The following is a 288,358-nucleotide window of genomic DNA, read 5'->3' on the forward strand; positions in this document are numbered from 1 at the left end:
TGTTTATGCGGCAAAAGGAGAGAAAATATAGAGAGGCAAATGTTGGAGATACATCTGAGAGAAGAGTAATTGACAGAGCAAAATCCATAAAGATACTAAAGGGAATATGATACAAAAAATAGGTAGCAGGTTGACCTTACATAGGAGGCTGAAAGTGGTCATTTCTACTGAGACAATGGAAAGGAAACAAAGAACTTGTGGTGAGCTTAGAGATGGAGTGCTAACAGCAGAAAGGTGAGGAAGTTCCCACTCTCTGTTCTCTATTTTCTCTGTGAAATAGGAAGAAGGTTATCTGCTGATGCAGGTGGCAGGTGGGGAGCATAAGGTATTCAGTGAATGTTGAAAATAGCCAAAGTAGTGTTGGAAGTTCCCTAGAGACTGCAAGCTGAATTTGTACTGACACCAATCCATGCCATTTTGTCATTTTCTTCAGAAACTCGAGCAAAGGATTAAAGAGGGTATAGTTAAATTGGTGAACTCTTTGTTGTTCATATTTCTTCAGACCAGCCTAATGAGGCAGGGGAGTTGGCATCACTGGCGAGGAACTGGTTAAAGTGATGGGGAAGGACAACAAGGGGGGTATTGATAAAATGGGGTTGGGGAGGAAAAAACTCTGATGCTTAAGATGCTGAACGAATGAGGATATGGGATGAAAAACAGATTTATGAGAAAAGGTAATGAGTTCATTTTTATTATTTCAGGTTTTCTATATCCAGTTATATATGTGAACCCAGATGCCCGAAAGGGATATCTGGCCTGAAACTGCAGATTTGAGAGGCATCAGCTTAAAGATAGTAGCTGAAGCCATGAAAATACACAGAATAAAAATAGAATATTAAAAAAAAAACTGAAGAAAGAATCCTGAAAAACACTCTGGCTTAAAGATCAGGTAGAGGGGCGCCTGGGTGGCTCAGTCAGTTAAGCGGCCGACTTCAGTTCAGGTCATGATCTCTCAGTCTGTGAGTTCAAGCCCCGCGTTGGGCTCTGTGCTGACAACTCAGAGCCTGGAGTCTGTTTCAGATTCTGTGTCTCCCTCTCTCTGACCCTCCCCTGTTCATGCTCTGTCTCTCCCTGTCTCAAAAATAAATAAAACGTTAAAAATTTTTTTTGAAAAAAAAAAAAAAAAAAGATCAGGTAGAGAAATAGCAGGTATCAAAGGTCCCTGGCATGGACAAGCCAGAAAGGTCAGGAAAAAAATCCAGGTGAGGGATGTCCCAAAAGTCCAGAAAAGAGAGTTTAAGGTGAAGGAGTGGTCAAAATGTCAATGCTGCTGAGATATGCAAAAGATGTCTTATTCACCTTTGTTTTCTTGGTGTCTAGGAAAATGTGTGGCATATAGTTGGAACTTGTTAAGTGTAAATTTCCATGTTGTGTCCATATCAATACCTGCAAGTCTCACTCCAACACTGTTACAGTTGTAAAATGCAAAAAGGGTATACAGGAAGGAAGGAAGGAGGAAAGGTAAGGAAAAAATATCTCACTCACCCAAATGCTCCATGCAGGTCCCATGTCTCTCCATCCCAGCTCACTAAAAATCATCCTATAAAACAAGGCATATCCCAAGTTCTCCCAAACTGCATATGCCTGTAAAGTACAGATTGACTCACTGACACAGTAAAAATTCAAAGTTTCCTTGCTCTTGGGCCCATGTGAGAATGTAGAGCTTCCAGATCCTTGAGAACACTCTCGCCACCCCCCTCCCCCCCCCCACACACACACAAGTGTCTTTAAAATGCAAGATGTGTCTCACAGGTGCTCATGATGGGGCATTGCCATTTTCTCACTATCTCTTACTAGGTGGTTCAGTTCCCCAACCTGTCACTTCAGTGGCACTGAGTTCTCCTGCTACGTGATGCTCTTGATCCCTCCAGGTGCTGGAGACCCCACCAGATGTTATTCCTCTACCAGACCGCTTAATTCTCTGTCAAGCACCATGACTAAACAACCAGATCCCTCAAAGTGCCAAAATTACATGGCTATCTATGCAGAACTCTGACTTCTCCCTTTTGTGTTGTCATGTTAGATGTGCCCCAAAGCAATGTTGCTCCTGCTTCCATGGTCTTACAGACGTCAGTGAAAAAGCTCTCTCAAGTTTCATAACTGGGGTTTTTTAAGTGCTTGATATCAAAGAGTGCTTATTTAAAAATTAAACCAGATGAATGAATTAGAAAAAACTGAAATGGGTTATAAATTATTTAAGCCAGTATAGAAGTCATTTTGCAACAGATTTAATGGGTACATTGTTGACAGTCAAAGCAGCTACCATTCTTAGTTCTTCACTCTAGTGTCCCATTAGTACCATAACTCAGATTCTTTCTCAATCTCTGATCATCTCTGAGCATCTTTCTACTTCTGTTTTCAAATACCAGGCTATAGACTTCCTTCCCACATGTCCAGGTCAAATTCCCAAAAACAAACTAATTGGACAAGCTAATTACCATTGCTTTTGTATGGACATTTGTGTCAGGACACCTCATAGACCACTTATCACCTTTGGGTCAGCAGTAACCACAAGTTAGTGTCATGTGATACCAGCAAGAATACATGCAGAAGGAGCTTCCCAGAAGGGGTCAATGGGAGTGACAGGCATTCTCAGACATGAACTTCCTCCGTTAGGAAATAAGCATTCCTGCACATAGTAAGCTTCAATAAAGATAATGTACTGGGCACACAGTTAGCTCTCAAACATTAATTTTAGCTCCATGGCTGAAAGAATGCCTTTGCATGACATTAAGTCCATTTAGGATATACTTCAATTTATCTTTCCAGTTTTACCTACTAATATACCTTCACTTGAACTCTAATAATGGCCAACATTTGTTGGGTGCTAACAATATGCCTGGCACTTTTCTGTTACATGGATTCACTCATTTAATCCTCACAACATAAAGTACTGCTATTATCCCTATTTTACCAATAAGGAAACTGAGACACAAAGAGGTTAAGTACTTACACAAGGGCATATAGCTTGTAAATGGCTGAACAAGAATTCAAATCCAGGTAGAGCTTCAAAGCTCCAAACGTAATCACTAAGCCACACTGTTTCCCAAACATCAGCTAATATTACTAACATCATAATAATAAATAAATATTAGAAATCACAAGTGATTATTGTATGCCAAATAATAGGCTAAGGATGCTACATATAGGAATGCAAAACCGTTCTGCCCTGTTGCTGTTAAAAAAAAAAATAATTAAATAAAGAAAAAAAAAGGAAAATCATTTGCATCATAATTCACTGCCAGAAACAAAGAAAGCTGTAACTTTTCCTCTAAGCACTGTATTAGCTGCACCCCAAGTTTGGCTCTGTTCCATCTTTATCATTCAGTTCAGTAGATTTCCTCATTTCCACTGTAATTTCTTCATCAAACCCATGAAATACTTACAAGTGTTTTGTTCCATTTCAAACATTTGGGAATTTTTAGTTTTCTTGTTTATTTCTACTGTAATTCTATTGTGGTCAGAGAACATACCCTGAATGGTTTCAGTGTTCTGAACGTGCTAGGGGTTTCTTTATGGCTTAGTGTAATGCTCGATTTTGGTAAATGTTCCCTGTGCATCATCTTTCCTCTATTTTCAGCTACTTAAACTTCCAGAGTCCCTTCTAATGCTATGTGTGAGATTCTAGGCATAAAGTAAACGGAGCAGCGTTAGCTCTTGTTCTTATTTTTCTTCCAATGAACACTTTTCTTTTCCCCTTGAAGAAAACACCACCTGTATTCGCCTGCACAGTTCTACGCTCTTCTCTCCGATGAATACAGACTCAGCCGCCTCCGTCCCGCGAGCCTAAAGCTGCCTGAACGACCGGCTCCGAGCCGCCAGCCCAGGAGCACATCCTTTCTCGCGTCGCACCAACCCAGGCCCATCCAGCCCCGCCCTAAAGAAGGCGAGGGGCGGGGCCCGCCGCGGCGCGCTGACGTCAGAGAAGGCTGCGACGCCGCCCGGTCAGCAGCGGCGCTGACGGCTGTGGCCGGTCAGAGCTCTGAGCGGGGCCTGGGCAGCGGCGGGGCCGTAGGACCTCGCGCTGCGTTCGCGGGCTCCGGGGCGGGGGCGGCGGCGGCGAAGCCCCCTCCCCGGGGAGGCGGGGCCTGGGCGAGCTCCCCAGCCGGGGAGCGGCGGCGGCTGGGAAAGATGCATCAGAAGCTGCTGAAGAGCGCTCATTACATCGAGCTGGGCAGCTACCAGTACTGGCCAGTCCTGGTGCCCCGCGGCATCCGTCTCTACACCTACGAACAGATCCCCGTGTCCCTCAAGGACAACCCGTACATCACCGACGGCTACCGGGCCTACCTGCCCTCCAGGCTGTGTATCAAAAGGTACAGTCTGGCCGCCTGCGCGCCTGGGGGGCGCGCCGGCAGCCCCTCCTCCCCACCTTTTTTGTCTGGGGTCCCTGGTGTTTTCCCTGCTTTTCTCCGTGCCTGTCATTTCCTAGCTGCCCCATCCCTTTCATTCCTTTTTGCCACCTCTCCCGTCTTGTTATCTTTCCTCCTCCCCCGCCCGGGTGCCAGATCCACGGAATAATGACAGTTAACAATGTTTATAATTACCACTATAGCAATTTTTCCTATGGCGCTTTGCATTTTACAGAGGGCTTCTAGATCCTTTATCCCATTTGGTGCTTATTAGAATCGACCCCACTGACGATGGCCAAGTGATACTTGCCCCTGTGTATACCTAAGCTTTATTTTTAGAGTAGCCCTGTGGAAACTCAGATGCTTTGGGCCAAATAAAATGCCTAACATGATATATAATAGGAAATTATAATAATATAATAGAAAACAAGTTCACATTGCCATATGCAATGTATGGGTATATATATGTATATGGATATACATATAGAGAGAGAGAGAGAGAGAGAGAAACCCAATTCATTCATTGAGCAGATACTATGGAGCCCCTCCTAGGTGCCAGGTACTATACTAAGTCAAGCAGAGAACAGCAGACAAGGCCCTTGTTCTTCTCATGAAACTAAGGTTTGGTCTGAGTGACACGCATTAAAGAGGTAATAACTCTATTGCATAATAACCAGTGTGAAAAACGCTGTGTAGTAAAAGTGCTGTAGCAAAGAGAGCCTATAACGGGCACCACCCTCCACTAGAGCCCTAGAAGCATTTCTAAGAAAGGACTTTCTTCATCATCTAAACCTTTAAAACTATGAGTCCCTTGAAAGCCTGGGTTTTAAAAAACAAAACTGAAAAACCAGTGTTCTAGTTCTTAAAATAGCAGAATAACTTTGTGTTAAAACTTTGTGTTAGGTATATACTTATAGAACTCCACTTTAAGAGAATTAAGGTACAGGGGCGCCTGGGGGGCTCAGTAGGTTACCATCCAGACTCTTGATTTCAGCTCAGGTCATGATCTCAAGGTTCATGAGTTTGAGCCCCGCATCAGGCTCTGCTCTGACAGCTCGGAGTGTGCTTGGGATTCTCTCTCTCTCCTTTTCTCTCCCCACCCCCGACCCCACCTCTCCTCTGCTCTCTCTCTCTCTCAAAATAAACATTTTTAAATATAAGAGAATTAAGGTGCAGATATCGGTTAGCTCTAGGATACCGTGGTGACAAACCCCAACGCTGGAATGTAGGCTGTTAAGTTGCTCAAGAAGCAACCACGTGTCTGATTCTTGGTCTTCTTTTGAGCATAGTCTTTCCTCAGTTTTTTCTGTCCTGTCTTGAAAGTGTTTTGGACTCACAGTCACAAAGTGACATTTCTGCCCATCCCTACTTCAGTGGATGGCCCACAAGCCTTCACAGTTTGAATCCTAAGTACTATCCCCCCCCCCCGACCCCCACTGTCTCCTTTGCATAAATTTATTACACAAGAAATCAGAGCTAGGCCCTGCTATGGATGTGGACTCCACAAGAACAGAGCAGGTAGCGAATTGCCGTTAAGTATTTTATACCCACGTAGCAATAGTCCTCTGCATTCTGATGTTAGTGTCCAAATCTCATGGATTGAGAAACGAAATACATACAGTGCTTTAATGTTGGGTTGTTGAGTCAAAAAGACTTGGTTATCCAGATCTGCACTTAACCATTGTGGGACCTTGAACAAAGTTAACCTCTCTGAGCCTTATTTTCCCCTCTTGTGAAAATGAGGGTAATCACAATGTGTGCTCCAAAAAATATCAAGGATTAAATGAGATTATGTATATAAAATGCTACACAGGGTGTGGCACCTAACAAGCCCTCGGTAAATGGTGACTCACTTGTTATCGTTGTGATTATTGACTTTGAAGGTGAACAAAGTATGGGTAACTTCTCACAGCATAAGAGTAGATTCTCTACGGGGAATATTTTTCCAAGTGCTCGTCCCACCAGCTTGGTCTTTTCCAGGTTCAGCTTCTGCCCTCTCTTCTTCTGGCTGTCAAGAGTGACCAGAACAGATTTTGGATGGAAGGAGAGGTTTTGTATGTCACAGCTGTTCTGCCAACACTGTTAGTTGGAAGGAGCATGCCAAAGCTTGTGGCTCTCAGTTCAGTTACTCAGGGTATACTGGGTTTCACTAAGTGAAAAGTTTTGAGGCAACAGGCAGAGCAGAGTATTGATCGTCAAAACAGTTGTATAGTTACAGGTGTTCCTTCACATTCCTGCGTCCTTACCCCGCCCCAATATAAGTGGTCTTGCTACTTGACGCTTGTACAGGGTAAAACCTGAAATTCATAACAAGATTCACTTTATTCTTGATAATCAATTGATAGTGTGAGACCCTGTTATGTTTATGATGCGGGAAAATGAGAACCATGGTGATTCCTACCAATTCAGTACATTGGAGGTATATACGTTAATGCTTATTTATAAGGATTCTGAACCAGTAAACGTCAAAGATCTTAGTTTAAACAAAAAGATTTGATTTTGCAAGAGAACTGCAAGAGAATTTTAATCATTAGGCATGATGTCACCTTCTATTGATGAGTTCTATTCACAGCTGGGGAAGCAGTTCACAAAATGGAGGAGCTGGAAGTGACTTGCTCATGATCACAGAGCTAATTTGTTGCTGAGGGTGAGGATGCAGGAGCAGTGACCCTTGTGACTCGTGGTTGGCGTGGTGCACTTTACACCAGCCTGTGCTGTCAAGACGACTTAAACTCAAAGCAGTTAGGCATTTAGTGAGCAAATAGTACTGATGTTAAAAGTAACCGATTGTTCCTAAAAAAGGAGAAAGTCATGCCACCTGTGAACTAGTTTGGTTTCAAACAGCCACTGAAAAATTGTTCCAGCATGCCTATCTTTTTTTTTTTTTTTTTAACGTTCATTTATTTATTTTGAGAGAGAGGGAGGGAGAGAGCACAGGTGTGTGCAGGCAAGCCGGGGAGGGGCAGAGAGGGAGAATCCCAAGCAGGCTCTGCACTGTTAGCATAGAGCCCAGCGTGGGGCTCCATCTCACAAATCGTGAGATCATGACCTGAGCCAAAATCAAACGTCAGACGCTCAACCGACTGAGCCACACAGGCACTACCCCTGACATGCCTGTCTTAAAGGACATTTCCAGTGGTACAGTTTGTATTTATTCTGCTTCTCTTGAGTCTGTTTAATTTTGCATTTACATTTGATGAGTACTAAAAAGGTACTTTAAGTTTGTGCCTGACCTTATACTTGGCAGGCTTTCAGATACCTGTTTTTAAACATGTAAGTATGTAGCTAACATCCAGATTTAATCTGCACATTCATTTCTATGGACATTTAGCATCTAGTCTGAGCAAGGCACTATGCTTGGGACAGTGGTGTCATAAAGAAGGATGGTGCCAGCCATTAGGGAGTTGATAGGCTGGAGGACAAGAAGGAATTTATACATAAATAACTCATATGAGGAGGGAAATGGTAAATATGATAATAGGGTGAGCACCAAAAGAGCTCTAAAATGTCAGGATTGGTGGAGACATGGATGAACTTAAAAATTTAATTAAACAGGGGTGCCTGGGTGGCTCAGTCAGTGAAATGTCTGAACTCAGCTCAAATCATGATTTCACAGTTCATGAATTGAAGCCTGGCATCAGGCTCCGTGCTAACAGCTCAGAGCCTGGAGCCTGCTTAGGATTGTGTGTCTCCTTCTCTCTCTGCCCCTCCCCTGCTCACACTCTGTCTCTTTCAAAAAATAAACATTAAAAAAATGTTTTTAATATCCTTTTAAAGATTAATTGAGCAGAGTGAGATGTTGTATTTAAAAGGCAAATATGAGGGTAAGGGCTTAAAGCAATAAGTGTTGGATAACTGCCCCCCAAAACTGTCCCTAATCTTTTAGATGCTGACAGTGAACAAGACAGTATAAATCTGAGATGCATTTTTGTTTGTTTTCCAGTTTGTTTATTTTATCTAATGAGACGGTAAATATCTGGAGTCATTTGCTGGGTTTCTTTCTCTTCTTTACACTGGGAATATATGACATGACATCAGTGTTACCTTCGGCAAGTGCATCCAGAGAAGATTTTGTAATTTGTTCTATTTGTCTTTTCTGCTTCCAGGTAAGTCATTTCACAAACACCATTATTGGTAAAGAGAACTTTAGTCAGACAAGCTTGGGCAAGTGATCTTACTTCACGCCCACCACTTGCTTTACAGAGTCCCAACATAGCATATAGGTTAGTTTATTCATTTTTATAATATAAGCACCAAAAATGTTTTTATGAGAGTATATTTGGACTTTACTGTTAGAGTATACTTGAAATCCAACAGACTTTAAAGACTGAGAAAGTTTCTTTCCTTTTCTTTCCCTTTTTAGACATTTCTGTTGTAAGATTAAGATAAGGATAAAAAATATATAAGGATAGGAACCTCTGTACTCTTATTTTCTGGCAGAGATAGAACACTAGTTACTGCTTAAAACTTGTTTGAGAAGTGTTCCCCGTCTTTTTCCTATTTATAGGTCTGAGATTTTGCATTTGCTTCCTTACTGTCTTAATTTTAACGTCTTGTTTTGCTGTTGCTTTAATGTTCATTTCCTTTGGTCTTTTTATGCTTGCCTGGTTTCAGATTCTTTTAGTTTCTCCTCCTCTCTACCTGTTGTATTTGTTAGTTCCCTAGCACTTACATTTTTCTTCAAGGATCTGTAAAATTCCTTTAACAGTTACATATAATAGTTTTAAAAGCAAATAATCCTAAAGAAGAAGTCAAATGTGGACCATAATCCTGCTGACATTTTTTAAATTAAATAAAATGTAGAGAGTACAGAAAAACAAAAAAATTAAAAGAGAAAGCTATCATCTCCATTCTTCCAAACAGAGGCCAGCACTCCCTGCAGTTAACCTGTGGCTGCTGTTTGAAAGGTGTATCTGTAAGCCAGCTGCACAGATATTGCACAATGTGTTGTTTAACTTCAGACCTTCATCATTCAACTCAAGTTAAAACTTGGGAGTTAAATGACCAAAAACACATTGGGAACATCTCCCCTCCCCTTTTTTTCCTAATTCTAGTTTCTGGAATAATTTTAAATTTCTTTAAGTGAAAGAATACCTGTATTTTTATGTTATTATTATTTGAAATTTATTTTTTCTTTAAGTATTTTTTACGGTATACTCATTCTCAGGTTTGATTTTTGTCCTGATGGCAGCCTAAACATCTCTTAGAATCCATCTCTGGTTTGAAAATGAAAATGAATCAATTTCTTTACAGTTAAATTTTTAGATGTATCTTACAGACTAAGATGCCCTTAATAACCATTAATAAGCAGAACTGGTTTATACTCTACTGTTAATTATATGGATAGTATCTACTTTGAGAATCCCACATGTTTTCCTCAGCCCCCAGCTCTTCCCTTTATTCCTTCACCATCTAGCCAGAACTGATGTTAATTCAGGGAAAGCATATTAATTTTTATATTGGCTTAAGAAAACAATGCATTGCAGAGCTGAAAAGCTGAAATAATTACAACTGCCAATGAAAAAACACCCAAAATGTTACAGTGACTTGCCCAGGGTTACTGAGCAGGACAGTTAAATCCTGTTCTAGCTACTAGTGCAATGATCTTTCTGGACAAGATGCTAATGACAGCTGAAGACAGCACATCTTCCCTACTGAAAACTACCATTTCTGTTATTTTATTTTTATGAAATTAAATTTATAACTTGCTCAATTTTTCTAAATTCTTAGAGTGAGCAGGCAATATGGTAAATCACAAGGATTGATTTACATGTAATTAAAAAAAAATTTTTTTAACATTCATTTATTTTTGAGAGACAGAGCACGAGCAGGGGAGGGGCAGAGAGAGAAGGAGACAGAATCTGAAGCAGGCCCCAGGCTCTGAGCTGTCAGCACAGAGCCTGATGCAGGGCTCGAACCCACGAACTGTGAGATCATGACCTGAGTTGAAGTCAAATACTTAACCAACTGAGCCACCCAGTGCCCCAATTTACATGTAATTTTTAAAAGACATAACATTGTTTCCTCTTTCACGTGTACCATTTTATATGCTCAGTGTTTTCCTACCAACCAGATTATTAGAGTACATTCTGAATGTAGAATAGTAGAATGTAATTTCAAGGTCTTTGAACTTTCCTAGAGGTCTTTCTGTATGAGGGAAGAGTAGAATATAGGCATGCCTTTCCCTAGATTCATTTCATTTACATTCAGTTCCCCAAATATTTTTTTGAATGCCTCCTATCTAGACCCAGGCACTAAGCTAGGCATCGGGAATACAGTGCTGAACAAAACCAACCTGTCATAAAAATCAAGTCACCTAGGTGGGAGGGCCGAAGGGAGTGAGGCAGGGCATTTAAGCAGAAAAAATAGTTTGTGTAAAGGCCCAGAAGCAAGAGATAGTTCAGCACTTTCTGGACTTGTAGGTGTTGACCTTTCTGGTTGGATCATAGGAGAATGGAGAAAGATGAGGCTGAAGAAGAAGAAGCCAGATCCTGAAGTATTTGGTTATCATGCCAAGGAGATTGATATAGAATGTCACACTCTGATTTTCTGTCTACCTTGATGGAGAGAGATATTCCACAGACGGAAAGTTCCCAGAAAACTGAAACCATACTCCATTTGTCAGATAATTTTTCAGGCAGTTTTTTTAAGGAACTCTAATAATAATACATTTCTTTTAAAACAGAACGTACTGGGGCGCCTGGGTGGCGCAGTCGGTTAAGCGTCCGACTTCAGCCAGGTCACGATCTCGTGGTCCGGGAGTTCGAGCCCCGCGTCGGGCTCTGGGCTGATGGCTCAGAGCCTGGAGCCTGTTTCCGATTCTGTGTCTCCCTCTCTCTCTGCCCCTCCCCCGTTCATGCTCTGTCTCTCTCTGTCCCAAAAATAAATAAACGTTGAAAAAAAAAAATTAAAAATAAATAAATAAATAAATAAATAAATAAATAAATAAATAAAACAGAACATACTAAGTATAGGTTTACTTTTTAAAAACTCAGTGTTCTCTACTACACTCTATATTCAACTTTCCTTTTGATAATTGTAATTTTTCTCTTTATTTTCCTTTTCACAATAAAACTGGCTTTACTATTTCTTACTATTGCCATAAAATATATTCATGTAGGAGTTCAAACAAACAAAACAGTATATGGAAGAAAGTAAAAGCCATTTGAAATTCTGCTTTCCAGAGGTAACCACATTTGACATTTCGGTTAAGTTCCCCCAGACATTTGTGTATGAGCAATTGCCTCCTGCCTGCCTACTTACCTGTCTACCTAATTCTGAGCTATCATCATCTCTGCTTGCTGTTTTGTGTCACTCAACATTGTGACGATGAGATCTTTCCTTGTCAATGAAAATATGTACCTTGGTATTCTCTGAATTTACTGTGTTTAATCTGAAGGGTAATCTGAGAAAACAAATAACCAAGCTTCTTAGAATTATATTTAATTGGGTCAGTGAACTCCTGACTTGTGGCTTAGTAGCCAAAGCCACAGACTGATGAAGATTTTAGACTATGGATGAAGAAATGACATTGCGGCTAGGTACACTTTTAAATAATGGTATTGAGGCTGTGGTGCCTGATTAGGTTTGTTTAATGACCAGATTCTGGAATAGCTACCTGACCATTTGTCTGCCTTAGCAGTTGCTTACAAAATATTTGTCAGTTTGACCTACTTCATATAATCTATCTGTGCCATTTTCTGTACCCCCACTGTCACTGGCTTAGGATAGGGTCTTGCCACTGCTCTCTAGGGCTACTCTTAAAACCTCCCATCTTAGCCTTTCTGTAAGACTGCACTTAAACTCTTCAGTAGTAGCACACCTAGCCCATCATATTGATGTTAAAATTCTTTGATGTGTAGAACTTGTCATAATTGTATTATGAGAGGGCCACATGACAGTCCTTAATGGTCTGTGTTTTCAATATGTTGCTTTTCCTGTGGACCCTCCAATAAATATGTGAGCACTTTTATTTATATTCTTGAGGAATGCCAGAACAGCCTTTTAAGATCCAGTGTAAGTGGCATCCCTTCTGTGAAGCTCTTTTCCCCACCATTTCACCCACCAAATGCACACATACACCCACAAGCCCATTCCTCCCCTCCTCCCCTGTGCTCTGCACTGACTTTTCCTATAGGACTTCTTCTATTACCACTGTTCGTTCATTCATTTCAGAAAAATCTCTCAGAGAATAGAGGTCTCATCCTTGAATCCCCAGTGCATGATACACAGCAGGTATTTAATGGCTGAAGGGAGTTCAACCATAACAACCTTATCAATCTTAAGAGCAGCTGAATCAGATTAGCTTTGCTCTCAATATGGCAACACATAAAGTCAGCATAAGTCATAATCATTTTTTCTTGGACACAACAAAGCTGTGTTTAACTCACAACCCAAAAATAAACTCTATACAATGAACTCTTGCACAGACACGAAAAGTCTTAAGTGAAGAAACCAAATTGCAGAACAGAATGTATAATTTGATTCCATTTGATTAACTTTAAAAAGTATATATCATATGTGTCTGTGTGGACTTGTATATCATACATGTTCAATACATTCTTTGAAGATACCTAGAAGGACACATAACAAATGTTATCAGGGGCTAATCCTGGGTAATAGATTAAGTGGGAGGAGCTTATGTTTTTACATCATACAATTCTGTGTTCTTTGATTATCTTTTTAAGGACATGGATTACTTCTACAGTGGGTACTTTTTTAAAAAGGAAACTGACTGCCACACAGGAGTTGCTTTAATTTCTTTTTGTTTAGCTTTGCTAAGATTTGTTCTATTTTCCATAGGTCTGTATGCTTTGCTCTGTGGGCTATCATCTTTTTTCTTGCCATCGATCAGAAAAAACCTGTCGAAGATGGATGGCATTAGATTATGCAGGAATTTCTATTGGAATACTGGGCTGCTATGTCTCTGGTGTATTTTATGCTTTTTATTGTAATAATGTAAGTAACTTAAAACATTTTATATTCTACTTTTCATGTAGGTCTTGGGTTTTATTGCCATGAATGTTTCCTTTGAACTTCTGAATAAACACATAATTAAGTTATAGAAGAAACAGAAGAGTCTCGTGTGTATATAAACTCATTTTTCAAAATGGCCCTGCGATCTCTAACATCTATTATCAGTTCCATACTCATTTTACTAATTTTCCATTGAAATATATATTTGAAGATATTTTCTTGAAACTAATGTAAACTAATTTTCTCAAAACCAAAAGTTACGTTTCCACTAAACCCATATAGCTATGTGATCCCTCAGATGCACATTACATGTCTTTTATTTTTGTGTCTATAGATCTGAAGTTAAAGTTAGCGCTTGATAAAATTAGGAAGCTGGCTGCTGCTTGCTATTTTCCCTGATCCTTACTCCTCTTTCAGTGGAAAAAATAAAGGGTGTGTCTGTGAGTGTGTTGACCCAATTCTTCATAAGAAATATGTTTTCCTTTCCTTAGTCTTACATTTGGAGGTAGGCATAGAGGCAGACCAGCTAGGAGGTAAGTGACTTAACAAATATGCATCTATTCTGAGTTCTAAATCAGCTCTACCTTCTGACTCTGATGTCACCAAAGTCAGTTGTGTCCTTGTGCAAAGCACCATTTGAAGCCCTGCTATCAGATCATATAGCACCTGAGCTAAAAATATTGGGCCGCCAAACTATTGAAGATAACTCTCTACCTCATTACTTCATGTCCCAGTTGAGGAAGCAAACTGAATCTTCCCCTGGGCCCAGCAAGCCCTCCCACTCAGAAAGTCCTGCCCTCCTACCTTACTCTTTTCTTTTTCTTTTGTCCTTTAGTTTCTTCCTCTCAGAGCCAGAACAGAGCTGCTCGGGGGCAGTTCACATCCTAGGCACCCCTAGCCCTCTTCACAAGGACTAGAGCCTGTCCTCTCCACAAGCCCTCCGCATGTCACAGGTGCTCCAAGCCAGACTCCCCAGCCGTCACTTCCTGGGACGACTGGCTACAGCACAGGATTCTGCTGACTTGGGAATTCTTAAGTAGGACCTTTGTCTGTACGCAGTAACAGAGATGACTGCCAGTAAAGCTGAAGTGTAAAACTAGCAAACAGGAAAATCATAAATTTGGTTTGAAGTAAGAGAATTGCTCATTGTAGCCACTTACTTATGAGCCATTTGCTTTTTAGGCCTAATCATGTTGGAACTTAAGCATATAATTAAACATATATGCAGTTAACCTTGTAAATTAATTTGATTTGAGTAAAGTACTCATATCTGCTCAGCTTTCACTTACTGATTTTGCATGAAACTGTTTACATCTTTTAGAAAATTTGAGGGAATAAGCTGATAGCTAGGAGCTTGTGAGTGCAGTTATGTAATGATTGAATTGTTTTACTTATTCTTTCTTTCTTTGAAACCTAAGCCGTTTTTTGTTTACCTGTTCCTAAACATACCTGATAATCCAGGAGACTAGTGGGACACTTTGTGCATCTCTCTTCAGAAAAGCTAGAAGTAGGAGAAAGACAACTACTGGAACTAATGATTATTTTTTTTTTAATTTTTTTAATGTTTATTTTATTTTTGAGACAGAGACAGAGTATGAACGGGGGAGGGTCAGAGAAAGAGGGAGACACAGAATCTGAAACAGGCTCCAGGCTCTGAGCTGTCAGCACAGAGCCCGATGCGGGGCTCGAACTCACGGACCATGAGATCATGACCTGAGCCGAAGTCGGATGCTTAACCAACTGAGCCACCCAGGTGCCCCTGGAACTAATGATTATTTAAAGGAAAAATTGTTTTCTTTCCTCTGGTACCCGACCATTTCCAAATATCTGGTTTCTATAGTGGCTCTTTATCTTTTAAGGAACACAGGCTACTTTGAGAATGCAATTGAAAACTCTAGACCCTCCGTCCAGGAGAATGTACATTTGGGCAGAGACTAACCAAACAATTTGACATGGGATTTCAGGGAGCTAGTAGCCCTACAGAAGTCCTTGGAGCCCAGCTGAAGAACTCTGCCCCATGTGATGCTAACTTTTGAGCTTCCAACTGCTCATTTAGATACCTAAATATTCTATAAGCCCTTCAGACTTAAAATATTTAAAAATGAACATTGTTTTGGGGCACCCGGGTGGCTCAGTTGGTTAAGTGTCTGACTTCGGCTCAGGTCATGATCTTGCAGTTCGTGTTTTCAAGCCTGCATCAGGCTCTGTGCTGACAGCTCAGAGCCTGGAGCCTGCTTTGGATTCTCTGTCTCCCTGTCTCTCTGCCCCTCCCCTGCTTGCACACGGTCTCTCTCTCAAAAACAAACAAACATTAAAAAAAATTAAAATGATCATTGTCTCATGCTTTCCCATTCTCTCTCCCTCACCCCCCACCCCCACACACACACACAGACACACCTGGCTCATCTTTGCTCATTTGCTGCATTAGTAAAAGCCACTTGCATGGCCTTTCTTACTGGGAACAGTCCAGCTATCTTCTACTGCCCTCTCACACATCCAGTCAGCCATTAAGATTTTAGTTTATTTTTAAAAAGTCTCCTGAATCTGCTGCTTACATCTGTCTTCTTTGTTCAACAAGAGCCCAAGCCCCTGTTCTCTCTTTGAATCAGTTATTCCAATTAATATTCTAGTTGGCTTCCTGTCACCTCTTTGTTTTTCACACTGATGTCAGAGTTCTATTTCTAATAAGTCATTTTGAAAAGCAAGCCCGTCATCTCCTTCTTAACACTGCCATTCCCCCAGTGCCAGCACGGTACAGTTCCAAATACTTAGCCTCACAGTACGCTGCCTTTCAGCCTCCCTTCTCAAAACCTTCCCACCGTATGCTCTGTTCCTTTTCCTTGAGAACTCCCTCTTCCCACAGAATCATATGAATTCCTCAAGACCCTGCTTAGATATCATCTCCTCTGTGAAGCATTTATTAGCCACTCTAGGTAACAATTGTCCCCTCCTCTGTGTTCACACATTCTGTTCACAGCTCTTGTCATTGGATTATAATCATTTCTTTATGTCTGCCCCTCCCATAGTCTATGAGCTCACTCACTGAGAGAGTCCATGTCGTAGTCAGCTTTGTTTCTACAGGACTGAAGTTGTCTCTGGCATATAATAGGTACTCAAAAAATGCTTTTTTATGAGTAAGTGTGGTTTCCACTAGCTCTCTTTGGAATTTGGTTTGTCCTCCTAAGAAACCTAACAGTTATATGGAACAGGAATGTTGTAAGGAAGGAAGTTCATCATGTTTAGAAATGAAAAAACTACATAAGTAGTCTTCTACATATAATGTAAAAGCCAGAATTAGTCTTTTCCTTCTCTTATTTGTGTAACAATTAACACTTGATTTCCTTCTAGTACTGGCGTCAAGTGTACTTGATCACAGTGCTTGCCATGATCCTGGCAGTGTTCTTCGCACAGATCCATCCCAATTACCTCACCCAGCAGTGGCAGAGGCTCCGTTCTATCATCTTCTGTTCTGTTTCGGGATACGGAGTGATCCCAACTCTTCACTGGGTTTGGCTCAATGGAGGAATCGGTGCTCCTATTGTACAGGTAGGTTGAATGTAGTCAATGGTTTTTTCTTTTTTTTTTTTTTTTGTCCTTTCAGTTGTATTCATTTTGGGTAAAGTACTATAATCAGACCAGGTGGGTGGGTCTGTGTCATTTGAGAAAATACTTATAACTGCATATTGATGCCATAATTTTCACATCTATATAAAGAAGTACGCCTTGCAGGATAAAGAAGTGTAACTACTGTTTTTTTCTGCGATATCTTTCTGTGAAATGATATATTCTTAACTCTCCTTGAGTGTGTAAATACCCAAGTCATTATCAGTGGAGGACTTCCAAGTTTCCAGCTTTGTCAGCTAGGGCAGAGATAATGCCAGTGATAACGCAAATTTGGAACTAGGAGGAATTGATTGATGGATTTTTGTGGAGGAGAAGGAGCTGGGAAAGATTTTTCCTTGGACCTGTTGAGTCGAGGCACCTGTGGGATGTAAAGGTGGAGATGGGGTTGGAATTTAGGTCAGAGTTTGAAACTAGTGATGAAGATTTGATCATGTCCCACCCATCAAGGAAATTATATTGAGAAGTAAAAGAAGAGCTATAAGAGTTAGGTATTATGGGCCAAGTCGGAGTACATTAAAGAAGTGGCTCAGTGAGAACTCCTCAGTATTCTTGAGATTAGAAATAAGACTTCAGATCTCAGAGATCCATGTAAAAATGCCTTAAATATGCACTGGAGAATAAATTTAAGAATTTTTAACATCAGTAAGTATGCCAAGAAATCTAGCAGAAAGCAGATATACTTGTTGCAGTGAGACCTTTGTCTGAAATATGGGGATTTAAATGCAGGTTTTATTAAAAAAAAAAAAAAATCCTAGTTTTTTTAGAAGACCAGGGAACTAATAATAGGCTTTACACACACTGCATGAAGTTGGTAACAGCATGGTAGAAAGCATTTAGGTATAAAACAGAAAGGGAGGAAGGAAGGAAGGAAGGAAAGAAGGAAGGAGAAAGAAAAGAAAAGGAGAAAAAGAAGAAAGAAAGGAAAGAAAGAAAAGAAGGAGGAAAGAAAGTTCTGTGATATAGCAAATTGAGTGATATGATCTGGCCACTTTGCCAACTTGAGAAAAAGGGTGATGTTTTCTTCATAAAAATAGGAATTTAGGAGAAAAGTGAGATAGTAGTGATGAGGAACCTCAGTGATCCTGATATCTATGAAAACATCACTTCTCTGACAGTTTTACTTCTTGAAAATAAGTTAAAGAAAACAATGGTGAAATGCAACTCCAGATTTAATTCTAACCAGAAATGAATAACTGGTTATTGACATAGAAGAGGCCAAAATTTGGGATGATGTATACACATCCCTTTTAATCTTATAATGACAAAGAAAGAGAACCAGACCTATTGAGCCAATGGATTTCTGAGAAATTCAGAAAAATATGGGAACTTTCCTGTGTTCAGAAATTTTAAAATAGAAATATGGTTTAGGAAAATAGTGGTTCTGAAAGATGGAAATCTAATGTGATCACAGATCATTCCAGTGAAGAAGGGAGACTTCCAGAGAAATTTTCCAATAAGCTATACTTTTGAAAAGATGGAGAGGGGTGCCTGGGTGGCTCAGTTGTGTTGAGAACGACTTTTGATTTCGGCTCAGGTTATGATCCCAGGGTCATGGGATCAAGACATGTGTCAGGCTCTACACGGAGCGTAGAACCTGCCTAAGATTCTCTCCCTCTCTCCTCTCCCTCTGCCCCTCTCCCCCACTCACACACTCTCTATCTCTAACATAAAATTAAAAAAAAAAAAAGATGGAGAAAGAGAGAGAGACTTAACCAAAAATGAAAAGTTCTGGAAGGGCTAATCCTGGGGATTGGTTGCAGTTGTGTTCTAGAATGAGAAATCTCATGTTCATTAGTCTAAGAATGTAGGTTTTCAGGAGGACCCTGATAATTCTCAAATATTTGTAGAGAGAAGTAATTTTGTCTCTATTTCTTAAATGTCTTCTTGGTGTATTAGGTTTACAACCAGAATTGATAACAATATACAAAATTGTTATAAAATAAATTATAGCTGGGTAATTTTCTTAGGGCAAGGGAAAGCTTTCCAGTGGAGCTGAGAGATGGACTGCTTCATATAGTAGTATTCAAGAGGACCATTATCTGGGATGGTGGAACACATTGCATTGTTTGGCCAAACCTCTGCAGTCTTTTCTGGCCACAGGTCCCTGATCTTCAGTGTTTTGCTTCTTCAGCTGATAACTCCATTCCCCATGTGCATTCCACCCATGAAACTATGTTGGTGGAGTTGGGTGTCCTTAGGACCTTCAGCCATGTTCAAGCTCTACTTCCTTTATTACCCTAACCTTTAGGACACTCTCTGTTCCCTCCTGTGGGCTATTTTCTACAGTATTGAGAGCAAGTTTTCTATTATTGGATACTCTCTACAAAAGCAATTTAGATTTAATGGGCTTAAATTCTGCCTCTGAATTCTACCTAATCAATGAATTAGATTCACAGTAAATTGGGAATTCGGTCATAGTAGGAAGATCTGTGAAAAAATGTTTTGCTTTTCAGGACTTTGCACCCCGTGTAATTGTGATGTATGTGATTGCTCTTCTTGCTTTCCTATTCTACATTTCCAAAGTTCCAGAACGGTACTTTCCAGGTAAGTAACACTTTTATAGTGCTTTTTGTGACTTTATTCTAAATATATGGTGGAGGTGTATGTTTCAGAGTATCAAAAGTTATTTCAGTATTATTGGTTATAGAAAGGCTCTCCTATTGTCCAATGTTATCTAAAACTTTAACTTTCAAAGGGCTTCCATAGACTTCCTTTCCTCCTCACCACGAGTTGAGTGTAGTAGATGAGGTCACTACCATTTCACAATTAGGAGCTAGTGACAAAGCTGGGACTCTTCTGACTCCCAACCACTGTTTATTTTGTGAAGTACTAATTATCTATTACCAATGACTTCTTTATATACCAACTCATTCTTAAAAAATAATTTATATATGCAGAGATCCATAAAATAAGAAGAAAAGAGACAGAGGAAAATAATAAGATGATAATGAAAAGAAGCCAGGGTTAGGACCACTTCACCATATATCCATCATGAGGTTCTAAATATAAATAAAGATCACCAGTCTGCATTTCCGCTTCCTGGCACCCAGTACAAATAATGTAAGTTAAGGGTCTTCATGTCCCCAAAATATACACAAGCTAGTGACTCAATAGAAGGAAAGATTTCCCTGATCCTCCAGTCCAGAGAAAAAGACTTCTGATAGAAAATAACTAACAGGATACCAGGTAGAATGAATAATGTTCTCCAAAACATGTATTTGCTTGTTCAGGAGCTTTAGCTCTGGAGTCAGACTGCTTGGGTTCAAATCCATATTGCCCGCTTACTAGCTGCATGAGCTAAATAAGTTACTTCACTTTTTCAGCTCATTTCCTCATCTGAGCATGGAGATACTACTTTCCCTCATGGGGTTATTGTGGGGATTACGTGTGAAAATGTACAAGAACCATTCAGCAAGGTTCCTCACAAGAAGTAAGCACTCAATACACGTTAGCAGTTGTTACTATGATGACGTCCCTCCACCTCAGTCCCGTAAGTGAAAAATGGGGTTTAGTAAGGCACAGAATGATGCAAGTCCAGGTGACCTTTGGCTTGAGTCGAGAATAACAAAGTGCATACAGCAGTGATTTTTTTTGGTTCGGGGAGGTAGAAGTAGGTGTGTGGCTCAAATTCAAACTGCAGACTTGTCCCTCCTTCTTGGGTGAAGAATCTTCCACAGTGAATTGAAGACAGGATTATGCCACTTATGATATGTGTTGGGAAGAAGAAAGGATGAGAAACCCTGATCTAGAGAATAGATCACAGAACCTCAGGCATTCTTCTGTGCACTTGGTTTTTTCACCTCTGAGCTTTAAAAGTGGAGTACCAAGAAGAACCTGAGTGTAAACGTTAGGATTTAGTAACATAAGAAGGACATGTCCCTTAATTGAAGACCATCTTCATGCAGAGCAGAATTTTCCTCAAAAAACAGTTGTGGCAAAATGCATTTTTATATCACCTTATTAATAATTATTATTAATTTCTTCATCACAAGTACACGTAGAAAATTGAATGATGAAATTTTTCTGAACTACATAGTTATGGCCATAGTGTTTTTATGCCTTAGAATATTCATATCTGAAGTTCCCAGTTACCTAATAGAGGACACCTATAAAAGGTCAAATGTTATGTCACTTTTCTTCCAGGTGATCTTGACATAAAATGTGCCCCAAGTAGCTGAATGTGTGGAGTACAGGCACAGTAGAGCAGTGGACATATGGAGACCATACAAGACAAAAAGTCTTTACAGATAAAAGTTATAGTCTCAGACGTTCATGAATGAGTGGCTTAGAAACCTTGTCTGGCTGGCCAGTCCCCATTTATGACCCGGATGTAAAGAGAAACATGTGCGGGGCACCTGGGTGGCTCAGTCAGTTAAGTGTCCAACTCTTGGTTTCAGCTCAGGTTATGATTTCATGGTTCATGGGTTTGAACCATGAACCCCACAACCTGCAAGTGCGGAGCCTGCTTGGGATTCTCTCTCTCCTCCTGTCTCTGCCCCTCCCCTACTCACACACATGCTCCCTCTCTCCCTCTCTCAAAATAAATAAACTTAAAAAGAGAGAGAGAGAAATATGTGCAGTGGTGGTAAGATGGTGGGTGAATACTGTGAAATAAAAAAATTTATACCTAAGAAATTACTTTCACCTCAGTTACATTTTTTTAAATATGTAAACATCACAATGATATTTGATTGGGTCCAAAGATCACCAAAGGTGTCCATGGACAGAATTAAGTGGATCTGCATACTTGTATTACAATGTGATCAATTTTCTTTGTAGTCCTCTGCATTTTGTGCTTTTAAAAATGAGTCTTTGAGCTTCACTGGAGTGTCAAAGTGGTCTGTGGCACCAAAAAAAGGGTAGAAACCCCTGTGGAAAGGATTGTGTTGACTTAAACTTTAAAATCTACATACTGGAGCACCTGAGTGACTCAGTCAGTTGACCATCCATCCAGCTTCGGCTTAGGTCATGATCTCAGGGTTCAGGAGTTCAAGTCCCACTTCAGGCTCACTGCTGTCAGCACAGAGCCTGCTTCACATCCTCAGTCCTCCCCTCTGCGTGCCCCACCCCCAGCTTGAGCTCTCTCAAAAATGAACATTTAAATAAATAAAATCTATATAGTGTACTATTACTCTTGATAAGACAGGTAAGGTTAGAGAATATTTATATTACATGACCATAGAAGCACCATGAGTAAGAAAAAGTTACTTACATTTAAATTTCTATAACTCTGTATTTTATTTTGGTATTTTTCAAGAGGCTTCCCATATGTTAATTCATCTCCTTGGAATTTAAACTTTAAGCACAAAGAGAAATAGTTCTAAGTTGTATATGAACTAATCAACCTTACTTAATGAAGCCATTACTAATTGCATTTTGCAGATGTAACCCATGATATATACGTGTGTGTGTGTGTGTGTGTGTGTGTGTGTGTATCCAGATGTATAAGACATTGGAGACAAAAGGTCAAATTCCTGAAATTAACCAAATTAGATTTGAGAACACACTTGGAATAGTATTTCCAAAATTCACCAATGTCCTTAAATTAGACCAAAATATGAATTCATCCTTTTTTAAAAACATCTGGGTTTGAATTACTCTCCAGGTGCTCTGAGATGGCCAAAATATTTTTGCTAAGCCATATGTCCAAGGCCAGACATAGGAATATATTCTTATTTTAATATCAAAATATTAGAATCAATATTCTTTTTTCTCTACCTTCCCTTCTAGGACAACTAAACTACCTCGGATCAAGCCACCAAATATGGCATATCCTTGCAGTAGTGATGTTATATTGGTGGCATCAGTCAACAGTGTATGTCATGCAGTACAGACATAGCAAGCCTTGCCCTGACTATGTTTCACATTTGTGAATTCAGGTATGGCCACCTGCTGTATTCAGTTATTAAGCAATATGTAATGGGGAGTTGTATACCCCACTGTTTCTAAGATTCACCGTAATTTTTTTTTCCTCCTATTTAATATATCATGAGTACTACTTTATAAAAATGGAAAAATATACTTGGGGATCTGTAATAATAACTACTTTACAGCCCTTAAAACTACTAATTTGCTGCTTGTACAGAAAGTGAAAATTAGTTGGCATTTATAAGAAACATCTGAATAACAATGAATGTGAAACCAGTATAGAAATAGTATTTGTTTTACTTAACACCAGCTTAATTTGTTTAGGAAGGGCTCACCTCCATTATAAAATGGAGTCATCCTGTTTGATTCCTTTAATAGAAGATATTTACAGTAGTTGATCAAGTTTTAAGTGCCTAACCAGGCGAAGGTTGCAATAGCCTATGCTTAACGTAAGCTAGGAGACTGGTTTTGAATAATTACTAGCCTTTAAATATATGGTTTGTGAGAAACTGGCACTTAAAATATGATTTCCTTTAGCTATAGTCTCTCTTCTCCTTAGGAACATTGTATTTTTTGGTTTGCTAGAATAAAAACTTCAATCCTTTCCTCCCTTGAGAGAGGCTTTGAGAAGAAAAGAACTTGCATCATTTTCCATCGGATAAGAATCACATTAAAAACTGATTATATGATCAGGCAACAAATTCTGTGGTCTAATAATAACTAAGACATTATTAGCATTTAATCCTTTTAATTTTGAAGAATATTATTTAGTTCCATATAATAATTGCACTCTTGCCAGTGGATTACAGATTTTTGGTTCCAAAATTCCTGTAGAAAAATTTCACTGAATTTGCAGTCCTAAATTTCGTGACGGATGGGGGTTCCCAATTAGATGGGTGCCACTTTCAAGGCCACAGAGTCCAGATGGCCCAGTCTTGACCCTGAAATGAACCTTAAGCCTTAGAACAAAGTCATGCTGATTCCCCATTTGATGACATGATTGTTTACCTGTGCTCTAGTCTTTCCGTTTATGCATGTGTTAGCATTTTATTGACAACTCACAGTATTGATAACACTAATATTTGAGCCTGAAACATTAAGTTTACTCATTATATATACCTAAAAAATAGATCTCACTGACCTACCATACAGCACTCTTCTTGTTCTTTGGCCTTGTCATGTATAAATTAAGTTCCTTAAAGCAGTCATTCACAAAAACATGCTGTTCGTTGGAATATAAATTATTATTCAGATTTCTTAATGGGTTGACAGGAGTTGCTTTGAATACTGGTGTATCTTCAGAACCTTGGAATTACCAAATATCAGAAGTGTTGATTGATGGTGAAGCTTATTTCCACATTGCCACGTATACATCTGGTATTAGGAATGTTACTTTAATGTGCCTCAGTTTATGCATCTGTAAAATTTTGTATTTCTTTTCAGTATAGTGTTTTTGGAATATAAATTCCCCATGCTAGTATCTCAGTAAGTAGAATCTTCCCAGTAGACTAAGGGTGCTGTATTATACCCATTATGATGATGGAACACACTGCTTTGAAAATGGCTATTTTATAAGGCCACAGATTTGATCTATGTGTTAAGTGAAAGAAGACTTTAGTGTAATGATAATAGGATGTATTTTCCCTAAACCATCTCTTACGGGTTTACATGATACTGATTTTAAATAGATATTTTGTCATTTTAGCCAAACAAAATACACTGAGTAGTTATACTTAAAAAGTCTAGTTATTTTAGGCCTGATACCACTTTTACTATAAAATCTTCTCAAAATAAAAACATATTGAACTGTAAGTTTCACTTTCTCTTAATTTTTAAAAAATATTTCTGGTTTTTTGTAATAGTATATCAATTATTTAATCCTTGCCATCTGAATTCATGGATAAAAAGATCATACTGTGTTTGACTTTTTGTTTTGTTTTGTTTTTTGGGTTTGTTTTGTTTTGTTTTGTTTCATTTAAAAGGCATACAGGTCTGACTGTAGGGAGAAGTATACCATGTAAACCTTTCATCTTTTTATGAAAATGTTAAATACTGTAAGAAAGCTATCTGCTCTCATTTTCATCTTTACTATGATATATTTATTATAAAGTAGGGAATGGATGTGGATTGCTGTCAACTAATAAACACTTCTGTATGTCAGCGTTTATTGACCACCTACTGTGTGCATATCACTACTGGCAAAATTTTTAAGACATTGCTAACATTAAAGAATAACTATTTAAAAATTGCCTCCAGATCTGAGCCTTGTAATAATGTATATTTGAGTTATTTTTGTTTTTATAGATTTATTAAAATAAGATTAAAAATACACAATTCAGCTACCGTACTAAAAGGCTGGTTTTAATTTTACAGTGTGTAAACTATAAAAGCTCTTTACCTACAGACTTTACAAGTACATTTTAAAATTATCCATGGCTGTTTTAAATTGTCTATAGTGATTTATAAGGTTGTAGTTGACTAATTTGAGGCAATTATCTTTCTATATAAAGCCATTTTCAAAAGATAGTGCTTGTCTTTTTTGTTATGACACTGAGTGCAATTCAGTAAGCTGCATGGCAAAATATGTATTATGTAAATAAACTGGGTTTACTAAATATATTAAGTGCTGCCTGTCATTCTTTATAATACGTAACAGCTTCAAAATCATATTTTAGAATCAGGAATGAAGAATTCAGGGACTGTCACATCTTATGGCATCCCACCTGGACAAAGTAACCGATTTGAAGATTGTGACTGACTGGCATAAAGGTGTGCAACTCCATTTGGCAGGTACCTACCTGGAGATATCTTTGCCCTGTACTAAACATGAAGGGGCAAAGTCTACACTTCTGGATCCCTGCCAGTTGCTGAGCTGAGTAGGTCTGTATCCACCTGAAGTCATCATTCTGGGTAATCCCATCCCTGCCAAAATGTGTGAAGAATCAGCCACCAGGGGAGGGACACAAGTCTTTTATATGCATTATCACAATTACTATGTTTGTATTAAAAAGAGGTACAGATGCTACTGGATACCAGTGTCCCCCAAAACTCTGTACCAGACTTCTGAGGAGGTGGTGAGATAAGGAGCCAAAACTGCAACTACCTTTAAGGAAACACTTTCATGAGGGAGAGCTACCAGCAGCAGGGGTCTCTTGTGAAAAGTGAAAATTCCATCCATGGAGGGCAGGAATGCTATTGTCACCAAGGCTCTAGTGCTGCTTTATATGTCTGGGATCAAAAACACTACAGAACATACATGTAATTTCAATAGTGCCAATCACCTGAAGCAAAAGCGAACTATTTTTAAATGTGCAATGTAAAACTCGTGCCTTCAATATGAGAATAATTACCTGCATCCCACACACGATGCCAGAGCTGGACTTGCTTAAAAAGGGATAAGCTATTCAAAATAAATAGCTCTAATTGCAGCATAGACTTTTCTCTAAAGCAGTTAACTATAACTGAATTTGAACAGTAGTACAATCCACACTGTGTGCCATTTATTAAAAAGACACAAAATCCTTATTTTTCCACATAACTTTAGATAAATCTCACTACATCCAAAACAGCTCATAATAAAATGGATCTTTCCACAAGCCACCAATCTAAAGACTATGGAATAATATGTAAGATAATGTGATCTTAACACCAAACTTAGTCCACCAATCCAATAAATAGGTTTTCTCTTTAACATGCCAAAGCCTCTTTTCTGACATAATCAAGGATTACAGTATCTTATTTAACCAAAGAGTTTTTAAATTCTATATGTTACCAGTTTCTAAGGAGCTTAAGTAAATTATACATAATGCAAAAACAATGTCAGACATTCAAAAGCTAGTTCAAAGTCATGTTTTTGCCTTACCTTCATTATAATTATCAGTAATTGTAATGCCTGAACAAATTGTGCTATGTGGTGTTTTTTGCTGCAAAAAATGCTAGGTCATAACAGGTTTTCTTGAATTACACTGTGAGCTTTACCCTAAGGATTGAGATCTAATCCCTTTTCCCTTTTCTATTCTACTAGCTGGAGCATAATAGGTGCTTAATGTCTGTAGTGTGAATAAAAGAAAACTGAATAGAAGTTTACATCCAAAACATTTATGACAAACAATGAAAAACGCCAAAGTCACTAATTATAAAGAATATGCAATCCATTTGGGATTTATTGCATTTAAAGAAAGCAGATTATTAAAACAATAGGTATGATAAATACAGTAAGAAAATAATTTTAAATTTCAAACAAAACAAAGTGAATGAGGGACAGAATTCAGTCAATAAGAATAAGCAATGTAAAGGCAACAAAGCAGTAAAATCAGTTAGTGCTTAATTAGATGTAGAAAAGAAAAAAAAAAAAAAAAGCAACTGATTCTATCTCAGTTTCCCAGCTATATCTGAGGATTGAAGTTACTTTAGAAAGTATGTTTGGTAACAATTAGAAATATAATAAACACATAAATCAGGTTTATTAAAGTTATTTGCTTAGTGGTACATCAAAGGCTTCAGAAAATTCAAGTTTAACAAAAAATGGAAGTGTAATCAAAGAAAGTGCACTTAAAGCTGTTTGCCAGCAATTTAAAAAGTAGCTTACTATTACTATAACACTTACTATTAGATGACCTTTCCATCACAAAAAGAGCGTAGTAATAAAAACAATTCTTTCAAAAGTAGCACAATAGATTTTTAAATTAAAAAAAAAAAAAACCCAAATGATAACCCTTGGCATTTTCATCTGCCTACCTCCTTCGTTTAGTGGCTTTTGTAAAACACCTCCCTAGGAGTGAATGTTCTTGTATTAATGATTGTGGTTGCAATTCCATTTAAAATGAGAAATTCACATTAACTCCACAGCAGAGAGATGTGACATGTGCATGCATGTGTGTGTATATATTTTTCTCAATATATAAACACCTCCATGTATAAAAGTTTTCAAACATTTGTTATTCTCACAGTAGATATGTCAGTTCAGTATGAGACCTAAAAATGATGAGGAATTTTGCTAAAAGGAAGAAAAAGTGTACTGTATATTCTACACGTATTAAGACAAATGTACCCAAACTCCTCAGAACTAGTGATATTAATACCTGTGTACCTTCTAGCAATGCTTAAATGAAGTACCCAAACCTAAAATAAACGAAGCAGAGTGGCCGAATAGTAAGAAAACTGCTCTGCCTGATGCGCAGCAGAGTGGGCTCCACCTTACTATTTTCCGCCAGCAGTATGACGACAATCTATCACTGCTAAACACTAAACAGGGTGGGATCAGAAGGTGTGTCTATCTACAATTCCAAATAATGTCCTTACTGTGCCCACACATACACACACACACACACACACACGCGCGCGCGCAGGGGTGGGGTGGGTCAGTCGGAGAATTACACAATTTCCCAATTGATACTTCTGAATAAATATTGTAGTCAGTTAAATTTTCATCCAGCCTATACCCTTTCCTCCTCCGCCTAATACACCAAGCAACTTATGTGTCTCAGCAGATACATTCTTTAAAGCCATAAAAACTGATCTTTAACACTAACATTGTGCTGAAGTCATATTAAAATAATTAAGCAAATGGTCCACTTTTAAAACGATTATTCAAAATCAACAAGCATTATTAAAGCTGTTAGGACAGAAGTAACTTTGGCCTCAGATTTTTGCTAGCTTCACAATTTACTTCCCTTAGTGATGTTCAAGTATTACAGGTTTAGTTATGACTATTTTACATACAAAAGAAGCACAGAGGACACCTGATTAATAACAGGAAAATAATTTCAACTTTCCTTCTTTTAAACAAGAATTGGACGATCCCAAACGTTTACTGAATGCTGTGTCCCAGGTATATGTTAGGCTCTTTGACATACCTTGGGAGCTCCATTCGCAGAATTCTCCTAAGGGAATTACCTGGGCATCACTATGTGGACTGACCTATATCCTAACTGTAGTGGGAGGACGTGATGGAAAATAACCCTAATCCTGTACTCCTTGGGAAAATGCCTTTACTTCGGCACAAAGGAATCTCCCCATCTCTATCCCATCGGGTCCCCTAATTGAATCCTGTTGTTTCCTCTGAGCTGTCATCTCAAAAGAGGAAAGTCACTGGGCTGTGATATAATAAACATAAGAATGGAAATATTTTAAACAATGTCACAATTGTTTCCTTAGAATTTATCCAATTTTATAAGCCCAAAGTGTCTACATCAGTGTCCAGATCACTTAAAATTATGCAGTGTATCGAAAAGCAAGTGTAAGCAAGGCCTCAATATCAGACAGAAGTATTTCATGTTTACATCCCAAGGAGACTACATTAATTCATCCACTACCCCCTTTTAAATTATGAAACTCATTATGAGGTCTAGCAGAGACCAAGGCCAAAGACTAAAATAGTCAAAGCATACTGTGTACACATCAACCAACAAATTTTCATAAAAAAATTCTTGTTTGATACAAACCTACTGTAGTTCATGAATTTACTATGTGTAATCATCAACTCTTCACTTTTAAAAGAAAGTATCACTTGAGTCTACTTTGTAAAGTTTTGAAAAACATCTACTTGAGCATTTGCATTAGCAGTATTAATCAACCTGAGAATCGGGGAAAAAAAAAAGGTGCAAACATAATATTTGCCTTTGGCACAAGGACAAGTAATTGGTGCAGTTGGGGCTCTAAAAATACAACTCTTAAGCAGTAATATAATGCTTGGTCTGCCTCTGCTACATGGAGATTCACATATTGCTTCCCTGTTTGTCCACCAATTTATATCTGATTTAAAAAATAAAAAATGAATATAGTTACATACATACTTTGCTTCCTTCCAAGTTTAGAACTGAGAAAACAGACAAACAGCTCATCCCATTTGGGGTACTAGAATTAAGATAAGATTACTCATTTAATTGGGTTCAAAGAAAGCTCATTTAAAATACAGCAATCAAGGAGAGTGCCGGTTAATAAGAGTTTCCACTCCTTTTTGTACATAGCTTTAACGGTTCTAGAAACTTGTAGATGTTGATAGGGAAGGCCAGTTCATTATAACTTAAAAGAGCTGGAGACACAGGAAGCACAGATACTGTATTCACAGTAATTCATATAATTTCTATATTCTTAAACAATTTCTATAAATTGTCAAGTTTCTAATTAGGATTTGTGGTGGGGGGGAAAAAAAAGGCAATTTGGTAGCTGTGTTCTTTTCACCAGAGACACATCAACTAGCAGAACTGAGAGGCTAGCTCCTCCTCGTCTAATACCGTCTAGCCACTTTAAGATCTTGTGTACTAGTGCAGAGGTACTTACAGCAGGATGCGGGCGTCCTGCCTATAAGGCTTCATGGGTTTCACTGTTCCGTGCACTTCATTAAAACTACTCCACCCTCCCAACCTACCTAGAAAATTGCTGCTCACGACCTGGGGACTATTTGGTGAAGGTGGTAATTTAATAAAGTACATTATTAGATGCAACATGATTTTTACGCTGTAAACGTCTTAAAAACTCAGGGTTTCAGCTACATAATTTTTTCCTCAAGTAAAATTTCACTACAACCCTTGTCCTCACTCCCCATTTTTCCAACAATCTGCTTTATTAGGGACATGACAGTAAAAGTTGTGAACAAGAAGCCATTCAAAAACAATTATCAAGTGTTCCTGAAGTAGGTTTTTTCTCTCTTCTGTATTGTTTTCTTTTACATTTTCCACACGTCAGCTACTACTCTTTAGTTTGTGTTCTAGGCTTCTGTATAGATATTCCATTATTAATGGCACTTGTTTTTTTAAAAGGAAACAGTTTTAGGCACAACAGTTACTTCTGGCTCTGCTCTTTGAGAAAGGTGTAAAGACTGAAATTTCTGCTCTCTCCAGATAATAACTTTCCAATTCTTGAGGAGAACCAGAGTTTGTTTTTACTGTGTGGAAATCAGAAGAGACCTTTAAAAAATCCACAAATGCAACCTATGTATGTACAAATAACCTTAGTTTTAAATGCTGGATCCTGACATGAGCCTGGGAAATGAACACACAAGTGACATCCTGTTATAAAAATAATGCCACCCCTTTCCAGTCCCTTTTCAGTGGCTCCACAACTGGAAAGGCGGCACGTTCTTCCCCTGGATGTCCGTGCAGTCACATCTGGTGGCCGAAACCTGGGGTAGAGCTAACAGTTGAGCTCCTCCTGTGTGGAAGAGATGGGAAGTCACTACCCTGTGGAGATGCTTCCTTTTACTATTTGGTTTATTTAAAAATCACCTATTCTGATTGACCTGTAAGAATGAATGATATAAAGAGCTATACAAATAAATTTTCTTTCAAATTCATAAAACTATTCATACTTTTTTGAAACAGGAGTTAATGCCAAGAGTCCGTCAGAAGTATCTACTGTTTAGAAGGAAATGGAGCAGCACCAAAGGGGTCTAATTCAACTGACTGGGACTGTTGGGACTGATGTGAAGCGATGCTTTGCACCACAAGTTCTGTAAAGGGCACGGCACCAAAATCATCTATTTTCAACGCGTCTGCACTATGGAATGAGCCATGCAGAGAACTCGGTCGTGGCCGCCCAGGCAGGACGGGGTTGTGGTCGGCACGGATGTCACTCAGGCCCTGATGTGGAGGGTGCCATGGCAGATCTGGAGGATGGAAGGGCTTGGCACCAAAGGGGTCCAACAGATTCTCCTCGGGTTGCAGGCCATTCCCTCTGTCTCTCCCGTCGGTCAGTGCAACACTAATGTTCTCCTTGGAGTCCGAGATGGTTAAAAATTCATTGCTGCTTTGAGAGTCTCGGCGGCCCACCTTTTTGTGCCTGCGAGCCCTCTCTGGAGTGCGGTAGGTAGGCTTCACAGTCTTCTTTGTGCTGGTTGGCGTGCCATGATGCCGCTTCCCGTTACTTTTGGACAGATCCTGCTTGGTGCGCCTTTGGCGAGAAGACAGTTTCTGTAAGCTCCGCTGCTTGACTTTCTGCTGTTGACTCCCAGTTATTTCCTCAAAGGGCACAAGCCCAAAAAGGTCCTCACTGCTGTCACTTTTACTTGTTGATGTGGGAAAAGGCTGAAATGGAGTGGAGCCAAATATATCTACACTTCTGGGGCCACCAGGGAGAGCATGTGCCTCAGGACCCACTCCATGGCAGTCTTGTACACTGACCTTCTTGCTAAAGGGTGCCTTTGTGAATACGTCAAATTCCTCCTGCTCTAGACCCACAGCAGGACACAGGGTCTGCTGACAGAAGTTCTTTTCATTCTCTCCTCGGTGAGGCTGCTGAGGACGCACCGCAAAGAAGGGGACAGCGCCGAACACATCAAATTCCAGTTTGGGAGCCTCCACTCCAACGGAGGGTAACCGGGTTGGGGTGAGAAGTGTGTCGGTGGGACCTGGTGCTGATCCACTGCCAGATTTGTCTCTGTAGACAGGGCTCACGTCACTGTACTTCACTTTGGCCTGCTCATAATCAGAATCAGAGCTATGCTTCTCTTCTTCCTCGTCTTCAGAATCCATGAGGAGAGGCCTGTGGCCCAGATTTTCTGGTTCAGTATCATCGTCATTAAAATCTCCCTGCTCTCCCTGAAGAACTTCCTCATCCTCCTGTTCCTCCTCTTCACTGCTCTTGGGAGAAGGAGGATCTGACTCGAAATCACTTTCAGACTCATCATTCCGCTTTTGCACTTGACCCTGTACCAGTGAATTCTCTGAGGTTTTCTTTCCAGTCCGGTGGTCTTTAGATACTGGACTTGCTTTTCTATTCTTGATAGGGTCTGCAGAACTATTTTCTTGATTCGTAGATGAATGTTCAGTTTTCTTTTCCGGAGAACCTGAAGGTTCAAAGAAAAATTATTATAGCTTTCTAGTACATTTCAAGAACCATTTGCACTGAACAGTATGCACTAACACGAGGCATTACAAATCCCTCATACCAGTTCGCTTAGAGGAAGAAATAGCATCAATTCTTTGGTCATTAGGCTTAGGGAATGCACTTGTCCTCAACTAGATGGTTAAGTCCTCTAGCACAGAGAGATTTCCTGGTCTCTGTACCCTACACACCACCTACTCATAGGCCCTCAATGCCAGCTAAGTTTTAGTTACAGTACCCAAAGAGGACTCTGAATATAGAACACAGACCAATTTTCTTCACCTTCAAAATAAGATTATTCAACGAATCGCCCTTACTCAGAATCCCACATTTACCTGCTTGTATTTCTACTCCATTATAAAATTTTCCCAAAAAAGATCAACAAGCATGAATAGCTTGTCTGCTCAGTTAGATGTTTCACTGAAATTTTTTTAATTAGCATTCTGGTTTCCTTATAAACGAGTATCTTATTAGATAGGCTAACATGAGTGCATCCCCACAATCTGATCAAAGCCAAGGACTGGGTACTGAACTGAGTGAGAGTGTACCAAGGACACCTGCCTTCTCAAGATGACCTATATTCCTTTAACTGTCATATCTTTACTACTAAACATTACATTAAAAGCATGCTATCTTAAAAAAAAAACAAAACTATCAGTATGTTCACTGTATGACGGGTAGTGAAACTGCATCAAATAAATATAGTGCTTTACAATTTCAATGTCTGGTATATAACAAAGAGTGTATTTGTTACATGAAAATATAATGCCCTCCCAATACAGTAGTGTATTTAATGGATTTTCCAGAGGGAGGGATCAATCTGAACTGATGCAACCACATAACCAATCATCCCTTCCCTTCCTTTGACTAAGATCAGATATTTTCAAAATAATTAGGGTTGGAAGTATAGTCTGTAGCCAAGAAAACTAATCAGCTTACAATGGAAGGACCATTACTCTCCTGTTACTATCATGGTCCCTATGGTATATGACACCTCTGAGTTCTTACCTTCTCTTTGAAAGTCAGCACCGTTGTCTTCCCACCTCTCTAACTGTTCCTTCTTGGTCATATTTGTAGAGACTTCTCTTTCACTAACATCTCTGTATACATGTATGTTCCCCAGGATTCTGTCCTTGGCTTTTTTCCTCTGCATGTCTTCCCATGGTCTTAAATAGTTGTATGTTAATTGCCACATACACCATCATGACTGAATCTCTAATAGTGACCATGAATACTTAGTCATCTAATAGTTAGGAATATGTATTGTACCATTACTTCAAATTCAATAATTCAAAAGAGTATCGTTCCTCTTAAAATGTGCTCCTCACCCTTTCCTCTGAATTAATGAACAATACTTCTGTCAACTAGTTCTGCAAATCAGCAGAAATCTGGAAATCATCTTCCTTCCTCACCAGTGTTTTTAAATTCTCTTGTATCTGTTCCTTCCTCTTCCTCTGCCAGTTGTCTATTTCATTTCCTCTATCCTTGTCTGTCTCCAGTACATGTCCATCAGACCGCTCCTCTCCAGTGCCACCAGAATGACTTTTCTGAAACATTACATAGCTCAGCTTAAAACTGTTCAGGGGCTCTCTGAAGTCCCAACCCTTAGCCCAGCACAGGGTGTCCTTCTCAATCTGGATTCTGTCCTACCACATCTTTAGCCTCAGACCCTGATGTATTCTTCATGGGTATTCTTCATTATCGCCACACCCAGCTTGTCCCTACTCAAACTCAGGAACAGATTCAAATTTTTAAAAAGTTTTTGAGATATCTTGCTATCCAATCTCTTAATGTTTGCTATCAGAAACTGCGGAACCTAATAGATTTGGGTTTCCTGCTGTTTTAACATCTCATACAACCTCTTGGTAAAAACATCCTTCTAGTTTCCTACTCCTATCTGACTTGCCTAGTGGTCCTGGCTATATTCCATGCCAGAGCCCTTCAAAGACACCCCTTGAAAAATACCCATATTTGGGGGTCCTAATGAACTCAGTACAAGCCTAAATTGTAGCAGCTACTGTACTGTATTATAATTATTGGTTTACTTGTCTGTTTTCCCTACTTGATTATGAGCTCTTAGACACAGTCCTATTTATCATTTACCTCATTTATCATTCCTTTCTACCCTAGCAACTGTTGAATCAATTTGTTGAATGAAACAATAAGTGACTACTCTGAGCTCATAGCTATAGACACATACTCAGTATACTCAGAATACAATAAAGAAAGTAACATAAAAAAATGAACTCTTTACATTCAGTCACTGCATTTTTAATTTAACAATACATTTTTATATGGCACTTTCCTACATGCTATATGCTGATCATACATTAATGAATACAATAAGTACCGTCTCTGCCTTCAAGAGTTTATAATCAAGTGTGGGAGACAGAGTATAAATAAACAAATTGTGACGGGCTCTCTGAAATAACAGAGCAGTGGTGCAAAGTCATGGGGGGGGGGGGGGAGGGATACATAAACCTACAGTCAGCAAAGGCTTCCCCTAAGGAGGATGGTTAGGACTGAACAGTGAAAATGAGTCAGCTATGCAAAGGACAGGCAAAAAGCTGCTCCAAGGAAAAGCTATGGCATGTGTGAAGGCCAATGCAGAAAGAAGTTGGCATGTTTGGGGAACTGAAAATAGGTCAGTGTAGCTGGAGTACAGTGGCAAGACTACCATACAAGATGAGGTAGGAAAGAGAGGGGAAGGACCAACCTGTGAACGTCCCTTTAAGGCCATTATAAGGAGTCTGGATTTTGTGCTAAGTTCAGTGTGTAAAGGGGAAGGCATTACAAGGCTTTATTTAAAATGGGTGTCATGTTCAGATTTATATTTGAAACATAACTGACCACTGGGTAGAAAAAAAGGCTGAAGAGAGAGGTATAAAAGTGAGGAGATCAGGGAAGAGGAAACTGTAGAAATAAAGCCAGAGATTCTGGTGGCCTGGATGACAGTGGGGGCTGGGCAAGTAGAAGTGAAGAATTAGAGATTGAGGAGGGAAACTCTGGAAGGATGGTAGCGCCATTAATGCAGACAGAAGAGTGAGTAAAGAATAAGTTGGAAAGTAGAGGAAGATTTCAAGAATTTAGTTTTGGGGCGCCTGGGTGGCTCAGTCGGTTGAGTGTCCGACTTCAGCTCAGATCATGATCTCGCAGTTCGTGAGTTCGAGCCCCGCATCGGGGTCTGTGCTGATAGCTCAGAGCCTGGAGCCTGCTTCGGATTCTGTGTCTTCCTCTCTCTCTACCCCTCCCCCACTCATGCTCTGTCCCTGTCTCAGAAATAAATAAACATTAAAAAAAAAATTTTTTTTAATTTAGTTTTGAACACAAAGTTTGAGTTACCTGTGAAGCATTTAAGTACAATGGTTAGTTTTTGACTGGAGACGAGATTTGGGAGTCCTCACCTCCAGAGGGGTAAGTAGAGACGGTTACGAGTCTGAAGGAAATCATTTACAAAGTGAGTACAAAGCAGGAAAAGGGGACCCAACACTGAGCCCTCAGGTCTAATACATTTGGAGGTAAGCAGAGGAACCTACAAAGCTACATGCAGAGTACGGAGAGAAGGACCCAAAACCAGGTGAGCGCAATGTCACAGAAGCCAAGAGAGGAGTGCTTCCGGAGACAGAGTAGACAACTGGGCTGGGTGAGGCAGAGAGCTGCAATGAACTGAGGACAGACAAAGGCCACTGGCTCTGGCTGGCACATGCACTTTGTCGGCAACCTTGAAGTGAGGAGTAGGGCTGAGGAGGAGGGGGAAAGAAGACACGGAGAATTCCATCAGGTTCTACTTAAGTATAATAATCTTCATCCATTATTCATCTGCCAGTTCTATGGAACAAGCCAAGAGCTAAATGTTGTATCTTTACAAATTTATAATAGGCTTATCTTAGATCCTAAGAGATTAAAACCAAATCAAATGCAGATTCTCAAGTTTGACTTCTCCTCCACAGAGCTTACTTCTGACATTAAAAACAAAGATTACTTTTAGATTAGCTGTAGAATTCATTTTCATGAATTTTTATTCAAAAGCAAAAAATGTAACAGCAAAGATTTATAATCATTCCTCGCTTTGGGACAGTTCCTCTAAGATACAGTTTAACTTACTACCTCAAGCTCCTTACCCATCCAGAGAGAGCCACAATGTGTACCCCTTCATGCCTGCTCATGGACACCTCCACAACACTCCAGAATGCTTCCTAAAGTATATTCTGCAGAACGTTATTCCTATAATAAGAACTAAACAGCTCTGCGGTCCCAGGTACCTGAGTTTATAAAATGCTACACTATATAATGTGCCTCCACCTGGAAAATGCTCCTTAAGGGTGCTGGTAAGTCCTACACAAAAGAATCTGCTTAATCTTATGAAACCAGGATTTCCCAAATTTGCTTCACTACAAACACTTGTATTCACAAGTAACACTATTAACTTCGTAAACAATTTTGCAAAATGCACTCTGGGAAAATACTACTTCTACAATTTCTCTGGGAAATTCCATTTCTAGGGCACAGAGTGTCATTCCTAAAGATTTTCTGGAAAATTTAACAAAGACAATTTACAAAATTTAAAAGGACAGAGTCCTTTGATTGACCTTTTTTTGGGTAGTTTATTTATTTTTGAGAGAGAGAGAAAGAGAACGCACGAGTGGGGGAGGGACAGAGAAACAGATAGAGACGGAGACACAGAGTCTGAGCTGTCAGCACAGAGCCTGACGCAGGGCTTGAAGCCACAAACCGTGAGATCAAGACCTGAGCCAAAGTCAGATGTCCAACCGACTGAACCACCCAGGCGCCCCAACTTTATTTTTGCTATTCTTCTATTTTAATCCCAGTCTTCTAAATTAACTGTTTTCCTTTACCCAATTGGCCACTAGTGCTTTCCAAAACACAACTGTCACTTCCTACTCATTCTGTCTGCACTGTCCGCTTCTCAAAGTTGTATTCACAGAGATACAGATTTCTTGGTAATAAAGTGCTATATATAGGTCTATTTTTTAGATTGTCAGTGTGAATATAAATTTGTGGGGCTTTTCATTTACCATTTTAAATGCATCTTTACAGGTATCAATATAGTCATTACTAATTCTGAAGCATAAAATATTGTATAGAGAACATTTTAAGATTTAACATTTACCTATGGAACTTTTGGGTTGTTTCGAGCTTTTCAGCATTTCAAATAGAACCATGATCATGCACTTTTTCCTTGAGAGGGGGAAAAAAAAAAAAAGGACATTCTCCTCTCAATTTCACTTTATGGATTTACTGTTACTCCCTCATTATACATAATCAATACACAACTAATAAAGTTAACCCAGTGACAATCTCTGACAAGATCATAGCTAAATACTCTAGTCTGTACCCTCACACATGAGAAAATATATAAATTATCATATTACAAGAGAATAATATGACAATAATAGGTTCTTCTTCTTAGGACTGTTGTAAAGAAAAGACTGAAGAATGCCCAACACAAAATGAACACTCCATAGTAAACTATCATCACCACCTCCAGAACAAGGCTACACTCAATTACCTCATCCACCACATTCCAACCTTCTAGCATCTTTTCTGGACTCAGTGCTTGACAGTGAAACTAAACACAAGGGAGGCGGAGACAAGTGCAATTCTATGGCTAATTCAAGAAGAGTTAAGGCCCACTTTAGAAATGGCCAGAAAAGGGGCACCTGACTGGCTTAGTGGGGAGAGCACATGACTCTTGATCTCAGGGTCATGAGTTCAACCCCACACCAGGTGTAGAGATTACTTTTAAAAAAAACGGCCAGGGGCGCCTGGGTGGCGCAGTCGGTTAAGCGTCCGACTTCAGCCAGGTCATGATCTCGCGGTCCATGAGTTCAAGCCCCGCGTCAGGCTCTGGGCTGATGGCTCAGAGCCTGGAGCCTGTTTCCGATTCTGTGTCTCCCTCTCTCTCTGCCCCTCCCCTGTTCATGCTCTGTCTCTCTCTGTCCCAAAAATAAATAAACGTTGAAAAAAAAAATTAAAAAAAAAAAAAAAAAAAAACGGCCAAAAAAAAAGAAGGCAAACAAATGTATATCCACACACAAGGGTGCATACCGAATCCTGAAAACTATATCCCTGATTTTTAAATAGCTGTAGTTGGGTACATAATATAAGAATTTGAAAAAACTGCTTTCAAAAAGACCAAGAAAAGTCACACACAACGATCTACGTATACCATCTTTGTGGTTTCAGATTACATCCCTGAAGAGTATGGGCAACTGGGGAAGTTTTCTGTTGTTATAAACAGACTGGTTTTATTTCTTTACTGGTCTCCCCTTTATAATACTAAAAATAAACAAGGATATTTATCCAAATTCCTTTTTCTCCCACATTCTCACAAGAGAATCATACGCAGCATACTAAGAGCAACGTAAATGTTAAGCATCATAAAAACACAATTTAAACACATGCGGTCATCTTCCCCCAGCACCACCTACTCAGGAAAAGTTAAATTCCAGGCTGGAAGTTACAGCAATCCTAAATAAGGCTTCACTTTCTGCAGTAAAACTGACCTACTTCATCGTCCCCTCTTCACTGTGAAACTATACACGAACTGAGAAAGAAATGGGAATTATAGAAAATTAAAAATTATTTCAATATATTCTAAGGATTTAGTCCTACTCCATAGGCACAAAAGACAGTGAAAATAATTACTACCAGCTGTAAAGTTGGTTATCAACTGTACAATACATAATACTTTAAAATGTGACTTCATAGCGAAGTGCCATCAACTGTTAAAATCTATTTCTTTGCCTAAACATATTCTTGTAATTAAACAAAAAGAATTCAGATATTCCTACTGTTTGCTCCCAAGGCCAGACTGCATCTTCCAGTAACAATATTCCACATGTGATTCCAGCAATATTCCAGCAAATATTCCACATGTGATTTACTATGAAATTTAAATCGGGATTATTTCACTGCTTAATTTCCCAAAAGCATAGCCTAAATATGTTTCCTTATAATCCAATATATCCTAAATCCTAATAATCCCTATATTTGTAGAGATGTGTATTATTAACATTAAAAAAATGGCTGTTTTTCAAGTGGGTGAGAGGGGAGCTATAGTATTTAGAATAAGCACTAGGAACACGTAGTTAAAACATAAATAAATCTCTAATATGTGCCCAGGATCATACCTCAGGTACCTTTTTCTATTAATTGATTTTGGTAAAATACTGTAAATTTTCTCAAAAGAGAACACTGACCAACTTTTATTTTTGGCTCTAAGTAGGGCTTTCTTCTCAAGCTAAAAAAAGTAGAATATTTTGATGGCTTCTGGTCAGGATATTATTTCTGCTTTGTGTCTTTGAAATACAAACTATAAAAATTACAGCTTTTTGAGTGATCCTTATCTTTTGAGGTTAGTCTGATTGCTGCAAACAGCCAGAATCCAATCAGAGCCAAATCCTGAAAATGAAGGGAATGACTAAGATGGTGTAGATCTGGATACATTATTAAGAACAGCCATAAAGGGTTATGAAGTCTTAAATTCTCTTGTATGTCACATAAATGGTCTCTCAGGGAAATTCCAAGTAAAGTGTTGGGGAAAAAAGTTACAACAATGGAAATCACTAAAGTGTCAAGAGAATTAGTACTTATTTACACACAAAATTCTGCTGATTAAAGTTATTCTCACTCGCTACTATATATCATATACAATTTTAAGATAATAGTTCAGAGCTAACTAAAACAGTGCTTCAATTATTCAGTACTGTCCGTAAAAAGCATTTACTAAATATCTCAATACCAAATGGACCATTTGGTAACTATTTACATAAAAACATATAGCATACTTCCCTTCCTTCACTGACAGAGGATACGAAATGAAAGTGTCCTTTGATGACTTGGAACCCTGCATTCCTGTCTAACTCTCCATCTGTAAAGTAGGGAAAGCAATCGTACTTGCTTCGGAGAGTTGCAGCAAGGATTAAAGTGCGAACACAAGTGAAGTGGGTACAACACCACTGGCATGTTGTACGTACTCAGTAAAGGGCTGGATTATTATTGCTGATGTAGAACGCCATCATTTTATGATTATTTATGGGGCCTACCATATGCTTCCACTGGTACTGAGAAATTAATCAGAGAGGATGGTAACTAATACCATCAAGTGCACAAATGCTGTGCCAAGGGTTTTTCATAGTCTCTCTTAACACCCCACCATTAGGCTCCCACATTAGTGTAAACGTGCTTTTGTAAGGCTTGCTATGATCTTTCCCCTTCAACCTTATTAACTACATCTTCAGAAATGTTCCCCTGATCTCTCCATGTCAGATCATTGTCACAACTTCCTACCATTTCAAAGATATTATTACTATCCAGTGCTCATGACTTGGCTTTTCCCTTTTCTCTTTCCATTTCTTTCTTTTGGTGACCTTAATCCTATTTCATAGCTTCAACTATATCTTAAAACAAAAAACAAGAAGGGATTTTTAGAGATGTAGTCTTTTTATACATGACGAATTTGAAATGAGGAAAAAGTTGAATAACTTGCCAAGTTTAAGGCTATACACATGAAGGCCATATTGACTTCTCTGCTGATGACACTAGCTTAAAACTCTCATCTGTAAATTCCTCAGTTAAACTACCAGTAGAATATCATCACCAGCAAATATTCAATATAGCTTATAATAAACCCCCGACAAAATACAACCACAGACTTGTCTTGAATTTCTTTTGCATCTCTTTTACAAAGCTATGTCTAAGAATTAAAGAAAGAAAAAAAAAGCACCATACTGCTTCTACTTCAGCAAACAGTGTTTTGTTGAACTGCACAGTAAGTATCTTGTGTTGAGTATTTTACAGTCTGTAGGTTTAAGTTCTAGAAATACTATAAGACTTTATCACCAAATGAATGAATACTCAACTTTACAAAATGCACAAAAGATAAACATCCAAAAAAGCCTCAATTTCATCATCTATAAAATAAGAACAATAATGGAAGTTACCTGACAGAGCTAAACATTAAATAATTTTCATTTTATTTAGTAAAAGCTCATTAAATATTAGGTCACGTGTGTGTGTGTGTGTGTGTGTGTGTGTGTGTGTGTGTGCATGTGAAAAGACAGATTACATTAGATTACTAAAGTAATGAACTCATTCATCAAGGTACTGTATGGCATACAAAGATAAATAAAGCAATTCCTGGCTTCAAGAAGCTTATCATTCACTTTAACAGTTGTGAAACTCACCTACTAATCCTGATTCTAGTGATCTGGAAAATGAGTAACCTGGTAAAAACAACTGGGAGTTCTAAAGAACAGGCCTAACTCACCAAATGAACTTAAGAACATGAATTAATTATCCATTCCATGCTTGAGTTTTTATAAAAAGAAATTTCCAGATGTTAAAATTTCAAAGACATAGTCTTGCACAGTCCAAGAGAAGATTTCAAACTCAAAAGCTAAAATTTGTAGTCAGTTTTAATATTTTCACGTATTTGTTATGGTATCCTATTTTAAAGAAATATTGCAAATAAAGTATTCTTGAATCACATAAATGAACCTTCATAAACGTTACCAAAAAATTCAAAATATTTAGAAAATGTCAAAAAATGTGTAGAGGGGGCATGTCTGCATCATACTATTCATATTATCACTCTTCTAATCAGGTTTCCATCTTTCAGAGGACAGCTTTTAGTTATAAAACAGGTGGTACATTTTTAATCATATAAGAAGCTTCCAGTTTCAAGGAAATTTTATTTTGATGTTCTTTCCTTTGCTATCAGATTATAGAGGATGAATGGCTTGAAACTGCTATTGTAATTACATGCCTTCTGTTGTCTTATCACTTCGGGTACAAGGGAGGGGCTACAAGACTTTAAAGCTCACTTTGAATTGGTAGCACACTGCCTGCCATCATTTCCTACCAATGTGCCATTCCAGGCCCAAGGATTAGTGGATTAGAAGGCTTTATCAAAATCTGTACTGTTTCTCTGAAGACAGGCCAAGTGACAAGGCTTGAGTATAAAAAGAGAATCATGCTAGTTGTGAACTGTGGCTAGTATTTCCCAGCCAGATTAAAAATGCTGTAAAACTGACATTTCTATTATGTTAGTGATATTGTAAATTGCTATTTGAAACAAGCCACTTTTTTTATTTGTTCGGCTGCTATTTACAGAAGAGAGTTTAGAAGCAGACAGAGCTGGATTCCTACTTACAAACTATCTGACCTTAACCAGATCATTGATGCTCTCCGAGCCTGTCTCCACTATATGTATGAAAGAGAATTCAATAAATGGTAGCCATTATTGCTGACATCCTGAAACAACAAAATTCTTGATCTTCTAGAATTACCTACGAGAATCTAAATATATAAGAAATACCTGCATATCATCACTTATAAAATGACCTAGCATTTGAACTGACAACCTGTTAACAGTTTATGTCCCAAGAAATATTTGCTATAAATAATGTGGCTTTCCCAACCCTAAACTCAATTTAACCTCCTATTAGATAATGAGAACCATGAGGTAGATCTGAAATTTGGAAGACTAAGTTCACCAAACCTAATTAAAAATGCAATGCAATGTAAGAAATCTAAAATTTCAGTGACTTAATTAATATAGCCTATATGTCAACAAAATTCTTCAAATACTATATATTTCAGAAGTTGTATTTATTAAAATTAGGCAGTCCACACTTTAATTCACAGAGCCACACATCCTTTGTTGGTATACAGACTAACTAAAATGATGCCTTAGGGAGGGGCGCCTAGGTGGCTCAGTCGGTTGAGTGTCTGACTTCAGCTCAGGTCACGATCTCATGGTCTGTGAGTTCGAGCGCCGTGTTGGGCTCTGTGCTGACAGCTCAGAGCCTGGAGCCTGCTTCGGATTCTGTGTCTCCCTCTCTCTCTGCCCCTCCCCCACTCGTGCTCTGTCTCTCTTTCTCTCTGTCAAAAATAAATAAACACTAAAAAAAAAAGAAAAAGTTAAAAAAAAATGATGCCTCAGGGAGATGGATGGGTGTGTGGGTTTGAGAGGGAAATGAATACTATGCTTTGAATACGATTTTTATGAGTACACTATAGTGAATACTGGTAATTAATGCTTTAGTAAAAACAGAAATAGCACGATTGAAACAGCTCTTGGTAGTGAAAAGTTTCACAGATTCTACACTATATTTAAAGGTACCAGTAGTTAAGAGAATACTGGTTTACTATTACTGGAACTCTTTACTACTACTAGCTGGATAGCAGCTACAACTTATTTAACACTAAGATTTTGACTTTTGGTAAGTAGTAAAAATATTATTTAATAACACTACCAACAACAGCCACAATAGCAACAACGCTGAGAATGTGCTTTGTATAACATTCTCTTCTTTAATTCTTTCAATAATCTCATCAAGTAGCCACTATTATCCCCAGGTTTTTTTTTAATGTTTTTTAATGTTTGTTTATTTTTGAGAGAGAGAGATATGAGTATGAACAGGGAGGGGCAAAGAGAGAGGGACACACAGAATCTGAAACAGGCTCCAGGCTCTGAGCTGTCAGCACAGAGCCTGACGTGGGGGTTGACAACCCACGAACCGGGAGATTATGACCTGAGCTGAAGTTGGATGACCCACCCAACTGAGCCACCCAGGCACCCCTTTATTATCCCCAGTTTAAGATACAGACCCCCTCCAAGAAATGAGGCAACACCCAATATCACACGGTTAATCTGTAATAGAACTAACATTTATACCTAGAACTTTTTAAATTATAATTATGATATACCACACTACTAATAGTTTAGTAACCTGACATAAAAAGTAAATATAATTCCATAATTAAAATATCAACTTATGGAAGAAGATATTATCCTTATACACAGCACCAAACATATTCTTGAAATAATTATTTGACCTCTGCATAAATTGATATTTATAAAATTTAATTTGGCCCATAAGGAAATGTTTAAAAATAAAAAGAAAAGCTAGATTTCAATCATTTCAGAATGGTCTATCAAAATGTTATCTTAAGCTTCCAAAAAGTCTGAAAGCATAAACTAAGGCGCCAAATCAGAAAGATGTATCTATGTGAACAAACTAAGGGAGGCCAACTGACTGTACCAGATCTGTAATACATGCAGCTATTTAAAAAATAGGGGCAAAAAGGGTATTTTGGACTCTAAATAATAAAGGGTAGGGGCATAGAGAATATTCCTCTAGTTGAAGCCTTTTTTTTTTTTTTAAGCTGGAATACAATGAAGCAATGCCTCAAAAATTCATAGGGAAAATTACGTCCAACACAAAATTATTTACCCAGCCAAATTATCAGTGAAGTGCTTGTGCAGAAAAAAATATATTTTTAGGCAGCAAAGTTTAAAACTTTTCCTCCCATGCATACTTTCTCAAGAAACTAGTAGAGGAGTTGCTCTACTAACAAAGAAAGAAGAGAGAGGAGACCCAGGAATGCCCAGAAGTCTGGAGAGTAGAAGAAAATACTAGGATGGTAAGTTATAGGAAGCAACCAATTCAGATTGCAGAGCTCCATGAGAGGTAACCAGGTAAAAATGAAAATGGTAGCCACCTTAAAATGGGAAGAAATTCATATTTCTAAATGGAGATGAATCGATGACAGGGTACATAAAACAATAAAGAAATAAAAACAAATTTTTATAAACATAATTATAATTAACTCTAGAAAAAACAAAAACCGCATAGAAGAAAGGAAATGTAATCATGGTACACTGGAACATTGGTAACAAATATTTACATATTCAAAAAATGTACACACTGAACACGGACAACCAACAACTTTGTCAAAGCTGTACTGGAAGGCTAGGGGGAACAAAACGTGTGTGTGATTGTGTGTGTTTGGGGGGAGGGTAGAGTAGGGTTTTAGGAAGTCCACACATATTATCTAAAATTGGAGGTAAAAAGAAATAGCAGAGTAAGTATGATATATTAAAATACCAGAAGTGGAAAAAATTATCTCTGAGGAGTCTAAACAGGAAAAAGGGACAGGGACACAGCAGACAGAGAAGTGAATTTTTTTTTTCCCATTATAAACCTTGTTAAATCCAACTTTTTAAAGTAGTGGTAGCATTTATAGCCTTTATAGCAAAGATCATTTTTTAAGATCACTATCTTAATACTTAGGAGTCTGAATTTTTAGGAAAAGCCCGAATTTTTTCATACATCCAATGAATATTATTAGATAATTACTGGGTTGGCTACTAGGCAGGATTCAAAGATAGACAATTCATTTTACCCACCCCTTGATAAGCTTATAACATAACAGAGGAATTAAATGCCCACAGTGAAAAGAAAACAAAATAACACCAGCAGCAATCAAGCTCAAATCTGTGAGCATATTTCTAACGACAAAAATCCTAGGACAACCCCAAAATAAGGGTGCCCAAGGAAAAGGCAAACTACTGGGGCTTACTCTAGTCCCTGATTCTGGTCCATTTCACCAGGTTTCTTTCAGAAGCTCTTAAAGAAAAAAGAAGTTGCACAGCTACGTGCAAACCTGAAAGGGATTACAGAACTCGGGGTGTGGAAAAGAGCTAACAGTACTGAAACCATTTCTACCACAAACAGATTAAGACCTAGGTTCTTGACAGCTTGTAATGACCATTTTGAGATATTATAATGTGTTTGGAAAGAGTAACAACATCTTCATGACCTAGGGTATCTGGGGTTTGAGGGAGTACATATGTGCATGTTAAGTAGAAACTATAAACTGTCTTCCCCAATTAATGTCGTGTCATTCATTAAAAAGGTAATTTGAAAGAAACAGAAACTGGATATGGACTGTTTTCTAAATATCACAGAGTAAAACAGAGAACATAAAAGTATGTAGAAACTCCTAATTATTGTGCTGCATGTTCTGGAAAACCAAATCTAAATGTTGAAAGGTATTAACACCGCCTCAATATATTCATCAGAAATCCTGAACACCTATTTCTTATTAAACTTACAATTAACATTTTTCTTTTGTTTATAAGGTGTTTCTTTTGTTGTTCTCACTTGTGTGCATGTTTAAATTTTTTTTATGTTTATTCATTTTTGAAAGACATAGAGCACAAGCAGGGGTGGGGCAGAGAGAGAGGGGGACACAGAATCTGAAGCAGGCTCCAGGCTCTGAGCTGTCAGCACAGAGCCCGATGTGGGACTCGAACTCACGAACCGCGAGATCATGACCTGAGCCAAAGTCAGATGCTCAACTGACTGAGCCACCCAGGCGCCCCACTTGTGTGCATGTTTAAATGTTTAAATGGTAGCAATGATGTTATTACATATATGTAACTTGCCTGAGTGAAAAATACAAGGAAAAGAATGCAAGAACATGGCTGACAGTTACCTTGAATATAGTAAACAAAACCTTTACCTTCTAAGAAGGCATTATTTCTTCTAATATATTTCTCTTTTCTATCATCAAACTCTTTTTTTTTTTTTCCACTATGAACACACACATAAATCCATTTATGCCAAAGTGGGATCTTATTCTATCCTAGTATCTTCGACAGTGTTAACTGGGGAATTACTTGGAAAATATTACTACAGATATTTATTGCTGGCAATAACAGTATTTAAATTCTAAATTAAAATTAAAGGAAAAAAGAAGAAAAGAGTAATTTGTCATCAAATTACTGTGACAAGTACAAAATCAGTAATACTTTTTAAACACAGCTAAAAAAAAAAGCATGTATAAACTTAGGAAAACACAGGATTTTTAAGCAAAAGCTGAGTATAAAAATATCTTTGAATGTATTTTAAATACATAAAAAGGAGAGAGATGTTATACATGAATTGTTTTCAATGGTATCTAACAATAAAGATAAGAAGAAACAGTTATGGTTCTACTATGTAAATCAGCATTTTTCTACATTGGCAAAAAGCACAACTGAACATCCCAATGGAAAGAATAACATCAGGAAGACTAGAACAGCAAAGGTGAAAATAATTTTCTATTTTCTATAACTAACACCTAATTCTTACTTTGGCTTTATATTAAGAAAATGTTTTTTGTTATTTTTATTATCGTTGTTCTTATGTGTATTTTTAGTGATAATGATGATGTTACATATGTAACTTGCCTGGGTGAGAAATGAAAGGAACAGAACCAAAAGGATCTTCTGGAGGATGGTTATGTGGAGCAGAAAGTGGGTCTACATTCTTATCTGAGGATGCTCTCTCCTCGAGCCTGTCTGTAAAAATAAGATGAAACAAAAAATAAAATAAAATAAAAACGGTCTTTAAATTAAAAAAAAAAGTGGTAACAGTATAAATAAAATTAAACACAGCAACAGCCTTTTTGAAAAATATTAGATTCAGAGTTCATTTTTATAAGTATTACGGGGTAAGTCCTGAGCTTAATAGATACTTGTTGCTACAAGGCAAGCTTAACAATATCCTCTCACTGCTAAATATCACAAACACAATTAACCTAATAAATAACTTAGTTTGGTTTATTTAAATACCCAGTTGTCTTCAACTTGTAACATACTGGACCTGAACTAAAACCCAGCTTACTAAAAAGAGACACATTTGGCAGACTTCCTCCAAACATACATATGGGAAAAATATTGCAAACGGCTATTTATTCATAAAATAAGTAAATCTTATTTCTCAATAGCAATAACTTATTACCTTACTGTTCATTTCTCATATTACTTTGTAGTTATTTTATCATTCACATATGCACAGAAAGATACAGATATTCCTCTATTAAATTAAAAGCCTTAATGACAGAGTATATTATTTTATCCAATAGATATCTGTGATCTAGTATGTGCCAGGCACTATTCTAGGTAATGGGCAGGCAACATCAAACAAAATGAAGGGTCTTGCCTTCTTGGAGTTTATATGCTGGCATGGAAAAACAAACAAACAAAAAAAGCAATAAGCATAATGAGAAATATATAGAGCATGTTAAAAATAAAGCCGTAGAGAAAAGTGCAGTGTGGGGTAAAAAGAATTAAGGGTGTGGGCACAAGTGACAGTAATAAATAGCTCATAAGTATCAGGTGAGAAAAGACTCGAAGGAGGCAGGGAAGGGATACCTGGGGAAGGATACACCAGACAGGGGGAACACGAGAGCAAAGGCTCTGACTCTTGCAGAGGCAGGCTTGTCCCCTAACTCCCTAGTAGTGATTACCTTGCTCTGCTCTTAAACTGCGTATCACAGGCACTTGATCAGCTGGGAACTTCTCAATTTTTGTAAGTTGTCTCCCTATCCTCTGATTCTTAGCAATCAAGCGTATACTATTAGGAACCCATTCTGTTTTTTCAGGCATTTTAAGCATTCCTAGGACTATACCCTTCATGTTTAAAAAACCCTATGGATAAATTCTGCGGGACTCATTTGAGTCCTAAGACATTGCAGGGTACGCAAAGAAAATCCAAATATAATTAGACGTTCCTAAAAATGAAGTATAACTTCAGAATGAAGCAAAAAGCTCCAAGTGAAAGCACCCTAGGACAGTTCTTCTCAAATTAAAAGTGCATTCCAGTGAGCTGGGATTTATTAAAATTCAGATTCTGATTGGACAGTTCTGGGATGGGTTCTGAGACTCTGCACTTCAACAAGCTCCCAGGTGATGCAATACTACTGGTCCAGGGAGCACACTCAGGAAGGCAAGCCCTACAGTCAACAATATCCTAACTATACTTAATTATTGCTATGGAGAATTCTTTAAATACCCTTATGAGAATGGATACAATTATCAGCTTTTATGGCTAAACTAACTCTGCAATATCCACCTGAAACTTTGGGTTGACTAAAATTTTACTTGAAATTTCACTGGTAATATAATAATAAATATTTTGTGAAGACAACAAACTGACCATTGATTTATGCACAAACTAAAAGTTCCAAAACTTAAGAGTTACTTTTCAAATCCAATACTGCAGTGGATAACAATGAAAATTCTGGTACAGAAAAGAAAAGGACAAAGGAAAAGAGGAAGTGGGAAAGGACAGATGAAAGAGACTATCTCAGAGTGACAGCCACAGCATAACAATATCCAAGATCCCTCATTCTTGAAAATCAAGACAGTATATGCAAGTACTTAGGTCTAAACTAGGACCAAACTTCCTTTCTAAACCACTTGCATTGTAAGTGCTAGGATTCCTGTATAAAATGTAGTTACCTGGGCCTTACCACAAACCTAATGAATCAGATTATCTGAGCAGGAGTTTGAGAATCTACACTTTAATGTGTTCTCCAGGTTTATAAACCAGTACTGTACCAATGGTTCCCAGCACATAAAAATGCAAAGTTACCACTAAGGTTCTTTGAATCCTCATGCACTGGTATATTATCTCCATCAATCTATGGCAAATTCACATAAATGTATAAACAGCACCATGTAGTTATGACAAGAGTACAAACATTATCGTGTAGGGATAAACCAGTATTTTTTATACAGTGAGTCTCACAGTTTAAAATATGGAGACACTCTTATATGCAAAGTTCATTTATCCAATTATTTCAAAACAGAAATCAGAATAAATTCACTATAAAATGAATCATGTTCTCACTGTTCCATAAAACACAGAATCAATTTTTCCATGGAGGACTTTTTTTTTTTTTTAAATCATTTAAATTTCTGAAGTTCACTGGATAGGGGCACCTGGGTGGCTCAGTCAGTTAAGTGTTCGACTCTTGATTTCAGCTCAGGTCATGATCTTGTGGTTCGTGAGACTGAGGCCCACATCAGGCTCTGTGCTGACAGAGCATAGCCTACTTGGGATTCTCTCCCTCTCTCTCTCTGCCCCTTCCCTGCTCACACATTCTCTCTTTCTCTCAAAATAAACATTAAAATATTAATAAAAAAAAAAGTTCACAGAATAATCTAGATCTCAGGGTACAAAATACAAATAAATACATATGTTAATTTTTTAAATTATTAATTACCTATAATTGAAAGCTAATGAAAAGGTATACAGGAATACTTTTCAAATACACAGTCACCCCTAAATGAATTTAAATCCATTTTCAAATAATTGGTGTACATTAGAGCAAAACTTGAGCTTGATTTGCCCAATATTAAGAAACTTACCTCCTCCTGCCTTCCCAAAAGAATTATGTAGGTGAAGAAAGACATATCTTTTCAGGATTTTTAATTGATACAGATGGCAAAAATACAGGATTTAAAAATCCTAGAATCAAAGTATATTCCACAACATCATCAGAAAATTAATATACCCTGATAAGTTAACTCAGCAGCTTATATGGGTAATGGACTGAATAGCCAAAAAGTTAATGAAGAAATTTTACAAGTACAGTCTTCACCTGATACTTCTGAAACTACTCAAATATATTTGAGAAGTTCTGTTATTCTGCACTGAAGAAACAGCCATAAATGTGAATTTGCTTAAAATGGAAAGAGTTAGTATTTTACAACAAACTAATACAGATGTTTACATCTATATCCTTCCATGGCTTCACAGGAAAAAAAGAACACATTCGGTGGAATGTGCAAAGCAGCCATAGTCTGTGGTTTCTTCTCTTCTTCCTTTTAGTTATTGTAACACGGTTTTAAACAGAAACAAACAATTGCCATCAACAAAAATAATATTCCATTAAGTATTACTTTTAACTAACATGCAGAGCTACACAACCATTTGAACAAATGCAAGTTAAAAATTTTCCCAAAGCAAACACCTGTATTCTAATTAGTGTTTAATGTATTAAATTTTATCACAGATTTCTAAAGTTTACATGTTAATCTGGATATTTTGGTACAAAAGACAAAGAAAAATACAAGTTTAACTTTAAAAAATGTCACTGATATCAGCTTTATTCATGATGCTTAATTTTAATTTAATGTTTTGATTTTAAGTAGGAACAGACAAAAAATTCTGAACCATAAATAATATTGTTACACTGAAAGCAAAAGCAAGAATCTGGTCTATTTTATATGTTAAATCCCTTTGCCAACTGGTATATGGAATCAACAACTGTTTTCTTTATTGTTTTTTTTTTTAATTTTTATTTACTTTTTGAGGGAGAGAGAGAACGAGCGAGCGAGCACGAGCAGAGGAGGGGCAGAGAGGGAGACACAGAATCTGACGCAGACTCCAGGCTCTGAGCTGTCAGCACAGAGCCCGACGCGGGGCTCGAACTCACAGATTGTGAGATCATGACCTGAGCTGAAGTCGGATGCTCAACAGACTGAGCCACCCAGGTGCCCCGACAACTGTATTCTTTAATTAAAGATCACTAAAAAAGTTTTTGTTACCAACTACTAATATTTTAGAATTCTGGTATGTCAAAATATATGATTCTTAAATCACCTTTTGGATAATACACACAAGTAAAATATTTCCTAGACAGAATTATCCTTTTTTTAAAAAATAAATAACCATGTACCATCTTAAAAATAAAACCTCAGATGGCAATGTATTACTCTGAACAATCATTACATGGGCAATGCCTATATACAGGTATTCAGTTTCTCAATGGAAAGCATATCACAAACCAAATACAAATTACTTCAAAAAAGAGTCTGGAAAATAGCTGGTAAAATCTGTGCTGAGAAAAAAGGAAAATTTGCTATTTCAAATGCATCAATAATTTACTTACTATTTTACAAAAAGTTTTTAACAACAAAGAAACCAACTAGTAATGACCAAAATTAATTAACTTTCATTACACTGTTAGCCTTCCACTGAAACTCCTAAGGTTCTGAATGAAATCTTCTATGCAGCAGGGAAATTTAGACCTTGTCAAGTGGATCAAATATTAGATACCTTATTGCTTGTGAGTCAGAGGTGCTAAAGAGGACTGAATATATTACAGTTAAGTAACACTTTGCAAAGAAATCTTTCTAAACTATATTCTATACATTAATGATTTCTTTATAAGCGTTATTAAAGATATTTCACCTTTTTTGAACACCATTATTACAACTATCAATTATTAAGGAAAAGACAGACTTTTTTCTTTTGCTGTCATGTCATTTCTGCTGTTGATGTTGTTTGTGCATAAAGTCCCTTCTAATTTGGTTTTTCTAAACCTGATAGTTTATATATAATTTTTAAATGCTGGTTAAAGGGCAATAACCTCAAGATGGAACCTATGATTTCCACTGAAGATGAGGAAAGGGAGGTGGCATTTATGGAGTGCCCAGACTCTTTCAAGACATTATTTAATTTTCCTGATAACTCTGCGAGGTAAGCATCATTATACCCAGTTTATAAACAAGGAAGTGAGACAGCAGTTATGTCCCTTTCCTGAGATTACAACCTAATTAAATGGCATTGCCAAGTATCAGAACCCTCGTATGTTTTCTGGTGCTATATGCCAATTTGAGTGTGGCAGCCCTGTGACAGTGGTTTCAATAGCTCAGGGACCATCTAGGCACTTTTCCAAATGGCTAACTTGCTCCAAAGTCTGACCTTCAGATAAAGCTCCTCCTGTACTTGCATTTGGAACTTACTATCTTTCCATAATCAACAGGGCAGTAAAATCTAAACTCTGGCATACACGTGTGCACAGATACATACAAAAATTACATGTTATCTGATCTTGAAGTTTGAAAGCAAATAGCTGGTTAAGAGTTTTACATGTTAACCCCAAATTTTATGAAGTTATGTACACATGAATATACTATATGCCATTTTTCCCTAAGTGAAGTAAGTAAAATTTGGCTGTCATTACAAATTCTAAGACGCTCAGAATAACACATTTTTATAAGATAGAGAATACTCTACCCCTTCCATCCACTGATGGAAAAAAAAGGAGGAGTTTTACCCAAAGAGTAGAAAATACTGATTTAGCAAACCCTTAGCTACCATCCTGGGTCAAAACACACTAAAATGAATATTTTAATTTTACCTTTTGCTTTCAAAATAACCCCATAAATTGTATTGATTTGGTTAATCCCTGGGTCTCCCTGCCACTACCCCGAAAGAAAGAGATACTTCATTTCCTTCTTTAAAACTTGTCTCTGGGGGATACTCAACATAAAGTATACTAGAAATGCCAAACAAAAACAGTCATGGTTTACAAAAACTTTTTTAATTAAAAGATGTAAGTTTGGTTTTACCAGAGTCGACAAACCTTTATTAAAGGTTCAAAGCTCATTTTTATATCTGCATTAATCATCAACTTAATTTTTCATAAGCATATAACCAATATGAAGAATACAAATTTAAATCCTAAACAAGTAGTCTTTCGTGAATTCAGGGCATTTATAAAAATTTTACATAAAATATGTATCAGTTGGGAAGAAAGCATTTCATCTAATCAGTGTTCTCATAAAGCCAGTTACCTAAAATAAAATAGAAGCTAGGAACTAAAACTAGGGACCATTTGGATTGTCTTTTCACATGCAAAACAGGAAAACACACTTGGACAGGCGTATGCACACACACACACACACACACACACACACACACACACACAGGCCTCCAAAACCTGAAAATTATCTACAGACTCTAGAGGTTAGCTTCTTGTTCCTATTTTGCAACCTTCTGAAAACATTCCACACACCCACCTTCCAAAAAACAACTTTTCTAAAATACGTGTGGTGAGGCTTGACATATATATTAGGTAATTTAAGAAAAGGTAAGGATTCCAAGTAAAAACATTGAGATATCTGATTTAAAGTGGAAAATAATTTATTTATCTTTTGCCATATCAGGACAACAAAGCAGCCCTTTTATGTCAGGACTCAATGAAAGGGCATCACAAAACATTAACATAATGTAGTAGCCCATGTTTTCTTTCAGGCACTTTCAAAGGGCATTTCAGACCCACAATATCTTCTACTGAGTGTGCAAGAAAACAGAGCTGCAAAATGATTAGTAAGCAAGATACTAATGTCTCCCTTTTCATTTGAACATTAATTTTCCATGTTTTAGAGATATTCTGAATTTAACATTCAAAGTTATGCAGTATTTAAGTGTTAGGAATCAGCATTATTATCAGCAATCTTGGATTTAATAGCTACTATCAAGCAATTGATTTCTAATGCACACAACATAGTTAGATAGTATATATAAAAGAAGATGGCCTGATTTTTGCCCTCAAATGCACAAAAAGAATTTTCTATTTACCACCTCAAAACAGTCTTTGGCCTTGCTGAATTATTATAGAGCTGTTATATTACTGTGAAGCAAAGTAAGCCTTCAAGTGTCCCTTACTTGATCTCAGAAGGTCAAATTCTCTGTCCAACAGTTCCTCTTCTGTTAACTTGGAGAAATTATCCTCTCCAAAAGGATTCCACCCTGACATATCAGGTGGGTTACTGATGTTCTTCTGACTTGTAACATTTGCAACTGCCTCTTTACCAGCAACTGACCTATAGTAATAATTAAGAGAGGGAAAGAAGAAAAAAAAAACATTAGAATTAAAAATTCTAAAGTGCCCTACTTCATACTTTCTAAATACTTAGAAAAGCAGATCCTTTTATTATGATGGAAACGGCAGATTAAGGAGACCACCTGGGATCTGAACCACCCCCATGTGTACCCTTGGGCAGGTTCCTTAACCTCTCTCTGTCTCAGCTTCTTCATCTGTAAAACAGGAGTAACTATCTACCCCATAAGGTTACTGAGAAGATTAGTTAATACGTATAAAACAAAAAGAACGGTATCTAGAAAAATAAATCAGCACTCAATAAATATTATGATCATCATAGCAAACAGCCCTAAAGTGACAATCAGTTGCCATGTCAAACAGTATCACTCTAAAATCACTATTGAATATGATCTTATGCCCTGGTTATGTTGAGAACACCACAATAATTTTCCTTTTGACAAAGGCATTCTCTACACAGCTACCAAGAAAACATGAACTGTTAGGACTGCTTTATGTATTAGCTAGAACTAGATGACGGTTGTTTTCTACTTAATAAATAACTCATGGTATTTAAAGTATCTACATAGCTGGAGCTTGGGACCACTGGTTTTATGAAAGTTATCTAATAGGCCTTTTGGCTTTTAAAAGAAGGTGAGAATGTAAAGATTTCTTAACCTGACAATCCCTTGGTACCTGTCAGTCACCCCAGCCTGGAAATATACCACAGGTACAAGGCAATGTAACAAAGTTGTCACATTTGTTTCATAATTCAGGTCCAGATATTCTAACATTGGTAATGGAGGGAGAATCTCCATGCTTTTCTAAAAAAGTACCTCAAATTTGCAAGCCTTGACTCATCTCCCTAAATACACTCTCCCCTTGGGAGCTTACTTCCACTGCCACCACTCAGATCTTGAAAAGAGAGGGCAAAAGTTGCCCATTTAGTCCCCTAGTCCAAGCCTGTACAGTATAGCTGAGCCAAGAAAGAAATGTGTAAACACTTACTGAAAGCTAGACAAAAACACAGTAATTTACCAACAAGTAGATAGTCTTTTTTAGTAAATATGACTTAGCCATCTTAAAATCAAATATAATTCAGTTTTGAACTCATGGTGGGAACGCATCAACTGCCAATATCTAAGCCTGCCTCCACATGACAGAATCTCATACTAATTCCAAAACTGCCTTCAAGGACTTTCAGAGCCCCTGAAACACAAATCAGAGAGGCTAGAACTCAAACAGAAATAGGTGTTCTCCCTCCTGCCTGCCAATGATCCCTTTGAGAACTTTCTGATTCCCTATCCCTATCCTCCTCTTGATGTTCTTTGGATGATTTCATTGATTCTTCTTGGTAGACTATAAATCAATGAGGCGTGTCACCTTAACCAATGGTTTAAATAGGTGTTAAAATACATCTACAAGTTCTTGGACACTCCTCCCTTCAAAGCACAGAATCGAATTACCCTGCCCTTGAATATTGGGTTAGATCTAGTGACTCAATTCCAACAAATGAAATATGGCAGAGAAGGACCAGTGTGTCTTCTGAGACTAGATCATAAAAGGCATCACAGGTTCTTTCTTGCCCTCTCTTTTGGACCATTTGCTCTTGAACAAACCAGAACAAATAATTCTTTATTCAAAACAGTCTTTGGCTTTGCCAAAAAGAATACTTAAGCAACCTTTTGGAAAGATCCATGTGACAGAGAACGAAGGCCTCCTGCCCTAAGCCATGTTGAGTGAGCCATCTTATGAAAAGATCCTCCAGCACCAGCCAAGCCTTCAGCAGACTGCAACTCCAGGCAAACATCTTAACTGTACCCTCATGAGAGACCCTTCCCTTGACATAAACATAGGGCTAAACCACTCCGAAATTCCTGATCTAAAGAGTGTATGAGATCACAAATGTTTATCATTGTTTTAAAACACTAAATTTGGGGGTAATTTATTATGCAGCAACAAATAACTAATACAACAGGGCAATTTACCATAAAAAGTAAAATAATATATGTGTTGATGTTTATGTCACTATTATTTGAATACATCATGGTAACACTCTCCAATAGCCATACTAAAGATATATCAACACAATGGAAGAGTAGAAATTTTAGCAGATTAAGTGGTAAAGGAAATAATCATGCTAACCAAGATACTGACCTTTCCCTTTGTCTAAGGAACTACCCGGTTTCTTATCTTCTACTCAAACATCTCTTATACATTTAGAGCCAAACATTTAACCCAATTCTCACCTTCTACTGACCTAGTTATAAGCAGGAATATTTGCTTACAGATGACCTTTTAAATTGTTAAGATATTATACTCAACATATCTTTGGTAAAGATTGATATTAAATGGAAATATTAACAAAGTAACATTAAGGCCCCAAGTGCAACTGAATTGTTCCTCTGGGAAACTAGTGCTCATATCTGCCAAGTATGTAACTGTTTCTACCTATTTAACCATTACCCTTTCCTGCTCCAACCTCCCATCTCCCTCAATACATAATTTCACAGGGGTGGAGTTAAAACGAGTCTTATGCACTTTCACAGATATCCAATTCAATATTTCCCAAACTGGAGTATGCAGAGGATTTTGATGATAAACCAATTTTTTTTTTCTAAAGTTACACAGAAATTAGGAAAAAAAAAATTCCCAAACACATCACACCTGTGATTCTATAAACAGTGTCACTGGAGATGAGATTTAAGTAGGCAATGCTATGTGAGCTACAAGTCATAGCTTTCAGCACCCTGCATGCTTACCTGGGCCTCATATCTTTAGATACTCATCGTCCTTTATAACTAACCAGTTCAGATAGTACACATGCAATGGAACACTAACAAGAACTTTCTCCTACAGATTTTCAATGCAGGACTCTATTCTCATCAGTGACAAACCTTTGTTTCCAAAGGTTGGCAATCCTTTAGAATACAAAGTATACATAATATATATGCTATATATACCCACACTCACACACACGATGTAACTGACATTTTTTATGCTCATTAACATCAAAAGTAAAAAAAAATTAATATAAATCTCATCAGTATCTTAAACTAAACAATACTGAGGAGAATATCCTATTTTTAATAAAGAATAAAACTATTCCATTCTTATCCCTAGGGGACTTATTTTTTAGGTATATCTTTTTTGTAAATGTAACAGATTAGTACTTATGTTTCATAGATTTTAGTAGTTTTAATATGTTTAAAATGTTTAATATGATTTGTTTTAATGCTATTATTTGCAATAATGCTATTAATTTATTAGAGACAAAAATGGTATGTGGTTAAATCAAAAAACTGTAACCAGAGTAGGCAAATAACAAATGGTTTGGCAAATACCAATCTGCATCTTTAAACCAGCCTCTGATCTTATGCCCTGCTCTGCATACTTGTCCTAATTCATGCACCTCAATTTTTAATTTAGGAAAACACTTCAATAAATCCATTTGTTCTCTCTCCCTCTCTCTCTCCTTCTCTCTCTCTCTCTCTCTCTCTCTCTCTCTCACACACACACACACACACACACACACACACACACACACACACACAGGCTGGGAGGTGTACTACAGCAAACTGTATACTTTATTCCTCTCTTGACATGCTCAGTGATATTTCTCATGCCCAAATCCTAGCCAAAGCTTGCAGATACCTTTTCCCAGCTAATGATCATATCCTTAAATAGTGTTGTAGGAGAACTTCTTTAGTGTTCCAGTAACCAAAGTTCTAACAACTACTTCCTTCTATGTATCCAGAAATACTGGGAAGTATTCATAATGGCCAAGAGATTTTTTCATTACAAAATCCTGAAGCACTCCCCAATTCAAATCTGAGTTTGAAAACATTTATGCCACCGTTCTTTAGTTTACTGTAATGTTTTCAATATGAATTATCCTGGAAAAATAACTACTAACCAATGTATCTGAATACCAAAATGTACAAGGCTGTAGTAACAATAACCTTATACTTCTTATCTTAAAAAAGAACCAAATGCCATGTTACTATTTTTTGTACCTCTTTAAAGTAAACCAAATTAGGCAATCTGTGGGTAAATATTATCTAATTAATTCAAAGCAATAATATATAAGGAGAAAAAGCTAAATTAACTTGTCTACAAGAATTACTTTTTTAAAATATTAAAGTAGCTTGTCAGGGTTTTGTTTCTATTTACATTACAAAGAATGTCTTAACATATAAGCCACTAATTTCCTTAGCCTTAAATGCTGCTGGATATTGCCTAAGCCTTACCTTGCAAATAGCAATCAGCAGACTTAACTAATGGAAATGCAAGGAAGGATGGGGATGCACAGGAACAGAAAGAGAGGATGTGTAAGACAAAAAGGGGGACTTTGCAGAGACATGGACTCTGGAGTACTTCAGGAGCCACATAGTGACTCCACTCCACATGTATACCCACTTCCACAATAATTTCTTTTGCATTCACCGGAAAAACACTTGCCTATTGGCACTGTAGGAGGAGTCCACTATAGTTCCAACCTGAGCTGGAAGTGATGAAGTGTAGGAAACTAAGGCCGGTGAGAACTCTTGAGGGGAGGTAAGATACTCAGGAGACGCCTGTTGCTGAGGCTGCTGATGCTGAGCTAGCATTTGTTGCTGCAAGAAAGCCTGCTGGTACTGCTGCATCTGAAACAAGAAACGCCTGTTACACAAAACAGCACTTGCTCCAGGTCACTAAAGCACAGTCAGCATCGCACCTAGTTACTCTGCTCCTTCCTTTTCATGTTGGCAACAACATCAGAAGCCTGAAAAACAATTTATATATGAAGGAGCAGCTTGCTACTGGAATACCTCAGCAAGATAAAATAAGTCTATTTAAGAAGCTGTTTAACTGCATGTATTATGGTGATTATTTTGCAAAATATACAAATATCAAGTCATTACATTTACCCCCGAAACTAATATAATGTTATGTCAATTATACCTCAATTAAAAAAAAAAAAAAAAAAAAAAAGCTGTAAAGCCTGGCTCTCTTGGCAGGATTCAAATTCCTCACTTGAATAGTTTAAGAAAAAGACAATGGAGTAGCTTACAGTCACTAGAACAGCAGTTGCTATAAAAAATTTTTTAAAAAGTCACACTATTCTCTGAAGTAAATGCAATTTTCCTTTGGGTTTCTTTTTTTATTCAACAGATATGTGCCAAATGAAAGAGACATATGACAAAAGATCATGGGAAACAGATCATTTCCTTTATACCATGAGATAAGAGAAAAATACCATCAGTCAGTTACAACGTGCCAAATTCAGGTGCTACAGTTCAAACCAATGTAAAACTGCTTTGGAACACACGAATGGCTTTGTTGAAACTGTATTGGGCACTTGGGTGGTTCAGTCAGTTAAGGGTCCGACTCTTGATTTCAGCACAGGTCACAATCTCGCTGTTCATGAGATTGAGCCCTGTGCCAGGAGAGCCTGTTTGAGATTCTTTCTCTCCCTCTCTCTCTGCTCCTCCCCCTGCAAAAATAAACTTAAAAATAAAAAATAAAACTAAAAAAAAAATGTGTTCATTAACCTACTTGGGTTAATTTTGAATAATTAAATTCTGAATAATACCATTTATACTGTGAATTCCAACACTGGAATGTATTCTCAGAAATTTCTACAAATTATGTAACATTTACCATTGCAGGATACTGTGATGCAGAAGGTTGCGGCTGATACACTGAATGCATTAAAAACTGTTGCTGAAGGATCTGTTGCTGCTGCATTGCATGTTGATACTACAATGAAAAAACAAAGAAACTCATCAATATTACTTGTGCCTTTTTTGTGCCATAGTTGTTTTTTTTGTTTTGTTTTGCTTTTTTTTTTTAGTACTGATCTTAACATCATAACTATGGGTACTAGTGGTCCAAATACCAAAGTAAAATAGCTACAGTCAGTAAAGGACTACAACTTACACATGCTTATTGGAATTGGGTTTCAAAAGTATCAATGAAACATAACAGATTCAACTAAAACTATTCCCAGCACAGTTTAAGGATGTTTGGAAGAAAACTAAACCCAAACACATTTACTAATTAATGAAAACCCTAGTTTGTGTCCATGACCCATTATAGTAAATTCCTAATCTCCTCCATCTTCCCTTCAATGATATCTTCTGGCCATCCAATGGCACCGTCTACTTAACTATGTTCCGCTCTGGGTCTATCAGTCAAGACCAGAAGATGAGACATCCATGAGAAGTGCCATGCGTTTAATAGGCTCAAAAACATTTCAGAAAAGATGGAAGGATGATTGTGACAAGTCATTAAATTTGAAATAGTTTAGTGAAACTAGAAATTTGTAGGTCCTAACGAGGCAAAGGGCAGAATAGAACGTAAGGTCATTTTTTCCTATGTCCCTTCCAACTCTAAATGCCACTCGTACACACACACACACACACACACACACACACACACACACACTCTCTCTCTCTCTCTCTCTCTCTCTCTCTCACCCTGGCCAAAAAAAAAAAAAAAGCAAAAAGAACAAAATCCCAAGATAATGTTACTTCTGAAAGCCTAAATTATCACCCTTCCAGTAATAATGTTATAAATCTGTTTCTCAACTCAAAATATAACCTGAAAAAGATAACATTCACCATAAACAGCCATGTTTATTCATAATGTCCAATGACTGAACATTTTTGGCTTCATAAAGCCATGATTTCAATCTATTTCAACAGAATATTTTTTTTTAATGTTATTTTTTTAAGTTTATTTATTTTGAGACAGAGAGAGAGAACATGCGCAGGGGGACAGAGAATCCCAAGCAGGCTCCGTGCTGTCAGCGCAGAGTCCGACGCAGGGCTTAAACTCACAAACCATGAGATCAGGACCTGAGCTGAAACCCAGAGTCAGACGCTTAACCGACTGAGTCAGCCAGGTGCCTCTCAAGAGAATATTCTTAAGAATCTCACAGACTGCAACTAAAATAATCAGGAAATTGGACAAAGTGCTCACTTGGACCCAGAACTGAAGGTGCCCAGTGTATGAAAGGGAACTCCCTGATACTCAACAGCCACATGAATTTCACAACACTACTCCCGTATCCACAGTAACCAAAGAATTACCTGCTGCATGTAGGCATCCTGAAGTAGCTGCTGCTGCTGCTGCTGCTGCTGCTGCTGCTGCTGCTGCTGCTGGTGAGGATGGCGATGCTGTAAATGTAGTTGCTGCAATCTCCAATCTCCCTGTTGTAGCTGCTGAAGTACTCTATGCTGTTGTGGAGGCTGCTGAGGGGGACCCTGACCCAATACAATCTCGGGGCCATTTCCAGGTCTCGGTGCTCCTAAAAAGTGGTTTCCATGTGAAACATAGGTTAACATACTCAAGACTTCAACAAAATGGCTGGATTTCTAAACACTCATTTCAGTAACATTACCAAGGCATTTATATCCTTATTTTGTAACACAGAAACTTCCAGATGCATGTAGTCCAAAGGGATTATTTACTGTAATCTTAAATACAACTCTGCCCAAGTCAACATCTTAGAAACACTTCTTTCATATCTGTCAACACACCAGCCACATCCTTTCTTTCTTGCTTCTCAACTATCACATACACTGGCATAGGTCTGTGTCTTGGCCAATATGATTCTCTCCGTCTACAAGGCCACTTGCCACCCACTGCAATTCTTCTTATCCTTCAAAGTTTAGCTCAAATCTCTCTTCCTTGCTCCTTTATCTAATAGTTCCACTCAGTTTATAACATTTCATTCGGCCCTCACATATTGTTTTCATGGCTATTTCCTAACTAGGGTCCCTGGTGGATGGGATGATGACTTATTGATCTGTTAATGCCTTAAGGAATCTTTTTTATAAGAGATGCTCAATAAATGCTAGCTTAGTGAATCTATTAATACTGCCTCCTAAATGGATATTTATTTATAAGCTTCATAAATTTTACCCAAGGCAAATCCTATAAACTTTGGAATTATGAGAAAGAGACACACAACATCAAAAAGAAGAAATGTGATATACTATAATTTCTGTAGTCTCTTCCAATGAGTTACCATAAATTCAAATGCAGCTATATATTCCTAAGGGGGAAAAAGAGGAAGAGTGCAAGGAAGGAGAGGGAGATTCTTTTTCACCAATATCTTTAAACTTCCTAGGCCTTAAATATAACACACTTCTATGAAAATAGTTTTGTAACATTCTAATTCTCCCAATTATAAGAAAATGCATGTTGACTGCAATTATTTTTGAATTTATAAAAATATGCAAAATAAAATTAAAACCATAATTGTACCACACAGACATAACCACCATTAATTAGCCTTTTAAGTGTATTTCTTCCCACTTAGTAGAGTACTGAAAAGTTAAGCTCCTCAGCGTTATTCGTCTTTTAGGACCTTGATGTCTAACCGTAGAACATTATGGCTGTGAGTGAAGCCCAGTTACACCAGCAATCATCATAAAATAACTCACGAGGCTCACCTTTCACCTCACAAACTGTGACTTCACGTTAGTGACAGCAATCTAAAGGAAGTTCCCTGGTTCTCTAGCCAAAGCCACAGAGCACCAGAGAAATCATAAACATCACAGCAATCCTACATGGAAACAATGCTTTCAAGTATATCATTAAATCGTCATACTATTATTGCCCAGTTTGCAAATGATAAAACTAAGGCTCAGAGAAGTTAAGTGGAATCACCGGTAAAATTAAAGACAAACTATAAGAAAATATTTACAATATATTTAGCAAAGAACTAATACTCAGAATATAGAAAAATCAAATCTTCAGGGCAATAAAAAAATAAATAAATAAAAGCAAAACAATCTCACAGAAAATTACAAAAGATAATCCAGGAGAAAACAAACGGCCAGTAGACTGAAACATTGTATTAATCAGGAATATTAAAATAAAAACAAAGATATTTCACCTATAAACAGGGAAACATTCTAAAAAACCAATACTATCAAGTGTTGGCAAGGACAGGAATCAAAGGACACTGTTGTTGAGTGTGAATTTTTGAAGTCTTTTTGGATGGCAATCTGACAAATTTTAAATGAGTATACCTTTTAATATCTTCCTCAGAAAAAATACTCTAACATGGAAATCAAAAGAGTCTGTTATAAGGATGTCCACCACAATACTTTTAATAACAACCAATACTGGAAATAACCTAAACGGTTTAATAAGCTATGATACATTCACACTACAGAACATCATCTACCTACTAAAATACACATGGTAGATTTATATGCACTGATGTGCAAAGCTCTCCTAACTGTAGGAGTTAAAAAAAAAAAAAAATCAAATTGCAGAGAACTATGTATGGTAAGAATCTACTTATGCTAAACACAACATAAATTATTTGTATCTATATATGAACATGCAAAAACATAAAAAAGGACCCTGAGAAGCATACTAACCTATTGCTCGTTTACTCTATAGAAAAAATAACGGAGACTTTTACATTTTTCCCCGAAAACTATTGTGCTGAATATTTTAAAAGAATATATTTAAGTGTCACTTCTTGTATAATATTTAATGGGGGGAAAAGTTAAAAGATGCACATATGGGGGGGAAAAAGGAGTATTATTTTTCCAACTTAAGCTGGAAGCATGACAAAAAGAAATGCTGTCCCTGCTATAGGAGCAGGCCCGACCCTCACAGCTAGACTTGGTGTTCTCCTAATAAACAACAATTTCACAGAACACTAACATCAGACAAGGCTTCCTGTGACCATGGTAGATCAGGACAAGGGGACCGAATCCTGACAAAATCAGAAACAACCACAAAAATGACCAAACCTCTCCCTGTCCTGGTGAATAGGGCTGACTACTGCTTCTATCTAGCTGGAACTTTAGCTCCCCTCCTTCTAGAGAAGTAAGATTTATTAAGATACCTAATAACATCATACCCCCGGCTTCCTGACAGCATTCAATCCAGAGCAAAGCCCCACCTTCTTCAAGCTTCCCCCAGAATTACCTAAAACAAGCCCAAATCCTTCAATAAGTCTTTTCAAGCTCCATCTTACTGAGACACCACCACAGATTCCCATGATATGTGAGTAATAAACCAAATTTATTCAAATACAAGTGTGTTCTAAGTGGTCTTTGGCTGGAGGGCATTGATACATCATAGAGAAGACTAGTAGATCTCGAACCCAAAATGGTAAAACAAACAAACAAACAAAAAAAAAACCCACTAAATGCTTACTATGAAACAGAAACTTCCAGATAGCACACACCTTGTCATTTATTCTTTATAACAGGAAAAATAGGTGTTATTCCCATTTTACAGAAGAGAACAGTGAGGCTAAGAAACAGACACAAAAGGCTTCAACTTCCCCTAATTTCTCTCTTCCATGGAACAATCCTCCCATCTGAGTGACATGACAGGAGTAAGCAGCAACGTGTCAGGTAACATTAACATTATCTTCCCTGAATATACACCTAACAGTAATAGTGGTAGCTAATATTTAACATTTTGTAAGGACAGGGGATTATATTAAGCAGTTATTTAATCCTCACAGCAATCCTATCAAATAGGTACCAAAATTTTTATAACATATATTACTAAGAAATGGGAAAAACAGAACTCAAATTCAGGTTCATGAGACTCAAACTGGTGGGCTCTTAACCATTAGAGCATACCAATTGAAAACATCTTAAATGAAAACATTTTAAAATTAAAACAAAATAGCTAAATCATGAAATAAAATGCAAAACAGGGTTTTCTTAAGATGGGGCTTCAAGTTATATCCCCAGACCCGTGAGAGAACAAGTTTACTAGCTAATATTAGGGATACTTCCTTGAGGAAAAAATTTCTTTAGGTACTACACTGCACCATAATGCTTTGAGGATGTTTTAGATTAGAAAAACAAATCTCAAAATCAGATGAGAAGACAGGTTTCTGTGTCGTAATGTCCACACGACCTAAGCTAGATGCCTCTGCCAAGGTTCTAAATGCAGTGGAAAGACATATAACTTTTTAAGGCTAAAGTTTCAACTTCCTCCTTTCCAACACAATACAGAATTTTCCATACTCTTAGAACTTTATTATCAACCTCAAACCCTACTAGCTGATGACTCTATGGATAAGCAAGTTGAAAGCATTTTATACCATACTTCTATATTACCAGTATGTTACTACTTTTGCCTACAACTTTAGGAAAAACTAGTTGAGTTTATCAGACATCAGTAGAAAGTTTCTTAAAGCATTAAGTTATATGCTTCACAATAGTAAGTTTGCCAATAATTTATATTCCTAGGAATATCAAGCCATAAGATTTAAGCTAACTGTAAAGGTGACAAGGTTGGCAGGGCTGCTATTACCTTTTGGTCTGTGGCTACCGAATTCACCAGGAACAGGGACTTTAACAGGTGTTGCTGAACTCTGAATGGTCAGCACACTGGGAGTGGCAGTAGTAGAGTTGGCCTTTGGTCTTTGTCTTGGTGCAATTGAGGTTTCTGTTGGTCCAATGGTATCTGTTATTCTACAACAGAAAAATACACATTTCATTCTAAATACTGGCAGTATTTCTAATTTACTATTTGTCCTATAAAGCATCTATTTCAACAGATGCATTTTAATTATTACTGATGATATTAGTCCTCTCGGCCTCTTCCTGTCTCATTCCCAAGTATTAAATGTTTAATAAAGATAGGAAAGTAAATAAAATAAACCTAGCCATTTTCCTTAACTCAGTATGCTACCATTCACAGTCTGCCACTGAAGCTGGTAGATAAAGAATACAGGATTGCGGGGCACCTGGGTGGCGCAGTCGGTTAAGCGTCCGACTTCAGCCAGGTCACGATCTCGCGGTCCGGGAGTTCGAGCCCCGCGTCAGGCTCTGGGCTGATGGCTCAGAGCCTGGAGCCTGTTTCCGATTCTGTGTCTCCCTCTCTCTCTGCCCCTCCCCCGTTCATGCTCTGTCTCTCTCTGTCCCAAAAATAAATAAACGTTGAAAAAAAAAAAAATTTTAAAAAAAAAAAAAAGAATACAGGATTGCTCTTAAGGAAATGAAGTAGCAGACACAAACATAAACCTTCTCATAAGGTTCTGGACCAAATCAAGAGCCAGCTCTGTGAACCAGTCAGAAAAATAAAAACAAGATACAAACAACAGCCTCCCTTACCTTAGGCTCTAGGCCCAAGAACAAAAAGATGGCGCTCTAGGGCATGTGAAACAAAAAGGGGCCCAAATTTTCAGCAGGTGGAGCCATCTGCTCACATTCAACTTCTTGGATCTTTATGCTTTACTTAACAGTGAACAGAAATCATATAAAACTCTTCCCACTAGGACTTAGTTTAGGCCACAGACACAGGAGGTCAAAGTGGTAAGCACAGGTTTGAAAACAAGAGACACTAAAAGACACAGACATTTTCTTTTCCAAAAAAAAATTTTTTAAAAGCCAGGGAAAATCTTTAACTTATATATTTATCAACTTATTTTTTTCTACAAATTCAGTACAAAACTTCAGGTACTTTTTAATAGAGTTATTGATTTACTTTTCAACATGATTGACATAAAATCTCTTCACCAAGTTCCCTTAGCACATTTTCAAATGATTTGGTACTTAAAAAGTTTGCATACATGATTTATCAAATATGTATCTGCTGCATGCATTTGGAGAAAGTCCTATGTACAATAACTGTACATCTACAGTTCTTTCTTATATCTGTATGTGCCACAAGAGGGAGCCCTCTCAACAATCTTTCTAAAAAGAAGTGAATTTGAATCAAAAGATTGTGGAAAATAGTAGAAATATATTATATGTGTGTTGTTTTCTAAAAAGAACATTTATGTTTTAGATGGGATGGGTTATGGTACAAGTTACAGGAAAACTGAACTAAAAGGCAATAAAGTTTTATATATACATATATATATATGTATATATAAAACCAGTTATATCTCATTTTAATGATAATCAAGTATTTACTGAGTTCAAATTACGGATATGGCACTAAAACCAATGCTGAAGTCTCTAAATTCAAGTAATCTGGGGACTGTATATTCTACACTATCTTTCTATCTGTCTATCCATTCTTTATTAAGATAGTAGAGGCCAGGCCCTACCCTGCCTTGTTCCTGTTATAAACTGCTCTATAGAGATTCACAACATACATGAGCATAGCAAACTTCCAAAAAACAAATTAAAAGGTCTGCAGATTTTAGTCTACTGCTGCCTAATTTTACCCATGTACCAACATCTATCATACGATTACTGCTATCCAGCAAACATGGCAGAATACCCGGTCTTCAAAGAATTTACAGTATACCTAGGAAGATGTGCACATGTTCATCAACATACAGTAAAATAGAAGTCAGTAAATATAATTAGTGCCAAGCTAGTACTGTCAAGAGTTTCACAGAGGAATAATTCCACCTTTTTACCTAATTTGGCTAGAAAGGCTTCAGGTAGGTGCTGGAGAATAAAAAATAAATATGCTTTCGTTAGACAGTGAAAAAGAAATGAAGCATTCTGTATGAAGCAATGGGAAGAAAATGCCTGGGCAGATTAGGCAATATGAAAACACAAACGTGACTAAAAGGAAAGACTGAGTAATCATTAGTATCAACACTACTGTGCAGCCTCATCTGCACTATTACAATAGACAAAGCTGTTTTCTCTGCTTCCTTTCTTTTCCTCCTCCTTCCTATCACCTGAGCAATCTTCCTAAAACACACACTCTCTCCTCTTAAAATACTTCAGTGTTTCCATCTGGCAGGACAGTGATTCTCAACTTTTCCACTTTTAGATGCAAGTCACAGAAGTCTCAAATGTTTAACAGTCCCAAGAGCAGGTGCAGGTTTCAGGGAAATAGAAAGGGGCTTTTAAGAAGTAAAGCAAACATTGCCACATAGTAAAGGCCGGGCAGATCGACAGTATTCATAAAAGCTCTGAAACACGTAAATAATGGTATTTAAAGATTTCTCCAATCACCCCTCCCCACTGATAAGCCTTTGACATGAAAAAGACTATGTTTTAGACACATTTAAACTATTTCAAGTTCTTTACTGATTATATCAATAAAGAGTAAATTTATATTATTGACCAATAAGCACCAAGGAACCTAATTTTTAATGTCAGGTACGGATTTGACATAATATGAATAGTACTGTGAATTTTAGCTGCATTAACTATTTCATTAGGTTTTAATTGTATAGCTATGACTTGTGTCATGGTGAAAAGATATTCAAAACATCATTCTTGTTCAGTTGAGTCATGTTTTTTTAAAAATCTATATCTGCTTTCTTACAGATTTCATCGTTGACAAAATAATTATTAAAAACACACCAATAAAATAAAATTGAACTGACAAGTCCTACAATAGTTCATAATTGCCACTCAACTGTAACAGCAGCTGCCAACTACAGCTACGTCATAGATAAGACAGTCACAGTGAATTCATGCAAGTTAGATGCAACTTTACTCTTTCATCTCTTACTCAAAAGAGTATTTTAAATTCAAGTAAATGAAGATTTTTTTAGAGTGATGGTATATTTTTTTAAACGAAGTCATTCACAAGTGATACTTTAATTTCTAAATAGCAAATTATTTTTTATTACTTATTATTATAACACATCTAACAGCAAAGTCACAAATCGTAGAACTGACTGCCAGTTGAAAATTCACTGGCTTAAAAGCCAAAGTCCAAATTTCTGAGCATAACATATAAACAAAGTTGTTCATGACTGGCATCTACCTACCATTTCCCACCCCTCTCATCTATGTCCCCTCACACTCCAGCCTTGCAGTTTCACAAAGGCCATTCTTCTTGCCTGAAGTGCCTGCCTGTTACAGTTTCACTCCCCATCACTCCAGGTGACTGACTACTCATCCCTCAAGGAAAAGTTAAGGCAAAAGGATTCTTTCTGTCCTTCTGTTTTCTCTGCTCCCAGCTTTTCTTGTCTGTCTTCATTAGAATGTGAGCTCCTTGAGAATAAACACTGCTCCTTTTACTTTGTGGTTTACAGTATCTATATCTAGCATATAACAACAGGTACATAATAAATATACTTTATGTATTTCAGTCAAATGAAATCTTTGCATGAGTAAAATACAGTACCAAAAAAGCTGTGACCAAGAAATGTCCCCAACTGCAATATTATACCTGTCTGATAATCTAAAATATAATCCTGTTTATTAAGTTTTAAACTCAAAGAAGCAAGAAAAAAAATCAATCATTAATTCAATCATTGATCAGATACACATCTTAACATACATAACACAAGTCAAACTTATCAGTACAGTGAATAACTATTAACGATAATTTAAAACTTCTTTACCAGTCTAACAAGTACTATAGCCATTCATTATAAATTATACATAGTAATACATATTTTAAATATGTATTAGAATATATAAAATTGATTACAGATTTAGAATATTCTAAAACAGTTGCCTGTTATTTTTTCTTTCCTTAAAAACAAATGATACCAGCTACAAACACAAAACATAAAATTTCATGAATTAGAGTTCCCATGTGATGAAATAATGATAACCCCCAAAATGATCCAATGTAACATCACTAGCTGCGTAACCACTTCTTAATTGCTAAGGGTGAGCAGTTCAAGTGAGACTGATGTCAAACTCCATCCCCAAAGTAAGAAAGCTTCTTTTGTACTTGTTATCTAAGCTCCTCATCACATGCAGTAAGGAACACACATTTTTTTTTGTGTATAAGCGAAAATGATATTTAATCAATGACACTTGCTAGGATTAAACATCAGAACTATACCTTTTAAAAAATGCCTTTTCAAATCTCAGCACAGCTTTGCCTACCTGGCTTTTATTTGGCTTTTCCTAGAAGCTGCTTCACTAGCAGTCATCGGTTCAGGAAGAGCTGAAGGAATAGAAGAATTCTTCGAAGAAAAAAATAAAATAAAACTTTTCATTTTGATTTTCATTTCAATTGCAGAAAGTTTTATTTAAATGCTATAGATACACTCTTAAGCTTAAAAAGTACTGTCTGTGAAATACTTTCACCTCAGATACCTACAAAATATTCACATATATTTGCCAGATCTAATCTGCAAATACCACTTCATTCTACACAAATGTCACTTTCAATATTCATGTTCCACAGAATTCCTTGGAAAATAAACAGAACATCATCATATATCCACTTTACAAATAGGTAAATATTGGATAAAAAGAAGGATTATATTACATTTGTAAATCAATGACTATTTTCCAAATGACTTTGGAAAAGGCAGCAAACACCAAGCATATGAGTAAAGTGCTATTTCTATATACTGCAGATAATTTGCATGACACTGCTTGTAAAAAGTCTAGAAAACAAGAGCAGAAGACTTGTTTATGCTCTATAGAACGTTTGTCTTACAGTAGGCACCCAAATGCATATTTGCTGAATGAAAAACTAAAAATCCACAGTTAAATGTCAAATGAATTTACTTTCATGACTATAATATTAGACCTGCCTGATTTTCAGCATCAACAGAGAATATATTACAGTGAGACTTAAAAACAAAAAGAAATAGTATCAACGTCCTTAGTTTTCTAGTGGGATGGACTAAGTTTTACATACCGAGACATCTATAAGAACAAGAGCCAGAATGATCTTTACAAAGTTGAGAATGGCTTAAAATTAGTGATGGGTTTAGACTTTTATTAAAAATTAGCAAAGACTTGCCACACACAGTTAATCTGACATAGTTAGGTATACTATGCAGACTGAATATAATTCAAAACCTCTAAATAGTATTTATTAGCTATTATCAACTCATCGCCTTCCATGGACTCAGCACAGGGTTTTACATTTACTATTTGTGATCCTAATAATTATTACTTTGACGGAAAAAAAAATAGACATTAAGTAAGTTCCCAAAATATACAAAATCAGTCACTGATAAAGACAGATCTGAACCCAAGTCTCTACATTTACAATACCTATGCTCTCTACACCAAAGGTAACCAAACTTATTTCAGTTTACCCAGTGCTTAGTGCCTCAGCAAGTTTTCATGACCCTCTCCAACTAAAGATCTAATAGTTCTGTTTGTTTAAATGATAGGCCCAAACAACTTAATAATACTAATTTGTGCTGTGTCAAACAGATGTCACTGTGTGTCCCTCAAAAGGAAAAATATCCTGCTGTGCCCCAAGTCTGCAGTAGCTCCCCGGGGCACGACAATACACAGTTTCTGGCAATTATGACTTTTTGTCAAAAATACTAATCACAAACACACTATCGGACCACTTGTCATGAAACAAATAATTCTGTAAGTATATGTATCTATATGTATATATCTATCTATATGGGATTTTAAATTCATATCCTACTTGAAAAACTACTTACATTGATGTTGGAGACTGGACAATCCTTTTTGGCAAATTTAAATGCAAAATAGGACACTTGAAATATGTCAGGTCTATGTTCTGGATCTGGTTCAAGCATGAACCCTGTAAGAACAGATTAAAATGTTAAGAAGTTTCACTGAACACACAGAAGCTATTTAGGGGCATGTTAAAAGAGTAAAAGGTACATACATATATTTTTTCCATTCTAAGATCAGTGATTCTAGTAAAGTTTGTTAATGTTATAGAAAATATAGAAATTGTTATTTTAGACATGAACAAATGTTAATATTCTTCTCACGAAGTGACACAAAACGTGAGTTTTGTGAACTGAGGAATTATTCAAGAAAGTTCCAAGCCACAGTACAAGTCCTTATTGTCATTATTATCTAAAATACCTCTCCTAATTTTCAAAGGATCCTGAATCAAAGAGAAACAATGTAAGTTGTGTGCATTATAATCTATTTAACAAAAGTAGTTCAGGGTTGACAATATAGTTTTCCGAGAACATTCTTTCTTCCCATAGTGATGCTAACAATATTCACCATATTTCTTATTTCTACATGCTATTCACATCATGTTCAGAAGTATGAGCAGAGTTTTAAGGCTCTATTATAAGCAGATTTCACACCAGCCTCACAGCACTGCTTGAAATACCTGACCTTTTGTCTAACCAAAACGATCTTTTTTTCTAACCAAATGACCACTTGACTATTTCTTGGGTGACTTTTTAATTCACAAGTTCACAAGAAGGCTGACATTTATACTCGATTCTATAACTGAGAAATTTGTATTTTGTTAAAACACCTCCATGTTCTAACTCTGTTTCACTGATTAACTCTAAATTCTTATAATGTTCAAATCATTTTTAAATCTATTTGGAATATATGTATAGCATCAATTAGATCTGAGATTTGCTAATAAAATTATAAATAGAAAAATCTAACTATATAAATGACTAAACTAAAATTAGAAATCCAAATGAATTAAATCGTCCTTTCAAATTTAAGCAACATCTGAACAATGTGTAATACATCTGCAACAGCATGATCAGCATGGGTTAAAAACACAGTTGTGTAGAAAATGACACTAACCACAAACTTAGAAATTGATTTAGGAAATTCTAAACCCTGTTTTAAAAATACTCTGCACATAACTTGATTTTATATGCTTAAAAAGGCCAACATATATCACTTATAAAATTGACTTTTTATTATTTTATCACCATTGTTAGATGGAAATAACCAAAAATATTTACTATTAGTTTGTCTTTAACTTCATTCCAGAAAGGATTCGGGAAATCTACAGTTTATTTTATCCTCCAAAATTATATTTGTTCTTGATACCAACAAACGTTAAATATTTTAAAAGTATAATAGTACATGATATGAAAATAAATTTAAACACTTTTAACAAATGCTTATTCATATAATTTTTAAAAACCAAACAAATCACAAGAAACCTGCCAAATTCACAAACTTACTCTGTTTTTCTATTCTAACAATTAAGTTTATTTCACTTTTAAAATCTAATCTCAACTGTAGCAAATTATAATATTTATATTTATATAAATATATAATAGACCTGAAAAGGCATAAAAAACTGTAAGATTTTTTAAATATATGAGAAAATTAGAACAGAAAAGTAACAGCTGAGGGCCCCTCACCTCCCAAAAAAATGTAGGATAATGATATCAGTAAAGAAACTGTATATGATTTGGTCCTATAAATGTAGGCCAAAAATTTAGCTCTCTACTTTCTAGCTGTCAAAACAAATAGAGCAACATGATCCATTACAAGAATCACAGTATCCTTAGTATGAAAACAAACCAGGTACTAAGAAAAAGCACTATTCCTGATATTGAAAGCAAAAAGTAAATTCTCCTTGGAGTCTTTATAAAAAAGGCTCAGAGTGAACAATATCCTTAAGAAATCGCAGTGAGTGACAAAGGGTCATTCCTTCCATGATGATCAGTGACATAACACCTAACTGCATTTCAGCACAAGAAATTCTATGAAAGCAAAGAAAAGTATGACACAAGAATATACTTTTCTGGCCTGACTTAATCTAGGAAAATCTTTTCAAGTATCTAGAATAGAAAAGAATGATCCTTCAGGCAATCCTATATATAGTTTCCTTCTTAGTAATAAAAAGCAAGGGAAAATAAATTTGAGATTTCATGTTCTCTAACCAGTGTCTTTATAGGTAATTCTCTCTCCCAAGTTAGGCACTGCACAACATCCCCTAATGATTAGGTAACCAAGCTGTGAGTAACCAAGCTGATATCATTTTATAAGCAAACAAAAGGACGTCTAACACCTGGCTCATGTTTTCATGTAGGACTACATCCACTAAAGTCAGTTTAAGTTTGTTAACTGTACTGATCCCATTCATGGTACATAAAATCAGTTTAAAAGGTCATGACTATCATTTATTTTAATAAAATAGAATATAAAATATTAGAGTGCATTAATATGGTAAGTATAAGCAATGTTTCATGAAACCTGTTTTTTGTGTGTGTGTGTGTGCGCGTGTGTGTATGTGTATGAGGTCATAACTAAAATGTAACTTTTACTATGGATCTCAGTTTGAAAACCACTGTACTAGTGACCTCTCTCTCTACTTTATAACTCATTCCTCTCCAAGAAAAAGACAGTGAGTTGTCTAATTGTTAGATAAGAAAAAAGAAATAAGCACCCACATTCATCAATCTCTGATACTCTTTCTTTCAGAACGATTCTCAGGACATGTTATATTCTCTCTGCAACCATGTTTTGTAAATGGCGTGCTTCTCGGGAGGAAGTCTATGGCTTTCCAGCATTGCCTATCACTAGGTGTAAGTAAATTTGGGGACTGAATACAGATTAACAGGTCCATTTGCCTTCAGATCTAAATTTCATTCTGCAATCTGCTTTATTAGTACTGATGTTGACACTTTTACCTGATGAGCTCCTGTGTCCCATCTCTGACTTGATTCTAATTCAAAGTATAAGAAGACTGAAATCCATAGGTAGAACATGGCTATATTTTTATCTCTGAACATTTTTATATTAGATATTATCAGCCATTTAAAAAGAAAAAAATCAATAAGGCATCTTTAAGCATTTAATTTAAATAATATAATTTCCCAAACTGTCCAAGAGAATGGGTTGCAAAATGTACTCCTGGATTACTGAATGATATAATCTGGAGTAGAGAGGTATCAGCTCTAATCTAGCTAAACAATGAGGCGTATCTACTAAGAATGACAACTTCGTTTTTTAAGTAATTTGTCCATTTTCTCTCACAATAATTAAACCTCAAGTGTAGTGTTTTAGTAATTCCTACTTCAAAGACAACAAAACCATATCATCTACAAATATATGCTCCTGAAATGATTGATTAAGAAATGTATGTGTCTAGTTCATCCAAAAGTTAATCAAGTGTTTGAGTTCAAAAAAAAGGAGGGGGGGGGCAGAGAAGTTAGAATACACCCTGTTTACTCAATTTAAAGTGATCATGTGAATCATCATGGAACATTCCCACTGACCTTGATTCTACTGAAAATATAAGATCAACTTTTAAAATATTAGCCACATGGAAATGAAAGGCTATTTCTCTGTTCCTCTTAATTGCATGACTCTATTGATACGAACACTACTAACACACCCTGAGAACACAAAATAGTCCGAGCACTGAAGGTAGTGTATGATCAGACCACCACAGTATTTCCAACTGGAGTATCAGACAAAAAACACTTGCCCAAGGCAGCTGAGATAGTTATGTTTATAACAAACTTTGTGCAGGAAAGTACAACATCTATGCATATTCCAACAAAAAGCACAACTGATGGAGCAGCAGCTGCTGCTGCTATAGCACTAACCAAGTTAAAGTACGGTTTCACCAAAGACTCAACCCAAAAACTAAATAAAGTCATTCCCATTCAAGTTATACAAAATGATAGATCCACACCTGGACCTAAGTAAAAGTTAAACCAGCCTCTCCAATAGCTCAACAAATTTAACAGGAAAATACTTTGGACAGAAGTCTCAAAAGAATTTATCTGCTTAAAATCTTGCTCAATTGTTTTCCTTTCATAAAGACACTTTTTCTCTCCCAAAGACTTCTATTTACTACGCTTATAGTAAAAAAGCTAAAAAGAGAAACACCCACTCTGATTGTACAACAAAAATACTCTAAGCATTAACTTGTTATTTTTATCTGTTAACCTATGGAGATTATCACAGAGCTTCCTCAACTTACATGGGGTTACATCCCAATAAACCCAATGTAAATTAAAAATACTGTAGGTCAAAAATGTAATACATTTAATTAATACATTTAATACACCTAACCTACTGAACATAACTTAGCCTAGCCAACCTTAGACATGCTCAGAACACTTACGTTAGCCTGCAGTTGGGCAAAATCAGCTAACACAAAGCCTATTTTGTAATAAAGTGTTGAATATCTCATGTAATTTATCAAATACTGTACTGAAAGGGAAAAACAAAATGAATGTATGGGCACAGAATGCTAGAAAGTGTCATCGTCACCCCCGTGGTCACGCGGCTGAGTGGAAGCTGCAGCTCAATGCTGCTGTCCGGCATCATGAGAGCAATGCAACACATCTCACTAGTTGGCAAAAGATGAAAATTCAAAAATCGAAGTATGGTTTCTACTGAAATGGTATCACACCCATTGTAAAATTCAAAAACCAGAAGCTGAATCATCATAAAACCAGGGACCAAGTGCATTAGAAACTTCTATGTTAGGAATATAGGTCCTACACAATTTATTCTATGGAGTGCTAAAATGAAACTAAATTTAACAGCCAATAACTGTGAACTGTGTTCAATCATAACTGAAACACTAAATGGCACTATAAATATACCAGGATAGTATATTTGGGATAGTCCTGGTAGCTGTCCCTAGAAGTCACTGATCAGAGCCCTCTTTCTATATCTGCCAGAGCAGTAACTCAGGGGCAATGACTGGAAATCTCCAAGAAACTCCTATCTTAATCTTTCATTTCTTTCCAAAGGTACATTAAAATGTCTGAGATTATTTTCAAAAATAATATAGAAGAGTGGGTAAGGCCATACATGAAAAAAAGATTGACTGTGAGTTCTTAATCACTGAAGTTGTATAACAAGTACATGATAATTCACTGAACTGTTCGGTCTTTATTTGTATATTTTTTATTCCCATAATAAACTTTAGGTGTATTAGAAACAAGCAAGAAAGTTCCTGTTTCCCCACAGAAAATAGGTATTAAAATAAATTTACTTATTATTAAAATGATTGGAAGTAACAAGTCTTAGTATGGATGTGGAGAAAAGGAAAGCCTTGGACAATGTTAGTGAGCGTGCAAACTGGCATAGCCACTGTGGTAAAGAGTACTGGAGGTCCCTCCAAAAGTTAATATTAGAACTACCATATGACCCAGTGACTCCACTTCTGGATATTTGTCCAAAGAAAAAAAAAAGAGCTTAAAAAGGTATCTGCACCCCCATATTCAGTGCGGCATTATTCATAATAGCAAAGGCATAGAAGCAACCTAAGTTTCCACTGATGGGTCAATAAATATCGCGCGCACACACACACACACACACACACACACACACACACACAAATACTATTTGGCCATTAAAAAGGAAGGAAATCTTGCCATGTGAAACAACATGAATGGACCTGAGGGCATTATGCTAAGTGAAGCTAAGACATAGAAAAACAAATACCATATGATCTCACTTATATGCGGAATGTTAAAAAAAAAAAATTAACTCATAACTATAGAGAACAGATTGGTGGTTGCCAGAGGTAGAGAGGGGAAGGGATGGACAAAATGAGGGAAGGTGGTCAAAAGGGACAAACTTCCAGTTACAAAATAAATAAGTTCTGGGGATTTACTACACACAGCATGGTGACTATAGTTAATAATATTGCATTACATATTTGAAAGTTGCTGAAAGAATAGGTCTTAAAAGTTCTCGTCACCAGGCAGAAAATAACATGTAACTATGTAAGGTGATAAATGTTACCTAGACTTATTGTGGTGATCATTTCACAATACATACATGCATCAAATCATTATATTATATATCCGAAACTAATGCAATACTATATATCAACTATATTTCAATTAAAAAAAAAAACAAATTTAAGTCAAGTAGATAAGCTGAGAAAAGCTTAAGTTACAGAACTATAAAGCAACTGAGAAGACCTAAAAGTAAGAAAAACAAAGCTTTCCCTGCTGTTCATATAAATCACTACATTACTGAACAAAATAAGCAGTGAGAAACATAATCTTACTGGTTGGTTACATTTAACACTATATTCTTGAGTATTTAACTTATGGTAAGCCTTTGATACAGCCACCATTAATCTGTAAAACCAAGTTCTGCTTCATAGCATCCAAAGAAATCTCTGAAGGAAATGAACATCCTAATGCATTTCTGAAACTCATTACCCAGATGCCCTGCCCCTTACCCAGAAAATCAAAAACTGGGTTCGCTCAGAAGAATTATAATAATGATATCAGTAGTAGTGGTAGTTATTGGAGTAGTAATAATGGTACTATTAAAGGCCATGTCTTACTGAATACTTACACATGCTTACACTTTTCATACTTTTCACAATTCATCTAATTTTCACAACTGTAAGAGGTAGATACTTTTAATATGCTCATTTTAGAAATTGGATTAAGATAAATGGAGGTGCCCAATGTTATGAATCAAATAAGTGACAGAGCAGATGTAGGCCCAGGCCCTTTGGCTCAAGGCCTTCTTAATGTCTACAATGTACTTCTTTAACCACCTTACAACACAGATGCTAAAAGAAAGGTAAGGCAGCCAGCCCTCTGTTCACTCATGGTAACTACTCAGTAATCCCATCAGTTATGCTTCCCTTTCTCCTCTAAATGCTCTTTAAGTTCTTTTCAACCCCTAGATCCATAATGAAAGTGCTTCTTCTCTCCTCCCTTCCAATTCACCTTTATTACTTGCCCATTGGAAAAGTTAACAAAAGCTAAGAAGAAAAACTCCTAATAATTGATTCTGCTACTTTTAAGATGAAAAGTCAGCAGGAAAGTAGGATGAAATTAATAGTTAAACTGAACTTTATGGACAGTAGGTAATAATAATTACCCTTGACCAGATTAGTGACAAAAGTATATACAAATTCTTATGTAACCACAAACCATACACTTTTAACAAAGATTAGGCAGAGCTATTTCATTTTCTTTTTTTTTTTTTTTAAATGTGTATTTAAGAGAGAGAGACAAAGTGCGAGCAGGGGAGGGTCAGGGAGAGAGGGAGACACAATCTGAAGCAGGCTCCAGGCTCTGAGCTGTCAGCACAGAGCCCGACACGGGGCTCAAGTTCATGAACCATGAGATCGTGACCTGAGCCGAAGTCGGATGCTTAACCGACTAAGCCACCAAGGCGCCCCAGAGCTATTTCATTTTCAAAAACCCTGAGTCATAAAAAATAGAGGCAAGCAGCATTAGTAAAACTGTTAATACTAAAAAGATATATGGTTTTTAATGCTTTGTTTTATATTAATATGTGGGGACAACTACATTGTATGAATAACCAACTAGTAATAAAATGTTTCACTTTGAAAAACTATGAGCACAACTAGGCAATGCCCAGTTTTCTGAATGTAGAATTTGAAGGCAATGTAAATCACTAATTATATTATCATAAAAGGAGATGGAGAAACCTAAATAGGACGGTAGGAAACAAGCAAGGTCACTTGTAAAAAAATTCAAAGAATAAAACTGCAAAGAATCTAAGTGTTTTCTAAAAAACATTGCATTGTAAATATGTTCTTATTTTAAAAAAATCTCTACTATTTCCGGTAGCGGCAGTTCGAGGGGCCAAAGCAAGATGGAACAAAGTCAGAGTGGTGGTTATGGCCCTGGAGGTGGCGAGAAGGATGACAAGGACAAGAAAAAGAAGTACGAACCTCCTGTACAAACCAGAGTGGGGGAAAAAGAAGAAGAAAACAAAGGGACCAGATGCTGCCAGCAAGCTGCCACTGGTGACACCTCACACTCAGCGCTGCTTAAAATTACTGAAGTTAGAATTAGACTATCTTCTCATGGAAGAAGAATTCATTAGAAATCAGGAACAAATGAAGCCTTTAGAAGAAAAGCAAGAGGAGGAAAGATCAAAGGTGGATGATCTGAGGGGACCCCAATGTCGGTAGGAACGTTGGAAGAGATCATTGATGACAATCATGCCATCATGTCCACATCTGTGGGCTCAGAACACTACGTCAGCATTCTTTCCTTTGTAGACCAGGACCTGCTGGAGCCAGGCTGCTCAGTCCTGCTCAACCACAAGGTACGTGCCGTCACAGGGGGTGCTCATGGATGACACGGATCCCTTGGTCACAGTGATGAAAGTAGAAAAGGCTCCCCAGGAAACCTATGCTGATATTGGGGGCTTGGACCACCAAATCCAGGAAATTAAGTAATCTGTGGAGCTTCCTCTCACTCATCCTGAATATTATGAAGAGATGGGTATAAAGCCCCCAAAAGGGGTCATTCTCTATGGACCACCTGGCACAAGTAAAACCTTATTAGCCACAGCAGTAGCAAACCAAACCTCAGCCACTTTCCTAAGAGTGGTTGGCCCTGAACTTATTCAGAAGTACATAGGTGATGGGCCCAAACTCGTTCAGGAGTTATTTTGAGTTGCAGAAGAACATGCGCCATCCATCATGTTTATTGATGAAATTGATGCCATTGGAACAAAAAGATATGATTCAAATTCCGGTGGTGAAAGAGAAATCCAACAAACAAGGTTGGAACTGTTGAACCAGCTGGATTGATTTGATTCAAGGGGTGACATGAAAGTTATCATGGCCACAAACTGAATAGAAACTTTGGATCCAGCACTTATCAGACCAGTCCACATTGACAGGAAAATTGAGTTCCCCCTGCCTGATGAAAAGACTAAGAGGCACATCTTTCAGATCCACACAAGCAGGATGACGCTGGCCAATGATGTGACCCTACACGACTTGATAATGGCTAAAGATGACCTCCTGGGGCCGACATCAAGGTGATCTGTACAGAAGCTGGTCTGATGGCCTTGAGAGAACGCAGAATGAAAGTAACAAATGAAGACTTCATAAAATCTAAAGAAAATGTTTTTTTTTTTTTTTTTTAACATTTATTTATTTTTGAGACAGAGAGAGACAGAGCATGAACGGAGGAGGGGCAGAGAGAGAGGGAGACACAGAATCGGAAGCAGGCTCCAGGCTCTGAGCCATCAGCCCAGAGCCCGACGCAGGGCTCGAACCCATGGACCGCGAGATCGTGACCTGAGCTGAAGTCGGACGCTTAACCGACTGAGCCACCCAGGCGCCCCAAGAAAATGTTCTTTATAAAAAACAAGAAAGCACCCCTGAAGGCCTCGACTTGTAAGCGACCACATCTGCCTCCAAGGAAATAGTTGGGAGCGTCCCGAATCCTCAGAGGGATGAGGCTGGGAAGCCACCCAGAGAAACCCACGTTCCAGTTGATCTCTCTTAGCAAAACCTCCCGTGTCCTTTTTTGAGCACGCTGTGTAGGGTGCCCACCAGGCTGCCTTCATGTGTTGGCCACATGCAGTGCTCTCCCCCCAATAAAGTGAGCTCCTCCTCAGTTCAAAAAAAAAAAAAAAAAAAAAAAATCTCTACTTTGTAAACCTTTTATTACATCAAGACAATATTTAAAAAGTAAAGCCCAGGGGCGCCTGGGTGGCGCAGTCGGTTAAGCGTCCGACTTCAGCCAGGTCACGATCTCGCAGTCCGTGAGTTCGAGCCCCACGTCAGGCTCTGGGCTGATGGCTCGGAGCCTGGAGCCTGTTTCCGATTCTGTGTCTCCCTCTCTCTCTGCCCCTCCCCCGTTCATGCTCTGTCTCTCTCTGTCCCAAAAATAAATAAACGTTGAAAAAAAAAAAAAAGTAAAGCCCAGGAGGTAAAATAGCAGCATTTACTTGAATGTTTTTATTTTATTCAAATTTTTTTCTGTCCAGCTCTCAGACAGAAGTTTAAAACATTAATACATGGTCAAATTTATATTAATATTTATATTAACAGATAAAAACTAAAATCTATACATTTACTGACAAATAAAGGAAGCATATGATGTACAGTAAGGTGTCAATGAACTAGAGCCCAATTAGATCCTAAAATTATCAAAAGTGTTTAGGTTTTCCTCCTTCCCATTACCCACAAACACATACTTATACACACATACACAGAAACGGGAAAAAACAACCCAACTCAAGAAAATAAGATCTTACTACCAGAAGCAAGCTAAATCACAAATCAGTGTATATACTCTCCAGTCTCTCATACAACAATGTCCAATGAGAATATTCAGAGTTTCCAAGACACTGCAAGATCCCCAACAAAACCCTCAGTTGTGATTAAAACATTATACTTAGCAACAAGACAGTCACAATTACAACGATTTGCAAGGACCTCAATAAGGTCAAACTTCAATTAGCCAGAACACACAACAGCCAAAGTAAATTAAATTCCTCAATCTGTTCTTTGAGCATTCCAATCAAGAGTTCTTTCATGCTTTTAATGCCCTAATTTTTGGACAATGAAGGAGGAAAGCTACTGAACAGATGGGTTAGGAGTCTGTTTATTCAAATATACTCCAAAGGTAGATTTGCTTTTTAAAAAATCACATTCTATCAAATGGCAGGCTAAAAATAACTGGGATAATAGGAAAAATAGAGCTGGGTCAGACCCCTGAGAAACTATACAACTTTGTCAACCAGGGCACTGACAAAAACATTAACTGGTACCTGGGAAGGTAACTCAGACTGCCCAGGCAGGTAGTTTAATTTGGCTGGAAGCTGCCACAAGGATATAAAAACACATCAAAACAAAGCTGGAAGTATTCAACCAATAAAGATAAAAATGGAACTCTAAGCCAGCAGGGGTGCTATTCAGGGGGCCACCCATTAATAGGGAGCTGCACTAAACAGAAGTAGATCTCTCTGTGAAGAAAACCCCAGGTACAAACACTCATATTTAATGTTCTCCAATTAGAGCTAAAAGTCTTCATACTGGCAGTACAGCAGCAAAGCTTAGGGCTATTTCCTTTCCCCTATAAACTGTAACAGCTCCTCCCCCACCCCATTACTCTGGTTCCCTTTGCCTAGGAAGAACATTCCACATGAAGCAATGTAATTTTGTGTTCAACTGACATAATTCTCCAATTTCCAACACGTTTCAGCAAATCTGCATAAATAAAAAGATTATTCTTTAAATAAGTAGCAAAAGGAAGGCTAGATATCCTTTTATGATCCATTTTCTTTTGACCATTTTTCTATTGGCACACTAGCCCTTTTCTTTTGGATTTACATAAGCCTTATAAATTATAAAAGTTAGCCATCTGCCAAATGTGTAACAAATGTTTTTTTTTCCCAATTTATCATTTAATTTTATGCTGGGGTTCATGGGTTGGGGTGGGGAGGGGAGACTTTTAATGGTTTAAACTCTTATGTTAATGGATTCATTTTTTCTAGTTCTTGAGATTTAATGCCCTGCTTATAGACTACCCACTCCAGTGTTATAAATAAATTCAAGACTATTTTATTCAAGTACATTTATGTTTTGTATTTTTTACATTCAGATCTTTGATTTATTTCAATTTTTAGCATAACATTTGATGTAGATTTTCAGGTTGGTGGTTTTGTCCACAAATGTCTAATAATTTTTTTGTATTTCCACCTATTTTTTGCACCTAGTTGAACAGCAACTTTATATTATAAAACATCAAATATATTTACATTGGCCCTCTTTTCTGTTGCATTGATCAGTGTGGCTGGAGGCTATGACAGGAGATGTTTAAAATGCAAAAACAGAGTAGAAATGCTAGAAACAATTAAAACAGTGTGGAGAGGTGTTGTTTAAATAATGCAGCTTCCTAATATTTTAATTTTAATACCTGATGGTACTCCTCCCCAACCCAATCATCTTTTTCAGAAATTTTACCAAGTACAAAAACAAAAAATTATAGTATCCATCCAAAAGGAAGAAAAGAACTCTTAAAGGAAGCTAGAAGGAAAATGGAAATATTTCTTTTGGAGTCAGGGGCCTACAGGACTACCTCTTTCTGATACTACTTTAGGTTGTTTTCCAATAAACAATTCATTATCAATAAAGAATAAATATTTAAAAGAGTGGCAGGGGCACCTGGGTGGCCAGTTGGATAAGTGTCCAACTCCTGACTTTGGCCTGATCTCACGGTTCGGGAGTTCGAGCCCCGCGTCAGGCTCTGTCCTGAGAGTGCAGATGGAGCCTGCTTGGGTTTCTGTCTCCTTCTCTCCCTCTCTGCCCCTCCGCTCCTTGCTGTCTATCTCTCCCTCAAAATAAATAAAAATTTTTATTTTTTAAAAAGTAAAAAGGGTAGCCAAATAAGCTACAATATAAGACTGGTAATACTTTAATCCCAAGAAGCAACAGGTCTGAATGTTTAGATTTCAAAGTACAAAGACTAAGTAATTAAATGTTTTGCTGTAAGTTTTTCTAGAAATTCCAGCTTCCTTAATTACATAATCTCTATGTTCTACAAAAGCTTATCTAGGGGGCTTAAAAATATCAATGTACTAATCAGTAATTAAGCTGTTTTCATTCCTATGAAAGTCTTACAAACATTTCTTAATGTTTCTCTTTATTATAGTTTCACAAAACTATAACACATGAAATCAAAAGGCTAAGTTTAGGTAAAGAGATGTAAATAGCCCACCCTAAGTAGAGTACCTTACAATTTTTTCATAAATTCTTCCAAGTACTTACTTATTAAGCAATGTATGTTATGGGAGTAACGAGAATTGTCTGGGACGGTGAAGCTGCCATCACAGATAGCAACCTGACTCTCACCAAAAGGAAGAGTGAAGAAACAAAGTTTATACAGTAAACATCCCAGGGCCTGTAAAACAAACAAGTATGAATATTGTCAGATGAAGTAATCAATCAAAAGACAAAAACACAGCCCCAAACCAAAAATGAAGTATGTTATTAAACAAAAGCCTAATGTTTCTAATACTGGATCAATCCTTTCACAAATTAAACCAATTAATGGTGTAATTAAACCAATTACAGTACTTAATTTTTTTTTTAAATATTTAACTGTATCATTTCCATATTTTTCTCTCACATCTGTGATTAGTTGGCTGGATTAATGTTATCATGGAACTCTAGATCATGAATAATATAACTAAAATTAGAAGCAGCAGGTTCCTCTTGGGAGAAAAATTATAGTTTTCTTTCACTAGGAAAAAAAAATATATTTACCACATAACTAGCATATAAATAATGAAGTCAATACAAGGCTTCTTCTAACAACAGTTTTTTAATTCAATATAAAACATGTTATAAAATCCTGGGATTCAAAGTATGAGTTAGCCAGCACAGTTAATTTTATCAAACATCAATACATTTTTATTTGACTATTCACTTAAACACGTGACATTATTTTATATCAAAAAATTAGTTCTCTACCTTTACATATAATCCTATAATTTTTATCCTAAATATACTAATCATATTTCTACTTTGCTAATCTATATTAAAAATCACAAAGGGCTCTGTCTGCTTCATTTGCATGGCTTCATAGACAGTGCAGCACCAATAAATCTGACAATGAAGACAAAACACCCTAAAACGCAAATTATATTCTAAAGAGTAGCATAGGAAATTCCCAGCTAAGCTGCTAACAGCTCAAACCTGAGAAGCAGTAATAAAATGTGATTTTCAGCTCAAGAAATCACTATGCTCTTATAAGAAGTGTCACCTACAAGCCTTAAGAGTGTAAAAGTTATTTCTGGGGTGCCTGTGTGATTCAGTAGGTTAAGTGTCTGACTCTTGATTTTGACTCAGGTCATGATCTCACAGTTTGTGAGTTCGAGCCCCACATCGGGTTCTGCACTGTTTGTGCACAGCCTGCTTAGGATTCTCTCTCCCTCTCTGCCTCTCCTCTCATTCTCTCTCTCTCTCACTGTCTCTCTCTCTCAAAATAAACTTTAAAAAAAAGTGTAAATGCTATTTCTAATTCTAAACAGACTGTAATAAAATTATCCAATAGTCAGTATACAATTATATCAGCAATACTATTGGCCTTATATCACCTCTCTTTTGTTAGATTTTCTCCACACATCAACTTATTAGCACACTCAACTAACAAACACACTACTTTTATAACTACCATGAAGATCACAATATGCAGAAGCACCTTTGTAAGTCTGACAATATTTACAAAACATTATTTTCAACACAGTCTTCCAACAAAGTCTAAATGCTCTATAAATTTTAATTCTAGAAGAGTAATTCTAGTAAGTTCAAAAACATTACTGTGACTAATGAAATGGTAAAGATTCTGAATGGAAATAACCAGTTCAATGTCACTTAAAAATATTTTTACTGCTTTTTTCTGTAAGGCAGATGTTTTCAGCATTTATATGTAGCAAACTGAGCTTAAGGCTTCCCTAACAGCACTAAAAAATACTATTAATGGTGTAATATCTGCATTAAATTACACCTTTCTACTGCCCAGATGACAGTCTATGCACAAGAGATCTGCATTTTATCCAGTTTTATCTTTTCAATCAAACTTTTAATAATGTGTCTTCTGTTAGAGTAAATGTTGTGGGAATTTCCAGATAACTATGTTAGATAGCAATGCCAGTATCCTTAAAAAATATAAATCGAAAACATAAAAAACTCTGCTTCACACAGTGTGAACACAACAAGGTGTCCTAGTTTTTTCACATCAAAGGCATTTCCCTCTATCCATCTGATACAATGAGAATTGTTCAAGAAACGGGAGGGTAAAAATGACCTGATTTTGAAGGCTTCGAATACCATCATCTTCAATTTTCCTCATTAAAAGATAACATGAAGCATCTCTCACTGAATTTCCTAATGCTTATAAAATCAGCATCCCAGTTCTCAGGATAAAAATAACCTACAATGGAAACTTCCAAGCAAAAAAAAAAAAAAAAAAAAAAAAAAAATTTCGCCAAAATATAAAGTGCTAAGTGAATACTTTAACCTCAGTATGATAACTCCCTGAATCAGTACTATGCTGAAATAGAAACACAATCTCTGACCAATATGAATTGAATAATTTTTCTAGTTATTCTTTCATTCACACTTAAAATGTTGCAAGATACTTCTGTTTCACCTGAGTGAATACAAGAAAAAAAATGGCATTATGAAAATTAAAATTCTACTTCTGTCAAGCATATAAACACAGATTCTATTTTCTGATTATTTGCTTCTTTTTTCATTTTCTTTGAGTAATCTATTTGTAACCCCATAGCTATACTTATAATTTAAGTTCTATAATTATCCATTATAGAAATATTACCCCATATCCTAATCTATAAATGGTATAAATTTTAAATTTATCACAATTTAGTATGCTGCCTGGCACACATATAAAGTCTAATGAAAAAATGAATTAAAAAAAGGATTCTCTCCTTTTTGTTAAGATATGGGGTAACAATCATGTACTTAGAGACTAATCATCTTTTCATTCAAGCCTTGATAATATCCAAACAGTAGTTAAGCTATGATGTCTGTTGTTTCCTCTGCTGTTGAAATACTCTTTTAGGTAACATGGATTTCAAAAGCAGTCACAAAATTAGATTAGGAAAAACTTCCACAATCACCTCTTCTAATACCTTCATTTTATAAATTAAAACCTGATTGGATGTGCTTTCTACATTATACTATAAACCATTTACTATAAGCCATTTAATGTTAATGCTGAGAAAAAGCAAACTGAATTTGAATTACAAGCTGGTAATCTATAAGCAGTATCAAATCAAACTTATCCATTGAGTCAACTATGTATATGGTTAAAAAGTACCACAAGATTTAAGAATCACTGGTTAAAAAAAAAAAAAGTGTACATTATGACAGATGAAAAGATATCAAAGATACTCTTTTTTTTTTTTTTTTTATTACCTTGCTAGAATATTTAGTATCCCAACCCCTACAGGAGGAGGTCAAGAGAAGAGAACCAAGGAGATATTCATTTGGTTTCACACATTATGCTTGACTACTTTCTAAATTATTATGCTTTTAAAATAAACATGATTTTTTTTTTTGTAAAATCTAGAAGTATTTCCAATGGAATTTTTTTTCTACAACCTTAATACAGTCACTAGTGGTAGATATGGCTAATACTTGTTGAATTTAAATGAATTCACATTTAAAATAGAGTTTCTTGCTAATTTATGAAACAAAGCCAAAATATATTCCCTTATGAAACAAGTTCTAAAAAAGTATATGCATTCTAACAAAAAGTTCAATTATATAAAATATGATCAATCTTAATAATGCAATCCAGATATACGGTTGACCCTTGAACAACACAGGGGTGAGAGGAGTCAATACCCATGCAGTTGAAAATCCATGTGTAACTTTTGATTCCCCTAAAACTACTGATAATCTACTGTGAAGCCTTATCAATAACATACATAGTCGATTAACACATATTTTAATATGTATTATATACTGTACTCTTACAATAATATGTAACTTTTTCTTAATTTTTTCAGTATTTCTAGGCTGCCTGGTTCACCTGCAAGTTTTTTCAGATCTGTTGCAAATCTCCAAAAGGTTTCCCAATATATTTATTTTTTAAAATCTGCATATTAGAGCACCTAAGTAAGCTTCTGACTCTTGATTTTGGCTCAGATCATGATCTCAGGGTTCACACTGACAGTGCACTGACAGTGAGGTACCCTGCTAAGTATTCAGTCTCTCACCCTCTCTCTCTGTCCCTCCCCTGCTCCCGCTCTCCCTCTCTCGCTCTCAAAATAAGTAAACTTAAAAAAAAAGAAATCAAAATCTGCAAATTAAGTTCAAATCATGTTGTTCAAGGGCCAACTGAATATGCTAAGATCTTCAATATGTAGAAATTAGTCAATGGCTTGATTTTAATTAGAAAAAAATTGACTCATGTTAGTTTCCATTAAAAAGATCTTAAAAATATTTCTAAGAATTACTTAAGATTTATGACCAGCTTTTCCATACTGCACTCAATCAAAATTACACTCAATCAAAACATGTTTACATTCATATGTAATATAAATTCTAAAAAATACTGTGGCAAAGAGTTACATTATATGGAAGTCCTTTATTTGCTTTTTTATACCTAAGCTTTCCATTTCAGGATTAAAAAGATAAAATGTTCTATTTATTTTCTTCTTCTGTATAAGAATATACCACTTTCTTCTACTTATTATAAAATACCTTTGGGGTAACAGGGGGAAAATAACCAACTGAACTCAGATTTTTTTTTTTTTTAATTTGGTTAGAGAAAATGTTAGCCTTTCTTGGCCTTACCCAGATATCAGCCTTGGTGGTGATGGGTTTCCCTCCATAAAGGTTGATCATTTCAGGGGCTCTGTATGACAGAGTTGTATACCTGGCAGTAAATAAGTGAAATGGAGTGGAGATATAAAAAAAAAAAAAAAAAAAAAAAAAAAAAATATATAGATACTACATTGTTTCTACATAAAATGCTACAGAAAACTTTTAGATTCAATAACATTATATAGAAATAATACTATTTTTAAAAAGCTCATTAAAAGTCCATCAAGATTTAACAATACAAAGCATCTATACATGTTTTATTCAACAAATGCGACAGCATCTCTAATGATATAAAAACTTAATTTTAATTAAAAATCTGAAATAAAGACAATGGATTGAAAATATAGTTTTCCTTGAATTTGTTTTAAATAATATAATTAGACTCTAAAACTACCCTAATCAAAATACTTTAGTCCATTAATTTAAAAACAAAATGTCAACCCACTCAAAAAATTATATGTTTATTAAGGAGTTTGTTTTTATGGACTCTAACATAATTCCCGGCACACAGTAGTAAATCTCCTCTAGGTCTGTTTTTATCGCTGTTGTTTTAAAAGTAATCTAGTTGCCATCATTCTAACTACATTAATTAAGAACACTTCTAGAACTGACTGCCATCATAAGCTATTTGGAATTAAAAGACACTGAATAAATCTTTACCAACATAAAAACTCTAAATCCATTATGAACAGAATATTTTAATAAAGTAGTACTCAATCTCATAGCAGAAATTATTAGACTTTGGAAGGACTACCTATATCATGGCATAATTTAATTTTGAGTGTTGATATGTTTCATTTTGTATGAAATATCTTAAGGCTCAACATCCTATCATCTTACTTTTTCGAAATTACTGACTGGTGAGAAATTCTGAATGACAACACTATGAGGAGCAACCTGCAAAACCAAAATACAAACTGCACGAGGACAGAACTTCTGTTCACTGCTATACTGCAGCACCAACAATGGTGTCCACTGCATGGTAGGCCCTGAATAAACACCTGTTAACTAAATAAATGGTTAGACCATTACCTCCTCAACTGAGCCACAAAGCACAAGAATTCCTCATGAACCTGCACTCATCACTACTACAAAATTCTACTGAACCTTAAGATCTCAGCAGTAAGAATGAAAATTCTTCAGCAGTAAGAATGAAAAGAATGAAATGAAAATTTCAGCAAGTCAGAGATCCTAAAGCAGTTATAAATCACAACCAAATAATTTTTAAATTATATATATACATACATACATATATACATACACATATGTGTATATATGTATATATGCATACATACATATATATACACACACACACATACATATACATATATATGTATACAAACATATATCCCCAAAAAGCCAATTCAGTGATTTGTTCTTGTGTTCTTCAGGACATTTATATGTTTACTAAGGAGTTAATTTTTATGGAATCTAACATAATCACCATAGGCTATATTTCCTGAGTAGAAATACATGGTCTAGAAACCCACTGTGTTATACAAATGGGCCAGGGAAAGATCAGCTCTCCTTGAGTTCTTTCAAAATGCATACTGCAGTTCAAATGATAGCTGTTAGTCTTAAACAAATGAGAAACTGTGAAGAAGAAAGGAGACCAAGAAAAAACAACTACTCAGAAATTCCTATTCTGACAGACCTTTGTGCATTCTGTATCATTTTATTAAAGTAATATAAGATTTACCTAAGATTTATAAACAGTTCTATTTTCTAAATGAGAAAACAGAAAAGGGAAAGGTCTTTATAGATACTCTAGCAACCACAGAAAGTATAAAACTAAGAAAAATAGAGCATATATGACATATTTCTACCAGAGAGCTTTCCAATACACTATTACAAAGTAACACGTTTTCCAGAGTTTTCATTGCATTAACAAGTCAATCTTCTTCATCTTAAATATAAAGCAAAAGCTTACTTTTCAAATAATTTATTATCTTCCTAATAAGAACAAGTCCTCAGTATCAGTAAAAACACAATGTTTAACTAAACTCAATAATCACTTAAAACTCCCTTTAATAATTCCACAAATTACTCAAACTTAATAAATTTCTTGATAAATACATTTACAATGTACATGAAAAACTTGTATCTATGATAAAATATATTTACTACTGAGCTACAGCAGACATAAATTAATCAATGTCTATGGCACAGAAATATTTCAAAGAAATCTATAAATGAAATACCTAAAATCTGTATTAGCAAATCTGGTCCATAGACTTAAGTTACCTAAAATTCCCATGAGACAAAGCACAATAAAGATAGAAACTTACTTTTTAATTTCTTCTTCTACTAGATTAACTCCATCTTTTTGAGGATTAAGAAACTTATTCGTGGCACTGCCAAAGTCACAAAGTACATAGTTTCCACTATCATTCAACAAAATATTTTCTACCTTCAGAAAAAATAAATAATTAGTAGTATTTTCAAAGTGAAAATTATACTTTCATAACCATGTTTTTACAAAATAAACACAAGGTTTGTGCCATATATACAGAGAGAAAGACATAAGATAAATCGTGAGGAAGGCCAAATCAATCAGACCAAAAATATACCTGACAATGTCTACTGTTTCTCCTACTGAGAACAGAGAAGTGCTCCTCCCATCCCAGGATGATTTTTGCAGGGGTCTATAAGCCCTAAATCCTTTTAAACCTCTTCTATGAAAAAGAAGAACTAGTAGCAGTTGAAGTCTAGACTGTACCTCCATTTTTCATTCTGACACTTCAGCTTATCTATAGACAAGTAACAAAAACCATTAAATTTCTACCTCTGGTTGACTCCTAATTCCATTTTTATCTAAAATGCTGCACTAACAAAACACAGTTTTGACTTTATGTGTTAACTTGGAGATCAGAGTTGTAGCAACCTGAATACACGACATGCACAGGAGAGTGTGGGTTCACATCCCAACTCTGCAATTTGCTACCATATGTCCCCTTAGACAATATGCTGAACTACTCTTGTGCTTTGATTTCCTTATCTACAAAATGGGGACGCTGACAGTATCTGTTACATGGAATTGTTGTAAAAATCGTATGAGTTAAAACACGTAAAGAGTTAGAAGAGTGGCTGAAAAAAAGTAAGCACTCAATAAATGATACTATTATTATTACATTTACCCCCATAATATTTTCTACCTTTATAATGCAGTCTTAGATGAGCTATTCAATTGCTCTCCACTCTACCAAAATACATTACAGTTTGTTTTTCTTCTATATTTCATATTTAGTCAACTTTTTAAAAGATTTATACACAACAAAGATTTGTACAAGACATCTACTTAAAACAAACATAGGTTTGCATAAATTTACACAAGTAAAACGAACTAAGCATATGAAACAGGGCCTATATAAAAGTATGCAGTTCAATGTCTTTTCTGGCTTTAAATCAAGAAGACCCAACTGGAAACATCAACTTAATATGAAAAAGGTTTACAAGCCAAAACAGCATAAAAAGACATACCAAATTATTAGGGAAAATGTAAAAGCTGCATATTCAGAAGAACTCAAATGAACTACACTCATTATCCAAATTAAAGGACAGATGTCTTCAGTCGTACATTTCAATCTTTGCCTAATTTGTAACCTGTTACACCGTAGGTTGCCCTAGATGACACTTTCATGGTTAACAATCTATATTCTACGTGACATCTTCCATTCTCTTGTATCCTAGGGGGATTTTATTATCACCTTTCATAAATTTCGTATAATCAGTCAGAATTGGGATTCATCCAATCACTAAATATTACTGAGACCTTGGCTATGTGCCAAGGTCTAAATACTAAATACCTGGATAGGAGAACCTAGCTGGCTCAGTCAGTTAAGCGTCTGACTTCGGCTCAGATCATGATCTCACAGTTTGTGAGTTCAAGTCCCGTGTAGGGCACTGGGCTGACAGCTCAGAGCCTGGAGCCTGCTTCGGAGTCTGTGTCTCCTTCAATCTCTCTGCCCCTCCCCTGCTCATGCTCTGTCTCTCTGTCTGTCTCTCTCTCTCTCTCCTTCAAAACTAAATAAGCATTAAAAAAAAAAAATCCCTGCCCACATGGAGCTTACATGCTAGTGGAAGAGAACAGAAAGTAAACAATCGGCACAATAAGGTGCAAGACTGAACAAATGGAGAAAGTTAATCTGAGTAGACTTGAAGCAATGTGAAAAATTAGCCATGAGATATTTGGGTATAGCGCATTTCTGGAAGAGAAGTTTTTGTAATCTTAGGGCTTGTGGGCATCTAAGAGGAAACCTATGATTTTTAAATGGTATGTGTAATGATACCTTGAGCACTATGACACTGGGAATATTCAAATCCTTTGGGGGACCTTTTCCAATGTAACAAGTGGGTGCCATATACAAGAGATCAGACTCCACAAAAAGGTAAGATAAAATGACCTTAAAGAAAATCACCTAAATATAGTAAATGATAGAAAACGATGGTAAATGGTAAATAACTGAGTACAGCGACCCATTCATGCTTGCCTCCAAAATCTCTGCAAAATACCCTGACACCTAATATGGGTTATAGGAAATAGGAGGAGAGCAGAACTGGACAGAATCATGTGGAGGGACATTCAACCTGCATCAATGACGTTCACATTTTTGCTCACATGAAACCTTTTTAAGAAGCCTACTATGTACAACAGACGCAGAGGAAGGGCCATAAAAATCTACTTCTACAGCCATACTAGAAACCCTCAGGGTCATGGAAAACACAATTTCTAGTCTATAGTCTTTACACGGCCTCAGGAAATGAACCTGGGACAGAGAGATCCTTTCAGTGCTGGTAATAAAAACTGGTATAGAGGAAGACAGTAGTCCAAGAACATTTTAATGCTAAAGTTCAAAATGTATTAATCCATAAGTAGTCTAAAATTCATACCTTCAGATCCCGGTGAATTATTGGAGTCTTACACTGATGCAATCTTGCAACAGCTTCACAGGTATCACAGAATATCTGTAACACTTCTGCTTCCGTAAAACCTGTCTGCAGCTTCTTATTCATCTGATTCACTACTTGCCCAGCTAACCAAAAAAGTAATTTTGAGAAGACATGTTTTTAGTAAATGAAGACTACCACAAAGAAATTAAGAAATGCCTTTATGGTCTCAAGTAAAGGGGAACTGGCTTTTTCATAATGCTCATGGAAGGATGCTTCCTGTACCATATCATATTGATTCAATAACATACATTTTTCATACTTTACATCTCTGAAATAAAAACATCTTAAGATAGATGATGTTCTGCTAATGCTATTGGCCTTTTATCAAGATTTTAATTAACATCTATGAAATCAAAGTATGCTTTACAATTGACGGCATCATAGATTTGAAGAAACAGTTATTCAATACTATGCTAGCTATTAGATAAACAATTGTGAGCAAAAATAAAGTTTATATTATCATGGAATTTATCAATTAAAGGCAGAGGTAAACATTAAGCAATTACATAAACACATATAATTATGTACAATAAGGCTAATATGAGAGAAACCTAAATTTAAATTGGCAAAGGAGGATGGGGAGGGGAGGGTGTCAGATGAGGCCTATCTGAGGAAGTGATATTTATGGTGAGACTGTAGCATGATTAGGAACTGACCAGGCAGAGATCTGCGAGAAAAGCATGCTAGCAACAGCAAGCAGTACGTACAAAGGCCTCCATTTTGGAAAAGAGCTTAATAATTTTGATTAACTTAAAGCCAATGTAGGTATGTATGGTCCAAAAATCTGAGAAAAGGTAAAGTGATATGAGACTGACAAGACAGCCATCAGCCATATTTTAGATTTTATCTTGAGAACCAGGGACTTCCTGATCTTTTTTTTTTTAATGTTTCTTTATCTTGAGAGAGAGTGTGCGCAAACACGCGTGAGCAGAGAAAAGGCAGAAAGAGAGGAGGAAAGTGAATCCCAAGCAGGCTCCATGCTGTCAGTGCAGAGCCTGATGCAGGTTCGATCTCACATTAAGACCTGAGCAGAAATCAAGAGTTGGACACTTAATCAACTGAGCCACCCAGGTGCCCACTCCAGATCTAACTTTTAAAAGGATCTTCTTGACTGGAGGGTAGGGGAAATCACAAGAGTGGAAATGGACAGATGGGTTAAGAGGCTAATGCTCTAATTCAGGTAAAAGGCAACAGGCAGAATAACTTACTAAAATCAAACAGTCATACCAATGAGCCCTGAGAGGATGATTATATATTGCATATACCACAATAATTGATAGTCTAGTGACAATTCTAAATTATTAAGAAAAAGTTGACCACCACTGAAGGACACAAGAAACACAAGTAATTAGGGGCACCTGCGTGGCTCAGTCAGTTAGGTGTTCAACTTCAGCTCATGATCTCACGGTTCATGAGTTTAAGCCCCGCGTCAGGCTCTGTGCTGACAGCACAGTCTGGAGCCTGCTTCACATTCTGTGTCTCCTCTCTCTCTTCCCTCCCCTGTTTGTGCGCCCTCTCTTTCTCTCTCTCTTTCAAAAGTAAATAAATAAACATTAAAAAAAATTTTTTTAAAGAAAAGTAATTCAGAAAGCATTGTAATGAAAATTAAGTTTGGGAATTTAAAAAGGCAAACTTAGGTTAACTTGAAACCTTCCTTTAACAAGGTTGGACAAATGAATGTTTGCTACTTTGTAATCTGCAAGAAGGTGCATATACACCTGTTCATTTAATACTACTCTCTAAACAGCATTCTCATGTATTTCCTATAATAGCAGAAAACTTTAAAGCAGAAAAAATACCAAATTTTATCTATCAATCCCCAATTTCAGAACACTAAAGTATATTTGATTGTAATTTGTTCAGGACACCTCAAGATACCTGACCAGGCAGGAATTTCCCCCATCCTCTTGTGTGTTAGACACTGAACTTGTTTTAAACAAAAATTAAACAGGATAAAAAGTGTTTTATTGATGCTCATTCACATTCTTGAAATATGTCACAGCTAAAGATATCATAATCTTAAACTCATTCTACGTCTTCCTAACTTTCAATGTTGTAATGAGTAGAAAAAAATTTGAACAAATGTTAATCTCCTTTCTCACATTCAGAGATCTTGAATCACGAAATGCAAGTCCCCAGAAAAACCTAAGAGCTGTAACTGAGCTGCATTTCAAATGTAGAAATAAGTAAAATTTCATTATTCAAAATCAAAGTCCTCTGAAGATTAAAGTAAAGGTTATTCTAATGAAAAACAAACAAACAAACAAATCAGGGGCACCTGGGTGGCTCAGTCGGTTAAGCATCAGACTTCAGCTCAGATCATGACCTCGCGGTTAGTGAGTTCGGGCCCAGCATCAGGCTCAGTGCTGACAGCTCAGAGCCTGGCGCCTGCTTTGGATTCTGTCTCCTTAGCTTGCTGCCCCTCTCTCCCTCCCTCTTTCTCTCTCTATTTCTCAAAAATAAATAAAAAATAAAACATTAAAAAAATTTTTTGAAAAACGAAAAAAATCAGATTCAGAAATCAAACGATGTATACTGAAAATCTTTTCAAACAGGATGCATATAACTCTCAAATCTTTCCATATTTTTTTCAAACAGGTATCATTTCCTAAACAAAAGCTTTTACACTCTGACCAATTTCACCATTAAAATGGAAAATTCAACATTTTTCCAACCACTTAGTCATCCAACAACCTTCTGTAAAGTGCAATCTTACATTCCACTTTAATTTTTACATGACTTGGGTTTTTTTAATAAGATAATTAAATTTTATCTGTAGTAGACTGCACCACTGGCCCCAAATCTTCAACCCTCACTTTATCCCGGCCCTTTGCCATGTAACTGCACTTCCTCCCAATAAATGGAGCAGAGAGAATACCTTGCTCTTTGATGTGGGCTCAGCCATATGACTTACTTTGGCTGAAAGAATAACGCAGAAGTGGCAGTGTGCCAATCCCAAGCCTAAGCCTTAAGAGACCTCACATCTTCCACTTGCCCTCTTGTATTTCTATTATCTCTATGAGAAAAACATCCCCCAAATAAGCTTCTAGTGCCAGGGAAAAGGATGAGAAACCTGAAACAGAGCCACTCCAACTAATCCCAGCAAACCCACTGGCATGTGAACAAGCCCAACTAAAACGAACAGTGTCATTCCACCAAGCTCAGTCTACAACAAGTGACCCACTGATACACAAGCATTAATAAATGACTGTTGTTTTATGCTGTTGAGTTTGGGGATGTTTTGTTATAAAGCAAAAGCTAACAGGTATGTTATCCGTGGGAATTTCTATAAAACACCTCCAAAACAAAAAGCTCCTTTCATTAAATAATGGAAACATATTCAAAAGACCAACTCTGATTTCTGGACGTCTGGTACCTAAAGCCTGTAATTAATCTCTCTTTAACTTATACACAAGAATATTAACAAATTTAGCAGTGTCAAATCATGAACCCACAAAAATCTAACATTTCACAAAAGATGGCTGTAACAAATTGATACCTCTAACCGTGATGGTGCATATCGGCTATACAATACATTCTTCTACTTCCTACACAGTTTCATCCCTTACAAAATCAAAACCAATGTACCTGATTTTTATTCATAACACTGACTGCCTTACAAAAGTACCTTCATTCTTAAACAATTTTATGTAATACAATCAGCTTTTATAGAAGGGGAAAGTAATTATTCTCCCATTCTCTACTCTGCAACTCACTCTTCCCCCATGAAAAGAAAAAGAATTTATCTAATTGATTCATGTGAGAAAAAGGAATTGAGTATGCCCTATTCAAATCCTCTGGATTCCTTCTCTGGGATATAAAGCCCACTCAGAGGGCACATTCTCATCTATAGTGCATGCAGTACGTTTAGCTGGTAAAACATTTGAAGGAAACTTCTAACATAAAAAAGAAGGTGTAATAACAAGAGAAAAATTCAGGAAAACAAAAACACAAAGAACAGAAGAAAACTCTTTTTTAAAAACTGTAATGGGGCGCCTGGGTGGCGCAGTCGGTTAAGCGGCCGACTTCAGCCAGGTCACGATCTCGCGGTCCGTGAGTTCGAGCCCCGCGTCGGGCTCTGGGCTGATGGCTCAGAGCCTGGAGCCTGTTTCCGATTCTGTGTCTCCCTCTCTCTCTGACCCTCCCCTGTTCATGCTCTGTCTCTCTCTGTCCCAAAAATAAATAAACGTTGAAAAAAAAAAAAATTTTTTAAAAAATAAAAACTGTAATTAAGGGGCGCCTGGGTGGCACAGTCGGTTAAGCATCCGACTTCAGCCAGGTCACGATCTCGCGGTCCGGGAGTTCGAGCCCCGTGTCAGGCTCTGGGCTGATGGCTCAGAGCCTGGAGCCTGTTTCCGATTCTGTGTCTCCCTCTCTCTCTGCCCCTCCCCCGTTCATGCTCTGTCTCTCTCTGTCCCAAAAAATAAATAAACGTTGAAAAAAAAAAATTAAAAAAAAAACAAAAAACTGTAATTAATAACTGCAGACAACAAATGACTTGCATCTAAAGAGCAAAGTGCATTTTAACAAAGAACAGCATTGAGAGAATAAGAGTTCTTGGAAATTAAAAATAAATAGCAGAAATACAAAATTCTATAGAGGAGCTAAAAGATACATTTAAGGAACTCCCAACACAATTAGAATTTTTAAAAAGAGAAGACAAAGAGAGGAACAGAGAAAATGAAAGAGAAAAAAACTGAGTCCCAGCAATAAAGATAGCAAAACTGACCGATAACCAAGGCAGATATACCTAAGATTTTAGAATGCTAGAGCTAAAGCAAAGATTCTAAGTGTCCATGGGAAAAAAAAGAGGTCACGTTAAAAAAAGTGAAGAATCATAATGCATGAGATTTCTCAATAGTAACAACTAGGAGAAAAATGAGATAATGCCTTCAAAATTCTAGCCCAAAATTATTTCTCAATAGTAACAACTAGGTGAAAAATGGGGATAATGCCTTCAAAATTCTAGCCCAGAATTACTTCTAACCTACAACACTTTAGCCAGCCAAATGAATAATCAAATATGGATGCAGAATAAAAATAATTCTATACAAGGTTTCAAACATGCTTCTTTCCATAATCCATTATCAGAAAGCTACTGAAAAAATGTACTCTATTCAAAGGAGGTAGGTAAAAACAAGGGAGGAAGTATGAGTAGTAGAGAGTCTAAGATAGGAAGAAGGCATAGGGAGTTCCTAGAAGCACAGCTAAATGCTATTCAAAATTAAGCAGAACTGAAGTCTCCCCAAAGGATATTTCTATGGAAGAAAAAATAAAACTGACACAAATATGTAAATGTTGAAGTATACTACATAAAGATTTGCATTTCTATTGAGGAATGTTGGGCTAAACTACTAACATATATGAAGGAAAATAGGCAATTATCAATGGGTATATTAGCTCCTGGAAAAAAATTTTAAATACAAAAACAAAAATGTTAATTACAGGCTATCACATATCACAGTTAAACAGCAAGCAAAATAATTTAAATACCGATTATTAATTTAATCTAAAAATTAAAAATTAAAATTAAAAAATTAAAAAAAAACTCTGACAGTTAAATCCTCATCTTTTCTTGGAGATATTATCTAAAACATAAAATTAGGGTGCCTGGATGACTCAGTCAGTTAAGCGTCAGACTCTTGATTCTCGGCTCAGGGCATGATCTCACAGTTTGTGGGTTCGAGCCCCATGTCAGGCTCTGTGCTGGCAGTGCACAGCCTGCTTGGGATTCTCTTGCTCTCCTCTCTCTCTTTGCCTCCCCCACTTGTGCTCTCTCTCAAAATAAATAAACTTAAAAAAACAATAATAAAAAGCAAAACATAAAACCAGAAAGAGCACTACCAAACTTTTATTCAAGAGCCTCCTCATACCCAGAATCACATACTTCTCCTGATTTTCTAAGTTCCCCCTCTCTCATACTCTAAGGATCTCATTAAAACTACACACTTTCCTCTATATAATGACGTGTAGAAATATGGAAGTGAATATGAGAAATATCTCAAGCATTTTTAAAGTGAATGCCTCTGAGGAGAGTAATGGGGCAGGAGGATACTGATTTAGCCACGGCTTAACAAAACCATTTGACTTTTTAAAACATATACGTGTACTACTTTGATAAAAATTAAAATTTCATGTGAATCAGCTTGCTGATTCAAACCAGATAAAAAAAAATTTTTAAGTTTGTAAAAAAGCAAAAAAGAATGCCTTCTTCAAAACATACCTCAGGTCATACCTCTACTTTAAAATAAAATTTGTCCCCTAAAAATTGAAGTTCATTCGGTTCTCCTTTTAAAATGTCTTCTGGATGACTATCAATTAAACTCATCCAGGGTTATGATTATGCTAGATTCAATTATCTTTAAAAAATTAGCAAAACGCTATCTTTACAAATAACCAACAGCTACTCTATCCAGCCAAGATTTAGTACCACAAATGCTAGATAGAATTCAGGAAAGTGGAGTAAAGAACATCAACATCTTCTCCTTAAAGAGATCACAATGTTTTACAGTATGAGATATATACAAGAGAAAACAATCAGGAAAACATCTAATTTTTTATAATATATACGGAAATAATTTTTAAATATATCATAATAGATATTATAATTCTGATTCACTTCATTTTCCCCTGTCCTTCCCTCCTTACAAGACTAGAATAAATGAAACTATATTTTCTCCAACATTACCATCAGCCTACTCCTCCAACATTCAGGAAATGACAAGTGTTCATAATATCATAATTAAAAATCATATAACTGTCTTAAGAGAATCTAAATATAAGCCAAGGCTCCCTAGAACCCAAATCAGATACAGTCTGATTTAAAAAATTTTTTAAGAAGTTTGCAGAAAATGGATTAATTTCAAATTAATTTCAAATCTTCTGATATTTATAAAAGAACCCAAAAAGACGATATAACTTTATAAATATTACAGATCAAAATGCATCTAAATTTATTACATTTGATATACTGAAAGTTAATATAGAGTGCTGGAAAAAAATCTTGTAACACTAATATTGACACATTATGCTTTTCTTAGTTGGACTATAAAAGTATAGGGAGCATGATATGTAACTGCTCTTCACTCATTCAGATTTCTTGTTTTAAACACAACAGCATTTTTCCAATCGTCATTTACATGCTCATATCATCACTACAGCAATGACGACTAGATTTTAAATATTTCTTTTTTTTTTTTTTTAATGTTTATTTATTTTTGAGAGAGAGAGACAGAATGCAAGAGGGTTAGGGGCAGAGAGAGAGGGAGACACAGAATCCGAAGCAGGCTCCACCCTCTGAGCTGTCAGCACAGAGCCCGACGCGGGGCTCGAACTCATCAGCTGTGAGATCATGACCTGAGCTGAAGTCAGACGCTCAACCGACTGAGCCACCCAGGCACCCCGATTTTAAATATTTCTTAACAGCATTCCTTAAGTGGATAATTAAAGCTGAGATTACAATAAGTGTCTAGAATCAAGTGACAACTGCCCTGGGAGAAACCAAGACACCTAGTAAACCATTTTAAGGGTAACTTTTTTTTCAGTATAAAACAAATGCAGAAAAATACTTACCCCGGCAATATTCCATTAAGATAAGCACTTCCCATACATTATCACTAATTGAGTTAACAGCACAATCCAAGTAACTCACAATATTTTTGTGACCAGACAGCTCCTTCTGTGTAAAAAAAAAAAAAAAAAAGAAAAAGAAAAATTAAAAAAACATACATTGTGGGGCGCCTGGGTGGCTCAGTCGGTTAAGTGTCCGACTTCAGCTCAGGTCACGATCTCACGGTCCATGAGTTCGAGCCCCGCGTCGGGCTCTGGGCTGATGGCCCAGAGCCTGGAGCCTGCTTCTGGTTCTATGTCTCCCTCTCTCTCTGCCCCTCCCCCATTCATGCTCTGTCTCTCTCTGTCTCAAAAATAAATAAACGTTAAAAAAAAAAAAAAAAATTAAAAAAAAAAAACATACATTGTAAAGCTCTATTACCAATGATTTCAAGTCTAAATTAATATATTTGAAGAATTTCACAAAAGTGAATTAAGCATATGTATAGAATCTGACACAATTCAAAAAGGTTTCAGTAGTTCCAATGAAAAGTTTACTTAATGGGCGCCTGGGTGGCTCAGTTGGTTAAGTGTCCAACTTCGCCTCAGGTCATGATCTATTGAGTTGGAGCCCCACGTCAGGCTCTGTGCTGACAACTCAGAGCCTGAAGCCTGCTTGTTTCCCTCTCTCTCTTTGCCCCTCCCCCGCTCAGGCTCTGTTTCTCTTTCTCTTTCTCAAAAATAAACAAACATTGAAAAAAAATTTTAAAAAAGTTTACTTACATGTGGCTGCCATTTTCTAACAGGCAAATATTCAATGAACACTAATTTTTTTTATGTTTATTTTTTAGAGAGAGAATGAGTGAACAAGGGAGGAGCAGAGACAGAGGGAGACAGAATCTGAAGGGGGATCTGTGCTAACAGCAGAGAGCCCAATGCAGGATTCAAACTCACAAACCAGGAGATCATGACCTGAGCTGAAGTCAGATGCTTAACCACTGAGCCACGCAGGTGCCCCTTTGAACACTAATTTTTAAATTCAATCAGGAAAAAAGAGATGGTTCACTCAAAACCAAAAGTCTCCAAAATAAGTGTGCAAGATAGTCCTTTGGGACTCAAGAATAAAATATCAGAACTTTTACTATATTTATTTTTATCCAAAAAATTGTTTAAAATGAAGCTCTAATATTTATGAACTTACAATTAACTCTCATTTGTTTGTTTTGCCTACAAAATACTGTGTACCCAGCTAAGTGGACCTATGAATGTATATACTTTTAAACTAAATAACTTACAAAATGAACAACTGGCTAAAAAATTTTCTATTAAGTAACCACAGGTTAAAGATAATACTAGGGGCGCCTGGGTGGCTCAGTTGGTTAAGCGTCCGACTTCGGCTCAGGTCATGATCTCGCGGTCTGTGAGTTCAAGCCCCGCATCGGGCTCTGTGCTGACAGCTCAGAGCCTGGAGCTTGTTTCAGATTCTGTGTCTCCCTCTCTCTCTGACCCTCCCCTGTTCATGCTCTGTCTCTCTCTGTCTCAAAAATAAGTAAACATTTAAAAAAAAATTTTTAAAAAGATAATACTAATAATACAAGAAAATAAGAAAAAAATGGCAAATCTGACATTTTTGTTCATAGTACAAGATAATCATCAGCATATAATGAGGTTAAAAATAATAATCTATTTAGGTCTGTCTGTAAATTAAAAAACAATTATCAACAATACTTTTTAAAATAAATTTACATCCGGAGCAGCGCCTGGGTGGCTTAGTCGGTTGAGTGTCCGACTTTGGCTTAGGTCATGATCTCTCATGGTTGCTGGGTTCCTGGGGTTGAGCCCTGTGTCGGGCTCTGTACTGATAGCTCAGAGTCTGGAGTGTGCTTTGGATTCTGTCTGACCTCTCTCTCTGTTCCTCCCCCATTCTCACTGTCTCAAAAATAAATGAACATTAAAAAAAAAATAAATTCACATCCACTATCAATAATAAACCTGGTTTTAACTGAGATATTATTTATTTGAGATATTACCTAACAGTAGCTGAACATGTAATTCATAAATACATAAATATAATGGGAGATGGGTTATCAAAAAAAGTTGGATGACCACTGCTCTAATGAGCTAATCTCCCTAAATTCTCTTGTTCAAAAGCACAGAATTTGAGTGCTGCTGCTACTGATGATGACCAAATTTTACATCTCTGAAAATTACACAAATTCTATTGAAAGCAAGAATTATGGCACAATGGTACCGTATCTAGACACAAGTTAGAAAACTTAGCCTAAGAACCCCTACTATCTTGGGGTAAATCTCTTCACCCTTTTGACTAATAGCCTTTTTAAAAAGTTTTTAAAGAACAAATCTCAAAGCATAACCAAGTCTAATCTAACCAAGGAATAGGGACAATAAAAGAATCAGGTAAGTCATGTTATATAAATGTGCCTATCTTTGAATAAAAGGGATCAAAATATGTGTATTGATAAAGATGTTGATACAAAATGGGAAATCTCTCTCTTAGCAGTTGGATAAGTAGGAATGATATTAAGAAGTGTTTACAAGGATGTGGAAAAACTGGAATTCTCATACATTGCTGGTGTGACCATAAAATAGTTCAGCTGCTATGGAAAAAAATTTAGTGATCCCTAAAAAAGTTAAACACAGAATTACCATAACCCAACAATTCCACTCCTAGATATAAACCCCAAAAAACTAAAATCAGATACTCAAATAAATACATATACAAACATATTCATAGCAGCACTATTCACAACAGACTAAAGGTAGAAATGGCTCAAATGCCTATCAATGGTTTTAAAAAAGTCCATCAACAGGTGAAGAGAGAGAGAGAGAGAGAGAGAGAGAGAGAGAGAGGCAGACAAACACATACAATGGAATATTATTCAGCCATAAAAAGGAATGAAGTACTGATACACTCTACAATGTGAATGAACCTCAAAAACATGCTAAGTGAAAAAACCAGACAGAAAAGGTCACATACACAAAAATTTTATATATATGTATATATACAGCACTTGCTAAACAGTGGATGAGGAAGAAGAGAACAGAAGAAAAGGAGAGAAGAAAAGGAGGAGGAGGAAGAGAAAGAAGAGGTGAAGGAAGAGGAGGTGGAAAGAGAGAAGAAGTAGAGGGAGTGCGGAGGAAGATGGGGAGGAAGGGGAGGAAGAAGAGAAGAAAGAAGAGGAAGGAGAGGTGGAAGAGGGGGAGGAAAGGGAACAGGAAGACAAGGGAAAAGAAGAGGTGGAGGAAAAGGGGGGAAGAAGAGGAAGAAAAGAAGAGGAGGACTAGGGGGAGAAGGAAGAAGAGGAAAACAACAACAAGCCATCAGAGCACTGAGAATAAGACACCCTAGAAAAAAAGAAACTTTCATTTTGTAGTTTTTTAACCGTTTAACCAAATTACTGAAATTCTGTCAATAACCTATTAAAATATTTTTTACTTCTCAATATTTAAAAAAAAAATTCCCTTACTCATAAGGGAAGATATGGATATTTTACCATATATTTCAGAGTACATCAAAAAAAAAAATAGTAACAACAATAAACTTTACTGCATGAATCTGAAAATGAAAAGCAGGAGCACCTGGGTGAGCATCCAACTCTTGATTTCAGCTCAGGTCACAATCTTACGGTCTTGAGATGGAGCTCATGTTCATGTGAAGCCTGCTTAAGATTCTCTCTCTCCCTCTCTCTCTGCCCCTCCCTTGCTCATGCTCACGCGTGCATGCCCCCATTCTCTCTCAAAAAAATAATAAAAAATAAAAACAAAAAGCAAAACTAATTGTTGTTGGTGAATATAAACATAAACAGTGAATGCATTAAACACCCATGGGAATAGTAAACACCAAATTCAGGACAGTGGCTTCTTTTTGGATGAGAACAGTATAGTGATATAGCTAGGAAGGAATCCACTGAAGGCTTCAACTGTACCTGTAAGATTTTAATTCTTAAGCTGGATAGTGCATAAACTGATATTCATCACATAATTCTCTAAATTTTTCTATTCTCACAACATTCCATAACTAAAATATATTTTAAAAGACGGTGGGGGAGAAAAAGTAGAGTAGTTTGCCCATCAAACTACAATAAGGAAGCAAGGAAAAAGGAGAGGAAGGGACTGGCTATATTTAGCCTTAAGTGTGTCTATAAAGAATGCATTTCAAAGGTTTTCTAGATGCACATAAACCAATAAGCAGCTTGCCAAAAAAGCTAGTTAATGTTTTAGTGCAAAACCAAAAAAAATACACCAAATTCTTACAATGGAATTACTCTTTCACTTACCATAATTGTAATTTCCCTTTTACAAATGTTGAGGTCTGGCATGTTATTGACATACATTCTCTTCAATGCATGGCGGATTCCACCATGTGTCCGCACCAGAAAAACCGTGGAGAATCCACCTAGAAGAACAAATAACGATTAATTAAAAAGACTCAGAAACTGCTATCAAATCATGGAATATCACTGGGGAGCTTAATCTCAGTGGGAAATAAATTGTACACAAGACAAAAATAACAGTAAGCAATCATTTTATTAGATTAAAAACAAAACACTGGCTTCTTATGCTAATCACAAAGGAATACATAGAGAATAACATTCATCTCAAATGAATATGCTTCTCTAAGGGTGCCTGCATGGCTCAGTCAGTTAAGAATCCGACTTCAGCTCAGGCCATGATCTTGCAGTTCATAAGTTCTGCCCCTCCCCCACTCGTTCTCTGTCTTTCTCTCTCCCAAAAATGAATAAACTTCAAAAAAAAAAAAAAAAAAACAGAATATGCTTCCCTTTTAAAAGTTAAAATACTAAAATTCCATTTTGCCTGGGAATAGCTCTTACATAATATGTGGAAAATGTCACAACATAACTGTATTACTATATACTTTGGCACATACTAGGACTGCCTACCCACTAACCTCCCCCTCTCTGTGATAACAAAACACTGATGTTATGTGAAACATCAACAGGATCAGATGGGTGGCTCCCTCTCCAGTTCCAGGGGATGAACCAACATTGTTGTAAGGCGATAATGGGAATCTCATTTCCTGTTGTCAGTAACTGATTTAGGATGGGACATGTAACAAATTTTGCCATGGGACATAGGGAAAATTTGCTGGGGATTTTAGGGAAAGACTGTCCACCCAGAAAAAAAAAGAGAGAAAGACTTGTGAAGAAGCCCATGATCTTCCTTTGGCTTTTGGATTTTGTGGTATATGAATATGATTGTTTAGACCTACTGCAGCTATCTGTGGCAATGGCAGAAAAAAGGATCAGAGAAAAAATGACCCAGAACACTGACACAGTTAGGCTACTGAGTTAGACAACTCTAGAACTACCTCCTTCCAGAACTCTTACAATATATAAATGTCCTCATTATCTATGTCACAATTATATGGACAGTCTGTTAACTGAACTTGAGAAAGCAAATCTGAAACACATTGCTAGGTATTCTAAAGAACAATTACTTCCATCACATCTAAGCAAAGACTTCTACCTGACGTTTTTAAAACCCATCTTGGTATAAAGATTACTGTGTTGTTTAAGGTAGTTTAAAACAAAAAATGGTGCGTCACTTTTATCAATTTGATAGGCCTTATAAAGCACATCCTGAGAAATGATACAACACCTGCACTCTGATTCAATGCAAATCAGTGAAAGGAAAAGCAAACTATTGGGGATAAAATGGTAGGGGGAAAAGAGCTCCTAAGACACTCCAGAATCAGTATGAATTCAATCCAGGGTCTCCATATCCCCATCTGTAGTTACAGGAAACTGTAAGTCTCCCACCTTCTAGATTTGGGTTTCTACATATATATACAATGTAAGAGAAATAAAATCAACCAACCCACAAGGCAGTTATCAGGAGAGAAAAAGGCGGTATTTGGGAAAGATATTTCAGGTAAAAGCTCTAACAGTGCAAGGTGTTTTTTTTTTTTTTTTTTTTTTTTAAGTTCATTTAGCATTGATTTCAGATGCACACATTAACAAATTAGTAGCACTAATAAAGTGCTAAACTACTCAAATTTTATGAAAAAAATTAAAGAAAATGCTAAAAGTTAGATCTAGACACGGAAGTAGTATGAGTATAGATCAAGATAAATCATTTAAACAGCATTTGATTTTAGATATTTATCTAGAGATTACCCTAGAACAATGCTTCCCAAACATAGCTATACATAAGAATTGCCTGGTGAGCTGGTAAGAGAGACAGAGAGAAAGAGAGAGAATGAATTTATCTTTAATAGTTTTCCAAGTTCTGACCACAAGTCTGAATCAGAAAGCCTCAGTCAGGCCTAGTAAATATACTGCTAAAAATCCCCCAGCTCATTTTATTCTTCTACCTCTGTTTCGATGTTCTTATGAATATATAATAATATAAAATATAAAAATATAAAATATAAATATATAAAATAATATAAAAATATAAAATAATATAAAATAATATAATTATATAAATAATATAAATAAAATATATAATAATATAAATAAGTTATTAACCAGGGGGTGGAGAGTAGTCTCCCAGCTGTTTCTGATATACAACCTTGTTAAGTATCCACTGAACCAGAGAAAAAGTTCCTAGACAAATCATGGATCCTATATATCCATTCTCAACCACCCACAAAACAAAGTAAATTTATGCCAATGAATTAGCAAAATTAGGGAAAAACACATTAAGTTTTCTTCATAAAACCCTTGTTCCTAAAAGCTAGTTTGTTAATTTTATTCACCCAAATTAGACATAGATCTGAGCAAATGTTTTCTAACTTTCTAACATCAACTGTGGATTTATACCTAAACAAGGTAAATAATGGTCATGAATAGTGCCTGCTTTGAGAAAAGGAATAATGTATTTGCATTTCTCCAAATACTGTATTTTCCAGCATTTTCTGATTATAAGCTAATATTATTTCTGTTGGAATAATGCATGTACTAGGAAGTAACTAACTAGTTAAAACATTATAGTAACTCAAGAGAGGAGTATCATCTGCTTGCCACCAACCCATATCTACCAAATGCTTCAACACATATTTTTCCTCCAAGAAGTCTTTCATGACCAATCCAATTCATGCTCATCACTTCCTCAGAATTTTTATCTAGCGTTCTGACTATATTATCAAGTACTTCAATTCTCAACTCACTGGATACATATATCACAAGATTACTGGCAGTTACCACAAATTCCACTTACTATATATTTCTATGTCCAATTCAAAATACAGTTCAAGTCCAAGTCAAGGCACAGTTATTAAATTAATTCTATATTTTCAATTCCAAATATGGGACTAGGAGGGTACTATTAACGATTCCATATATTCTCAAAATCCCAAGAAAATAAAAGAAGTAATCACAGATACTGGTCTGGCAGAGTAAAGTAGGAAATAAATGTGTATTTATGAAAGCTAAAATTACTACTATCTTTTGTAATCTACAAATCATATAATATAGGCATTCCTTCCAATTTGTGGGTATACATTCTGAAAAGCAATGATTATTAGCCTCCCCATTTTTTTCCAGGGTAGGACACGGGGTTCACATGCTAAAACAATTCCATGAGCTTCCTAACTTAAATATCACCTATTTTGTCCCCAACCCAACACAAAAAATAATCATATTTAAATGAAGGAGTGGCTTTAAGCCAATCTAAATTTGTTTCAATTAGCAGTATTAAAATGACAATGTAGCTTGCACTTGACTGAATACCACCTTGGAAAGCACTGCTCTAGAGACGCCAGGTGCCCTGGGTTAACTGTTTATGAATGCAGGCATATGTTTCTACAGACGAACTTTTCCTCCTGATAAACCAGTAGTTATTCCTCCTATTAAGCCATTATTTTTCCATGTTTTCATTTATCTTACTTTTAATTTGCTGATGGTGTATATATGTATTCAGAAATGTATTCAAAAAGATAACATGGAAGAATGAAAACATGAATGATAGAACCAGTTTATTTCTTTATCTTCCCTGCACTTCCTCCGGTACAGATGTCAATTTACCAACTACAAGTACCCAAAGGAGTAGGAATTCATCAGTAACAAAATAATTCTGAGAACAGGGCTAAGAAGTCCACTGGGTTAAGCAAACAAGAAAGCAGCAAGACCTAGATATTAGATATTAGTTTTATATCGTAGTCAGCCTGAGATAAATCATAATGAACAAGCCTCCATTTGATTTCAAGTGCCAGCCACCCAGGAAATCCTCCAATTACCTTATACTCGTATTAAGTTTGTTTTTAAGGTAACTTTAATGTAGGTTTTATCCAATAAAGTTTATACAAATGTCTGGTTTCAAAACATATATATCCCTATATAAATAAAGTGCAGCATCTCCTCCCCCCCCACTTTTTTTTTTTTTTTTTTTTTTTTTTTGGACAAAAACAGAATCCTCGGGGCACCTAGGTGGCTCAGTCAGTTAAGTGTCTGACTTCGGCCCAGGTCATGATCTCACGGTTTGTGGGTTCGAGCCCTGCATCGGGCTCTATGCTGACAGCTTAGAGCCTAGAACCTGCTTCAGACTCTGTGTCTCCCTCTCTCTCGCCCCTCCCCTCCTCATGTTTTGCCTCTGTCTCTAAAAATAAATAAACGTTGAAAAAAAAAAAAATAGAATCCTCTACACGGACTACAGTAACACATGGCTTGACTCATTCTTTTTTTAAAAAAGCTGTATAGTATGCTATACCACATAAGTATTACAAATTGATCATCTCCAAACTGTTGGTCATTCAGCTTAGTCTGGCATTCTATTTATCTTTTGCCATTATTGACAATGATGCTGCATTAAACACCATTGTACAATCATTTTTAAGGACTGGTGTTTTGTTCCTGTAGCACAGATTTCCAAGGAGAGTCTAGCAAAGGAAAAACGCATTTCAAATTTGATACTGCCAGATGAAACCCTGAAAGGTTATGGCAACTTCCAGTAGCAACATTAAGAGACAGTTTTCTCACATGCTCACTAGAAGTTACTAAGACATTTAAAAGTTTGCCAACTTGAGAGAAAAAGACTCAGGGCATTGTTATTTCTATCTTGTTTTCCTCTCATTATCAAGGAAACTGAGCATCTTTACTTCTTTTTTGTTGGCCACTTACATTCCCTCTTCTGTGACTTGCCTTCCTATCATTGGTTCCTTTTTCGAAAGGGTTACCTTTTTCTTTCAATTGTAGGAAAGCATGATAAAACTCTCTTAACATACGAGAAGTACAAATATTTTCTCCTGGTCTATCATTTGTTCCATTAGGTATGTGGATGGTGTGTTTTTCAAATTTAAAAACACATGTTAAATGTTTTTATGAACAGAAAAAAACAGTATGCAGGGACAGACACCAAGCTTGGCTCAGAATCCTACAATTAAGGGAAGAAGAACAATTTTTCCTTCATTTGCCATTGTAGTGTTGGATGTTATAAGGGGTGTATGTTTTACTGGTAATTGTTAAATAATGTAGAAAACTTATTTTAAGTAAATAAGAAAAGTACTTGTCACCTTAAAACAGAGAAAGGAAAGCCACTGCTATAGGGTAAAAGCAGCATACAAAAGGAAGTCACACAAAGTCAAGAGACTTGCAATTAACTTATGGTGGTCTCAACCCTAGCATTTACCACTGTACTCCTCCATAAATAAAAATAAAGGATCTTTTTAAATTTGTTTAATGTTTGTTTATTTTTTAAAGAGACAGAGCACGAGCAGGGGAGGGGCAGAAAGAGAGGGAGACACAGAATCCGAAGCAGGCTCCAGGCTCCGAGCTGTCAGCACAGAGCCCGATGCAGGGCTTGAACCCACAAACCATGAGATCATGACTTGAGCCGAAGTAGGATGCTTAACCGACTAAGCCACCCAGGTGCCCCAATAAAGGATTTTCAAAGGCATAAATCCGTAAGGTCAAAGAGAATGAAAGAGACAAGACATGTCAACAAAATTTTGGGAAATGAAAAACTTACGGACACATGGTAAAGGATTAAACACAACAGAGAAAGACCACCCAAAGCATTTGATTGGGAGAGGGAGGAAGGACGAGCAAGAAGCAAGCCTAGTCTAATGGCATAAACCTGAAAAACTAAAGAATTACAGGGGCCTTTTGAATGCAATGATGCAATGAGAAAGTAAGAAGAATGGCTTAAAGACTTCATAGAAGTGGTCAGACCACTAGATTCCTTACCCCATTCCAACATTATACCCAGGCAGGATGAGCTAAACCAGCGGTAACCTGGGACCCCAAGCACCATTTGGAGGCATGGGGACAGGAGAGGGGAGGGAAAAGTATAGTCCTAAAAATAAGAGAATTAAGTAAAAGTCTACATACTGAAAAGATAATCTCCACCTCAATTCAAGACCACTGTTCAGCTACAAGAACCAGACATACACACATACAGTGCAAACTAATCACCACAGATTAGAGAAGTTCTCTTCTTGGAAACTGGATGGAAGAAAAAAAAAAATACAGAAACTGAAATTTGGGAGTCACACAATGAAAACAAAGTAGCTTTCTGACTCATCACACTAAAGTGAAACCCTGAATTAAGAAACCCTTGCAATGTGCACGAACCCCTTTCAATCATCATTTTAAAGAGCCTCACTCTTAAAAAAAAACCACAAAAAAAATGAAAAACAAAACAACAACAAAAAAACCAGACATCAAAGTTTCATCATTCACAGAAAGCCTCCAACATAAATAAGAGATGAAAAGAAGCAAACAGGAAAAAAGGAACGTTGAAGAGATGCTGGGAGCTAAAGAAATCATCCAATGAACCTATAAATATTTTCAGAGTGGAGGGAAAATACTGTAGTCATGAAATAAGAGCAGGGTCCTAATAAAGGGAAAGGCACAGAATGAGGAATGACTTTTTGCATATTTAGACTAAGGGATCAAAAGAGAAAAAGTTTAACAGAGAAGCTAGAAGATAAAATTAAGGAACATTTCCAGAAACTTTCCAGACAAAAAAACTAAGAGAGAAAAGACAGGAACATAAAAGGACCAGTCCAATAGATCTAATATCACAATAATAGAAGTTCCAGAAAGAGAAAAGAGAGAAAATAAAGAAGAAAAGTATACCAAAGACGTAACAGACACACATAGAATCCCAAACTTGAAGTACATGAGCTTCCAAAAGTAAAGCATAGCCCAACATATATACAATGGAATATTAGTTATTAAAAAAGAATGAAATCTTGCCATTTGCAATATGGATGGATCTAGATGGTATAATGCTAAGTGAATAAGTCAGAGAAAGATAAATACTATATGACTTCACTCATATACGGAATTTAAGAAACAACACAAAGGAAAACAGAGAAAAACAGACTCTTAATATAGGCAGCAAACTGGTGGTTACCAGAGGAGAAGTGGGTAGGAGGATGAGTGAAATAGGTGAAGAAAATAAAAAATACACTTATCATGGGGCTCCTGGGTGGCTCAGTTGGTTAAGTCCAACTCTTGATTTTGGCTTAGGTCATGATCCCAGCAACATGGGATAGAGCCCTACATCCAGCTCCAAAGTCAGCGCAGAGCCCACTTGGGATTCTCTCTCCCCCTTGGTCTCTGCCCCTCCCCCACTCACAAGAGCACACTCTCTCTCAAAATAAACTTTAAAAACCAAAAAAAGAATACACTTATCATGATGAACACTGAGTAATGTATGGAATTGCTGAATCACTATATTGTACACCTGAAATTAATATAACAATGCACACTAACTATACTGGAATTTTAAAATTTAAATTTAAAAATTAAAAAAAAAGATCCATATCAAGGCTCATCATCATGAAATTCTGAGGTTCAGGATAAACAGAAGATCTAAATGCTACAGAAAAAATTTTTAAATGGTTGCAAATTTGCCTTAGTAAGGGGTGGCATTAGCCCTATATCTTTATCTGGTCATCTCACAAGCAATATGTAAGCATAATTACACTCATACTATTTTTAAATGGGCATATTATATACTGATGGCATCATCTTACCAAATACTTCACTGCCTAACTGAAATTAATCTGAAAATTTTTACAGTTGCTTCAATGGTTTTCTATTTCCAAAGTCATCACAGTAATATAAACACTGTAAGATAACTGAATACATAATAGTAAGAATGATGCCAATAAATAACAAAAATGTCCAGAAGATATGCTAGAATCTACATCTTACTAGTCAATGACCAAAATAAAAAAAAACAAAAAACAAAAAAAAAACCCTAGATATTATACTGCGAGCAAGACTAGGTATTCCAAAATCACCATTTAAAAAAAGAGACTAACCAGAGAAATGAAACAATAGTACTTGATCCTTTATATTAATAACAGACACTACAAGGGATTAGAGGTTTTGAAGCAACAAGCACTGTTACATATAAATGGAAGACAGAGTAATACATGGTATAAGTTAATGAGCACAAAATTATAATTTACTGGATGAATGAATCAATGAATGATGGCAAATTACTCCATTAAATTTTTTTCTTGGAATCCATCATAGCAAGGGAGCAAGGCTTTTGGAGTCAAGATCTGGAATTAAATATTAACTCCAACATTACTAATTATATGAACATAAGGCATGATAAGTTCTGAGCCCTAGTTTCCTCATGCATTTGGCAAATATAATAAGATCTCACAGGGCTATTATAAAGAGTGAATGTGATTATATAGGTAAAGTGCCTAATATCACCTACTGCATAAATGGTAGCTGTTATAGTTACTACTATGATCACTATTATGCTGCTGTTATTAATACTAGTCCATCTTATGAAGATTTATACTACACATTTTCAAGAATACAAAGAATAGAAATATAAACACATGCCTTGATAAACAAGCTAATATAAATAAATACAGTTAAGATTCAAAGAGACAATACTTACCTGTATCAACATGCCCCAAATCATTTGTACATCCAGGTATAAATAAAATGGCATACATGATTCAAAACCAAAATTAGCTTTGTAAAATAATACTTCTTTTTAAAGGCTTGGAAATTTGCAAAAGTTACAGAAGGCTAAAAATAACCTCCCCCCACCCCCAAACATAATAAACCATCTCTATGTTTTGGTTACTTAAAAGCCGTGTCTAATGGAAAGCAACCTATTAGACCACTCAAAATAATATCTAAATGAACCCTTCCTCCATTCATTTTTGGGTAGAAATATCCTACAAATTATGTTTATTAAAAGCACTACTCAGACTCTACAAATATGGAAAGCATGAAAAATATATATCTGGACCTTGTCCCCCAGTTCCTGGCACTGAGCTTCAAAACCCTTGGTATTCCCCACAGAAGTGTGTTTGTTACGCTAATCAGGTGATTGGTGGTAGGACCCCTAGCTACCTTTAGGTGGGAGGCTGGCCCCAGAAAAAACCTACTACATGATTAGAGGGTTAGAACTTTTCAGCCTCCTGGCTCTACTCCCACCCTACCTCCCAACCTCTGAGGAGAAAAGAGGGTTTAGAGACTGAGTTCAATCACACGGCCAGTGATTTAATCAATTGTGTCTATGTAAAGCAGCCTCAAATACTCTGAAGAACAAGGTTCAGAGTGCTTCCTGTTGGTGAACATACTCACGTTATCAGGAGAGTAGCACACTCTGACTCCATGTGGACGGAAGCTCCTGCACTAACCGACCGACACTTCCGTACCTTGCCTTACGTACCTGGTTGTTCATTTGTATCCTTTATAATAAAATGGTAATCCTAAATACAACACTTTCCTAAATTCTGTAGGTCAGTCTAGCAAATTATCAAATCTGAAGAAGAATCATGGGAAACCCCAAATGTGCAGTCAAGCCAGTCATCAGAAGTGCTGATGGCCCCGCAGGCACCTGAAATAAAGGCAACCTTGTGGGAACGAGCCCTTCAACTTGTGAACTGAAAATCCAACTTGGAAGAAGTTATATAGATATAGAACTACCATTAAATGTTTCTTAGAACGATGGTTCACACCCTACTTCCTTGCCCAGAACACTGAAAGCCACTACTCATTCCCAAAAATGACAGAGACTGTCAATGGAGTGGGGAGGAAAAGGAATCAAAATTGAAAAGTACAATATTAAGAAAGTGACTCAGCAAGAATCATCAATGTATATCAAAATTCAAGATGAAGGCTGATGAGAAATAGAATATTTACATGATGTCAAAGCATCAAAAGGAAAAAAGCTCCTTTATAAGGGAGAATTCTGGGAGTCATAAACACTCTGCATTGATATTGACATTATGTGCTTCCTGATCTGATAGAATATGAAGTAAACAGCATCACCTACAACTTACTTTTTGTTAAAAACCTTTCTCCCAAAAAATCTTAAGGCCTAACTTCAGCTTACATCACACAGGGGCTGGGCTAGAAAAATAAGGAAAATGGTATCAGAGAGAACAATCAGACAAAGTCCAAGATACTGACTCTGGCTAGTTGTCTTATACAATGTTCCACAGGTAGAGTAAAAAAAAATGACGGGGGTAGAGTCATTCTAGATTTTAAAAGACATTACAATTAAATGCAATACTCAATCCTTGATTAAATTCTAGTTTTGAAAGAAACCATAAAACGTTTTTGTTGGTGAAAGAAACCACAAAACATTTTTGTTGGTGGTGAACTATTTGAAAGTAAGTAGTAGGTATTGTGTCATTTTACTTACTGGTATCTAATGGGTATTTAAACACATACATGTTCCTAAAATGCATACATTATCCTCTATAACCATCATACCTCTGTCCCACCTAAGAAAATGAACAATAATTCTTCTGATTCACAGTCATTATTCAAAATTATCCACGTGTGGGGCGCCTGGGTGGCTCAGTCGGTTAAGCGGCCGCCTTCAGCTCAGGTCATGATCTCGCGGTCCATGAGTTCAAGCCCCGCGTCGGGCTCTGTGCTGACATCTCAGAGCCTGGAGTCTGTTTCAGATTCTGTGTCTCCCTCTCTCTGACCCTCCCCCATTCATGCTCTGTCTCTCTCTGTCTCAAAAATAAATAAACAATTTAAAAAAAAATTTTCTAAAAACAAAAAACACAAAATTATCCACGTGTTTTTAAAAATGTATAAAGAAAATATTGTAAAATGAGAGTAGTAGTTGAACCTAGATGATGGGCATATGGTTATTCATGATACAACTCCTTGAAGTTTTCCAAATTATTTTAAATTTTTCATGATAAAGTTGGAAGAAAAAGAACAAGAAACACAGGTAATCCCACACCTAATTCCCCAGGTAATTCTCCTCCCCCTTGCCATCCGACAACCCCACCACCACTACTGAGAATTATTATTTTACAAGAAAGACACTGCTGCTGATCATCCAGACTCACAACTTCCCCAAAGACACCATAAGTCTCTTGCCACACAAAATGTTTATGGTATCCTAGATACCTACAGCTCCAACATCTTGACACACACAAGCACTTCATGTTTATGAAAGACTGGGCTTTAGTAGCGTTTACTCCTATCAAGTTTGTTTTCCTAGGGAATGGAAGAAGAAAGATGGATGGATAAAATTACATGTGGTGTTTCTGTATGTTGTATATCACCATACATCATGCAAATCAACAAGACAGAGGAAATACCAAGCTGTCAGCAACTTCTGGTTTCAACCACTGCCAAAGAAAACAATGTCATTTGAAAACTATCTTCAAGATAAGTGGAACAGGCACTTGTTTTGCTGTGGGATTTGAGCCAGAAGAATGATCCTCCTACTCAATGACCACTGTCCTGTGATACATCAGAGTTTCATTACTTTAGGTTAAGGCAATGACTCCAGAAGTTTCTTTTAAAAGTGAAAATGCTCCTAAAGAGGATTACTAACTTAAATTCTTGCCAAAGTTATCTTATCAGTAAGTGCTATCTAGTACAAAGCAATGAAACAATGAATCAGATACATTTGATTAGGCAGGGAATGGGAGGAGGAGGAGGAGTTGGAAAAAGAAAAAAAGGCAAAAGCACAGCATTCACAGAACCCTGACAATATACACAGCGTTTCTAAGTGCATTATCTTATTTACCACTCATAACATCAGGAGGCATTTTAACTGATACTCCCATTGTACAGATGATGAATAAAGCGAACACTGAGAAAGAAGGTGAGCAGCTAGTCCAATAACTCAGAGCTGATAAAATGGAGCCAACCACAAGTCTTTTACCCCCAGAAACCTCACATTCTAATGATTTTTACATGCACATCTGTCCTTGTTAGTTATGTCAGAAGAAAAGTCTAGCTATATCATTGCAAATGGGAGGATCTAGGAAAACTATTAAAATTGAGGAGGAACAAAACAAAAATGGAAATCAAGAGAAGATAATGTCTTCCCCACTCCCAGAATTTTCTTCTTGATAGAACCTCAATTGATTGGCAATATTCCTTATAGAGAAGAGGCCTTAGGTCAAAACCATGTTTGATTTGGACTGCACAGTGCCTTAGGGGAGTGTGATACTTCAGATGATAATCTAGATTTTTGTTTCCCTTTACATAAACTCGGAAAAAAGAAACTGTGTCCTCATTCGTATACGACATCCGTCAGATGGACCTGTCAGTTGGTTTACCCTTTACACATGGCATGTGTTCTACAGTGCATCTGAACTCCCATCTCCACATTCCCTGGTCCCAAGTCATTCTTACCTTATCTACCTGGCCTGTGCAGGCATAGGTATCTGAGTTTGCAACCCCTACAACAAGAACGTCTAAAAACTTATCCACAATATTTACACTTGTTACACTCATTCAATGCTTCTCTCCTCACCTGGGTGTGAGTTCCATCAGAACAGAGACTGTGTACACCTTGTCTGTCACAGTATCATCAATGTTCCGAGTGCCACCGTGTCTGGCACTCAAATACTTCAGTGAATGAATGACTTAACATTAATACAATGGTTCTTCTGAAAGTAGTTATAACTGATAAGCTACAACTGCTACATCGATCTGTGAATAAAAAGCGATTAACCATTTTCTGTTGTTGTTCATCATACTTCTAATACACACCCTAAATTCTGAAAACAGGATTTTACTTCTTTACCATATAAATCACTCATTCACCCATTCAACATATACATTACCTGCTCATAAGGTGCCAAGTACCGTACTGGATGCCAGAAACAAAACTCACTACAAAAAAATTCAGAGAAACCCTCTTTCCCTTTGTGAGCTTATATTCTAGAGTGACTGAAACAAGATAAACAAGTAAAATATACACTATATATACACATACATACACACACACACACACACACACACACATACATAAATAATGTATTAGTGATACATTCTGAGAAGAAGGAAATTAAGTGGAGATGAACACACTAGAAAATTTTGTTGGGGGAGAAGGGGGAGGTCAACATGTTTAATCTAGATGCATGGGGATGGCCTGGGATGACTCTGAGTAAAGATGGAAAGTGAGGAAATGAGCCATATGGATACTGGGACATGTTCAGTCTGGGCAGAGAAAACAGGATGTGCAATGGCCCTAAGACAGGGAGCCTGGCCAAATGAACAAAAAGACATAACAAAAAAAGGATTCAAAGAAATAAAAGAGAGCCAGACCATGCAGGGTCTTATATATGGATTAGAGTAAAGACCTGGCTTTCATTCCAAATAAAATGAGAAGCCACTAGAGGGTTCTGAGTAGATCAGTGACATGACTGACTGAATTCATATTTTAATATGACAACTCCGGCTACCATGTGGGGGATTAGACTGACGGCAAGATGGGAATTAAGAAAGCCAGTTACCAGGCTGCACCACAGTAATTCTGTTGAAAGATCACAGTGGTTCTGAAAAAGGCAGTGGGAACAACGAGAAATGAAAAAATTCTAGATACACTTTGAACGTAGAGCAGACAGGATTTCTTGACAGCCTGGATGTGAGATATAAGAGAAAAAGAGGAGTTAGAAAGACTTCAAGATTTCTGTACTGAGAAACTGAAAGGATGAAATCACCATTAGATGGGATGGAGAAGACTGTATTGGAAAATAATGTAACATGGGAGTCTCATTTCTGCATATCTTATAAGCAGAGGCACTAACACTGCCTCTGTTTTGGACTCTCTTTTCGAGATTGCACAGGTAACAGCTTTAGAAAACACAGTCAGTATATCCCTCGGAAACAAAGGGCAGTTTTGTACACTGGCAGGCACAATAAAGATAATAATGTGTCCCCTCTATCCTCTCTAGGGCAGACTTAATGCACATTATCAAAAATTCCGGTTCCCTGAACTCAGGATTCCTCTCCTGTAATGCAATCCACTGTATGCACAGGCGTCACCTGGGACCTATGACATGGCCTATAGCCCTGTGGGAACTAAGGCTCTGGGAACTGGAGTAAATGCTCAAACTCTGGCTGCAGCTCTTGCTGTAATCAAATCCTCTGTCTCATTTCTTCTGACAGCATCCATGTAACTATGGCAGGCTAACCTGTCAGCTTACAAGTAGAATAAAATCACAAACTCTTAACAATTCTTGACAAACAAGGAAGGTTTGGGGCAGAATATCAAGAACACAGTTTGGACACAGTAAGACAGAGATGTCCTTTGGACATTCAATTGGAGATATGGAATTGGCAATTAGATTTCCAAATGTGAAATCCAGAGAAGAGATAAAAGCAAGAGATACCTTATTTATCCTTATTTATACCTGAGTATTTGTTGTTTTTTTTTTTTTAATCTTTTGTCATTATTTACACCCACAATGAGAAAGGACAGTTTTGTTCCTGTATTCCCCCCCCCCCAAAATATCATTATTTAATGGGGCGCCTGGGTAGCTCAGTTGGTTGAGCATCTGACTCTTGATTTCAGCTCAGGTCATGATCCCAGGGTTATGCGACTGAGCCCTGTGTTGGGCTCTCTCTGCCCCTCTCTCCCACTTACACACCCTCTTTCTAAAATTTAAAAATATATGTATTATTTAATAATAGTAAAGCATTGTTACATTTGTTAACCAGGATGTTCTAAAATCAGTAATCATTTATAAACTTTTTATGTGCTCCTGATGGATATGAAGATTAATAAAATATTACGACCATAATCATATATCAAGAGCCTTAAAATATTCATACTTTGCCTCATGCTTTTATTTATAAAATTCTATCGTAAGGAAATTATTAGTGAAGATGTAGAAACCTGTACTTCTATCAAAATGCAAATAACTAGGCAAATAATATCACATGGCATTGCATTTTGCATAGGCATTACAAAAATGTCAATATAACTATAACATGTAATACACTATATACAAAATAATCTTAGTTGGCTTTAGGTACGGCTGAATTCAGGACACCAAGTTTCTGTCTTTCAGGACACCAATAAAATTCCCTTTTTGGTCAACTAATTTGAGATGGGTTCCTTGTGTTTGCAGTTCAGAATCCTAAAGAAGCATCAACTACATTAATCACTGGATCAGGCCTTGGAAGCTAATCATTCATTTCATAAGCTTATTTCCATAGGAATGCAAATATCATGAATTCCTCCTTAACTGAGAACTATGTATTTAAAATGTTTCTAAGTTAGAAATTTAGAAAGCAAAATTAATGATTTAGCATTATGATACTCTTATCTTTGGGGTATTAGGAAACAGTAAAATAAAGTGGGTCAATACCATACAGATAGATCCCTATAATGCTTAATACCACTTTGGGATCCACTTTAGGAAACTAAACGAAAGACAGTATGTATTTGCATATACCCAGACACTCAAATATGAATACCGTCACCAAAGTTACTGACACAGATCATTGCCATAGTTTAACTCTCTCACACTTCTGCTTGAAACAGACTGCAGAAACCATCATAAATTCTTTTCAATAATTACACCATGGTAACTTTCCCACTTCTTGAGACTGGACAGAATTACAAAAACAGTTATAAGTTATCCCTAAACAAGTCAAATAAATAAAGACAGAAAACAAAGTTTTTGATGGGATTCAAAGGTTTGGGGGGAAAAAAGAGTATACGGAAACCAGTATATGACAGACCAGTAACTCTGTGTATTTTTACAAAATGGCCCTGAGATTTCTTAAATGTCTTCCAAAATGTGTTATAAGAAATGTCTTCATCTAGGGCACCTAAGTGGTTCAGTCAGCTAAGCACCTGGCTTCGGCTCAGGTCATGATCTCACGGTCCATGGGTTTGAGCCCCACGTCAGGCTCTGTGCTGACAGCTCAGAGCCTGGAGCCTGCTTTGGATTCTCTGTCTCCCTCTCTCTCTCTGCCCCTACCCAGCTTATTCTCTTTCAGAAAAAAAAAAATGAATACACTTTAAGAAAAATTTTTTTTCAAAAAAAAGTAGTCTCAAATATTCTGCAATCTAGTAGAAGATATAGATAAACAAATAAAGTACCATAACAAGTGAAGTAAAAGAGTTATGTCCAAGGTATATGGAAACAAAAAGAAGTTGTATATGTGGGAAAACCAGAAAAGGTGTCACTGAAAAAGTAACATATAAGCTGAATCTTGGAAGAATATATAGTAGTTTCCAAAGAGGTAAAATATGGGGGAAAAAAACAAGTGTAAAAATATCAGAGGAAGGGTACTTCCAAAGCAGGAAATTAAGAGCCTCTAAAAATCTGTTCTTCCCCAAATGCAACACTGGCAAAAGGTGTCAAAGTCAATTTTTTCACAACTCTAAAAACTACCCAAAAGTTTGCAACAATTTGAGAAGTTAAAAAAAGAAAGAGTGAACCTCAGTAAAAACAGTGAGCTTTGTGACATTTTAATTTGTCCCATTCCTATCATTCTCTCCCAGTTTCACCGTAGTCTTGAAAAAATACAACTCACAACAACAGTAACTGCAAAAACTAGCAGATACTGGTAGAAGCAAAATAGGCTTGGATTCACCAAAAACAACAACAACAACAACAACACACAAGAGCCATCACTATTAGATCTGTCAGGCAGCATCCTGGGAAAGCTCCACTCTCTGGGTCTGTCTTTATTTGACCAGACTCAGATTCAATGTGTAAAAAGCACTATCACCAAAGCATTTCTTGAAAACCATCAGCAGCAACTATGTAATACTGCAGCTCCCTGAGGCAACATTACAAGCTGAGGATAAGAAGAGGTTGACTAAAAAACTTACAAAGAAAAACTGGAAATGAACTGTCCATAGGGGGCGTTGAAAAGTTCGAACACATTCCTGGAGATCTAGAAGGCCATGCACATATAAAGGGAAGAATGCAGGACCAGGAAAGATGAGAAGGCCATAGCCTCTCACCTCTAGATGACTCCGAGACTCTGCACAAGAAAAAAGTAAAGGCTACAGCAAAGTTGTAAACTTCATCAGAGCACTGAATTCACGCCAAGACACATAAAAAGTCCCTCAGCAAAAGCTGGAAGAGTTACTGGTTCCAGGTGTTTAGGAAATATCTGTCCTATCGTTAACTGACCATAGTCTAACGGAGAAGAGATTTCAGTAGCAACTCACAAAAAATTTAGACTTTACAGAATCAGTATAGGAAAGTCACTAAACAAGTAGCAAAAACAAAATTCTGGGGAGTGGAGGAATCTCATTTCCAGAATCACTACATTGTATTATTTAAAATGTCCAGTTTTCAACAAAAAATTATGAACCATGAAAAGTAGTAGTAAATAAGGCCCATACAGAGGGGGAAAGAAGCAGTTAAGAGAAAAGGTCTCTGTGGAAACGCAGATGTTGGACATACCAGACAAAAACTATGAATCAGCTGCTACTACTAATGGAAACCATGTCTAAAGAACTAATGTATAAAAATGATGCTTCGGGGTGCCTGGCTGGCTCAGTCGGTTGAGCGTCTGACTTCAGCTCAAGTCACAATCTCACAGTTCATGGGTTTGAGCCCCACATTGGACTCTGTGCTGACAGCTCAGAGCCTGGAGCCTGCTATGGATTCTGTCTCCCTCTCTGTCTGCCCCTCCCCCACTTGTGTTCTCTCACTCTCAAAAATAAATAAACATTAAAAAAAATGATGCCTCGCCAGTAGAGGCTATAAAGAGCCATAAGTTTTGTTTTTAAAAATTAGATTGAAAAACACAAATGGATTGAAGGTTAAAGGATGGCAAAATATATAACATATAAATAGCAACCAAAGACAGAGCCAGAATGGCTAAACTAATATCAGATAAATAAGGCTTTAAGACAAAAATAGCTACTAAAGACACGGAAGAGCATTCTTATAATGACGAAAAGGTCAATCTACCAGCAAAATATATGTACACTTAATGTATATAATTAAAAACATATATACACTTAAAAACAAAGCCTCAAAATACAAGAGGCAAAAACTGAAAAGAGAAATAGAGAATTAAACATTAATAGTTGGAGAATTAAACATCTCACTTTCAATAATGGATAGAACAAGTAGGCAGAAGGTCAATAAGAAAATAACACATAAACACTACTAACCAACTAGACCTGGAAGACATCTGTAGAATGCTCCCCTTAACAACAGCAGAATACACATTGATCAAGTACATATGAAACATCCTCAAGGACAGACCATATGTTAGAGCACAAAACAAGTCTCCATAAATTTTTAAAAACCAAAATCATACAAAGTATGTCCTCCAACCAAAATGGAATGAAATCAGAAATCAAAAAAGGAAATCTGAGGAATTCACAAACATGTAGAAATTAGGGGCACCTGGGTAGCTCAGTCAGTTAAGCCTCGAACTTCGGTTCAGGCCATGATCTCACAGTTTGTCAGTTCGAGCCCCACGTTGGGCTCTTTGCTGACAGCTCAGAACCTGGAGCTTGCTTCAGAGTCTGTGTCTCCCTCTTTCTGCCCCTCCCCTGCTCACGCTCTGTCTCTCTCTCTCTCTCAAAAATGAATAAATGTTAAAAAAAAAAAAATTTTAAATATGTGGAAGTTAAAGAAGATACTCATTAATACCCAATGGATCCAAGACAGAATCACAAGGAAATGAGACAATACTTCAAGATAAATAAAAGTAAAAAAACAGCATACCAAAACTTATGGGATAAGTTTTGGGATAACAGTTAAAGCAGTTCTTAGAGGGAAATTTATAGTTGCAGATAACCACATTGAAAAAGAGAGATCTCAAATAAATAACCTAACTTCCCATATTAAAAACTGAAAAAAAGTAGATATGTTATACTCAAAGCAGCAGCAAGAAAATAATAAAATTCAGCATAGAAATAAATGAAACAAGGAGCAGAAAAGCTAATAGAGAAAATAAATAAAACCAAAATTTTTCTACCAACATCACAGAAATAAAAAGGAGTATAAGGCAAACAATTTTTACCAACAAATTAGATAACCTGCATGAAATCAGTAAATCCCTACAAAAATACAAATTATCAAACTCAAGAAGAAATTAAAAATTTAAGCCAGTAAAGGGATCAAGTGTGTAACAACAACAACAACAACAACAACAACAACAACATCCACAAAGAAAAGCGCAAGAACAGATGGCTTCACTAGGGATGTTTAATGTTAACTTTAAACATTATATCAAATGTTTAAAGATGAATTAATACCAATCCTTCACAACTCTTCCAAAAAACAGAAGGAACACTTTCTAATCCATTCTATGAAAAGCAGACAAACATACCACAAGAAAAGAAATTACAGGCCAATAGCCCTTATATATATATAGATGTAAAAAAATACACAACAAAATACTAGCAAACCAAATCCAAGGACATTAATTTAAAAAACAAAAAACAAAAAACTAAAACGAAACAAAACTATACCTTGTGACCAAGTGGGATTTATCCTAGGAACGCAAGGTTAATTCAACATGTGAAAATCAATCATGTGATAAAACATATTAATTAAAAAACACATGATCATTTCAATACAGAAAATATTTTTGAAAAAATATACCACTTCATGATAACAGTCAACAAACTAGGATAGAAAGAACTTCCGCAATGTGATAAAGGGCATCTACCAAAACCCACAGCTAACATCATACTTGCTGATGAAAAACTGAAAGCTTTCCACCTGCAATGAGAAGCAAGACATGAATGTTTGCTTTTATCACTTCTATTCAATATTGCATAGGAGATTTTAGCTAAATTAATTTAGTTAAGAAAAATAAAAGACCATTCAAATTGAAAAAGAAGTAAAATGATCTCTATTTGTAGATAACATGATCTTGTACATAGAAAAGCCTGAAAATTCCACATACAAAAAACTATCGAAGCTAATAAACAAGTTTAGCAGGTTACGGGATACAAGATTATAATTGCAAAAACAACTGTATTTCTATACGCTAGCAATGAACAATCTAATAAATCAAGAAAATAGTTCCACTGACAATAGCATCAAAATAGTAAGATGCTAATAAATTTAACAAAACAGATGAAAGATTTACGTACCGAAAACCATAAAATATCACAAAGAAATTTAAAACCTAATAAATGGAAAGGCATCTCTCATTTCATGGACTGAAATAATGAAATAAGGTGGTTAATACTCTTCAAATGTTCCCCAAATCCTCATTAAAAAAAAAAAAAAAAAAAAGAAACAAAACAAAACAAAAAAAAAACGGTAAACCTCCACTGTCCCTACCAGATCCCTTTTTTTGCAGAACGGGACAGGCTAATCCTAAAATTTATATAAAAATGAAAGGGATCTGAAATAGGTAAAATGACTCTTGAAAACAACAAAGTGAAGGACTCCCATTTCCCAATTTTAAAGCTACCAACAAAGCTACAGCAATCAAGACATCTTGGTACTGGCATAAGGATAGACATACAAATCAATGGAATAGAATTGAGGGCCTAGAAATAAGCCCATATATTTATGGTTGACTGATTTTCAACAACTGAGAACACAATTCAATGAGGAAAGAATAGTCTTTTCAACAAATGGTGCTAGGACAATTCAATAGTCCCATAAAGGAATGAAGTTGGACCTCTACTTTACATCATATATGCAAAATCTAATTCAAAATGGATGAAAGACCTAAACGTAAGAACAAAAATTATAGAACTCTTAGAAGAAAACATAGGTATAAATCTTTATGACCCTGGATCAGGCAACATTTTTTTAGACATGACACCAAAAACACAATCAAATGAAAAATTGAAATTCATTAAAATGTGAAACTTTTATGCTTCAAAGAACACTGTTAAGAAAGTGAAAATATAATCCAAAGAATGGAAGAAGATATTTATAAATCCTATATCTGATACAGATCTTGTATCCAGAATCTATGAAGATCTCTTACCCTTGAGGAATTTCTTCAAAGATACACAAATGGCCAATAAGCACATGAAAAGATGCTTGACATCTTTAGTCATTAGAGAAATGCAAATCAAAACCAAAATGAGATACCTTTTCACACCCACTAGGATGGCTGTAATCAAAAAGACAGACAACATCCAATAGGATGTGGAAAGACTGGAAACATTCAGAAATTACTGATGAAAATGTAAAATGGCACAGTCACTGTAGAAAACACTGGCAGTTCCTCAAAAGGTTAAACATGGAGTTACCACATGGCCCAGTAATTCTAGTCCCAAAAATACACTCAGAAGAAGTGAAAATGTATATTCCCACAGAAACTCTTACACAAATATTCATAATAGCATTATTCACAATAGCCAAAAATTAGAAACAACCCATATCCATTTACTGATAAATGAATAAACAAAATGTGGTATTACCCATATAATGTAGTATTATTCAGCCATAAAAAAAATGAATGATATATGGATGCATGCTAAAATACGGATGAAACTTGAAAATATGCTAAGTGAAAGAAGCCAGACACAAAAGCCACATGTTTCATTTAAATGAAATGCTCAGAATAGGAAAATCCGTAAAGAAAACAAAAAGATTATTAACTGCAAGGGTTTGGAGCGAGGAAAGAGGAACAGGAAGTGACTACTAATGAATACTGGGCTTCTTTCTAGGTTTATAAAATTTCTAAAATTAGATAGTGGTGGTGGGCTCAAATATACTGAATATATTGAAAATTATTAAAGTGTACACTTTAAATTGAATTGAAATAACAAGTGTTGGCAAGGATGTGAACAAAAGGGAACCCTCATGCACTGTGTGTGGTAATGTAAATTGGTGCAACCACTGTGGAAAGCAGTATGGAACATCTCAAAATTTACAAATAGAAATACCATATAATCCAGGAATTCAACTATTGGCTACTTTCCCAATGAAAACGAAAACACTAATTTGAAAAGATATGTACACCCCTATGTTTAATGCAACATTATTTACAACACCCAAGATATGGAAATAACCCAAGCATCCATCAATAGATGAATGGATAAAAAAAAAAATGTGATACACACACACACACACACACGCACACACACAATGAAATATTACTCAGTCATAAAAAAGAATGGAATCTTGCCATTTGTGGCAACATGGATGGACCCAGAGGGTATGATGCTAAGTGAAATAAGCCAGACAAAGGAAGACAAATACCATAAAACTTCACTTACATGTGGAATCTAAACAACAAAACAAACAAACAGATCCTTAAATATAGAAAACAAACCAGTGGTTGCCAGAGAAGTGGGTGGGAAGATAAACAATTTAAAGGGGATTAAAAAGGGGCGCCTGGATGGCGCAGTCGGTTAAGCGTCCGACTTCAGCCAGGTCACGATCTCGCGGTCCGTGAGTTCGAGCCCTGCGTCAGGCTCTGGGCTGATGGCTCAGAGCCTGGAGCCTGTTTCCGATTCTGTGTCTCCCTCTCTCTCTGCCCCTCCCCCGTTCATGCTCTGTCTCTCTCTGTCCCAAAAATAAATAAACGTTGAAAAAAAATAAAATAAAAAAAAATAAAAAATAAAGGGGATTAAAAGGTATAAATTTCCAGTTATAAAATAAGTCATGGAGATGAAAAGTATAGCATAAAGAATAGGAAAAACACTAAATAAACTGAATTCTAGGATATGTAAATCATATCTCATTAAAGCTCTTCTTTAAAAAAAAAAATCAGAGTATGTCCAAGAAGTTACAACTAGCTCCATTTAATTGAAGCCCAGGTTGCAAAATATGAAGTTATGGGACCTTAGGTATGGTAAAGAGTCACACATGGTTTTAATCATGAAAGATCATTGCTAAGTTCATTATGCCAAGATGTTTGAACTTTGTCCTGCAAAAGATGAGGAAACCATAGAATTTTAAACAAAGGTGTTTATTCATCAGATTTGCATTAAAAAATAATTCTCGGGGCACCTGGGTGGCGCAGTCGGTTGAGCGTCAGACTTCAGCCAGGTCACGATCTCGCGGTCCGTGAGTTCGAGCCCCGCGTCAGGCTCTGGGCTGATGGCTCGGAGCCTGGAGCCTGTTTCCGATTCTGTGTCTCCCTCTCTCTCTGCCCCTCCCCCGTTCATGCTCTGTCTCTCTCTGTCCCAAAAATAAATAAACGTTGAAAAAAAAAAAAATACTGTTAAAAAATAATTCTCTAATAATTGCATTCCTATAGAAGAACAGCTAAGAAAAACGGGAAAAAGAATGAAGATACCATTTATGACTACAACCAAAAAAAAAAAAAAAGGCATCTAGGAATCTAGGAATTATCAATAAAAAATGCATGACAGGGGCGCCTGGGTGGCGCAGTCGGTTAAGCGTCCGACTTCAGCCAGGTCACGATCTCGCGGTCCGGGAGTTCGAGCCCCGCGTCGGGCTCTGGGCTGATGGCTCAGAGACTGGAGCCTGTTTCCGATTCTGTGTCTCCCTCTCTCTCTGCCCCTCCCCCGTTCATGCTCTGTCTCTCTCTGTCGCAAAAATAAATAAATGTTGAAAAAAAAATTAAAAAAAAAAATGCATGACAGTTTTATGAGGGAAATTATAAAACTTTAATAAAAGACAAATGCATATACATAAATTTCTTTATGAAAAAAGAAGGTTCTATATTATAAAGTTCTCAAATTCTCACAGATTAATAAATCCAATGTAATTCTTATAAAAATCCTAATAGTTTTTGTGGAATTGGATACACTGATTCTAAGATTCACATGGTAGTGCAAAAAGTTAAGAATAGCTAACAATTTTGAAAAGGAGTAAGGAGTGGGGTTACTCTCTTTACCAATTACCAAGATTATAAACTCTGATAAGATACATTGTAATGACACAGAGATAAACAAAGGACCACAGAATAACAAAGAAAACTCAGAGACAGAGCTATTTATATATGAGAACTATTTTAAAAATTGATAAATGACATCAGAGACACTGGATATCATTGGGAAAAGGATAGTCAATTACATTCACTAGAAAAAGTGGGAGGACAAGAAAATTTGATCTTTACCCCATAACATGTCAAACATAAATTTGATGGCTTAAAAGTATAGGTATGATGTGGGAGGGGGGATGGACTAAATGGGTAAGGGGCATTAAGGAATCTACTCCTGAAATCACTGCTGCATTATATGCTAACTAATTTGAATGTAAATTTAAAGAAATAAAATTTTTAAAAAGTATAAATATAATATATAATATATATAATTATATATAACATATATATTATATAATATTACATATACTATAATTATATTATGTATTATATATCAAATATATTCTATAAATATATGAATATATAAATATATAAAACAGATTTATATAAATATAAAACATACATATATAAATATAAAAAAGTATAAATGAAAAATTAAACATTAAAAGTTTTTTAAAAAATATATAGGAAAATGTATTATGACTTTGAGGTAGAAAAGAATTCCTTAAATTAGATACTTAAAAAACCCTCAACTAAGAAAGATAAAAAATAATTAGATCATGTTAAAATTTAAATAATAATTTGTTTCTAGCAACATGGTAGACTACAGATTAAGAAAAAAAAACATTTCCTGATATAGTAGTTCTTAAAATACTAACTAAAATAATATGGAGGTAAATCAGGAGAATTCCTTGGAGACAGAAACAAGAAGGAAGCATGAATCCATAAGCTTCCCTGGAGCCAAAGGCCAACACTGGAGAAGGGCAGAATGTAACAGTGGGACTACCAACATAGAGCCTGGACCCACAAAGCACTTCACTCTCCGCGTGAAACAGAAACAAATTCACACCCTGCCTTGGACACTACAAATATGTATCTTGGCCTTGGCTCTGGATGAAGTGGGAGAGTCTCCTAAGACTTTCTGAGCATGATCCTAATTCTCTAAGATTGGGAACTCAACTACCTGTATGAACAAAAAACGAAACATTAAGTGAACAATTTAATGTATCTCCAGGAGGGTACCCCCAAAAGGTTGTTAGAGGTAAACTCAAATTTTGTCTAGAGGAAAGAAGTCACTTTGACATCAAAAACCTCGAACCAGTGAGATTCTATGAAATAAAAGCACACAATAAACAAGTTGTTGTTGTTGTTGTTGTTGTTGTTGTTTTAAAGGGAAGAAAATCACTGAGCATTCAAGAAACCAGCCACCATAACAAAAGCCAGAAGGAACAACCAACTAAACAATGAGACTTGAAAAAACTGAAGAATACTGGAATTGCCAAACAAGGAATATAAACTAACAATGTTTCACATAATTGAAGTAACAAAATAAAAATTCAAAGTATAGAAAGTGATTAAAAGGTTATCAAATTTAACAAGTTCAAAAAAAAATCGGCTGGGCAATTTTACAATACAAATTGAATTTTTTTTTTTTTTTTTACCTGTTTACTTATGTTGAGAGAGAGAGAGACAAAGAGCAAGAGGGGAGGGGCAGAAAGAGAGGAGAATCCTAAGCAGGTACCCCGACACGGGGCTCCATCTCACTAACTGGGAGATCATGACCTGAGCCGAAAACAAGAGTCAGACACTTAACCAAACAAGCCACCAAAGTGCCCCACAACTTGAATTTCTAATATGAAAAGTATAGTAACTGAAAAGGGTAAACAGCAGATGAAGTATACCCAAAGAAGAGTGAACTGGAAGATGTATATCTGAATGCAGTCAAGTGCTGATATATACCAAAATGCAGCACCAAGAGTCAAATGGAAAAAATAGGAGAGGTTACGAGACTTGAAGGATACAGTGAGAAGATTTAATACGTACCTACCAATTAAGAGAATTGGGAAGAGGAATTATTAGGTCAGATATGGTTGAAAATGTGCCAGAACTCATTCAAAACACCAATCACCAAATTCAGAAGACCTAAGAATTATAAAATAACAGGAAGCCACACTTACACCATCACGGTGAAAGAGTACAACACAGAAAAGAAGATATCAAAGCTACCAGTGAGAAATGGCAGGTAACCCACAAAGGCAATTAGAGTAACTACCAACTTCTAACAGTAAGAGAACGTAAGAAGGCAGTGAAATAATACCTTCAACATACTGAAAGAAAAAAGCTACCTACCTTCTAGAATGAAGTTGAAATAAAAACTGTTCAAGTCAACAAAATGACCTTTACTAAAAGGAACTTTAAAGGAGGTGTCAGCATTGAGATACCACCTCACACCGGTCAGAGTGGCTAAAATTAACAACTCAGGAAACAACAGATGTTGGTGAGGATGTGAAGAAACAGGAACCCTCTTGCACGGTTGGTGGGAATGCAAACCGGTGCAGCGGCTCTGGAAAACAGTATGGAGGTTCCTCAAAAAATTAAAAATAGAACTACACTACAATCCAGCAGTAGCACTACTAGGGATTTATCCAAAGGATACAGGAGTGCTGATTCACAGGGGCACATGTACCCCAATGTTCACAGCAGCACTTTCAACAATAGCCAAATTATGGAAAAAGCCCAAATGTCCATCGACCGGTGAATGGATAAAGAAGATGATATCTATAATGGAATATTACTCAGCAATGAAATGGAATGAAATCTTGCTATCTGCAATAATGTGGATGGAACGGGAGGGCATTATTATAAGTGAAATAAGTCAGTCAGAGAAAGACAGATATGTTTTCATTCATATGTAGAATTTGAAAATCTTAACAGAAGACCATAGGGGACGGGTAGGAAAGAAAAGTTACAAACAGAGAGGGAGGCAAACCGTAAGAGACTCTTAAATACAGAGAACAAACTGAGGGTTGATATGGTGGGGGGTTAGGGAGCAGGGAAAATGGGAGATGGTCATTGAGGAGGGCACTTGCTGGGATGAGCACTGGGTGTTGTGTGTAAGGGATGAATCACGGGAATCTACTCAAAGCCAAGACTACACTGTATACACTGTATGTTAACTAACTTGACAATAAATTATTAAAAAATAAATAAATAAATAAATAAATAAACTCTCAGAGTGAAAACAAGTGAGCATAGATGGAAGGCCTGACATTTAACAAACATGATGAACTAAGATAGCTATTAAACACTGACTTGTAAAACAATAAGCATGTCTAATGTATGGACAAAGTGAAGATGGATACAAACTCCTGGACATAAATCAGGAGGAGATTGACAGTGGTGATACGAGGTAGAGCATTCTAGGGTCTTTATATGTGTAATGCACGTAGAGGTTAACATTGAACAACCACTAAAAGCACTGGGAAAAGTATATAACTTCCAATTAATGCAGGGGAAAAAAGAAATGAAGGAAAGAGAACTTAATCAGTCCAAAACAAAGCAAAAAAAGATTTTTTTTAAAAAAAGATAATAATTAGCAAGCATTGATTAGGAAGAGACTGAGGAGAAGACATGGACAAAAGCAGGAGACAAATCAGAAGTTATTTCACCCTGAAGGAAATAGGTCTCAAAAGGATACAAGTAGAGTGTTAAGAGGGGAGTGGAAGTAGGTAAGGGTAGATAAATTTTGCCTTATGTATTGTTATTTTGTTGTGAAAATTCACTTCTCTACTACTTGTGACAATAATACACACTCACTTCAATAGTCCAGGCAATAAATAAGGGTATTCACAGAAATGAGATGACAAATGAATCTCTGGTTTCTGATTTCAGTGACTATGTGTGGGCTCCCCTTTCAACTAAAACAGATTAAGTTGTTGATTTGGTGAGAAGTTCAGACTTTTATTTTTTGAGAGAGAGTGAGAGAGAATGCACAAGTGGGGGAGAGGCACACAGGGATAGGGAGAGAAAAGAAAGTGAGAGAGAGAGCATCTTTAGCAGGCTCCATTCCATGCTCAGCACAGAGCCTGACTCAGGACTCAATCCCATGACCCTGGGATCATGACTTGAGCCAAACAAAAGTCAGACGTTCAACCGACTGAGACACCCAGATGCCTCAAGAGAAGTTCAGGTTTAAAAGTTTTCATTGTTTTATATGTGTACATCAGAAGCAAGGAAGCCTGGACTACAGAGATAGAGATTTGGGGAATTTGTGAATAGATCTATCACACAGAAAGACTGTGAGGGAATAAAGGACAGGTAGAATATCAATACTAGGCAGAGGAAGATGAGCTCATTGAGCATTATGGAATGTTTTAACTCTACCTTAAAATATCTTGGACAACTGCTATTAGGAAAAAAATACTAAAAGAAAATCCTTTTTATTTTTTTTAAATATTTATTTTTGAGAGAGAGAGAGAGAGCGTGCAAGGAAGGGGACGGGCAGACAGAGAGGGAGACACAGAATCCGAGACGACTCCAGGCTCTGAGCTGTCAGCACAGAGCCCAACACGGGGCTCAAACTCATGGACAGTGAGATCATGACCTGAGCCAAAGTCAGACACTTAACTGACTGAGCCACTCAGGAGCCCCAAGAAAATCCTTGTTAATAAACAGTTTTGAAAAACATTAAAAGGTTCACTAAGCTTTTAAAATATTTTATTCTCCCAAAATGTGTTTACAATTTTACTATTTGTTACATTTGTATAATTCTTGTACATACAAAAGGCAGTTCAATCTAAAGTCCATTAACAAGTTGTCTGCCATTTTTTTTAGATATTTACTTTATAATACAAATTATATTTTTATTAAATAAAAACAGCTCTATCTCAAAGTTTTGAAGGGAGTTGTACTTTAAGTCATACTGATTTAAAATATTAACATGAGGGGTGCCTGGGTGGCTCAGTTGGTTGAGCATCCGACTTCAGCTCAGGTCACGATCTCACACTCCGTGAGTTCAAACCCCATGTCGGGCTCTGTGCTGACAGCTCGGAGCCTGGAGCCTGCTTCAGATTCTGTGTCTCCCCACCCCCCCGCCCCGCCCCGCCCCTACCCTGCCCATGCTCTGTCTCTCTCTGTCTCAAAAATAAATAAAAACATTAAAATTTTTTTAAAAATAATAAATAAAATAAACATGAAATGATCATAGAGGGCAAAACCCATTTTTTAGAACACTTGGAAATTAAGCTACCTTGACACTAAACAACTTGCAGACATAACTATATTCCAGTATTTAGTTCATTAAAGCAGAGTTAAAATCACACATAACAGTTTAGCAAACAAAAACCACTAAAACTATGTGCATGAGGAAGTTACAAAGCGTGGTAATTCTACACTGAATCCACATAAGATAAACTTTTCTTAAGTCACCAAAAATATACAGTGTACTGTACAGGATATTGTTAACTCTTCTTGGCACTATCCTTTATCACTATACTGGCCCCAACATGTTGATGCTAGCGTGCACTTTGTATAACAATCTCAAGTGTGCCAAATAAACACAGTGCCTTCTGTAATTACTTCAGAAGGGAGAGGAGAGGACTACTGAGAAAAATCGCAACACAGAGCCAAAGTATCAGCACAGAGACAGTATCTATTACTTCAAGGCTTGATACCAAAACCTTGGCTCAGAAAACAGATACGTATTTAAATATTCTGTGTAAGACTAAGAAAAGCACACTCTACAATGTTTCAAATCAGTTTATCTTGATGTTACCAAATACAAACAAGACTTAAATTGAATAGCTTGTGAAACTCCTCCTTTTCAAAGACTGTTCAAGTCTATTTCCTGATTAATAAGGTTTGTCAAGCAGAGTAGAGTTTATCTTTCTCACCAACATCCATGATTCCCTAGGCTTAATAATCCATTGACTATATTTGTATGTATCATAATAATGGAAAACCATCCAATATCACTACCCAACTCACTGCTTTCTAACTACTTGGCTAGTCCCTTGGGAAAATGATGGGAGCCTGCTTTCAGCCTGAGATAACCAGCAGGGACCCCCAACCACAACGGGGCCACTTTGAGGACTGAGAGGGAATCATCTTGGCATGCCTGTAACCCATCTGTGGCTTACTGGTATGACCACAGAACGTCAGTAAAGAAGAATTTGGTCAAACTCTTCTGATACTCACAGATAACCCTAGACACAGTCTTACAAACTTCTTATGTACCTTTGATCGAAAAGGCAATCATACTAAGAAAAAAATGTACATAAAATTCTTTAAACACACACACACACACACACACACACACACACACACACACACACACACACATATTTGAATCAGTACAAGAATCTCCACCAAAAAAACCAGTATGCAACTCTCATTAGATTCCCAAAAAATATGCAATTCAAAAAAAAAGTTAAATTTTTACTACTTCTATTGAAATATGCACCAAACAGAACATTTTCCAAATTCTGGTCCTTAAATTGTCTATGTAATTGGCTTCCACATTAAATTTGGCAACACAAGAGAAAGTTCTCTAGACAATTAGAAGTCTCTATCAAAATATATCAAAATAAAATAATTTAATAATGTTTATCATTGATATTTTTACCTGTTAGAATGGTCTATAAAGACATTTAAAATTTCAGACAGAACAAGTACCATTTAAAACATAACAAAACTGGGGAGCCTGGGTGGTTCAGTAGGTTAAGGTGCCTGACTCTTGGTTTCGGCTCAGGTCATGATCTCACAATTCATGAGTTTGAGCCCCATAGAGGGCTCTGTGCTGACAGCACAGAAGCTGCTTGGGATTCTCTGTCTCCCTCTCTCTCTGCCCCTCCTCTGCTCTCTCTCTCTCTCTCTCTCTGCTCTCTCAAAAATAAACATTTAAAAATATATATATAACAAAACAAGCTTTGTCTTAAAAGCATTGATACCCAGATTTTAGTTAGCTCATTCAGCTTGTGGACCTTTAAGACATGCAGGTTTACATGTCTTAAATATATTACACTTGAGGGTTGCCTGGGTGACTCAGTTAAGTGTCTAACTCTTAATTTCAGTTCAGATCATGACCTCGTAGTTCGTGGGATCAAGCCCCAGGTTGGGGCACACAGCCTGCCTGGGATTCTCTCTCTGCCTCCAATAAATAAACATTTTTAAAAAACATATTTTACTTGAAAGAACAGGATAGCCATCATATGCACTTTTTGGTCGATAAGGACTACAGTGAAACCCTTGGGTAAGAGAATTCCAGGCACCCAATGGAACTTCCCTAAAAATATCGCCCATTTGAAGTGATCTGTTCAGAGACTTCTGTAAGAAACAGTTATACCTCTAAAAGAACAAAATCATAGCTTTTCTAAGAACAAATTCTTTTCAGAGTAAAATAATGTATAGATATGTAATAGAAGGAAAGCTAAGAAAAGAAAAACCAGTTATTTCCTCCCTTGGTAAAGGTTTTACGTATGCTACCAATACTTCTAAAATTATTCCCATAACCTAAAAAATATTTAATGGGCTGTCCCCTTTGACTTTAAAGAAGCCATGTAATAAAGATAAGAAAGCCTCTGAGACAGTAAAATCAAGTTTCTCATAGACACCCAGTAAGTCCCCTTTTCCTTTGTTTCTTTCAACCAAAATCTTAAAGACTTCTTATAATTCTCACATTTATGAGTTTGTTTTTCTTTAGTGACCTGACTTAGCTGCATTTGGAAAACCAGTTCTTTAAAAACATACCAGATTGCAAGATCTTCCTAAATAGAGTCCATGGTCTTTTTATATCTTTGATTCCTCAGGCCTAATAAGAATATATTACTAATTAGGGGCAACCGAGTGGCTCAGTCAGTTAAGCAAGATCAATCATGATCTCGCGGTTTGTGAGGGTTTCTGAGCCCTACATCGGGCTCTGTGCTAATAGCTTGGAGCCTGGAGCCTGCTTCACATTCTGTGTCTCCCTCTCTCTGTCCCTCCCCTGCTCACTCTCTGTCTCTTTCTCTTAAAAATAAACATTAAAAAAAAAAAAAAGAATATATTCCCAATTAAAAGCAAATTATCTTCTCCAAAAATCATTAAAAAAAATAGAATTTTTTTACACTGGTGAGAAGGTCAGTCCATTTACAATATAATATAAAGCATATGAGACTAAGCTTACAAAGTTACAGGACCCAAATGAAGAAAAACTTCACTGAGAAACATTTTTAATACAATGGAGAGACATGCCATGTTCCTGGAAAGTAATACTCAATACTGTCAATATGTCAATCATCCCCCCACCTACAATCCCAAGTTAATTTAGAGTTTTCACATAATACCAATCAAAATTCCAAACTGCAGAATGATATGGAGTGCTTATTAAACCTGAAGTTTTCTGAACTTTTCTCTAAACCTAGGATTAATTCTCTGTGATTAAGTCCAGGAATCTGTTCAATAAGTACCCCAGTCGAAGTATGAGAACCTTTGCATTAGTGCTGCTATCTACTAATATCTGTTCTGAAGGCCATTAATAAAGCAGATACAGACAATCCCCAACTTTAATGATTCAACTCAACAGTTTTTCAACTTTACAATGGTGGAAAAGCAATGTGCATTCAGTAGAAGTATACATGAGATTGTGAATTCTGAACTTTCCCCGGGCTAGTGTATGTGGAACAATACTCTCGTGATGCTGGCAGTGGGCAGCAAGCCATAGCTCCCAGCCAGCCCATGCAATAACAAGGGTAAACAACTGATACACTTACAACCATCCTGTATCAATACACCATTCTTTTTTCACTTTCAGTACAGTATTCAATAAATTACATAATATTCGACATTATAAAATAGGTTTTGTGTAGATGATTTTGCCCAACTATAGGCTCATGTTTAAGTGTTCTGAACACATTTAAGGTAGGCTAGGCAAAGCTATGATGTTCAGGAGGATAGGCATATTAAATACATTTCTGACATATTTTCACTCATGATGGGTTTATCGGGATGTAACCCCACTGTAGGTCGAGGCTGTATTCAAGAACTGCTCTGATCACTTTTGGGGTATTTTTTTCTCCCCCCGTTAGGAGACAGTTGAAAGGAGAATGTGACTTGTGGCAACAGCAACACTGGCATCACTGGAAAGCTTACAAAACACAGAACCTCAGGCCCCACCCAGAAGTACTGAGTAAGACTCTGTAGTTTCATAAATCCCCAGGGGATTTATATACATATTAGTTTGATAACCAGTGTGTTAGAGAGTAAGACTCTCCAAAATTAAAATGTTTTAAAAAATTAATATATATAAAACCAGCCATTCAAGTGAAGAAAGGGACATTCATATTCCTCTTGGGTTTCCCTGCTCTAACGCCAGTCCCCTAAGTGCCTTCATCGCAAGTCCCATTGACAAGACTGGGATGAAGTCACTATCTTTTGACTTTCCTTTATTTCCAGTGAGGACATCTCTCCCCCATCCACATTTTCTTTCCTATACTGGAAAAGACAGATTTTAGAATTAATGTTTTGTTTTGTTTTTCAGAACTGAGTTAACTACTTTTTTCTCCCTTTCTTACATCTCAAAACTCCTCCATTCATAAATCCAAAGCCTGGGTATTACGGTCTCAATCATCTCTCACTCATTCCACAAGTTAGTTCTCATCAGAATATCAGAAATCAAAAGCACCAAATTTTAGCCAATTCTTATATATTGCTATTAAATTTGTCTTTTCTCCCCAGATTGAGCATTATGCTAACCTCTTCTTGGGACTCCTTGGCCTTATGACTATTAAGTACAGAAACCTACATCTTCAACTTTTCCAAGTTCCCCTTAATAGGGTCTTAAACTCTGCAACTCCACACCCATCATCTGCTTTCTCAGACTGCCTCCAATGCCCTCTTCACGCAGCTACCATACTCAGACATCTCACCCAAACTGCAATTAGTTAACCATCAGATAGAGACTATTCCTTGCCCCCCTGCCCCCAACAAATGTTAATAAGTGGCTGTGCAAGCCTCTGGAACACATTTTAAGTAGGACACTGTATGTGTGAGTTTATAGTCTCTGGGGGTAGAAAGACAAAAATAAATGATTGTGGCACATTTTGATGAATAATATAAAATGGGCAATTATAACTGAGGTACAAAGGGTTGAAATGAAATAATCATATTTGAAATGACTTCAATCCAGCATTCTTTTTTCACTTAAGTGGGCCCTGAAATTTCATTGTTTCACAAAGACTTTCTTGATGATTACTGACAACATTAACATAAACAGTATCACATATCTAACTCAAGGAAAATGTGCAACCATTTAATTCACTTATCCAATTCAGTGATTATTTCTATCATCCCCCTTATGATTATGGGAAAAGAGTAAGCAAGCATCCTATAACTTCATGTATTACCACTTTATTTTAATACATGCTTAATATTTTATTTTCAACCTCTATGAATGCTCAAGTTAATAAATGTCCTCATTCGATGAAATGTATGGATTATGTTCCCCACATGAAATGTATGGATTGTGCTCTGACAGTTTATATCTACACTTTGGCAGAATATTTTCCCACACAAACAATCCTAATTGATAATTAGGTTTCTCAGGTAAACCTGCAGTCTAGTATTTATAGTACTGTAATACCTTAATGACTCTCTACGAAAACATTTCTGTGTGAACATTCATTCAGAGTTCCAACGTGAGAAGCCAAGAATGCATCTCACTACACCCTTAGTACCACAGGTTTTGCCCAGCCTACCAAACACTGAGAAAGAGATTCCGCCCCCCCACCCCCACTCCCACCTCCTTCACCCCCCCACCCCCCCCCCAATCCAAGCCACTAGCAGTACCCAAGTAACTACAACGCAGCAACTCAAATAAGTTGTCTCCAGTTCCTATCTTCACTTTAGTCATGTGCCTGCCCTTTGAGAATACAATGAAAGCCATAATCCCTCGCCTAAGAAAAACACACATGGATATCAATGAACCCCAGGTGAACTACCCCAACTGCAAAGTATAGAGTCCACACAATAAACTGTAAGCTACAGACCAATACTATCCAATATATGTCCAATAAAATGTAAGCCACATATGCTATTTTAAATGTTCTAGTAGCTACATTCAAAAGGACAAAAACAGTGGCTTTTTAATACTACATTTTATTTAACTCAATGTATCCAAAATACTATTATTTCAACATGTAAGCAATATTATAATATTAATCTTTTATAGTCTTTTTTTCACATTAAGGCTCTGAACTCCCATGTGTATTTCACATCTACAATGCATTTCATTTCACCCTGGCCACATTACAAGTGGCAGCCACATGTAGCTAGTGGATTCTGTATTAGACAATTTTGCTAGTTATACATTATCCAGCAATTCTCAAGCCCTTTGGTCTCAGAATCCTGTTACAGACATAAAAATTATTGAAGATCCCAGAGAGCTTTTGCTCATGTGGGTTATATCAATCCATATTTACCATATTAGAAATTGAAGAGAATTTTTTAATCTTTATTCATTCAAAATAGTAAACATATTACTTGTCAACATAAATAACATTTTTATGGGGGCGCCTGGGTGGCGCAGTCGGTTAAGCGTCCGGCTTCAGCCAGGTCACGATCTCGCGGTCCGTGAGTTCGAGCCCCGCGTCAGGCTCTGGGCTGATGGCTCAGAGCCTGGAGCCTGTTTCCGATTCTGTGTCTCCCTCTCTCTCTGCCCCTCCCCCGTTCATGCTCTGTCTCTCTCTGTCCCAAAAATAAATAAAAACGTTGAAAAAAAAAAAAAAAAAAAAAAAAAAAAAAAAAAAAATAACATTTTTATGAAAACAGCTGTATTTTTCAAAACATAAATTTACAGAGAAAAATGGCAATGCTTTACATTTTTGTAAAGTTCTTTAATATTTGCCTCAGAATACTGCTGGATTCTCATAACTGTTTCTCAGTAAATCTCCTGTGATATGTTGTTTTGGCCTAATGAAGCATCTGAACAAAATCTAGCCTCACATAGAGAGGGAAAGATGAAAAACATCTTAATAGAATTTTCAAATAACTATGGATATTCTTCTTTGCTATTACAACAAAACATGACAATTAGTAGTATCTTCAAGGTTAGTTGCAAGTATCAAAAACTCCATCACTGATTTTCTTGCACTGTTAAACTAAAATCTAATGGTCAGTTTTGTACTAGGTTACTTATAACATCATACATACATTTGAAAAATATCAGTTCATTGAGGTAAGGAGATCTTCCATTACACCTTTATTTTTTTCAAAAAAAAATCACATTTCTTAATATTATCACCTATCTCCTAAGAAAAGCCTAATTAATGGGAAGCTGTCAAGTTCACAATGGTAAATACAATTTCCCAAAATTCTAATTTTCTTTTGGAAGCAGAAAGTCCATCATTAATGTATCTGTCAGGTGTCTTCCTTGATGTGACAGCCTTACTTAATAGAGAAAATGTCTACCGAATACCCAAATAAATGAACCACGGCCTGTCAGTCATTCTTTCACATAAAAATGGTGTTCCATGGAAAAAACAGCTAGTCCGGGGCACAACTCAAACACCCAAGTGCTCTTCCTCAATGATACCACCATACTTCATTATGCAGCAGTGCTTTATGTACACTTGCCATTTCATCACACAGTTAAAAGATGTGTACTTACAAATGGCCAACAATAAGCACATGAAAAGATGTTCAACACCACATTGAGGAAAATACAAATCAAAACTGCAATGAAATACCACTTCACACCCATTAGAATGGTTATTATAAAATTTTAAAAAAACATAAAATATCAAGTTTTGGTGAGAATGTGGAGATCAAGTTTTAGTGAGAATGTGGAGAAACTGGAACCTCTGTGCATTGCTGGTGGGAATTTTTTAAAATTCAGCTACTATGGAAAACAGTACGCTGTTCCTCAAAAAATTAAACACAGAAGTATCACATTCCATTTCTGGGTATATACCAAAAAGAACTGAAAGCAGGGACTTGAGCAGCTATTTGTGTGCCCATATTCATAGAAGCGTTATTCACAATAGCCAAAAACAACCCAAATGTGTCTACTGATGGATGAATAAACAATATGTGATAGACACAATGGATTGATTATTCAGACTTAAAAGGGAAATTCTGATACATGTTACAACATGGATGAGCCTTAAAGATGTTTTCCAAGTGAAATATGCCAGACACAAAAGGCCACATATTGTTATGATTCCACTTATAAGAGGTACTTAGAATACTCAAATTCATTGAGACAGAAAGTAGAATAGTGTTTACCACAGGCTGGGAAAAAGAGGATATTAACCTACTGGTTAACAGGTACTGAATTTCAATTAGAGAAAACAAAAAAGTTCTGGAGATGGTTAGTGGTGATGGTCACATAACAATGTGAATGTACTTAATGCTACTTACTCGACTATAAACTTAAAAATGAAAAATACAGTTGGGGCTCCTGGGTGGCTCAGTTGGTTAAGTGTCCAACTCTTGGTTTCAGCTGAGGTCATCTCACAGTTCGTGGGTCCGAGCTAAGCAGAGCCTACTTGGGTTTCTCTCTCTCTGTCTCTGCCCCTCCCCTGCTCACATGCTGGCACGTGCCCATTTTCTCTCTCTCAAAAGTAAATATTTAGGGACAAAATGAAAAATATGGTCAAAATGGTAAATTTTATATTACATATATTTTACCGCAATCAAAAAAAAGATATACTTAAGGGGCCAAGATTGATAGAACTTTTACAGCTTCATCAAGGATGTTCTTAAAAGAAACTGGCATAGGGGCGCCTGGGTGGCGCAGTCGGTTAAGCGTCCGACTTCAGCCAGGTCACAATCTCGCGGTCCGTGAGTTCGAGCCCCGCGTCAGGCTCTGGGCTGATGGCTCAGAGCCTGGAGCCTGTTTCCGATTCTGTGTATCCCTCTCTCTGCCCCTCCCCCGTTCATGCTCTGTCTCTCTCTGTCCCAAAAATAAATAAACGTTGAAAAAAAAAAAAAAAAAATTTAAAAAAAAAAAAAAAAGAAACTGGCATAAAAAAAAAAAAAAAACACTGAGTGCACATGATGGTGAAGAATACAGTGACTATCAATACAGTTTGATTTGTGTTAAGGTACTAGAAGGTTACACCACTATTGTTTTTGAACCATCAATGCAAATGTCAATACAGTGCAAAAGGCAATTACGTCCTGGTAGTATCATTAAAATAGTTTTTGACCTGAAAGTTCTTCTCAAAAAGCCTTGGGGATCCTTTCCCCTGGGGCCCACACACAGTATTTTGAGAACCATTACTGAAGCATATTCTTTTAGAAAAGCTAAGTAATGACAGAAAAAAAGAGACACAAAAGATCACATAGTTCTGTTTTTGTTTTACCTTTTAAGATGAGAGAAATAAACGGGCCTACATGCTGAGCAGAAATGAGATATAGTTAAGTATTAAAGAACAAGTAGAGAATAGAAGAAGAACCAGGTAACTGAGAGAAAGAAACAAGACAGATTAGATAATCAGGGACACAGCCTCTAAAATTGGAAATAAAGAAGAAACAAATGTTAGGGGTAGAATGGGGGGCTAGGGGAATATACTCTGACATAAAAAAGCTCTAAGTCCTGAGGATGAAATGTACAGCATGGCAACTATAGTTAATACTGTATTCTATCTTTGAAAGTTGCTAAAGAGTAGATCTCCAAAGTTCTCATCACAAGAAAAAAAAATTATAACTATGTTAAAAGTGTATGACAGATGTTAATCAGACTTATTGTGATCATTTCACAATTTATAAAAATATGCAGTCATTACATTGTACACATGAAACTAATGTTTATGTCAATTATACCTCAACTTTTTTAAAAAAGCTCTGTTACTCAGAAAAATATAGACACTAGATATACGCTTCTTGATAACAATGGGGATAATTCCATCATTTTATGAAAAAGATTAAGAAATGTTCTTTTAATACTTATAAATCATATATCAAGAACTATTCTAACTTTTCACTTGCATGTGTATAAAAATATGCCACATGTATCACAGAAGCAATGTCATGTCATTTTTAAGAAAATTGTTGTATGATGCCATAAGCACTTATTTCTCTGCAAACACTCAGAAGTTGTGTTCCAGGTGTAAGTCTAATGCCTCTGTGCTATGATCTAATAAAATAGAAATCTGATGGAACCTTGTTCCTTATTTTAAATACATGTAGCACAAATTTGTTAAATGAAATGCAAAAAAGGGACTTGATATTACAGCACTACGCCTTAAAGCTCCATAACCTTGAACTAGGAACATAAAGAAGTAGAAGATAAGAGCTGAGCTATTTTCTTCTTTTCACTCTCTTTGTTCTCTATGAAGTCCTAGATATTGTGATGCTACATTCAACTGAAGAAGCTAAAGTTACATGATTTTATACTACTTACTTTACAGTTCACAAACAGTATTTCATTTACAATCAAACCTTTCTACACGGAGACAACAGCCTCATTTGGGGGAAGCTGCATTTTAAACTTCTTAAAATTAATCCTGTCATCTTAAACAACTGTTGACAACTCAAACAACTGGTTTGATGGCCTTAGGAAAAAGCAAAGGGGGAAAGCTTTAACTCAAAAAGAGGATGGGAATACCTCCTTACACCTCAGACTATGCAGACACCCATTAATAGTCCAGCTGCCTCCAGAATATTAAAAGTCCCCTAGTCCTTTACACTTGCTCGAAGTCCCTACTCCAATCAAAAGCCAGGGCTGGTATGTGCACAGGAGTCAATTAAGGAGGCCACATGTAGTGGAAAGAGTGCTAGATTAAAGTCATGAGACCTAAATTCCTCCCTCCACAACCAACACTAACAGTGTGACTTTGGGGCCATCACTTACTCCACTTTCTCCCAGTTAAATGAGGGAACTGAAGCTACAATTACGGGAAATTTAATGAATGATTCACTAGCATTTTAAAAGAAAGACTGTGGGGCGCCTGGGTGGCGCAGTCGGTTAAGCGTCCGACTTCAGCCAGGTCAGGATCTCGCGGTCCGTGAGTTCGAGCCCCGCGTCAGGCTCTGGGCTGATGGCTCAGAGCCTGGAGCCTGCTTCCGATTCTGTGTCTCCCTCTCTCTCTGCCCCTCCCCCGTTCATGCTCTGTCTCTCTCTGTCTCAAAAATAAATAAACGTTAAAAAAAAAAATTTTTTTTTAAATAAATAAAAGAAAGACTGTTAGTCCAATAACACCAGTTAGTATAATATTTAAGAATATTTTATAAAGGAAGCTGAGAAGGTCTTACCCTCAATTCAGATTCTTGTACACCACCCATCACCCCCACTCCTATATTTAGCCTTCCAAAAAGTAAAAATCAATGAACTGAGCCCACAATATCCATAATGGCCCATCATAACTTTTTAAAATACATATAGCCTTTACTAACAAAAGACAGATGCTACTCTAAGGTGAGAACAAATATGAACCTTAAATCCGTAACATGAGTTTCTCATACGAGAAATTTATGGACATTAGTTACATCCAACTTTGAATATTATAGCATGCAAACTCCAGCATTCCTTATGGACAGAGTACTATCAGCAGAGTGACATAAACAAACACATACTTTTTTAAAAATCCATGGATATTCAACTTTTTACATCTTTTTTTAATGTTTATTTTTGAGAGAGAGTGTGCGTGCACATGCGCATGAGAGCGGGGGAGGGGCAGAGAGAGCGAGGAAGAGAAAAACTCCCAAGCAGGCTCCACTCTGTCAGTGCAGAGCCCAACGCAGGGCTTGAACCCACAAACATGAGATCATGAACTAAGCCAAAATCAAGAGTCAGATGCTTAACTGAGTGAGCCAGCCAGCACCCCAGATTTTCAATATTTCTTAAGTTCTCACTTCAGTGAGCTGAACAAAATCCATAACAGCTAGCTTCAGAATGCTTTATTTTTTTTTTAATGTTTATTTATTTACTTTTGAAAGAGAGAGAGAGAAAGAGAGAGAGAACACAAGCAGGGGAGGGGCAGAGAGAGGGGGAGACACAGAATTTGAGGCAAGCTCCAGGCTCTGAGCTGTCAGTGCAGAGCCCAACGTGGGGCTTGAATTCACAAACTGTGAGATCATGACCTGAGCTGAAGTTGGATGTTTAACATACTGAGCCACCTAGGTGCCCCAATATGTTTTAAAGTATATATCAGTTTGGATTGAGATCCTTAGAATTTCTCCTTTGGATTTTACTGAAAGATAAAAAATTAACAGATTTAAAAACCCAGTTAACTATTCACTGGGATTTGAACTAGGCTAGTTGGTAAGAAAGCAAAACAAAACAAAACAAAACAAAAAAAACCTTTTCAGGTCTACATTATTACTTACAACAGTAGTTCACTATCTTACAAACAATCTTCTATTATTGCTCACAGAAAAGACGATTAAAAGCCTATGCACAGAGAGCATATAGCCATCCTACTTCTGGAAAAATAACTCAAAACACATGTCCTACTGATCATGAGTCAGTGGCATCATTTTTTTGTATACAAAGAATAGACCATTAACATTCAGTAGGAGAGATTCTGCTATGCAGGCCAGAGAATGAGAAAGTGGGTCATGGCCAGTGATGCATAATCCCACTCCCCTAGTAAAGGAGTCCTGACAACATTCATTAAGCAAAATATTTTACTATATTACATGTAAGTCATTTTAATACTAGTATCTTAATGATTCCAGAATGAATAATAAAATTTAGACTAACCACTGACAATCTCATTCAAAAGAGAATACTTAAGTATGTAAAAAGCTCCAGCCAGTCTTAACAATGACCCAGCCATAAAAAATTAAGGAAAATAAGTAAACACAGCAATTAGGCAAGACAAGTGGTGTGTTAGAAACCTCTCTTCCAGAAAACCAAAGGAGGAATAGAAGAATGCTGAGTGTGATAATGATCAGTTATTAACAAAACTGCATAAAGACTCAGTTGCTACCCTCTGATCTGCTACTCCAGGCTTACAAATTCCCTAATCAAAAAGAAAACTGAATGTGTCTCTAACTAGAAAAGCACCCCCAATACCATACACACTGGTTAGAGGGGTCCCTTAGAGTAATAATCGAGTATTTTCTTCCCCAGAGCATTAAAGATATAAGATCCCCTTCTTCCTAATCTCTCATTCTCTTAAAATACCAGTTGTCCCATTAAGCTTTGGTAACTATCAACCACTCAAAAGCCATAGCCAGTTGACCATCTCCAATATTGTTACTTTAAGAATCGGTATTCAGAGCACATACTTTAGGCCTGTTCAGTTTGCCCTCTCTGCCCCACAGTACTGGCTTTCTTTAAAGATGACATGGGTCAAGGGAACTCAGGCTAGAACATTTTTGAGAGTCACACTAGTAAGAAGAGCAATGCAGTATCCGTAAAACAAAGATGTACTATTTGTGTAATCACTACAGAAATGAAACATGCCAGGAACCCAAAAATAAAACCGGTAGTATTTTTTTCATTTACCGAGATAATGTACCAACATTACCATCAAATATCTCTATCTACTTATTTTAGTTTCTATATAAGGACGTACCTTGAAAAACAGGGCCAATCTGCTCCTAAATACCAACTAAACTGTTGGATATGTCAAACATGGTTGTTATCCAGTTGTCTTATATGTTTAGAGGCCTTCTGGCTGCTTTTCAATTTGAAAACTAAATCTCTTACAAATTTACTGAATACCTATCATGAGTACAGCACTACTAGAGAAAAAAAGATGAGTACAAGCCAAATCTTAATGGAACTTTAAATCTTGCAGTAAAGGAAACTTTTATTATACGTTTTCTTGGAGTAGAGCAAAGCTGTGAAAAATAAGTGCAATGTAAGCAACAGTTGCTATACAGAGCATCAAAGGAAGGCATAATAATTACACCCATTTGGTTGTGAGTAGGGTTTCATAGAAAAATAAAGACTGCAAGAAAGTAACTATATATGTAAATGTATCCTGCAAGATACATTTCAATAGTGGGGAGCCAGGTGTCTGCATTCTAGGCAATGTAACAACATAAGGTAACAAACAGGAATGAAAAAGCAAGAGCAAAGTGTAGAAAATATCAAGTGTATGTGCAGTAACACACACCTAGGTTACAGCCAGAGATTAAGACTAGAGGGGAGTTGGGGTCACACTGCAGACGGCCTCCAATCCCATGGTAACAAGTTTCTATTTCACGTGTATTTACATGGTTAGGCAAATGATCAGAAGTCCATTTCAGGAAGAAAAACTGAAAGGAATACAAGAGCTGATTTGGGAGTCAAGAGCCTACAAGGGGAAGAACAGTCTGCATGAGAAAACGTAATTCTCTGAGAAGGATTAAGGACCCAAACTAGAATTGACAGCACTGGAAACAAAAAGTAACAGACTCATCACACATCTCATGGGTAAGCTTTCTATCCAATAAAGAACTCAGAGCAAGCACTGTCATAACCCTTCCTTACACATTTTTCCAAATAAAAACCTGAAAAACATGAAAATTTCTTCACTTTCAGATGCCCTCCAAAATACACAGGTTATGAGTCACCTGAAGAACACAAACTATTAAAATAACAAAAGAACCAATTAAGGTGGCATATCCTCTGAAACTAAATAGTACTCTGAAATGCCACATGATTGAGTGACTGTCCCCTTATCTCAAGGTGTACTACAAAAGGCAACTTCCTAGAAAAGAATTTTTCACAATGATTAAGAAATAATGGTATACTGTGGGATAAAATTACTAATCTATACTGAAGCTTGTCAAAGAACTCAAATGCATGATTATCACACACAATCCTGTCATTATGGTCTCAATCTTAGAATTGTTCATCTATATCCCTCCTTTCCGATGCTCCTCTTTTATCAGAGGAGCAATAAGGATCAGTTACATAGAATCAGAGAATGCTAAAATGGAAAAAGATGTTACAGATTCATTTTCATCCACTTCATTTTTTTTCTTGAGGAAACAGAGGTCACAGTCTCACAATGCAAATTAGTGGCGTAACTGGGAATATCAGCTGGCCCAACTCCCAGCTTTGCCTGTTTTTAATAGTTGCCTCCAAGAAGACACCAATTCAAAGATTTAACGAAATGTTAAAATAGGCAAACTAGTAGCAACAACTGTTTCAAATTTTAAAATAATATTCACTGCGGGGCACCTGGCTGGCTCAGTTAAGGGTCAAACTTCAGCTCAGGTCAAGATCTCAGGGTTTGTGAGTTGGAGCCCCCACATCAGGCTCTGTGCTGACAGCTCAGAGCCTGGAGCCTGCTTCAGATTCTGTGTCTCCCTCCCTCTGCCCCTGCCCCGCTCAACTCTGTATATCTCTCTCACACAAAAATAAAAAGTAAAGACATTTGAAAATTTTAAAAAATAAAACTAATATTCACTGCAAAATGCCTCTCTAAAGGCTACATCCCAAACTATGCCCTTAAACTTTACTGGAATTCTACAAGACTAGGATAAACCAAAAATTCCATAAGAAAGCATATCTGTAAAAAGCCTAACAACCACTCTCCTTCAAAGAGACGCAAATTGTTAGCAGAAATGTGCTGACTGATCTCATTTGTAAAGATGATACACACGGACAAGAGAATCTCCAAATTAACTAAATGCCCAACTATTTAAAACAGCTCAGTCATTAACCACTCAACTTCCCAACTCAAGTTTCCTAAAAATAGTAGGCTTGTGGGTAGACAAATTGTTCACCAGATGGATGGAGGTATGATAAAAGCAAGGAATAAACAGTCTCAACTCTGTGATGAAACCTTTCTGTAGCTTTGAAATTGCCACTCAAGACTCCTAATTTCAGAATTCCAAGTCAAGCCTTTAATCATTTTGATAGCTACCATATAGATTCTAATAAATGTTTATGTTCTACTTCAAGTTTTGCCCAAAAAGGAGGAAAAGAAAGGATGAAAGAGAACCAAGAGAATCTACAGGATGAGTAAAGAACACTAAAGAAGGTCCAAAATCAATCTAAGGACAAACAATAATTCCACCTTCTAGTTATGTTCCTTAATATAAACAACATCAAGTACCTTTTGTATTTTTCCCCTCCTGAAGACCCCATAATGGAAAAATGCCAACAAACATTAATTTATTTCTATTATTTTTTAAATAATCAAAGACAACCTTTCCAAACTGCTCAGCATGAGCAAGTCAATATTAACCACACAAAGCTGATGACAGCTGAAAGCAAAGAAATTTGATGTCGGTGCAATTTAGAACCATTTTTGGAGATAACATATAATTTCCACTATACTGGTTTCAAAAAATTGAAAATTGGGAATTGCTTTAGTGTATCTTGCCCTTGAATAAAACTGCCACCTCTAGAGAAAACATAGCAATTAAAATTGTAACCAAAGAGCTATCCCTATGATAACATAATTTGAAAGAGAAGCATGTGTTAGTAATGCTACAAATCACTTTCATTTCATTGTCGAAGCATACGCTGCTATTCTATATAACTGATTGAAACTTAAAAACTGTACGTGGCTAAATGCTATAAAATAATTATCTCATTAAAATAATTCAAATTTTTTACAAACATAAATGTGATACTCAATTCAGGATAAATTTAATACCTAAACTACAAGCAAGTTACTATAATTCCAAAAGCAGATTTTACTGAAAGCTTATAACCAAATCTGAACCTAAAAGTGGCCTACATTTATTGAAAGATTTGGCATGTATGGTTAGGTACTGTCACACATTATCGTGTTAATATCACACTTTACCTTTTAATCTCCATAACAAATATTAACTCCATGTTATAAAAAAGGAAGCAATGCTTCCTTGAGAGTTTAATTCAACAACAACAACAAAAACAAAATTGCTGGACAAAATACTGAAGATACAGAGATAAATAAGATCCTGCCCTCAAAAAGCTCACTGTCAAAATCAATGATACAATATAAAACAATTTCATTGAGTGCCTGGGTGGCTCAGTTAAGTGTCTGACTTAGGCTCAAGTCATGATCTCACGGATTCATGAGTTCAAGCCTCACTCAGGCTCCATGCTGACAGCTCAGAGCCTGCTTAGGATTCTCTCTCTCCCCCTCTCTCTGCCCCTCCACCACTCGTGCTCACTCTCTCTCAACAATAATAAACATTTTAAAAAATAAGTAAAATTTTTAAAAATTTCATAATTGCATGTAACAATACTTTTCTTTTTTAAACTTAGCCACCTTTGCTAAATAAAGAAAAATATGTCAACAGTGAAAAATAACTATAAAGGGCCATCCAACTGTTCTTTCTTTGTTGTTTCAAGGAAGCTAACAGAAATGACACTTTGCCTTAAACTTTGTCTTCAAGTTTGTCTTCACCTGTAGGGAACTGTTGGATCACTGTATTGTACACTTGAAACTAATATAACACTATATGTTAACTATATTGGAATTAAAATTTTTAAAAATAAATCTCACATTTAAAAGAAAAAAGGTACATCTTATGCCACTATGATGTTGACTCCTTCTGTTTCTAGCTTTTGACTGATGAATAAAGCTGCTGTGAACATGCATGTGCAGGTTTCAAAACAAAACAAAACAAAACAAAGTCTTCTTTCACCAATGGAGAAAATTCAGGGTCCCCTGACCTAAGCAGAAGACCTTTGATGGGACAAGAAATAAAGAGCCCTTCACTGGTGCTTCTCAATTTGTAAATAGGTCTTAAATTCTATTGAAGAACTCCATCTGGATTCATTACAAAAAAAAAAAAAAAAGCCAAAAAATCATTTCCTTTGAAAAGAATTTGAAGGTCCATGATATGACACAGCAATCTGTGTGATTCAAAAAGCAATTAATAGTACTTCTAGCCTCAAGAATTTTACTATCTGCTAGGGGAAATGAGACAGGAACAATAACCACCTTAGTGTTTCCACGTGCTTCCATAATTGTATCTCAAAACAAAAGATTAAATGTGAAGAGGGAGGGGAAAAAAGCAAATAAATAGCTACAAATGTCCTCAGGAAGAAGGCAGTGATCATAACTAGCAGTCAGACAACTAGGATTACACAGGCAAAGGTAGTGATAGGCAAGATACCAGATTCAGTCACAGAACAGGGAATGGAGCATACTGTAGCTGGAGCAAAGAGTATTATCAGGAAATAGCCTGATTTTGAGCCCCACGCGTTGGGTGTAGACATTACTTAAAAATAAAATCTTAAAAAAAAAAAAAAAAGCTAAGCATGAAGAACTGTGAGTGCCTGGCCAAACAACATGATCAAGATGACTCTCAAATTGTCCACTCCCTCCTCTTCAAGGCATCAGATTCTCCTGGTATTCTTCATAACTCTCTGGCAGCTCCTTTTTTTACTCTAAATCAGGGGTTCTCAAGGTGTGGTTTCTGGACCAGCAGCATCAGCATCAGTGAGCCAGTTGTTAGAAATGAAAATTATGGGCCTTACCCAGACATATGAAATCAAACCTTGGAGGTCAGGCTCAGCAATCTGTGGTTTACCAAGGCCTCCAAATGATTCTGATGAGACCAATGTTCTACCAGAGTCTTTTAGTGAGCCTTCTCCTTCTGTACTCTCTCCCTACATTATCCTGTCCCAGGGCTTTAAATAACAGCCAAATGCTCACTTATCAAAAATACCTATCTCAGGGAAGCTGGGTGGCTCAGTAGGTTGAGCATCTGACTCTTGATTTCAGCTCAGATCATGATCTCACGGTTGGTGAGTTTCAGCCCTGCATTGGGCTCTGTGCTGGGCGTGTGGAGCCTGCTTGAGATTCTCTCTCTCTGCCCCTCCATCCCTTCTCTCTCGTGCTCTGTCTCTCAAAAATGAATAAACTTAAAAAAAAAAAACTATCACTAAGCCCAGACACCTCTGCTGAGTACCAGACCATATACTCAGGATCCCACTTGACATTTATTTCCTCCGAGACATCCCAACTAAATATGTCTGGAACTCCTGGGTATCTTCCTAACCTTTTCCCCCTAAAAAAACAAACAAACAAACAAACAAACCTGTTCCTTCTCTACTCTCCCAGAAACAAATGGTACCTCCAATCCAAGAGCTGCATAAGCAAGTCATTTTTTTAAGTTCCTATAATACCCTCCCCCCAATCCAAACCATCACCAGGTATTCCCATTTAAGCACTGTAACGTTTGTCTCCATCCCCACTGCCACCATCTTAACCATCTAATCTGTATACTTCTCAACCAGTCTCTATGTAATAATCACCATGATCTTGTGAAAATACAAATCAGAGCATACCACTGCCCTAATTTGAAATTTCAATAGCTTCCCACTGCATTTTTAGATAAAATCTAAAATCCTAAAGTCCTGGATCCTGGTCACCTTTACAACATCATCTTGGGTCCTTCCACCATCTGACTGAATCATTATACTCTGCAGCTCTGGGCATGTTTCAGTTCCTAAAACTCTTACCCACATATAGACCTCTTTCTTCATACTCCACATTACCCCCACCTTCACACCTCTGCCTTTACCTAACTTTTCTTATACTTCAGATTTCTGGTAAAATACCAAAAAAGGTCTTCCTTGACCCTCCAATATAAACTGAATTATTCTCTCACAAAAACCCTGTGCTTTCTTCTCATGACAATTATCAAAATTAACTACATTAACTTAATGATTTCTTAATATTTATCTTCTATACTAGACTGTAAATTCCATAAGGACAAAGAAATACGTTTTGTTCTCCACTGTATAAACAGTGCCTACTACAGAGCCTGACACATAAAAGGCATTTAATAGTTATGGAGTAGTAACAGTTGTCAATATTTTTATTAAATCTTCCCCTTGTGCTCTCTCTGTCCTCTCTTAGAAACTTCAACCTACAAGTTACTGGGCAGCCACAGATAATTCCTGCAAATGAATTATCATGCTTAAATCCATCATTTTCAGACTGATTTATATTGCAAAATCGATGTATTTTACCACCTTCCTGTAAAATTAACAGTAAGAATCAGTTAACACTTAGCCTAAATTAACTCACCCTAATCTAAGCAATTATCTAAGAGAGCTACTGAGCTCCTTCTACAGAATTCTGTAGTAAATTCCTGGCCTCCAATTACCTGTACTGACTGTACCAACAACCCCCATCCCCATGACAGAAAGTTGTACCCATGCAATCATATTCAAAATACCACTCGTACCCCGCCCCCATAACCTCACAATTAGATTATCTCAACAAATTATGGATAGTGTCCCAGCCTCCAGGTTCCCCATTTCTTTAAGGACTTTGTACCAAACACGTTTAGAAAAAGAAGTCCCCTACTTGAGAACCAACTTCTTCCTGTTACCAATCAACATTAAATCCTCTGACGAGCACTGAAGGCCTATGTAGGCATGTGACCAAAGAGCCAGTCCTACGTTTTAATAAAAACTTAAAAGACGATATTGAATTATATACAGTCAATATAATTGAATTATATGTGCCTGACAATTTGACACTGTTTCAAGCTAAAATTAACATATGGCTCTACCTCATTTCTAGAGGCAAAGGCTGCATTTGGTTAGCAGGTACTCCTGAAACTAAACAGTTTTTGGAAAAAAAAAAAAAACATGAAAATGCTCCACTATGATGATATTAGTCCTCTAAACTCTGAGCAGGAATTAAAAAGGTGCAAGGTGTCAGCATTTTCAAACATACATATACTTAGGTAGAGAGTATGATACAAAGTATATTTCAGAGAAGAAACTACTCCAACAGTTCAGTTACACCATATAAATATACCTCCAATTATTTTTAATTAAATATATAATATATAAATATACACATATATGTATAATAAACATATACATACACATGTAGTTGATTCTCATTATTTGGGAATTCCATATTTATAAATTCATGTAGTTGCTAAAATTTATCTGTATCCCAAAATCTATACAATGGCATTTTCATGATCATTTGCGGAGATGAGCACAGCAGTGACAATTTTGAGAAGGCCAGGTGGAGTCAACGTGAAGTTCTGCCTTGTTTATAAACAAGAGCACTTTTTGAGGTCTGTTTAGTGCCATGTTTTTCTCATTTTTGTGCTTTTTATTGGTGATTTCATAGTTTAAAATGGCCCCAAGCATAATGGCAAAGTGTCGTCTTGTGCTCCAAAATTCAAGAAGGTTGTGATGTCCCTTACAAAGAAAATACGCATTTTAGATAAGCTTCATTTTAGACATGCATTACAGTGCTGTTAGCCATGAGTTCAGTTGTAATGAGTCAACAATATATATTATATAAAGTCTTTAAACAGAAACACACATAAAACAAGGGTATATATTGACTGGTTGACAAAGATGTTGTGAACAGAGGCCTGCAGTATCTATGCCTGTATTTCCCAAGGGCAATGGTTGAGTATTCACTAATGCACTACCCAGTGACTTTACAAAAAATACCTACTGTAAATAATAAGAATCAAATATATAAATATGTATTACTTAGAAAGAGAGAAGGAGGGGGAATATAAGACAGAATACGAGACAGAGAGAAAGAATACCAGATTTATTAAAGACTCACACACACTGCAGAGGTCAATGTGAACAAGACGCCTATGTTTGCAGTAGCATGGCAAAAACACCTCAGAGCACAGCACCTACAGTCTTGGCCCTGTTTAAACAACATGGACCCAAAGCAAAAAAATGTAAAACCTATCACGTTTGTTTTTAGTTCTGTCTTTATTTCTACCCCTTTTCCCACTCAACAGTATACCTCTCCCCAATTAAGGTACTCCAAACTCTAACGCCTTTCCACAACCACTTGCCCTAATCTTACAGCCCAGCAAATCTATCTGTCAGTTATTGAATGATCATTCTTGAATGTGAACCAGACCTTGTGCTTAAAGATCTTGTCTAAATTGTCTAAATTATTTGGAAAGGAGACAGGGTATTAAGGATCTTACATAAGAAGAAACTGTCAGGATCAAAAAGTAAACTGAATATACGTAATTTCAGTTGTATGTGTGAACAGAAAAAAAAAAAAATAAACAGGGAAGAAAGCTTCCCCTCCCCTTCAGAGAAGACTAAATAAAAGTCTTAGTCCAGCAGCTGGTGTGTTAAGTGGGGGAGTCCCATCTTCCAAAAGGGATTCTTCAGCTCCTACTTTGTCCTAGCACTCAAGTATGAATTTTCCTAAGAAAAAAATGACAAAATTTACAGCAAAAGTTAGTGGAACACTCTAACAATAACATTAGTCCTTGAATTTGTGTGTGTGTGGGGGGGGGGGGGGGTTCAGTGAGCACTCCCCCTTTGAAATTATTCATTTTTATTTTCATTTTCCAAAATTACTTAATTCTTACTGAAAATGACTTGCTTAGGGTAATGATAGGATATGTTTAGAGCAGTGATAGAAGCCACAAATCCAAAGTCTAGTTTGATTTAACATCAATGTTTTCTTTCTACTAAATAAAAAGACTGATCTGGGATTTTGTGAAATAAAGTGAGTTTAATACCACTCAAGCCACACTTCAATTAGTTACTACAATTCACAGAAACAAGTACAGCATGTGAGTTAATAGCCATGTCTTCTTAAAACCCACAACTCAATCTAAGCCAACATTTGAAATCCATGTATAATAAGGAGCTAGGAAATTTTATAGCATAGTAAATCTGTCTATCAAAACCAATCACCATATATTCATTCTTTTGAGAAGCTAAGGATCCTTCTCCCACCTCTTTAAGGTTAGGCTAGGCTCATTACTAGGGGCAATGTCTTGCAAAACAATGACACTCATCCCCCAAATAATTCAAGATTTCTTTCTCTTTAAATATTTTATAGACAAAGCCTTCATATTTTTCTTTTGCACTAGTGTGCTACTGTTTATGGCATTTCAAAAAACCCTAAGTGGAATCTCAGTCTACAGTCTCCAAACCACATCAACGTCTGACTTTCAGAGAGCCATAACTACTCTTTAATTTCTTTTCTCTTAACCTTGAATTGTAAAAGGGCCATGTATCAACAAATAATTTCTCACGATTTTTTTAAAGTATTCATTTTGTAATATCCAGCAATTAAAAACTCAAAGATCAAATGAAGCATGCAATAAATAAGAGAAACTATTTTCTACAAGCCAATTACACAAGAAATTCAAAACTAAAGTGCAGGACCTTATTTTTTTAATGGAGTAAACTTTCTTGTAAGCGACTTGGAACCGTTGACATAGCCTGGTAAAGATAATGAAGGACCGAGCGCAAAACTTCACAACTGAAAGTTAACCTGCTTTCTGACCACCCTTTAAAGTACTATCAAAGAGACATATTGAAAGGGTATGAATAGTACCCTGATAAAGATACTAAAAAACAAGGACAAATGGACTTCAAGTTTACCTGCTCCCCCAAAGCAACCTACTAACTGAATTTGGGGCAAAGTATCACTCCAACACACGCACACACGCACCACATAGAAATAAATTGTCTTTCAACCGAAGACTGAGCAGAAGCAAACCCAGCTCCACACCAGGGGCTGCAGGGTCCTGTGCCCTGGGGCGCGGGTGGAGACTTGGAGATAGAGAGCAACGCACTACTCCCGCCCAAGCCTCGGCTGGCAGAACAGAGCCTCGATCCTGCACGATCTGACCCTCTAATGAGTCACTGGTCCAATCATGACACCACATCACTCACTAGGACGTTTTCTATTTATTTCCTCGCGTCAAGGAGGGCTGAAAATGACTTGAACTCGTAATGAGAGAACTGTACCCTGGTCAGAGCTGCCAGCAGCGAGAAAAGCCGGTTTCAGACCAAAAAGCCCGAGCTACTTTTTAAGAGCCCCTGCTGGCATAGCACAGGAGGCAGAACCGACAAGAGTAAACCAAGAGGGCGAGGAAAGAGGCGGGCGAGGACCGGGAGAAGCCACCGCCACACCCCAGCCCTCCCTCACCTGCCTGCCCGAGCCTCCCCAGGCGCCCCTACCTTCGGCCAGCGACTCCTCCAGGGTGACCTGGTAGCGGCCGACCGAGAACACCCGGACACCCACGGACGAGCTACCGGAGCTGGAGCCGGCCCCGACCCCGCCGGCCGCGCCACCCGCCGCTCCGCCGCCGCCGCCACCGCCCTCCGACTTGGGCATTCGAGAGAACTTCTTCATGGTCCCGCCGGCGCGCTGGAGGGCGCGGGGTTCGCGCAAGGGCGAGCGAGAGAGCGAGTCCTCGGCCCGGCGCGCGGCCGGTCGTCCGCGAGGGGTCGCCGCCCCTCGCCCGTCCGACCGTCCGTGCGCGCTGCGGCCCGCCGAGCCTCACATCCCGCGCTCCCCCAGCGCACTGCCCCTACCCCGCCGCCCGCTCCGCGGCTCCGCTGCAGCTGCCGGGCTCCCGCAGAGGGCGGTGGAGAGGGCGGGGACGGGGCGGGGCGCGAGGGGGCGGGGCCGAATGCGGGGGCGATGCCGCCGCCTCCGCGAGAACCCCGGGCTCCCAAGCAGCCTCGCTGAGCGTCGGGAGCGCGAGCCCGGGAGCGGGGCGCCAGGGAGGTAGGTGGGGAAGGGGGCGGGGCGGCCGGCCCCTCCGCCGAGTGGGCTGGACCTTTCCGGCCGCACACCCTCAAGACTGCAGCCAGCGGCGCCGCCGCGGGAGCTGGACCTACGCCGCTCGCCACTCGCGGCCGTTGGCGGTGCGGTGCAGCTGCCCACCGCTCTCTGAGGCCGGGCGCCCCGCGCAGGCGCGCTACCCGCGCCGCCGGAAGTGACGGTTCCGGCTTTTGTCACGTGGAGAGGGAAGGGGGGGAGGTGATTGTGGGGGTTGGGAACTTGGGCGAGGTCCGGGGCCTCCGGTCTGGGGGTCCCGGCCAGGAGGGTTCAGGTCAGGCCTGTGGGGCTCCAGCTTCGAGCTGGGGGTGGGGCGGGAACTGGAGTCCCGCGGTGGCGATGCAGCAGGGTCTGTGATCTCGGCTAAGAGTTGGTGTGTCGCTCTGGATACTTAAAAATGCCGCCAACAACTTTACCCCCGCTGAGGCACTTCTCGCTGCATTTCTAAGCCAGTTTTCCAGACCTCCCCTGAGAATCTTCTTCCGTTCGCCCACCCCCGAGCGTGGGAGGTGGGAGCAGCACGGAACTAGAGCGGATTCCAGTAACCCAACTTCTAAAGCCACCGTGTCACACTCTTAACAGGCGCCTGTGCTGGGAAGCGTTTTTGCGGTTTAAAAATTGCTTAGGAGTATTTTTTAAAATCTCGTGTGCTGTGCAACAGCCGTGTGAGATATTCGGAACAGGTATTAAGTGCATTTACAGACTGTTCATCACCTTTGGCCAAGAGAGCTTAACCGACTCGCCCAAGGTCACACAGCTGGGTAGTGGCACAGCCGGGACTACAAGGTCCATCCTTTGATACTTAGTTTCATACTTTAGGCCATTCTGAAAAAGTAGGTTGAAAAACGGCAGGTTTACGACTGTTTGGAAGCGTTGAGTTTCCTCCAACGCTCTTCTAACAAAGAGATTTGCCCACTTAAAACAAAACAAAAAGCTCATTGCGTCCATTTCATAAACTGCAGAAATCCCAATGCCTACAGAATGAGGCAGGCATTTGGGACATGTAAGAGAATGACAAATTACAGAGCATGTGTAAATAAAGCACCCAATTATCAGCTTTAGACTGCTTTCCACCACCCTGCCCTTGTGAATACAGGCCCACTGTGGCCAGGGGTTCCAATGAAGAGAAACCAGATATCTGGATTTTTTTTTCTAATATGGCATTTTCTAAATTTTTTAAATGTAGGCCAAATAAGCTGTGCCTGCAGGACTCTAGTATGCACCTTCTATGAAAGTCCATAAATGTGCTTCTAGCCCAACCTCTATTTCTTTATCCAACTTGTTAGTAGGATACAGGCAGATGTGCTTAGGCAAAAGACTTTGAGTTTAATAATCTTCCACTTTTCCTCCCCTCTGCTATTTGAAGAAAAGCTATTTCTGCCAATGCCAAAACTGTGCTCTGGATTTAGGCATCTTTGCTACATAACCCACTAAGCTAAAATTCTTCATCCAGAGACCTGACCTTTAAAGTACATTCCAGCTCAATGGAAGTCAGATTATATGTCAGATGATTGATGTGGTGTGACAATTGGGGATTTCCATCTAGAAATAAACTGAGCATTTTCCTTACTGTGGAGTTTCATTTCTACAACTTTCAACGATCTTTTTCAAGCAGTCTAATGGAGAAATTTTGTCGTTCCATACGACTCAAAACTGGTATCAGCCTAACATACAAAGTTTGGGCTTAATGCAACCACACCTAATCGCAATACAATAATAGTCTCCTATGATCACAGCAAATTTACCACAATTGCTGTGGCAAAGAAACTCACTTTTGTGTACCCACGTAACCTGACTTCTGATATGGAGTTTGATAATTAGTTTAAGGCATAGGACCCTCTCAAAAATTATGTGTAACACCAAGTAATGTATACTTAAATTTTCCACCAAGCATGTAATAAAATTTAAATATTCTCTGATCTTCACCGAGTGTTAGTTCCACAATATTCTATAACAAATATAAAAATTCTAAAACCAATAACAAACATATTATTAAGAATGCAAAAGTGTTATATTACTAATGACAAGAGTGCTGAACGTTTGCAAACACTTTTACCAGAAAAGATGTTAAAATTAACTATCACATTGTATCTTCCTACAACTTTGTGAACTGAGAATGAGTATTCTTGAACCAATTTGTAGGCAGAAATGAGACACTAATTCATTAAAAACTATTAAGAATTCTAGTCTTTAGTTTCGTACTCATTATTAAACCATGGTTGCAGATGAACATCCAATTTGGCTTCCTGCAGGAAAATAAAATCTCTAGGAGAAAATGTATGGATGATGTAGATTCTGTTCCTCTAAAATACTGTCATCGAGGTAACTTATAGTAAGTACACAAATACAGAATGGTTTAATAAAGGTAAAAAAACTACATTTCAGTTTTTTAATATATATATCAATATTTCAAATGTTTATAGCTTTACTGCTATAATAGTAGTTGGAAACTAGCCATATAATGGAAGACTTTTTTTTTTAATAGATTGCTTCAGTTTGCATAGTTTCATGTTACAATATTCTGATAAAAGTCAACAGATCATGGTAGCCAAATAAAGAATTCCAATATCCTTAAACAAGAAGGATTTTGACAATGGAGGAAGGAGGGATTATTGTTGTATTTTTGTCTTCTAGTGGAAAACTATAACCTTTCTTTTTGCTTTGACCCTCATCCACTTTACACCAAGGTGACTCTCAAAGTTGTATGGAGTGAGAAAAACTGACAAAGATCAAACAAAATGTGCTTATCCCAAAAGGTTTATTCCAGTGCCATTATAAGCTTTATAAGTCATCTCTTCCAGTGCCTGAGTAATTTCTTTTTCTCACAAGTCAATGTTTTCCTTTGGTGATATATCTTCTATTATTATTAGCCTCATTATGCGTACTGTTAGGAATAATTATTCTCCCTCCCTAACAATATTTATACCTGCATAAATACCCATATCTTTTCTTTCCAAAAGGGTAGCAGTCCTGAAATCCATTAGAGTATAAACCTGTTTCCATTATTTTAAAATGTGTTCTTTGATGTCACCAACATTTAAATCTTTTGTTAAAACTACTCGACATCATCACTATACCTTGTCATAATTTATATACATCTAAGAAAAATCAATATGATAGTGTAGTTTAAAATATCAAGCTGCTCACAAATATTCGTAACAGGAAAAATGACTTATTTGACGTGAAATACGTTTCTATGATAGAATTTCTCCTACAACTTGACCATGCTTTTTAAAAAGACTATAAGTGGGGCGCCTGGGTGGCGCAGTCGGTTAAGCGTCCGACTTCAGCCAGGTCACGATCTCGCGGTCCGTGAGTTCGAGCCCGGCGTCAGGCTCTGGGCTGATGGCTCAGAGCCTGGAGCCTGTTTCCGATTCTGTGTCTTCCTCTCTCTCTGCCCCTCCCCCGTTCATGCTCTGTCTCTCTCTGTCCCAAAAATAAATAAACGTTGAAAAAAAAAATTTTTTTTTAAAAATAAAATAAAAAATAAAAAGACTACAAGAGGTAGGCAACTTCACCACCAGAAAAGGCACTTTGATAGCCAACCCAGCTGAAGGTGGAGGTGGGAGGGGTAGGGAGAGGTTCCAATGGGTATAAGCACCTCAGGCTCATCTGTCATGGCAGGAATATCTTCCTGTCTAAAGAAGTATGTGTCCTAGTGGGATTACAGTCACACTCTTGGGTATATTCCTGCCTTCCCTCTTCTTGATACCTTTTGCATTTCCCTCCTTCGGCAGAACTCTACTACCCTGTTCCTACCCTGCTCCCAGTTCCATTTATACAAAACTTCGGTGGAACGTAAAATAAGAACTAGTTCTTATTGGACATTTGCAACATATCAGTGCATTACATGTATGAACTCAGTACAGAAGTGATGAGCTCTTAAGGTTGTACTTGTACCGTATGCTGCCTTCAAATCTCCACCCAGCAATATGGTTGATGTTATGATCTTAGAAACTGCTGGGGACAGAAACGTAGCTCTCCTGGTTTGGGAAGCAGGTGAGCAGTCCCCATGGGAAAATATTGAATTCTGTCCCTGAACTGAACTAATGCTAAATTTCTACACTTTCAGCACATTCAAATATACACAAGCAAAACTGTATTCAAGTTACTATAAAGGGACAGAGAAAGAAAGGATTAAAGCTAAATTCAGCTTTTGTTTCAGTCCTTATCAAAATGTACATCTTGTTTTACCCAGTCTTCTGCCAACTGTGGTAGAGACTATTTATTCATTGAATATGTACAATGTGTAAAAAAAAATGTATGAACCAATATATAACAAGAACTATACACTATGGTAAGAATCATGAAGTTTCAGAGCTAGAAGGGGATGTAATCAAATGCAGCATCTGAAAGAGAAACAAGAACATTTTTTGAGCACGTAGTATGTCTCAGGCAGTATGCTTAACCCTATATAAATGTTCTCTATGTATCCTCTAACACGGGAAGTGAATATTATTACTCCCAACTTGTGGTTTTCTCACTCCGGCCACCCTGAACCACCTTCATTTCTTGCTGATCTATTTCAGGCCCCAGTGCTCACTCCAGTTAGAATGTCTTGTTCTTTCTCACAACCACCTGACTTAATGGGTGACTCTGTGAAACTCTAGAACCACCTCCCCTGTAAAAGCTTTCCTGATCTCTGCCATTTGCCAGTTCCAGGTAGAATGGACTCATTTGTATCCCATACTACTCTTTGTAGATTTCCACAACTACACCCATCAACCTATTACAAGGGCTTCCTTAAGTGCTTGTCTCCCTCTACTGACATTAAGAGGCTTACGGGGAGGGACCATGTCACATTGTTTTCTTAAAATTTAGTGCCAAGCAATGTGCTTGACATATAGCGAGTATTGAATAAATGAATGAATAACTTAGCCTAGAATCTGGTAAGTGGTAGAGTTGGGGGCTTGAGACCGGGCTCAAATCTCAGATGTGTCTGAAAACCCAAGCTTCTTAGCTTTATCTACATTTAAGTTTTGGTCACTTTTAAAATAGGAAAAATACTGGGGCGCCTGGGTGGCTCAGGTTAAGCGTCCGACTTCGGCTCAAGTCATGATCTCACGATTCGTGAGTTCAAACCCCGCGTCAGGCTCTGTGCTGACAGCTCAGAGCCTGGAGCCTATTTCAGATTCTGTGTCTCCCTCTCTCTCTCTCTGACTCTCCCCCGTTCATGCTCTGTCTCTCTCTGTCTCAAAAATAAATAAACGCGGGGCGCCTGGGTGGCGCAGTCGGTTGAGCGTCCGACTTCAGCCAGGTCACGATCTCGCGGTCCGTGAGTTCGAGCCCCACGTCGGGCTCTGGGCTGATGGCTCAGAGCCTGGAGCCTGTTTCCGATTCTGTGTCTCCCTCTCTCTCTGCCCCTCCCCCGTTCATGCTCTGTCTCTCTCTGTCCCAAAAATAAATAAAAAACGTTGAGGGGCGCCTGGGTGGCGCAGTCGGTTAAGCGTCCGACTTCAGCCAGGTCACGATCTCGCGGTCCGTGAGTTCGAGCCCCGCGTCAGGCTCTGGGCTGATGGCTCAGAGCCTGGAGCCTGCTTCCGATTCTGTGTCTCCCTCTCTCTCTGCCCGTCCCCCGTTCATGCTCTGTCTCTCTCTGTCCCAAAAATAAATAAACGTTCTAAAAAAAAAAAAGAATTTCTCTTTCTAAAAAAAAAAAAAAAAAAAAAAAACGTTGAAAAAAAAATTTAAAAAAATAAATAAATAAATAAACGTTAAAAAAAATTAAAATAGGAAAAATACTGTTTTTTACTTTGTTTTTTGTTGGTTTTTTGTTTGTTTGTTTGTTTTGTTTTTTAAAGTGAGAGCTGGCAGATCAATGGAACAGAATAAAGAACCCAGAAATGGACCCACAAACGTATGACCAACTGATCTTTGACAAAGCAGGAAAGAATATCCAATGGAATAAAGACAGTCTCTTCAACAAATGGTGCTGGGAAAACTGGACAGCAACATGCAGAAAAATGAACTGGTACCACTTTCTTATACAATACACAAAAATAAACTCAAAATGGATGGGAGACCTAAATGTAAGACAGGAAGCCATCAAAATCCTTGAGGATAAATCCTCTTTGGCCTTGGCTGCAGCAACTTCTTACTCAACACATCTCCAGACGCAAGAGAAACAAGCAAAAATGAACTATTTGGACCTCATCAAAATAAAAAGCTTCTGCACAGTGAAGGAAACAATCAGCAAAACTAAAAGGCAACCGACAGGATGGGAGAATATATTTGCAAACAACATATCAGATAAAATGTTAGTATCCAAAATCTATAAAGAACTTGTCAAACTCAACACCCAAAAACTAAATAATCCAGTGAAGAAATGGGCAAAAGACATGAATAGACACTTCTCCAAAGAAGACATCCAGATGGCCAACTGACACATGAAAAAATGCTCAACTCACTCATCATCAGGGAAATACAAATCAAAACCACAATGAGATACCACCTCATACCTATCAGAATTACTAACATTAACAACTCAGGCAACAACAGATGTTGGTGAGAATGCGGACAAAGAGGATCTCTTTTGCACTACTGGTAGGAATGCAAATTGGTGAAGCCACTCTGGAAAGCAGTATGGAGGTTCCTCAAAACATTAAAAATAGAACTACCCTATGACCCAGCAATTGTACTACTAGGTATTTATCCAAGGGATACAGGTATGCTGTTTTGAAGGGGCACATGCACGCCAATATTTATAGCAGCCCTATCAACAATAACCAAAGTATGGAAAGAGCCCAAATGTCCATCAATGGATGAATGGATAAACAAGATGTGGTACATATATACAATGGAGTATTACTCGGCAATCAAAAGGAATGAAATCTTGCCATTTGCAACTACGTGGAAGGAGATAGAGGGTATTATGCTAAGCGAAGTTAGAGAAAGACAAATATCATATGACTTCACTCATATGAGGACTTTAAGATAAAAACAGATGAACATAAGGGAAGGGAAGCAGAAATAATATAAAAACAGGAAGGGGGACAAAACATGAGACTCTTAAATACAAAGAACAAAGGGTTACTGGAGGGGTTGTGGGAGGTGGGATGGGCTAAATGGGTAAGGGGCATTAAGGAATCTACTGAAATCATTGTTGCACTATATGCTAACTAACTTGGATGTAAATTTTAAAAAAATAAAGTGAGAGCTTGGGGGTGATGTGAACTATGAGTATTAAATAATACACAATACCAATCATTATGCTGGATACATAGAAATGTCAGTTCTCCTGCCTTATATCATCTTGTTCAAAGTTGTATTACATGTGACAGAGCTAGGATTCAAACTACCATGTTATCTTTTCATCACAGGTGCTTCCCAGATCAAATCTCGTGATTCTTATTTGGGGTGAGCTTCAGGCTTCTTAGCATTTATTAGTTATTTTATCTTTTTCTGTTTTGGAAGACTTTAAACTGCATTGTAGTAGAGGATAATGTAGGCAGAGTTGGGGCACTGAAAAGCTTCAGGAGAGTAGGAACCATGGCTTCTACATCTAAATGTGCCTGTCCCCTACTAAGTGCTTAATAAACATTGTGGAACTCAAGTGCATTGGTCAACTTAAACCTAGATGGTTTCTTGGACCTTCATGAACAGTCTTAAGGAAGAAATTCAGGTAGCTAAAAAACAAAACAGAGCAGGAAATGGGAAACTGGTCAGTGTATGGAACTATAAAAAAGGATATTCGATTCTAGAGTGGAAAACTTAAACAAAAGTGTGAAATCAGGACAGGACAAGCAAGAGTAACATCGTCTTGAAAACTGGGAGTAAATCTGAAAGCCAATCTTGAGGCTATAATGGAAGCCTCGTCCCCCACCACTCAAAACACACAAATCTGCTCTAAGAGACTGTTTTCTTTCCCACTGGTTGATTTATCTCACCCTTTTCCTTCTGTTCTTGCTGTTTCCCTGACCCCAAACAGTCTTTCCCTCTTCCTCATCTGCTTTAGACTTTTGCATCTCTCCCAGTTACAATTGACCAGAGACTAGGTGAACAAAGATAAATTTGACTGTACTACCGTTTAAAGGTAAGAGAGAAGTGACTATTACATATCTTCCCTCAGAAAAATCTCTATGAAGTGTGACTGGATATTATATGAAAGTGATTTCATCATTTGTTTTCGTCTTGGTGAAGATCAAACAACACTTTCATGCATATTTCAAGCTAAAATGAAAATTATATTTGTGTACCCACTTCTTAAATTATAAAATTTGCAAATTGATTTGTGTTGATCTTCTTCAATTATGTTGTTTGTATGTTGCTCTAAAAATAATATTCAAGGAAATCACTCTTAAAGTACAAGTATTCTTTTTTTTTTTTTTTTTTGACCTTTTAGTTTTTCAGACTTCAGCACTATACCTTGTTCCTGTTCTCTCTCTTATCTGCTGACAGCAGTGGGCCTACTTACGTGGACAGATTAAAAATACTTTTCCCATTTACCATGACAACACCCAGCTAATATTTACTGATAAACTGGTAGCAACTACAGCATCTACAAAATGTAGGAGGAATTCGTACCCTTGAGTAAAACTTTAATTCCGAAGTGAAAAAGATTATATAGCTAAAATAAATTTGTATATTATTAACATGTTAAGTCCCCATTTGTATCCGTTTTATAGACAAGCACATTTTTTATAAGCTCTAAAATTATACATTGTGTATAGTCAACTACACACTAAAATGTTCATTCTGTGTGGACAGACACCAGACTCAAATTTTACACATATATATACATAAACTTCTTTGGTCTTTGAAAATGTGTCTAACAATACATTTTAATCAAAATAATTATGAGAGATATTAATGCCAACATTTTGTACTGAAGAGGATTAACCAACTATAGATTTGGCCCACTTAAACTTTAAACTTTCTTGTAACTAGATGATCAAAACCTTGAAAATCAAGTCAAACAGCTAAATTGTCTCAAATCATTTCATATAACAATTTCTATTTTTGTTGAATTTATCACTTGTTTTGATAACATTTACACACAGCCTCAAAGACAAAGAGTAACTTTAGCAGCTTGTCTAGTCCTCTGTGAGCAATTAAATTAACTAGTCACTTATTGCAGGCTTATATACACATACACGAGCACACAATGTTGTACCAGTCACATAGGAAAATAGAAATAAGACATAAGATTCAATTTCTAAGCCAAACATTGAATCTAGTCAGTGCAGACATGTTTTCTCATGTTCATGATCATCCTATGCATTCTTTACAGTTGTTCTGCTTCAGACCAGCATGTTGTCTCTTCCATCACTGTTAACTTTCTCACCTATGACCCATTAACTTTCCTATAATAATCATAATGAATAATTTTGGTTTCTTTAATGATTATCCTCTACGGTAATTCCTTGCACATCAGGGATAAAATTTAGTTGAAATATATACTATGTGAGCATTTTGGATAAAAATAAGTACCTTTAAGAGGAACATCGGGATACCTGGCTGGCTCAGTTGGTACAGCATGTGACTCTGGATCTTGGGATCATGAGTTTGAGCCCCACATTAGGTGTAGAGATTACTTTGTATTTTTAAGTTCTATTTACTTAAGTAATCTCCACACTCAATGTGGGGCTTGAACTCATGACCCCAAGATCCAGAGTTATATGCCCTACCTACTGAGCCAGCCAGCTGTCCTGGGGGTAGAGCTTACTTTAAAATTTTTTTTTTAAAAAGAGAGAGAAGCATCTTTCAGTTTAATAAAAATATTAAAAAGAAAAACACATTCCCTTATTTAAAAGAGGTTTCTTTTAAATTCTTCATCAGGAGGGGTGCCTGGGTGGCTCAGTCAGTTAAGTGTCCGACTTCAGCTCAGGTCATGATCTCGCACTTCGTGAGTTTGAGCCCTGCACCATGCTCTGTGCTGACAGCTCAGAGCTTAGAGCCTGCCTCAGATTCTATGTCTCCCTCTCTCTCTGTCCCTCCCCCACTCACACTCTGCCTCTGTCTCTCTCTCTCAAAAAAAAAAATAAACATTAAAAACATTTTTTTAATTCTCCATCAGAAGAATATATCATTAGCAATTCCAGTAGAACATTCATTAATATTTCATGTTGTCACATCTCAACTCGAAAAAGCTACACTAATCACTAATTCAACTAATTCAATCTATCTGAATTACTAAGAATTTATAAAAATTTTCTAATTAGGCACTAACCAAATCTTTAAATTCTAAACCTGATTTTTAAAAAGAGGTAAAACATAAGAGGTACTTGTACTTTTGTTATATGATTATCTAGGGAAAGTCTTTTATTCATACCTACTGAGTAGGATACTTATAGAATGTGTAATCAAAATCAGCTTCATAACTATACTTTATTACATAGTGAGTGTTGTTTATAGTAGTACTTTCAAGACAGTATGTTATGTTTAAGAAATACAATTTCTTATATAAGTTCTACTGGTTCTTGTCATGTAAAGCCGTGTGTTTTGTGAAAGAAATTGAGAAGAATATAGCTAGATTATTTCTGTGTTTTTTATTAACAAGAAGAAAAATAAAGATTGACAATTTCACATAAGTCATATTTTCTCAGATGAAAGCATGATGTTATATAAAGACAATAGTGTTGGTTATTTTGCCAAAATTATAACGTCGAACATTTAATTTAGTAGGCTCTATATAGGGTCAATGCATAATGCTCTGAAGACAAATTTAAGATCTTGATGATGACACTAGTTTGCTTGATTTGTTGAGCATGTTAATATGTGGTGTTTCTACTAGGAATTCAGCAAGAGCATAAAATAATCCTTTCTCCAACAAAACATTACCATCTCTCTAGCGCAATGGATGTTAGCAGAAGGGAAGAAAGTAAGTGTGAACAGAGAATTGGCATCCAACATTTACATGTGTAATTTATATTTTTGAATCCTAATATTAAGACTACCTTTTATAAACAATCTGGGCCTCTGTCAATTTGTGTTCAATTTAGGCATCATTGTTCAACAAACACTTATTAAGCCAACCACTATGTGTGACTCTGCAAGGAATAGAGTGATTAATAAGCCACATTCTCTTTATTAAGGATTCAGAGTCTAATGAAAAGACAGATGTATTCATATGTAACACACAAGGAAGAATGCTAAGTGCTGTAATAAAGATACGAACTGCTAAAGGAACATGGTGGGAGAGATCTGTTTTAACTAAGGTAAGAAGGAAGGGCACCTGGCTGGATCAGTTAGATAGAGCATGAGACTTTTGATCTCAGGATTATAAATTCAAACCCCACATTGTAGAAATTACTTAAAAATAAAATCTTTAAAAAAAAAAACCTAAGGTATCAAGGAGGGCCTTTTAAAGGAGGTAGTATTTGAAATGATGGTGACGGTGACGATGGGTCCTGTAAGAGTGACTTAGTCTGCCCCATATCTCTCATCTCATTCCCCTTTAACATGTTCTGCTTTGTATTTTTTCTACAGTACTCACCTTGTAATTTATTTATTATACTTATTATTTATTTACCTAAAATGTGAGTATTCAGGCAAGGATCTTTGTTTGGTCTATTGATGTACTTTGGTGCTAGAATGTGCTGGCACATTGAAGGTGCCAAATAAATATATGTGGAATGAATTAATGAGGAAAAAATATATAAGTTCACCATGGAGGCAGAAAGTGCAAGGTATTTTTTCAAATGATTAGGGGGCCAATATGGCTGGTATGAAAGACATGTGTTGGCTGTATGATATAAATAGGAAGTGATAAAGTGGCTTAAGTATTTTTCCTTCCTTTTCCAATAAGTAATAAAACCAATTTCTCTGTCGCAGAATTTCTCATCTGAGAAACTGATGGTTGAACTGTAATAATATGCATTTTACAAATAATTGTCAAATAAATTAAATAACATGAAGCTCTAGTTCTGAACTCGTTGTCATTTTTAGCCATTTTAGTTTTATTTGCCTATATTTTACCTTTACTTGGGCTTTGCTGCCCTGAAATTATACTCTTTTGCTAAAGTTGCCTCTATGTCATTTCAGTTCATTGTTTTAAAACAACTGAATTCTATAAAATACATGTATCCCCTGTATCAAATGATGTTGAATGAATGTATCCAACATTTGCCAAAGTCAGACGCTATCTGAATGCAACATAATATGCAATGTCATGGTAAATACATGCTAATCTCAGCTGTCGCATCAACTAGCTTTTACTGTTCCAAATTGCATTAACTCATGGAAAAAAGTATTGTCTTAGGAATGGACCTATGCAGCTAGAATCACTAAAAATTCAATCCATGCTATGGTAGCAGGTTGGTGTCCATTTTGCAAATTCACCTTGTGAACAAATCCACATCCTTTCTATTCTTGTAATTCACAGGGTCACTTATTTACCCATCTGCTCATATTTTTCTTCCTGCTTATTTTTTGACATCAACATTTAGTAGTATCATGAACCATTTTGCTCAGTGTCTAGCTCACCCTTGTCCAGACTTTCTGAGATGTTCCAAATGCTCTGAATCCGTGCAGTCCTATATGGTAACCACTGGGAACATGTGGCTATTTTTAAGCATTCAAAATCTTGCTACTGCAACTTAATAACTGGATTTTTATTTTGTCTAATTTTAACTAATTTAAATTTAAATATTCCCATATGCCTAGTGACTGCTATATTGGACACCAGAGATCTAGATGTCATTGTTTCAGAAGATTCAATAATAACTATCTACTTATTTATTTGACGTATTTATGGAACAAAATATATTGTATGGGTTTCCATTTCCAAAAACATAAAGTAGAGATTTTTTTTCTGTTACTCTTTCCCTATTTCTCCCAGGACTTACAATATAAAACAAACTTGAAAAGACTGAAAAGTGGAGAGAAGGCAGACCAGCTAGGGACTTTGGGACCTGAAGGACAACATGGTTCTGAGTTCCCTGGGTTTTCTTTTTGCCTCATCTATTCAACATCTGTAGCTGAAAAAGCAAGCAACCCAGGATGCCAATGGACACAGACAAAAAAGCCTCAGCAAAAGCTTACTCTCTCAAACCAAAAGTCCTAGCAAGAAAAAATTCATTTCAAACATTAATTTCTTGCTTCCAAACTTCTCTACCTTTCTGTGGTACCAAACACCACAGAAAATACTGTAGTCCCTCCCCCACCCAGACTAGCGAAGGCTGAGTGAGGACCAAGACTTCCATCCTCACCAAGCTATAAGGAGGTGCCAATCCCCAAGGTGGTGTCAGAGAAGGCCAACTAGCGAACCAGGACTTTCATCCCCACTGGCCTGTAATGAGTCCCTCCGTAGTGTCAATGGAGATGACATGGGGGGTTTGGACTTCCATTTCCACCCAACCATAATAAGACACTCTTTCCTCTCCCCACTGAGGTTGTGTCCGAGGGACTCCAGTGGAGTGTCAGGACTCTTATAAGCACTCATCAGTAATAAGGCTGCCACCTGTGATGCCAGTGGAGATCATATGAGGTGATGAAATTCCTCTCCTGCCAGCAGTAATGAAGAGCCTGTCCCCATAAGATGACAACAGAGGTTGAATAGAGAATATTGACTTCTACTTCCCCAAGCTGTAAGGATGTGGTGTTCACCCTTCTCCTGCCTGAGTGGTTTCAGAGATAGCTAATTAATACAGAGGGTTTAAATAAGATTCATAACCTTATGATACAAAAATATTTAGATTTCAGTTTTTTTAAGTTTATTTATTTATTTTGAGAGAGAGAGAGAGCATGAGCACAAGAAGGTTAAGGGCAGAGAGAAAGGGAGACAGAGAATACCAAGAAGACTCCACACTATCAGCAGCCAGGAGCCCAATGCAGGGCTTGAACCCACAAACCATGAGATCATGACCTGAACCGAAATCAAATCAGACACTTAACCAACTGAGCCACCCAGGTGACCCTAGATTTCATTTTGAAATTCACTTTCATTTTACAAATTACCAACAATGAAGAAGGGCTCAAACCAGTATTGCTTTTTCAGAGGTTCAGTAATAAATGAACCTCAATTAAATGAGTGAATCCCAAACTCATATGAAAAAAAGACAACTAATAGAAGCCAACACTAAGATGACAGAGATGTGAGAATTAATCCAATAAAGATTTTAAAGCAGCATGATAAAAAACTTAATGAGCAATTATAAACACACATGAAACAAATGAAAAATTAGAAGATATTGAAAATTAAATAGAAGGTTATAAAGAAGATCGGGGTATCTGTGTGCCTCAGTCAGTTGAGCATCTGACTCTTGATTTTAGCTCAGGTGATGATCCCAGGGTCATGGGATTGGGCCCCACATCCATGTTCAGCATGGAGCCTACTTAAGATTCTCTCTCTCCCTCTCTGCTGCTCTCCCTGACTTGTGCACACACTTTCTTTTCCTCTTAAAAAGAAAAAGAAGATCTAAAGAAGAACCAATTGGTAATTTTAGAAAATTGTAAAAAAAAAATTTAATAATAAAAATTAAAAATTCAGTGAATAAGCTCAACAGCAGAATGAAAGGGACAGAATCCATGAATTGGAAAATAGAACCTGAAAAACAGAAAAAAACTAAAAAAAAAAGTGAATAGTCTCAGCAACCAGTGGAATCAAAACAAAAGATCAAACACTGTGTCATCAGAAGAAAAGGAGGGAGAAAGCGGGATTAGAAAAGAACCTGAAGAAATAATTACTGAAAACTTCCCAATTTTGGAAAAGGCAAAACTTACAGATTAAAGAAGCTGAGCAAACCCAAACAAAATAAGCCCAAATAAATCCACACCACAGCACATCAAAATTACACTTCTGAAAACTAGAAACAAAAATAATTTGAAGGCAGCCAGAGAAAAGTGATACTTTACCTAAAGGGGAAGAATAATTCAAATGATAGCAAATTTCTCTTCAGAAACTGTAGAGAAAGGAAGGAAGTGGTATTAAGATCTTTTAAGTGCTGAAAGAAAAGACTCATCAATCCAGAATCCTATACCCAGCAAAAATATCCTTCAGGAATTAAGGAGAAATCAAAAAATGCTTAGAGAAATGAAAACTAAGAGAATTTGTCACCATTCTGAGAGAATAGCTAAAGGAAGTTCTCAAAAAAGGAATGATAAAAGAAGGAAACTTAGAACATCAGAAGAACATGGTAAGCAAAAATATAAGTGAATATAATTGGTTTCCCTTCTCCTCTTGAGTTTTCTAAATTAAGAATGATGTTTGAAGCCAAAAATTATACTGAATGGTTATCCAAAGGAAATATCTAAGATATTTATACTTTAAATAAAGGAGATAAAGGGACATACAGGAAGATAAATCTCATACCATATACAAAAATTAACTCAAAATGGATCTTAGGTTCAAATGTTAAACTTAAAACTATAAAATTTTTAGAAAAAAAAAGGTAAAGTGTTAGGAATAAGCAAAGAGTTCTTAGATTTGACAACAAAAGCATGATCAATTGAAGAAAAATTGTTGAGTTAATTTTTGCTTGCGAAAAATTGTGTTAAGATTATGAAAAGATAAGTTCCAGACGGAAAGAAAATATTTATAAGCCACACATGCAATGAAGAGCTATATCTAGAACTTTCCAAATTCAATAGTAAAATGGACAAAAGATTTACACAGACATTTCACCAAAAGGATATAAAAATACACATGAAAAGGTATACAACATCATCAGCCATCAGGAAAATGCACAAACTACAATGAGGTATCAATACATACCTACCTGAATGGCTAAAAAAAATGGTAATACCACCAAATGCTGGCAAGAATACAAAGAAAGGGAACTACTCATACATTGCTGGTGGGAGTGTAAAATGATATAGCCACTCTGGAAAAAAGTTTAGCACTTTCTTTAAAAACTAAGCATGCAATTACTGTACAACCTAGCAACTGAACTCCTAAGCATTTATCCCAGAGAACTGAAGACTTATGTTCATATAAAAACCTATACATGACTATTTATTCATAATAGTCCCAAACTGAAAACAACCTGATGGCCTTTAATACGTGAATGGTTAAACAAATCGTGGTGGTATCATGGAAAACTAATAAAAAAGAAGGTGCTATTTTTATATTCAGCAACCTGTATGAATGTCCAGAGAATTATGCTGACTGAAAAAAAAGCCAGTCCCAGAAGATGATATAACTTTAGGACAAATCATTTTGTATATAACATTCCAGAAATGACAAAATTATGGAAGTGTAGAACATATTAAGAGGTTTCCAGGAGTTGGAGGGGTGGGGATAAAGGGAAGTAGGTCTGACTACAAAAGAACAACGAATAACATGAGGGTTCCTTGTAATGGAAATGCATATATATTGACTGCATCAGTGTCAATATCCTGGCAGTGATATTGTACTATAATTTTATAAGATGTTACCACTAGGGGAAACTGGGTAAAGGATACGTGAGATCTCTCTGTATTATTTCCTACAACTGCAGGTGAATTGACAATTATCTTAAAAGGTCTAATTAAAAATAAACAAATACATTGCATGAGCCAATTCATGTTCAGCATTAATATTATTCAATTTTAATATTTTATTTAGTAAAGAGGGGAGCCTGGGTGTCTCAGTCGGTTAAGCAACTGACTTCACTTCAAGTCATGATCTCTCAGTCTGTGAGTTCAAGCCCCACTTTGGGCTCTGTGCAGACAGCTCAGAGCCTGGAGCCTGCTTCAGATTCTGTGCGTCCCTCTCTCTCTGCCCTTCCCCGACTCATGCTCTATCTCTGTCTCAAAAATAATAAATAAACATTTAAAAAATGTAAAAAAAAGATTTAGTAAAATAAAATGAAACTTTATAATCTTTTTGCTTCTAGCTGACACTTAAAATGGATTTATCTTAGTTTTATCCTTCTTAATACTTTAGTTCAGAAGGATGTCTGCTTTGATTTAGAAGAATTACTACTCTGTTGTTTAGTATTATTGCTGTCTAATCTGATAATTAATTATTAGTTTTCCTGTAGACAATGTTGATTTGAGACGTGTTCCTTTCTTTAGCAGCTCTTGGAATATATATCATATTCAAGCCTTTGAAAAGTGTATTCTCCAATTTGTCAAGCAGAGAAAAGAATGACTATTAGATTATTTCTCTTCCATCACTACTGTTTTTACTTTTAGACTAACTATTGTGTTTTAGATTGTTGAGTGATTTTATTTCATTCATCATCCCAATTTTCTTTTTTTTTTTTAATATTTATTTCTTTTTGGGAGCGAGAGAGAGAGAGAGAGAGAGAGAACATGCATCTGCACATAGGAGCAGCAGAGGGAGAGGGAGACAGAAAATCCCAAGCAAGCTCTGTCAGCACAGAGCTGGATGTGGGGCTTGAATTCATGAACTGTGAGATCATGACCTGAGCTGAAAACAAGAGTTAGACGCTTAACTGACTGAGCTACCCAGGTGCCCCCAAATTTTCTTTTAATAAAAGTAACTGACAGCCTAAAACAGAAAAAAAAAATTAATACAGTTTCTTCAGAAGAGTTGCTCAGTAGAACAAATATTCCCATCCTGTTTATTCATTCAACAAATATTTACTGAGTCTCTATTATGTACCAGGCACTATTCTAGAGGTTGGGAAAACAGTAGAAAACAAGAGAAATATCCACACCCTCATGGAGTGTTCACATTCTAGAAAGAAGATATAAACAGATAATTAAGATATATATAACATGTATGTTAGATGGGGATCAGTGCTATGGAGAAGAAGGCAGAACAAGGAACTGAGGAATGTAGGTGCTAGGTGCATTATTAAATAGTGCCATCAGGAAACTCTTGCCTTATTTCTAATAGTGGGCACTTACACTGTAGCATGCTTAAATGCAAATTTTCCAAAAGTGATTATAATTCATAGTAAAAGACTATGCATATAGAACAGGAATTTGCAAATTTTTCTCCACTGTGATTCATGTGACTAATAATATTCACATGTATCACACACTCCCATAAGTGGACCAGTGGTCAGTGAGACTTCTTGTGTGCCATGTGTATATCTGGCTATAATTCCACTTTGTTCTTTCTCAGGAAAATTAACTCAAATGAGTGAGAGTGTATGTTATTGTGATTGTCTTAAATCTGAATATGTTTAGAATTCATTGTTTTAAAAATTCAGTACTTTGTTGCTTTCAGTATACAACTGATTTCAGCACATTTGCATATTGAGTCATTGGCATGAAAGTAATAGTAACTGCATATGTAGAGTTATATCCAATTGGTAGCTCACAAACCTCCTACCTGTTCTTAGGAAATAGGTAATCATAACACTGTTCTTACAAATGGGACAAAAATTTTGAGACAAAAGGCAAAAATTATGGAGTCAATAGTTTTAGAATAGTTTCAGGTGAACACTCTTGATGCATATTTCAACAGAAGCTGAAATTTTGGCATTAAAGGAAGCAAATACTCAGTAGACTGGATGACTGAATTTTGCTGCCTGAGGGAGCAAATTTTCCTGGCTTAAAAGTTAAATAAATCAATTGTTATTCTATTGCTGCTCAGTATTACTATTCACTGGTTCAAAGACATTTCAAATGAGAAAATATCAAGCAAATAATTGCATCCAGCCAAACAAAGTCCAAGGTAAAAAACCCTCACTATTAGGAATTTCTTTCAATGCTGTAAATGTTTATGAAGTGTCCACAATGGGACAAGCACTATGCTACCCACTGGAGGCCAAAGAGAAAATTAAGATAAGGTCTTTTTTTTCTTCCTTTCTTGATTTGCAATAGATCTAGCTTTTATTGGTTAGTACACAGCCCAACAGTGTTAGCTTTGATATTGCCTATGTGGTAGATCTATCATGAGACTATGCAATTAGGTCTTAGCTTAGAAATTTTCAGGAGGAAAAACTTCTGATAAAATTAATGATGATGCTAAATTGGTAATTTCCATTTGAAGGGATAAGGAAAATGTGGGTGAGGGGTGTAAGTGAGGAATCCCTTGGCTTCGCACTCAGAGGAGCCTGTGGAGCTATGCTGGTCATCAATCAAAATCCCAAATCCTAGTTTCACTTTGCAGCTTCTTAAACTGTCCATAATCCCATCTTCCTGGTTTCACCTAATAGGTGCTTAATTCATTGTTGCTGAACAAATGAAGCAGTAAGTCCAGCATCCCAGCTGAAAGGTAATTCTCCAAGATCCTGTAACCCAAGTTCAAAACCTGCCTAATGCTTTCACTTCCAGGGTCTCCTGAAATAGTTGCTGACCCCGAACAGACAACTGTGGGAGCCACTTGTTCAGGATTTTGCCCTCCATGGTATACTACTTCTTCATAGAGCTCCAGAAACCTCCATCTTAGTTATTTATTTTTTTAAGATTTTTCTTTCAAGTAATCTCTATACCCAACATGGAGCTTGAACTCACAACCCTGAGATCAAGAGTTGCATGCACTGCTGACTGAGCCAGCAGACACTGCAGGAAATGCCCATTTCAGAATGAGAGTCCAGAAGCAGAAATTAGAGCTTAATGGTCACTAGAAATTCTTCAGGTAATTTAGCTACTTGACAGAGATCTAGTCACCATTTTTAATGGGCAGGTTTGTGTAGAATGAAAATAAAGGGAAAGTTCAAACCTCACTTCTTCTATCTCCTCTCAGCCTTGGGGGCTCAACTTTGTGGGTGAAATGGGTTCTGAGAGTCAACAATAGATTCAAGCATTGCCATCAGGACTTTCAGCTTCCCTCCATGAGTGAAGGAAGTTGAGTATGATCTTTGATCCCTAATTAATGAAGAAGACTCTTGAAACTTACCAGTCTCTCAATCCATTTTCAGGAATAAACTTTAGTTTGGTCGTGTTTCTTATGCAAACCTAAGCCATGATGGGAAACTACTCAATGTGGTACCTGATTTCTCTATGTAATAGGTTGCATCTTAGTCTACAAAGTAGATGAGGGGTTCTCTGAGGTCCCTACCTCAATGCTTGCCTTTCAAAAGCATTAGATGATCTTTCTTAGCTCTTTGGCTTAGAGATAGAAAGTTACAGTGGGATTTCCTGAAGCTCAGGGCTGAAGCCACAGATCCCTATTCTGTTTCTGTCCCCCTCAACACTAAAAAGGTAGTTTAATTGACTGTTCATTCATTTTCCTTCTAACCAACAGAAGATGCCACTTAGAATATCTTGGATTTGGAAATGGTGAACATATGCTTTAGACTTTATTCTAATCTTGGGCATATGTTCCAGAGCGAGCATGAGAGAGAGAGAGAGAGAGCTATCTGCTGAGGTTGTTGTGGTTGATGAGAACTCTTCCGTCCTCCCAAAAGAAAGCATAATTCTGGACTTAACTGGACTTTGTGGTGGCAAGGAAGTTCAGTAATGTAAAATATTTTCGTATGTTGATAGTTTGGAAAAATGCCACATAAATGTTACTAATTCTTAAAACTTAATCACTACATGTCCAAATGTTCAAATTACCATCTTTGCCTATTGTTATTTCACATCTATGTTTAATGGCAAGCACACTTAGTCAATCCAAGTATAGCCTTGTAGGTTATCTCATGGTTGAGCATCCTCATCGGTCTTCAATGTTTATTTCCAGCAAAAGAAAAGATGCATGTGTCATGAGCAATATAAAATTAGGAATTCATTCATTCTTTTAGTAATGACTATTTGTTGAGTGTTTACTATGCACAAAACACTGAGTTCAAATTAACTTGATTCTGGAGGCTTTTTTTCCTATTTACTGTTCTTCATTTGTCATGGATGATTGAACTGGCTACATTGGAGTTTATACTTTACTTGTTTGATCAGACTTTATTCTCCTTTGTCTATTTTCTTTTCCTACATTAGCAACAATGGCTACAGTTATGTCTTTTGCTTTAAGTATACATTTCTGAGTGCTAGTGATTTGCAAGTATTTAGAATTTTAAGTCATACACTACCCCTAAGTTTTCTCATTTGTTAAAAAGAAGGAGAGGGGTGCCTAGGTGGCTTAGTCAGTTAAGCATCTGACTTTGGCTCAGGGCATGATCTCATGGGTTTGTCAGTTCAAGCCCCGCACCAGGCTCACTGTGCAGGCTCACTACCGGCAGCACAGAGCCGCTTCAGATCCTTTGTTCCCCTCTCTCTGTCCCTCCCCTGCTCACTCATGCTCTCTCTCTCTCTCTCTCTCTCTCTCTCTATCTCTCAAAAATAAATAGACGTTAAAATAAAGGAGATAAAATTTAATACTTGTTTTGCCCATAGCCTTCTAGAATTTTATGATGTTAGTTTATAAATGTTGACTGTAAGGGGAAATACTTTTGCAAGCAAAGTTCTAGGGAATCTTGAGTAAAGTTAAGTAGGTGAAATTTATCTTCTGTATTTCATTTCTCTGTTTTTAGTACCCATCACTCCGCAAAGGCCCCAATATCCCTGCTCTAAATGGGAGGAAGAAGAAGGACAAATCAGTTCTGGCACTCATCAGCCATGTAACCTTGGGTAAGTTATTTATCCTGTAGGACTGGAAGTCTTCATCTATAAAATAGGGATTACCACAGTACATTCCTCATGTAGTCATTGTGAAGATTAAATAAAATATTGAATGCGAAGCACTCAGCACATGCACATGTCCACATTAAAGGTTAGTAAAAAATTGCTTGGTTTTTATTTTGCCAAGTCAAGAAAGAAATGAAAGGAAAAAAAAACCAATCTCCATATTTTATCACAATCATTTCATGCAAGAAATGACACAGTACCGTTTAAAAAAAAGGACATGATATCAGAATTTATAATTTTAATTTAAAAATTTACTACATGGTCCTCGTTGCTCATATTTCATCATAAATTAATGAAAACTTCATCTTGGATCATCTTTAATCTGCAGACTTGTGTCTGGAAAACACCATGGTGACCTAATTCTCTTTTTCCATCAAAATTTCCCTACCATGGTCTCATTCCCTTGAAGCCCAGTTCTCTTTTCTAACATTACAGCTCATTGGTCTACAGTGAATGCAAAAGGATAAATGTATTCATCTTTTCAAGAGCATAATTTACATTCTAATATAGGAGGCTTTATCCCAGTAAGTAATAGCAGTGGTGAGGATTCCACACCACCTGGCAATTCTGGTGATAAAAGATTTGGGTACAGGTGCCCTCTTCAGTGTCTTGAATGCCCACCTGCTTCATACATGTATATGGTGGCTCTGTACCCAACTGTCCTTAGGCTTAAGAAAGTTAGACTTGCAACAGGTAGGCTGGGCCTTTGAACGGTTTCCTTAGCAGCACCCGTGAGACACACTCAAGTATCACTGCAAATGAAATAATGGTTAGAAGGTTTTCCTGATTGTGTTTCAATTTATGCCACTTCTCCTGGTTAAAGCCTATCATCTTTAGTGGGTCTCTGGCCTCTCATGACCGTGCTGGAGAAATAACTTATTTCTAGTAGGTTTCTTCCAAGGATTGATGTGGAAGAGCCACACCAGGTCCCAAAGGTTGGCCTGCATTCAGCTGGCCACTCGAGGTGGTAAATAACGGGCTTCTCCGGGGGCAAGGGCAGGAGTACTAAAATAACAGGATTAAATTCCATTTCAGATGTTGCCAGGGTTAATGGAAGGGACAGCATACAGCACACTACTGCGCAATAATGAAGACTATAAGGCTGGGGTCAGAAAACCTTGGTTCAGACCTGAGGTGAGACATTTATCAGCTGTGGAAAACAGTTTCTCTCTCTAAATTTTAGTTTTCTGAAAACAGAGTTAAGAATAGCACCTGCATCACAGGCTTGTTAGGAGGATTAAACAAGCTAACTCATGTATAACGTTTTAGCACAGTGCCTGCCCATGGTAAGTGCTAGGTTAATATTAGCTTTGTTATTCTTATGTGCATTGTAACAGGATGTGCCCACTTTACTGCTAGCTTCATTAACCATTTATACTAAGTGTATTTGCTGTTTTAGTCAGAACATACTCTGAAATCACAAAATATGCAAACTCAGGTCCCGATCTGAACAAATGGAAGGCATGTCTTGGAGTTCCCCTCTCAAAAGGTTCCACAGAAATATCCCAGCCTTTACTGAACTTTATTTTACTTCCTCAAATCACCTCTCACTTCTCTTTTGTTGCTACTGTCAGTCCTGTCTTGCCTAGATTGTTTCTAAGAGAGAACTTTCTTTGTTGTTGTTGTTAGTTTGGCGTATTGTGATTGATGGCACATTCTTTAACCATGAGCAAACATGACTTGGGCTGTCTAGTGGGTGGAACATCTCAATTCACATTGTTTCTAAAGAGTAACCCTCAATGAGTTGTCTTGAAGTTGTCAGATTGCATAATTATAGTCAATTTTCAATTATCCACATAAATAAAAAGGCTGTCAGTACAGATAACAGAAAATTGCAGCTTCTGAAATTGTGGTTAACCATCCAGCAGAGTTGAGCCTTGCTACTATATATACCCAGTGGCAACACCAACTGGGTTAAAGGAATTTAGCTTCCCTATAATCTCCTCGAAACCCTATTCTTTGATATGAATACTTGGCATTTTCTCAATCTTATGTAAAGGGTCCAGAAATCAAAGTTTCGAGTCCTTTCTTCCAATGAGATAACAGCTCCTGTATTTCTGTTAAAACAAATCCAGAGCTGGCTCTGTCATAGGTTTGGGCCTATCTCAGGCAACGTGTCAACCGCATGTCCAAGCCATGATGCATATGATTAATCTCCAATGCACTCAACCCAGAGCGTGAATAACTATACATCTGGCCTGCCTCATCTTCCTGAAGTCAGTTTCAATATATAATTAGAGGGGAAAGTGGCAGCCTGAGACAGCCTATTTCAACAGTGGAACACAGAGATTGCTAGAAATTTCTTCTTTACCTAGTCTCCTCTAGTTTTACCACTGATTTTATCCCTTGGGGTCACACAGGACAAATCTATTCTTTTTTTTTTTAATATTTGGAGAAAGCTATTACATCCTGCCTGACATGACCACTAAGAACTGTAAATTGGCTAAATTCTTTCACGCTTCATCCCTCTGAGCTTTTTTTTTTTTTTTTTTTTTTTTTTTAATTCTTGAAAAGGAGGGAATTGGACTAGGTAATCTATGATAGATCCTTTAATTTTAATATTATTTAATTCTATGAAAATTTCTTTTGATACTAGTATAGAATGGTTTATTAACTATATTACTATATCCTACACTATAAATGTATTTACCATATGTATTATCAAATTTAATCCTCATGATATTCCTTATAGGACAGTTATTTTTATTTATAAGTGAGGAAACAAAGGGTCAAAGAGATTAAGTAAGCCATGCCCTGAGTTTCTGGTACTAGCTCTCTGTTTAAGATAGGTTTTACGTCCAAGTTTTATTTTCTTGAGAAATTAACTTTAAAATCCCTAGGCTTAGTTGTCCAAATGTAAAATGGGTTAAATAACAAAACCAAGTTCACTTTCAGTTCAGCAGAAGGTATAGCATATTCTATGGTCGTTGCCACAAGATGTGAGGCTTCAGGAAAACTGGCTAGGCTCATTCAGGCAGGGTAAAGATTTGGAGGTTGATGAGAAATCAACACTAGAATTCATAAGCAAACGAGCCTCTCACCAGGGCCTTAAAAAAAATAAAGACAATTCTTCAAAGGAGATCATTTCTCCAACATTCTATTCACTGGGGCCTTCAGTATGCCAGGCATTGAAGTAGTCACTTATAGTTAAAAGTTTCTCGTTTATTACTCATAAGAACTTTGTGGAGTACCAGTCAGCACATGTATAATTACCTCATTTTACATAAGATGAGATTGACACTAATAGTGGATAAATTGTTTGCTCAGCCAGTAAGTGGAATATGAGGATTGTAACCCATGCCTCTGAGCTCCAAGTTCCAGAAACTTTCCACTCTGCCAGCCTTTCCCAAAGTGCGCTTTAGTCCGTACTCATTTTCCAAAATGATTTTCCAAAAAAAGGATGCCACAGTCAACTATGCTTGATGTTGCATACTGTGGTATCCCTTAGAGGTTCACAGAACTTAGTGTATTCAAGGTTCCCAGGAAATTCTGGAAAGGAAATGTGTTTAACAATTTCCTTTCAAACTTTCCCTAAACTTATTTACAAGGGAATTTCAAGTCCAATTAACACATGTTATGATCCTGAAGAATCAAATCCTATTTAACTCTTTTTGAGAAATACTCCACCATACCAGGCTATGTTAGAAAGTAATTTTTACAGAAAAAGATTGTCATTATAAACCAATGTTTTCTTCATATTAATATATGTATATATATATATATATTTTTTTTTTTTTTCATGAGTTAACTAGTGAAGGTCTTGGGGTGAGAAGCCAGGTAGTTACAGCCATTCAACAAATTTCCCTGCTTTTTTTCTTGTTTATTTATTATTTTTGAAAGAGAAGAGAGAGCACAGTGGGGGAGGGGCAGAGAAAGAGAGGGAGACACAGAATCCTAAGCAGGCTCCCGGATCTGAGTTGTCAGCACAGAGCCTGATATGGGTCTCAAATCCATATACCAGGAGATCATGACCTGAGCTGAAGTCAGACACTTAACCGACTAAGCCACCCAGGCGCCCCCAAATTTCCCTGCTCTCACATGAGAGAATAGTATGTACTATGGAATTGCATACCTGAGAATACCAGGTGGAAATACCAATACAGTATATATACAAGTGTATGACATATTCTTATGGTACCTATTTTATGTTCTGAAGGATTTTATTTATGCATGGAAAGTACCATTTGCTCCTTCCCCAAATTTCTGCTGTTTGACACATTTTACACTTTTTATTCTAATTTGAATGAAAGAAAAAAAATTTTTTTTGAGATATTATGGAGAACTTTGTGATTGCTTGAATGCATTAATGATGGCAAAGTGTTTTAAAACTGAGATCAGAAATCATTGAACAAGATAATTAAGTTGGATTTAGCTATGAAATTAATATTAAATTCAGCTCTTTAGTCTATTGCTTATTTTTAAGATCTGCCTGCCAATAAACATTGGTTCTGTGGAGGGCTTTAAACATTTTCAAAAGTTGTTTTTTAAGTGGTAATCATGAGTCAATAAGAGTCTTAGAAATTTCTTAGTGAGGTTCATTGTTTAGGAAGTGAAATATAACTCTCAGATGACCATAGCCATGGAATGACAAAAGCCAGGGATGTGTATTTTATTGAAAGTAACCAGAAAATGAAAGAAACACAAAATAAGTTATTGCTATAGAATGCATATAAATATCTCTTGATATTTGTCATTCATAGATGCTGTTCAAGTCACCTATTGCTATGTGACAACCAAAATTTAATGGATTAAAATAACAAGCCTTTTATTATATCTCACAATTTTATGACTCATGAAATTGGGAACAGTTTCACTAAGTGATTCTTCTGCTCAATATACTGGCAACTAAACCTAAGTGGTCCATGATGACTTTGCCCACGTGCCTGGTGCTTTGATGGGACGGCTAGAGAGCTGGGCCCCTCTCTTTCCTCATGTAGTACCAGGACTTTTCTGTGTTCCAAGGTAGTTGGACTTTTTACTTTTCAACAGGGTAGTGAGTCTTCTTACTCAGCAGCTCAGAACTCCAAGAGCAAGTGTTACAAGAGACAGAAAATGAAAATGGTTGGGTTTTTAAGGCCTGGACCTGGAAACAGGCATGATGTCACTTCCACTGTGTTCTGTTAGAGAATATGAGAGGGTATAGAGTCCATTTCTCAGTAGGAGTATCAAAGGATTTGCGGCCACCATTAAACTACCACATGAACCTAAACTGGCAGAAGGGCTTGTGTCATGGAGGAAAATAATACAAACTCTCTTCTGAACTTTTGAACAGGTTAGCCCTTTGGTAGAAATGTTCTTTTAGTCATAAAGCCAAAGTGACACTGTAAAAATGTATACAATATGACACATCTAAATCAAGTTGTGTTGTAAAAGAACCACATGTTGGTTCTGACTTTCCATTTGAACATTTCCTCTGTCCTGGTGTGCTTCTTACAAGCTCTTTCAAGTCATTCATCACTCCTTTGCTAATTTTTGTAGCTATGATAGCTAATTTTTGAAGAACATCTCCCAAATAAGTAACAAAATAAACCATCAGGTAAAACAAACCTGCCAATACTAATAACACAATGATTAAGAGGATTATGACTGTTTTCATTGCCTAGTAATGTCAGAGTTGTGCTTTTGCACTGAGCAGTGCTTTGATTTTGATTTGAGGTCTATCTTTGTTCTTATCCATGAAGATTTATAAGGTCTAAAGTACTTCAGAAGAGTTTAGGTATTAAGTATTATTTGGATGAGGCAAAAGAAGTCCTCTGGAGACCCTTTCAACTTTAGCTTTCTTCTTTGACTCTTCCCTTCTGTGTCCCTTCTACCAAAGCAATGGCCCTTTCTTAGACTGTCGGTGGCTTCATGTGATCCCTCTCACTTAACAGATATTTAATAAAAATTATCTCTTAATGTAAAGAATAATTTTACTTCATGTGAAAATGATCTAACTTCATGAAGATAATTATACAAACATTCCTCAGTGTATTTTTTCTTTAGAGTGAAACAGTAAGATAGAGCAGGGGTTGGCAAATGACAGCCTGAAGGTCAAATCCACCCAGTTGTGTAATTTTGTAAATAAAGTTTTATTGGAACACAACCACACTCATTTACTTACATATTGTCCATTACTGTTTTCATGCTACAAGGGCAGAGTTGAATAATTGTGCCAGGCACCATATGGCCTGCAAGACTGTCTTAAAATATTTGCTATCTGGTTCTTTCAGAAAACTTGGTGCCTGTGTAATGCCTTTGCAATTTTTCTAGAAAACTGATTTGTTTTTGTTTTAAATATATTTTTGTTAATGGGTAATAAAAGATTATTTTGTGTGGGTAATAAAAGATTGAACAAATCATAGTGTTTTAGTATCATGAATAAATAACAAATACACTTTAATAAAACATTGAATTTTGTAGAGATAAAAAATCTCTTGTCTGTACTGTGTTCTAACTTACTTCTTTTGCTGCTGATCTGCCTTTTGTAATTTACTAACTTGAAACAAAGGCAGCCTCAGAGCTAAGACACATGAATGTACAAGGAACAAATGAGTCAGACAAGGGAAGTTATGGACATAGTGGCCGAAATTATGTTAATTTAGTTCCTCTGCCTTGCTTTTGAAGACTTGGTTTTGACTCGCATCATGTCTCCATGACTTCCCATGACTCCAGGGAAATCTGTGGACCATTTAGAAGGAAATATATATACTTGCCCACCTCTTGCACTTGTTTGATTGTGCTCTGTCTACATATGAAAGAAAACGGGTGGTTGATAATACCCAGTGTTAGCCAGGTCATTGGCAAACTAGCCTTCTTATCACTATCTGTGAGAGTATAATTTATTTCAATGTTTCTAAAAGGCTGTTTATCTTGTATACTTTCCATTATTTCATTAGGGAAATATTAGCACTTAGAATCCATTGCTAATATTTCCCTAATGAAATAATGGAAAGTATACAAATTTATTCACAAAGACATTTACTGCAGCTGTATTTATAATAGAACATTGGCAACAACTTTTATATCAATCATAAAAGATTAAATGCAGCAGAATAAAGAAAAACTGTGCATAATTTGGAGGTGGAAAATAAGTGACAAAATAGTGCAAACTATTTTTTTAAGTGTATACATAATCTATGCATAGAAAAGTCCGAAAGACATACACTACAAAAGTAATGGTGATGATACTTCAAAGGTAGATTTATGGATAATGTGATTTTGGTTTTGGATTTTTTTTTTCATATTTTCCATAATGGGCATGCATTCATTTTGTGATTAAAATAATAACAACTATTTATTTAAAAGATCATATTAAGGGGAGCCTGAGTGGCTCAGTCAGTTAAGCATCTTTCTGTTGAGTTTCGCTCAGGCCATGATCTCACGGTTCACGAATTCAAGCCCCATGCTGGACTCTGTGCTGACGGTGAGGAGTCTGCTTGAATTTCTCTTTCTCCCCCTCTCTCTGCCTTTACCCCATTCATGATCTGTCCCTAAAATAAAATAAAATAAGATAAAATAAAATAAAACAAAATAAAGAAAATATTAAGAATTTTAAAACATCTTCTATTTATCAACTGTTACCTCAATTGAAAAGAAAAGTGAAGAGGCTTTTATTGATTTTCATGGAATTTACTTTGTTGGCTGAATTCATATAATTAAATGAGTATTTGTAATTATGTAGGCATAGCCATGGATTTTAATTTCTCTGTGTCTCACAAATATTGGTATATATTTTCCAGATGGAGTATTTTCTATATTTCTTTCCTAAATGCACACATCTTTTTCATCTAAAATAGAAAATATGTTTTCAGAACTAAAATGTTACCCACAGCCTTTCCTAATAAGAATTCATAATTTAGTATTTACATTATTCAACTTTTTGTGATGCTCAGTTACATTTACTGAAAGCATGATTTTCAAAGAAAAGTATGAAGACGGAAGACCCAAGAACAGCCTTTCAAAATTTAAATATGTATTTTCTTGAGGGTTATGATTATAAAAGATGGTGCAACACTTGCTTAAATCCAGGACAGGACCAGTTTCCCTTCACCATGTGAATAAAGTCACTTTCAGTAAAGAGTTTTGTCCTGTAGGCTCCTTTGCTCTCTGGCCTTATAGCTAATGCTGTAGAACAGAGGAGGCCAAGAAATGCAACTGTTAGAGGCCAAAAACACCTGCCTGATAACCAGAATCAACTTATGTCTTGAAGTCCACTGAACAGTTCTGGTATTTATATGGCTTTTGGCCAGTGGTTGCTGAGATACTTCATACTCTATTTCCCTCTTCTGCATCACTTTGCTCTCCCTTCAACAACTACTAATCAGATCGTTTACAACCTAAGCAAATACTTTCTATCAATCTAGCTATAGAATTGATTTCATTCTAATGAAAGACTCACAGAAGCTGTGTGACCTCAAAATGTAAACAGGGTAATTTTCTAGCAACTGTGAAAGAAAATAGAATATTTAGACAACAGGTGGTAAAACAGATTGCATTACGGAAAGTGTTAGCATTCATTAGGAGAGAGTTAATATTAGCTTTGGGCAAAAAGGTAACCAGGAACATTGTACATAAATACAAAGTTGTCCATGCTCGCAGTCCTGCTAGAAGTCCAAGGAAACCTTCTAATGTTTATTTATTTTTAGAGAGAGAGAGAGAGAGAGAGAGAGCCCAAGTAGGGCAGGGGTGGGGGGAAAACAGAGAGAGAGGGAGACACAGAATCTGAAACAGGCTCCAGGCTCTGAGCTGTCAGTTACAGAACCCGATGTGGGGTTTGACCCCACGAACCATGAGATCATGACCTGAGCCAAAGTCAGATGCTTAACTGACTGAGCCACCCAGGTGCCCCCCAAGGAAACCTTTTAGACTCTATAACAGAACTTGCCAAAAACTCTGGGAATCTCAAATTTGGGGCTGTGCGTCTTGTTCTAACTGAAGCCCTTTTTTACATTTGCATTGAGAAAAACAAAGCAGTAACTACATCAAATGTTGGTCTGTGCGGGAAAAGGTTTGAAATGAATGTTAATAGACTAAATTTTTTTAAAAACTTCCATGTTTTTTAATACCACATTTCAAAGCTTATCACAAATGTTACAAATGACCTTATAGATTTCATGTATGTCAAGACATTTTTATTTTCATTTACATTATATGCAGTGAGAATCTCACAGGGGAAACAAAATATTATTGTAAATATGAAAGGTGAGAGAACAAGTATTTACCATTTAATTTCAATATATACAGTTGCCAGTTCAGCATTTTGCCACTTTGTATACTTTGAACAAATTGTCACTAATTATATATTTGGTTCCAATGCATGGAAACAAGCAGAAAGAAATTTCCTTGAAAAAGATCCATATCATAATTGTTTCATGCTAACATACTGTCAACACATTTGAGCTTTCCAGTTAATTGTGGTTAACTCGAGAAATAAGATCTTTTGAGTATCAAATTTATCACTTCAAATCCTTAGATTAATTGCTGAGTATAACTTCTCATACCTCATTCAGTAGCTTCTTCAATGACAATTATTTGGGGCAACTGGGTGGCTTGTGACCAAGCCAGTTAAGTGTCTGACTTTGGCTCAGGTCATGATCTCATAGTTCATGAGTTCGAACCCCAAATCAGGCTCTCTGCTGACAGCTCAGAGCCGGGAGCCTGCTTCGGATTCCGTGTCTCCCTTTCTCTCTGCCCCTCCCCAGCTTGCTCTCTCTCTATCTCTCTCTCAAAAATAAATAAACATTAAAAAACATAAGAATTATTTGATGGTGATGATGCTGGAGATGGTGCCCTCCCAGGATGGAATGTCATGTATGCTGTTTGTAGGTATTACCTGATGCTGATTTTTACTTAACAATATCCAGCCCCTTATTAATATGACCTTCACTTTTTGATTAAGTGCAAGCATTTTAAGACCTGTGAAAAGCAGATGATTTTGTAAATCTCAGGTTCCTTCTTTCCAAGAGTCTCTAAACTCTTGTTTCTATCTTACTTTTCATGTCTGACATGTTATCAAACTCTGATCTACTGGAAAACATCTTATACTGAAAAAAAAAATACAGGCTTTGCAGTTAGATACCTTAAGTTTCAATTCTTGCTTCTGCTATTTTTTTGTCTGAGCTATGATCTGAATGTTTGTCTCCCTGAAAAATTCATGTTGAGATCCTACCCCCAAATGATGGTATTAGGACATGGGGTCTTGGGGACGTGATTAGGTCATGTGGGAAGAGTCCTTACTAATGAGATCAGTGCCCCTATGAAAAAGGCACCAGAGAGATCCCTAGCTCCGTTCACCATGTGACTTTACAGGTGAAAGATGGCCACCTGGGAAGCAGGCTCTCACCAGACCCTGGACCTGCCAGCTTCTTAATCTTGGACTTCAGAACTTTGAGAAATAAATGTTTGTTGTTTCTAAGCTAGCCTTAGAAACAGTTTATGGCATTGTGTCATAGCACTCTGAACAAACTAAGACAGTCTGAGTTTAGGAAGTTTTCACAATCTTTAGAGAGTTTGAGTGGCTACATGTGGAAGAGTGGTTAGTTAGGGCAATAAGAAGACTTGCTTTTGGTGATTGCTGTCCCAGGTCTTAAGCTGGGTCTGATCATAAGCATTCTTGAGATGGCATTTGTCCTTCTTGGTAAGTAAACGCTTCAAGTTTAGAAAGGTTTAAAATACTCCAAATTAAAAAAAAAAGCAATAAAATCAATCCAATCCAGTCCAATGAAATAAAATAATCCAAATCAGAGCACCTGGCTGGTTTAGTCAGTAGGGGATGCAACTCTTGATCTCAGGGTTGTAAGTTTGAGTCCCATGTTGAGTGTAGAGTTTACTTAAAAAGAAAATCTTTAAAAATAATAATAGTAATCCAAATAATACTGTAAAAATTCTCATATTTAAGAAGCAATCTGTATACATTTAGCATTCTTTTTTTTATAACCAGCTCCTAAATATACATGCCTGTCTGTTAACAATTTCACATCATTAATACTTCTCAGTGAAGAATTTCCTAATTAATTGAATTAGTTAGAATCTACTATACAGAGTCTTTTCTTTTCCTATGTAAATTAAAATATATTTTAACTGAGATTTATTGATCTGCTCATATATATATATATATATATATATATATATGCAACAGATACTTACTGAGCTCCTAAGGGGATCAGATATTCTAGCTGCCTTGCTAGGAATATTTGAGCAAATAAACTAGATGAGGTTGCTGCTCTTGTCCAGTTTACATGCCAGTGGAATTAGACAACAAACAGTTAAGAACATTTCAGATTGTGATACTTGTTACTCTAAAGGAAATAAAACATTGATTGGATGGGGAGAAATAAGAGGAAGTTTAATTGACACAGGGGGGTGGGGAACAGCCTAATCTTGTTGCAGAGTCCTCTTGTCATGAAGACAGAGAGTGGTTCTGCAAGCCAATTTCTTAATTCTTAAAAAAAAAGAAAAATGTCTTTTGAGAGAGAGAGATAGTACAGGAGCAGGGGAGGGACAGAGAGAGAATCCCAAGCAGGCCCCAAGCTGTCAGCACCAACCCCTATACAGGGCTCGATCCCAGGATGGTGAGATCACGACCTGAGCTGAAATCAAGAGTTGGATGCTCAACCGACTGAGCCACCCAGGCGTCCCTGAATGCATTTTTAGTATTTCAATTTAAAGAAGACTGTAAGATATTTTATGTTTGAATGTTGATATATGCAAATAATTCAACATATATTTTTCCTTGATTGTATACTAAATTCGGCTACATGAAATACTTTAATTTAGGTCTATATTCCTTAACTAGAAGGCTCATTTGACCTTTCTCTTTCTTAAGTTTTAATGCATTTGATGAGTTTGTAATTTTTGCAGCTGTTCTTTAGTTTTTGTGGTTTTTTTTTTTTTTTGATAGCTTTGAAAACCATTTTACCATTGACTTGTGTTGGCAAAAATTCAGCAAAGACAATAAATCATCAACAAAGTGTCAATTTATCTCTTTTATATTACCTTTTTTAAAAAGCCTCTAATTTCAATATCTGAAAAACTACTCACTGGAAGAGAGAAAGTTTAAGACTTTTTTTTTTCTAATGATGGCAAAACATTTACACACTAGATGGCAAATTAACTTTTTTTCCCTCATCCAATTTGTACAATTCTACCATTTGGGATTCCGTTCTAGAGCTAGCTCAAATGTGTATATTATTTTAGTAATAATAATAATGATAATAATAACAATAAAAATAGTAACTTGCTATACTGGGTAAGTTAAGATTAATCTTGATTCCCTTCCAACCCTTGAGAACAGGAAGAAGTTCTCACACGAGTTCTCCCTCTCTCTCCTGGAAGGTCTGTGAGCTGAATAGTAGCACTAGTTTGTACATTTCATCTCAGTGATATTTGAATGTAGAGCTCTAGAACAAATATTGGAAAGAAGGAAGTAAGGCCAAGATTCAAGAAGGTTGAAGAAATTATGAGGAATTAATTATCTAATTTAAGTGAGTTTAAGGCATTTAATCTTTTTAAGTTATATCCAGATGAATGTTGAGATGCTCTTGGCTACAATAACAGAACCTCACAGAAATGACTTAAATGATAACAACATTTATTTTCTCATATAACAAAGAGTCCAGAGGCAGGACAGGATCAAAATTTGGCTAATTTAATGGCTCAGTGATGTCATCAAGGATTCGGGTTCTTTGCATCCCTCTGCTTTGCTGTCCTCAGGAATGGTTTTAACCCTTTATTTTTCTCTTTGCTCAAAGATGGCTGTCAGTAGGCATCAGTCTCTAAACTTTAATCATGATCAGGAGGTGGGGATGGGAATCTGGTTTCTTAAAATCACATAGCTGTATGGGAAATATGCAATTTATGGAGTAAATAGAAATAGGTGTTTGGTAGACAACATTATGATTGTTTTGAACTACTAAAAGAGTTTGCAAATGAGATCAAGGTCAAATGTGATCAAGGTCCTTACCTTACCATCTCCGGTGGTTTTTAAATCCTGGCCTACACCTGCTAATTCTGATTCACTTCATCTGGGATTGGGGCCTGGGCTTAGATGGGTTTTAAAAGCTCCCCAGGTGATTCAGAGGCACCTGTGTGGCTCAGTCGGTTAAGCATCCGACTCTTTTTTTTTTTTTTTTTTTTTAAATTTTGTTTTTCAACGTTTATTTATTTTTGGGACAGAGAGAGACAGAGCATGAACGGGGGAGGGGCAGAGAGAGAGGGAGACACAGAATCGGAAACAGGCTCCAGGCTCCGAGCCATCAGCCCAGAGCCCGACGCGGGGCTCGAACTCACGGACCGCGAGATTGTGACCTGGCTGAAGTCGGACGCTTAACCGACTGCGCCACCCAGGCGCCCCAGGCATCCGACTCTTGATTTCTGATCAGGTCATGATCTCACAGTTCATGAGATCGAGCCCTGAGTTGGGCTCTATGCTGACAGTGCAAAGCCTGCTTGGAATTCTCTCTCCCTGTCTCTCTGCCACTCCCTGCTTATGTGCTCTCTCTCTCAAAATAAATAAATAAATAAATAAATATTAAAAAAATAAAATCTCCCCAGGTGATTCTAATATATAACTGGCTTGTGAACCATTACTGTAAAGAGACATTGAATATTTTAAGCAGGATGATGACAGAGTCAGATTTGGAAGAATTGCCTAAGGAGAAATTATCTAGAATGGGAGGGAACCTTGAGGAGTGGTATGAGAGTTGGAAGTCAAGAGTGTCTGGAACCCAAGAAAGAGGGAATGGCCATCAGTGTCAAATTCATTACAGAGGTCAGGACTGGACCTAAAAAGAGACTATTGGATTTTTCTTATTAGCATCATTTACAAGAGTAACTTTAAATAACTCGGAGAAGAGAAATTGAAATTCACTTGGGTTGAGTGGTTAATAGAAGGGCAAAAAGGGAGGGCATTTGGTTGTGAAGGGATGATCACTATAGAAAATACGGGGACTTTTATAATTTAGTATGGAATTTACTTGAGGTATTTGTATGTTGAGAGCAATGAATCTATTTCACCATTAGCATGGATGAAAGTGATTTCTGTTTTCTATCGCAATAAGCCCAATATGAGTGGATCCCCTGACATGAAGACCAATGTGACATATACCGTGAGAAAACACCACCACTCTTTCCACTGTGGTAAAAGTATGCCATCCTTATAACAAGTAGGTTTTCTATTCAGCACTGGTCAGATCACATCCAGAGAACTGTATTTCACTTTGGGCATCATTCTTTAACACCTTTTAGGAGGTTTATCAACAAATTGGGGGCCATTCCAAGGAAAGTAAGTAATCAAAATATTAGAGGAAATCAAAACCATGTCATATGACACACAGTTAAAAAAAACCGGGAATATTTTGCCTGGGGGAATAAAAAGATTTGAGAGGACATAATATTTTATATTTTTGAAGGCCATGAGATGGAAAATGAAGTAGGTTCCTATTAATGCTTGGAAGACAATATTTTGGCTGTAACCAAAGCAAAATTATACTGGGGGGGGGCCTAGAAAAATAGAGATAGCTTTTTTCCAGTCAGAATAAGTATGACTTAATGGAATAGAGAGGCAGTGGCCTTCTTGAGAGCAGGAAAATTGGGTGCTTTAAATCATAAGGGAGAAAATACATATGGAACAAGAGAATGAATCCAATGGCCAAGCAAGTAGAGAATGGGTTAAGGCAAAGCACTTCTATGCTTGGATGGCAATATGGTTCCTCTAAGCAATTAAAGTATAAAGAATGATACAAATCAGAGGAGACAGGAATCCTAATACTAGGTAAAAACTGTGAGGATTTGGTTTTATGATCTTACATCTCTATATCTAGAGGTATGTATCTTTATATATCTCTCTATATAATACATGCTCATTATTACAAAAAATTCAAACAATATACAAGCATACAAAATAAGAAGAGAATATTTTTTTCATACCCGCAGGCTTCCAATGAATGATATTTATTACTCACCCATGTTCAGAACCAAGGAAGTAGAGAGTTGGGCAGATAGACACCAAAATGTCAGCTTTGTTACTGTTACAGCTATTACAGAATGTGGCCTATGTGGGAGACAGCAGTGAGCCTTGCTAATACCAAATCCCTGGATAGCGCTCAAATGCCCCAGTCATCAGGAATACTATACAACCTAAGAATGTCCACCTCCATAAAACTTACAGCATGGAATGGAGGAACAGAGGAGTGGGTTCTGTTGAGGTCTGATTCCCAGCAGAGGGAAAGACATGCTGTGACTAATTTACACCTGTTCACTTCTTTTGCAAACCTAACCCTCTACCATCTACAGGAGTGATATTTCTCTAATGCCTGCTCCTTACCTGGAAATAAGAGTTGGAGAGAATAGCTTGTTCCATCATATTACCCAGACATCTCCAAGGAGAGGAATAGGAATAAGGGCCAAGGTCACTAGTGTAAGGGAAACTCTTCCTCCAGTGAAACAAAAAATGTGGGAATGAGTTGTTTCCACCATCCTCACCACAGGAAACCACTACTAAGAGTGTGAAATTGTTTGGAATTTATCCTTCTAGACTGCTTTTTTTTTTTTTTTTTTGCAGATGGATACAACCTTTACAGTTTTTTGTACAAAAAATCAGAACATTATGTAAACTATTTTATTATCTCTTAATTTTGCTTAACAATATATTGTAGACATTTTTCGAATAGATGTATATAGATGCAATGTATTATTTAAAAAAAAATTTTTAATGTTTATTTATTTTTGAGAGAGACAGAGACAGAACATGGGTGGGGAGGGGCAGAGAGAGGGGAGACACAAAATCCAAAGCAGGCTCCAGGCTCTGAGCTGTCAGCACAGAGACTGATGCAGGGCTCAAGCTCACAAACCGTGAGATCATGACCTGAGCCGAACTCAGTCGCTTAACCGAATGAGCCAGCCAGGTGCCCCTCAATGTATTATTTTTTAATGTCTATTTATTTATTATGAGAGAGAGAGCATACATGGACAGGGAAGGAAGGGGCAGAGAGAGAGACATAGAGAGGGAGAATCCCAAGAGGGAGAATACCAATCCCACTGGTAGTGCAGAGCCTGATTCAGGGCTCGATCTCAACAACCATAGGATCATGACCTGAGCTGAAATCAAGAACTGGACACTTACCCGATTTAGCCACCCAGGTGCCCCTCCAACATATTATTTTTAATAGTACTTAGAATTTTGGTGAATTAACAGTTCTTCTATTGATTGGCATTTAAATTCTTCCTATTTTTTTATTACTATTAAAAATAATGATTTATAAAAGATCTTTGTGTATACAAGGACATGGACTCTCATTAGTGCTGTTTCAGGTGTAATGAGCTGCTTGGGGCTGAATATATTTAAGCACAGACAGATGGTGACTTGGCAGGTATCATTTAAGAAATGGTGGAGGCTGCAAATGAGCAGTTAGAGCGGAAGACAGTTGTGAGCTGCCCCATGGAACTCTGGCGAGTGAAGGAATTGTGTAATATCAGTTGTAAAAGCTATTCCAGCCTTAGCAAGTTAGTTCTGCCTCACACGCATCTGCTCAAGTTGCTGGAAAGTGTACCTTTTGTTCCTGAACAGACCTTCTCCCCACAAGATCTGTATTATCTTTGCTCACTAACTCAGCAAGAGATTTCCTGACCAAAGTTTCCAAGAAACCCAGGGAAGAAATTATATCAGTGCGTGACCTTTGAACCCAATATCTCAGTTGTTTACCATTTTCTAATGAATTTTCACAGTGCCTCTGCAAACCAGGTCATCAAGATAAGGGAAGAGGCAGCCAAGATTTTAATGGCAATAGCCAATATTACCTTTTGTTTTCAAGTGGGGGGAAAGTGTGACTATTTATAATCACTTCCGAGTGAATGTTTCCTCTACTTTTTTTTTTCGTGAGCCCAAATGTGGAGCCTTTAAGAATATTAACTTGTCAGCATTGTCCAGAAATTTTTTTATAGGTAGGTAGTATGAAATTAAAGGCTGCTGCTGACTCTGAAGTTATATGACTGACATTGGCTGTTTTTGAAAAGAAACTCTAGGATAGTTTCTTTAAAACTTTATTTGGAAATAATTTCATTACAGGAAAGTTCCATGAATAGTACAAGGAACACCCATATGCTCTTTAACCAGAACCTCTCCCTCTCCTCTCTTTTCCCTTTCTCCCTCTGTCTCCCTATTTCTCTCTCAGATATATGGATATATATGTGTGTGTGTGTATATACACACACATATATATCCACATATACATACATGCATTTACATATTTCTTCTGAACTTTCAAGAATCAGTTATATATGCCTAAAGATAAAAATATTCTCTTACACAGCCACAATACAGACTTCAGTTTTAACACTGTGTCCTTACTTAATTTAATAAGAAACCAATATAAATCAATGTTTCCAGTTCTCACCTTTGACTCAAGTTCTAGAACAATATTTTCAGGTCTTAGTAGATATTTCTAGTTTGTTTTTCTACAAGCACTCCCACTATTTTTACACATGCCCCATGCTCCAAACTTTGTAAATCCCTGTCTTTGTTTGAATTTCCTTTGAAAAAAGAGCCTGAGATAAGGGCTTAAGCACCAGTAGTTTTTGAAGGAGATGATTCCATGGGGCCAGAGTTAAAGCATAGGAGAGAATGAGATAGGGAAGAAGGGAAAGCTGACCATGTAACCGTGCATTATCAAGGTCACCCTTGAGGATAGGTCCTATGTCACCTCCTGAGAAGCATACAGAATGGCTCTCAGAATTGTCCACATAAATGATAGCATGCAGGAGTATTTAACCGGGTTGTGATACCCCATTGGTTAAGAGTTACCTCTGGGAGGCTCTATTTTCCTCATCTGAAGGCTGAATTTCAGTTTATGAAATACCCTTTTGGATTTGATGTTAGTAATACTAGGTTGACACAAGAATTTTTGAATTTTCTGAACAGAAAGATGCTTTTGCTACAAAGTCAAATCAGTCCTTCTAAAAAAAGGAAAAAACAGTTTTGTCGATGTGGATGTCAATATCAAAGGGAAATGATTTTTTTTTTTTTTGGGTACTTGCATCAATGATAAGAAAACTTTTAAGTATGCTTGGAACAATTTGGATAGGTGAATATACTTTTCCAACTGTAAATTTACAAAATCTAATTCACAAAATATTTCTGATAAAAACTTAAGATCTAAATTGAAATATGCTGTGAATGTAAAACACACACTCGATTTTGACGACCTTATATAAAAAAAGAATTTATAACATCTTGTTAATTTTACTATTGATAATATGCTAAAATTATACTTTGACATATTGAATTAAATAAAATATACTATTAACTTTATTTCATCTGTTTCTTTTAACTATTTTTAATTTAGCTACTAGAACATTTAAAATCACACATCTGACTACATTGTATTTCAATTGGACAGTGCTACCCTAGAAAATTCCCTATGAAACTTAGGTATCAATAAAGTAATTGAGTAAGGTAGCAGGATATAAAATTAACGTGCAATATTCAAATCTCTGAAATCTCAAACCTCTTAACGCCCCTTTTCAGAGGCATCAAAAAAAGGTAAAATATCTAGGAAGTTTACAAGAAATGTTGAATACATATACAAAGAAAGTTATAAAACATTCCTGAAAGACACACAAAGAAACTGAAATGAATGGAAATACGTCCCTTATTCTAGTCTCAAAATCATTAAGATAATCAGTTCTGTACCTAATTTAGAATTTTAACATGATCCCTATAAAAACACCAACACTTTTTTTTTTTTCTGGAGCTAGACAAGTTGATAGGAAATAAAGTTCATATGGAAAAATAAACATCCGAGAATATCTAGGAAAACATGGCAAAGTAAAAGCTACTCTGGGAGAGAATAGCCATGCCAGCTATTAAAATACTCTGCAAGACCTCTATAATTAGAACCATATGATGCCAGCACACACATAATCAAACAGACCAATGAAATAGAATTAAAAGTCCAGAAATAGACCCAAATGTGTATGGAAATCTCATATACGATAATGATGGGATCTCAAATCCCTGGGGCAAAGATGGACTTTTTAATAAATGCTATTGAGACAACCGGGCAGCTGTTTGGGAAAAGATGAAATTAGATTCATTCCTCACACCTCACATAAAAATAAACTCCAAATGATTCAGAGATAAAATGTAAAAAATTAAACTATACAAGCACTGGAAGAAATACAGAATACTGGTGAATACAACTTTAATGTCAGTGTAGAAAAAACTTCTAAGGATGACTCAAAATTCAGATGTAAAAATAAGTCTCACATTAAAAAACCTTCTTGCATGAGTGCACAGGCAGAAACATACCATAAGCAAAGTCAAGAGTCAAATGACAAAATTATAAGAAAAGTTTTTGCAGTGTATATCAGAGATAAAGGGCTAACACTTCTAATATAGAAAGAATTTCTAAATATGGGAAAAAAGATTAAAAATCCTATTGAAAATAGGGAAGAGACATGAAAAACAACTCGCACGCACACACACAAAAGATACAAAAATCAATATGTGATCCTGGACCACATTCTGTAAAAGAGGAGGGAAAAAATTATGTAAAGGACATTATTGGGGCAATTGACAAAACTGGAATGTTGGATAAATGTATTCGTTTTATATTTCCCGAATTTGATTACTATAGTGTGGTTATGTAAAAAAAATATCTTTGTTCTTAGGAAATACACTCTTAAGTATTAAGGGGTAAAGGAGTGTGATACAAATGGCTCAGGAACGTGTGTGTGCATGCGTGTGTGTATCTAATTCTCATTAAAGCTCGGGACACCTACTGGTTTAGAGCAGGGGTTGGGAAACTGTCTCTGTAAAGGCCTGGCAGTGAGTATTTTCTTTGTGGACCGGATGGTCTTGGTGGCAACTACTTAACTGTTGTAGCACAAAAGCAGCCATAAAAAAATACATAAATGAATGCCTGTGCTCTAATAAACGTTATTGTAAAAAGCGGTGGCTGGTAACTTGAACATTTTGCAATGTAATGTACATAAATGTTGAATCAACTACACCTAAAAACTAAAATAACATTGCATGCCAACTATACTTCAATTCAAAAGAAAAGAAAAGCAGGTGACAGGATTCCCCCCGCCCCACTGCCGCCCATCAAGGTTATATTAATTTTGGTAAGAATAGATACTGGGGAAACAGAGGTTTGGCTACAAAGTACTTTGTGCAGGACCCAGTATTTAATTTCTAAGTAGTAGATAGTGGGTTTTTTTTTTTTTTTTTCAGTCATAGAGTTTTAAAACACTTTTACTTTAAAACTAAACTTACAGAGGGAAGCAAAGCAACTCCTCTAACAATACATCAGGCCCACAGAGGAGCCGGGCAAAGCGCTGGGGTACAAGCCGCAGTCAACTGAGTGTTCTCAACGCTGAACTCCATGAACCTGCTTGGCAGGAGGTTCAGCACGTGCAGCCTCCTGCTCAGGCGGAAGTGGTGCATCTGGGTCGCTGTCTACTGCTCCTTCATCAGTTTGGCCAACTTCTGTAGCTTTGAGGACCCTAAGTGGATGACAAGTATCCACGTGCTGTCCATCTCTGCTGTGGTGATGTCGTATCTGCAGAACCCTCAGTGCATGAATGCCCCCTGGTGATGTCAGCCTAGGACCACTCTATCCATCCCCTAGGCCTAGCCCCTTGCGGTGCAGCCTCCTGCCCTCAGCTGCGGTTCTGGGCTTCCCTGAGTGACAGAGTCACAGTGCCCTCACCTAGGTGGAGTGAGCCTGATGCTTTCTTTCCCCGGGATTCTGCTTCTGCTGGGCAGAAGGAAATACCCTAGGCCTATCCCTCCCCTCTGCCTTCTTCACCCTGCCTGCTCCAGGCAGATATGCTATCCTTGTCTCTAGGTGTAGCCACTCATCTTTTGAAAAAGATTTTTTAATGTTTTTTTTTTATTATTATTTTAAAGAGAGAGAGAAAGAGAGAGGGAGAAAGGGGTAGAGAGAGAGGGAGACAGAGGACCGGAAGCAGGCCTTGTGCTGACAGCAGGGAGTGCAACACAGGGCTTGAACTCACAAACCTTGAGATCATGACTTGAGCTGAAGTCTGATGCTCAACCCACTGAGCCACGCAGGCGCCCCTTCACTCATTTATTTATTCAAACTAGTTAATGATGAAGTTTTGTATTCTGGCAAAAACACACACAAAAAACCAAAAAACTAAACTTACAGAAAACGTGAAAGAATAGTACAGATAATACCCATACACACTTTACCCAGATTCTGTAACTTTAAAATATTTTGCCTCATTTGCTTTATTCTCCATTCCCCCCTCCCTCCCGCTCTCTCTCTCTCAGAATAAAAAGTATATTTATAGTCTTTAAAGAGGCAGTTGGATGTGTCCATATGAGCACACGCTAGCCAATGGAAAGTGAGCTAAAGTGAGATGTACAATTTCAGAGATGCTGTTGAAGAGGGAACACATGATCACCTGTTCCCTTTCAGCCCCCTTGCAGCCTGGAATGTGTGCCATTCTGGACCAGGTGGATGAAAGTAATTCCAGCTGGATAGAAGAACAAAAATGGAGAAAGAGCTGGGGTCCCTGACTTGAATGCTCATGCACAGATTGTCGGTTGAAAAATAAAAAAAATGCTGTCTATGTAATCCCCTGTTATTCAGTTTCTATTAGACCATTAAAGCTCCACGGTAAGTGATACTTGAGCATCATAAGCATTATCAATATTCTGTGGTGGTAAAGAGTATGCATTCTGGCCCTACACTACTGAGCAGTGCAAACCCTGGTTCAGCCACTCAACTTCTGTGTGACTTTGGGGAAGTTATTCAACATCCCTCAGCCCTCTCAGGGTTGACATGAGTACCTAACTCATAAAGTCATTTTGATGATGAACAGACTTAAAGTGCTCAGAGCAGGGCTGGTGTGCAGCGAGCGTAAGTGTTAACTATTCTTACTCCTCACAAATACTTGAGACGTGGGTATTATCTCGAACATTTTATAGATGAAGAACTGGAGGTTCAAAAAAGCTAACTAATTTGCCCAAGGTTACATAATTAGTAAAGAGTGGAGCTAGGATTTAGACTCATCTTACTCCCACGCCTGTGCTTTCCACTTCTGTAGCTTTTCATTCTATATTTTTAATGTTTTAACACATTAGAGTGGTCATCTTAAGGAAAACCAACATTTTGCCAGCCTTTCCGATATTTGTCTTCTGATTTAGTGTTGCTTTTATTTGGATTACAATGGAGGTAGGGATGGGCCCTAAAGTTAGTAGAAGCTCCATATGACCTGGGTCTTCCTTAGCAGATGCTTACCCAGCCCTGTATGAGTTAAAGATTTCAATAATATTACAAACTGGTAGGTTTCTTTTTTTTTTTGTAAGACTTCTAATGTAAACTTGTATAATATTTTGACCTATGCACGCACGAATGCACACTAAGACTTGATAAGCTCCCACGCATCTTAAAATATAGTTAACTGTAGCTCCAATTGTTTTTTTTTTTAAATTTTTTTTTTTCAACCTTTATTTATTTTTGGGACAGAGAGAGACCGAGCATGAACGGGGGAGGGGCAGAGAGAGAGGGAGACACAGAATCGGAAACAGGCTCCAGGCTCTGAGCCATCAGCCCAGAGCCTGACGCGGGGCTCGAACTCACGGACCGCGAGATCGTGACCTGGCTGAAGTCGGACGCTTAACCGACTGCGCCACCCAGGCGCCCAACTGTAGCTCCAATTGTAACTGAAGTGTTGAGGGCTCTTAAACATCTCTGGGGTACTTTCAGAGGTCCCCTGGAAACTGAAATCCTTCTTTTGGAACTTTAGAATGGGACAGGATCAGGTGTTAGTATTATGTTTGCAATTTTCCTTTTCCTTTTTTCCTTTTTAAATCTGTTTTGATCACAAATTAAAGGCTGTACATAATATTGTTTTTGCCCAATAGTGACTGTGTCCTCAGAGTGTTAGGGGTCATCTGTTGGGAGCGTATACCTTCTGGAGGCTTTTGTCCTGCATCAATCTGTCACATATAGCACATACAAATACATACACCCTTAAAAATGTTTATAGTTAACATTTTCTTTCAATATTTATTTTATTTTAGTAACATTTTTGACATTGGAACTTAAGAAAAGCCTAATGGGCTACAGTGTTACTTTCAAAATGATTTTTAGTTTTTTGAAAAATGTTTAATTTTTTAAAATAAATAATGCAGTCATGAGATTCAAAAAGCAGAATGCATAAAACAGTATATAATCTAACATTCTCCCTCCCATCCTTGTCTCTCAAATGCCCAATTTCGTTCACATCTTTTCTTGGTTGAACATAAATCCTTCCAAATTCATTTATATGATATACAAGCAAATTCTTGTACAGATTCTGATTTCTCTCCCTTTTTTATACATAAGATAGCATATCATAGGCCCTGTTTTGCACCTTGTTTTTTTTCAGTTAATGTATCATTCCATATTAGTACATGGAAGTTCAGTACAGAATAGCGGTTAAGCACATACACATTTGAACTGCTACATAAATGTCAAAAATAAAATAGGGTTGGTTCTGACATCACCCTCCAAAGTTTCTGGAAAGTGAACTAGTTACAACTTAAATTATTTTGGCTAAAGCAGCAATTCTGATCCAATCTAGGTTCTCTTTTGTGCATTCTTAATGGCCAGAAGTTGGAGCCAGATGTGATAAGAAAATAAAGGAAGGCAGCTCAGCTGTGCAGAAATCCAGACCTGGCTCTGAAAACTTTAAAGAGGACCTTCAGTGATTGTATCCCATAAAGTAATTTAATTATTATACAGGTATCAGGGAGCAGGCATACAGAAAGCAGTTCAAGTGATGTCAATAAAGTGGATCAGAATTTGCCACCCAAAATATGCCACTTTGGCATAAGGATTATTTTGAACTGAAGGCAATTAATAAACAGGAGACACAGGAGACTATCTCTTCCCTCCCCCTTTCTCACTGAGGCATTAATTTCCCTTTGTAAAGGTAACATAAAATTCCTTTTATGAAAGTGTGTCCCCTTCCCTCTCCAGCATGGGGAGAACAATCCTTATCACAGGAGACAAAGTCTGAGATGAATCTGCATAAACAAACCCTACTAAAATAATCCTTATCTTAAAAAGCTTGCAGGCCTAAGCACTTCTTTGGGGTGTGTGTGTGTGTTTAACCCATGAGTTCATACAAAAGAAACCCTTCTCCTGTTAATCTATCTTTTATCAATTTAACTTGCAGCCCTCATTCACTTACCATAAGAGGACGGAGGAAAAGTTTTTCCTCCCCTACAACAATGATCATAAAGAGTTCCCACAGAAGAGGGGCACCTGGGTGGCTCAAGTCGGTTAAGTGTCTGACTTCAGCTCAGGTCAGGGTCCGAGGGTTCGAGCCCCGTGTCCGACAGAGCCTGGAGCCTGCTTCAGATTCTGTGTCTCCCTTTCTCTCTGCCCTTCCCTGCTTGTGTTCAGTGTCTCTCTCTCTCAAAAATAAATACACATTAAAAAATTAAAAAAAAAAAAAAAAGAGTTCCCACAGAAGACAAAAAAAAAAGATGTAAAGATGCCAAATTGTTCTCTCTCTCATTCATTAGAAAACCAGTAAGATGTGAACACCAATTCAGAGGAAACTTCATGGGGCGCCTGGGTGGCTCAGTCGGTTAAGTGTCCGACTTCGGCTCAGATCACGATCTCACGGTCCGCGAGTTCGAGCCCCACGTCGGGCTCTGGGCTGATGGCTCGGAGCCTGGAGCCTGCTTCCGATTCTGTCTCCCTCTCTCTCTCTGCCCCTCCCCCGTTCATGCTCTGTCTCTCTCTCTCTGTCTCAAAAATAAATAAACGTTAAAAACAAATTAAAAAAAAAACAACAAAGGAAACTTCAGTGAACAGATATATATATATATATATATATATATATATATATATATATATACAGGCAATCAGGAGTACTGAAATGAATTTGCTAGCAGAGGCAAAATTGGCCTCTTCCCTATGGTGGAACCGATTGCACATTCACCTTGACAAAGTTTATTTGCATTTCTATAAACAGGAATTTTGACATCACCATCAATTGTCTACAACTTATGGAGCTGTAAAATCGCTCAGACAATGAAAGGCACAGAACCTATAGAATGAGATTAAAAGGCTTGCTAGACAACACCTCATATTCCATTAAGAAGACACCTGGAAATCTAATTTTTTAATCTAAATTTGTCCATTTCAGAGCCTTTCACAAATTTTCCTCAAAGAATGTTATTGATCACACACACACACACACACACACACACACACACACACAGTCATAATAAAAAAAAAACAACAACAATAGATTTTGTGAATGGGCACTTAACAGGCATTTCGTAAGTGCTAATAGAGTAGAGCGAGGTTGACTCTCTGGAAAGAATTATGCAGATTCTAACAGCTTCTACTTCCCAGTTTTTAGTACCCAGCATATTACTCTGTTCAGTTGAATACATTGCTAAAGTGAGGTATAACTGAATATGACCTGCAGTCAGCCCCTTGAACAGGGCACAGGCTCTTGGCCTCCTTCTGTCCCGCATTGCTCAGGGGACCCAGCAGACAACTGCAGCTCGCCGGGGAACTGTATTGCAAGGGTCATTGTACCTTCCCCACACCATCTCCTTTGTAACTCTTTCCCCCTCCTCCCTACCTTGTTTTCTTCAACAAGCAAATTGGCGATAACTATTTCTAAGGCTGTAGGCCTCCTCTCGGGAGAGCTGCAAATAGTAGAGGGAAGTTCCCAGCAGGGACAGCTACCAGTATACAAGTATTAGGCCACCCCCACTAAAAACAAAACAAAACAAAAAATCAAAGGCAGAGAAAGGGGTGATTTGCACCCCAAGGGCTTAGCTGGCTAGGTCGTATGTGAGGCTGGCAGATGCGAGGCTCGCAGAGGATGATCAGTTCCGAAAAAGAAAAAAGTAAAACAGGGAAAAATGGGTTTAGTTTTTTAAGAAATTAAAGTCTTCTTCTGCATTCACTTATTCATCCGTTCATTTATTCAGCAATATGTACACATGTGTATTAATAGGGTCCTTGGCACTCAGTGGGAACATACAGACTCTACACTTTAATGGACTCCATCCTTCCAATCTCTTAATGGTCGATGTTGTTACTTGGTTCATAGTTACACTTACTCATGTCTTGGAGCTTTGAACATTTGTCTATCTCCTTTAATAAGATTTAAACTCCTTGAAAGCAGCGGAGTGTCTCATTAAACTTAATTTTCCACGGTCCTTAACCTCATTCTTGGCTTTTAATGGACTCTCAATAAGTATTCGTTGCTTTGGTCGATTTTTATTTTAACCTCAAAACTATTTCTGGAGATTGTAGGTGAGAAAACGAACCAACTCTTTCACATTAACACCTGACGTTAAACATCCGCAAAATCAAGCCCTTCAAACTCCCTGGGCCTGCTCTGCCAGGGCCCAGGAAGGGAGGGAGGCCTGGGGGTCAGCGAGAGCCCGCTGGGCACGCCTTTACACTCTCCGAGGGGTATGGGCCAGCGTGGGCTTGCCTGGTGGGGAGAGGGACGTGGAGAAAAAGGCCCAAACGCGCAAGTCCACGGCTTCCCTCTCTGAAGTTTGCTTTCTCCTTTTCTCACTTTCACAATGACAAGAGATCACAGGTCTCCTGCCCACTGTCGGGGGTTGGGGATAGATGTTGCACACCGCACCCTCGATTGCCAAGCTTCTTCTCTCGTCCAGGCTTTCCACAGCAAAGCTTATTCTTTCATGTTTGCAGAGCAGCTCTAGGTTTTAATTCTTAAGTGAGGTTTCCACTGACAGCTAACAATGTCGTTAGTTCATTTTGAAAAGGAGTTTCACTTCATTAAAACACAGTGAAAGGCACATCACATTTAATAGAAAACTAAAAATGTCCGTGTTCAATGAGTTGGTGCCCCAGAATGAGAATGAGGACGGGCTGCAAAGAGCCTGGGTTGCAAAGAGAGAGTGTGTCCCCGCTTCGAGAGATGCCCAGTTCTTCCTACATGCCCTGGGGCCTTCGACCCAAAGTGGGTCAGCGGAACACCAGCCTCCGTGTTCCATAGACGTTCAGAACGTCTGCCTCACTCCAGATTTATCGAGTAAAAATCTGCATTTTAACAAGAGCCCCAGGGGTTTCGTCTTCCAATTAAAGTTTTGAGAAGCATGGATAATATCGGGAGGCATGTGAATTGTAAAAGACTTCAAAGAAGGGCTTCCATCCCGCCCTGGAGGAAGGACGTCTTCCCCTTTCTCGCATTTCAGCCCTGTACCCAATCATTCTTGTGGAATACAGAGGATCACTTTAGGCTGAACCAGCAACTATACAGATCAAAGTTCGTATGTTTAGAAGCCTCTCAGTCAAGCAGGAAAGATTACATTGTGACTTTTCATCCTCACCAGAAGTAGGTGTTCCTCGTTTGTGTTTTACAGGTAAGGAAATGGGGGCTCGGAGAAGTTAAGTGATTTGTCCACAATCATCCCGCCAGTAAGTGGCATTGCAGAGATTCAAGCTCCCGTCTACCTGACACCAGAGATCATGAGTTTTTGATGGTTTTGTGGTTGCTATTGTTAGCGGTATTCTTTTTTTAAAAGTTTATTTATTTGAGAAAGAAGAGAGCACGTGTGTGTGCCAGCAGGGGAGGGGCAGATAGAGAGGGAGGGAGAGAGCATCACATTCAGGTTTGGAGCACCGTCAGTGCAGAGCCTGAAGCGGGGCTCGATCCCATGCACCGTGAGATCATGACCCGAGCCGAAATCAAGAGTTGGTTGCTTAACCAACTGAGCCACTATTTTTTTAAAAAGTTCTTAGCTGTATTCTTTTTAAACAGCACTCTACTTTTCTTTCCCTTCATATATATATATATATATATATATATATATATATATATATATATTTTTTTTTTTTTTTTTTTCAGGATAAATTTATACAACAGCCTAAATTAGTGCTATGTTTCATAAGGTTTAAATTTAGTTATTTGCAACTGCCAACCACCTGGTCCCCCTTCAAGCAATTTCCAACGCAAGGCTCAGTAACTGCCAGGGGAAAGGGAAGGAAACAGAAAGGCGGAGTGACAGAGCAAGGGCTCCACTCCGGAAATGACCCGGAGAGGAGTCTAAGCTATGCCAGAAACGGGAGGGAGATGAAAAGGCTGAGGACTCAAAGCTGGAGCAGAGGAGAACTGTGTAAACACATGATTCTGTCATCTTTGGCAGTTCTGCCTTTTTCACCTCATGCTGGTCGACTTCCCACACTTTACACGGAAGGGACTCCAACGTCAGCAGTGACAATGTCAACGCTACGGCATGGGACACTCTCACCAGAAAGGGTGTGGGGCAGTGCTCTGAACATGGCCACAATCCACGGCTCTATGATATATCATATATACTTGTGAAATGTGAAATTTTCCATGCCTCTCCCTCTTGCAACTTGGAGAATAAAAGAGATTAAAAAAAAAAAAAAAAAAAAAAAGGTAGATGGGGTTGGGGTGAGAATGTGGCAGACTGGAGCCAAAAGTTTTATATGGCAACTCCAGGCCTAAAATGAAGATTTCTATGAGACCTTTCATTACTTTCTGAATTTTATTTTATTTTATTTTATTTTACTTTATTTTTTTAATGTTTATTTATTATTGAGAGACAGAGAGACATAGGGTGTGAGCAGGGGAGGGGCAGAGAGAGGGGGAGACACAGAATCTGAAACAGGCTCCAGGCTCTGAGCTGTCAGCACAGAGCCCCACGTGGGGCTTGAACCCACAAACTGCGAGATCATGACCTGAGCTGAAGTCGGCCGCTTTACCGACTGAGCCACCCAGGTGCCCCTCTGACAGAATTTTAATACAGATTTCACTTTTTTGAAGTAGACCAGTCCTCCTCTGCATTGCAAAAGGAAAAAAAAAAATAGCATACCATATATTGAACTCTGCAACATTTATCTCCCTTAATTTTATTTTTAAAAAATTCCAGAGCCATGGAAAAGTTGAAATAGTACAGTGAAACATGTGTATCCTTTACCTAAATAGAACAATAGTTATGATTTTGCTGTGTTTGTTTTCTGTTTTCATTGAATCATCTTTGTAACACTCTAATCCCTAAATATAAGCATGTATCTCTAAAAACAAAGACATTCTCTGTATACAGTATCATTATCATATCCAAGAAATATAACATTCATTTAATATCATCTAACTTGTAGCTCATATTCACACTTACCCAATTGTCCCACTTATATTCTTTATAGCAGGTTCCCCGCACACACCCCGCCCCCATTTTTGATCCAGAATCCAACCTTCATGCATTATATTTGACTGTAAAGTCTCTTAAATTCCTTTTACTTATTTATTTTCAAAGTTTATTTATTTTTTTTTTTTGAAGGTCGGGGGAAGGAACAGAGAGAGAATCCCAAGCAGGCTCCATGCTGGCAGTGCAGAGCCCAATAGAGAGCTTGATCCCATGAACTGTGACCGAGCTGAAATCAAGAGTTGGATGCTTAACTGACTGAGCCACCCAAGTGTCCCTCTTAAATTCCTTTTAATCTAGATGAAAACAGTCTCCTTGTTTTCCCTCCTCTTTTCTCATCTCATTTTCAGCATCTAGGGCATTTTCTAATAGAATCTATCACAATCTGAATTTTCCTAATTTTTTTCTTCATAATATGTTTCATATTTGTATGTATTTAAAACTGTGGTGCTTAAACGTGATGTTGAGGGAGAAGATAGCTACCATGAGCCAAACTTCTTGAGGTTAAACCTTGCCTTATAAGTCTTTAACTAGACTAGGTGAAATTGTCTAGAATCTACCAGGGCAAATCTGACCTGCCTGATATTGTAAATAATATTTTGTTGGAATTCAGCCATTCCCATTCATTTATATATTTTCTATGGCTGCTTGGTTGCTTTCCTGCTAAGAAGGCAGAATTGAGTAGGTATAAGAGAGATTGTGGCAGCCTGCAAAGGCTAAAATGTTTACTGTTTGGCCCTTTGCAGAATAAGTTTGCCAATCCCAGATCTAGAACAGGAAATGCAAATATTACTTTCTCCTTTGTCTTCTAGTCAACGCATGGTTCAAATGCTATCAAATAGATCACACAGATCCCCCTTGATGATTTAAATGCATCAGTTGGGAAGAAAAAAGAACTACATTCATCAAGACCATTAATCTTGATTTTTAAAATTTCTCCCCTTTGAAAAATCTTTTAACACTCTTACATTGCTCACTTGGATTTAACCCAAATTCTTCAGCATGAAATTCAAGGAAAAGCTCTTCATAACCTGACCCTAGGCACCATTTCCTGCACCATATTGGTTTCCCTACATTTTAGTTCAGTGGTTCTCAAATGTAAGGGTATAAAAAACAAAACAAGAAACCAAAAAACAAACAAACAATCAAAAACCCATAACCACTCCAGGGGCATGTTTAAAATTCAGATTATCAAGTCCTACCTCCAAAGATTTGAATTAAGACACTCTGGGACGAAAGGCGGTAATCTGCAATTTTCACAAGTACTCCAAGTCAATCTGGTGCAGGTAGTCCAAAAAACCACATACAGAAAATCACTGATTTAGTGACAGCAAAGTATTTGCATCTGACCTCTCCACGCCTTCCAATGCCTTTCCTGCAAGTTTGTTTAGTGAATGTCCCTTGGTGAAACTGCTTTAATGTTCTTCCTACTGGGCTTCCTCATAGTCTACTCACTCTGGTCCGATTTCATGGAAATGTACATACCTATTATCATTTCTCTCATTACATTATTTCAGTTTATCACCTGCCAGCCTCATGGAGTGTTCCTTGAGGGCAAGAAGAGACTCAGCCATGTTTGCACCCACGGCACAGTGCCTTGCACATAATTAGATGGGGATGAACATTGAAATGAATGCTTGAGTAAGTAAAATCGCTATTGGACACAGATTTTATTTGAAGCTATCAACATAAATTTTATTACATTGTACATGTTGATAACTTAATTAGATGAGCTCTCTCCTTTATATATGTTATATAAAATATATTTATTACCTAATTCGTAAAAAGAATTTGGTGTTAAAAGACACCATGAAGAGAGTGAGAAGAGAAGCGAGTCTATGAGAATTTATTCCAACTGTGTGTATTTGACAAAAGATTCCTAACAAGCATGTGTTGAGAGCTGCTATAATTTAATAAAAAAAAGAGACAAACTACCTGATTAAAAACACAAGCAAAAGATTTAAATAGACATTTCGCACACACACACACACACACACACACACACACACACAAAGGATTGCCAAATGACTAGCAAGGGTATTAAAAGGCACTTGACATTCTTAGTTATCAGGGAAATGCAAATTAAAACCACAATGAAATACCGCTGCACACCTACTAGAATGACAAGGAGTTGGCAAGGATATGGAGAAATGAACTCTCATGCATTGCTAGTGGGAGTAAATTGGCATAATCATTTTAGAAACCTGTTTGGTAATCTCTGTGAACTCTAAATATACATCTACTCTATAACCCAGCAATCCCACTCCTAAGTATACACCCAAGAGGAATAAGGGCATTTGTTCTTTAAAATACATGAAAAACAATATTCATAACAGCTTTATTCATAATAATCCCAAACTGGAAACAACCCAAAAGTTCATCAACAGGGGAAGGGATAAATCATGTGGAACAATCATATAAGAGAATACTATACAGTGACAAAAAAAATGGATTATGAATACACACAAAAATATGGAAGATTTCTACAGGCATAATATTTAGTGAAATAAGTCAGAAATAAGTACATACTGCATGATTTCATTTTTGTGAAGTTCAAGAACAGATAAAACTAATCTATGATCATGGAAGTCAGAATAATGGCTACCTTTGGGGGGAGATATTGACTAGGAAGGATCAAAGGTAACTCTCTTTTGGGATGCTGGAAATATCTCATATTTTGATCAGGTGATGATTTCCTGGTGGATATATATGTAAACATTCATCAAGCTGTACTCTTAAGATTGGTGCACTTAATGCACTTATACATATGTTAAATTTCAGTGAAAAAGGTTAGAAAAGAACCCAGGACAGTTGACATTACATCTCTATAACTAACTGCAGAGGTACAGGTGACATAGCTACAAGATTTTGTTAACTACTTGCATATTCAACTCTTCCCCAACCAGGGCCAGCTCCTCATCTGTAAATAGGGATTAAATAGTACTTTCCTCATCCAGTTGTTGTAAGGATTAAAAAAATAAACACAGGACAAAGAATTCTGGACAGTGTGTGAGCCATGTAAGTGATAAGAGTTCATTATTATTATGGCACACCTGTGCTAAAATTTACACAGTACTATAAAACATACATGGCTGGTACTGTAAAACACATGATTTTCAAATCATTTTTAATCTTTTTTTTTTTAATTTTTTAACATTTATTTATTTTTGAGACAGAGAGAGACAGAGTATGAACGGGGGAGGGTCAGAGAGAGAGAGGGAGACACAGAATCTGAAACAGGCTCCAGGCTCTGAGCTGTCAGCACAGAGCCTGATGCGGGGCTTGAACTCACAGACTGCGAGATCATGACCTGAGCCGAAGTTGGACGCTTAACCGACTGAGCCACCCAGCGCCCCTAAATCATTTTGAATCTAATGGCTGCCAACTTTTTTTAAAAAAACATGATTGTCTCCTACAACCTGATTTAAAGATATATATATTTGTTTATATATATATATATATATATATACACACATACAGGAGATGTATATATGTTTATATGTGTGTGTATATATATATATATACACATATATATGTGTGTAATATACACATATATATATATATATATGTGTATATATATATACAGGAGATGTCACAGGATCACGACTGAGCCAATGGTTCTTCAAATTCGCCTTGATATACGAGTGCTTTGGATTACAAGCACGTTTCTGTAATGAATTATGCTTCCAAACCAAGGTTTTACTCTGTGTGTGTGTGTGTGTGTGTGTGTGTGTGTGTGTGTATTAGAAATGGCAAATGAAAAAAATAAAGTAAACAAACCTATAATCTATTACTTTTATTTAATAATATTACAGTTTCAAAAATATCAAGTGGAACCAAAAAAAGCAAGCAAACAAAACAAAACAAATATCATCACTTTTTAAAGACTTCATGAAATAATAGGTAAGTGTCTCTCACTTTTCCCCTTCACTCTTCAGAGGTGACCACCATTATCAGATCAACCCGTGTTTGAATTTTGCGTTCAGGAAAGAAACCTTCTGCTGTGTGTGTATGATGTTGGTCTGAGGATGATTAATAGTAAGCAATCAGTACAGAAAAAGCAAGGACTAATTAATTCAGGTCTCTGATGGAGAAAGTGCCTTGGAATGTATTCTCATCTTGGTGGAGTCATAAGTTGCTCCTTTGTCCCTTTGCCCAAACCAGCCCCTGCAGCATCACTCCTGCCAGCACCAAGACGTTTGGTAAAATAAGTACTAGGCATGCACAACCACAGACTCACAGCTGAGGCTTTGTCTTTTCTCAAATAAACATAATCCCAACAATGAGACTCTGTCTGTGGAGACTAGGGGGTGGTGGGAGGGGTGGTTACTCAAATTCTCTTTTCTAACTACTTACTACATTTATAAAGCTCCCCCCCCCACACACACTAACCCTGTTTTTCTCTCTTTTTGAACAGCTCCCAAGTGACGTTTGATGTTCTCTCTAGGGTGACTTTCCCAGGGGGGTCCCATGAGCCCATTAGGATAATGCGACTTGCCCAAAGCCTTTTTCCACAGCTGAAGGGGGGGTGGTGGGGCTGGAGGGTTTCTGGAGTCTTCAGGCCCTCTTACCCAGAATCAAGGGCCTAGTCTTTCTCTTTGAGAATTATTTGATGCTCCCCTTCTAAAGCTCACAAATCTTTTAGAATGTTTCTAGACTCTTCAGATCAGATTTGGGTTGGGTTTAGGACTCACATGTCTTTTTATCTTAAATTTTAAGATGTGAGAAAAGGTTTTACTTTGATTTGCTCTCTTCTTTCCCCCATCTATATTCACTTGAGCCCTATTCTAAACACTTGTGCTAGCATTCTGCCTTTTCTGCTCCTCAAATCCCTTGACTGGTTTCGTTCATTAATTCACTCAGCTAATTCTTGGTTGAGCCCTTAACTATTGTCAGGCCCTGCTCTAGGTTTAGGGTTACAGCAGTGAATAAGACCAGGTAAATGTATAGAGAACGAGATGTTGAGATCAGGGTCTTTATTTTAGGTACACAGGTAAGACCTTTCCAAGAAGGTGATATTTCTTTTGATGCCTTTACTTTTTTCTCCAGTCTTTCAAGGTGTTGGTGATGATTTCTGTACCTCTCATTCTACTTCACCCTTCTTCCCCTAGACCTTATGTCAGGACATCCTTCGCTTTACCCCTTTCCATGATTGTCCTACATTCCTCTGCTTGCTCTCCCTGACTGTCTCATACTCTCTCCCTAATCATTTCTGGGAGCTTCCTTAAACAGCCGTAGTTCTGTCACAAAGAATTTGCATGTGGGTGCTTAACACATACTTTAAGTCGTTTTAATATCATTCATATGCCTTGGAAATTGCTATTTGAAAAATAATTCTAGTATAAACCAGAGGTTTTGAAACTCCTGGTTTGATGAACTGTTGTACGTGGAGGATAAAAGCTTTAAGAGGGATACCTCTCCTGGCTCCTTCTGCTCAGCCCTGCAAATGTGGCTCACACTTACAAAAATGTCAGTTTAATGGAGTTTTGCCTTCATATACAGCCATGGGGGTAGCTATTAAAAAGTCACTTTGTAGTGAGTAGCATACATTGAAATCTGGAGTGGAAATGACTCTTAAAAAGAACCCCACACCCATTTTTAGTGTGACTCACATTTTGAAAGAAGCCCAAACCACCTGTTGTTTATTCCCTACTATCTGGAACTCTACCTTCGTTGATGGGTTTCCTCCAGAGGATATGGAATAGGGATTTGCACCTAGTTTTCCATTTAACAAATAAATTCAACAATGGGGTGGATGCGGTGAGTTTCATTAAATAATATACAGGGGCTGAAGGTCTGAGTTGCTTGGCTTTCTTAGTCAGACCGTTGGTACGACATAACCTCTATAACAAATGCCAGTGCTTAGCATGGTCCATGACTGGACCATGATTGCTAATGGATGTATGAATGAATAGGAAGAGAAGGGCCATGTCTTGTAAGTAAACATTCACAAGGTCTTCAGAATAATTTGATTCTGTCTCATCCATTATTTGAAAACTGGCTATGTCAGTTTTTAAGGCACTTTTATTCTCACAATGAGAAGCAGAGTTTATTAGAACAGTAAACATGAAACTACTATCTACACAGACCCAATGGCCTACAAAAAAAATACTTTGCACTCTAATTAAGAACAAAGCACCCCATTACATCAGATTGAACTTTGGAATCACATCTTCGTTTTTGTTTCATCTTGTAATACTGAACAAAGAGTCAGATGGAAAGGTCAGGAAAAGTAGCTATTTGAGGATTTAATTAATGGATCCAGTCTCACAGCTCCTTTAGGGGCTGCTCAGGTTAAGCCAGAAGTATGGTCGCATTGTGATGGTTAAGAATCTGGCTGTCGGTTTTGCAGGCTCTGTGATTTCATTCTGTCCATTTGCCAAGGAATGAGCTGTCAGGCTCTGTCTACTTCTCAGCTTCCCTTCTGGGTCTGTGCCTTCTGCCTCTCAGCCTCAGGCATAGCCCCACCCAGATTCTATGACCCATCTAGTGTGGAGGCCAGAGTGTTCTGGGGCTTTGCTACTCAAAATACGATGTGAGCAACAAGGACATCATCAGCCCACTTGTTAGAAATGCAGAATCTCAGGCTCCCCCCACCCCACCCCACCCCAAACCTCCTGAATTAGAAGCTGCCTTTTTAGCAAGATCACTTGTCTGCATGTTAAAGTTTGACACACACTATTCAAAGGGGCTCTAGCCCAGAAATGAACAGCATGGTTATCAAACTTTACTGAGCCTCAGAATCACTGCCAGCATCATTTATACAAAAATGAACATTCCTGGTCCCCACCCCAGAGATTTAATTTAGGGAGTCTGGGGTAGGGCATAGAATCTCTCCTTGCTTGGGCCCGTGCTTCTGGTCTGGTTCTGAGCTCAGTTCCATCCTGACAGTTGAGCTTCTATACAGTTTTGTGTCTTTCTTACATTTCTATTAACCAGTGTCCTGTGTCACAGTCGATGCTTTAAAGATGATTTTCAGTGGTGGCTTCAGGATTTCTATGCAGAAATGTCTTAGAACAACAATCTGGTTTGAAGAAGGAGGCTTGATATTGTTTTTGCTGAATGCTTTAGATAAGGCTGAGGAAACAGCAGTTGCCCATGTCAAGAAACCAGAGATGAAAAATGGAGATTGTTGGGGGATACCATTACCATTTGCTTTATTTCTGCCCGTGTCTCCCCCTGGACCCAGAGGCCTTCTCCTGAACTCTAGACTTGCAGTTAGAGCCCTTTAACCCCAAAACCAGTCTCTGCCCAACTCAGTGTAGGCATTTATTAGGAAGAAATCAGATGACTCACAGAACAACAACAAGACCAGAGAACAAGGCTCATAAGTGGGTAGGAAGCAGGGCAGATTTGGGGTCTAGGTAGCAGGAGCTCCTTGATGGCTTTTTCTGGGAGCCACCCCCAGAATGAATGAGTTCCAACTATTTTCAATTCTTTTTGCTACTTTTCTGAGGACTCAAATCCCTGGACAGGAACATTTGGCCTGGCTTGGTGAGGGGGAGGGCTGCCCACCTTGAATAACAGTCTTAATAGATTGTATCCAAAAGGAAGGGTAATTCCCCAGTGGAGAGTGGGGGTGCTAGAGTAGATGCCTGGCAGCCAAAAAAGCAATCAGTGTCTTGCTACCTGATAGCATGCTTCTATGGCTTCCCAGACTTCAGTAGAGGCAAGTTCCATGGGACAAGAATTTTTGTCTCTTTTGGTCTCTGTTGTATTCCACATGCATAGAACAATTTCTGACATATGGTAGATTCTCCGTAAATATTTGTTACATGAATGAGCGAATGCGTGTCTAGAGAGAGGCTGTATGTCATGACGGTTAAGACAGCCTCTGGAGGGAGGCTACCTGAATTCAAAGCCCAACTTTCTTACTTCTAGTTGAATGGGTTAACTTTGTGCTTATGTGCTTAGGCTTCCTCATCGTTAAGTGATATTGACAATAACATGTTCTGTTTCATAGGGTTGTCATTAGAATGTGTTTGGAACAGTGCCCATTATGGTGGCTATTGTTTCATCTATCTATTGCTATATACAAACTATCCCCAAACTTAGTACTTACATCAACATTTTATGTTTGCTCGTGATTCTGTAATTTGGACAGGGCTCACAAGGGACACCTCATCTCTGTTCTCTGTGGTATCTGCTAGTGCTGGAACATCACGATAACATCTTGACTCACGTATCTGACACCTCAACAAAGATGGCTCAGATGGTTGGGGGTTGGCAGAAAGAGTTTGCCTGGGATCACATATCTGGGCCCTTGGTTCTTGCTGTCAGCTGGGTTCTCCCTTGTCTCCCATGTAGCCATAGGACTGCTGCTTTTCATACAGTCTCTCCATGGAGTCTCTGAGCTGCCCGTGTAAGAAGTTTGGCTGATGTGCCTCCAAGGGTGCAAAAGTGGAATCTTCTAGATTCTTAAGGCATAAGGTCTTAAAGCTTAGGTTGCATTCTGTTAGTTTTTCAACCTTGGCACTATTGACATTTTGGGGTGGATAATTCTTTGTGATGGGGGACTGCACATTGTTCGATGTCTGACATCTTTCTGGTGTCTACCCATTAGATGCCAGTAGCACCCCCCCCCCCCTAACTTTTGACAAAATTGTCTCCAAGCATTGTCAAAAGTCCCCTGGGAGGGCAAACTCTCCCCTGACTGAGAGCTATTTGGTGAAAGCAAGTCACAGGTCCAGCCGAGATTCAAGAAGGCAGACTGAAGAAGGCACAAGTACCAGGGATCTTGGTTCATTGAGGATGATCAGTGCACAGGCTCTTATGCTATTACCGTCTCTGAACATTGTTTGCTGCAGGAATCCCTGTTCCTGAATTCTGCCCATGTGTCGGGCCACATCTCCCTCTTTATAAGGGGCTTCTCTTTCTAACTGCTAGTCCAATGTCCTTTTTTGTTATAGCAGGACTCTGCACTCTCCATGTCTGGTCGCTGCTCTTGGCTTCCTCTCCTGTACCACCCTTGTGGCCGAGAGTGTCTCTCTCCTCTCTTCCCATCCTTCTGTGGTTAACTGAGCCATCTATAGTGCTCATGTTATAGCACATGACCAGGCCTCCGGAGAGGGAAAGGCTAATCTTGTAGCCTCTGAACATGGTATACACTCTCATACCCACACACAATCACTACGCCCTCTCTCAGAGAGAGCCTTATTACTCCTTCCCCCACTAACTAACTCTTATTTTTTCTTCTAGATTCATCTTAGGGGTCACCTCCCCTGGGAATCCTTCTGAGAAGCCCAGTCTCCAGTCCAATTTAGCAGTTTGGAGAGCAGAGTCCATGTCAGATTCATCTTCATGTTCCCACAGTGTCTATTGCATGGAAAGTATTTCTTATATCAATAAATGAGTGATTTAAAAGCCAAAGGAAAGAATTTAAAATTCGAGGAGAGACTGAGGAAATGTGGAAGTGAATCGTGTCATGATCTGGGGCAGAGCCTTCTAGGGAGGAGGACCAACAAGTTCATGGCCAGAGGCTTAAGTGGCCATGTGTATATGAGGGGAGCAAGAGGCCAGTGGGACCCAGGCAGAATAAGGAAGGAAGAGAACAGTAGGAGATGAGGTCAGACAGGTAATGGGACAGGATCATTGACTTTGTAGGTCAAAGTAAGGACTCTGGATTATATTCTGAATGACACAAGAAGCCATTGGCAGAGGGTTTGAGCAGAGGAGTAACTTACACTGACCGATGATTTTAGAACATTATTCTGGCTCCTGTGTTGAGAATAGACTGGGCAGGCCAGTGTGGAAGCAGTGAGGCCAGTAGGGAAGCTATTGCAATGATCTGGCAAGAGATGCTGGTGACCTTTCCTGGTGGACTGGATGTGGGACATGAGAGAAGGAATGGTGTCAGAGATGACTTCGTGGTTTGGGGCCTGAGCAAGAAGAATGGAGAACTATCTTCTGACAAGGGGAGACTACTTAGTGATGGAAATTAAAAGTTTAATTTTGGCATGTTAAGTATGAGATGCTTACTGTATATGCAACTGGTTGCAGAGAAGACTTTTGGATATATAAGTGTGAAGTGCAGAGGTGTATAAGCTGAATATGTAAATGTGGAGGCCCTTTGCTCTGTTACTTAAGCTAGGATAAGCCTCTGTGATAAAAAACAAGAAAATACAACGACTCAAAACAGTAGAATTTATTTGTCATAGTGCAACAGTTTGGGAAAGTTCTAGATCATTAACAAACTAGGACAAGACCTGTGTGTATGGAGAGTTGGGGACAAAAGCCTGATTAAAGTGGTTCAACAACAATGGGAAAAGAGGGAATTGTAATTGGAGACTGTGTATAAACAATGCACTTAAGGAGGTTTGTTATAAAGAGGAGCCAAGAAATGGGGAGGGGGTGGCTTGAGGGAGATGTGGGTTCCAGACTTTTGGTTGTTATTGTTCTGTTGTTTTTTTGTTCTAATGTTTTAAGGCTTTTTTTAAATAGGAAAAAATGACAACATGTTTGTATGCTGCTGAGAATGGTTCAGAGAGGAAAAGATGGATGATGTAGGAAGGAGAGAGGAGATTTCAAGAGCCCCCAGTCCTTGAGTAGGCAGAGGAATGCCAACTGGAACGGCGCTTGGCTTTAGACAGGAGTGTGAACCATCATTCATCCATAAAAACAGCAGGCTGGCTGAGTATATGGGCACAGACACAGGGAGGGGGTCAGCCATCCTGGTGTGTCTGGGACAGAAGGGTTTCTGGGATCATGAGATTTTCAGTGACCAAATGCACACGGCCAAGGGCAAACAAGAAGCTTGGTCACCTTAGAGGCAGGACAATTTGTGGTGGGAATTTGTGGTGGGAGTGTATGGAAGCTCCCTTTTGATTGGAGTATTGGCAGATGAGACAGGGAAGTCCATTTGACCTATTACTGAGCATCTACATAGCCTAAATCCCACCATTATACAATGTGAAGGATCTTACAATGAATAGGTTGTTTTCCCTGTTCTTGAGGAGCTTAGGCTACTGGGAAAGATGGAAAAGAACATGACTATTATAAAGCAAGCCATCGTCGGATGAGTGTAATGGTGCATCTAATGCATGTTCCATAGTCTTCAGGAATCTATTATCTGCTAGAACATAGAATACTCAGTAATAATAATAATAATAATAATAATAATAATTAACATTTCCTGAGATCTTACTGATTTCCAGCAGCTGTACATCCATTGTTTTACTTCGTCTTCACAACAACTTAATGGGGAAGTCCTATTGTTATCATTTCCATTTTACAGCTGAGGAAACAAAGGCACGGTGACTAAGCAATTTGCTTCAGGTCCTACACAAGTGGTAGAGGCAGGTCTTTAACCCTGGTGACTCCCTGACCAAGCTTTTAAGCACTACATTACATGGCTTCTAGGAATTGCTACAATGCATAGCAATATGTGATGAATAGTACTGACAAGTGCCCTACAAATTTAGAAGGAGAGATAACTTTTGTTTAGGGCAATCAAGGAAGCCTGCCTGGAGGAAGTATTATTAAATGGAACTTGTAGAGTTTAGAATGTCATTAGAGGGAGGTGAGGAAAGGACATGCCAGGCAGAGAGACCTCAATGAGAACTAAGTTCTTTTTTTTTTTTTTTTTTTTTTGTCACCTATTAACCTCATCAACTCTCAGGCTCTATGATCAGTTTAGTTTTCCTTTGCTTCCAAGGAAGTTGTTTGTGATTTTAAGAAAGCACAGAGTAGAATAATTTTGACTTTCTTACAAATGCCCAGCTTGTCTCTAGAATTCCAGAATGGACATCAGAGCTCTGTTAGTCTCCAAGGGAAAAATAAATAAATAATATTAATGAAAAATATATATACATATTTTTAAAAGTATAGCAGACATACAGAAATTGTACCTGCAGTAAGTATTTTCATTAACCATACCTGAATAACAACTTACAATTAAGAAACAGAACTTTGCCAGCATCCCAGGATCCCCCTTCATGTCACTTTTTAATAAGAATCTCCTGTCCCCCTCCCAATCAACTTAGTGATTGTCATGAGTTCTAAGGTTATAAATTAGTTTTGCCTATTTTTGAACTTGGTATAAAGGAAATCCTACATTTTGTTCTTTATTTGTATCTGGCTTATTTTACTCAATGTGCTTGTAAGATTCATTCATAATGTTGGATATAGTTGTAGGTTTTTCATTCTTATTGCTATATGGTATTTTACTGTATGAATATTCCAGAAAATTCCACTATTGATTAACTCATTCTACTGTTGATGTATGTTTGAATAATTTCCAGTTTGGGGCAATTAGGAATAGTGTTACCATGAACATTTTTGCACATGCCTTTTGAAAATGTGCTTACTTCCTTTGAGCAGAAACTTGCACATGTGTTTAAAAGTATGCCACCTTCTTCCTAGTGCCCCTATGTCCTAGTACCTGACTGTGCTTCTTCTAGCACCACTGGGCATGTACTGATGAAGTTATAGGGTCAAAATGGCCACCTATCAGTGTTCTTGGTTTTATGTAGAGCTTCTCATCAGATTACAGAATGTACTGAAACCAGGTAACCAGGTCTCTGGTGATGAAAATAAAGTGTTGCACATAGGCAAGAAAGTATTGCACGTCGTAAAGATCAAGCAAAAAGCCGGTTCTATCTCCTTCTTTAGTGGCTCTGGTCCAAAACTATTAATGTGGCTAATTCTTTCTGAGCCACTTCAATGGCAAAGTCCTTGTAGTCAACTGTTTCTAGTCAAGGGTGTTTTGTTTTATCATCATATTTACTATGTGCAGCACATAATAGATATTCAATATTTATCTGTTGATTGACTGGTTCATTCCCTGATGGTATACAGGATCACATCCTTGTACTCACTCATAGGATGATTTTCTGTGCTGTTCTACATGGTAACCAGTTGCCATGTGAAACTATTGAACATTTGAAATATGGCTAGTGTGATTGAGGGACTGAATACACTTAATATTTAATTTTAATTGATTTAAATTTAAAAAATGATACTCACATTTTTAATGAAAACTTCTAAGTATGTTTGGAATAACTTGGTTATGTAATCTATTCTTTTTTTCAACTGTAAATTATATGAAATCTACATTCATGCCAAGTATTTCTAATAAATATTTTGCAACCAAGTTGGGGTGTGTGATAGTGTAAAATAGACAAAAAGACTGTATGAAAAAAGAATGTAAAAAACCTTGTTAAATTTCTGTATTGATTACATTTCAAAATATACTGGGCTAAGTAAAACATACTATTAAGTTTATTTTTCACTTCTTTGCTTTATTTTTTATTGTGGCCACTAGAAAATTTTAAATTACATATGGGGCTTGCATTCTATTTCTGTTAGACAGTGTTTTTCTAAAGATTCCTACATAAAATGTTTTGGGGAAATTCCTGGTTGTCTTCCTCAGAATGCTAGGTAAGAATATCTCTCTAGATAAATGCAGAATGTGTTTCAGTATATATGACTGATGGTCAGGAAAGGGAGGCACATTTGGGAGAGGACAATGAGCATGAACTGTGGAGTCAGGCTTGTCTGGGTTTGTATCTGAGTTCTGCTGCTTAATTAGTAGGTGACCTTGAACAAAGTAATTAACCACTCCAAGTGCATAAACTTCCAGATTTCCTCTTATGTCCATCAGGGATATGAATCCTACAGAGGACACTGTCAGTGCTCTGCCCAGATTCCTTGGGTGCCATTTATTATTTCTGTGTGTGTATACACCCACCCTACCTCAAATGGGGACAATTCTGGGGACACATTCCCAAATTCCTGGGATCTCCAGTCCAAGTAGAGACGTTACCTGGAAATTACACCCTTCACCTCTGTGCCACTCTTCCTCATCTAAGGGGTAGCTCTGGGAACCCAACCTAAGACAGCTACCTCCCTCATATAATTTTTGGAGATTAAATGAGAAGTGCCTGGCACAGAGGAGGTTCATGACCATACCCCATGGTATATAGCAGCCAATACAATCCACATCAGGAATATGTGGATTATAGTTTCAGAGTGGACTTGTGTTGACACACATTTAGTGTCCCTCTCTGAGAGCTTTGCCTCAACCATGTTTTCCAGCAGCTCATATAAAAACTCATAGGTTCTTGGGACCTTAGAGAACATCATATCCACTTAGGAACACCTATGTTACATATGTTTCTGTATTTCTGCCATTTCTCTCTGAGTACATTGTTAGACACTATGAGGAATGACATCACTCCCAGGTATTAACTGTACTGCTTTGGAGGAGCATTAACTATTTAAATTAAAAAAGGGAGATTCTTTCAGTCAGAAAAAAGCTTGCTGACTCAAATAGCACACACACTATATAAATACATATCGTGATTATAGCATTTTATATATTAAAGACAATCTGTTTACATTTTCATATACTTTTAGCTCATTCTTTTGACAAGCTTTCAATAATACTGGTAGTTATCACTTATCAAAGTTCATTTTATGCCAGCTATTATTTTTAAGGTATTGGCAGACACTATCGTTTAATCTACTTCACAACTCAGTTCAAACATTATCTCCTCAGAAAGGTCTTCCCTGGCTGCTCAAATTAGCCACCCTCTGTTGCTCTATTGTAGTCTTTATCATAACTTGAAACTTTTATTTCCTTGTATTACATGTGTATCGTGCCCCTCTCTACCCAACTCTACCCCAATCCCAGTTAGAATCTGTGTTACAGATAGTAAGCACTTTTCTGTATCCACAGGTACTAGAATAGTGCCTGGCACAGTAAATATTTACTGAATGACAGAATGAATGAAAAACTTAATGCAGATGAGATCTCTGAAGCTCAGAGAGGCTAAAAGGTTAAGATCCCAGAGCTGGTAATTGGCAGAGCTCTTATTTGAAGCCCTATCTCTTATCCACTACGCACTACTGTCGTTTATGTGACATGTGCTACAGAAGAAGGCATATCTCGCCCATAAGGAAATTACTCTCTGGTAAGGAGGAAAAGCATTCATTTCCGGTCAACATGTATTTGCTAACTCTTGCTAGGAACTGCATTAAGCACTAGTAACACAGAAGAAAACAACACAAATACACAGACCAGCAAGGAGCTTTCGGTCTAGAATCTTGAGTAGGGAAGACCCATATTATAACTAATAACAAGTGAGGTAAGTATTTTGAAAAGGAATATACAGGGATGAAAAAGAAAAGCAAGGTAACTGGACAAAGTCAAAGTAACTGGACAAAGCTTCTCCGTGGGAGGGAATGTAGCCTGTTCAAGAAACTGAGAAAAGTACAAGGTGAAGGTCATGAAGAGATGAAGACAAGAATGGCAGGAGGTAGAGAACAGCCTCGAAAATGACATTTATAGATACGGATCACACATGGTGGGGAGTGATTTGTCCTAACAGAAACTGGTTCCAGTTCTTTGCTACGGGAGCTGAGAGAATGGTAAGTTTCTCCTACCTGGAGAAACTTCATGAAATCACTACAATGACACTTGTACTTTGAGGGTTAACAGGATATTGATACACTGGGACAGGAGAAGAGCATCCAAACAGTTTGTTGTTGCTTCTTTCTGATTTTACTTTTCGAATAATACATTCTAATGGTTTTAGACACATAATATATAAAACTGTGAAATATCTCACCCACTCCTGTTTTCTCACTATCCAGTTCCCCAACTCACACTACCGTAGGCAATCTCTTTCATTAGCTTTTATATGTCCTCCCAAAATTACTTTATGCAACCACAAGCCATTGTAAATATAAATTCATATCCTCCACCCTTTTACTGCACTATAGCATACTATATATATCATTCTATACTTTACTGACAACATATCTTGGAAAGCTTTCCATATCAGCACATAGAGATCTTTCTCATTTTTTTTTTTTTTTTTTACAGCTGCACAGTGTTTATATGGATGTACCATAATTTATTTAAGTAGTCTTTTATTGATGACTTTTAGGGTGTTTTAAATCTTTGGCTATTAAATAGTTTGGTAGATATGGCAACTTTTAACTGTGCAAGTATGTTTATAATTAAAGCCATTGCCATATTGCCCTCAATGGAGGTTATATGAAAATGCCTCCAAATGGTTGAATTTAACTACAAAACTAATCATAAAGCCAGAAGCAAATAAAATGAGCTATTTTTTAAAATGCCACTAATGTACTTGCTCATTTCCAATAAAATACTGTATATAACTAAAATTTTAAAATGGAGAGTTGAGTCATATGGTGGATAAGGTACAGATCCAGATTTTGTGAAACCTAAAGCTTATGCAATTTAGGGGGACTTCTTTAAGAACAATAATGTGAAGTCACAAAATGGGCAGTACAGAATGTTGGAAGGGGCTCAGGTAGGAAAGGTGCTCTGAAGCGTTCATTGGCTTTGTGGCAGATCTGCTCTGCAAAGGACATGCATGTACACAGGAGGGAGAGAGCCAATTATCCCTCCTCTTCGATTGGGAGAAACCATGTTCAAAGAGTATTGACCACTGTCCTTGGCTAAACATCAGTGAGAATAAATCCACAGGCCTTAGAGATTTCAGACCCAAGATATAAATAATATTCCCTGTATTCACCTTCTATCTTCCCAAAGGATTTGTTCCATTTATGTGACATGTTTCATCTTAGAAACTCCAAACACCTTGTAGGTACTTCTCGTTAATATTAATAATTCCGTGGTATGACTCTCACATTATAGAGATAATTCTGGGAAGAGTTCAAAGGGCTCCCACCAATTTCATCTATCCTGGTCAGATGCACAGACATTCTACTGGCAAGTGATTACCACTGGGAAATGACTTCCTTATACTAAGTTTGAAAGAGATAAGCTGACAAATTGCACTTAATGATCTGGAGTTAATGATCTATCTCTGTAACAAGCAGCAACTTGTTTGCCTGACCCCAAGTTCTGCTGCCATTCCTTAGACTAGCGCCATTATGCTGACTCTGGGGAGAGAAGACAGGCAGCTGATGCGGAGACAAACACATTCTCTAGAAGAGAAAACATAAGCAGAGCAGAGAAGAAAGAAGAGAGGGATCCAGAATGGGGTTAAGAGACAACAGAATTAACTAATCTAGTGCCAGTCAAAAACAAAGTAAAAATCAAGTTCAAAAGAACATAAAGCACAGAACAGAAATTTAGAAATATGTGGCACCTGCCAGACAAGATTAGGATTTGGTGGAACCGACTGCCTTTAACAGAGAAAGACACACATCTGATATTTAAAATATAGGCGTTATCCAATTAGGTGAGATTTGGAAAGAGCCCATATGCAGCCACCTGCATGGCAAATTTAGAGATTCTAAGATTATGTTTAAGTAATGTTGACCTTTGGTCAAACATGCCTCATAAACTGGGTTCATGTTCATTGCCAGTGTTTATTAAGTGTCCACAGTTGAGTTCTCACGTCCATGGTGAACAGATCTGCTTGCTAGGAAGTTTTTACTACTGCCGTTTCTTTTTTCTTTTACTTTGTTTCAGGATGACTCATCAAAGGACAAGAAGATCATTGATGCCTATGTAAAAGGTAATGAATTTACAACCACAAACCTTGACATCCAAGAAACATCACCTTTTTACCTCTTATTTTTGTTGTTGTCTAAAAAAACATGTTTCTTTTTATCTTAGCTGGTTTCTTTAAAATTCATCCTAATCCCACGTTATCTCCCTGGGTGGTAGAAAATTGATTCTTTGACATTTCGGGGGTTTCATCTCCTCCTGATCATATAGACTCAGGATGCTTTATACAGTGCCCAAAATTGGATGTGACAGTCACTGTGGTTTTGGCTAACCCCACAGGTGTCTCCAAGTCCCTTTTTGCTTTGCCACCTTCCTGACGTGAAGGGTGAACAAGTGGTCAAATCATGGTACTGGCCAATGAGAAGTAAGAGAATTCCTTTCTGCTGGGGGTGTAGGAAACAATTTGCTTTTCCCGATAGAATGGATGCAAGACCCTTGTGCTCCCTCTTCCTCTCGTTCTCCTGACTTAATAGGGACATGCTATCTAGATCTGTGGCAGCCATCTTGCAATCATGAAGGACAGGCAAGGAGGACTACAGAGTTGGTGGCCCTAACATCACTGAGCCACTTAACCAATTCCAGGAGCCACTTTCTTCCAGGACTTCTTGTTGTGAGAGGAAAAAGAAACACCCTCTTTGTTTAAGCGACTGTATGTTGAGTTTCTCATTATTTGCAGCTTAAAGCATTTCTAACTGATTCACAGAAGAAACAACTCTATTCTCCAATCCATCATGGTTGCTGCTGATATACTTACTGTTCAATTATTCCTTTAAATCCAGTGGGGAGTTGCTAATGGGCCGCTCAATGGACATAGAAAATAACCAGGGTTGGGACCCTGGTGCCTAGCGTTCAGAAGCCATGCCTCCATCCCCTCTGAGGCCCAGGTTGGGAGCCAGCAGTAGGTCCCTGCTACTTTAAAAACCTGCGGATTGCTATCTCTGCCCTGGATGGAAAAGTTAGCCCTTTTCTCTTCTTGCCACTTCCAAAGCACTCTCCTTTCTCCTTTCTTCACTCAGGATATCTAGTACAATCTCTTCTGTGAGTTAAAGTTTTTACAGAATAAATGGGAGTACCTCTCCTCAGGCAGCTCCTGCTTTCTAGTCAGCTATAAACCATCTCTGAGACAAAGGAAGAAAAAATGAGCTATCTGCTGCAAATGCAGGGGAGAAAACTAAAGAGAGAATCAGTGTGAGTTAATATTTTAATAAATACCTTGCCACACCTACCAGTCTAGCAAAGTAGCCTCGGTGGCAGGACAGGACCACATTCTCACAGGACTGTGAGGATAATGACAGCTGATTAACTAGGATAACACTTTGTGCCCTGTGCTAACTTGTATGGATGAAAGCATTTGACTTCTCATCTGCACAGAGGGTTTTCCAATGCACTGAAGACATAAGGATTCTTCACCATCCATAAGCAAGAGAGCTGGTGTACTTTGGATGTGTGGTATGGGGATGGAAGGGGGAAGGCAAAGGAGAGATGCTTAACTGCTCATCCTACACTTGACCACTTCGAAGACGCGCTGTTTTGATCTTCACCATTTAAGAAGTCAGAGCTTTCATCTGAAAGTGTTTCCTTTTTATTTCTGGATTTGGGAGGGGGGTTGTTGGAAGTTTTATTTATGATTTAAAATTTGGTTTCTTGAAAAGGTAATCACTTACATGATTAATTGTAGAATTGATTGTAATAGCAAATGACTGGAAACAATCTACATATCAGCAGGGGTCTGATTAAAACAAACTATAGTACAATGGAATGATACATGCTTTAAAACTGAATGAGGAGGTGCTCTCTGACGGGTATGAAAAATCCTGTCTCCCTTTCTTGTCTCTTGTCTGCTCATTTTTCACACCATCCATAGGAAATTTCTTAGGAATCGTTTCAGAGGTTTTCTAATCACAAGTAAATAAAACTGTAGATTCGTGGGGCACCTGGGTGGCTCAGCCAGCTGAGTGTGAGACTCTTGATTTTGGCTCAGGTCATAATCCCAGGTCATAGGTTCGAGCCCCCTGTGGGGCTCTGTGATGAGCGTAAAGCCTGCTTAAGATTCTCACTCTCCCCCTGCCCCTCTCCCCCACTTGTGGCCTCTCTCTAAAATAAAAAAAAAAAAAATGTAGATTCTTATTTTTCTTTTTTACATAATAATGTACCTTACACACTGTTCTAGGTTTGTTTCACCTAATAATGTACCTTGCATCTCTTTCCAAAATAAAAGGCTTTCACTTGTCCACAGTCTTCTTTCACATCATACAGTAGCATTTCAAAGTTTTCTTCATATCGGTCGTATGTATTTCTTGTTATGTTAATTCCTAGGATTTTGTCTTTTTGCCTTTGCCTTTTTGTTATTCCTAGGATGGCTCTTGTGTTCTGTACCGTTCTTTTGATTGGTTGTTGTCTGCTCGTGAATCTTAATTTTTGTGCATTAACTCTTTACCTTTCTACTTTGAATTTTTAAACATTTTTTTTTTACAGACTCTGATTAAGTTAAACAAATCCCACTCTTTTGGCACAGGTTCCTCTTTACAATGCAAAGCTCTGTGTTCTGAGGCTTTTGATGCCATGATTTCTGTAAGTCACAATGTGCTCAGAGCTCCTCACAATAAGATAAGCTTCTGACATTCAGGAAGTAATTATTATTTAGAGAATTGCCAGATGGCAGCTCAATCAAAACTACAAAATAATGTTACAAAAACTCTTCAGCCGCATACTACAATACAGGTAGTGAATATCTTCACAGATGCTTAGTTAGTTGAGCTATGGTCTAGGCTTCTTTGGTGCTTACATTCCACTGTACCCCGCATTTTGGGGGAACACAAAGGGAAAGCTTTTCATGTATTTTATTTGGGTGCCAGCTCAGTACCTATAAACCCATCAATTGGTAAAGTCTTCTTGTACAATCATCTGAACTGCCTGCCATCATAAGGGCATACAATGTAAATGCAATATAATTATAATAAATATTTTCTATTCCTATATTACTTATACTTATAGGCAGTCATGATTGGCCAGGAGGGACAAATGTTATCAGACCTATTACAAAATCCCTACTGCAATGAAGCTCTAAGTAGGTGGTCTTTAAACGAGGTAACCTTATAGAGTTATTTTCTTAAAAAAAATAAACTTGGAAACCAAAAGGTGGTTCAATCAGAACCCAAATATTTGTAATCAAGTATCATTCTCTTTCAATAAAAGGACCCACAATTTCATATTATTCTACAATAACTTCTCCCAAACTAGGGAAAAAAGCAAAAATATTTTTCTAAGTCAGCTTTTCATTATTTATGAGAAAATTATAAAGCTCATGCTTCTTATGAGGCCAAATTTCTTTTTATTTCTATTTTTCAGTTATTTCAGTTTCACTGGCAGCTTCATTGGAGCCCATCAGAAAAAATCATGAAATTTGGAGAACAAGCTTAAGAATTACCAAACGCTCAAGTTCATCTAATCCAGCCCCCTCATTTCACTGATAAAGAAACCAAGGAAGGGAAGGGTTAAATGACTTGCTCAACATCATGAATGAGTTCCCAAGAGAGCCAGGGCTGGGAGCCAAGTCTCCTGCTCCCTTCTACCACATCATGGTGCACATCCCTAGGCATGAAGGAGAAAACACACTCCAACAATCACTGACAAAGACACAATGACTGCTGATGATACTTTAGGCACATATACAATATTTCTTCAGAATATTTTTTCCTATTGGGCAACCTCATTCACTCCCATAGTTGTCAATTACCTGTGTAATTGGTGGCTTCAGTCACCATCACCAGCCCTGACCTCTTCCATGTATACCATTGCCCATACTGTAGCTCTACATGCATAATTCACAGACAACTCACATTCTTACCAAAAGTGAGATTTTTAAAAATTTCCACCAAATCTGTTATTCTTATTTTCCTATTGTTTTTACTTCATAATCATCCATTTGTCTAAATCCTCACCATTCTTTACCCTTCATATTCAATTTATTATCAACTTCTATGATTCCATTACTTAGGTATTTCCCACTTAGTTACTCATCTCTTCATCTTTATTTGCATATATCTTCGGTACTTCTCACCTGGACTCTTTCCTTTGTCTCTTTCCTCTTCAAGCTATTCTCCACACTATCTTCAGAGTCATTTTTACAAAGAGTAAATATTCTTTTGCTACGCTCTTGCCTAAAACTCTTACTACCTTCCCCATATCCATTAAAGCCCATATAGCATGATTTTTTAAGGTCCTTCACATGATCTGTCCCGTTTGCCTAGCTTCTATCCCACCATAACTTTTCAATGTCAGACTCCATAAACTCAAAAATATTTGCAGTTCTTGGGGCGCCTGGGTGGCTCAGTCAGTTAACATCTGACTCTTGATTTCCCTGTCGGGCCCTGTGTTGACAGTGTGGAGCCTGCTTGGGATTTTCTCTCCTTCTCTCCTTGTCTCTCTGCCCCTCTCCTGCTCGTGCTTCCCCCCCCCCAAAGTAAATAAACATTTTAAAAGATATTTGCAATTCTTTGAAGTCATTAAGCTATTTCATGCCTCCATGTCCACAAGTACGTGCAGCTCCCCTCTGCCTAAAATAGTATCTTTTGCTCACCCTTCCCACTTCTGAGCCTGCTATCCGCAGTAGCTCTTGTAGTCACCCTCTAAGAACCAACCCTGAGTATAAAGATTAACCTTTCAGTGAAGCCTATAGGCAGCATTTATTTTTTGAGGCTCACAGAGTATGCCTTGGCTCATACATGCCTTGTATGTACTTCTATTATCATATATTGCACCATGTTATAATTTCTTATTTACGTGTTACCGTGGTGTTTATCTTTGCCCAAGATCTATTAGTGCCTGAATGAACAGTAGAACAAATAAATGGGCATGTGTAATAGTAATCTAGGGAAACATTTTGTGGTCAGATGTAACCTGGGATACTTAGAACATCTGAAAATAATACCATTTGATCAATGCTGCTCAGAATATACCCATTGCCCAAGCTATAGAATTGAAATCCTTTGAATTTATAGAATTTTAATAACTATAATTTAGAATGATTATGATTCATATCTACCTTGCCCTTTCATTGAAACATGATTTTGTTTCCTCACTATGAAATCATCATACATAATTATCTCCAGATGACAAATAGTCATTTCAGCACATGAAAATATGGAAAAGACATCTTAGATTTTATCTCTCTTTTTTTTTTCCATCAGAGTACTTACCAGAATGTTTCATGTGTACTTAGTAGCACTAGGTAGCATAGTCATCTCTGCCAACCTTTGGTCAAATACATTTTATTGCACATTTATTGAAATGTTCCAGACTTCTGAGCTTTAACAACATATATGAATGAGGCTATTATGTATGTACACATAGATCAGATATGTAAGGTTAAATATCATGTTTAATAAATTGAATAGGGACATGTAGCTAATTGCAATGCTAGCCTAGGGATTGGGTAATGTTGCATTTCAAGACTTCCCATGCATTTCCACCAAAGTGCACACTACCGAGATGAATGCTTTTGTATCCCTCAGGAATCTAGATGCTTACTTTCTACAAAGGTAAAATTTATTTGAACTTGCTAGTTTTACATAGATTGCATTTTACTCCATTTTGTTTTAAGTAACTTAACTTCTAATTTTTATTTTTTTAAATTTTTTTTTTCAAAGTTTATTTATTTTTGGGACAGAGAGAGACAGAGCATGAACGGGGGAGGGGCAGAGAGAGAGGGAGACACAGAATCGGAAGCAGGCTCCAGGCTCTGAGCCATCAGCCCAGAGCCCGACGCGGGGCTCGAACTCACGGACCGCGAGATCGTGACCTGGCTGAAGTCGGACGCTTAACCGACTGCGCCACCCAGGCGCCCCTAATTTTTAATTTAATACACATCTATGTGATTCTAGAAAGCTGTGCCATGAGTAAGCCAGAGTTTCTAGCACTTCCCTTCACTTTGCCACAGAGACAAAGCACTAAGATCTAAAGCACTAAAAATCACATTTTCAAAGTTTTAGTTTCCTCACCTTAATGAGAATGATAACACCTGCCTTACCTCCTCAGAGGATTATTTTTAAAACTAAATGAAAATTGCTCAGAAATCTGAAAACTCAGGCTTGGAAAATCGGCGAGAACAAAGGGAGTTCAGGGAGCCAGAACTATAGCCAAATATCATCACATTAAACCACTTCCCCCAAAGACACTGCCTCTGCCACCTGTGGCCTGTGAATGTCTTACATAAGACCACCATCCCTGCTGGCCCTGAATCAGGGCTATGGGGGATTACTGTCTCCAGTCCTTCTATTAGCACTATCAGAATGAACTATTGCCTTACTAAATCCTAACTCTAGCTGCAGGGAAGGCTAGAAATATACATATCAGGCTTTTGTCTTTTATGGTAGGAGATTGGCTTATGGTCCAACTCATAGGCCAATAGAATGGAAACTCCCTCTGATACAAGAAGGGATTAAGATGCTGGACTCACAACATCTCTTTCTTGATTATTGCCACAGCCTCCTAACTGCTATCACTGCCTTCAGCCTGTTCCCCTCCAACCCCCTATCCCTGCTGGCATCAGAATATTTTTTCAAAGGAAAATATGATTTCTGACACTGTTCTGTGTCAAGCCTCCAACAAGGCCCTCCCTGCAATGCCTAGATAATGCAAATGCATTAGAATACCATACAAATACTTTTTTTTAAGTAGGCTTCATGCCCAGCATGGAGCCCAACATGGGGTTTGAACTCATGATTCTGAGATCAAGACCTGAGCTGACCTGAGTTCAAGAGTCCCACGCTTAACCAACTGAGCCACCCAGGTGCTCCCTATACAAATATTTCTAATCAAATCCTCATCTGCCCCCATAGCCATCCTCTTCTGTGCTTCACATCCTCTAATGTACTCTTCTGTCTGGCTTGAATACTAGTTTTCCCAGTTGGTCATGCTGTTTAATGCCTCCTTGCCTTCCCCTTTATGAAAAGGGGAACTACAAAGGATTTGAAAAACAAAAGACCAGAATAATGACAGCTTGCTTCAAAAAGGCCAGCATTGGGGATCTTCCAGACGGGGAGGAGACGAAGGCAAGGCCTTTCCTATATTCAGGCTGACGCTGTGAGGCCAAACAAAGAGAAACCTGATGGCTCACTGCTGTGGATGGAGGCACAGACAGTCTGTGGTCAGTGGAAAGAAACACTGAGCCTGCCTGGAGCACGGTACCCAAGTGGTAGAGGTCAGGGACCAATGTCAAAGAGCAGTGAGTAGTCAAAGAAGCAAATTCACACCTCTACTCCATTTTCTCTGGCCTGATATAATCCTGAGATGCTTGTTTTGGTGCATGGAGAGGGAGTTCAGAAAGTCACCCAAATGAAAACAGTGGAATATTCTGCCTGAATACCAATGTGATTACAGCCCAATTTATCCTTAAATTAGAAGTGGACAATATTCATGTGGACGGGACATACCCAAGACAGTGCATACACATATTGTTCCTTCACTTGGAGAAGTGACCTTCCTTTTTTTGACAAGAGACTACTACTCAAGCTTTCAACGGACTATGCAGATAAATGAAGTTGTGGAAGGATTCAAAGTAAACTTTTAAGATTAATTACTTCCGGGCAAGGAGGTAGGAGAGGAACTTTTCATTTTATGCCTTTCTGTGCTACTTGAATTTTTCACAATGATAGGCATTATTTTAATAATTGGATTTTTTTAAGTCAACTCAAGAATTAGAGAAATGGTGGTGCCTCCTTTTTGGCTATTTTGTTTTTTGCATTCCTTTTAAAAATGACTTAACGTGTCTGGTAAAGGAAGGCACAAAAGCCATGCAGGAAATGGAAAGTAAAAATACCATAAGCAGTTTTATAAAATATTATGATGGTAAACATTATTGAGAGCTGTTTCCTCGGAATGTTGTTGAATAATGAATGTTGGAAATTACTAACTAAAATGTACTTCTCAACACATGAAAATATAGAATAAATAAGTAAATATTGTGTTGTGTGTCCTTTGTATATGCAAACAACCCTCTCAGTGGCCATTGGTGGGCCATTAACTTTCACGTTTCTTCTGCTTTGGCCTCTTGGATGCCTCCCCGTCCTTGGACAATGTCCAGGCTTCCTAACGGGTACACCAGGTTGTCCTGGTATTTTTCCTGTCATGTGCACACTGGATTTTATGCCACCCTCTTTTTTTCAAATGCACATCACCCATATTTTCTCATTTGATTTTCATTGTAGCCCTTTAAAAAATGAAGACGGTTATAATCTCTTTCTTGATGAGGAAAGCTCTTATTTTTTGATGGAACTAGGATGAGGCTCCTGGTCTCCTATGAATAAAGTTTTCTCTAGTTCCATCATGCCACCTCATCTGCACTCCTAAACCACAATCCATGCACTTCTTTCTTTAAATATTATTCTAATGACACTGTAGTCCTCTCTACCTCATTCTCCTTCTCTGCTATTTTCCTGTACCCTGTTCTTTACCTTCATAAAATGAAACATCAAATATATGTATTCAAATTGAATGTGTGTGTGTGTGGTGTTTATTTTCTAACCAGGGATAAGTTGTATGAGGGCAAGAACCCTGTGTCCACAAACCCCTCTGCTCTATACCCAGTTAGGGCCTGGCATATAGTAGGCACGCAATAAGCATTTGTTGAATGAATAAATGAATGAATGAACAGCAGCTACTACACTAGGTAGGACTCTCTTGGTGGCAGACCCCTCATTTAGGTTTTTTTTTTTTTTAATTTAATTTTATTTATTATTTTTTAAAAGTTCATTTATTTATTTTTGAGAGAGAGTGAGCAAGCAGGGGAGGGGCAGAGAGAGAGGAAGAGAGAAAATCCCAAGCAGGTTCCACACTGTCAGCACAGAGCGCCTGATGTGGGGCTCAAACTCACGAACAGTGAAATCATGACATGAACCGAAATCAAGAGTCAGACATATACCAATGGAGCCACCCAGGCACCTTTAATTTTATTTTTAAGTAATCTCTACACCCAACATGGGGCTCAAACTCACAAATCTGAGATCAAGAGTCATATGCTCTACCCACTGAGCCAGCAGACCCCACATTTAAACTAGCTTGAACAGAGAAGGAAATTTGTTGCCTTGCTTTTCTAGAAAGTTCAGGAATCAGCTGGCTTCAACCATAGCTCTGCCAAGGTTAGATTAAATTTCTTCCTCCTCTTACCCTCCCCCACTTTCTTATTTTCTTGCGCCTCCTTCTCCTCCTCTTACTTCTCTGTCTCTGTCATACTCTCTTTCTGCAGCCGGGCCTCTTCCACCTCCTCTGTGCATCGTGAGGATGGCATCTGGTAGCCCTGGGATCTCTGCCCTAGTTTGGCATCCCAGGGGAAAGAAAGCATACCTATCTCAACATCAGATCTTTATTTCAGGGAAAGGGAATTTTAGGATTGGCCAGACCTGTGTCCTATGTGGGGCTGGGGTACAGTGATTGGCGGCCCCTCTAAGACCACGTGGAAGAGGGCAGTGGTGTTTTCCCAGAGCAAGGGATGCAGTGCAGTTGAAAACAACATATGTCGTCCATATACTTTCATAGGGACTCTTATTAAGAAGTAAAGGAGAAGCTGCTTTTAATATCAAGTGACTTCCTGCCTCTCAAATATAAACTCTCTGGATGGACCTGAATTACGACCTTTTGAACTGTTTGACTTAGATCGTAACATTTTAAAAGTTGGACCGCACTTTATTTTTTGTGTCCCAAAGTGTTAATAAGTCAAGTATAGTAATAAAGACGAACCCACCCATAACCTTCATATCTATCTGTTCAGCAAAGCAGAGGACTCTGCAAAACAACCTTTTTTGTTGTTTATTTTGGTTTTTAGCCAAAGAGGAACTGTAGAAATTTGTTTGTAGATAAATTGTGTTTCGATGTCCAAGAGGAAATGTGCTGCTCAGTGACTACCACAGGATGCAGATCTCCATTTCATGCACAAAATTCTGCAGGCAACCTGCTCATTTTCCTATGCATGTGATAAGACACAGAATGCTCAGCATTCATACAGCTGCTAAGTACTGGTTGTCCTGTAGCCTTGATTCTTAAAAGGAGAAGTGGATTTTCAATTTTAGGCATTTGTTGATTTGCCCAGGCCCCTATGTTTGAAAGGTCTTCTGGGAAAGATATCATGATCAAAACATTTCTAAAAAAATCAACATTCCTTCTCATTTTCTACTTCAAGGTACTTTGCTTTTACCCTCTTTCCGTGTTGGCATGAACCACCTGATGATGCAGCAGCTTTATAAATAAATGAGACTGAGAGGTTAGAGTGGGAGAGAGCCAAAGCATAAGAGACTCTTAAAACTGAGAACAAACTGAGGGTTGATGGGGGGTGGGAGGGAGGGGAGGGTGGGTGATGGGTATTGAGGAGGGCACCTTTTGGGATGAGCACTGGGTGTTGTATGGAAACCAATTTGACAATAAACTTCATATGTTGAAAAATAAATAAATAAATAAATAAATAAATAAATAAGACTGAATGCGACTAGTCCTATTCAGACAGAATCAGAGACTTAAATGCCATTTATTATTATTTTTAAATTTTTTAATGTTTATTTTTCAGAGAGAGAGAGAGAGAGAGAGAGTGTGTGTGTGTGTGTGTGTGTGTGTGTGTGTGTGAGCGAGTGGGGGAGGGGCAGAGAGAGGGAGGCACAGAATCTGAAACAGGCTCCAAGCTCTGAGTTGTCAGCACAGAGCCGGACACAGGGCTTGAACTTGGGAATGGCAAGATCATGATCTGCGCCAAAGTCAGACACTTAACTGACTAAGCCACCTAGGGAACCCCTTAAATGCCATTTTAATACAGAAAGTATTAACCTAGTTCTTTCTTGGTCATAGTTTTTTTTTTTTTAATGAACTTGGTCTTAAGGAGAAGGAATAGTTAGATGTTATGCTTTTTAAAGTTATAAATATGATTAATAAGAAAAACACTGAAGGAAATGAAAACAACCTCACATCCTGTACTTCCTGACATCCTCTTTTGATTTTGTGAAGTTTCCTGTCTTTACTTTTCAGTATATTTATTTTTAAGGAAGTTCCTTTAGTAAGAAGAGAGACTAGCACCTTGTCCTCCTGACACATGCACACACACACACACACCGTCAAAGATTTAGAAATTTGTATTGCAGTATTATTCCAGAGCTTAAGCACCATGACCCATAACATCCGTCTCTAGGTGGTTTGGGGAGCAGTGACGACGACACTGAAAAGAACATGAGAAGTACCATACCCTAGATTTCTGCATTTTTTCCACAGGAGCTTGGGGATAAAAATTTCATTATTATCATTAGTTATTATTATTATTAATAGCTACCATTTACTGAGCTTTTGCTAGCAAAAGCTACCTCATCCTACCTCATCATTGTGTTAAGCGTTTTAGAAAAGTACACACACACACACACACACATTCACATACTACAAACTCGTCACATGCCCATGATTCTGAATATCAGAGTTTATGCTGTGTGCTAAGGCTGTGTTTTTGGTGATCATGATCCATTAGTGAATCATGAAATTAATTTAATGCATAGAGATAAACCCAATCCTATAACATCCTTGTGAAATGAATATTATCCCCATTTTATAGATGAGGAACGTCAGAACTTAAGAGATTAAGAAACTCATCCATGTTCGCAGAGTTAGTAAGAGGTAAAACTGCATTTGGAGCCTTTCTGTCTCCAAAACCTTGTCTTAATTACTAAGACTATGTTACATTATTTAATAAGCCTGGATGTGTCACATTATAAACAACTATGTGTACAAGAAAACCTACTTCCTAACATGTTCTGTAAGGGAGATCTGAAGGCTTGTGCATAATCAACCAATCTGCAGTGTATTGAATATAGGCTTAAAAATCAGGCATGTGTGTGTGTGTATGTGTGTGTGTGTGTGTTTGTGTGTGTGCATGCACATGCATGCGCATATTAATTAGAATTGTGGGAAAAAATTCATAGAACTCCATACTATTAATAGAAATATGAAAATTCATGACTGGCCTTCAGGGAAAGAGAATTTCTTATGTTTAAAAATTCATCAGTTTATATTTATATAGTATTTCACAGTTTCTGCAGGGCATTCTATAAACTCTGTATGTGTGGCCCTTCTATGGTACAGACAGTAAGAGTGGTTACAGCCGATAACGACTAGTTATCAACAGGAAAGCCAACACATTTTGGCCATAATCCTGTAGTATAAAAATGGTGCTGACAGATAACCTGCTGTTATGAAATCCCCAGCCCTTAAAGAAGTAGAAAGCTGCCAAATGAGTGATCAAGCAGATGTCTTTAATAGGCCCTGAAAAGCTAAATATAAAAATGCAGTCAATAAATTGACCCTGGCACACCAACAGCTTTTGAAGAAAACCTCTCTACCTTTCAGAAATAACTACCATGGTGTTTGTTAAATATATTTGTCATTTTAGAAAGATCTCCCAAAATTACTAGGACCACATCTTTCGTCAACATACACTAAGTCTCACTCACTCTTGACTTTTTTTGAAAAAAGAAAGAAAGAAAGAAAGAAAGAAAGAAAGAAAGAAAGAAAGAAAGAAACATATATTCACAAAGACAGAATCTGTCCCAGTCTGTGTTGGCTAACATTTTATTCAAGTTTAAATAAGGCCTTAAATACCCTCAAAGACTTCCTTACAGAATTGTCACACTGCCCATCATGGTTTCCACTGTGGATTAAAGCAGTGTTTTTGGCGGCCACAACCCATCTATTAGTGTAGTGAGTAGAGACAAAAATTGTTTAAAATGAACAAGATCAGAATAGAAAATATCAGAATGTCTCACAGGTAGTAAATGTAAGTGTTTTAGGGAAATTTTGCTTTAGTGTTTTATGTACATATTGTGTATATACCAAGTGCTGATACTTATGTGGGTTGTAGTCAGAAAAGATTTGAATAAAATAAATGTCACAGGGATGTAATTTACAGCATAGAGAATATAGTCAATAATAATGTAATAGTTTTGTATAGTGACAGATGTTAACCAGACCCCTCCAGGTGATCATTTTGTAATGTATAAAAACATCAGTCAAATCACTACGTTATACACCTGAAACTAGTATAAAATTATAATTCAATTACAATTCAATTTTTAAAAAAAGATTTGAAATCCACTGGATTAAAGCACTATCTCCAGAAGGTATTTCACTAAAGACATAGTTTTTGGGTGGATGTCTCAGAACACACAGACTTTATTTTATGTGGTGGAGCAGTGGAGAGGATTGCTGGGAGCAGAGGGGTGTGGATGGCCAAAGTAGAAGAAGGACATAGAAGCAAAACTTCACCTAATGCAGAGTTATATCTACTGGTGGTCCTATTCTTTGATACTGTCTGTGACTAATGAGATTAAGATACTACTGGAGAAAAGACTGGCAAAAGAGACAGGAACAGAGAGAAGAGGCAAGGAGAGCAAGAAGGGGAGTGTCAGAGTGAGATAATCTGAGTTAGCACAAAGGTTGGGGTTCATATGTACAAAAAAAAGGGAAAGAAGAGAAAGCAAACAACTAACAGCCTATAGCATGAGGCTTGGCAGATAGCATAGTTCTATGTTGAAAGGATGGCTTCAGCTGTCAGTAACATAAGTTTGACTTGAATGGATAAAACAACAATGAAATTGATTCACTGATCCACTGGCTTGGTGATGTCACAAGGACCATCCACAGCTTAGGCCTCAATTTTGTCTGCTTTGTAGATACAGGATGACTGCAAGAACAACTGGGACTATGTGCTTCTTTATTCCCATCCAAGGAGGAAAAGGCTGGATTCCTGTGGTTCTCTGAATGGTGAGGGATAACTTCCCAAAATCCTCCAGGAAACTTTTGCTTACTTACTGTCCAGAACTGAATCACATGCCTGTCCCTGAATGGTTTACTGACAGAGGGCTGGCATTACCCAGACCAATCAGACATCTCCCTGAAGCTGGAATCAACCTCCTCCAGGCACATGATAAATGAGAGGAAAGCAACATCTAAGTTTCCTTTAGGAAGAAGGAGAAAATATTTTGCTGAATAAGCAACAAAGTTTGCTACATATGAGATTTATTTATGTATTCATGTATTTATTTAAAAAAATTTTAACGTTTATTTACTTATGAGTGAGAGGCAGAAATAGAGCATGAGCGGGGGAAGGGCAAAAGAGAGGGACACACAGAATCTGAAGCAGGCTCCAGACTCTGAGCTGTCAGCACAGAGCCCAATGCAGGGCTCAAACTCACAAACTGTGAGATCATGTCCTGAACCAAAGTCAGATGCTTAACTGAATGAGCCACCCAGGTGCCTCCATATGAGAATTTCTTAAAACTTTGGTAACATATCCTAGTAGTTCTAATAGATTTGATATTGAACGTTTCTGTCACTTAAACAGTTTCATCTTTAGAGACTTATGTCATTTTCCTTCTTATGGAAGAATGCTTTGGAGGCATTTAAATAAAAACAAAGAAATCAAGTACAGAGAGCTTCTATTTTCCATATACTTTACCACCAAAAGAAATCTTAATTTTTACCCAAAAATAATATGCTGTATTCACTCCCACAGGGACAATGCACAATGATTGACCTCTGTTGGAATAAACATCATGAGAGAGAACTACTGGTCATTGTACAGAGCTTTACTTCTCTCTCTGGTTCCCTCCCCCACTCAGAAGTTATACTTCAGCATTATCCTCATGTGTACTTGCCAACTTTCTGCATCATGACACAAAGACATTGCTGGTTAGGATCATTCTAGCTTGAAGAAAGGCAAGCACAAAGCCAGCCAGGCTTAGATGAAATGCACACTGTTTGCTGAATGGCTGCGGTGTTTTGAGGGTTCTCTTTATGAAAGACTAGCATAAAGTCAACAGCCCACAGTTGCTCAAATCTGGGCTTTGGTTTCATTGCCACCACCCGCCACTTCCCCACCCAGGAGAATTACAGTTAAGTGGCGTTTTAACTATGTCCCCAGGGGAGTGTTGAGTAAGAAGAAAAGCATGCTAGGTCACCAATAAATCATTTCTGGACAAAGGGACATTTCAGGAAAATTAAACAAAGTGTAGAAAAGCCTTAGCTTGCAATCTGTTATTGCGGAGTTTGAACGATGGCTTTCCTCCCTGCTTAGACAAACACCAGGCAGGAAGCTATGAACAGGAGGAAAAAAAAAAGTTCTGTCCAGAGCCATAGAGGAGAATGGCTAACGATGACGGTCATTGTTGTTACTTTTTTGTTCATTTAAACAAAATGAAGGCAGCTAGTTCTTTAACTCTTTCCAACTGCATTTTGGAATATTTTCAGAAGTTCTACAGAGAAGACCTAACAACTCTAGAAATCCAATGAGCATGTAACATGAGTTTTCAAAGTTACTTGAAGCTCAGCTAACCACCCAAAGAGTTTAAGCAGCTTCTCCTTGTGCCCTGCCTACAATGTGCAGGTACATCGTTCTCCCTGGGATAGTTATTTGTGGTAGGGCAGGTGGGAAGGTAATGTGATACCTCATTCACTGGTGTTTGCAAACGCCTTGTGAAGTCCCAAAACTACACCTTTCTTGTGTGCACTTGGTGATTTTCTATTCGGTAAGCTTTGCTATTGTCCTCCTGCTTTACTTTTCTCTGCTGCACAATTCCAGTGCTCAGGTGTCTATTAACCGCCACTGTAGTATCATCCCACAACACTGTCAGCCGAAATTTATTAGCTGAGCTTGCTGCTGGCTGCCTCCATAGCAACTAGCTGAAAATATTAGAGGACTTCCCCCATGAGCCCATACTGAACAAAAGCACATCACCACTTCTTTCTGTTTAACATTTGTCTACCTTAAGAGGAAATGGGCAAAATTCAGAAAACATTTTTCAGCTGGGAACAGAAATAATCAACCAAGTCAAACCCTAGGCCTTATTTCTTTAGATGCCTGGCTGATTGTCCTCTCACGGTGATGAATGATTCATGCCATTCACTTTGAATCAGTCACTTACATTATCTGGATTTCTATTCTGCGCTTCCTAAGATTGACATTGTTAGGATGAATAAATTCTTATAATAGGTGGGGATTCAGTGAGCCAGTTGGTATATTTGACTAAATAATTTCTTTTGCAGGATGTTTTAAAAATAATAGTTTAATATTTCAACAGCTCCTTAGGGCATTAACCAGCATTTTGAAGACAGTCTGAAGAGCTGATTTCCATTCTTTTTTAAGAGTCCTTCCAGCTTTAAAATGCTATGAATTTATAAATATGTGGTACGGTATTCCCAGTGGGAGATTCTGGGTTATTATTTTTCTTGAAGTGTGAAGAAATTAGATATTGATTATGCAATGCAAATCTATGCATAAAGCAACAGAACAGCATGACTCTGTCATTATGTAATAATACTTTGCACACAATAGATACTCAACAACCACTTCTAGATTCTTAGCCACTGTACATTTTTCAATGACCAGTTGGGTAATTATGCAAACTGTTTGTAGTGGGATTTTCAAATAGATGGCTCATTTTATAGCAATACATTTAATAGCTTATATAATTATAACGTGAATAGAAGGGAATTTATTACCTTCTTGCTTTGGTAGGGTGAGACCTATAAGACCTATCAGCCTACACAGAGTCTCCCTGCTTCAATATGTATGTGTCTGGCCGTATAGAGGATTTCTAGAGTGCTATTGTTTCTTCCATTATACAGAAGTCAGATATTAAAAGAGTGAAAACCATAAAATTCCTGTTGAGGAATTTTCCAAACAAATAAAGAGAAAACCAAAAGAGCTTTGCCCCATTTAACCTTAACCATGCTAGCTGGATTCAACATCTTCTCTCCTCAGGTCCAGGACCTCGTGTGGTTGGATCCAGACCAGATGATGCACCTTGTTCCATCCAGGTAATGTCCTTTGTTCCCAAAAGGGCACTTTAATACTGTTTGGTTTTATAGGCATTGCTCCGTATCCTCCTTAATAACACTGCTGACTCACCCCATCAGTTCTGTAGCCACCTACTGAAACTCATCACCCGGTTCACGTTTCTGATCCTTGACTTCTAGTGACCTACTGAGTCATTCCAGGTGTGTTCAGCCTGGTGTCTCCCTGGACATCAATCATCATCATCATCACAATAATATCTCACATTTAAAATATTTATTTTTATTTATTTTTTATTTTTTATGTTTTATTTATTTTTGAGAGAGAGAGACAGAGAGACAGAGGGAGAGAGAGAGAGACAGAGTGTGAGCAGGGGAAGGGCAGAGAGAGAGAATGGGAGACACAGAATCCGAAGTAGGTTCCAGGCTCTGAGTTGTCAGCACGGAGCCTGACGCCAGGCTCATGCCCATGAACTGGGAGATCGTGACCTGAGCTGAAGTGGGATGTTTAACCAACTAAGTCACACAGGGGCCCCTCTCAAGTTTTTAAAAAAGTTTATTTTGGGGTGCCTGGGTGGCTCAGTTGGTTGAGCATCTGACTTCAGCTCAGGTCATGATCTCACAGTTTGTGAGTTTGAGTACCGCATCGGGCTCTGTGCTGACAGCTTGGAGCCTGGAGCCTGTTTCGGATTCTGTGTCTCCGCCTCTCTCTGCCCCTCCCCTGCTCATGCTCTGTCTCTCTCTGCCTCAAAAATAAATTAAAAAATTAAAAATGACAAACATTGCAAGCATTCATTTTATACTCCCACAATCTTTATTTTCCAATTTCTGTTAGCTAAAAACAAGAACAGTAAGAGATCTTACAAAACGGTGGATCTTAAGAAATTCTCACAACTACCTGTGAACAAAAGCCAAACACACTCCTACGTCCTTACTACACACAAACCGGATAATATTAAAAAGACTTGGAAAACGCTTTATATCCGTAGGTACGCTACAAAAACAGTCACACAAATGAATGGAGGATGTGAAGAACCAATACTTGGCTTACTTTTTCCCTTGACCATACAAACGCAAAGGATTAAAAACACTAAAGTGGGGATTCAATTAAGAACTTAGTGGTGGCTTTTAATGGGTGGCATTTTCCAGTAAATATCTCAGTCAGTCTAAAGAGTGATATTATGAAGCAAGAGAAGGTGACTCTGAGGAACTATCTTGCCTCCTAGAAAATCAACACAAGATAACAGTTCTAATTGGGGCTGTCAAGGTGCAGGGCAGAAATATTGTTAGGTAAGTGAATGGCCCTCTCATTTGATGAGAATAATAATAAACACAGCCAAAGTCTTAGCTTGGTAGGAAATGAAATATCTAGCTCCTGAAATGTGGCTGTGAGTTCTGAGTGACATAAACAGGAAGGAAGAGTGAGCAAGACCCCAGTCTGCATTGCATTTGACCTGCTAGGAAAACACATGATGGGCCATGTGATAAACTCCATCTCTACTCTTGTCTCGGTGTTCTCTTCTTGGAATTTTGAACCACATTGGGTTTTTGTCCAATGAATAAGATTTCTGATCCTGAAAGCTGATAAGGTCTTGGGTGGCAAGGATCTGATCCGTTTTGTACAGAGCTATATTGTGAGCAGCTGGAGCATAGCAGGTGCTCACTGAACCCTTGTTGAATGAGTGAACTCAGAGCCTAATAATTTGAGAGTAGCCTGAGAAATATCTTGGGCTTTTCTGCTCTTCACCTAAACAATGGTGACCAAAAATAAAAGAAAAAGAAAAAAAGAAAAAGAAAAGAAGCAGAAGAGGTCATTGGTCATCTGGCAAGACAATGAAGTTATTTTGCTCATATTCAGTTTGTGTTTGTGGCTTCCTTGCAGAAAAGATGTCATAAGATTACGAAAGAATAATCATGTGTTTCGTGTGTGTGCACCAGTGTATGTGTATTTGATTATTCATATTGATGCAGGTTATATCAAATCATGTAAATAAAGCCATATCTGTGGTTGACTTTAGTTAACTCTTCATCAACCTTCCAGAAATGAAAGACTTCCTTAATTCAATTATCCTGATTTAGCAGTAGTTATTTAGAATTATGAGAAGCAAGATTGAGTCATTAGCAAAATAGCCCATCCCTGCTAATAATGCAGCTCGGTGATAATAAGAGAAAGGTATTCTGGGACAGTCACTCCTCCACTCCAAAAATCTCGTGACATCTAAACTGGGAGTTGGTGGCCATGCAAACAAATTCAAATTACCTTCCAGCAAAAACCTCAAAATACTTGTTTGAGATGGTTTTGGCTGGAAGACGTGAATCCAGATCAAAATCTGAAGCCACAGAAATACTGAAATAGCAGGAACAGAGATGTAGTCATTACAGGAAGCTTAGGAAGGTTCAAAGGAGGTTAAAAAAAGAAAAAGAAAGAAGAGGAAAAGCTGTAGCAAGAGAAGCTGGTGGTGTTGCCCATCCCTATTGGAAATGATGATATCCTCTCAAGAGGAAGGGGAAGGACTTAGACGTGCAAAACAAGCTGCCCGTACAGGGACAAAACAGGAAACAGGAGCGCTGATGAAACCAAACTGTATATCGGGAAGAGAGCAAGGCCTCCAAGCCACAGAGCTTTTAGACACCGGAAAAGGACAAAATAAAAGCGCGGGACTCAGAGTGAGCCACGGATTAAAAAACACATTACAAAGTCTCAATTTTCCTGTTGAAAAGACCTAGAAACAGGCTTAGTCCTATTAGAGTCATTCTGGGATGTTCTATTGTATTCAATTTGCATCGGCTCAAATATTGCACAAAATAAACGGACCTTCAAACTTAGGGAACGTCTCATAATGGTGTCAGTTAATAGTGATAGGTAACGGTTAGTATACTGCCCACAATGTGGGTAATATTAATGTACACAAATATCAAAACGTGTGTGCCGTTACCACTCTTCGTTTGTGCTATTTGTGCTATTACCATCTTCAAAGATGAAGTCTTTGAGGTTGTATGACTTGCTAAAGATCGAGTGGCCAGAACAGAATAGTCTCAAGACATGAATTTCCCTCTCCTGACTCCAGAGAATATGTTCTAGCTCCCATTCCATCTTCTATCACCTCCCATGTTATACTGCCATTTGATCAATACTTGATATTCTACTGAACCTATATCTACTGAATATAACAAACTGCCTCTGGCTCATTTCCATTTATATTTGTTCTATTTACCAGAATTGCTGCTATTTTCCTTTGCCAGTCTGTAGAGGGAGAGGCGAGGGACAGTCAAATGCCTAGAATTAAGGGCCAACCCAAGGAAGAAAAAAGGAGCCTAGAGATAATAAGGTCTAGAATGGTAGGATGCTAACGCCATCTTGAATAACATAGATTATGGAGATGAATTGTCTCTCTAGAGTGAGTAACCTACTGACCTTTATATCAGAGTCTCACCAAAAATTATCTTAGCATTTCAGTGACAAAATCCTTTGACTGGATGGGGGATGACCAGTAGTTATGCTTCTTATATTTATTTAATAGTATTGTAATATTTTGGGGAGTATGTGAAATAACACATAACATACTGTGTTAATGAACAGATATAACTATTACTGTTATTTGTAAAATAACAATAGTTTGGTGTGGTTAAGTGATTGGTCCAATGTCATGTAACATAGTAGATTTTTCAAATTTCTCCAAGCCTTATTTCATTCAAGAATCAGACTATTGCCAGCGAGACCCAAATTGGATTGAATTTATGTTTATGTCACACAGTGATAGGTGCTTTTAAAGAAATGAAACCTTTGCTTCTAAATTGAGAACTCATTTCTCCTTTGGCTGCCATCCCAGTGTGTGGTGTGCAGAGGACACTTCCTCAAATGATCAGGACAGTTTCGGACACTCCACTGCTCTTTCATAACCCAGCTGGTTTGCCATGCTCCTCGGGTTAGGAAATGAGCCCCTTAGGCACAGTTGCTCAGTTACTGAAGGTCTTGAGAAGGCAAATTGTAAATAAACAAAAAGGCCCACAAAAATACATATGGATAAAGTCAACACAAAACACCAGAGGGATTTCACTAGGAGTATAATCTCCTTGCTAGGAATTTGAGGACAGATGTAGAAAGAAGCACGTGCTGTGGCCACAGTAGGAGAACATTCTTCCGTGTTGAAAAAAATTCAGAGATATCTTGTGTTATGTTGATGTTCAAGTCAATATGCTTCTTAGTAAGTGCTTCTGAGCTAAGGCTGTTAAAGGAACAGAAGCTGGCAGCTAGTTCCACATAGGGTGTGTACCGAGACTAAACTTCTAAGATTTTCTTTCATTTGGATTAATGGGGCTCAAACATAATCATGTGATAAAATACCTGAAAGTTGCTTTTTTTTTTTTTTACAGAATAACATGAAATACAAATACTTAAGTTGTATAAGAAAAACAAGCATACAATTTTGTATTGAATCAAATATTTCGTGTTCTAAGAGAAAGATAATATTATTAAAACCTAGGGAATATAAAACATTTATGGAGGAAAAGATAAAACTGAGGAAATTTTATCTATTCACTGATAAGTGAATTTTTTCTGAATATTTTTTCTGAATATTTTGTGTGGACGGGACTGCTGGTTGCCTACTCTCACACCCGATTTCCCCAATTTTTAGCTGGTTATAGAGTCTCTCTGTGAGAAACCACATTCCCCAGCCTCCCTTGTGGCTAAGTACAGTTACCTGACTGTTTTCTGTCAAAGGTATGAAAGTATAATTCCTAGCTGCAAAGTCCAGAAAGGCTGCTTAAATGGATTCGGCTCAGCTGGGAGGGGTTCTTTCTGTTTTTCCTTCTTCTTTTGACCTGCAATGCAGATGTGATAACTGGAGCTTTAACAGCCCTGAGATGGCCTGAATAATAAAAGCCACATGTTAGGATAATGGAGGGAAAAAATATATTACATCCTGCAAAGGCCATAGCTAGACTGTCTTTCTCCTTCAGGCTTGCTTTAGGCACTGGTAGTGCACATTTCTTTTTATGTGCAGCAAAACCCAATCCTAACTGATATACTGGCAATAAAAAAATCCCCACCCCCAGTTCTAATATTGAATTTTAGAGCTTGAATATCCACAACTATTCAGTAGTATGCAAGAGTAGAGTTTGAACCTCAGGTTTGGTTATTATCTGTGTACTTTCTTAGAAAAACTATAGAGACACTTATTTAAAACAACTTCTATTTTTAGTTTTGAAAGTCTTGCTTTTGCAAAAACAAGAAGAAAAGAAAAATGGCACCAGATCTCATTAGTTTCGAGATCTCTCTCACTAAATATCCAGCAATGGTATAAGTTTCATCTTAGCTAAAGTATCTATTTTCCACATAGTTATGCAATGCTTTAAGTTCGTCAAGTATACCCATATAATTAACTCATATGATTCTCATAATAGATCCATGAAGCAAGCAAGACAAACATAGTTATTTCCACTTTTATCACTGGATTTTCCTCTTCACTACATCCCTTTGAGATAGATGACACTATTATTATGCCTCATACACATAAAACAGATCATAAAATGTTCACTTCATCTGACCTAATGCCTTGAAAACAAGTTGGCATTTAATAACTATTTGCTGGGTGCCTTAGACAAATGACTGAGTGAGTGAATAAGGACAAGGAGGCCCAGGGAGGTTACAGAAGGTATCAGTGTCACAAGACTGGAATTAAAATGAGGGTTTCCTCATACCTATTCTCATTTATTTCCCATTACACTATGTAGCCTCTCCCTAGACATTCATTCTCCAATTCGCTGAGCTGTCCTTTTGGGTGCCCTGTCAGTGAAAGGCAGTGTTCAGATGGTCATCAATGGTGAACTTCAGCTGATGCCCCAGCACAACATTGCACACACCACAAAAGAGTTGGCTTTCACTGGCAGCTCTCCCAATCTTCACATATTATGCTGCGCCAACAGCTATTGTCCTTGACAAGTGACTGTGCTGGCAACATGAGATTCCCTCAAACAAAGTCCTTCACATGGTTAGCCAGCAAGGAGTTCCATTTCTGGCTCCGCCTGACACCCTCACGCAGCCAGAGTATTTGTTTCACTTGGGAAAATGTCCCAGGAGGCTTTGTAGAGTGGTGGTTGTTATGGTTTAACTTGAGGGCCTTAAGATGTGAAATAGAAAACACAAGAGCCACAGTGAACCCGAATATTGAGACTATTTTCTTTCTTCTTGAAGAGTTCAGACATGAACAAGAGCCAGATAGACCTGAAATCATTACCCTGTTCACTCTGAGGTATGTGTCTAAAGTAAATGTGCATTGGTTTGCAGATCACCAAGACAGAAATATTAAGTGGTTTCTCCTAAGTCATCAATGTAGTCAAGTTATTAGCTAAAGATTCTAAGTCCTAAATTAAGGAGCTAGTGAGAAGAAATTTTAAGTCTGCCATTTAGTACCTGTGTGACTCTGGAGAAATTATTCTCTTGGAGCCTCAATTTTAATATATTGATAGTAGAAATCATATTCTTGGACTCCAGAGTTGTTGAAGGCCTAAATGAAATACTATAAAATGCCCAGCAATTAATTTTTTTTTAATGTTTATTGCTTTATTTTAAGAGAGACAGAGGGAGAGAGAGAGAGAGAGAGAGAGTGAGAATCCGAAGCAGGCTCCACACTATCAGCACAGAGCCCGAAGCAGGGCTCAGTGCCACAAACCACGAGATCATGACCTGAGCAGAAATCAAGAGTTGGACACTTAACCGTCTGAGCCACCCAGGTGCCCCAAAAGTGCCTAGCAATTTAGAATCCACTCAATTATGTTGTTTTCATTCCTATCCCCATTGAATACTGGGTCCATTTCGGAAACTCTTGCTGCATTCTGTGACCAAGCAGACATGCTGAGAATTCCAATATAATCTTTATTAAAACCTTCTGGTTTGCTTTAACATACAGAAGTTTAGAAATTCCCATAGCATATAAAATTTACAAGAATATCTAAGAATATCTAGAAGATACTTGGCCTAGTTCACTTGACCTGCAGTAATTCTGGTTCTTTTGTATACTTTTGGCCCAGATTCTGTAATAGGGATCAGAATGTTCAGTGGAGACATTTTGGTGCCTACCACTTTCTCACAACCCTGACCCAGGGCTTCTTACTTTTTCATAGTTTGCTTTTACTTTATTCAGCAAGTATTTTTGAAATACCAGCTATGTGCTACTCACTAAAAGAGGTACTGAGAATACAGTAATGAACAAAACACACAAAAGTTGTCTCTGTTAGTGGAGGAAGACAGACAATAAGCCAAATAAACATGGTCTATTGGTGATGGAAAAAGTAAGGTAGGAAAGGAGATATGGAGTGTTGGGGCAGGAGTTTGAAATTAAAACATAATAGTCAGGAAAGGTCAGGAAAGGTCAATTAGAAAGATGAACCAGTAAAGACCTAAAGGAGGGGGGAATGATGCAGAAATTTGGGAGGAATGTAGATGGCATGGGAAGTACATTGACCTTGAGGAAGGAAAGTGCCTGGCGTGTTCTTAGATCAGCAAGAAGGCCAGTATGGCTATAGCAGAGAGAACAAAGGAGAAAATAGTAGGACATAACTTAAAATGAATGAGGAGGCAGGAGGGGACAGATTATGTATGGGTATTATAAAGACTTTATCTTTTACTCTAAGTGAAATAGAAACCTTTGGTGGGGTTGAGCAGGGAGGTTACATGATCTGACTTACGCTTTTATTGGACCATCCTATCGTATTGAGAAATAGGCTGAAAAGCAGTGGGACCAGTAAGGAGATTATTGCAGTAATCCTGTGAGAAAGGATGCAAATATTTGCTGATGCATTGGATGTGGGGTGTGAGAGACAGAGAGGAGTGAAAAAGAATTCCAAGGTTTTTTTGGCATGAGAAAGTAAAAGACAGTGTTGTCATCAACTTATGTGCAGATGGCTACAGGAAAAACAGGTTCAGGAAAGATCAGCAGTTTGGTATTAGACATACTAAGTTTGAGATGATTGTTAGACATCCAAATAGAACAGTCATGTGGGCAATTGGATTTCCAGTGAGAGCATAGGAGAGAAATTTGAGCTAGAGGTAATAATTTGGGTGTTGACAACCTATACATGATATTTAAAGAAGAGAAGACAGATATGTATGTGTAAAGACAGGCAGGTGGTAAGATCAGGAAATAGAGAATTTAATCCCATGGCTCAGAGAATCTTTTCCTTCAAATCATTTGTATGTAAGGTGCCTGGGAAGAAGAAGAAAGCATGGAGTTCAACAGTTTTAAAATCCTTCAAGTAAAAAAGGTCATCAGCTATGGGAGAACATTGGCTAGATTGGGGTCTCGGGTGGGATATGAGGAAACTTAAGGAACTACAGGTAAGATGTAAAAAATAAGGCCATAGAGTAAGGGTACGGAATCCCTGACTCACCCACAGAGTGATTCAGAGAGATTTGTTGGATGTGTAGACTTCATAATATATTGCTCATACAGCATGTTTCATCTGTTTATAACTTAAAAAAAATTTGAGACTGTTCTTTGACTCAGTAATTCTACTTCTTGTCATGAATTCTAAGAAGATAAATTTGAATATAGTAAAATATATATAGGCACAAATATTTATCACAGTGTTATTTATAAAAATAAAAAATCTGGGGGTGTCTGGGTGACTCAGTTAAGCATCCAACTCTTGATTTTGGTTCAGGTCATTATCTCACATTTCGTGAGATTGATCCCCACATTGGGCTCTGCACTGACAGTGTGGAACCTGCTTGGGATTCTCTCTCCCTCTCTCTCCTCCCTCCCCCTCACACACGTACTCTCTCTCTCTCTCTCTCTCTCTCTCTCGCAAAACAAATAAACAAACATTTAAAAATTAAAAAAAACGTGAAAACAATATAAGTGCCCCAAGAAGTAGAATGTTTAAATAAATTGTCATCTGTACCTATAGAATAAAATAGTAAACACAATGTTTGTAATAATAATAAATAGGAAATGACTATAGGACAATGTTAGATAAAAGTTCACAAAGGGGTGCCTGGATAGCTCAGTCGGTTAAGCATCTGACTTCGGCTCAGATCATGATCTTGTAGTTCGTGGGTTCGAGACCCACATCTGGCTCTGTGCTGACAGCTCAGATCCTGGAGCCTGCTTCTGATTTTGTGTCTCCCTCTCTCTCTGCCCCTCCCCTGTTTGCACTCTGTCTCAAAAAAAAAAAAAAAAAAATTAAAAAAAAATTTTAAAAAAAGCTAACGAAAAGCTATGTATATATAATGTGATCTTAATTTTATACATTCATGTGTTCAGGGAATACAGAATGAAAATAAGTACACTCAATATTTGCAGCAGTGGATTTCAACACTATATATTTCTGATTTTCCAAATTCTCCATCAGGAGTAGATATCATTTTCATAATTGTATTTCAAAAATGTTTAAATTTTAGTGACGATTAAAATAAATTCCTGAGTTGACCCTAGTCTTCCTTGGGTTGTCCTGTCATTTTAGTTGTAGACTCCATGAAGTCTCCCCAATATTTGGTGCCCTGTTCTTAGAACAAGTGGTCAAACAAGAGTGATCAGACAAAAGGCTTCAGGATGTTGAATAATAGCTGAGCCGGTAGAAAATTTGTAACACTGGTGTGATGGATCCAGGTGTGATCTCCTTTGGAGGAGCACCGGTACCTTCCATCAGACTGGGATCTCACCATTGGAGCTGGCAATAGGCCCTATTGTTTCCGGGACACCTACAACTCATCATTTGTGCCAGATCGTTCACTTATACTTCTGAATGCTTTGTCACAGAGTCATTTCCTGTTGAAATCTCTTCAACTTTTCCTCTTTGACCCAGGACTGACTGAAAAAGATCTCTGCTCTACAGTGCTTGAAAGATTCTTTACACAAGTAAGCCATCTGGGGATATTTTCATCTGTCGTGGAAGAAGGGCAAAATAATTGAGAGCTACGTTAATCCATCTGATCTGGGAGTGAATAAGAATCATCACAGGTGGTGCTGCTACCCTAAGCAGATGAATGCATAGCAATTTCTGTTTTAGTAAATCCATCCAGGTTTTTCCCTGGGAGTCTGGCTTTGATATTTTTCTGCCTCTTTAAGATTAGGAAACCACCCAGGCCTCCCAGCTCTTGGCAAGCAACACATTGACTTCATGTTGTTACTCAGCACTTTGTCTCTTATTGAAATGCCAGGCTCTGCACAACCGGTTTGTAAAGTCTGAAGATCCTCTGGGCGTGCCCAGAAACATAGCAGCCTCAGGAAGAGAGAACTAAACAGGACAGAGTGAGAACAGGAGAAAGGCTTTACAGCTCTGAGTGGCTTGAATCAAGCCTATGTCAACAGCCTAGACTCTTGTAACTCCCTAGAGCCTCTTCCCTCTCTTCTCTTGGTTGCAATCCCACCTGCTCTTCTGAGAGCAATTCTACCACTACCTTCCCCAGCCTAATTTAATTAATCTCTTCTTCGGTGTTTCTTAGGACACGTGTGTTTATTTACTTTTTTGGTCTTACTTACTAGTCTTGCTTGTACCATACTTATTTCAGTACGCCTGATGCCTGTATATTTCCCTGCTGGCTTGGAAGTGTTCTGGACAATTAGAGTGACCCAGTTTAGTTTCCTCCCTCTTCCTTAGCACAATGCCTTACACTTGATTAAATAAAGATCTGAGGATGCTGAGTCATGCACAACTCCTGCCTTCCTTGGGTGGACCTCAGTGACTCCTGGGTTTGTTATAGCTTCAGCAAAGGCAATAGCCTCCCAGGGTTACTATGGCCTATACGAATCTCAGGCTTCGTTCGCCTAAGTGTCTATCTTTAAATGATAACGAAATCACATCTATTTTAATAGTTCATATACTAACATTGTAAAGGTACTGAAAAGATTAGAATGGCCTTGTTTAATGAAAAAACCAAATTCTTGAAGTATTAATTTTTAAAGAAAATAAATACACATATGTACAGGGGATTAATTAAACTTTTATTGTGGGTAGGGGTGCCTGGGTGACTCAGTCGGTTAAGTGTCTGACTTCGGCTCAGGTCATGATCTCACAGTCCGGTCTGTGGGTTCAAGCCCCCATGTTGGGCTCTGTGCAGACAGCTCAGACCCTGGAGCCTGCTTCGGATTCTGTGTCTCCACTCTCTGCCCTTCCCCACTCGCGTTCTGTGTCTCTGTATCTCTCTCAAAAATAAATAAACATTAAAAAAAATTGTAAACTTCTATTGTGGCAGATAAAATGGGATGTGATTAATTAAAATGATATTTGTTTGTTTTTGAGAGAGTGCAAGCAGGGCAGGGGCAGAGGGAAAGGAAGGGAGAGAATCTTAAGCAGGCTCCAAACTCAGTGCAGAGCCTAAGGTGTGGCTTGATCTCAGGAACATTAGATCACGGCCATGAGATCATGATCTGAGCCCAAATCAAGAGTCAGATGCTTAACCTACTGAGCCACCCAGGCGCCCCAGATCATATACATTTACATTTTCATGAAAGAATTTCAGAATGTGTTGTGGGGTTTTAAGAAATGTCTAAAGTAGTATATTTATATTTTTTAAAAATAAAAACAAAAAATAACTTCTATGTAAAATATGTGTACACACACCTGGAAAATATTGTTTGGGAATTTAGAAAAATAATTTGAGAAATTATCTGCCATAATTAGTGTCCCTAACAAGAATTGGATATAGCACAATTTTCTAATTGTGAAACATAATTTATGTTTCACATAAATATTACTCTCTTAGTAATAACTAGAACTGATCATAGCCAGCATCATCAGAGCAGAGAAAAAGCTGTTGCTTTACCTTGGCTGTTATGGACAGTGCTATAAACCGACATGCCCAGCAGAAGTAGACGGACATCACAGAGCACTGACTACATGGGGTAAAGGGCAAGGAAGGAAGAGTCTGTGTTTGTTGTTATAATTTTTGAGCCACGACTTTTTTTTTAGGCTGGCAATAACCAAATACACTTAAGAGCTATGAAAACACATTTATTATTGAAATTACTATAGAAAAAAACCCTGTTCTGCTGTGAGTCTACAACTTTCTGTTCCCATTAAAATATTTTTTAAATCTTGGTTTTAAATTTAAATGTGATTTATCTTTGATAGGAGATACATTCATAAAGGACAAAAATCTATATTTCTATAAGGAAAAATTTCTCTCCCACTCCTTCTCCCCAGCCACCCCCCCCCCCACTTGGTGGTATTTGTTTATAGTTTTTGATAATTTGAGATTTCCTAGAAAATTGCCCCTCTTTTGCTGAAGTTGAATAACTATATACCAAAACATTAACTGTACATGGGATTATAGGAACTATTTATCTCTTTATGGCTTTAGGTATACAATTTTTTCCATTAAGTAAAAAATTTAAAGATAATTTCCAAAACCATTTTGTTGGACTCTGACAGCATGCCTAAGTTGACATTGTCATCATTTTTTAATTACACCATTTCTCTGCCACAGGCCTTAGTCTTGGTCAACAGGAAAGCTAATATCTTGTTTAAAAAAATACACATCTAAGTCACATTCTGGAAAGAAATTTCTTAAATTTCCACTGGGGTTTCTGAGTATTTGATGCATGCTAATTAAATCAAGCTAACTAATTAATATCTAATATGCTTGATCCACTTAAAATGTTTAAAGTAACAGCAACGAATGCAATAATAAATTCTTAAGAGATGTTTCCCTTGCTGGGATTGACAGGAAAAGATCATATTTATATTTTAAATGAGACATTAAAAACAAACAACTTGATAATGGGAGGTGGGATACATGGTAAATGGCCACATTTAAGTTTTGTAAATACAAATTTTAAGCTACTTTTACTAGGCTTGGAGTCAAATGTTCTTCCAGGCCTGCTCCGGGGGTGAGAATTTGGGCAACAGACCATCTGTCCATAAATAAAATTTATCTTCCTTGAAGCAGATCACCTCAGACCCAGGAAACTGTCAGTTCTGGTCTTCTTGTTATGCCATTTTACATTCAACCTCGAATTTTACTTATTGTGTCTTCTCTTCCACATTCTCTCCTCCTTCCCACATTCTTATCCATCTTCCTCTTTTTTTTTTTTTTTTTTTCTTGCAAGAGGCTAACATAAACCTAGGGTGTAGAGTTGAATGGGGACTGATCTAGGATTTAGGGAGATAGGATTCCTGTCTAGTTCTTTTCTAAAGTTTTATCTTTATTTATTTCTGAGAAAGATACAAGGGCAAGTGATGAAGGGGCAGAGAGAGAAGGAGACAGAATCCCAAGCAGACTCTACACTGTCAGCGCAGAGCCCGATGCAGGGCTTGAACTCACGAACTGTGAGATCATGACCTGGGCTGAAATCAAGAGTCAGACGCTTAACCGCCTGAGCCACACAGGCACCCCAGTGTCTAGTTCTTTTCTAAACTAGGTACTTTACACAAATCACTTCACTATCCTGTTCCTTCGTTCCCTCATTCAATGAATATTTGCTGAGCTCCCCCTATACACTAGAGACTGTCGTCGGTGTTAGGGGGCAAACATGAAACAAAGTGCACTTTGGGACTATGCACCTGGCCCCTCTACCTGTCCCTGAGGATTGGCTTTGAGGACAGCAGTGGAAGCAGTGAGTGTGCACAAGTCTGTGGCATGCCCCACAAAGGCAGTGTGCTAAATGTGGGCCCCGTGACAACAGAGGGGCCCCAGGGCAAAAGGCATGGGGAGTCGAGGTGAAATAATGCTGTTGGATGGTGTCAGGGAGGAAAGGTGGCATCAGTGATTTAGTTCAATGCCCTTGGATCATACAAGCTGTTTTGAGAGCTGCCAGGGTCAGAACACAAAGCCAGTGTGCACGTGTGGGGTGGAGCATCAGGTGAAGGCAGCTCACCAGTGTGGCATGAATTTTTATTATAAACTGTTGGCTGTCAAAGAGTTTTAAGAATGTTGGCTTGCTTTGCGCCTTGGGTTAGACAGAGTAAAGTTGGAAATCAAGGAGAATTCAGTGAATTTGGAACAAATCATTTTATAAAATTAACCCCCTTGTTCTGTAGAGTAGGGGGCTCTTTCCCCAGGATCTAACATTCCTTATGCGATGACACTCACTGGACGAATGTATGAATGAAAAAGTTGATAGAATTTAGAAGTACTAAAGAGAGCATATCCTTGGTGGAAAATTGAGAGAGACTGGTAATGAAGAGCTGAGCATTTTATCTCATAAAATAATGCCACCTAAAAGGTTGTGATGGAGAGGGTATTCTTAACAATACTTCTACTCATCCAGAGAGCTCACTGTGAGCCTACATGGAGTAAAGCATTGGAGGGGTGAAAGGGGTCCTGGTCTCAGCCCCTCTTCAGGACACTGAGGAAGTGGCTTTCCCACAAGCATGAGCACCTGGGCAAGGAAAGCTTCAGTGCATGTCAGTGGCAGACGAAGATGGGTGCTGGATGGGGGGCAGAAAGAGGGTGAGGCTTGGAGTCAACGATTGGAAGATAGAGGTTCATTTTCACTTGTGCTTTACTATTGGCTGGGCCAACGATTTTCTGAGACTCAGCTTCCTTTTGTGTAAAACAAGAAGCTGTGCCACCTCCTGAATTTCTTCCTGTTCTGAATTTCTTCCTTTTAGAAAATTTTCTTGCGTTAGAGATTTGCTTGGATAGATCCATTCTTGTCCGCAAACACAAATACACTCTGGTAGGGCCAAGGCTTTCCATCAAGAGAAGCACAAAGTATCTTGTCACTCTGATGCTGGGCATTTCTGGAGACGGGGCAGGGGCGGGGGGTCTCTTAATGGGACTGCTGTGGTGTTGAGAATAAACATTCAGGAAGTGACTAGTGAGCAGGTCTGAGCAAACAAGTGCCTGTGCAGATAACAACACAAGGAAACTCTTCACAGCTTTATTAAGCACAATCAGGAGAGAGAGCAAGTCCCCTGGTGGTGGTCACAATCCAGCCTTTAGCAGAGAACAAAGTCAGGGGTTTCTCTTGGCAAAGGAAAAGCTGAGGGGAGAAAGAGTCCAGGTCTGAAGGGCATCAGACAGATGTAACTTTGAATCCAGGCTGTGCTCTTCTTGGTGACCGTGTTTTGTTTTTGTTTTTTGTTTTTTGCTTTTTTTTTTTCCAGCTGTGAAACAGTAATTATATTTAACTAATAATATTATTGGGAGGATTAAAATAAAAGATATGTGTTAATTCCTGGCATGACATAAACATTCAATAGATGATAGATAATATAATTTTTTATGAAGAGTCTCTGTGAAGGTTAGAAAACTCATGGCTGAAAGTGGAGAAGACAGAAGAGAAGCCAGAGAAGAGGACCTGGGCTGGGGTCTGAGGTAACAATAAGATCTTTTCCAGAAAGATGTATTGCGTCGGCAAATAGCACAGGTTTTGTTTTTTTTTTTTTTTTTCTTTTTTTTTAACGTTTATTTATTTTTGAGAGAGAGAGAGAGAGAGAGAGACAGACAGACAGAGCATGAGCAAGGGAGGAGCAGAGAGAGAGGAAGACATAGAATCTGGAACAGGCTCCAGGCTCTGAGCTCTCAGCACAGAGCCCAATGTGGGGCTCGAACTCATGGACCGTGAGATCATAACCTGAACCAAAGTCAGACACTTAACCAACTGAGCCACTCAGGCACCTCAGTAGCATGTATTTTTAATAGATTATCTTAAAGTCTGAACACCTGAGTGGTCGAGATGCAGGCAGTCTGGCTGGGATCTGGATGGAAAGAAGATACCACAAGTAAGCCTAGAAGTCTGATTTGTAGGCACTCCTGTAACCTTAGGACATAAAGGGGAGGAAGTGAAATAAGATTTGCCAGGTCCTGATGTTAGAGTTCAGACATGACTAATTCACACCAGAAACAGTGTCAGAAAAATGGAGCTTATAAGAAAAATTGAGTGAATGATCAATGATTTTTTAGAAATGTAGCTCTTTGCCCCCAAACTCTTTAATCCCTACCATTAGACTCCAGTGAGGTTTAGACTATGATGTTGCCTCACAAAATGTTTTCCCAAGACAGATATAACTTTAAGAAAGGATAGGGGTGCCTGGGTGGCTCAGTCGGTTAAGCATCCGACTTTGGCTCAGGTCATGATCTCACAGCTCGAGGGTTTGAGCCTTGCATCAAGTTCTGTGCTGACAGCTCAGAGCCTGGAGCCTACTTTGGGATTCTGTGTCTCCCTCTGTCTCTGCCCCTCCCACTCTCTCTCTTTCTCAAAAATAAATAAACATTTAAAAAATTAAAATTTCAAAAAGGATAAAACTAATGCATATTCTTTGAAAAATAAATACATAAATAATATAGAAGAATATAAAGAAAGTAAAAAAACCTGGTTTTTAAATTATATATATATATATTTTTATATTATATATGCATTATATTAATATACATGTTGATATATCCCTATGTATCAGTGGAACAGACATCAGGATACCCCTATAAAAGGACCCACACTCACTGGGGTTGGGCCAGACCCCAGTAACTTTACCTATGAGATGGCTGGGGCACTGAGTCCCAAAGCAGGACACAGGTGACTTGGAGTGGGGATCTCTACGTCTCCACAGTTCAGCCCCCACTGTGGGGACCTATTCTCCCAACTGAGTCACAACCACCTGAAGGTGGGCCCTGTTCTTCTGGCTGGGCTACCTCTGTCAAAAGTAAGAAATAATTTTCATTCATTTGATTACTAGTGAAGTACAACTTTTTGTGAATTAGTTGTCTCCAATAGTGTGATTTGCTTATTTTACTCTCATGTTACCCTTCAAAAATTATTTAACTAATAAGCTTCTTGCCTTTTTCCTTGTGGATTTATAAAAGGATTTTAGGACGTAAGATATTAAATCTTGGTCATTTAGTCTTTGTAATCTGTCTTTTCACTTCGTGTTCTTCTTTTTCACAAAGGAGTTTTATGTTCTTACCTTTATTTCTTTTTCAGTCAATATATCCAGTCTTTAAATGCCCTGCAGGATCTGATAGGAGATCCTAACGATTCAAGATCATGATGCTGGAAATAAAAGGATGGCCAAGGATACAAGGATCTAAATATAACTATCAGACGGGTGGAAGAGATGATAGGGGCTGTAGGAGTTTGTAACTTCATAAATTCACCAACATCCTGACAGCACACAATCTGGGCTTAGATAAGCTGTTTGAATCCTGTCTCTGTCAGTTATGAACGGCTTGAACTGGGAAATTTGCTTAACCGTGCCTCCATTTCCTCACCTGTAAAGCGTAGGAATTTTGTGTAAGGTACAGGGATATTTTCTGGCTACTGTAAACTCTCACTAAATGTTAGCTATTTTCAATATCTGAGAATTTTTAGGGTCTGACCTGCTGAAGAAAGGATAAGTAGTCTCAGGATGGGCATGAATGAGACAAGGCTAGAATGGGGAGAAAATCTGAGCACGGGGGGCCCTGAGAATCCACATGAGGTCACAGTCCATATGGCTGGGGCCTCTGATGAAGGTTGCAGGAGTCACGTGGAGGGGTGACCCTGAGGGTGGCCGGGAAGTATGTGTAAAAGGGACAGAAAGCAACAATTAGGAAAAGAAAATAAAGGAAAAGATGAGCTGGAAAAAACAAGAAAGGACTCATCAGAATCTCCTGTGGGATGGGCAATTTTAAGTAAAAAGAAGAAACTGGATGAAAGTGTTTTAAATGCTGCGTGAGGGTCGCCTGGGTGGCTCAGTCGGTTAAGCGTCCGACTTCCGCTCAGGTCATGATCTCACTGTCCGGGAGTTCGAGCCCCGCGTCGGGCTCTGTGCTGACCGCTCAGAGCCTGGAGCCTGCTTCAGATTCTGTGTCTCCCTCTCTCTGATCCTCCCCCGTTCATGCTCTGTCTCTCTCTGTCTCAAAAATAAATAAAAAAAAAATTAAAAAAAAAAATGCTGCGTGAAAGGAAAGCAGATTTGATTCGCAGTCAGAAAAAAAATAAAAAATAAAAAAACCTGCCAACAATTGGTAGTGAAATCAAAATGAAGACAAAACGTGCCCCAGTGTCACCAGAATGGCTAGAATGGAAATCACTGGTAGTGACAAGTATTAGAACAAAAGGACCTGCTGCCAGGAGGAGTGTAAATCAGGACAGATCCTTTGGGAAACTGACAGGGTCTACTCTGGCTGAACATACGCACAACCTAGCTCCGAGCAGCTCCACTCCTAGGTGGTCACCAAACAGAAATGCTTATATTTGGTCACCAACAGACACACGTGTTACTAGCGGCACTAATCATAAAAGTCCCCAACTCGGAACTGCCCACACGCGCATCCACTAAGGATGGAGAGACATACTGTGTATGTCCTCCCAGTGGGAGGCTGTACAGCAAAGAGGATGCAGGAGTCATGACAACACGAGCGAACCTCAGAAAACTGAACGAAAGCAATGGACACAAAAGAGTGCTCATGTGTGATTCCATGTGATTCCATTTATATACAGTTCAAAACCAGGCAACACTAATTTTGGTGTTAGATGTTGTCTTGGTCTGTTCCAGCGGCTCTACCACAACACCACCGACTGGGTGGATAAAACAACAAACATTTCTTTCTCACGGTTCTGGAGGCTGGGGAGTCCAAGATTCAGGCACCGTCAGACTCAGTGTCTGCTGAGAACCTGCTTCTGGGTCCACGGGCGGGGTTTTCTTGCTGTGTCTTTTCATGGCAGAGGGGGCAAGGGAACTCTCTGGGTCTTTTTTACAAGGGCATTGATTTCAATCAACACCAAAGGCCCGATATCCGAATACCATCACACCGGGGAGTAGATTTACAACATACAAATTTGGAGAAGGACATAAACATTCAGTCCACAGCAGGCCAGAATAGGGTTACTTCTGAGGCATTATTCTGTTGACCAAGGGGGCACAGATCTGAGGAGGGCCTGGTCTTCAGATGTTCTGGGAGTGTTCAGTTTCTTAATTTGGATGATGAGTACTTGTGTGTGTTCAACTTGTCAAAATGCATCCAAGTGTACATTCCTTACATTTTTTTAAGTGGTTAGTTTTGAGAGACAGAGTGAGTGGGGGAGGGACAGAGAGAGGGAGGGGGGCACAGAGGATTGGGAGCGGTCTCCTTGCTAACAGCACAGAGCCCGATGCAGAGCTTGAGCTTACAAACCGCGAGATCACTACCTGAGCCGAAGTTGGATGCTCAACTGACCGAATCGCCCAGGTGCCCCAACATATTGCACTTTTATGTATTTAATTCTTCAATGAAAATTGAAAATATTTGCCCATATTAGACACTAATAAAAATCATTGAAAACCCTTTGTTTACTTATAGAATGTATAGCTGCTCCTTGACAGCTTTGTTGGTATAGACATCAATTCTGATTCTCATTTTCCATATTTATAAAGCGTGGATAATAGTACCTGCTTCACAGTAGGTAATATAGGTGAATGAGCTTTGAAAATGATGAAATGGTATACAAATTGCTAGGGGGATGATGCCTTGTCCCCACTCCTGATGTTTCTTTCTTATTAGCACGACAGCCCTGCTCTCCCCTACTAACCGTTCACTCCCACCAAGAGGGGAAACTGGTAAGTTTGACAAGTATGGTACATCCCTCTTCAATCTTTCCCCCTTGGAAAACCCCTTGTCTAGCACAGAAGCTTATTGAACCTTAAGGGGGTTGAGTGCATTGTCCAAATTTAGATAATGAGTAACGGATAGAATTTGAACTCAGGTTTCTGACTACAAAGATCATGCTTTTAACCATTTCATTATATTAGCTGCCTAATAAGTAATGTATTAACATGAAATAAATGCTGATTTGTATGGTCCAGCTAAGAATACGATAGGAATTCAGGGAAGGGACTCTCCTATAGTGTCTATGATCCAGGAAGCAGGTTTTCACCAGACACTGAATCTGCAGTTAAAGATGACTACACAAGAGACTACAGGGGTCAACTCCTGCTAAATTCTCTCCGTTGTAAACTCCAGGAGTCAATACAGCTGAATTAGCACTGACCTCTTTCCAGGGCACACTAGAAGGGGTGTCTGTTGGCCAAAACAGCCAGTGGAGTTTAACTTCACTGCCACTTGCCTGGGCCCCAGGACTTACCCAGTTTCTCCCTTGGTTTAGCTGTATTTTGCCATTTACTTGTGTTGGTGTTTGCTTTGAATTCTTCAGTGGGATTTACCTCATAAGCCATTCTAAGGTATGAGATGGGACAGGAAGCTTATTTTCAAGCACCTGACATCTGAGAATATGCAAAGGGCATGTTACCAGCATTTCACAAAGGAAGATTATTATTTTTATTGAGGTATAATTTATATTCAATAAATAGCATTGATCTTAGATGTTCAGTTAGATGGGTTTTGACAACTTTATGCACCCACACAACCACTACCAAAATAATAGAACACATTGTCACCCCAGAAACATACTGTACGATTGTGTGTGTGTGTGTGTGTGTGTGTGTGTGTGTGTGTGTGGCTGGCTTTTTTCACTCAGCCTAATATCTTGACATTCATCTGTGTTGTTGCATTTATCAGTGATTAATTTCTTTTTATTATCAAGTAGTATTCCATTGTATGGATGTACCACAATCTGCTCATCCATTTTCCTGTTGGTGGGCATTTAGGTTATATATATATATATATATATATATATGTGTGTATATATATATATATATATGTGTATATATATATGTATATGGCTTTCGGCTTTTATGAATAGGTCTGTGAACATTTTATGAAAGTCTGTGTTAGCATACGTTTGCATTGCCCTTTGGGAAATACTGAGGAATGGAACTCTTGGGTGACAGGATGGATGTAGGTCTATCGTCGTAGGAAATTGCCAAATAACTCTCCAAACCGTTGAACCATTTTATAGTCACACCATCAATGTTGCTGTGCATCTCAACGGAAAATTTTTTACAAAGCCAACTATGATGACACCTTAGTAAAGAATATCACAGTGACTAGGGTGGGAAAGATTCTGTGGGAATCATTTGGAGGGAGGACAAAACAGCCAACAGAAGGGAGTGGATTGGCACTCACCAAATAGTATTCATCAGGAAGCCAGCCTGAGGGGACCACGTGGGCAGCAGGCTCCATAGCTACCAGTCAAGGCTGTGTTCTCAGCTGATGACATTCATTCCACACGCCAAGCCCTCTGTCCATGATCCAAGCAATCTGGGCAACTTATTGTTTTTCCTCAAGTTGGGCCTCATTGAAATTCTTTTTGGAGTGTCCCTTTCAGTCACAAGTTCTCTTTCTTGTCTGGAAGCCAAGATCGTGAAGCTTAGTACAGCAGGGCCTTTTGAACTTGCGCTGTGGACCTCACCTCTAGCTATAGTATCAAAGCTGGCTAACCTGCCCCAGGTCCTGATCACTTCTCTCTTTGCTTCCACAAGGTTGAGAGCAGGTTATTGTTTATCTTTTGGCCTCCTCCCCCCGGGTTACTTTTAGCAAGGTTTCAGTTTGTTTTTTATGCTATTATATTCAAGGGAGGGCAAAGCCTTTGGCTCTGTTTTAACATGTTTTCCTTCTAAGACAAAACTTCATTCTCTGTGAGTTTTTCTTTTAGGTTATCATGACACAGGCCAAAACTGGTGTGGAGTAGCCCTCAAAAGAATTAATCTTAACTTTCTTCAGGCATGGCTGATCCTGCCTGTATCTTCCTATTGATTCTATGGTATTAGTAAGAATTCTTGCTAGAGGAGGTGGCCAGTGTTATTCTCTAGCCAAACTCTAGATGACAGGCTGAGGGCTCCAAATTTGGGCACAACTGGGTTTCAACATCTATTACCCTTATTCTGTTCCTCTAATTGGCACACACTGTCAAGTACTTGGTGATAAAAAGACAAGCCCCCATTTTCTTCCTCTTCCTTCTCTTACAATGAAGGATTTGTCCCTCCTCCTTTCAAAGGCAAATTCATCCACACGTGTTCTGGTTCCCATTCCATCCTGCCTTTGAAGAGAATGTATTCAATTGGTTATTACCTGCAGCTGAAATGACTATCCTTTGAAATTCAGGAATTTAGTTTCTATTTTCAGTATATAGCTGTTGCTAGAAAGCAAGTTCCCAGTAAAAGACTATGTTCCCCAACCTCCCTGGCCTTTAGGTGAGGTCACATGACTAGTTCCTGTCAATATAATGTGATCAGAAATAATATGGATCGCTTCGTGACCAAGTAGCTTAAAAAGCAGGAGTGCTGTTTCTCCCTTATGCTCACTTGATAAAAGGGGCACAGCAAACATGGAACCATATACTCCTGATGAGGGGTCCACAAGATGGCTGGAGCCTGAGTCTCTGAATCTTCAGTTGGAGAGTCCCACCTGCCGTTAAGAGCTTCTATCTTAAGAGTTCTTATCTTGTGTGACTGAGAAATAAATTTCTATTGTGTCTGACCTATTATATATTGCTGGATCCTTTTGTCACAGTGGTTACCATTAATCATGACCCTAACTAGCACTTTACTCTTCTTTCCTCGACATCTTCTACATTTCTCTCTACTGGAATCTATCTGCGTTCAGACATAACCAAGCACCGCCCATCCTAAAACCAAACCCCATGAAAAAACTTCCTTTGACTCCACGTTCCTGCTCAGTTTTCTCTTTACTTCCTTTCACAGACAGACAATCGTATTAGGAAAGTTGTCTATACAAAGTCTTCATTGCTTGCTTCCAATTAACTTTTGACCCCAATGTATAGGGCTTCTTTGCCAGCCTCCATTAAAACTGCTCTTGCTGAAGTCCTTAATAACTGCCATGTTTCTAAATCCAGCAGACACTTTTTGGTTCTTATTGTAATTCTCAGGACTTAACCCAGCTGATCACTCCTGCCTTCGCTACATACTACCTTCTCTTGGTTCCTTGAGACCAATCTCTTACAGGAATGTCTCACAGGCTTTTAAAATTTATCATCTCCAAAACTGATCTCCAACACCTGCCCCTCGTTTTCCATCTCAATAAGTGGCACTTCCATCTACCCAGCGGCTCATGCCAGAAACCTGAGGGTAACTTTTGATCTATCCTTCTTTCTCACCACCCGTAACCAGTCCATCATCATATCCTGCCAATTTTACCTCCTTATTTTTCTCAAATGTTCACACTCTTCTTCATCTCCCCACATCTTCCCCACATCCCCTTCCATTCTCCATATACATGATTAAAAATATAAATCAGATAATGTCACTTTCCTCTTAAAATTCTTCAGAAAATTCCCACTGCACTTAGGATAAATCCCCTAATCCTTAATATAGCATACAAATCCTCACATGATCTCACCCCTGAAACGTCTTTAGCCTTATCAAGCACTCACTTCCCTTTGCTCATTGTTTCTCAGCTTTTCTTACAAATCTTTGAAATCAACAAATTCTTTCCTAGCTCAGAACCTCCCTAACTGCAAGAACAAAAATCAACTCAAATTTAAGCAAAAAGGAAATACAGTAGCTCGTATAAGTGAGAAGCTTAATAAGCAGGTGACTTCAGGCATGGCTTATTCCAGGAACTCAAATTATGACCTTAATGCTCTGTTGCTTCATGTTTTAGCTCTGCTTATCTTTGATTTGATTCCTTAACATGGGCTGTCATCATGGAGGCAAGATAACCACTGTCAGAGATTTGTGTAGTAAAAAATTAATCTTACCCAAAGAGAGGTCCAGACTTTTCCCTTGGCTTCTGGGAAGTAATTTCCAGGCCCTTGGAATGTCATGCTTGATAAGACATGTTTGCCTGGGGGCCATAGACCAGCCAGACAATAAAAATATGAGTTAGGATGGGGTATTAGACCAAAATCAGCAATGGGATTTAAGATGGAGACTTTGAGTCAGGTGCCATTAGTTGACCTCTGGAAACTGAGATCAGTCCTAAGTTCAATGAATCATGCTTAGGTGATGAAGCCCTAATAAGAACTCTGGACACTGTGTGTGTATTGTTACACACAGATGCCTAAATCCACAGGGAGAGGACAACTGGAAGCTCCAGCTTTGCTACCCTCCTGGCCAGTGTGCCTATTCCTTTGGCTGATCTTAGTCTGCACCCTTTCCCTGAAATAAACTGTAATCACGAGTACAGCAGTTTTGAGTGAGTCCTCTGAGTCCTTCTAGTGAATTATCAAAAGTGAGAGTAGTTTTGGGAACTACCAAATTTGTTTTTGGTGTCAGAAGTGAGGGTAGTCTTGTGTGGACTATGTTCCTCTCACTGTACACAGTGGGCTCTCACATTATTACACATTCTTAGCCTAATAACTACAGCTAAATGGTTCTGTGTTTTTGATATTCTGTAAGAAAAGTTCCAGGGAACATCTCAGCTAGCTAGCTTGAAATGAACCAATCACCATTGCCTGGGAAGGAGCGTGCCGTGATCAGTCTCAGTCAGATATCTGTCTTACTACAGGAAATGAGTTCCCTGCAGGAGAGAAGGTTTGGATTACCAAAAGAAGGGGGATAGGGATGCTGGGTGAACAAAAACAACAGACATTCAATAGGGGACTTTAATGTCAGCATCTTCCTCTGTAACACTCCTGATTCTTACTCACGCCCCCCACCATCACCACAACTTTCTAATGACTAATCTACTCCTCATTTAGGTTTCAGATTAAATGTCCCTTCAACAGAGAGGCCTCCTTCCTTCATTTCTTTCCATCAGAAAATGTTTTACAGCCCTTGTCAGTTTGTGATTCTATATTCGTTTGTGTGACTCTTAGTTTAATACTTAAAGTCACCTTAATTCTAAGCTGTATTAAGACCCACATCTATACTGTTCATCACCTAGTCGGTACTTAAAAATATCTGTGGAAGGAATGAATAAAAATGAAAACTAAAATCTGTTAATGGATTGCCTGCATCTCAGATCTTATGCAAACTCTTCAAATGTTCCTTTTTAGTAAGAGGTCAGTAAATAAATGAATATCTGGTTAAACTATGGACTCAGTTGTTGGGACAAATAAAAGAAACTTGCCTCAATTTTGCCATCAGGAATTCAAAGAACTGCATAACCCTTTGAAGTAAAACTCATTGGGTGAATTACCTCATCATCTTTTACTAAAACAAAATATGTAATAATTATATGGAAATATGTCTCTTGATAAACTAATATAACCACGTGCCTCATCCTGCAGAGTGTTTTAATCAGATTTTAGCCACACAATAACCCACTGAAATAAGTAATGCAGGCAGATGTTTCTTTCATCTAACGGATGAGGGAAAAAAAAAGTCTGAGAACCAGAAAGGTAAGATGAATTACTCATGATCATGTGGAGAACTTAGTAATCAAAACAAGATTATTACTCAGCAATCCTGAAGCTTAGTTCTATATGCTTGCTACCAACCCAATGTTGCTCATTCTCTCAGTCTTCTGGCAATACACATTGCTGTCCCCTACAGTTGTCACACAGTATTCAATGTAGTAAATTTGAATATGAATAAACTTTAAATCTTCCCTATTTTGTGGGCATTTCTGATTATTTGGGCTTTTACATTCTTTAGAACAGTCCCCAAGTTTTACTTAGGGACTTCATCCCCATTCTCAGTCCCAGTGGTTCAGTGATTTTCCCATTCCCAACCCAGAGGTACTCTGGCCAATGAGAGCGTAATATTCTCTAGGCTGTAGATTTGGATAAAGGGTTGACACATGCCCATAACAGCTTCTAAAATACAATGAAATCTTTGCTAAAGCTTTGGGATAAGGGCACTCTTTCTCAATGGACTTGAACCCAAGACAATATAAAGCTGGAATTTCTGCCCTCATTTGCTTCCATTTGGAACCTGAGGCTGAAGCTAATCAGTGGAAGGCAGAGCTGAGAGATGAAGAAAAATCATATCCTAATGAAACCTTTTGAACCCTGAACCTAACAGTGTCTAAAGCCCACACTATCCCTGGATTTTTAGTTACATAATCCAATAAATTCCTTCTCCTGAGTAAGTCAGTTTGAGTAGGATGTTCTGCCTTTATCATTTAGAAAGATCTTAACTAAAATACCCTTTAATAATGGGGAGACCTGGGTCCTGGCAGCGGGCGGCCCATGAACCCAGGCAGGGATGCATTGCCACAGAGTGGGAGCTGGTCCCGTCGCCAAGAAGAAACTTGCAGAGGCCAAATATAAGAAGTGAGGAACTGCCTTGGCTGAGGACCAGCTGGCCCAGATGTCAAAGTAGTTGGACATGTTCAAGACTAACCTGGAGGAATTTGCCAGCAGCACAAGCAGGAAATTCAGAAGAATCCCGAATTCTGGGTGCAGTTCCAGGACACGTGTGCCACCATTGAGGGTGATCCTCTGCCCTCTGGAAGAGGATTTTGGCCCAAGATGGTAGGTGTGGGAGAGTTCTATTATGAGCTGGGAGTCCAGATTATTGAAGTGTGCCTGACCCGGAAGCACAGGGATGGAGGTGTGATAACTCTGGAGAAACTACAACAACAGGTGTTCAAAAGGAAGGGGCAGATTCACACAGGATATCAGCCAAGACAACCTGATCAGGGCCATCAAGAAACTAAAGGCACCTGCCCTGGCTTCCGGCATCATCTCTGCGGGTGGCACCTACCTCATTCAGTCTGTTCCAGCTGAGCTCAATATGGATCACACTGTGGTGCTGCAGCTGGCAGAGAAAAATGGCTACGTGACTGTCAGTGATATCAAAGCCAGTCTTAAGTGGGAGGCCAAGTGAGCCCAGCAAGTGCTAGAACACCTGCTGAAGGAACAGCGGGCCTGGCTGGGACCTGCAGGCCCCTGAGGAGACTCACCACTGGCTGCCAGCTCTCTTCACTGACCTCTGCTCCTAGGAGAGGCCCTCCCCCGATTCTGGGAGTGCAGAAGGGGGCACAGCAGCAGGTAGGGAGGAGCTGTTGGTGAATAAAACCTGAGCAATTTTTTTTAAGGAAATAAATAAATAAATAAAATATCCTACGATAATAAATTTTTATTCAGTTGTATTTCCATACTCTTTCTTGATAGGAAGAGAAAAAAAGTGGAGTTCCAGCTAGTCCCTACAGAATTGCATTGCATGTAACAATAGATCTGGCTACAACCCGCACCCCCCAACAACAAAACCCACACAAACCAACCAACCAACCAGGAGGTCACTTTACTAAGATTTAGTTGCATGTCCCTTGTCTGAAGAGCTTTATCTGGTGCCATTCTTCTTCAGGTTAATGATGAAAGGGTGCCTTCTCTCACCCCTTGGACAGACTCAACCCCTATTCCTGGTCTCTTACACTGCCAGCTGGTAAGCCTTCCAGAATTTCTCCCAATGAAATTTGATGCTCCAGATGGCCTTAGCACAGCTGATGGTCCCTCTAGCTATCTAGGTCTACACTTTCCTCCTTTCTGTCAAATGTCATTGCAAGTATGTTCCAGGAAAAACTTGCTACAAGTCTTTCCAATCTTAGAATAGAATCTCCAGGTACCTATCTATTTGCAAATAATATACCTGTCCAAAGTGAAGCCTAACTAATGACTCATTTTTCTGATTGCCAGCCTCACACAAATAAGAATAAGGAGAAATACTATAGGAATTCTTTTAAGGTCAGAAGAATCTAGAATACAGAACCATTTAGTTGGCAATAATGGTTTCAGCACAAGATGTTTTTAGATTTTCTTTTAAAAATTAAAAGTCTTTGGTATCCCCAGAATAAGATGAATTTAGCCTGCCTTGGTTAGTGACTCTAGAAACTACTTGTATTTTTAATATTTATTTTTGAGAGGGAGGGAGAGAGAGAGAGAGAGAGAGAGAAAAGAGAGAGAGAGAGAGATGATGATGAGTGGGGGGAAGGGCAGAGAGACAGAGACAGAGAATCCCATGTAGGCTCTGCACTGACAGTGTAAGCCCAATGTCAGTCTCGATCTCATGAACTGTGAGATCATGACCTGAGCTGACATCAAGAATCAGACGCTTAACCCATCGAGCCACCCAGGTATCCCTAGAAACTACTTTTTATTTGCCAAGATGGTGAATGTTTCAACCTTCAAGGAAGCTAACATTGCCTAATTGGATGTCATACCACCAATAGATGATAGGAACACAATGAATGGTAATGATTTGGTAAAACTTTTTTTTTTTAATCCAGTATTTATAGGACTTCAAATAACAAATTGTGAGATTGGGCTGGTTCTTCTCGAGAGAAGAACCATATGTCTTAGGGAATTAGGGACTAATGAACAGTTATAAGCCAATCCCTTTCATATGTGCACAATTCATGAGACTAATACTTAAACCATATATGACCAAAGATGTGGAGCCACGTCATTTTCTAAACTCAACAAAAGTAAAAAGGAGGATTGCCCATGTTATTTATTTTTTTCCACAATGATTCCTAGAATATACATGAAAATGGGAATACTAAAGGATAGAAGTCACTATGGTATATAGCAGAAAAGACTCCGGGCTGCAAAGCGGGGAGCTAAACTTTGGCCCTGTGCAGCCCTCGGCAAGCCGGTTGTCTTTGAGTCTCTCCTCATTTGTAAAATGAAGTTTGCATAACTGCCAAGAAAGCATCTAGCTATAAATTTGGATTACTAAAACAGAGCACTTGTTGATTGTAATTCTCTTCAGTTTCAGTTCTGATCTAAATACACAATGTGTATCTCAAAGAATTTTGAAGTTGATCAGGTAGCTAAAATGAGTTGAGCTGGAAGAAGAGGAGGGCCTTAATAGTCTGTACTCACTCACTCACAAATACTTTTGAGCACTTAATAAGCGTTGGGCCCTATAAGAGGTGCTAAAGGAACAGCAATGAAGAAATCGTAGTCCCAGTCATCATAGAGCTTATTTTCTGGAGCTGAAGATGCATCACAATCAAATGAATATGTAAAATGGAGTGTGCCAGAAGGTGATAGGTGCTATGTTGGAAGGTAGAGCAGAGAGGGAGTGCTTGAGATTGCCTTTTTTATATAATGTAGCCATCTGAAGACAGACCTAAAGGAGGTGAGAAAGTCAGGCTATTTCCTACCTAGGAATAGCAAGTGCAAAGGCCCTGAGGTAGGAGGTTTGACATGTTTTAGGAGCAGCAAGGAATCCTGTGTTGCTGGGGCACAATGAGCAAAGTGAAGTGGTAGAAAATGAGATCCAAGAGAAGGAAAAGTACCAAAAGAAGCTGGAATGTTGTGTTTACTTGAATATGAATTGCTCCCATCCCCATATTTGTGGCTCCTTTGCTACTAAAACTGGGTAGGGGGAAATGTACTGGTTCAGTCTAATTGTATCATCTACTCGGATTTGGGTGTGATCAGAACCTGAGATTCGTCATCACTACTGGCCAGAAACAGAAGTGGTTTCTTGCAGAGGAAAGCAAAATTTCCTTTGTTTTCAGCGAAGTTTGACTTACTTTATTTTAGGGACACCTGTCCTTCCTTTCTTTTAGTGGGAAGCCCTGTTGTGCTCCTGCTAACACGTGTGGTGGTGTGGTGGGACAGGCACTCAGCATCCATTCCAACCTCCTTCATGTGTGTCTTTTGGACCACAGAGACTGGAAATCTAAAAACTACCTGTCCCAGACTCCTATGGATCTAGAATTTGGGATATGAAATCATTTCCACTGATTAGATGCACTCACACCTGTTGGGGAAGGTCAAAGTGAGGCTTTCTGCTTCTTTCCCCGTCTCTACAGTCCAACGTGCTTTCTCTGCAGCACATTCCAGTGCCTGGTCACCAGTCTGGGTGACTGTCCGAAGACAGTCACAAAGGTGGCCGCAGCAATGACTTTCAGGGCTACATTAGGACTTTCATTGGCCCTAGGTGCTCTTGCCTCAATGCGATCCTTCCTCCATTAAGAAAATAACAAAAATTGTATTCCAGGACTGTATTGGGATAAATGTGAATAATTATTATTATATATTACAACTTTTAAATCAGCCTTAAAGATTTTTTCTGATTTTAAAAGAAATTTAAATATTTTTATGGGCTCTTAGAAGTCTTTCAGGCCCTAGACACTGCTTACTGGACCTAATAGATAAATCTGCCCTGATGGCGTTCAGCTCCCTGAAGCAGTGTGCTCTCAAAGCCACCATTTTCCAGAGGCAGCCCCTGAGTGCCCATCTCCCCGACCGTAGCAAGAGGGCAGCTCCCTAAAAGGCCTGATTGCTGTGTTGTTCCAGGCACCGCTTTTAGGAAACCCAGCTATTTCTAAGGTTTTGTAAGCACCTGATTCCCTCTGTTGTTTCCAAACCTCATTAAAATAACCAGGATCATTTTTGCTTTCTGTAATTAAACTTAATTGATAGAACCTGGGTTTATGCCATCATTCTCACGAATCCTTCAGGTCTGTTCCTTGTCCTCACATTCCCAGTTCAGTCAGTCTTGTCCTTCTCACCCCTGTGTTCTCCCTGACTCTTTAACTATTTTGCCTTTCGCTGTAACCTTTGGGATCTGCATGCCGTTGTGGGGAAAGTCTCCAAGTCCCTGTATGAGTCAGCGTTCTCCAGAAAAACAGAACCAATAGGATGTGTGTGTGTGTAGATTTAGAACCAGATTTATATATAGTGTATATATATAGTCTATCTATCTATCGACCTATCGAGATAATTGATTGACTGATTGAAGGAATTGGCTCACATCGTTGTGGAAGCAGCAAGTCCAAACCCTGTGGGATGGCCTGGCAGGCTGGAGACCCAGGGGAGAGCTCATGTTGTGGTTCTAGTCTGCTGCTAGAATTCTCCCTTCTTCGGGGGGGGGGGGGTAGTCTTCTTCTGTTAAGGCCTTCAGCTGATGGGATAGGGGTCACCCACATTCTGGAGGGTGATCTGCTTTACTGAAAGTTTGCCAATTTCAATGTTAAACTCATCTAAGACATGCTTTCACAGAAACACGGAGAATAATGTTTGACCAAATACCCGAGTATTGTGACCTAGCCAAAGTGACACATATAATGAACTATTATTTTATTTTTTACATTTATTTTTTTTTTGAAAGAGAGAGACAGAGTACAAGTGGGGGAGGGGCAGAGAGAGAAGGAGACACAGAATCTGAAGCAGGCTCCAGCCTCCGAGCTGTCAGCACAGAGCCTGCTGCGGGGCTCGAACTCACAAACTGTGAGATCATGACCTGAGCCAAAGTCAGACGCTTAACCGACTGAGTCACCCAAGAGCCCCTATAATGAACTATTACAATCCCCATTGACATAAATCCATGTTTCATCTGTTTCCTCCTTCTCCTTGCCTCAAACATGCTCTCCTGTGACATCACTGTTCTCCCAAATGTTCCTAGCAGGAAGGTTTTACCTTCTCCTACTCCCTTAAATCAGAGGGTGAGGTGGGGCACCAGCTTTATTCCCTCTCTCCAGTGTGATTTCTCACCCTCCCACTGTCCTCCCCCGCTCTCATCTGCTGTTCACATGAAGCCCGTACCATTCTCAGCACTGTAACTCGCAGATCTGTTCTCACTTCCTCAGACTTGGCTGACTCATGTCCCTTCACCTCTGTCCTCTTCCTGGCCATCACCTTCAGTGACTTCAAAATCCGTGTTAACCTTTCAGATTCCTTGAATCCACACACGCTTCCCAGATTAAAATCCTCCATCATAGCCCCCTCTCCTCCGCCACCATTGGCCAGAAGAACTACACACAGAGCTTGCACAGGTGTGTGTCTGAGATTATTATCCCATTTGCAGGCATGGCCTGTCACCTCCCCCCGTCGGTCTATCTCCAGCTTCCCTGGCATCTATCTTGCTTCATCCACTGACTGTTTGCCTTCACTGCTTCCCGTCTTGCCTGCTAGAACAGCTGACCCCTCGTGCGCCCCCATATCCTAGACTTGACTTTCAAAGACCCCAGGGAAATGGACGTAAAGTAGCGGTAATTTGGTAGATGATAATTCCCTGGGCTTCTCTTTCTCTTCTTATTGCTTCTGTTCCTAGTCCTCCCTCTCTTTCATTTTCTTCGCTTGTGTTTCCAAGTTACACTGTGTTTCTGGAGGAAAATAATTCTGAAGAAATAGCTCATGTCCCACCCAGTACTATCTAATGCTAGTGGCACCATGGCTCATGCCTCCCCTTTAACTCTCTTGCTAACTTCCTAGCACACCAGCACATAGAACGTACCTTTCTAGACGATTTCTACCTGCTTCAGCCTCCACTTTCTTCCCTCAACTTCTCTGCGCAGTAACCTCACAAAGTTACATGCACAGCTCTACCTCCAACTTAAAATGATTCGATTATTTTAGGTGGGGTTCCCCAGAAACAGACCCTGAGACGAGGATCCATGGGCCCCAGGAGGCACTGGAAGACGAGTGTAGATGCAAAACAGAAGAGGGAAGGCAGTCAATAGAGAGCATGTTATGAACCGGTTATTACTGCGGGCGATGGGGACTCAGCCTCCCCGGAGGTCTCTGAGAGGCAATATAAATCATACCCGAGAGCTGGCCCAGCTGAGAGGAGAGAGCACTCAGGTATTTATACACTACCTCCCATCTCTCATTAGTTGAGGGCTTTCCCAGGAGTATTAAACCACAGGTGCTTCTGTTGATTCCGTCTTAGACGTGGCCCAAGGCAAAGTCCTGTAGCTGGATAAAGGCTGAATGCAGACTACCACAGGCACTTACAGTAGGCAACAGCATGTATGGAACGCTGAGTGTCAAGGAAATATAGGTGAGGCACCAAAAACATTCTGTGCTTCCTATCCACCTAGCTTTACTGCAGCATTATGACTCCCATTTTACAGATAAAAGAAACACTTGGAGAAGTTGCATGATTTTCTCAACTTCTCAAAGCTAGTTGGGAGAAGAGTTAGGATAAATGAGGTGTTTCCAACTCTGCTGTACCCAAGGGCCCGTATAAAGCTTGGAGCACAGTGCTGAGGACACCACAGGCCATCAATATGTGTTATTTGTTCACCACTGCCTTATTAAAGACGTCCTGGCCACTTAAAGTACAAAGAGTGACAGCTGCTTCTCCTCCATGATCTTGTTCTTCATTTGGTTTCCTCTCTTTTTTCTTTTTAATTTTTTTTTAACGTTTATTCAATTTTGAGAGACAGAGAGAGACAGAGCATGAGCAGGGAAGGGGCAGAGAGAGAGGGAGACACAGAATCCGAAGCAGGCTCCAGGCTCCGAGCTGTCAGCACAGAGCCCGACACGGGGATCGAACCCACGAACTGCGAAATCATGACATCAGCCGAAGTCGGATGCTTAACCAAATGAGCCACCCAGGTGCCCCCGGTTTCCTCTCTTGATGCCTACTCTCCTCCCAGTCCAGAAACTGTGGATTCCCCCACCACTCAGGCTGGCACCTGCTGACCCCCTGTATGTCTGCAATCACTTCAACTCAGACTGTACTGGCCAGTGACATGACCTTTAGAAGCTGCCAAGTCCTCCTGGCTGAGTGGTTTCAGGACTGCTGCGCTGTGCTCCGTGGGGAAATGAAGAGCAAACAGTCGTGTACCTCCCTCTCGGAAAGTATAGGAAACACAAAAACAGGGAGACTGTGTATCGGTGAAAAGCTTTTTCAGTGTTCCAACTCTGCCCCTTCACCCGTGAAAGCACATTGTAGAGCCCTTATGCTAACCTATGCTAGATGATTTTCTATTACTGACTTGTAAACTTCCGAGGGACTTATTTGACTTCGGTATCCATGACTGTTAGATACCAGTGATGTATCATGAAGTTGCTTGGGACATGAAGCCAGAGGGTTCATGAGACAAAGCAAGTTTCTGGATCCATCCCCCCCTTGGAAAACAGGGCTCAACAGTAAAGAGCTTTGCAGCTCTTGGTGCTATTGCATCAAGGCACCACGGTGAGAGAGTCAAGCACACAAAATTGGGAGCCATGGAGACCTCAGGTGTATTGTGGCTCCAGAACAATCTAGTTGTGACACCTAACCTTTCTGAGCCTCAGTTTCCTAACTAGTAAATGGAGGTAACATTATCTGCCTCATGGAGTTGTAAGGATAAAATGAAATACTATATACACATGGCTCATGGTGAGTGTTAAGGAAACGGGGTCTATTATTACTGAGACAGGGGACACCTGAAAGGATGGTGCAATCAACACCCACTGGATCTTCAGGCTTGTTTGTGAGAAGAGAATGTGAGGGCTTAAAGCCAAAGTCCAAGGGAAGCGGAATTCTCCCTCTCTGTCACAGAATCAAGAACGTGGTGTCCTTTGCTAAGCTGTGAAATTTCTCCATGGTTATTGTACACAATATGCAGTCCTCTGTCTATTTCCCTACAGTAGTAAAGACTTTGCAGGTACTTGTTACAGGAAAGGAGAATGGGAAATTGGGAGAAAGTATAAATAGTATCCACTCATTAGTGTATTTCAAATGCTGCATTAGGTGCTTCTTGTTAGGTAACTTTTGTTGGTGCATTTTATCCTCTATATCTTTCAAAAACAGATCTAATCACCTTGGGCCTTTTTGGCAATATCAGATAAATTATTACTCCCATATTTTTAAAAATTAAGATCTAACAGGACATATACCATTATATTAGTTTCAGGTGTACAACATAATGATTGATATATGTATATGTTGCAAAATGATCACCACAAAATGCCTAGTTAACATCCGTTACCACAAATAATTACATTTTTTTCTTGTGATGAGAACTTTTAATATCTACCCTGTCAGCAACTTTCAGATATACAATACAGTGTTATTCACTATAGTCACTATATTGTACATTAGATCCCCAGGACTTATTTATCTTATAACTAGAAGTTTGTACCTTTGACCACCTCCCCTTTCACCCACCCCCTAACACCCACCTCTGACAAATATTAATTCATTCTCTGTATCTGTGAGTTTGGGGTTTTTTGTTTCTTTTTTAAGTTTATTTATTTTGAGAGAGAGAGCACAAGCAGGTGAGGGGAAGAGAGAAGGAGAGACAGAATACCAGTCAGGCTCCTCGCCATCAGGGCAGAGCCCAGTGCAGGGTTTGAACTCATGAACCATGATATCATGACCTGAGCCAAGATCAAGAATGGAATGCTTAGCCGACTGAGCCATGCAGGTGCCCCAAGTTTGGGTTTTTTAAGATTCCACATATAAGTAAGATCATACAGTATTTGTCTTTCTCTCTCTGATTTATTTCACTAATCCCATCTCATAAATAGAAGGAAATGGTGGATCAGCATAGCTAAGTAATTTGCTCAAAGTTACACATCAAGTAGATGATACTTGAACCCAGAATATGGCTTCAGAGTCTAGTCTTTCCTTTATACCTAGGAAGGGAAAGGTCAGGGAGACTGCCTGTCCTAAAGAAAGAAGACATGATCATCACACTGAGGAGGCCAAGGAGAAGCAGGACAACTGTGGTGTTCTCAGAGATGGAACTACAGAAAGATCTGTGAAGTTTCCCTACAGGGGCTTTCTCTGGGTAGATTATAAATTCTGAGAAACCTTGGACCTCCCAAGAAGTTTCTGGCTGCACGTGGTCCAGCCAAACCACATATCCAAAACCCAGAAGAAAGACTAAGGAGAAAATCAAGAACGGACAGTTTGTTGCCTGGTGGCCAGGGATGGTCTCCACATTGAAATAATTAAAAGTAGACTAAACAATGCAAATACTTCTCTCTGTCGTGTCAACATGGCTGTGAAGTTAGCCAGAAATTAAAGTGGAGGGCTTAGGGAGAGACATGAGGTAAAGAGAGGAATGAAGCTGCTTTTCTCCCTGTCACCGTGTCTTCCCTTCAGAAACATGTCTGGATAAATTGGAGACATTGCCCAGTCATTGCTATTGAATTTAGACTTCCACGATGGAGGGCTAAGTTGTGGCTGATACACAAGAAGATTGAAATAGTTGTTAGGGGCCCTGGGCTGGTTGGCCCTGAAGCACATTCTAGCACTTCATTAGAGTACTGAGGTCTGAGGGGAGGCACAGAAAGAGCCAGAAAGATAGGACTTCCCTGCTGTTCTGTACCACCCACTTCCTAGGAAAGACTCAGCTCTTGGTACACATAAGATTGGATCTTACCCTGGCTCTAATCCATAATAGGGAGGTCTACACAGTTCTCACATTACCTGTCTGTGTCTGGAAAGTATGCAGTATAGTTAGCATCTATTCTGTGGGGTATGTCACAAAGAAGACTTAACTGTCTGTAGATATCTTCAAAATACAGGATCCCATGATAATATTTCTGAAGCAGAGAAAAGAGGGAGAGAGAGAGAGAGAGAGAGAAGAGAAAGACAGAGACAGATCAACGTCTCCACCAGATACCTCAGATACAGGAAAAGAAATGAGAATTAAGGGTGGACTCTGATATTCAGTGTCCAGAGACGACCACTTCACTGAGGATTAATGGCCGACTTACCTCATGTATGATTTCTGTGTGATTTTTTTCCCAATATAATCAAATAATACACAATCACGGCAGTTCTTGGGAGCTTGTTCTGATATCTGTACTGATACTCATGTCTTCAAAGTCCTTATGGATTACTTCCTTTAATGCCTAGCTGCAAGTGTCTGTCTCCAGGGAATCTTTCCTAACAGAACTTATTCCTTCATTTCAGCTCAAGGAAATTTTTTTTTTTCAACGTTTATTTATTTTTGGGACAGAGAGAGACAGAGCATGAACGGGCGAGGGGCAGAGAGAGAGGGAGACACAGAATCGGAAACAGGTTCCAGGCTCTGAGCCATCAGCCCAGAGCCCGACGCGGGGCTCGAACTCACGGACCGCGAGATCGTGACCTGGCTGAAGCCGGACGCCTAACCGACTGCGCCACCCAGGCGCCCCTCAAGGAAATTTTTAATAATCTTTCTTTTTTTTTTTTTAAGTTTGTTTGTTTGTTTGTTTGTTTATTTATTTATTTAGAGAGTATATGAGCAGGGGAAACGCAGAGAGAGGGAGAGAGAGAGAATCCCGAGCAGGCTCCACACTGCCAATGTGGGGTCTGACATGGGGCTCCAACCCATGAACCATGAGACCATGACCTGAGCCAAAATCAAGAGTCAGAGGCTCAACCGACTAAGCCACCCAGGTGCCTCTATAGCCTAACTTTCTTGTGCCTCATATACAAATATTTTAAAATTATTAAACCAATAAACTTTAGAACTTACAAAATACAACTTAAAGAAGAAAGAAAATGAGTTCCCTGTCATCTTACCACTCAAAGATAAATAGTTCATGTTCTCATGTACGTTGGCTTCCAGTCTGTTTTCTTTTTTTTTTTTTTAATATGAAATTTATTGTCAAATTGGCTTCCATACAACACTCAGTGCTCATCCCAACAGGTGCCCTCCTCAATGCCCATCACCCACCCATCCCTCCCTCCCCCAGTCTTTCTGTTTTCTTTCTCACTGTTTTATCAGCATGCTTTTTTTTTTCCCATTTAGCAAAATTTCATGAGTATCTCTTTTATATGTCTGTCTCTATATCTCTGTTTCTGTTTATACATTTTAAGGGTGAGTAGCAGTCCTTAGCATTTTTAATAGCATTGCTATAAAGCATATCATAGTTTACTGCAGTTAATAATAAATAGCTTAGCACATACATAGTGCTTGTTATATGCTGAACCAGGCTACATATATCGATCCATTTAATCATTGTAATCCTAGGTGGTAAGTTTATTTATTGCTATTACTCAAATTTCACAGATAAGGAAACTGAGGCATAAAGACTTTAAATAATTTGTCCATGATCACACAGCTAGTAAGTTTAAATTTTTTTAAGTGTTTATTTATTTTTGAGAGAGAGAGAGAGAGTGTGTGTGTGAGTGGGGGAGGGTCAGAGAGAGAGAAGGAGACACAATATCCGAAGCACGCTCCAGGCTCTGGGCTGTCAGCACAGAGCACGAGGCGGGGCTTGAACTCATGAACCATGAGATCATGACCTGAACCGAAGTCAAACGCTTACCCAACTGAGCCACCCAGGTACCCCACACAGCTAGTAAGTTTAGAGTTGGATTTTGAACCTGATCGAGATGGGCTTCAGACTCCAAACCACCATCCTGTATGACATTGGTATTCATTGAGCACCTAAAAATCAGCATTTCCTTCGAATATCTTTTTCTTCAACTCTGAAAGTCAGGAACAACAGTGTGTGCATCCTCTTTGAGGTTAAAGAGCTGTGAAGGGAGGCAGCCAAGTCTGCCTGATCCTCAAACCCATCTACTGTCGCCATTGCCAACATCAGCATCACCACCACCACCACCACCATCACGAGGCTGCCTTTGCTAATTAGCCAGGTATGTCTTTATTCTCCCTTCCTCATTCCTCAGATTATCAACTCCTCGAAGTCAGGAAATAGGTAGCTTTACTCATCTTTATAACCTCATCACCTAGCACAGTTTCTGGACCATGGTTACCATGTAATAAATACTTGAAGGAATAAAGAACCTAAGAGTTGGTTTGACAGCTAGCAACCAAAGAAGGTATTTTATGTGATGATACCATTTAATACCTGTTTAAATAGAATTCGCAGTGCATGATCTAGGTTTTCTTTGGAGACTTAGGTCTCCAACACGAAAGAAAACAAAATGTCTAAATCTTCCCCATTGGCAATCTCCAAACCTCTTGTGAGGAATGTGGCCAGGAGCCAGTATAGGCCAGTTCTGCTCTGGCTTGCTGTAGTTCTCTGAAGGGAGGTGTGAATTTGGCTCTTTCTCACTCCCCACCCAGGACCTTTGTTGTCCCCCACCTCCCTACTCTGGCAGCATGTTTGCTTCTGTAGGAGCTGATTTGATCTCAATGTCCTTTTTCAAAGTTCTCTTTCGCCTGTGGTCCGTAGCCTATCAGTTGTTACTTCAGGGGGAGCTCAGAGCTCTGCAAATCACTCCAGGCCATCCTTTATTGCCACATCCGATCCCACAAAGCTCGTGCGTGCCGAAAGACGACTCTCGTAGGTTTTGAAGGCCCGGTTTCTCTAACGCATGGTTGTGTTTTAAAACGCATACAGCTGAATGTGCTGTTTCAGTGTCTTGGGTCTGGGGGTTTGGGATTTCTTTTTACAGTTTAAGGAGAGAGCCATTCAGTGCTACTCCTCGCTTGTAACCCTCCTCCTCACTTGAAATTCTCCTCTCTACCACTTTTTGACTTTATAAAATCCACAGCAACAGGCAAACTCTGGTCTCAGAACAGGGCTGGTCTTCTGGCAGGCATAAAACTGAGTTTGTTGAAACCAGAAGAAAATCTAGTACGAGTAAAAGAGCTTATACAGGGGCGCCTGGGTGGCTCAGTCGGTTGAGCGTCCAACTTCAGCTCAGGTCATGATCTCACGGTGTATGCGTTCGAGCCCCGCGTTGGGCTCTGTGCTGACAGCTCAGAGCCTGGAGCCTGCTTCTGATTCTGTGTCTCCCTCTCTCTCTGTCCCTCCCTTGCTCATGCTCTATCTCCGTCTCAGAAAAAAAAAAAAAAAAAAAAGAGCTTATACACCAAGCAACTAATACTTGCGTCACTTTCATAGTCCTGCAGGAGACGTACGGAGAGTGGGTGGGAAAGATTTAAGTTTGTCAGTTTGCCAGGGTGGAGTTGAAAAGAAATCTGGGGTACTTTCCGTGGTTCATAAAACACAAGGTTTCAGAGGCAGGAAATTGCCAAGACTCCACTTGATCTTCTTTCCTAATTACAAACTAGAAGAGTTAGCTTTACAGCATCCCCAAATCCCCCAAGTGAATCAACTATAAGCAATTGTAGCTTTTCCAAACTGAGCCAGAGAATAACAGCTAACATTTATTGAGCACGTAAGACAGCAGGCCCTGTGCTAAGTGCTTTACCTAAACAGACTTATTGAAACCTCACACCTATTTGAATCTGTAAGATGTTATTGCCATCCCGGCCCTGCAGCTAAGGAAACTAAGGCATAGAAATGTTAAAAAAAAAAAAAAGCTACTCACTCACATGGCACACAATCATCAACTGGTGGGCAGAAAATAAGCCTGGGGAACTTGTCTTCAGATCCTGCACACCTAACCACTGACGTGCACGTATTTGACAAGATGACGTTGATTTCATCGAGCGTTTTCCTTGAAAAGGCCCAAGGCCAGTCTTAGAGTTATTATCACTGTGCATATCATTTCTTTATTTTCTCGAATGCTTATTTTTTGAGAGAGAGAGAGCGAGAGAGCAGGGGAAGGGGAGAGAGAGAGGGACAGAGGATCTGAAGTAGGCTCTGCACTGACAGCAGAGAGCTCCATGTGGGGCTCGAACTCACAAACTGTGAGGTGAGCCAAGTCGGACTTGAGCCAAAGTCAGCCTCTCAACCGACTGAGCCACCCATTTCTTTATTCTGCAAGTGCATTTTGAACACCTACTATCTGCTGTTTGCTGGGCAAACCTATACTTACGGATTAACTACTTTTGACTGAGTTCAATTCTTCACATGCTTCATTCATTTGACCCTCACAACAACTCTTTTATTACAGCCAAGAACTGAACTGTAAAGAAGTATTCGTCAAATACTTACTGGTATAAATACTGCTTTAACAGATAGTGGAGTAATGAAGGCACCATTTCAATCTCACTGGATCTGACGCTAAAAGCAATGCTTTAAAGACAGATTATCAGGGGGGCCTGTCAGTGACTATCAGTGGTTCAGTCAGTTAAGCAGCCGACCTTGGCCCCAGTCATGATCCTCTCAGTTTGTGGGTTTGAGCCCTGCATTGGGCTCCGTGCTCACAGCTCAGAGCCTCCTTCGGATTCCATGTCTCCCTCTCTCTTTGCCACGCCCCTGCTCACACTCTCTCTCGAAAATAAATAAACATTAAAAAAATTTTAAAGACAAATTGTTAAAATTAGAAGTTATCAATTAGAATTAGAAAAATGGAAAAATGGAGAAGATACACAAAAGTCTGAATTATGCTATCTTGAAATTTCCTTCAATACACTCTCAGAAACAGGCTCATGAATCCCCTATTCAACTTCTTCATTTGTCATTTTGTAGCTCCTAATGAGCTACATTATCCCTCTAGAACGAGGCCTGCCAACCTCCTGCCTTCTGCAGCTCACCAGTCACGGAGTCCAGGACTCCCTCCAGCTTGCTAATTCTCTCTTCTTCACGGTCCTCGGGGCCTCAACTTGGAGTGTGCTGAGATGACCTGAATGTACTCACTTGGGCAGGTGATCCATGGAAGAGTTAATGCAGATGGTCTTGGGAGTCATGAGAAACAAGAGGATTAAGTTAAATGATCCATATATTCCATTAAGAATTTTACAGCAACAGTAAGATGCCCAGACCATAACAAATATTCTATAGACAATATAATGAAGATGTTTCCAACAGTTCAGATTTGGCCCAGTTATTCTGAAGCAATGAAAGCAGATTTCGCCTTTGGGACACAGAGCCGTGGGGTCCACTTTGAACTCGACCTGCCACCTTGTGGAAATTGAAGGCAATAAAAACATGGCCTTTGAATAGTACACTGTGATAATAATATGATCTAGGCCAACATTCATTGAGGGCTTAGCATATGCTATGTACTATGCTCAATGCTTTTTAAATGCTTTCTCATCTACTTATCAAAATAGCTTTACAAGGCAGGAACTATTATTGTCCCCAATTTAAAGATGATGAATATGTAACTTAGCAAGGTAAAATAACTTGCCTAAGGTCACAGATCTGGGCAGCATGACCCCAGGGCCCATGCACTTAACCATGGCACTGCCCGTGCCCTCTACTGCCCCTCTCATTTTTGAATTGTATTTAAATATTTAAATAAGCATTGTAGTTCTTTGGAAGGATCACTAACAACAACCCTCCATCTTGAGAGGGCCATGTTCCATCAGAATCATCAGAATTGTGCATTGAGCAGCTACCAGCTGGTCCAATGCATGCGAGGCAAGAAGGATGGGAGTAGAGGGTTGGAGGAGGAGAGCTTTCCTGGGAGTCTCTCATTATTTCAGTGTTCTTTCTCTTTGCAGCTTTCTATTAAGGGGTCATCACTTCCTTCAGGTTCTCACGTTCCTCCTACTCACTCACACACAGACACCAATAGGCCCAGATCCTAAACCTTGGCCTCCCTGCTGTGTAACCTTGGGCTAGTAACCTAACCTATCTGGGCCTCATTTTCCTCATCTGTAAAATGGGGATAACACTGATATGTATAACCATGCTTAGTTCCATAAAGTACTTAAGGTAGATAAATAACATTACAACTCTGAGAATAAATGAGATCTAAAATATCTAGCATAGTACTGGCACATAGTAAGTTCTTGACTCATATACACAACAAAAATTGATTATGCTACTATAAACTCTACAATTCTTTGTTACATTTGAGTAACATTCAATACTTTAGAAGGTAGCTGTAATCATTTTTTCCTGCGCTCCTTACAACAATCTGATACAACTGGCAGAAAAGGTCTATTACCCCACTTTACAAATCATTGTCATTAAAATTTATTATGTACCAACTATGAATAGGGAACTGGGCTAGGGATTTGGAGATATAGAACACACACTGGCATTTACAATGGGTTCGTGGTTGTCCTTTGTCGTAACGGAGTATGCAGTCAATCCCTGGGAAAGGAAGAGTATGAGATAATAGAAAAAATATATATTGGTCTTTATCTCTGGCTCCTGGCACAGAGCTCTTAAAACCCTTGTAATTTCCTAAGTGATAAGAGTACTTTTACTCTTATTGACTTTTATTTACTCTTATCACTTATTGACTTATCAATAAGTGATAAGTCTTTTACTTTAATATTTGGTCTTTGCTAATGAGGAGGAGACTCTGGAAGGGTTCCAGATGGTTCCTGGATGAGGGCTGGTCACCAGAAAGACCAAACTGTGATTAGAAGCTGAAAATGTTCACCCCTGCCTCCCACTCTCTTGAGAAGGGAGAAAGGCTGAAAACGGAATTAATGATTGACCATTCCTGTGTGATGAAGTCTCCATAAATATCCCAACTGTATGGAGCTCAGGGAGCTTCCAGGTTGGTGAACACGTGATGGTGCTGGGAGACAGGTGCCCCAGGAGGGGGCAGGGAAGCTCCTCGCCCCTTCCCACACACCTTGCCCTATGCATCTCTTCCATTTAGAGTTCATCTGCATCCTTTATTATATGCCTTTGTAATAAGCTGGTAAGTGTAAACAAATATTTCCCTGAGTTCGGGGAGCCTGTCTAGCAAATTAATCACACCCAAGGAACCTCCAATCCATATAGGCAGTGGGGTCAGAAGCACAGATGACAACTTGGACTTGTGATTGGCATCTGAAGTTGGCAGGGGGCAGTCTTGTGGGACTGAGCCCTTAACCTATGAGACCTAATGCTAAATCCAGGTAGATGCTGATAGAACTGAGTTGAATTGTATGACATCCAGCTGGTGGTGGAGCATTGCTTGTTGGAACCCCTGCCCAACGTTGGAAATTGGTGATCGGCACCCATTAAAGAGAAGAATCCAGGTTGTTCCTAGTGTCATGACTGGAGATGAAAGCTACCTCTGTGGCCATAGTGAGGCACTATAGCTTCAAAGAAGCCTGGGGCAGGGAGGGGAGGATGGTGCACCTGGGTAGCTTAGTCGCTTAAGCGTCAGACTTCAGCTCAGGTCATGATCTCATAGTTTGTGGGTTCAAGCCCTGAGTCGGGCTCTGTGTTGACAACCCAGAGCCTGGAGCCTGCTTTGAATTCTGTGTCTCCCTCTCTCTCTCTGCCCCTCCTCCACTTATACTCTGTCTCTCAAATATAAATGAATGTTAATTTTTTTTTTTTCTTAAGCACAAGGGGTAGGGAGCCAGATGAAATTATGCTTTCCCTACTTCCTTGAGGGCAACTTTGTGGCCTCCTAGAATGATGACTTTACACAGTGGAATGATACGTGACAGTCAACATAAATAAAATACATGACATGCAATGATATAGATATCACTTTACAAAATAATATTAAATGAAAAAAAGTCCCAGAAGCTTAATTAGTAAAGAAAAACAAATTGAATGAAAAATGACATAAAAAGAAAGCAAGGGGACAATGAACATGTAATTCGAAATGAAAGTTAGGTCAGGTGGGGAGATGGAGGGAGGATGGGAGAGGAAGGTCATGTGGTTGGTAGTAGTTTAAGGTCCTAGTATTCATGTTGGAGAGTGCTTTCCAAAATGCTTATTACATTACAGAGATGAATAAAGAGAGAGAAGAATGAATGGGAGAGAAGGACAAAGGAAACAGAGAAGGAAGGAGGAAGGAAGGAAGGAAAGAAGGAAGGAAAATGTATGTGGGACAGTGCTAGTGAAGCAAACCATTTTTCCAGAGGAAAAGGGAACAGTTAGTATCAAAATCCAAAGGGGGTAGGAATTACTTCTCCATGAGTTTGGAGAATGTGACCAAGATTAAAATCTTGTAACGCCATTTCAGGAATTTAGCTTGATGTTAAGTAAAGGAGAGCCTACAGGTGTTTGAACTTGTTGCTTCTCCAGAAGTCCCAATAC

At 38.0% G+C, this 288,358-nt stretch overlaps 2 protein-coding genes, 1 long non-coding RNA gene and 2 pseudogenes across 10 annotated transcripts; 3 read left to right on the forward strand and 2 right to left on the reverse strand.

Moving 5' to 3' along the window:
- Positions 1 to 3,932: 3,932 nt before the first annotated feature.
- Positions 3,933 to 31,571, forward strand: PAQR3 (progestin and adipoQ receptor family member 3). Of its 5 annotated transcripts, none has more exons than XR_015250386.1 (8): positions 3,933 to 4,316; positions 8,296 to 8,458; positions 13,155 to 13,310; positions 16,677 to 16,874; positions 19,406 to 19,496; positions 22,683 to 22,831; positions 25,496 to 25,700; positions 31,142 to 31,571. XR_015250386.1 is itself a non-coding variant. In XM_025921945.2 (6 exons), the coding sequence occupies exons 1-6, from the start codon at positions 4,132 to 4,134 to the stop codon at positions 22,823 to 22,825; spliced, it is 936 nt and encodes a 311-aa protein (XP_025777730.1). In that variant the 5' UTR covers positions 3,933 to 4,131; the 3' UTR covers positions 22,826 to 25,439. The 5 variants fall into 5 exon arrangements, 1 of the variants encoding a protein (XP_025777730.1); XR_015250388.1 differs by having other exon boundaries at positions 25,496 to 25,610; XR_015250389.1 differs by having other exon boundaries at positions 25,496 to 25,589.
- BMP2K (BMP2 inducible kinase) lies at positions 26,954 to 159,473 on the reverse strand. Of its 4 annotated transcripts, none has more exons than XM_086704777.1 (16): positions 158,760 to 159,473; positions 106,361 to 106,479; positions 102,087 to 102,192; positions 94,455 to 94,597; positions 91,853 to 91,974; positions 89,535 to 89,595; positions 84,975 to 85,107; positions 72,181 to 72,284; positions 70,646 to 70,725; positions 66,192 to 66,352; positions 61,976 to 62,193; positions 60,543 to 60,641; positions 59,361 to 59,545; positions 54,746 to 54,903; positions 47,689 to 47,799; positions 26,954 to 32,604 (listed from the first exon to the last, which is right to left on the reverse strand). In XM_086704777.1, exons 1-16 carry the CDS (start codon positions 158,932 to 158,934, stop codon positions 31,172 to 31,174), a joined length of 3,408 nt encoding a protein of 1,135 aa, XP_086560903.1. In that variant the 5' UTR covers positions 158,935 to 159,473; the 3' UTR covers positions 26,954 to 31,171. The 4 variants fall into 4 exon arrangements, with proteins under 4 accessions (XP_086560903.1, XP_025777309.2, XP_086560905.1 ...); XM_025921524.2 differs by having other exon boundaries at positions 89,535 to 89,616; positions 158,760 to 159,472; XM_086704779.1 differs by lacking the exon at positions 158,760 to 159,473 and adding an exon at positions 125,909 to 125,945 and having other exon boundaries at positions 89,535 to 89,616.
- On the reverse strand, positions 33,932 to 38,408 carry LOC147581911 (uncharacterized). Its single transcript, XR_015250391.1, has 2 exons — positions 37,306 to 38,408; positions 33,932 to 37,220 (listed from the first exon to the last, which is right to left on the reverse strand). It is a non-coding gene; the product is annotated as an uncharacterized LOC147581911 (long non-coding RNA).
- Positions 80,014 to 81,597, forward strand: LOC112858184 (26S proteasome regulatory subunit 4-like; annotated as a pseudogene).
- Positions 159,474 to 270,111: 110,638 nt separating the features above from the next.
- Positions 270,112 to 270,932, forward strand: LOC112858752 (vacuolar-sorting protein SNF8 pseudogene; annotated as a pseudogene).
- The last annotated feature ends 17,426 nt before the right edge of the window (positions 270,933 to 288,358 follow it).

Source organism: Puma concolor, chromosome B1 (assembly GCF_028749965.1).
Source record: "Puma concolor isolate L17-30 chromosome B1, mPumCon1.1.hap2, whole genome shotgun sequence".
Classification (NCBI taxonomy): Eukaryota; Metazoa; Chordata; class Mammalia; order Carnivora; family Felidae; genus Puma; species Puma concolor.

What these genes read in the sequence shown, in the direction of transcription:
- BMP2K (XM_025921524.2), bottom strand. Translation starts at nt 158,934, where the DNA reads ATGAAGAAGTTCTCTCGAATGCCCAAGTCGGAGGGCGGTGGCGGCGGC. An exon ending in AAAGGGAAATTACAATTATG is followed by an intron (nt 102,193 to 106,360) that starts GTAAGTGAAAGA and finishes TTTTTTACACAG; the next exon opens with AAGGAGCTGTCTGGTCACAA. An exon ending in GTCCAGTCTCCAACATCAAT is followed by an intron (nt 70,726 to 72,180) that starts GTAAGTAGTTTT and finishes TTTTCTTCGAAG; the next exon opens with AATTCTTCTATTCCTTCAGC.
- PAQR3 (XM_025921945.2), top strand. Translation starts at nt 4,132, where the DNA reads ATGCATCAGAAGCTGCTGAAGAGCGCTCATTACATCGAGCTGGGCAGC. An exon ending in TCCAGGCTGTGTATCAAAAG is followed by an intron (nt 4,317 to 8,295) that starts GTACAGTCTGGC and finishes TTTGTTTTCCAG; the next exon opens with TTTGTTTATTTTATCTAATG. An exon ending in ATGCTTTTTATTGTAATAAT is followed by an intron (nt 13,311 to 16,676) that starts GTAAGTAACTTA and finishes ATTTCCTTCTAG; the next exon opens with TACTGGCGTCAAGTGTACTT.